Consider the following 224,864-nt stretch of genomic DNA (forward strand, 5'->3'; position numbering starts at 1 on the left):
ATGGTCACTTGTTAGCCTGAGATGTGTCTAAATTTGTGTCCAAATTTGGTGTCAATTCGCCCAGTGGTTTTGAGTTATGTTAATTCCACAAACGAACTTTACATTTTATTTATATAGATATAATATTAGAAAAAGGTGTATATATAAGGTAGAAAAAGGTGTGTGTGTGTATATATATATACATACATACATACATACACACACACACAACACACACACACACACACACACACACACACTAATTAGATAGATAGATTGATATTATAAAAAGGTAAGGAGTGACACAGAGAGGGGGCTCTTCGATTTCCTACGGGAGAGAGCGCAAAGGGCTGCTTTGGAATTCTTCTGACTCTTCTTCTGGAGCGCCTGGCGAGGTGAGAAGAGAGCAGAGGGGCGGGAGAGGTGGAGGGAGGGGAAGGAAAGGGACGCGTCCCCTTTAAGGCTCCGGCGGCGGCGGCGGCGGCAGCGGCAGCGGCGCCCTTGGCCGACTCCGTCCCCACGCGCAGCGGCAGCGGCTCCAGAGCAGAGCCAGAGCCAGAGCCGAGCCGAGAGGCGGCTGCGAGGAGGAGCGGAGGAGGAGGAGGAGAGCCCCTTCCCCATCTACCTGCCCACCCGCCCGCCCGCCCGCCTCCCTCTTTCCCTCCCTCCCTAGCCGCGCCCAGGCATGTCCAAACACCCCTCCGCCTACGGCAAGAACGGAATGGCAGACCCCATCTTCCAGGTAAAGGCTTCAGCCCCCTCCCTAAGTGGTGGTGGTGGGGGGATCAGGGAAGGGGGGAAAGGGGGGTATGCCTCCAGCACTGCTTCTCTGGGAAAAGAGGGGAGGGGGCTTCTTCCTCTGGGGAGGCTTGGGTTTGGGCTTCTCAGCTTGCCCCCTCATTCACAGGCGCCCCTTGTTTCCACTCCCCCTCCCCAATCTCCCCTCTCACCCCCTTTTGCCCATTTGATCTCCCTCCCACCCCACCCCCTTAAACACCCCTCCCTCCCCTTCTCTCCCACTTCTCCCCTCTTCTCCCCCTCCTTTCCCCACCCCCCTCCACGCCCCCTTCTCCTCCCCCCAATTCCTTCCCTCCCCCTATATGCCCCCATTCACCTTTTCCTCCCCCCCCCCCCCGTGGCCCCTTTCTCCTGCTCTCTTCCAGGGCAGCCGAGGCACAGCCACCCGCCGCAGCCGCTTGAAGCGATCCGATGGCAGCACCACCTCCACCAGCTTCATCCTCCGGCAGGTAAGAAGGGGTGGCAGCTGGGCAAGGCAAGGCAAGGCGGTGGCCCACCCAGGAGGAGGGCGGCTTGGAGGTGCCCAAGACCCACTCCGTGCACTTCAGTTGCAATAGCCGAAGAGCCATCCTCTGCTCCAAAGCAGAAGGTGTGCTACTCACCTGGTCCGAATAGCCATCCTCTGCTCCAAAGCAGAAGGTGTGCTACTCACCTGGTCCGAATAGCCATCCTCTGCTCCAAAGCAGAAGGTGTGCTACTCACCTGGTCCGGCCACATTTGGGTTCCAGAAGACCCCCTTGAAAAGGACCACCCAGAGCGAAGCATTCGGAGTTCACTCTTGAAAGTGGGGACACTGGAATGTATTTATTTATCATGTCAAAAGCAAATTGAGGGCACAGTGGAAATGCATTTAAAAACACAAAAGTTTGGCATTATGCTTCATGTCCTTTGACCAGAAGCTGGCCACTTGGAGTGTGTCTGGTGTCACTGTGAGAAGGTCCTCCATTGTGCATGTGGCAGGGCTCATGCTGCATTGTAGTAGGTGCTCTGTGGTTTGTTCTTCTCCACACTCGCATGTCACGGACTCCACTTTGTTGCCCCATTTCTTAAGGTTGGTTCTTTATCTCTGGGTGCCAGTCTGTTCAGCACCTTCCAGGTTGCCCAATCTTCTGTGTGCCCAGGAGGGAGTTTCCCATCTGGTCTCAGCCACTGATTGAGGTTCTGGGTTTTAGCCTGCCACTTTTTGGACTCCTGTTTGCTGAGGTGTTCCTGTGAGTCTCTCTGCAGATCTTAGGAAGCTTGATTTAAGGCATTGGCATGCTAGCTGGTATCCGAAGAGAGGATGGGGCAGACATGTCAATGCCTTGGTCCTTTCAATGCTGGCTGCTTTTTTTTTTTTTTGTCGTGTCAGGAGCGACCACTCCTGTTGTGCAGGAGTTGCAGTACCAGCTGAACAGTGTAAGTTCTCCAGTGGTGTGGGGTGTAGATATTCTGTGATAATGTGGCATGGCCCTTGAATGCTCTAGCTGGAGGTCAGTTGTGACCAGCAGTGCTGTAGAATTTGAAGAGGCACGAATGGAGAGTGGAAGAGAGAAATGTGCCAAGAGGAAGGCACGTCAAGCCAACTCCGACTGGGACCGCTTTCCACCTGGAAACCAATGCCCTCACTGTGGGAGAACATGCAGGTCAAGAATAGGGCTCCACAGTCACCTACGTACCCACCACCAGTACACCAATCTTGGAAGGCAATCCTACTCAGCCAACAAGAGATCGCCTAAGTAAAGTAAGTAAGTCTCATTAAGTGACTGGAATACCCACCTTGGGGTCGAAGATACAGTGCTCAATGTTTAATTCTTTTGGGGTAAGCTGCTGATGCCATAAGATTGCCCATTTGGACTGGCCCCTTCTGGGTTGTGCTTTTAACAGGAGCCGTGAAAGACATGTAAAACGTGCCTGTGTTACATGGCAAAGGGAAAAGGTGCTCATGTTCTCCTACATCCAAAGATCAGGTGGGCGAAGGACTGCAGCTGCGTGGTTCAGAATTGGCACACCCATCCTGGAGAAGTGGGTCAGACCCAAGGCATTTTCCGACAGTAGCTTCTGGGGGCTTCAGGCAGAATCTCCATTATTCTGCTACTCTTCTAGCAGAAAATTTGTGTATTCATTGGGTGTAAATTCCTCCTTGCAGTTCGGAGCTCATATCTGAAATGACCCCTGCAATTCACATACAGGTCAAATAGGGCCGTAGATAATAGGGAATAGGTATTATTGGAAATAGATTATGAATATTAGACAAATAGGCCCTTGCTCATGACCCTGGTGTGACACATTTGACGTGTGGCAAGGCAGGGGTGAGTGGGCAACTCTGTAAATAAATAAAAAGAATGCTTCCCCTCAAAAGGTTTGTGTATTAGTCCTAAATTGTTCAGTGTTCTCTCCAAATGTTCATGTAGTATTAAAGCAGTTTGACAACACCTTCACTACATTACATAGGCAATCTTTCATGGCACAAGAATGATGCCCCTCCAAGTGTAGTGTCTTGGCGGTGACTGTGGAGCTCTTTTCTTGATCTGCATGTTCTCCCACAGTGAGGGCATCGGTTTCCAGGTGGAAGACAGTCCTGGTCAGGGTTGACACGCCTTCCTCTTGGCACTTTTCTCCCTTTCACCCTCCATTTGTGCCTCTTCAAATTTGACAGCACTGCTGGTCACATCTGACCTCCAGTTAGAGCGCTCAAGGGCCAAGGTTTCCCAGTTCTTGGTGTCTATGCCACAGTTTTTAATGTTGATTTTAAGTCCATCTTTAAATCTCTTTTCCTGTCCACCAACATTATGTTTCCTGTTCTTGAGTTTGGAATATAGTAACTCTTTTGGGAGACAGTGGTCGGGCATTCAGACGTGACCCGTTCAGTGGACTTCCAACGCTGGTGGTTTTTGCTTCTTCCAGCACACTGACATTTGTCCACCTGTCTTCCCAAGAGATTTGCAGGATTTTTTGGAGGCAACGCTGATGGAATCATTCCAGGAGTTGCATGTGATGTCTGTAGACAGTCCACTTTTTGCAGGCATATAGCAGGGTTGAGAGGACAATAGCTTTATAAACTCGCACTTTGATCTCCCTATGCATGTCCCCATCCTCAAACACTCTCTGCTTCATGTAGAAAAATGTTGCGCTTGCATGGCTCATGTGGTGTTGTATTTCAATGTCAATGTTGACTTTTGTGGAGAGGTGGCTGCCAAGGTAGCAGAAATGGTCACCATTTTCTAATGTTACACCATCAAGCTGTATTTCTGGCATTGCAGAGGGATTGGCTGATAACTGCTGGAAGAGCATTTTAGTTTTCTCGATGTTCAATGAGAGGCCAAGCTTCTTGCATGCTTCTGCAAAGGTGTTAAGAGTTGCTTGTAGGTCTTCTTCTGAATGAGCACAGACTACGTTATCATCAACATATTGGAATTATATGTTATTCTATAACATTGGAGTTCTATAACAGATTTAAACAGTTTGACACCACTTTCACTACCATGGTTCAATGCGATGGGAGTTGTAGTTTTACAAGGTATTCAGCCTCCTTTGTCAAATAGTGCTGGTCTCTCATGAAACTTCAGATCCCAGGATTACATGGCATTGAGCCATGGCAGTTATAGTGGTGTCAAACAGCATTGATTCTACAGTGCAGACAAGACATGGGCAAACTTGGGCCTTCCCTCCAGATGTTTTGGGCTTCAACGCCCCCCCCCCCCCCATTCCTAACAGCCTCAGGCCCCTTCCTTTTCTTTTCCTTTTTCCTTTTCTGCTTAAGCAGCTGAGGCGGAAAAAGGAAAGGGCCTAAAGCTGTTAGGAATGGTGAGAGTTGAAGTCCAAAACACCTGGAGGGAGGGCCCAAGTTTGCCCATGCCTAGTGTAGATGCATCCTTAAAAACCCTTTGTGGTAAAGTTGGAAGAAAGAGTGATCCTGAGTAAATACAGAAAACGTCTTCCACTTCATCAGTAACTCCATCCAACTGGAGGCAATCCAAGACACACGAGGTAGCAACCCAGAAGTTCAAGTGTGGATAAAGAGAGCTCTTTGAAAAAATGCATTATTCATGACCGGCTTGTATTTCAAAACGTTGGTTAAATGTTGGCATTGAGATAGATAGCAACAAAATAGCAGTGAAGTCGACAAGGGTGATTGATGGAGTTTAATCCAGGAATGGGAGTTGACTATAAGGACTGTTCAAGGCACCTGCACAAGATGCCTCCTTGACCTCATAAATCTCAGCCTGGAAACTTGAGACTAAAATGGAAGTTTTTCTAGGCTTAGGGAAATGGAGGAAGATACATATTTGTCTCTAAGTGCCCGAGATGCCCCTAGGCTTAGATAAATGGAGTTGGGTATTACAGAAAGGATAAAAATTGAAATGGACAACACAGCCAGGTACTAACTGGTAATCAGACCTTATATCTGAAATGTTGCCGCATCCTTTCTCTTAAACTGGAAATATTGAGATTTTGTCTCGTAACACATTGCAATCTATGTAAAAGATTCCACTTGCTGCCAGCCAGCAGTTTTCTCAGCTGCTTTTTCGTGGCTGTCTCATTGTGTTCTTCTCTTGCAGAGAGTAATAGAATGGGTTAGATGTCCTGAGCTGAACTAGGTCATATCCCGTCAGCTTGCTTCTGTGATGCTCTGCTCATTATATTTAGACTCACATACGCAGGAAAGTTCTTTGGTTCTGCCTTGTGTTCCACAAATGTCTTGGAGGACCTTCCTGCGTTGCGAAAATGAGTGGGTGCTTGCCTTGGAACTCTCCGTTTCCATGCCTGGATTAGAAAGGCTCTGAGTAATGCGTTAGACCTGCGTCTTTCAAACAGCTGCTCCCCAATCTTGTGCGGCAAAACTCTTTGGAAATGGGGGGATCTTTCTGACGGAGTGTTTGGTATAGCTGGGGACCAGAAGCTATGCCAATGGACATCCCTAATCTTTCCCAGTGCTTGAAGGAGTTGCTTTTTTGATAAAAAAAAAAAAACACCATTTGGAAACATATGTATAGTCTATTGTCGAAGGCTTTGATGGCTGGAATCACTGGGGTGTTGTGTGGTTTCCAGGCTGTATGGCTGTGTTCTAACAGTATTTTCTCCCGACGTTTTGTCTGTATTTGTGGCTGGCATCTTCAGAGGATCCTCTAAAGACGCCAGCCACAGATGCAGGCAAAATGTCAGGAGAAAATGCTGTTAAAACACAGCCATACAACCTGGAAACTACGCAGCACCCCTTGTGTACAGTCATTCCTCCACATTTTTGGCTTTGACTTTTGTGGATTTGATTATTTACAGATGTTTTCTCTCACAATGTTTGGTTTTTATTCATTGTGTAAGAAGCAAATTGAGGGTACAGTTAAAATGCATTTAAAAACACAAAGTTTAAAAAACTTGGCATTATGCTAAATGTCCTTTGATCAGAAGCTGGCCACTTGGAGTGCCTCTGGTGTCGCTGTGAGAAGGTCCTCTATTGTGCTTGTGGCAGAGCTCTCAGTGGTGCAGTGGGTTAAACCCTTGTGCCAGCAGGACTAAAGACTGACAGGTCAGAGGTTGGAATCTGGGGAAAGCGCAGATGAGCTCCTTTGTCAGCTCCAGCTCCCCATGCAGAGACATGAGAAAAGCCTCCCACAAGGATGGTAACACATTAAAAAAAACATCCGAGCATCCCCTGGGCAACGTCCAATTCTCTCACACCAGAAATGACTTATCAAGTCGCTCCTGACACGGGACAAAAAGGCCTTAGGTTGCATTGTAGTAAGGTCTGTGGTTTGCTCTTCTCCGCACTCACATCTTGTCAACTCCACTTTATAGCCCAATTTCTTATGGTTAGCTGTACATCTCGTGGTGCCAGAGCACAGCCTTTTCAGTGCCTTCTAGGTTACCCAGTGTGCCCAGGAGTCAGTTTCTCATCCGATCCCAGCCACTGATTAAGATTCCAGGTTTTAACTTGCCAGTTTTGGATTCTTGCTTGCTGAGGTGTTCCTGTGAGTATCTCTCTTGATCTTAGGAAGCTGTTTCTTGATTTAAGTCATTGGCATGCTGGCAGATATCCAAACAGAGGATGGGCCGGAGATGGCACTACCTTGGTCCTTTCATTATTGGCTGCTACTTCTTGATGGATGTCAGGTGTTGCAATACCAGCTGAACAGTATAATTTCTCCAGTGGTGTGGGCATAGATGTTTAGCTGCTACAGTGTGGCTCTTATGGTAAGCTTCCTCCAGCCATGCTGGAGGGCCTACAGATTTCTGAAGAGAACACTTCTCTAGGAATCTCTAGGTCCTCAAGTGTGATTTTGTGGTCAACGTTCAGCAGAAATCAACCACAGAGTCATGCTGGAAGACCCAGAAATTTCTAGAGAGATGTTCTCTTGGGTTAAAAAATTAGCAATTTCTTTATTTGTGGTTTTTCACCTTCATGGAAGTGCCCGTAACCCCAGTGTATGTGGAAGGCTGACTGTACGGCTCTTTCATACCATATTATGGACTGCTCCTAAGAATGTAAAGAAATGTTAGGGGTTCACACACAGAGTGTGCACATTTTCATGTGTCTATTTCAGATGTTTCTTTAGACTTAACATCCATTTTACTCGGGCAAAGTTAAGTTTATCAATAAAGATATTTTTAATTGAAGTTATTGCCAGGCAACTGTATAGGATTGTAATCTACATCAATTTGTTAGATATCCCCCCCCCCCCCCCCACATACTCATTTAGTGAGGCTTATCAGTAGTATGATAGTTGAATTATAATTAACTTGTTGGGAATCTGATCTAAAAATGATTTATAACCCCCCATCCCAATGTAGTTGATTAGTGAATCGTAAAATGCCTTGATCCATTTCCTTTAAGTAATCTTCTAATCTCAATCCCAAATTTATGACTTGTGGACACCTATTACTTAATTATAGACTGCTATGAATTTTAAGCGAACCTCTAGGAGCTCATCAAACCGAGGTTCATGTTTTATGATGGAAATAATTTTATGTTTTTATGGTTAGATACAATTTTAGAGTGTAATTATTTGTGTTATTTTAGATTTTATTTAATAATTGGTTGTTTGATGTTTGTTGCTTTGGGGATGGGTAGTTTGTTAATGTATTCATGTTTTCACTTGTGGTGAGGCATTGGATGTTTGCCTCTATGTTTTTTTTTGTGTGTGTTGGAATCCTCCCTGAGTCCCTTGGGGAGATAGGGCGGAATATCAATAAAGTTTTATTAGTATTTATTATCTATTTACAGGGGCCTTAGGTTTTGACAAAATTTGAGAACTGCCCATGTGACATTCCAGAAAAGTGTGTAACACACCTGTGACAAAATTGCTGTTCCACCAGGATATCTTTACCAGCAGCCAAAATGCATTGTGAAAATGAGACAGAAGCAGCACATAACTTATCCTATGTTCAATCAGATCTCAGCCATTCTCCCTTTGGCTGAGTTGTTAGAGATTTACATGGGCCTGGGTCCCAAGAAATGGATATGCCATTAAATTGCAATGGGCAGGGATGAGGATGATGATGACAATACCAGAATTCTTTGAATGTGATTTTCCTTCTTCTTGGCAGGGGGTTGGACTGGATGGCCCATCAGATCTCTTCCAACTCAAGGTTTCTATGATTTGCTGATGACAATGATAATCTGTCCTCACATTGACCACTACTTCACCTATATTGCCAGAATGAATCATAGGGTCTGGCATAACTCAGTACCCAGACACTTAGCACACTGGCATCAGTTAAATATAAATCCTACATAAAGAGGTACCTCTCTGTCACCTCATGCCATGCACACTTGGACCCCACAAGAGGAAATGACGATGAGAAGAACTATAGAGAAAGGGCACTTTGCCTAAAATAGCCCACCACTGGGAGACTCCTATGAACTTTGGGTCTTCTCTTTTCCTAGAAACATTAAGAGACTAGCTTGGGAAAGTTACTTTTTTGGACAACTGGTCCCCTTGGCCATGCAGACTGGAAGACCTTGACAACTATAATAAAAAGTAACATTTTCACACTTTGCCTAAGAGATATATGTCTGTCGGAGATCCAGGCACAACCACCTAATCCTACATTCCGCCAGAAGGCCTCACACAGCTCAACCAGAGAAGACGGTTTTGTGATGGTTTATCAGTGGTTCCCAATCTTTGGTCCTCCGAGTGTTTTGGGCTTCCAACTCCCAGAAATCCCAGCCATCTTACAAACTGTTAGGAATTGTGGGAGCTGAAGTTCAAAACGCTTGGAGGACCAAAGGTTGGGAACAGTTGGACTTGCAACATTCCCTTTTCTGACCTGCATGGCTCCAACACACTTGGCACATAGTACAACAGGGAGCAATGGGTATCTACCACACAAAAAAGAGCCAGTCTTCCTCACATGCAGTCAAGTCTGTCTTGGCAAAGGCCTGGACTCTGTTCCAACTTTTATTGCTGCTGGTCAGGTATCTTTTTTTGCAGAAAAAGGGGTACCGGGTCAATTCAGTCTGATTCACTGGGGCTGGGGACACAGAAGCCCTGTGAAAATGAAAAACCATAAACTAAAAAATTGTAGGTTTATAAAAAAATCTCAGACTATATTTCTCTAAGAATTTCTAGCCCCTCCAGCATGAGTCTATGGTCAAGTTCCATTGGACGCCTTGGAGAACCTAGAGATTCTTAGAGCAGTGGTCCTCAACCTGTGGGTCCCCAGATGTTTTGGCCTTCAACACCCAGAAATCCTAACAGCTGGTAAACAGGCTGGGATTTTTGGGAGTTGTAGGCCAAAACACCTGGGGACCCACAGGTTGAGAACCACTGTCTTAGAGATTCTCTAGGTTCTTCAGCATGACAGGGAACATTATAATCAAATCCGTGAAGTCAGATCTGCATATGTAGAGGGCCTCCTGTATTCAGAAGTGGCTGTCTGTGAACGAGCAAAAATATATGTTTTACACATTTTTTATTTTTCTAGCCTTTTTTCTAGTTTATATTTATTGTGTTCTCCTTGGCTTCAGTTATTGTAATTTCCACGACTGCTCTGCAATGAAATATAATTTATTGTTCAAAACAGTTTTTAAAAAGGAACATTTATGAGTTATTTTGCCTTTCTTTTTAAAAAAGGCATATACTTCTATTTAAGTGCCCCCTTTACTGGATTTTAGGTTTTGTATGCTTTATTGGCATTTATTTTGAGTGTTTTGACACAAAATGGGATTGCATTTGAATACAACTTTAGATTCATAGTTGTGAGCAGCTGATTTTCCTGCATCAAACTCAGAATATTGGTTGCATTGAGGAACTACTTGTGACCAACAGATTACAAACATTAACACCTCATTACACTAGAGGATGAATCCATTTTAAATCCGGTTTCTGCCCCCTGCAGAAATCTGGGGTTTGTAGTTTAGAGAGGCTGTTGAAAGGCTCCTCTCTAAACTACAAACCCCAGAATTTTTCAGGAGGCAGAAACTGGATTTAAAGTGGATTCATTCTCTCATGTGATGAAGTACGATGTCCGTTCAATTTACTCTTGACATCGAGGTGTTTTGTAGGCAGTTTTCTTCCACAAAACAGAATGATCAATTGTCAGGCAGAATTATTCTTGTTATTTAACAGTGCTCTGTATTTGTGTGTGTCTATATGAGAGAACATTGTTGGGTGAAAGAGACAAAGGTATGGGAATGATCGCATCAAAAATTCATAAAGTGGATCAGATTTCAGCCCACATAGAAGCAATTCTGCTGGTTTGCAGACAATCTGAGTTTAGAAGTGAGAACACTACAAATAATGGTGTTACCTGGAATGCGTTATTGAGGTTTTGTGTATTGCAGACATAACAATATGCCTTTTGGAAATAACACAATGATACAATATCATTGCATCCCCCCCCCTCCCTAAGTGTAACAATATAATTTTCCTGGGAGGTAAAAATATATTTTTGTAGCATTTTGAACATTTTACTTAATTTTAGACATTTTTAAGACTTAAATTTATTTTCAGCAAAATTAGCCAAAATGATAGCACAATCAATGAATGGCAGTAAGTTACACTTTAGGTAACTACATTTATGTGGAGGCATAGTGGGTTAATCCGCCGAACTGCTGAACTTACTAACCGAAAGGCCGGCAGTTCGAATCTTGGGAGCAGGGTGAGCTCCTGCTGTTAGCCCTAGCTCCTGCCAACCTAGCAGTTCGAAAAGATGCAAATGTGAGTAGATCAATATGTACCACTTCTGTGGGTAGGTAACGGTGCTCCATGCAGTCATGCTGGTCACATGACCATGGAGGTGTGTATGGACAATGCCAGCTCTTCGGCTTAGAAATTGAGATGAGCACCAACCCCCAGAGTTGGACATGACTAGACTTAATGTCAGGGGGAAACCTTTGCCTTTACTTTACATTTACTTACACTTGGAAAGCAGTTGTTTCAAGGGATGACCTGTCTTTGCATAGTTTGCATCAAAAAACAGAAAGGTTTCATTTCAACCAGCAATGTTTAATTGCCATTTGTATGAAATGCTCTCTGGTGTAATGAAATGCAGCACTGTGAATCTACACAGATAGCTTTGAAAGATGAAAAGATCACCGAATTAACAACGTATATTGTTTGTCTTTCCTCTGGTTTGGCACAGCGCAATGCACTACAATGCCCACTAACCACTGAGTAAAAGCAGTGCTTTCTGTGGCTGATGGGTATTGCAGTACTGTAGTTCAGCACTAATTGAAAAGTTCCTCTTTCCTGCTACAATTTAAGCCATCGGATAAGAGCCATTTAAGGTCTTGCTCAATGAACTTGCTCAATGAACAATTTTGGCTGAGACCAATTCCTGGTTTTCTCACAGGATCAAGGGATTTGTTGGAGGCTGAAAAAGATGAATTGAGTGGAAGGGCCAAGGTCATAAGTGGTTTTTGATTTTCTAGTTTATTTGGGAGTGGAAGCTGAGCAGTATTCAGTTTTCAGTTTTGTGTCTAAAAATAGTGGTTCCCTATTCTTATAAAATGAAGGAATTTGATTCAGATGAACTATCATGGATGTATGAACTTGATCAGGTTCCAGGACCTGCCAAGATCTTATTGGATCAGACAGCAAACAGAAGCTCATAAACTGCTTTTAAATATGAGCCAAGGCTCCCATTGCAATTAGAAAGGCTGGGGAAGAAAAAAAATCGGGGATAAGTGTGTTTTCAAGCGTGTAAAAACATACTTGGTTCCTTATGGCAGCCTAGGAGGCTTTGTGCTCACACCTGCTGCAGAGCAGATTTGATGTTCATTATTGTTGGGACTGGAGGTTGAGTGGAATATTTTTGCTTTCAAGAAAAAATTGTCACTGGAACAAATTGTAGTGGCAGATCCTGGGGGAAAGCTTTTTGGGAGTATTTCAGAAGGATACAAGCTGGGCTGAATATTTGTTGGGCCCATAGATGGACATTTGGTCCAGCACCTGCGTTGCAATAGAAATACGAGTTGGCAAGCCGTGACTAATTTGTACAGGACAGTTCCATGGCATGTCGAATGTCTTAATGAAGCCAAGCCACAGTTGCTGGAGCATGCACTTATTTGGCTCTGTTTTGTGCGAGTAGGCTGACCTGTTCAAGAGAAGACCAGAAAACAATGAAATATGAATGGCAAAGAAGAGAAGACTTCCCTCTCCCATGTTTTGTGATGATTTCTAATTATGTAAACCAAGATGTTGCTGTGCTTGCTATTGATAGATTGACTGTAAACTTATAAGGCAGGTATGAGGTACATGTCATTTCAAGCTTATGGTGACCCTAAGGTGAGCCTAGCATAATGTAGTAGTTTGACTGTTGTTCTCCAACTGTGGGGACCAGATTCTATTCTACACTCAGCCATAGAAACGTACTGGTAACCAGAAGGCAACTCTGATCTGACACCTACCTCTACACTGACACCTACCTCTGTACTCATCCCAAATGTGGCTTAAAAGGGACCTTTTCTGGGAAGGCCCTAGCTTTGGAACGCCCTCCCTAGAGAAATCTTTTATCATTTAGGAAAGGAGTGAAAACTTTTATATTTGAACAGGCCTTCGGGGGAAATTAAAATTGTAGATGGACCATGGCTCTCTCTAGATCAAATCGTACGGGAACTTGGCTCCCAATGGGGTTAATTAATGGTTTTAAATATGTATGTTATCATTGTAAAACTACTGACAGTTTTGGATAATAAGGTTGCGATAAGGAATTTATCGGGTTTTAATCTGTTTTAATTTTTACTTTGTATTGTTAGCTGCTTTGAGTCTCGCCTTGGTGCGGGAGAAAAGCGGGGTAAAAATCAACTCAAAATAATAATAATAATAATAATAATAATAATAATAATAATCGGTGATCTTGGGTGAGTTGCACACCTTCATACCAGAAATCTCCATGATATGTTTCCTTAGGGTCACCAAAAGTTGAAAATAACTTGAGAGCACACAATTACAACATCATAATCATCAACAACAACGGGGAAACTTTGAATTATAACTCCCACAGTTGCTTTCCATAGGCAATGGTGAATGGAGCTAAGTGAGGTTTTGAAATTTGCCAATGTATCTAAATCTACCTATTGGAGAAACAAGTAACAACAATCTTTTCCAACCAGAGTTACTTGTAGTTGATAAATTTAGTTGTCCCTTCCTGAAGGACTGGATCAGTCATGGCTTTGTAATGTCTAGGATGGAAAGTTATAATGAATTTTATATAGGTCTGTCTTTTGAATGCAGTTTGACATTTTCAGCAGTAGCAATCCCTATAGTTATTGTTGATAATGAATTAAATATCAGGTAGACATTCCATGAAAAAAATTATCTCTAATTGAACATACCTGTTGGGCTTTTTGAGTTCCCATACCATTCATACTCTGATATATGTCAGTTCCTGTGAGATTAAATGTATGTATTTTCTCTGCATTCACAGAGCTGTAACTCCTAATTGCTTTTCAAACACTAGTGTTTAGTTCCCCATGCACTGATGCTCCTCAAGCTCCTCCTAGGAAATGTGGTTGTGAATTGACCTTGGCAGAACACTTGAACCCTGTAAAAGATATTTTAGACAGGACTTTGCAGAAGAGGAGTTCAGCTTCCATTTCAACCTAGTGCTAAAGAGCTTCAGATTTTGAGCTGTGGGTGTTGTGTCGCCAGCAAGCCATCTGTCGCTTTCCTCTCGTCCGGATCTCAGGACACTTGCCAGTTGGATAGATGAGATGATCCTTTTGCAGTTCCAGAATCCTTTGTATTTGATAGTTAGTTTTGCAGTGTATGTCTTTCACATAATCTGAATTTTTTACACCTGATGAGATGGTTTGCTCATCCTCTCAGGTGTTCCTTCCCTGGTGAGCTCCTCTCCATGAAATCTCTGCAGAGCTTGATAAGGCATGAGAAGTTGAGGGAGACAGTCTGGTGCCCATGGAATTTCTTGCTGGCAATCTCTTGTTTTGGAAGCATAGAAGATTGCTCATACATTTATCATCTTCATCCCACCAGCTTAGGGGCTTTTTGTTACCATGCGTAATATAAAATCATCTGTTTCTCTACTAACATATATGTTTGTGTTTGTGAAAGAGCGAAAAGGAGAGAGCGTGCAAAACAAAGTTGTGGCCAGCCTTGGAAAGTTAGTCATTTCTGTTCATCATTACAGTGTTTGAAAAAAATAATTGGCGAATATTATTCACGGCAGTGTCAAAAACTTAACTCATTGTATTAACTGTTGTTCTTTTTATTACCTTCCATTAGGGTTTTTGTTTAGAGATAGAAACAGTGGGAAAAATAGGATTGACTAAAGAGAGCATAAAAGTTGATAAAAAGTCCTTAAAAAGTAACATTGCTCTTGCTTATTATATTGCTTTTGCAATGTAATTTTGGTGCCTTTTCTATTTTCCATTCCAGTAAATAGTAAAATAAAAATAAGATAAATATTTCATGTTTATTTATTTACATTGTTTTGATTTTTATTATGTCATATTTATTGTTAGCCACTTTGAAACCCTTGTATTGGGATAAAATAAAGTAGGATAAAAATAAATCGCTACAGGTGACTTCTAATCAGCTTTCTCCCTGATCTCATAGCGTACATTTCCTGCTTCAATTAAAACATATGCTTACTGGGCGAGTTTTGCTTTTTATTCCTTTTGGTTTATTCTATTACATTTTTTTTAATTTTATATCCAACTTTTCTCCTTATATTTCATCCAGTGTGGTTCACCACATAGCTAGAATTTGAAACAATGGAAGCCAAAACTGATTATAATATTAAAACACTATTAAATACATATAATACATGTTTAAACACAATTTAGAATATGGCCATATAGCCCAAAAAAACCCTACAGCTACCCAGTGATTCCGGCCATGAAAGCCTTCGACAATACAATTTAAGGATGGTTTTTAAAAGGCACCAGGGAAAAGGAAACAGTGTGGTGCAGCATATTTCAGCAGTCAGTCAAGTTGCAGAAGGGCTGACTGAATCAACAGCACATGGGTGAAGGCTGTATGAATAGAATTTAAAATATATGTTTTAAGGTTCAGTTGCATGGGGCATGGTCTGTCTCTCTTACTAATGACTTTATAAGGAAACATAGCATTTCTATTCTCTAGAATAGGAAGCATGGAAATGCTGTTGTTACTTATAAAGTGGGTAGATCACAACTTGACCTGGATCTTTTTTGATACATTGATATGAGTCAAATCTGATGCAAAAGTCACACTCCTAGCTGTTCTCATGTTTTCAGTAAATTTCAGTAATATGATTGCTGGGAAGGGTGTGTATGGTAAGGAAGGAATTTTGTGGCTGCTTTTGGTAAATGAGACATTTACTTCTTAGGAGGAGAGCAACGACCAATATCGATAAAATAGTTAAGAGTAGAGACATCACACTGGTAATGAAGATCTGCATAGTTAAAGCAATGGTATTCTCCGCAGTTGCATCTATGGATGCGAGAGCTGGACCATAAGGAAGGCTGAGTGAAGGAAGATAGACGCCTTTGAACTGTGCTGTGCTGTAGGAAAATTTTGAGAGTGCCTTGGACCGCGAGAAGATCCAACCAGTCCATACTCCAGGAGATAAAGCCCGACTACTCACTGGAGGGAAGGATTGTAGAGGCAAAGATGAAGTACTTTGGCCACATAATGAGAAGACAAGAAAGCTTGGAGAAGACAATGATGCTGGGGAAAATGGAAGGAAAAAAGAAGAGGGGCTGACCGAGGGCAAGATGGATAGATGTTATCCTTGAAGTGACTGGCTTGACCTTGAAGGAGCTGGGGGTGGCGACGGCCGGTAGGGAGCTCTGGCGTGGGCTGGTCCATGAGGTCATGAAGAGTCGGAAATGACTGAATGAATAAACAACGACAACAACCATTGGCAAACAATTGGGAGTCAAAAATCCTGCTGATGTTTGCAGTCTGTATTTTATCCCCAGCCTTTTTGTGTGTTTTATTTTAACAATAGAATGATTAAAGAATTGCCTAACTAAAAGAGCATCTGGGAAATGCAGGTTGAGTATCTCTTATCTGGAATGCCTGGAACCAGAAGTGTTTTTTATTTAAAAAATGAAATACATATTTGCAAATAATGAGATATCTTGAAGATAGAGCACAAGCCTAAAAATGAAATTCATTTGTGTTTCATATGCATCTTATACACATAGCCTGAAGGTAATGTAATACAATATTTACAGAAATGTGCATGAAACAATTTTTGTATATATTGATCCATCAAAAAGCAACGGTGTCACTATCTCAGCCATTTCTGATTTTTCAGAATTCTGGATAAGGGATGCTCAACTGTACAATAATGGAGAAAATAAACTGGATTCAAGTAATGTTTAAACCTTGGGAAAATAACCTATGGCTGAAAAGGCATAATGTTTTGAAGGCAAAATCTTTCATAATTTTTAAAATCTCTGTCCACTCAGCATTTGTAAGATTGTAAATAAGGCCTAATCCATTTCAAATGAGCTCTGCCTGCGTGCTGCCAATCCAATTCCTCTAAGATCCGTTAAACATGTTTCATTAGCTGATTTAAGAAATCTTTGATTGGCTAAGAATTATTATTGTTCCTCTCATGACTTGAGTCCCTCTTTGGAGGTTGAGAATAGGACGGGATACAAATGTTCTAAATATAGTAGAGTCTCGCTTATCCAGCCTTCGCTCATCCAACATTCTGTATTATCCAATGCAGTCAGCCTTCTGCCCGGATCCACAGCTGTTTCAATACATTGCGATGTTTTGGTGCTAAATTTGTAAATACAGTAATTACTACATAACATTGCTGTGTATTGAACTGCTTTTCCTGTTGATTTGTGTAAAACATGCTGTTTTGGTGCTTAATTTGTAAAATCGTAATGTGACGTTTAATAGGCTTTTCCTTAATCCCTCATTATTCAACATTTTTGCTTATCCAACATTCTGCCGGTCGGTTTATGTTGGATAAGCGAGACTCTAGTGTACTTAGAATAAAGGAGTCTACACTAGGAAAAACATCATGGTACTGAGATTGCTTGTCAGAGCATGGCACATTAGTTTTTCAAAACTAATTAGTTACACCTTCAAAGGCCATGAAGTTACCATTAGAATTTTAGTTTCTCCCTTACTTTCTTGTTAAGAAACACTTTACTTTTCAAAAAAGAGAAGTTGCTAAAACAGCTGGTTTTTTGTTACTCTGCTCCCACCCACCTTCTCTCTTAAACCTCTAGAATAGTCCACAAGACAAAATACGATCCATATATTGTTGTTGTTGTTGTTGTTGTTGTTATTATTATTATTATTATTATTATTATTATTATTGCACATAAGAAGTGATACACATTGATTCTCCCTTACTCAAAATGTATTTCAAATTTTGGATTTCTTTTGATTTTGGAATGCTTTGTTTGAATGTACATACATAATAAAATATTTTAGAGAGAGGGCCCAAGTCTAAACATGAAATTCATGTATGTTTCAAGTATGCCTTATACACATAACCTAAAGGTAATTTTATATAATATTTAAAATAATTCTGTGCATGAAAAGGAATGTATGTATACTGAACCAGAAAAAAAAGCAAAGGTGCGACCTTTCTGAGCCACTCACTTGAACAATTTTAGTCCAGGTAAGGGATGTGCAACCTGTATTACTTATTTACTTAGGCAATCCCTTGTTTTCCGAGTATGATGATCTTCCAAGTGTACTGTCTTGGCGGTGGATATGTAGGTAACTGTGGAGCTCTATTCTTGACACACATGTTCTTCCACAGTATTTATCATGTCAGGAGTGAACCAAAGTTGTATTGTATTAAAAGAAAACACATACACACACACAAAGTTTGCAAACTTGGTATTCTATTAAATGTCTTTTGACTAGTAGCTGGCCACTTGGAGTGCCTCTGGTGTTGCTATAAGAAGGCCCTCCATTGTGCATGTGGCAGGGCTCAGGTTGCATTGTAGTAGGTGGTCTGTGCTTTGCTCTTCTTCACACTCGCATGTCGTGTATTCCACTTTATAGCCCCATTCTTTAAGGTTGGCTCTGCATCTTGTGGTGCCAAAGCACAGTCTATTCAGCGCCTTCCAAGTTGCCCAGTTTTACGTGTGTCAAGGAGAGAGTCTCTCATTTGGTATCAGCCATTGATTGAGGTTCTGGGTTTTAGTCTGCCACTTTTGGACTCTCGCTTGCTGGGGTGTTCCAGTGAGTGTCTCTGTAGATCTTAGAAAACTATTTATTGATTTAAGTCATTGACGTGCTGGCTGATACCCAAACAAGGGATGGGCTGGAGATGTCACTGCCTTGGTCCTTTCACTATTGGCTGCTACTTCCTGGTGGATGTCAGGTGGTGCAATACCGGCTAAACAGTGTAATTTCTCCAGTGGTGTAGGGCGCAGACACCCCATGATAATGCAACATGTCTCATTAAGAGCCACATCCACTGTTTTAGCGTGGTGAGATGCGTTCCACACTGAGCATGCATACTCAGCAGCAGAGTAGCAAAGAGCAAGGGCAGATTTCCTCACTATATCTGGTTCTTTCACAGTGAGGGCATTGGTTTCCAGGTGGAAGGTCGTCAGGGTTGGTTTGATGCACCATTCTTTTGGTACATTTCTCCCTTTCGTCTTCCATTTGTGCCTCTTCAAATTTCGCAGGACTGCTGGTCACAGATGACCTTCAGTTAGAGTGCTCAAGGCCCAGTTCATGATGTCTATGCCACAGTTTTTAACGTTAGCTTTAAGCCCATCTTTAAATCTCTTTTCCTGTCATGGAAAGTGTAGTATTATTATATCTAGCTTATTGGGAAGAGGCAACTAATTACAATTAATTAATTACTTATATCTTGTTACTTCCTGGCTCAGCTTACACGGTATTTTGTCATGGCACATCTTGTGCCTCAGCAAAGTTGTATTATGACACTTTGGGGGGAAAAGTCTGCCACTTGAACTAACTGCTTGTCTTGAGCCGAAACTGCATGTCGTCTCAAAGAAATATTGGTCATATAATGCAGCCGCTTTGCCTGAAGCTACACAGGTCTTCATTGAGTTCCACTGGGGCAGTAACAGGAACAGTAAATGTTTAACTTTATCTTCCATATTGAAAACCCTTGTCTTCTTTTTAAAAAACGTTTTCCTCTTACTAGATTTCAAGAAGGCAAAACTATGAGGTGTGTGTGCGTGCTTTTAAGTAGCCCATCAATTTATAGTAATATTCTTAGTTTCATCGGATTATTTGCAGGTGGTTTTTCCATCTCTTTGCTATGAAACATAGCCCATATTCCCTGAAATACATTGGAAATTGTTGTTGTTCTTTTCAACCTATGGAGGCCCTAAGGTAAATGTTATAACTTGTTGACAGGGAAATTCTTCAGGTATAGAAAGGGTTAAGTGTCACTTTTTCACTGCATATCACTGGCGGACATGTCCTTGGAAAATGCATGTTTGCTAGTACACCTGATTTTTTTTAATGATGGAAGCATACAAATAATTATTTTTACACCCTAAGTTGCCCCATGTATGGTTACAAAACCTGTTCAGGAATGACACATAGACGACGAACATTAGTAAGCGACATAAAAGGCCATGTTGATATACCTAGAGCTATTATACATTTCTACATCTTGGCAGATGCTGTAACGGCGCACTCAGCACACAACATACATGGCTATGTGGCAGAGCACAATTGCTCTCTTTTCTGCATGTATCTTTAACCTCAGCTCCGTTGCCTGCATTTACATTTCCTCTTAAGATAATGCTATTTTTGTGACTCAAGACAATGGCTTGCCAATAGCCGAGGCAAGCAGATTCAGTAACCAAAACTAATCTCAGAACTGTGCTGACACAGTCGATGCTCCAGTACTAGTATCAGATTTGGCACAATCAATGCTCAGTGTTTTAAAGTTGCTAAATAAATACATTTTCAGCTCTGCATGCATACTAGTCAGAATTGTAATGAGGGAAAAATCTGGTGTAAGGTGGAGTTCTGGAAAACAACAACAACAACAACAACAACAACAACAACAACAACAACAAATGAAGGTTTTGGGGAAAATGTCCTCACTTTTTCCAAAGTGAATAAGGGAAGATCAACTGGTGCCCTGGTGGCGCAATGGGTTAAACCAGTTATTCCCAAAGTGGGCATTACTGCCCCCTGGTGGGCGCTGTAGTGATTCGGGGTGGGGGGCGCGGTAATGGTCACAGGTGCATTTGGGGGCAATGAATAACTGTAAGGGGGCGGTGAAAGCATAAAAGAAAGAAGAGAAGATTTAGAAAAATTGATTTCCAGGGGGTAGGCCAAATAAGTTTGGGAACCACTGGGTTAAATCCTTGTGCCGACAGGACTGCTGACTGTAAGGTCGGTGGTTCGAATCTAAGGAGCAGGGTGAGCTCCTATCTGTCAGCTCCACCTTCTCAAGTGGGGACATGAGAGAAGCCTCCCACAGGGTGGTAATACATCCAGGCATTTCTGAGCAACATCCTTGCAGATGGCCAATTCTCTCATACCAGAAGCGACCTGCAGTTTCTCAAGTTGCTTCTGGCATGAAAAAAAACCCTGAAACATATGGAACACATAAAGGCAATATCCCAAGGTATTGTCGAAGTCTTTCATGGCCGGAATCACTGTGTTGTAGTAGTTTTTTTTGGGTTGTATGGCCATGTTCTAGAAGCATTCTCTCCTGACGTTTTGCCTGCATCTATGGCAAGCATCCTCAGAGGTTGTCAAACCCATTACCAAGGGTTTGATTCCACACTTGTCCATTCAACTTTCAATACATCCAGTGCTACAGCTGGGAATGGTCCTCAAAGCCTTGTAACCCAGACACCTTCCCAAAATTGTTGTCTAAAGATGGCAAGTAATGTTTGCGAGTGGGATATTAGCAAGCATATCTAGCATCCATATCTGGACTGGCATCAGTATGCTGGAGCCCACCATGTCTATTGCTACCTACCACATCACCATTGAAAACATACAATATATTATAGTCAGCAAATGATCATCCAGTCATGCTTGTTTTATTGTTCTTACTTAAAAATACACTGTCTTTGTCAAACAGAAACTGTGATTTATTTTGTTGTTGTGAATTTGACTTAAACGTCTGGCAACTCTATGAAGGAGAGACTTTCAAGTCAACTTATCAACACCTCTTCTCCGGTCTTGCCAATTTAGGCCATGGCTTTTTTGATTGAGTTTATTGACATATAATGAGGTCTTCCTCTTCTCCTAATGCATTCTACCTCAGCAAGCATTGTTGAGTCATGTCTTCTGATGATTATTTCCAAAGTACAGCTTATTCATCTTGGTAAAATGAGGAGCTGTGATTTATGCAAATTTGAAATATTTGCATAAATATTTGCCCTTAGAGGGTCATCTTGTACCAAATATCAATGATGTACAAGTAGTTGTAAAAAGTTGTGTGTGCGTGCTGAGAAATATTGTTTGCATGCTTCATAACTAAAGAAATACACATGAATATCTAAAGTGGTAGGGGCATGAGACATCCAAGATCTAAAATCACCTAATAGACATTTCAACAACAATAGTAGCTGGTGGTATATGTTAGCGTTGCAAGTGTTCTGGAGTCCTGTGTGTTCCTGCAGTGATTTGGTACACATTTCCAATTTCCTTGGATAATATCTTTAGAGCCAGTTCTGCATTAGCACAAATCCCAAGTTGTTTTTTTGGCTTTTTTTTTTTTTGCGTTGGACATGCTGTGATGCACAGTTGACTCATATGCTCTGCACTGCAGTTGAATGTAATTGTAGTGTCAGTATCTGGCATGGGATCAGAAAGAATACGGCAGTTGACGTGAGGAGGTCCTGTAGCTACACTGCTCCTCATCAGAGAATTATAGTCCTCATTGTTATTCACCCTTTTGTTGCTATTGTTTATGCCGGACTATTAAGAGCGATGTCTCTAACAACTGGTTGAAACCTAAACTTAGAGATGGTTTCTGTGGCCTAAATCCAATCGCTAATTCCAAATAGAATAGGCCAGAAAAATCAATGGAAACTCAGCAAGGTAATGTTTTGTGAGTTCCATTGATTTAATTACTCTACTCTTTTTGCACTAACAATTGAATTTAGGCCTTTGTGTAAAGGACAGGCAACCCACAGCTCTGCAGATTCCTGTAGCTTTTGGGCCTGGATTTATGCTGGATTCAACCATATTGCCCAAATGTTGTCAAAATTGTTTGTTTAGAGCAAATTACAGGGAGCAGTCAACCCCCATGTTTAACTTTATCAGCTCCATTGGCTACCAGTAAGTTTCCAGTCCCAATTCAAGGTGCAGGTTATTACCTATAAAGCCGTACACGGTTCGGGATTGGCTTATCTTCATGACCATATCTTTCCCTACATAAACCTACATAAACTCTAAGATCTTCGGGAGAGGTCCTCCTATCTCTCCCATCCCCATCACAAGCATGGTTGGTGGGGATGAGGGAGAGGGCCTTCTCAGTAGTAGCCCCTGGTTCTGGAATTGTCTTCCCAGATTAGACTGGCACCCACTCTGTCCACCTTCTGGAAAGAACTAAAGACGTGGATGTTCCACTGTGCCTTTGACTAGATAGTTCCCCAAATAGTCCTGGCCACCAATTTGAGCCATAATTAGATCTTACATATTACCACTGCCCATTTAGAGATATAATGCTTTCTTTATACTACTTCCTAGGTCTTAATCCTGTTATTTTCGTCTAGCACAGTGGTTCTCAACCTGGGGTCCCCAGATGTTTTTGGCCTTCAACTCCCAGAAATCCTAACAGCTGGTAAACTGGCTGGGATTTCTGGGAGTCGTAGGCCAAAAACATCTGGGGACCCCAGGTTGAGAACCACTGGTCTAGCACTTTATCCATCAAACCTATCCTTTGGCAAGTGATTTGCACCAGTCATGCACCTGAACTCTGTACTGTGCATTATTCAGACCATTGAAGGTTGCTAGATGTTGCTGCATATTGTACTCTGTGGTTGTTTTTATATTGTTTGGAATGGTTTTTTTTTTATGAATTTAGGTTATATTTTAACCTTGTTGAATCTCAGGCTTGTCCCCATGTAAGCCGCCCCAAATCTCTTCAGGGAGATGGAAGCGGGGTACAAAAATAAAATAGTAGTAGTAGTAGTAGTAGTAGTTGTTGTTGTTAGACCGTAGGAAGAATGATCTGTCCCTTCCATGGTAGATGGAAAAGAAGACACAAAGAAAGAGAAAGAGAGAAGAAGAAGAAGAATTGCCTCATTCGTCCTGGATCAATTTGTCACTGGTTCTGATACCAAACTAGACTCCAAACCCACCCACAGTTAGCAAGTGTCCCTTGATAGACCAACCCTGAAGAATTATGGCTCGAATGATTTTTAAGATGCCAATCCCTGTTGTATGTTCACACAATTGGTTGGTTGTCATTCCATAAATATTTTACTTTGCAAACACATTGTCCATGGAAAGGAAGCTAACCAGCACCTTGAGTTGGAATTTCTTTCTTGTTTCTGCATCTGCCCCCTTACCACCATTATAGATCATTACAAATGGATAGGTTACCCAGATAATGGCAGTACTTTTCTTTTTGAATAAATGTACATATAGCATTTATGATTTTGAAGTGACACTGGGGAAGGAATGGTTTAGTTATGCAAATTGACTAAAGTTTCCCATTGTGTAACCCGGTATTTTCCTGAAGTACACTTGGTTGCTGCAAGAGTTCCAACATAGATTTAGAAAATAAATAGAGCTCTTATATATCAAAGTATATACTCCCAAAGCTTTTGTCATACAACCTGCATGACTTTAGCAATGCAGAATTATTTCTGCCTAGAGTCAACTGTGAAATTAATGCATTTCTGTTTGAACTTCTGTACACATGTGGGAGCTGTCTAAGAAAGCAGACTTGCTTGAGAGCTCAGTTCCTCCAGCTTACTAGAAACAAGGGCTGATAGATACAGAAATGAAAGTTGCTTCTTCAAGGGACGGAAAGCTAAATCCCATGCATTGGTAATTTATAAGTATTAGTAATGTGCAGCTCTGGGGCATTGGGAAGCATAAATAAAGTGAAATGGAATCAGAACCTGGAACAATTCATTAATTGATTTGCTAAATTATTAATTTAACAACATAGTTGCACTCCATAGATTTCCTGATTAACCTTGCAGTTAATCCTACACTTTAACAGATTAATGATTTTTGGATTAATGTAGTAAAACAGGAAAAGATGGGTTAAGATTGGAAAAGATTCATCACATGGATATGTGCTGCTAATTTAATCTCTGGGTTGATGGCTTTATTCCGCTCCTTGGTAGATCTGAAAAGCAAGAAAATAGTTAGGCCTTTCCTGAAATGAAGAATGAAAAAAGTTCCTGTATTATTAAGGGAGGCTTTTTTCGTTGCTTACCACTGCTGGAGGCCCTCAAGAAATAAAGACTCAGTCCAATGTCAGGCCCTTTAAAGATGAAGGCTAGTGTGCTCTGCCCCAACTATTGTTCTGTTTCAGTGGTTCTCAACCTGTGGGTCCCCAGATGTTTTGGCCTTCAACTCCCAGAAATCCTAATAGCTGGTAAACTGGCTGGGATTTCTGGGAGTTGTAGAGGTTGAGCACCACTGCTCTATATGGAAGTTGGTGGAGTCCTTTTGGATGTTGTGTGTAATGTTGGTTATATATTTTAATTGGTGATCTGTGTTTGTAGCTTGCTTTTATTTTGTTGTTCAATTTTAATCCTAGATAAGTGGGTATAGAACCATCCTGCCGTAAGTACATGAGTTTGATGTTTAAAACAACAAATTATTTTTGATCCTCAATTTATATAGTAAATCAGAATGTATTACACTGAGTGTGTTGGAGGTTCAGGCTGAAGAAGTAAGTGTAAAGCCTAGTAAAGTTTATTTTAGACTACAATTCCCAGGATCCCCCCAGTCAGCATAGATAGTGAGAGTTATAATAGGAAAAAAAGAAATCCAAAATTTTGGATAAGTGTAGATTTTAAATTGTCTTGCTGTAAATTAAGAGGAGCTTAAGATCATCTGGGGAGGCCCTGCTCTCAATCCCGCCTGCCTCGCAAGTGCAATTGGCAGAGACAAAGGACAGGGCCTTCTCAGTGGTGGCCCCCCAGCTATGGAACTCCCTCCCCAAGGATATTAGATTAGCCCCTTCCCTCCTGACTTTCAAAAAAAAAGAGTAAAGACCTGGCTTTTTGAGGAAGCCTTTGAGAATGCAGAGAAATAGATAACACGGAACTATGAATGATGAACTTGGAATGGCCAGGCGATGTTACTGGATAACGTTTTTAACAGGGTGATACCAATGATTATATGTTTTAATGGTTTTATTTATGTTTTATATTGTAATGTTGATTGTTTTAATGGCATTGTCTTTTAATTTTACAATAAGTGAACATTTAAAGGCCTCATGTTTGCCATTGCATGTATCTGAAATGAGATTACGATAGTTTTGTACTATGATGTATGATTTACATGTATAAGAACCCAGATCTAATTCTAGAATTTCTAATTCCAAAAGACTCATGGGAGGATTTGTATGGGCCATCTATGCATTTTATCTGCCAGGTGCAGTTCAATTAGAGTCATCATTCTTCACAAGGGACAAAAGTCAATTATCAGCATTCTAGCACAAGTGGAGTTATGTAGGTCACCTGAAAGCCTGAGTATATCTTCGTGAATGCCGTAATTGTATCTCATTTTTAGACACCAGGCACAAATTGCTGCAAGACTGGATGTGTTTCATAGATTTGCTGTTATTCATTAGTGGAATATCTGTGACTAAAAATACAGTTAATTGCCAAATCAAATTAGCTTTGCAACATTAATGCTACAGAATCATTGTTCAGTAAAGCTATACATTATCCAACACCAGCTTCATTGCAGGAAATGCTGTTTAACCTAACTGCACTAACCCGTGAGGTGCTACAGAGATTGCTTTACGGAGACACGCAAACACATGCACCAGAGACAAGGCTATTACATCTTTGCTCTTTGCACATTGTTACATAATTTGGGCTGAAAAAAGAATGAGGAGGATGACATGAAAAGCTTTTTGCGGAAAGGGTCAAAAGAATGTCTCTACCAGCTGAAATGAATAAAAATATTGCCAAGCAAGACCAACAATGGAAGAGCAGTTAAATGTTTCTCTTATCATATGATGAGAGCAGGAACAAGGGTGAAAATGTACAGCCGATTGAATGTAAAGCTCTTAAGAGTTTAAATATAAACTAGAGGCCAAGAAGGTGCCAGTTGGACCTGGTTATAGCCCATCCAAACTGAAATTGCATCCAAACAGATTATACAAACAGCCTCTTCTTGTGGCTGTGTTTTGCAGGATGGAGATGGAAAATAGCTCCCTGTCTTTCTAAAGCTTCTCCCACCTGCAATCATCTTCTTATGAGTTTACAACCCCTGTGATACTTTCTATTCCATGTAATGGATACTGTTTGAAATTAGCTGCTAAATTGCTGGACATCAGTATATTTTTCGGGTTTCGTTTTGTTTCCCACTTTAGGTAGGATGAGATTGGTAAATAATTTTTAATGGTAGTGAGCTGGGGAAGTGGGAGGGATGTTTTGAATTGCCAGCATGGAGTAGTGGTTTGAGTGTTGGCCTGCAATTCTGGAGACCAGGGTTTAATTCCATGCTCAGCCTTGGAAACCCACTGGGTGACCTTGAGCGAGTCCTACTTCCAGTCTTCTTTAGGGTTTCCATAAGTTGGAAATGATTTGAAGACACACCGAAGTGCCTTAACGGTGATCCTGTGCCAGCAGGAACATGGGTTGCAATACTGGTGAGACGCAGCCTTTCTGCATCTTTTCTATTAGATGTAAAAGTAGATCCAGAGAGGCAGGCACACATTTTTATATGTGGGAAGATTCATAGCTCCAGATCCAAAGATGCTTTGAAGCAACGGGAAAAGAAAAAGGCCATTGAGTGTTGACATTTCTTGCTAGCACTCTTAGTATCACATGTTCCCTCAAATCTCAGAAGTGGCGTTTTGGGGAGAAAGATGCATATATTACTGAGGAGAGGCCTGTTCCAAACTCTGAATTTTCACAGGTTGTGAGCCTGTCCATGGACAACTTGAGACAGAACAAGTACGTAATGAAAGGATTTGTTTGCTGAGTTGGAAGGCTCTTCCAGACAGCCGCTTAATCCGGAGTAAGGAAGTGGGAATAAAATCCCAGAACTTCAAGGAGAGTACTCACACAGAGCCATTTGTCCCGGGAAAATGGACTCACGGTATCCCGAAAGGTTTGGTTAATATGGATTCAAAGGAACAGCAAAAGGTATAAGATATCTGCCAAAATTTTTCTTTTAATTCTTTTCTTATTGACTTTCTGAGATGCACTGCAACTCATAAGCTCATAAGCATTTCACCAGTGCTTATGAATGTTAATACGCTGATGTGGATATAACAAAGTGTACAAAAACAGTTTTTTCTGTCATCTCTCCTTGCCCTACTGGTGCCTTTAGGTTTGCCCTCTTGAACCCCATTTCCCTTTGGGGTCCCCTGCCTGCAATGCTAGTGCTCACTGTGTAAATTCAAGCTGTTTCCTTTCAGAAATAAGAGAACAAAGGAATGGTTGGAGAGAGCTCTCATGGAAACTACTTTCCTCTTGTGCTTCCATTTAGCCACCCATGTGTCAGTGACTCTATTTGTTTACGTTCCTCATCAGCTGTTTTGGGATTCTAATTTGGGATTCTAAGCGCTGGAGCAGGCTACACCAGCATACCACAAGGAAGTCTCAGTTTTTTGGGAGTACTGCAATATACAGTGTTCCATCACAGCACATTTTTTGCCCAATATAGAATTTTATGCCAAATTTTATCACACGTTTTCCATGCAGCCCCATGATTGAGCGTGCATTTTGATCTGCATTTTCTAGTCAACCCCCCATTTTATCACACTTTCTTCTGGGTCTTGTGGACTGTGTAGATGGGGCCAGAGAGAAGAGAGAAATTGCAGAGAAAACGGTATAAAGTAAAACAGGTGATTGGAGGGAAAGAGGATTAGGTCTATAATGTTAATAGATGACAACATTGCTCTTTAAAATTATTTTATTGTAATGCCTAAATCTAAAGATTCTAGGCTACCCTTCTTATATAAATAAAAATCTTTTCTGTTTTGGTGCAACTTTCTTGAAAATGAATCCATGTTTTTGGGATTTCTACTCACAAATTATAGTGCTAGCATGGAGCCCACACAATCATACCTTATTTTCTAAATTGTAAAGCCTTGAATGGGAGCCAAATAAAAATCTTGTGACAAAAAGACTAAGGTGGGTGGCAAGCAACCCAAAAGGAAGATTCAGAGGAACTATGAGGAGAGCTTTTGTCACAAAGGGACATAAGCTTTGTCTGCAGCTCAGGCTAGATCTACACTGCCATATAATCCAGATTATCCAAGGAGATAATCCACATTATCTGTTTTGAACTGGATTATATGAGTCCACACTGCCATATAATCCAGTTCAAAGCAGATCATCTCAATTTTATATGGCAGTGTATATGAGGCCTCCATTGCTTCAAGGATAGTAGTGTTAATTGCAATTGAAGGACTCTATGATTTCAAAGAGGCAGTAATTGTGTTCTCATTTCTAACTAGTAATGTTAATGGGAGGAATGTCATGTAAATATCTGCACAGAGCAACCTAAAATGTAGATTTCAATGTCATGTAGAATCATGATCATGCGGGCTTTCTGGTTGCAAGAAGCCATGCTTCTAAAGCAGGGGTCCTCAAACTTTTTAAACCGGGGGCCAGTTTACTGTCCCTCAAACCGATGGAGGGCCGGACTATAGTTTTTTTTAAAAAATCAATTAAAAAATTCCTATGCACATTGCACATATCTTATTTTGCTGTGTGGAAGGACCCTTAGAGGGGGTTCTTTCTAGCCCTCTTTAGGCAGTAATTCCAGGAGCAGAGAATGGGAAATCTTCCTATTTCTAGTCTGAACAAAATCTAAAATTATAACTGTAAATAAATAACAACACTCAAACACAGGGGAACTCCAGACAAGAAATAATCAGGGCCAGCTAATCACCTCTCAACAAAGGATTCTCCCTAAAAACTGTCAGGCTATGAAATGGCAATCAAGGTGGCCAATTGAAACATTCATACCTACCTCCAACAGACAAGAGTTCTTTCTCCCACCCTGGATCTTCCAAGATTTTCCTGGTTAAAGGTTTTCCTCTGACATGAAGTCCAGTCGTGTCTGACTCTGGGGTGTGGTGCTCATCTGGATTTCTAAGTCCAAGAGCCAGCGTTGTCTGTAGACACCTCCAAGGTCATGTGGCCAGCATGACTGCATGGAGCACCAGGGCAGCCTCCCTTGGACAGCGTGAGCCTGCCAAGGGAGGAGCAGGCCCGCGCGGCTTACTTGCGAGTAAAGCACCTCGCGAGGTGCTTTACGCGCAAGTAGACCACGCGGAGCAGCCTCCCTTGGCTGGCTCAGGCTCCCTTGCCTGGCTCAGGCCCGATGCACAGTGCGAGCCTGCCAAGGGAGGAGCAGGCCCGCGCGGCTTACTAAGTAGACCATGCGGAGCAGCCTCCCTTGGGTGGCTCGCACTGTCCATCGGGCCTAACAGATAGCGTGAGCCAGCCAAAGGAGGGGCACTGTGTGTGTGGGGGGGGGGCGCTCCTCCTCCACGGGCCGGATCAGGGCCCTTGGCGGGCCGGAAGTGGCCTGCGGGCCGTAGTTTGGGGACCCCTGTTCTAAAGCTTTACTCATGCTGATGTCCATAAACAGCATATGGAGAGCAGGTTAAGTGGGATCATGGACATGAATGAGTTTGGAGAGATGCGACAGAATGCTTTTGTAGTGTTTTTTTGTGGTTTTATTATTTTTTAAAAAATGCTACCTTGAGTTTTGCTCTGAGAGAAAGGTGGCATACAAATGCAGTAAATAAATAAAACTTGTTTTGGCATGACTTCATGCCAGATTGTGTGATAATAGGATGCATAATCTATATCACCTCATCTGCATGTGCTACTTTTTAATTTCTTTGCAAGATTTTCTGCTCCATTTAATAACCAAATCAAAATAAATTTATCTCACTGCATAAAATCAAAAAGACAGTATCCCTATAGGCATACATACGATCTAAAAGCCTGCAACTCAAAGGGGTGGAAAAGAGACAGTAGTAGCAGAGGGCTAAGAAAGAGAAGTTTGTATTTAATTTATGTTTGTTTTTGTAATCATGACCAGAAAGTCAAAGAGTATAAATGTATGTGGATATGTGAAAAGGACACCAAGCAATCCTGCTCAAGGTAATGTATTCATTTTTTTTATTGAACGTATATATTGTACCCTCTGCCTACCGGCTGCCTCAAGCAATATGCAATAAAATATGATTAAAACTGCTCATAAAACCAAGGAATATAGAAGGAAAAAGAAAACCCACAATAAATATTTGTGAACAGAGAGCCTCCTAAGCAGTTCATCAGCTGTTTTGACACATCCAGCAAATCAATGTAAAGGATGAGCAGGTGAACCTTTTATGTGGCACACTATGGTTGTGTCTGTTTTAACAGGAGTGATTAGTCTGAAGTCATGGGCCAGGAATACATGAGTAGTCACATCAGATTGGACCTCCATATTTGCGGGTTTGACTTTTGCGGATTTGTTTATTCGTGGATTTGATTAAATGTTCTCCCTAGTAATCTCTACATTATCCAGGGCACCTTCCTTTGAAAGTTGACTAGAGAGTCACGTTGAGGGACCTAGACACTTCTAGATAGAAAACATCTCCAAGGATCTCTTGGCTCCCAGAGGGATTCCATGGACAACTCCCTCTGTACACACTGCAAGACCTAGAGCTCGCTAGGGGAACACCTCTCTAGGTCCTCTAATGCCATTGTGTGCTCAGCTTCCAGCATAGGTTGACCTTAGAGTCATGCTGAAGGACACACACATCCCCAGATAATAAATAGTAATAATAATAATAAATAGTAATTTATTATTTGTGGTTTTTCACTTTCACAGATGTCCTGTGCCACTAACCTCAGCAAATATGGACTTTGTGTCTCATAATTATTATGCTCAGATTTACACCATGGGCCATATATGTACTAAAACTCTATGTTCAGATATTACATCTATTGTGTGTGTGTATGTGTGTCTTTAACTTTCACAGGTGTCCTGTACCCCAAACCCCAGCAAATACGGACTGTGTATCTGTCATAATTATTATGTTCAGATTTACACCATGTGCCACATGTCTACTAAAACTCTATGTTCAGATATTATATTTATTTTGTGTGTGTACGTGTGTCTTCAACTCACCTGGTGACCCCATGAATTTAATAGGGTTTTTAAGTCAAGATGTAGTTTTGCCAGTTCCTTCCTCTGAAATATAGCCTTATATTCATTGGTAGTCCCCATCCAGATACAAACCAGGACGGACCTTGTTTCATTTCCAAGATTAGATAAGATCTGGTACTTTTATGGTATGTAGGCTACACACACACACACACACACACACACACGCACACATGTGTATACACATACACACACCGGAAAAACACACACAAAATATGCATAATCTATATATGAAACTATTCCAGTTTCCTATACAGGCCTTCTCTTTTACTTTTATACAAAGAGTGCAGTGTACAATGAGTATAAAGCCCAGTTGAATTTTTGTTTGTTTCTTGGTAAGCTTCACCCCCCCCCCCACGGGGTTTTAATAGTCACCTTTGAAGAAGGACTCTTTTGAAGATCCACAGGAGTCGGCGATTCACACAAAATGTATATTTCCCTCGCAGATGTGTTGCCGGGCTTACTGTTTCCATGGAGACACGGTTTTGGTTTTTTTTAAAAAATAGCCTAAACTGCAGGGGGGAAGTTTGGTTATTAATAGCATAGCCAACGTATATATGAACATTCATGTGCAAGATACAGTTATTTTGATTTCCATGATTCAACATTTTTCTCCTTTTAAACAAAAATGGCATGCAGTGTTCTTTTAATTCCTCTCCCTATAATAAAATCAGTTCTTGTTAGTCACTCCATTCAAAGGATGCACCAGATCCTGGCTAATTTTGGAAACTACGGGGTCAGCTCTGGCTGGGACACCATCAAAGAATATCAGGTGCTACAGGCTATATTTCAGAGGAAGAAACTGGCAAAACCGCCCTTGAATATTCATTGTCTAGGAAAACCTTATAAAATTCATGGGTCATCATAAGTTGGCAGTCGACTTGAAGGCACACGAACAAAGGAGATGAGAAGCTGGTAAAGAAAAAAGACAAAAACTAAAAATGTATTTTTAAAAATTCCCAGAAAAACAAACTTTGATTCCCGCCCCCCCCCCCCTTTTTATATAAGGGACACCATTTTACTATGCCATTGTATATCATAGACCTTGAGCATCTACTGATTATTGATATTCACGGGAGTCCTGGAACCAAACTCCAGTGGGTACCAAGTTATTATCCTCTGGCCATCCTGTTTCAGACAAATACAAGAGGGGGGATTTTTTTTCCATCCCAATGTTTTTCATTATAATCAAATTTAGATTCTGACTTTTGACAGTAAAAAATTCATATCACTTATACCAGTGATATGGATAAATGATGATATTGTTCAATGGCAGAGTCTCAGATTCAGATCCTGGCATCTCTTATTTAGAAATAGATTTCTAGTACACAAGTTAAGAAGCCACTCATTGAAATGTTATAAACTGGAAGAAATAATGCTAGGCAAGCGTTGTTAGTTAGCTTTAGAAATTCTGTCTCTTAAATAATCAAGAGAGTGCATGTAAACCAGTTTGTATCTGATATCTCTTATGTGTTACAGATCATCAAATGAATTATTTAGTTATTTACTTACTGTATATATATCCCACCTTTCTTGACCCCAAGGGGGACTCAAGGTGGCTTACAGCATAGGCAATAAGTCAAACAATATACTTCCAATATATAATTAAATAAACATTTCAATTAAAAATTTAAACGAGAATAAAAGCATTAAAACATATAAAACATTGCAATTACAACTAGAAAACCAAATGATCCGCAATCATAGTCAGGCCATTCCAGTAACCATCACACATAAATCCATCTATTGCATTGTGTTATTTGCCAAAGGCTTGATTTCAAAGCCATGTTTTCACCCTCTTTTTGAAGGTCAGGAGGAAAGGGGCTGATCTAATATCGCTGGGGAGGGAGTTCCACAGCCAAGGGACCACTACTGAAAAATCCCTGTTTCTCGTCCCCACCAATTGCACCTGCAAAGGAAGCGGAACTGAGAGCAGGGCCTCTCTTGATGATCTTAACCTCTGAGATGGTTCATAGGGGGAGATACGTTTGGACAGGTAAACTGGGTCAGAATTGTTTAGGGCTTTATAGGCTAAAACTAGCACTTTGAATTAAATCTTGAATGCTACCACATGATAGATGACTGGTCCAAGTAGACCATTTGGGGAAGACTCTTGTACTAAGTGATTTTACAGAAGGTAAAAGGTAAAGGTAGTCCCCTGACATTAAGTCCAGTCATGTCTGACTCTGGGGTGTGGTGCTCATCTCCATTTCTAAGCCGAAGAGCCAGCGCTGTCCGTAGACACCTCCAAGGTCATGTGGCTGGCATGACTGCATGGAGCGCCGTTACCTTCCCGCCGGAGCGGTACCTATTGATCTACTCACATTTGCATGTTTTCGAACTGCTAGGTTGGCAGAAGCTAGGGCTGACAGCGGAAGCTCACGCCGCTCCCCGGAATCGAACCTGCGACCTTTCGATCAACAAGCTCAGCAGCTCAGTGCTTTAACCCACTGCGCCACCGGGGGCTCCCGATTTTACAGAAAGAAAGTATAAAATATTAACAACCAAAGAAATGAAAATTGGATGACTTTCTTCTAGATTTTCAGAGGATTCATCTCTCTAATTTATCAACAATGTACCAAGAGCTTCCAAATGTAGCTTTTTGGTGGGAAGGAGGTTGCAATCCTACTCCTCTTTATCCCTCACCTTTTCATGATAAATCATTCGTTGCTAACTGTTGTCAAGTTGACTTCAACTTATGGTGACCCCATGGACCAGAGACCTCCCACTTACTATATCACCAACAGCTTTGCACAGGTCTTGCGGACTCAGGGTTGTGACTTCCATCCATCAGAAATGCAGTCTTCTTGTTTCCTGCTGCCTTCTAATTTACCAAGCATTACTGTGTTTTCTAGTGAGAATGCTTGGGTTTTTAAAGTGTTAAGTTATTGAAACATTTTATATGGTGGTACAAATCCATTGCACAAAGTGTTTTTAGAAGGTGAAAAGTAGTGGTGCTTATAAAAAAACTTTCCATGAGATATTCATTAAAGTGTTTGCTTAATGTGCTGCTGGATGACTACACATCCTGCTAATATATTTGGGGCACACTTGCCAATATTGCGGTTGTGCTTATAAATGGAAAGTCAAACTCTGAAATAAATTTAGAAATCAGTGTGATGGACTTCTATTGTAAGCAGTTGGACAGTAACTTACTGCATGCTCCGTGTTTGGTCTTTAATAAGAATGAGAGTTGATAGATTTATCAGTAGGTGCCCAAATTAAAATATGTGTACGCACATGTATTGTATGTTAACCAAAGTATTTCAGGCTTTGTATCTGAAAGAGGTGGGAAAAGCTTCATCGCTCCAAAAATGCACATGTACATTTGAATATATACTTTTCTTTTTATTGAAATCCCCTTCAGATCAGCAAAGGACATCATTGCATGTAAAACATGTTAACTGTCTTAATAAAGAACAAAATGTCAGTGCTAAAGTTAGGCTGAATTTTTTATCTGTGCATCTTCAAAAAAACCACATCATATTTCTCTCTCTCTGATCAACATGCTGGAATCTGTCCCGAGGAGGGTGGTCAGCAGGATCAAAGGTCTAGAAATCAAGCCTTATAAGGGGCGACTTTGGGAGTTGGGCATATTCAGAGAAGATAAGACTGAGATGTGACATGATAACCCTTTAAATATTGGAAAGGGCTGTCATGTAGAAGATGGAACAAGCTTGTTTTCTGTTGCTCCGGAGACTGACAACAAATTGGGTTCAAATCACAATAATAGAGACTCTACTGAAATATTAGGAAAAAACGTTTTACCGTAAGAACTGTCCAGTGGTGACGTAGATTGCTTTTTTAGAAGTCTTCAGTCAAAAGTTGGATGGGACAGGAATGTTTGTAGATGTGACCTCCTGCAGGGCAGGCAGTTGGTCTAGACCAGTGGTTCTCAACATGTGGGTTCCCAGGTGTTTTGACCTACAACTCCCTGAAATCCCAGCAAGTGTACCAGCTCTTAGGATTTCTGGGAGTTGAAGGCCAAAACATCTGGGGACCCACAGGGTGAGAATCACTGGTCTGGATGGCTTTTGTGGACTCTTTCAGCCCCCTGATTCTCTCATTCTGTGACTCCAAAAGTCCTGCTATTTTCCTTCATTATTTTTCCTAATTATTGTCTCACATGACACCTTGTAGTATGCTCTTTGCCAGGAAGACTATACAAAAGCAAGCAAGCAACCAACCGAAAACATCTACTAACAATAAAGCATATGAAACGGCATAAACTTTCTTTGTTGTTACTATATTTTTCACTGTTGCCATTATCTGTATGGTGACAGCACATATTGCTTACAAAATTTGGCTGAGAGATAGTAACTGGACATGGAAATGTCTCAAGTCACAGGTCAGAAAATGTTGCAAGGGGGGCCACATGAGGCCCCACAAGGCTATTTTTGAGGTCTCAGCAATTGCCTTCAAGGTTGTTGAATTTTTGAATATTCACAGTGGTTCCACTCTACAGGGTGTGGGCATAAATCTTTTTAAGTGTATTTATCCCACACACAGCTGGAATTTAATTCCATATCAGTTTGACTGAGATTTTGCCTTGCCCTAAAATAGTCAAGAGCCAAACTATACTGTCACTCTCAGATAATGCTTATTGAATGGATGACATCAGAGACAAAACAAAGTGGCAGAAAGCAGTGCAATAACTAATGTGATTAATTGGCATTCCTAGCCTACTATCCAGATTTGGGAATTTATATCAGTCATGTTTTCTCAGACTAACGAACTTCACAGAGTTGCTAGGAGAAAGATAGGAGGAATATTATGATTGCTGCCATGTCTTCCTTTGGGAGGAAGAGTAGAATGTGGAATTATGATTCAATATTTTTCTGTTTCTTCTCTCATTCCTTTCCCTATTTTTCCATATTTTATTTTCTTGTGCTTGAGTTGAATTTGCACCTACCAGCTGAAGACCAATAGTTCAAAATAAGGGCTGTCAAGCTTTAGTGGTTGTTGGGCATATTGTCCCCAGCCCAAGGAGTGTGTGCATTACATTCTAGCCTTGCTGAATTGATGAATTTGTTGTGGTATATGTTGATACATTTTGGAAGTGTGGTGTGCAAACCCCCCCCCCCTCAATTTTCTTTTCAAACAAGACACACAATGGGTTGTTGTAGGTTTTTCAGGCTGTATGGCCATGTTCTAGAAGCATTCTCTCCTGATGTTTTGCCTGCATCTATGGCAGGCATCCTCAGAAGTTGCCTCTTGTTCTTAAGGGAACCTGCCTTAGGTTTCTGGCTAACAGCCCACTGAAATTTAGTGTTGTCGCAGAAGATTTTTATGTATGAAGCTCACCCCTCATTGGAATAAATATATGTTCATATGTCTTCATACATTAACAAGGCCTCTAAATTCCCGAAGCAAATTCTTTGATATTGGATGACAATTCAGCGCACATATTCACGAAAGAATGCAGACTGAGGACAAAATAAGGCACAATAATTTTTTCCCCTTTCAAAGAACACCAAGGTGTCGACTTGGATGGCACATCATGTAGGAATATAATTATATATAATGACTCAGTGGAAAGAATGGAATCTGATGTAGTAATGTACAAATTTTGAAACTGCTTATTTTTCCTTATTCTTTGGCTCTTATTATCGGTCAAATGGACTGTTAAGAAATCGTTCAAGCCATTTGACTGGCTAATGCGTAGGGCATTAATTCTCCACAAATGGCATGTACATACCAATTGTAGCTGATCGCTCATGATAAATGTATATATAATTTCCCCTTTCATCTTAGAATGATAAGAACAACCTTGGCATGAGGCATTACATAGAGATTTATTACTTGCTGTGGTTAATGGTCTGAGGGGCATTAACCTTCCATACAGTCATTAATCCTTTGAGGTGGAGAATGGCCTGCTTATGTGTTCAGTTTTTATTTCTGATTTTATCTGTACTGCTAACAGGAGATTCTGTGGTAGCATTAGCTTTTCTAGGCTCTGAAAAAGAGAAACACTTCTAATCTTTCTTGACCTTTTGTTTTTAAAAAAGGATTGAGAAGTGAAGGTGGCATTCTGCCCTAAATAAAAGCAATAGAATTTCCTCTACCTCAGAATGGATATTCTGTCGCTTAAAATACGACAACTAGGATATCAGGGGACTGGAAAAATAACAATGTTTAGTAATGTAGAGCTTAGGGGGAAAGGCATCTAAGGGAAGACATAATAGGCATATGTAAAATTATCAGTGCAGTTTTTCCTATTTTGTACAAACAGAAATAGGGTCATTCAATGAATCTGGGTGGTGATAGACTCAAGGACAGAAAAGCAGAAATTACAGATTTTTCTTTAAGGGCAGGTGAATAGAAGTCGGAGAGGTGTTGTTCCAGAGAGAAAAAATAAATACACTTCTTTTCAGATAAGAACTGTATCTTCCCCTATGAATTTCTCCTTCGTTCTACAAACTTCTAGTATTGCAGAAAGAGAGACATAAAAAATAGCTTATACCTAGAACTAATATGCTTCTTAAGTTCATGTTCCCTTAAGTTTACAGACATCACACAGAAACAGGCCTATTGATTATTTATTTATTTACAGTATTTAGCTATTTCCAGTATTTATATTCTGCCCTTCTCACCATGCAGGGAATTCAGGGTGGATTACAATGCACATATACATGGCAAACATGCAATGCCATAGACATACAACACATATAGACAGACACAGAGGCAATTAAACACTCCAGCTTTCTGGCTTTATGAGAGCATGCTCGATTCCGGCCACAGGGGGAGCTGTCACTTCACCTTTCACTTGTGACACCGAATCCTTGACGGAGTACTTCATCATTTTTACGCATATGACCGTAAATTAGTTAAATTAGCCTCCCCTCATAAAGCAGTACCTAAATTTCCTACTTGACAGATGCAACTGTCTTTCGGGCTGCATAGGTCAACAATCCTAGACTATTAATGGTCGGGAGCTTACACTGACCTGGACGGGCTTCAAATTCATGATCTCTCGGTCAGTAGTGATTTGATGCAGCTGGTTACTAACTAGCTGCGCCACAGTCCAATTAGATACGTCTTTGATGTGATAACTGGTTGAGTCTTCTTATGAAGGAAAGGTTTGAAAAGCTCCATGAGTATATGACCTTTGGCATGTGGAAGGACTGGGTATAGAAGGCCTGGATGTAACCATTTCAGCCTTTGAACCATACATAAATTAGAGAACTGTAGACAAACACAAGAACCCCCATATACTTCCTTGTCTTTTCCCCTGTATATGGCTGCTATCTTGGTTTGTCAACGCAGGGTCAATACAGCTTGAAATGCGAGTTCTGGGCTACATTTGAAATAGGGACCTCTAGTTTAATCTTTGTCTTAGGCCATTTGGGGATAGGAGTAAAAAAGAGAAGTCTCTCCCCCATTCCTTTATTCCACAGGCATCTATGCATACTCTAACTATGATATAGCTCTGCCTTTTGCCTTTTGTATTTGCAAGTTGGGATAGCTACAGCAGGACTGTGCACCTGGAGGAAGCAAGATGAAGCAGGAAATTATGCCGGATTTTTTTTTATTAACAGTATTTATTCCCCACCCTTCTCATCCTGTAGGGTGGCTTACAGAACACACATACGGCAAACATTCAATGTTGATTATACAATTAACAAGGACAGACAACACAAACAGGGTTAAAGGCAGTTTTTCCCATCTTATTTCTGTCATCTTGGAGGCCGTGCTCGACTCTGGCCACGGGGGAGTGCTGTCATTCCATCTTCCATGCCGAGGAGCTTTCCTCCTATCAGTTTCTTTAACGGCACTTTTATTATCTCCCTGCTAAAAGCAGTAACTATTTTATCTACTTGCATTTCTGTTTTTCATCTGCTAGGTGGGCAGGTGAGCTGGGGTTAACAGCAGGTGCTCAACCCGGATCCTGGCTTGAACTGCCTACCTTCTGAACGACAGGATTTCTCTGCAGCACAGCAATTCAGCCTGCTGTGCTAAGCCCGGCCCCATGTGGTTTGGAATATGTATTGGGAAGTAAACCCTGTTTGTCTAAAGCCACTCCCATCAAACCTTATTTACTTATTCACAATGGAAGAAAAAATGTATTTATCTATGTATGGGCAATTTTTCAAATTTATTTATTTATTTTCTATCAAAAGCATTGTATAAATTAATATAAAACTGATAAAAATAGAAGGAACACAAGTGGCTAAATATCTTTTGACCAAAAACGGGCAACAGCAACGCCATTGTCTGTAGCCTCCAACAATTCTTCCTCTATACATGAGGCAGGGCATAGTGGACAAGCATACAGATGCAGAGTTGTCTGTTCTGTTCCACAGTCACACAAGGTGGGGGATTCTTTTAGGTAGTGCCATTTTGCCAGGTTGTCTTTTGATCTGCCCACTCCACTTCTGAGTCTGTTCAGGGTCTTCCAAGTTGCTCATTCTTGGTTTACTCCTGGAGGAAGACCCTTGGGGGGCATCCAGTTGGGATTTCCTGGTTTAGCTTCCCAGAGGGATACTCTTGCTGTTGCTGGGGGGACTTTTTAAAAAACATTTTACAATATTTATTAAGCAGCATCAACAATAATATGGGGAAATGACCTTCTGACAAGTTAACCAAATGTTTTAATTATTGGCCATAACTTCATGTATAATTATAGAAAAGCATTATATATCTTGTACAATAATATCATGCATATTCTTTAAAATCTGCCTTTTTGTAACTACATTGATGCTGGACAGGACATTCACTGCTTTGAATCACCAGCACAACTTCTCTGCAATGCTTTTGCCAACCTCTTCTCCGAGTAGTTCTGTAGGCTCCATGAAATCAGATTCCCCTTTTGAGATATAAACTGAGGATCTTATGTCTCTCCTTTGCCACCCCACCCTCAAGACTTATGCAATTTAGAATAATTGCATTGTAATGTTATTTGACCACAGAGGCGTGTAACATATGCTCTTGCCTCTGGAGCCAGTGCTGTGTTTTCAGCACAAATGTTCCAGCTCTTTGTCTTGATCCAGATTCCCATCTTGTCTGATCTTGCCAGATCCTGAAATGAAAGGTTCCACATGTGGAGGAAACAGGAGCATGATGAATTGCAAACTACAGCAGTTTATGCAGAGCCAGTGTGGAGAAATTTGTTCTACATAAATTATGCATGGCTCCCTAAGAAGATGTCAACAAATACCTTTTCTCCTTCCTTCCTGCCTGCCTGCCTGCCTGCCTGCCTGCCTGCCTGCCTGCCTGCCTGCCTGCCTGCCTGCCTTCCTTCCTTCCTTCCTTCTTTCTTTCTTTCTTTCCAACCCCCCTTCCTTTTTTCTCCCTTTCTTTTGCTCTCTCTTCCTCCCTTCCTCCCTTAATGAATCATGCCCTAGATTTCAGTGGCACATACATTTGTTCAGATGGCTCTTTCCTTTCCTTTCCTTTCCTTTTTTTTTTTTTGCTCCACCTATATTTTTAGTTCTCCCATATGCTGCTTGGTCATCTCTGAACACTCTGTTCTCGATTTTTTTTTTAAAAAAAGCCTCCCAAATAGAATCTATAAAGAAACTCTGGCAGCTAGTTCTAAAGTCTGTTTACTCCAATGTTCATTGAACCATATACAGGCAGCCCCCAAGTTACGGCCAAGATAGGTTCTATAGGTTTGTTCTTAAGTTGAATGTGTATATAAGTCAGAACAGGCATATCTTAAAGTGTAATTCCAGCCAAATATTGTCGCAGCTATCAAACTGGGGTTCCAAACATTCAACCCCTTCTGCGGAAGTTGCACCCTTCGTCTAAGGAGGAAAAACCCAACAAAAACAAACTGTCTTTTAGCAAAGGAAAATTTATATGAAGGTATTTACAAATAAAGCAGTGTCTTTAGAATATTCAGCTGCTTCCACACGATGGCTTGTAAACACAAAGTCTTTATCTCCAGATAAGACGCCACAGTCTTACTCTTCAGACATTGCAGCAATAATACACCTCCAGCAGCTCAGGCCTTGAGCTCCAAACTCTCTCCAATCTTCAAGCCTTTTTCAACCTTTTTACAAAACCCCCCAAGTAATACAATGTACTTAGCCTCTATTAGTAGTACTTCACTTTCCACGGGTTGCTTGATTGTTGCTGGTCATACAATGATTGGACATGATTCTTACAATCACTTACCGATTTTCACTTTAGAAATGATCTAATCAATATAAAACTCTGACATATATATCCCCTTATATAGCATAGGGAAGGGTTAACACCCCTGTGGTGTTTGTTTTGCTGCCTGTGCCCCTGTTCAGAAGATTTCACCCCACTTTCTGCCCCTGTGAGGATTGGATATTGAAACATTGGGCTTGTTCTGGTGAGAAAGTTTCAGTGGAGACACCTTTTCCTTATGATAACTCTTTCAGGGGTGAATTTCCCATCTTAGGGGTAGATCCTCTCACTTCCTATTGTCTCACTCCTGTTTGTAACTATGAGTCGTTTGGAAATTGGATGTTTGTAACTCGAGGACTGCTTGTACGATGAAGCTGGAAAAGCTGGAATGTTAAATTGCCTCTGTGTCTGTCTATAAATGTTGTGTGTCTAAATGGCATTGAATGTTGTCATGTATATGTGCATTGTAATCTACCCTGAGTTCCCTGTGGGGTGAGAAAGGCAGAATATAAATACTGTAAATAACTAACTAACTAAATAAATGTGCAATAGAGCTTTCTGTAGCAGAGAATTCTGAGCACTTAACCAGACCAGAAATCCCCAAATTCCATAGGGAGAAGCCATGGTACTTATAGCAGTATTAAACTGTTATAGCTGTGTAGTGCAGATACAGTGTTAACACTGCAAGTTCTGATTTGTATTTCTCAAGAGTTCTAGAAAAATAATAATGCAAAACTAGGTAGAGCTCACAGCCTGAAATCTGACCACCTTCACACAATAAAACTCATGGCCTCCATATACACAGAGCTGAATGAGTGGGCATGTCTAAATAATAATAATAAATAATAAACTTTATTTATAACCCACTATCGTCTCCCAAAAGGGACTCGGGGTGGCTTACAAGGCACTACAAGTGTAGTATATAACATAAATGATACATGAGTATAAAAACAATATCACATAAAAGTTATAAAAACAGCCACTATTAATACATAACATAAAATAAACACAGTTTTAAACGCAGACCATCTGTAGTTAAAACTAGCTGCCTTCAAATCACAACGAAAGTGCCAAAGTGTCAACCTCATATGGGCCCATTTCAGCCTACTTGGGGCCAAAAGCCTGTTTCAAAATCCATGTTTTTAGGCTGGATCAGAATGGGTCAAGGGTGGAGGCTAACCTAATCTCTTTTGGGAGGGTATTCCAGAGCTGGGAGCCACTACAGAGAAGGCCCTCTCTCTCACCCCCATCATCCATGATTGAGATGATGGTGGAACCAAGAGAAGGGCCTCCCTTCTGATCTCAAAGCCTACGGCAGTTCATGGAAAGAGCTGTGGTCTCGAAGATAGGTTGGACCCGAAATGTAGGTAACAACCTGCACCTTGAATTGAGCCTGGAAAATAGTCGGAAGCCAGTGGAGTTGCTTGAGTAGGGGCATAGTATGTTCCCTATAGCTAGCTATCTCCATGACCTCAATGCAAATAACTGTTTTGTGAAGTTTGGAAAATAAAATCCAGGGCCCTCTTATCTCTCCTCTTGTGGTCCAGTGTTGCATAAACATCCTTGTGAAAAGTGCTTGTGAGGAAGTTCTAAAACAATTGCTGAATGCAAGGCAACCTTTTGATGTGTGACTGCAATTATAGAATGGGAAATGCTGCACGACAAAGGAAAGAACTGTGCATATTGTAACCTTTCATATCTTGGCGCTTCATTTTGCGTTTCAGTAGGAGAGGCACATATTTTTGGCTTTTACAGGAGCAATTGTGAAATAGCTTAATGCCGACACATAGGTTTTTCCTTTTCTTTTTTGGAATAGCACAATTCAGTTACTGGAGGAAGAGAAAGAGATAAAATGACCTTTCAGGAAAGGAATGAGAGCCGTAGTTCCAAAAGTGAAGATCAGAATGGTTTAAAGGGAACACTTTAAACATGGGTTGTTGTCGGTTTTTCGGGCTGCATGGCCATGTTCTAGAAGCATCCTCTCCTGATGTTTTGCCTGTATCTATGGCAGGCATCCTCAAATGTTGTGAGGTTGGAAACTAGGAAAATTGGGTTTATATATTTGTAGAAAGTCCAGTGTGGGAGAAAGAACTCTTTTCTGTTGGAGCTAAGTGTGAATGTTTCCATTGACCACCTTGATTAGCATTTGATGGTAGTTTTTAGGTCTGCCTTGTTACTGCCTGGGGGAATCCTTTGTTGAGAGGTGATTAGCTGTACCTGATTGTTTCTTCTCTGGAGTTTCCCTCTGTTTGAGTTTTGTTCTTTATTTACTGTTATAATTTTAGAGTGTTTTTTAAATACTGGTAGCCAGATTTTGTTCCTTTTCAAGGTTTCTTCCTTTCATGACATGCATTTTAGCTTTGCCATCTGAGCAGCTGCCAATTCTGGAACAGCTTTTGAAAGAAGAATTTTAAGTAGATAACCTCCTATATGGATTTTGTCTATTAAGACACAGGTTCGCAGCTTGGGTGTGATCTTGGATTCATCGCTGAACTTGGAACCTCAGGTTTTGGTGGTGACCAGGGGAGCATTTGCACAGTTAAAACTTGTGCGCTAGCTGTGCCTGTACCTCGGGAAGTCTGACTTGGCCATGATAGACCACGCTCTGGTTACATCCCATATAGACTACTGCAATGCACTCTATGTGGGGTTGCCTTTGAAGACTGTCCAGAAGCTCCAAATGGTCCAATGGGTGGCAGCCAGGTTGCTGACAGGAGCGGCGTTCAGGGAGCATACAACTCCTCTGTTGCGCCAGCTCTGCTGGCTGCCAGTCTGCTACTGGGCACAATTCAAAGTGCTGCCTTTAGCCTTTAAAGCGTTAAACGATTCGGGCCTAGCTTACCTGTCTGAACGTATCTCTCTTTATGAACCTGCTAGGACTCTAAGATCATCTGGGGAGGCCCTGCTCTCTGTCCCGCCTTCTTTGCAGATGTGTTTGGCAGGGACGAGAGACAGAGCCTTCTCAGTGGTGGCCCCTCGCCTGTGGAACGCCCTTCCTAGAGATATTAGATCGGCCCCTTCCCTCTTAACATTTCGCAAAAAGCTTAAAACCTGGCTTTTTGAGCAAGCATTTACATGTAACAGGCAAAGATAGATCTTTGGAAGAACTGGACGATGCGACTAGAAAATGATTTGACTAAGGAGATGCTGAACATTTATGTTTTTATTGGTTTGTATGATTTTATATTTTATGCTAATGTTGTAATTGTTTTTATATTGTTGGGGGCATCGAATTGTGCCAACTGTAAGCCGCCTTGAGTCACCTGCGGGCTGAGAAAGGCAGTATATAAATACAGTAAATAAATATTAATTTATTTACTTTGTTTTAATCTCCTGATATAGGAACACAAGATGGGTTATGGGTCTTGACTGATAACGTCTTCACTTTTCAGACTGTGTGGGTTACCTGGAGCACTTAAAAACATATCCGAGGGAGGTGTGTTGGCCAGAAATAAAAAGAAAATTCACAAAAGAGCAATACAGCCCAATTGTACCAAGCCCTTCATGCAAGCTTTTCAAGCTCATGTGGCTTCTTCATCAGATAAAGGATGTTAAATCATACACAAGAAGAAAGGGAAAGCAATGGGATTGTGTCATCTTTTGTTATTATTAAGTTGATCTGGAAGGATCTCAGTACAGTCAGAGACCACTCCTCATTTTCCCTCTGTCTGCATTGAGATTGCTCTCCAGATGTGCATCCACACTATAGAATGAATGCAGTTAGATACAATTTCAATTCTAATGACTCAGTACTCTGGGATCATGCGAATTGTAGTTTAATAAGGTCTTCATCCTTTTGCCTCACCAAACCACAACTCCCAGGATTCTATAGCACTGAGTCATATCAGATAAAGTGATGTCAAACTGCATTTATTCTACAGTGTAGATGCACCCCAGACCAAGTGAATAACAGTGAATTCTTTAATACGTCTTTAGGACTTGTTTTGGTTTTCCAGGATGACTCTGTGTGTCAATCCAGAGCAGTGGTTCTCAACCTGTGGGTTCCCAGATTTTTTTTTTCATGTCAGGAGCAACCTGAGAAACTGCAAGTCGCTTCTGGTATGAGAAAATTGGCAGTTTGCAAGGACGTTGCCCAGGGAATGCCCGTATGTTTTGATGTTTTACCATCCTTGTGGGAGGCTTCTCTCATGTCCCTGCATGGGGAGCTGGAGCTGACAGAGGGAGCTCATCCACGCTCTCCCCAGATTAGAAACTGTGACCTGTCAGTCTTCAGTCCTGCCGGCACAAGGGTTTAACCCATTGCACCACTGGGTAAACTGGCTGGTAAACTGGCTGGGATTTCTTGGAATTGTAGGCCAAAACACCTGGGGACCCGCAGGTTGAGAACCACTGATCTAGTGGAAGTTGTTCATTTCAATAGGGCTTACTGTTTACCATGGTTTCCCCGTTTCCTTGTAAGTTCAGGAGCATATCTTCTGCGGATAAGCGGGTTGTACTGTATCTGCAAAAGACGTCTCACTCTCTCATCTCATAAGTAATGCTTTCTCAAAGAACACTTTACTTCTGTTTTAAAAAATAGGGTCTTTCCTGTATCCTTTGCCGGGTGAAGACTGGCTTGTTTTGTTTTTGTTCAGGTTGAAGCAGGTAAGGCAAACTAAATCCATCCTCAGAAGAGACTGCAGTTCTGCTTCAAAACCACAAGGTGGGGCTGTTATTTCAAAACACTAAGCAATCATTCTGTGAATTTTTGGTTTCCACATTCCTCCTTCGCGAATAGGTTGACTCTTTGGTCCTGAAATACAGTAATAAATATGTTTTGTTTTCAGTGATCCGCTGATTGCGGTGAAAGTAGTAATTTCTCACCCCTCCACTCAAAATCTGAATTATTATTATTTTTTTGTCGTGTCAGGAGTGACCTGAGAAACTGCAAGTCACTTCTGGTGTGAGAGAATTGGCCGTCTGCAAGGACGTTGCCCAGGGGACGTCCGGATGATTTGATGTTTTATTATCCTTGTGGGAGGCTGCTCTCATGTCCCCACATGAGGAGCTGGAGCTGATAGAGGGAGCTCATCCGTCTCTCCCCGGATTCGAACCTGCGACCTGTCGGTCTTCAGTCCTGCCAGCACAGGCATTTAACCCACTGCGCCACCGGGGGCTCCAAATCTGAATTGAATTATGTTCACTCGGTGCATCTACACTGTAGAATTAATGTAGTTTGACACACTTTAACTGTCATGGCTCCGTGCAGTGGAATAATGGGAGTTGTAGTTTGGGGAGTCACTGGCAGTCTTTGCCAGGGAAGGCCAAGGACCTTGTGAAACTATAATGCCAATAATCCCATGACAGTTAAATTAATTAATTCCACGGTATAGATGCACCTTATGTCCCTTTCCCCCTTTTCTTGACATCCTGTCTTTTAAATTTTGTTGTTATGAATCAAACTGTACCAGAATCTGGAAAGGGAATTCATCCCATTACTGGTTACATTTTAGAAAATCAACCATTTTTTTGCATTCTTTGTTGCTACTCATTACTTTGATGCTACTTTCTGATACTTTTTTTTTTGAGAGAAATACATAAGATTACAAAGAACATTGTATAGAACATGTAAGATCCCAGTTCAAACATACCCATTCTGAAAATTAACTATCAATCGTCACTCATTAAACCAGTATAGCAACTTATATTTCTCTTGGATGGTAACATCATTACACCCTCATTGTTCAAAGAAAAAAGTAGAAGATAATTTGCCCCTGGTGGTGCAGTGGGTTAAACCACTGAGCTGCTGAGCTTGTTGACCAAAAAATCGCAGGTTCAAATTCAGGGAGTGGTGTGAGCTTCCGCTGTCAGCCCCAGCTTCTGCCAACCTAGCAGTTCGAAAACATGCAAATGTGAGTAGATCAATAAGTACCACTCCGGCAGGAAGGTAACGGCGCTCCATGCAGTCATGCTGGCCACATGATCTTGGAGGTGTCTATGGACAACGCCGGCTCTGCAGCTTAGAAATTGAGATGAGCACCAACCCTCAGAATCGGACATGACTGCACTTAATGTCAGGGGAAAACCTTTACTTTTACCTACCCAGCAGATAATTGTAAGTTGTTGCCCTTAAGCTGAAGCTAACAAGTCCCAAGCCATTTGATTCATAATAAATTATTTCTCTTAATCAATCTCCTTGCTCTTTTTTTGTAAAACTGTATGTCCTTCAAGACTTTCAGTCTCAGAATACGCAATTATGTGGATAGCATTCATATTAAGACACAAGTTAAAAGAATAGTGTAAATGAATTGAACCAGGGGAGAAAGAAAGAACAGAAATTGTCTGATAAATCAGACCATACATCCCCAAGGAGACTTACTGCAGGATAAAATGATTTAAACATAAAATACGTGGTGGGATTTCTCCTTCCTGTAGCCAAGGCTAAAACTCTTCAATGATTGAATGTTTCAGTGGAGTTACCCAACATAATCAACTAAATACAATTTGAACAACAGACCTATGAAAAAAGTAAATGAAAGCATATGGGTAGTTTTGAAACGATTTGATTTCTGTTCTTAACAAATAACTATTTATATCATCTTCAGCCAAGATCCTTGGCAAAGAGAAATGAATACCTTACCTGAAAATGGATGCCTTATCCATACGGCTTATTTCTCAATCTATAAGTAAACCTACATACCCTTGGAAAGCAGTAGTACTATTTGTATGATTACATAGAGCAGTGTTTCTCAACCTGGGGGTCAAGGTGCCGGGGGGGGGGGGGGAGTTGCAAGAGGGTGTCAGAGTGGTCGCCAAAGACCATCAGAAAACACAATATTTTTATTGGTCATGGGGTTTTTCTGTGGGAAGTTTGGCCAAATTCTGTTGGTGGGGTTCAGAATGCTCTTTGATTGTAGGTGAACTATAAATCCCAGCAACTTAAATCCCCATATGTCAAAGTCTATTTTCCCCAAACTCCACCAGTGTTCACATTTGGTCATATTGAGTATTTGTGTCAAGTTTGGTCCAGATCCATCCTTGTTTGTTCACAGTTCTCTCTGGGCGTAGGTGAACTACAACCCCAAAACTTAAGGTCAGTTCCCACCAAACCCAGTTTTTTCTGTTGGTCACGAGGGTTTTGTGTGCCAAGTTTAGTTCAATTCCAGTGTTGATGGAGTTCAGAATGCTCTTTGATTGTAAGTTAACCAGCAACTACAACTCCCAAATGACAAAATCAACCCCCCCCCCCCACACCCCATCAGTATTCAAGTTTGGGGTGTATTGAGTATTTGTGCCCAGTTCGGTCCAGTGAGTGAAAATACATCCTGCATATCAGATATTTACATTACAATTCATAACAGTAGCAAAAATGACAGTTATGAAGTAGCAATGAAAATAATGTTATGGTTGGGGGTCACCACGACATGAGGAACTGTATTTAGGGATTGCGGCATTAGTAAGGTTGAGAAACATTGACATAGAGTAAAGTGACCAGGTATTGGAATTGTGGTGTTTTGAAAAGGCAGGAGATAGTTATTTCTTATGTCCTTACATAATTACACCCAGAAATGTAGAAATGTAGAAATGTTAGAAATGTAATACAATTGACTGGTTGCCCTGACATGACAAATAAATAAAAAACCCAGAAATAAGGAGATGCAACTATGGGATTTCCTTTACCATGTGCAGAAGTAACTTGCCTGCTTGGCTTAATGTTTTGCAAATTTCTTGGACCAGCCCCAAGTAAAAATCTTAAGAGACTTGTGAGTGGTCTTTCTGACACTTGGTGTTGCTTCTAAATGTTTCCCTTGGCTAGACAGATGAGCATCTAGTGCCACTGTCCAAAGTTGTGTGAAACCCTCTTTTTTGTGGTGTATATCTCCAAAGTTAGCAATGGAGTGCTTGAGTTTTGGCTGAGCTTGGAAGGTTTCTGTGCTTTGTAGGACACACCTGGAACTGCCAGACTGCAAACTCAGAATGTCAACTTGGTTGTTGTTGTAGCAGTTCTTCAATCTCTCCCAAAATCCTGTTTTATCTTTCAATAAAGGCAATTTATCTGATCAGGGTTTTAGAAGAGAGAAATCCCTAGGTATTTATATTGCTTGCAAAGCCTGTTCTTTGCAGAGAGATAATAAATCTTAGTCTTTGTCTGCCTTGGACAATGCCCACCCTGGGACTAACTGTGAAATATCTCTCTACTTTGCATAACCTTTTCCCTTTGATTGTTGCACTTCTTTCTTTCTTTCCCTTTTTTCTTTTGCAGTGAGGAATAATTACTGCTTATTCAGCAGTATCCCCCTTTTCAACTGCCTAGCTTGATTGTTCATCTAGATATTTTAATTGGGGTTTTTAATGAAAGATGGAGATATTTTAATTGGGTTTTTAATGAAAGATAATGTGAGGAATGAGAGAAACTCTCCACCCCTTGTTGCTTTGATCAGTCCTTGTCCAATCTGTATTATTTAGAGCATATCTACCAATAGACTTAAATTGGCTTCATAGTCCTTGGCAACTCTGTGAGTGAGGGTAGCACCAAACTGAATAGGATCCTTCGAAACTTGCCAAAATACAAATCCAAGATTTTCTTGGGAATTGTTCAATAGCATAAAATTGTCACCTTCTTCCTCAGCTTTTCTCCCAAAATAAATATGTTTACAATATTGATGAACTTTTTTTTATGCCAAGAGTGATTTGAGAAACTGCAATTTGCTTCTGGTGTGAGAGAATTGACTGTCTGCAAGGACATTGCCCAGGGGACACCTGGATGCTTTACCATCCTGTGGGAGGCTTCTCTTCATGTCACCACATGGGAAGCTGGAGCTGACAGATGGGAGCTCACCTCGCTCCCCAGATTCAAACCACCAAACGTTCAGTCAGCGGTACTCCTGGCACAAGGGTTTAACCCATTGTGCCACCAAGGCTTTAATTTGTAGATCCAAGTTAGATAAAGTCCAGATTGGATGAGGAATGAACCCCCAGGCCATTTGTTTGTGTGTGTGTGTGTGTGTCCAAATTCAAAGTTTTAACAAAAAATCGTTTTGCTGAAAATAATCCCAAATTGGAGATTTTGCCCTCTGTTCCTCAAGAGAACAGGGTTATTTGTTGTAAACAAGGTTTCTCCTGAGTGTAAAATCATCCAGGGTTACCTAAAATGTGACAAAAAATGCTTCCCACCATGCAGCATTAATGGAAAATCTGGGAACAAGATACAGAGATAGAAATAAAGGGGGCAGAGAGAGATAGATAGATAGATCGATAGACAGATAGATCATTTACAAATATGTTGGAGCCCTACAGTATGTAAAGTTGACTCCTGACTCCTGAGACTTGGCCCACTCTTGTCTTAATGTTCAGAGAGAGAAAACCTTATCTGCCAGAACTGTTTTCCTCAACGCTGAGTAAAAACAGGTTCAACTATTAACAGTTTCTCTTGCTAATCTCTAGTTCAGCGGTTCTGAAAGTGTGCTCCGTGGAGCCCTTGGGGCTCCGCGAAGCATACCGAGGGGCTCTGCACTTCCCTCTCCCTCCAAGATTTCCTTCTTTCCTGTTCTCCCTCCCTCACCATTAAAAGCCTTTTTCCCTCGCCTCCCTCGCCACCCAGATCCTTTCCCCCTCGCCTTCCTTGCTTCTATAACCCTATTTTCCTCCATCACTCAGAGGTGCTTTGATTGTGTGCTTCCTCCATGGCAGATGGGAGTCGAACTGGATGGCCGCAAGGCTTTCTGCTGTTAATTTTAGTATTAGTACAAGGACTGGGTGGCCATCTGTTGGGAGTGCTTTTACTGTGCTTTTCCTGCATGGCAGAAGGGGGTTGGACTGGATGGTCCCTGGGGTCTTTCCCTGAAATACTGTTACATTTATGTTGGTTAAAATTGTTCTTCAAATGTTTTCCATGCCTGATACACACACACACACATACACATACACACACATACATACATCGGGGCTCCACGAGAAACTTTTGCTTCAAAAAGGGCTCTGTGGCTCGAAAAGTTTGAGAACCCCTGCTCTAGATAGTCTTGGGTAGCATGTTGTATGAGACTTTGTGGGGAAACTGACTTCTCATGTTGTATTCCTCTCATTACATTTTGTTCTTTTCCTGTGACTAAATTATCTCTAGTAGGAGTGTTAGCAGAATTCTGACTAAATTATATTCATGCACTCAGCAATTTGGATTGATTTTTTTAAAAATTCTTATTTCATTGAGATTTAATTTGTGAACAATGCTACCAAGCGACACCTCCTCATTTTGTGCACTATTAGCTCAGTGACTGAAACAAATGAAGTATCTCAATTTGATCATCAAATCTTTTTACCAGCTTAACAATGAACATCCTGACTTCCCAACATTGTTTCAGAAATTGAGTGGGCACCAGCAGGTGACAATGCTTTATGAGACAATCTAAAGGACAATTTCATCATAATATGTACAATTTATGTATAAACTTTCCAAAATGATGTGGTGTTGTTGTTCATTCGTTCAGTCGTTTCTGACTCTTTGTGACTTCATGGACCAGGCCACGCCAGAGCTCCCTGTCGGCCATCAACACCCCCAGCTCCTTCAAAGTCAAGCCAGTCACTTCAAGGATACCATCCATCTATCTTGCCCTTGGTCAGCCCCTCTTCCTTTATCCTTCTATTTTCCCCAGCATCATTGTGTTCTCTAAGCTTTCCTGTCTTCTCATGATGTGGCCAAAGTATTTCATCTTTGCCTCTACTATCCTTCCCTTCATTGAGCAGTCGGGCCAAAATGGTGTACAAGTTATTATTATTATACACTACAACCTTGGAAAGGTTACTTTTCCATGCTTCATTTGCACAGTTTCATGCAACTTGGTGATAACAAATAACAGATCTGGCATTTGCCTAAAAAAGGAGACCTCCATATTATACAAAATTTGCATTACAAAAGCAGACCTCTAACAGAAAAGAAATCTTTTGTGCGCACCTCCCCACTCCATTTTCATTTCTGTGCACCCCGTCATTTATGTGTAACTCTTTCCTGGTTGTTCACTCGCAGCCACAAAAGTGAACAAAGTGTGCATAGTGGAGGAAATAATCAAAATGTTACAAAGTTAGAATTTAAACTTCTGAAGTGAGAAGGGGTTAGGAATCCAATAACGTTGATTATTAAAAGTTAAGACTCCCTTGTCTTGAAATCCAAAATCCAAAAACCTCAAAATCCAAAACATTTTGCCATCAGTTGCTCACTTTCCTTTCGGTGTTTTTGGCACTTTGCTTGTTCCTCTCTCAGATGTGTTCTCTCTCTCTTTTGCTACCAGCACTTCCACTCTTGAGATAGTGGCTCTGGCACTCGATATGTTCAGTCTCTAAGATCCTCACTCTCCCTCTTTTTGCCACTTGCTGCCCAGTTCAGCCTTCTAGTGGGTGGCTGCAGAGCTCCTGATATTTGTGTCTCGTACACAACACAGATAGCAAACAAACAAGATATGAGACTGTGTCAAAAAGGTACTGTATTCCAAAATCCAGTGATATTTGAAGTACAGTACACTCTGGTGCCAGGCATTTTGGATAAGGAATACTCAACCTATACATATTTTTTCCAAATGTAATTAAACATGTGAAGTAACCATCTACAGCAGAAGCAGATTGCAGCAACTGAGTCTACTACCACCATTTGAAAGTTCAGTTTCCTCTCTTGACAGAGTGTTAAAACATTATCTGATCACAAAATAAAATGACTTTGCTCTTGGCTCATTGTCTTGAGCACTCAGCAAAAATTACTTACGAATACTGACGGATGATGATGTTATTGCCATTTAGTCCCAACAAAACAGGCATAAGATGAGGAATGTGTGTCATTGTTAGCCTACACATGTCAGAAAAGCTGGACCTATGAGATTAGCAATGGCTTTCCAAAAAAAGACTCAAGAACATTAGTCACTGTTCATTTTCACATCACAGGTACATCAAAGACCTAAGCAAATGAATAATTGTACAGCTGTGAGAGTCACTGTCCAATTAAGGCAGCTGATTGTTCCTGCACCTCAAAATTGTATTCAGTGCAAAATCATGATCCCAACATAGGGAGCTGCTTCATACTTAGTTTATCCATTGGCCTATCTTGCCAGTACTGTCTAAACCAGTGGTTTCCAACCTTTTTTGATCAGGGACCACTTTGACCAGGGACCACTCTCCAACATTAGTACCTGAAGGGTTACGGATCAGTTTTTGGTCAACTTTCAATTTGGTTAGTTGGGGTGCTGATTCAGAAAATTGCATTGGATAGACCACATCAGCTCTTGTTTCTGATACAGAACATATACGATCCAGTAGTTGTCATCTGCTTGCCCACAGAAAACCATATTTAATAAGCTTCGGTACTAAAAGAGGGTTTCGGGAGACCAGTCATTTTTGTTGTAACTATGTAGTAACGGTGAGGCTGCAGACCACATTTTAGTTCTTGCAGACCACTGGTGGTCCATAGACCACAGGTTGCGAACCACTGCTCTAAACTGATATGCAGCAGCTTTTCTCTCAGACAAGAATCTCTCTCAGTCCTACTGGAATAATGTAGACATCTCTAAGGTTGAACCTGGGACCTTCAGTACAGGAAGCATGTATTCTGTGGCTGACCGGATTTTTCCTACATATATGCTCAATGTGGAAAAGGGAATAATATCAAATTCCAGAAAAATCTGAGAAAGAATTGCTGTGTTATACAGGTTGAATATCCCTTATTAGAAATGCTTGAGCTCAGAAGTGTTTTGCAGTTTGATCCCCCCCCCCTCCGATTTTGAAAATATCTTGGAGATGGACCCAAGTTGAAACACGGAATTCATTTATGTTTCATATATACTTTATATACATAGTCTAAAGGTCATTTTATACAATGGTTTTAAAATAATTTATTGCATATTCATCAGAAGATGTTACTATCTCAGCCACCCATGTTGACATTCTTGAATTTTTGGAGTATTTTGGATCTTTGATCAGGGATGTTCAACCTATAGCAGCTTAAATTGATGTTTTGAGGTGTGGGCTCCTCTGCACTATGTGTAAAGCACTTTTGTCTGAAATTACATCACATATTTTACATTTCTCTTTATTATTGATATGTAGATTTACACTGAGAGCAGCAGTACTTTCTCCAACTTGAAAGATGACTGAGGCTGAAAGATCATAAGCAGCGTGAAGCCCATTCTGAATGCAAGCACAGCATGAAAAGAAGTAGATCATAGATTGAGGGGGAATATTGAAATGATGGGGTGGATTTATAGCCTTCTATAGACTGGACAGTATGACGGGGGAGGGGGCATGATAGTTCTCTGGTTTCATTGGTTCCCTGGTGGAAAAACCAGGTGGTGCTCGTCCGGCCAGTATTTTAGCTGGGAATCCCGCTTCACTTTTTGTCCTTTTTTATTTTTTGTGGGAAAAGGGTAAGCATTTTCAGCCACTTTCAGTCAGAGCCTGACTGAGGATGGTTGGCTTTGCACACCACTGTCCCTCTCAGCTGGAAGAAAGAACAGTGCACTGGACCATCCTTGATGTTATATTTGATCCATTGCCACTACTATTTACTGTAGTGGAGTACTCTACAAGGAATACTACTCCACTACTTGACCTTGGGCCCGTCATACTTTTTCATCTCTAGAGGATGGCAATTGCAACCCTTCTATGAACAAATCTCACCAAGAAAATCCTGTTATAGATACACTTTAGGGTTGTTGTCGCTATGAATTGACTTGAAGGCACACAACAATTTCTCATAGGTTACAGGAAATAGGGCTTGGCAGTAGAGTAATTTGGAATCTCCACATCCTTGCAGATTGTCCCTTCATCCCTGGCTTTATGTTCCACAGAGTGAGACATTTTTCTTCCCTTTGTGGTGTGAAAGTCAAGGAACTTGTAAAATTGGATTTTTTTGGTGAACAAAATATGCTGCAAGTACCTTGATTTTTCTCTTGAACACAGAGTTTTAAAAATTCCTGCAACATACAGGGATGCTGAAAGACTCCCCATTGTGCAGAATAAGACCATTTTTTATAGAATTTGATGGTGTTGCCTGATTTTTATTTGTTATTATTATAATTTCATGCTCAGAAAATCAGGCAACACCATCAAATTCTATAAAAAATTGTCTTATTCTGCACAATGGGGAGTCTTTCAGCATCCCTGTATGTTGCAGGAATTTTTAAAACTCTGTGTTCAAGAGAAAAATCAAGGTACTTTCAGCATATTTTGTTCACCAAAAAAATCCAATTTTACAAGTTCCTTGACTTTCACACCACAAAGGGAAGAAAAATGTCTCACTCTGTGGAACATAAAGCCAGGGATGAAGGGACAAACTGCAAGGATGTGGAGATTCCAAATTACTCTACTGCCAAGCCATTATAATTACATTATTATTACTGCCAAGCCATTATTATTATTATTATTATTATTATTATTATTATTATTATTTCCACCACCACCATCATCATCATTATTATTAGTAGTAGTATCGCACTTTTGTTCTCTAAAAAGAGACTCAAAGCTGCTTACAGTAAAACAGATCCAATTAAATCCAATTGGAAACCTTAAAAAAGAAAAATGCCCAGCCCTGGCTTTTCAAGGAAGCACGTTTAAATTGTGTGTTACTGATTCTCATGGTAGAGTTGTACAGAATCTTCTTTGTCTCCTGACATCCCCGATGGGAAGGCCTCAAGCAACTGAGATGAGGAGCTCAATGGTCATGCCAAGGAACTACTAATATGAACTCCAGGGTCTGGATGATAATCTAATTGGGTTAACCTCCTCCAAATTTTGGAAGAGTTATATTTTATTTCCTGGTGCCAATATATTTCACCTGGCTACCAACAACCAAGTAGAAGTTATTTTCCTGTGACAGACTAATAGTCACCCAAGGGGCATTCTGTCAGACAAACAGAGGATATGGAACCTTTTCCCATAATAAACTTTGACTGAGTGTAGAAATCCTCACGAGAGGATATATAGCCTAGATGGGCAACCTGTGTCCTTAGCGTCTCCTGGCAATTTTGAGCTTGTAGCCTCAAAACCCCTTTGTAAACACCCTGTTTAGATCCTTTCATCTTAGAGTGGTAGAAACTGAAAAAGTGTTGTCCTAGTCGGAGAGCTGGTATTGATTTGACTATTGCACCAGAATTCAAATGTCTATTCATCTGTGGAAACCCACTGGGTGACCTTGGGCAAAGCACACTCTCTGAGGCTCAGAGGGAGGCAATAGCAAGCCTCTTCAGAGTATTTTTTCCCAAGAGAACCTTAAGAGAGGCACATTGTATGTAATTAATGATTTCAAAGTGGGCACCAACATAACAATGGCCAGATTATCTTTGCAGAAAAGCAGCTGTTGACATCAACAAGAATGGTTTTCTAACTTTGCAACAAATGCTATCCTGCAACGATCTCTCTCTCTCGCTCTGTTCTATCTTGTCACATTTTGCAGACTTTATAAGGTTAATCACACATGGAAATGCTATTTTACCTCAATGATGCATCATTATCATCATCAACTTTATTTATATCCACCTCTTCCCAAGGCTAGAAGCAGAGTACAGTTATTCACAGATTTTGTACATATGAATTCAGTCATCCATAGCTTGAAAACTTTCCTTCCTTCTTTGCAGGATACTATTTACTATGCTATTGTATATACTGTATGTACTCAAGTATAAGCTGACCTGAATATAAGCTGAAGCACCTAATTTTACCACAAAAAACTGGGAAAACATATTGACTCAAGTATAAGCCAAGAGTGGGAAATGCAGCAGCTACTGGTAAATTTCAAAATAAAAATAGATACCAGTAATATTACATTAATTGAGGCATCAATAGGTTAAATGTTTTTGAATATTTACATAAACTGTAATTTAAGATAAAACTGTCCAGCTCTGATTAAATCACTATTCTAACCTTCTTCTATCTAAATGTGTTTATGTATAATCACCATACTTTATTTCAACTATACATTTTGGGGGAAATGATGTATAAATATGAATAAGGTTAAGTGGGAAAGACTGGCACCGAGAAATCAGGAGAGGAAGGTGCGTGCTGCATGAGAGAGGAGAAGAGGAGGGAGAGCTGGGTTGTTGTAGGTTTTTCGGGCTGTATGGCCATGTCCTAGAAGCATTTTCTCCTGATGTTTTTCCTGCATCTATGGCAGGCATCCTCAAAGGTTGTGAGGTCTGTTGGATTGCTGTGCGGAGAGGTGAGGGTCCTCGCAGGAAGGTGTGGGGCTGAAAGAAGCCCTTCTTTTGGCCCCACGCCTTCCCGCCAGGACCATCATCCGCGTATAAGTCAAGGGGGGCTTTTTCAGCCTTAAAAAAGGGCTGAAAAACTAGGCTTATACTTAAGTATATACAGTACTGGTACTAGGACATGAGAATACATGGATTTGGGTATCCATGGAATCAAGCCCCAGGAGATTTCAAAGGCCCAGTGTATAACCATATGTTCACTTTGGAATTCCTCAATGTCTTTGCAGACTTCAACCAGCTTATACAATTAGTAGTGAAATGTCTTTACACTGACAAATAAGTTCCTAGAGCAAGGTGGTTAAGTTCCTTTAAAAAACAACTTCCTTAGCATTTTTATCCAGTAACCTGGCTTGTGATGTGTAACTGTCTGTTGCATGACAGCATTTGTCTGGAGAATAACAATAGCAGGCAAGACATAACAGTATACTTTGAGGAAGAGGAAATAACATGCTGTCAGGCTTGAAATGTCTAAACCAGGTTTATTGTCAGAAAAGTCTGCATCTTTTGCCCTTCTTTCCCCTCCCAACGTCGGAGAGTGACAAATTCAAAGTCAATGCTATAAACAAGAATGGACTGCTTTGCCTGGAGCTCTTGCATGCTCTGCAGCAGTTTAAAAATATCCCATGTACATCTCAGTTGTGTTAAAGGACCAGGGGCAGCCATAACCCCTTAGCTTAAGCTATCTTGCAGGGTTGTATAAGTAAATGAGGTTGAATCATGCATGCTACCTTCAAAGAAGAGTGGGATTTTAGAGAATGTAACTCGCAACTTGGGTTGTTTCCTCAGCCCAAATAAAGCTGTTGATTTATTAATAAAGAATGATCTATCATTTTGGACATATAATTTGTAGAAGTCTGTTGTCTTCTCTAGTGATGACTATCTCATTTGGCAAAATTTCCACAAGTCGCAGAGAAGAAGTGATATTGCATCCCACAGGCATGAACCCGCTTGGAGTCTCCCCAATATCGGTTTAGAGAGGCTTATTTGCCTTTCTCTGTATGTAGCAAATCCCTCAGTTGGGGAGTAATTGACCTAGCTTTCAGGAGTGAGAACACTGGCACGTTTTGGAAGGCTGTGCCAGTTACAATAGGACCTCCACTTTCATTGGAGTTGGGGGTATAGGGCCCCCGTAAAAGTGGAAATGGCACTTTTTTTAACCTGAGAGAATACCTCTCTGGGAATCTCTTGGTCCATTAGCATAACCCTATGGTCAACTTCCAATGACAATTGACCACAGAGTTGTACTGGAGGACCTAAAGATTTCTGGAGAGACTATGTTAATCAAATCTGGAATTGATCTAATCTGCAAAGGCAAATAGGGAGGGCCAATTTTACTTTCCAATGAGTGAATATGACTCTTAAAAGCCAGTCAATCCTCCAGTATTTTGTTCTGATAGTGACATAGCCACAGTGATACAGGCCATCTCCAAGTTCCTGTCTCAAGAAAAAGACCAGACACAGTCAGGGATGTGGATCTGACAGCCAGCTCTGCAGAGAGGAGTACCATCCACTTTGTGCATTTGCTTCTTTTTCCCCAGAGACTGCTCATCTTTAGGGGCAGGCTCATGTTGACTGTATTGCAGTAGCCTAATGAGACTTGATCACCATATATTCCCTTTACATATGGTGGACAGAGAGACTATGCTGGAGAGCAGCGTCATCACCCAACATCCTTCATGTGCTAAGATGGATAAATATACATGCCACTGCTATGGGTCTCCACACACAGAGAACCACACACAGAGAGCCTTGAGTTGCCTTCGGGCTGAAATGGGCGGAATAAAAATGGCGTAAATAAATAATAAAATAAAATAATTAATGAGAAACACCTCTTGTTTTGGATCCTTTAACCCTGTAAAGTGCAGTGGGCAGCTACCAGGTTTAGGGTTTTATCTTCAGTGGCACTTGCCATACGGAACGCCAGCTGTGTGTCTTTAGACCCACTGATGTGTTTTTAATGTGAAGGAGCTCATCCACACTCTCCCTGGATTCAAACCTCTGACCTGTAGGTCTTCAGTCCTGCCAGCACAAGGGTTTAACCCATTGCAGCACCTCCTCCCAGCTATCAGTGAAATCACTCATGTTTTCTGGCTTTGGCCTGATATCTCAGGACCTGAGACAGTTCTGACCTGACAACCATAACCATCAGTGTCTGTAGATGCTCTAAGCATATACTCATTTTCATTTGGGACTCATCAATATACTAACTGTTAAATTATTTTAAGACAGACAAAGGCAAAGAATAAAAGTAGCAGTCTGAAGTGTTCATCTCTCTCTTCTGGTTTTGCCTTGTAATAAACAGTGAATTTCTTAAGATACTTACTTACCGTTGACTCCTGAGTGTTTATTGTAGAAACAATGCGCCTTCGTCTTTTCGCCCAAATTTATGCAGTAATTATAATGAAACAAAAAATCATTGCAGGATTCTACTGATCACCATGGTAACCCACATTCAGAATATAATGTAAGAGGTTCATGGTTTTATCCTTGGTACTTGTATTGACTCCAGATGTCATGCACTGCTTCTCAAGTGGAAGCTCAGCGTTTTTCAACTCAAGGATCTCTATACTTGGAGGATCCAAAAAGACCTCAGGCAGACTTCATCAAATGTACTGTAAAGGCAGCTCCAGACAAATGCATGCAACCTCCAAGGCTGTTTCTGTGGCCCTTGATTCCTTCAAACTCGTTAGACTATTCTTTATCCGGCAAGAAGTTAAAAAGAATGAAATAATTGCCTGTCCTGGGAGACCCCTATTCCATGATCTGCCATTCAAAGGAACAGGAGTACCTCTGTTCTGTCTGGAGGACAAAAAGAGTGCTGAGAAACTTGGACTCAGAATGACGTTTCCATCAGTGTTAGTGCCAACTCTGTAAAAAACCCGACAGATCTGGATTATCTTTACTGCATAAAAGGGGACACCCAGGAGTGATTGTTTCCATTCTTATGGCCATTTCCCCATTCCAGATATCAGCCGGGATTTCAGCAGAATTACTTGTCAAAATGACAGGAAAATCCTTAGCAGCCATTTGGAAACCAGTTAGATCCATTAGACATTTGGGGTGCACCATCGTTAGGGCGGAACACCTCTTAAAGACTTTGAGTCTCCATACAGATAGTGTATCTCACATTCATAGTAGACATGAAATCCTGAGCCACTTCTAATTGCATTGTAACTATGACTGAAATCCTGTTGGATTATGTTGGCACAGGTTGTGGTGGCACAGCACTGGCACAAAGAAAGTGCCTGTGAGCACAAAACAAATTGGCGGCAAACTTTTTATCTATCAAGGAACCACATGCTGTGTCCACAACTGATTCTGAAATGCTTCCTGTATATTTGTAGTATTCAGTGGGAAATGGAATGGCCCAACTTCCAGTTATTACTAAAATTTTAGGAGTGCCTTTGCCAGTTTTGGCTGGTGTACCCTTTCATTGGGGAGGCAGAACTAGAAACAGCGGCTTGTGCCTTAGTTACCCCTTGATTAGACTACTGTTATGCACTTTATGTGGAACTGTTCTTAAAAAGTGTTTGGAAGCCTCTCACCTAGTCTAAAATATACCAGCCATACTTGTATTAAGAGCACATTTTAGAGGCAATGAACCACAACTCCTGGAAGAAATACTCTAGCATCCTGTTTGTTTCTAATCTCAGTTCGAGATGCTTTGTGTTGATTTAGGCCCCATCTACAAAGCCATATACAATCCAGATAATTTGCGGTTGAACTGGATTATATTAGTCTACACTGTCATATAATCCAATTCAAAGCAGATAATCTGGACTTTATATGGCACTGTAAATGGGGCCTCAGAAAGCCCTAAATAGCTTCTGGCCAATATACCTGAAAGGCTGCCTCCTTCCATATGAGCCTGCCAGAAATTTAAGTTCTTCAGAGGAGGCCTTGTTGTATGTCCCAACACTTCATGATGGGTTGGTTGGTACATGTAATAAGGCTTTCTCTGGAGCAGGGCCTTGACTGTGGAACTCCCTACCCAAGGAAGTTAGGTTCGCCCCTTCTCTTATAAGTTCCCTGGAGGCAGCCAAACAGTATTTTGACCCACACAACCTGAAACTGCCTATCAGCAATGGCACAACATACAACTGAGGTGCCAGACACAATGCAGAGGTGAACATCTACACAGGGAGCAGGAGGCAATGTGTACATACTTGTACATTTCTACATTCCAGAAACCATGTCATTTTGGCCATTTGCTCTGTGCACAATAATAATTGGACATTAGAATTGACAGTATTCAGGAACCAGTTGGAGGACACATCAGTCTATTGCAGTGGTTCTCAACCTGGGGTCCCCAGATGTTTTTGGCCTACAACTCCCAGAAATCCCAGCCAGTTTACCAGCTGTTAGGATTTCTGGGAGTTGAAGACCAAAAACATCTGGGGACCCCAGGTTGAGAACCACTGGTCTATTGGATCACTCTTATTTCTGATTCTGGAGGACTGTGTGATTCACACCCACAATCTATGGCTTGAATGGAGATTAAGAGGGTTTAAAAGTCACTTTAAAAGACACACAGAAAGTCATGTTAATTAATGTTAGGATGTTTATCAGAAGTACTTTATGACTACTAACTGTAATTCCTTTACATTCTTTTAAGTTTTGATGTAATTGTTTCTCTCTCTGTTCCTCTGTGACCAGAATGCTGGCAGGGCTGTTACAAGTTTTTTGGGCTATATGGCAATATTCTAGCAGCATTCTCTCCTGACGTTTCACCTGCATCTAAGGCAGGCATCTTCAGAGGTGGCGAGGGCTTCTAGAACATGGCCATATAGCCCAAAAATCCTACAACAACCCAGTGATTCCGGTCATGAAAGCCTTCAACAATACAATGCTGACATATTTCTTTTATTTATACGGTGTGATGCCTGTTAGAATCATAGTGCCAAACTTTAAAACAAAACATATTTAAAACTGGCATCAAGGGATGTGCACCTAGAGATTGCATAAATGATGCGTCATGTCTTTGACGCCTGCAATACCTCATCCAGCCATGAGAAGGCAGAATCTTTCCTTAGTGGGTTTAATAAATGTATGTACTATGTCAGAAAGTATACTGAGGTGACATCAGCTATGCTCAGATGTGCTACTTCTACTGTGTAAAGCCAGTTATATTTAAATGCATATACACACAATCACACACAGATTTTGTAGACCAAAAATATCTCCATCTGTGGACTCTTGTCCATAAAATCCTAGGGTGATAGTAAATGTGCTAGTTTCTAAGGTGCCCAAGATTCTTTGTTGTTTTTGTGTGTCTTGGACTAGCATGGCTAATCCCCTCAGGAAATTTATTTATTTCTGTATTTATTTACGACATTTCTACCCCGCCTTTCTCCACCCTATAGGGGACTCAAGGCAGTTTACACATAGGCAACTATTCAGTGCCATAAAATAATATACAATTGATATAAACATTTAAATAGAAAGATAAAAAAACATTAAAACAATTAAAAACATTTAAAACAATATCTTTACAATTAATCACGTAATCCTTAAGCATAATCCAGGCCGTTCTAATAATCAGTGCACATCATTCCATATCTAGCTATAGCACAAGTTCTCCAAAGACTTGGTCACAGAGACATAATTTCACTCTCTTACAGAAGGTCAGGAAGGAGGGGGCTGATCTAAAATTCCTTGGGGAGGGAATTCCAAAGCCGAGGGGCCACCACTGAGAAGGCCCTGTAAGGCGGCAGGACCAAGAGCAGGACCTCCCCTGATGAACTTAAATTCCAAAATGAGTAGATTGGGCTCACAAAGGGCAGTTCTTTAGATGGTCTGGACTGCAAGTCCCAGAAGCCCTTGTCAGTATAGTCAATGGAAGGAAGATGGGGATTTCAAACTAACAATATATGTAGGGCCACATTTTGTCCACATCTTCTCAGCAGAAAATGTGGTCATAACCCTGAACAGCAGCATGGAAGAGAGTCCACCATTGCACTTAATAGAGACTTCTGTGTTTTCTAACGAATGATGCTTAGAATCCAATAAAATCCAAAGAGGTGCTTTCCCACTTTTCAAAAGATGTCTGCAATATGTCAGAGGCAGGTTCAGAGATAGAGAGTAATTGTTAAACAGCTGTGCGTTCTCTGTCTCTGTGTACAATATTGTCGTAGAAAGTTTTGTAGACTCCATACAGCCTTAGATTTAGTTCTAACCCCAGTGAAGAAACAAGAAACAGGAAACACTTACTGCCAGCTAGTTAGTTGAAAATAGCAGAAGGTGGTTCTCTGCACCCATCCCCTGAGGAATGATAGAAAGGTAGCAAAGGACAGCTAGAGCTGAATAAGATGCTGCAGAATTATGTAAGGTTTTAAAAAATGTTGGTGGGAAGCTTGAGTGTGATACAGAGTTTGGGGGGGGGGGGGAGATCATTCTCACCAACTGTGAAACTATGGTGCAGCATGGTGATTTTTAGCAACAGAATGCCCCCCTTGAATCTTTGGTTCAAGTGGACTTCTTAAAAGGGAAGAAGAAAGGGGAGGAAATAAAAAGAATGTGGCATCATTTTAAACATTTTTTAAAAAAAAATTCACATGAGTTTTGTGGATATAAATAATAAAATCAGATGGAGTATACAATGATGTTACACTCTCTTGTATAAAACATACCTGTACAATTGTGGGATAGAATTTAATAGGATCCAGGAAGATGCAAAAAATGACTCTTGCCCTACATTTTTAATGGACTGCATATCGTGATACAGATTTGATGTTTTGTATTTCAGTTTTTTTTAATATTTTAGAAACACATATGTGTATATATGTATATAATGAAATCTCTTGGAGTTAGGACCCAGTTCAAACAATAAAATTGTTTATGTTTCATGTTCTCTTTACAGATATAAGTTCAAGATAATTTTGTACAATATTGTAAATCATTTTGTGCTTGAACTATCAGAAAACAGAGGTATCTTATGTGAATAATATGGACTTTGTAGTATTTTCGATTTCAGAATCCTGGATAAGGGAAGTTAAAGTTTTCTTAACCTGTGCAAATCCTTCAGTGGTCAATTGATAGTGGTCAATTTGTGTTGTTATGGGTAAACAATAAACTGCTTACAATAAACCTCAATTGCCCAGCCTTCAAAACTGTCTGAGAATATTCTTTTTTATATTTGCAGTAGCACATATCACACTCTTGTATTAAGATGTGCACTGTATTAATATATGTTATTAACATATGTTAGATGCATCAGTACAGTGTTATTTATTTATTTACCACATTTGTGTACCACCTTTCTCAGCTCAGAGGCGACTCAAGGTGGTTCACAGTCAGCAACAATTCGATGCCTCAACAATTATAAATAGGAAACAAGATTGATTTGGAACAACTCAATGGCTGTGGGTTTATACTCTTCAACTGCCCAATTTGAGAAAGAGTGTCCCAATTCATCCTCTGTCAACCCACCTTTTCTGCTGCTTTTCAAATATGTGTTTCTCTATTCTCCTCCCACTTTCCACCTTTGTCCCAAATGTTCTTCAGTTTCTGCAAATTGAGTTCCAACTCCTGAAATTAGCTAAAATCTGAAATCCAAAATTGTCCACATAGCTGGCTGAGAAAGACATTGCTTTCTGAGGGCTCAGTGTATACAAATGTTTCATACACAGAATTATTTTTTTAAAATATTGTGCTGAATTGCTTATAGACAATGTATATAAGGTGTATATGAAACATAAAGGAATTTCATGTTTACAAGTAGGTTTCATATTCAAGATATTCCATTATATAATATACTAGCCATCCCCTGCCACGCGTTGCTGTGGCTCAGTCTGGTGATCTGGAAAATAAAGTAACGAGAAAGTGTTGGGTTTCTAATATATGTAATGTCTTTGCACTTGCGGGTAAACAGTATTTCTTGTCATTTCTTTGTCAGTGTTGATGTAGAGATTGTCTGGTTTGCCTACTCTGGAACATGCAACATATTATTGTCCTTCTTTGGGGGTGCCTTTCAAATCTATGATATTATATCTATTATATGTTTATATATGTCTGGATGAGAATCATATATATCTCTCTATATCTATGGCTGGATGGCTCTTTTACAGGGGGACTTTGATTATGTTTTCTTGCCCTGGTGAAGGGAATTGGACTGGATGGCCTTAAGGCAGCATTTATCAACCTGGGGGCCGGAAGCCCTGGGGGGATCGTGAGGGGGTGTCAGAAGGGTTGCCAAAGACCACCAGAAAACACAGTATTTTCTGTTGGTCATGGGGGTTCTTTCTGTGTGGGAAGTTTGGCCCAATGCTATCGTTCGTGGGGTTCAGAATGCTCTTTGATTGTAGGTGAACTATAAATCCCAGGAACTACAACTCCCAAACATCAAGATCTATTTCACCCCAAACTCTATCTGTGTTCATATTTGGGCATATGGAATATTTGTGCCAAGTTTGGTCTAGATTCTTCATTGTTTGAGTTCTCAGTGATCTCTGGATGTAGGTGAACTGCAACTCCAAAACTCAAGGTCAATGCCTGCCAAACCCTGTTGATCATGGGAGTCCCATGTACCAAATTTGGTTCAATCCCATCATTGTTGGAATTCAGAAAGCTCTTTGATTGTAGGTTAACTATAAATCTCAGCAGCTACAACTCTCAAATAACAAAATCAATTTTTTGAGTGATGGTCACTCCTTGGGTTAGTAGGTGACTTGTGGTCAAATCTGGCGGCAATTCGTCCAGTGGATTTTGAGTTATGATGTCACTCAAAATGAACAAAGCATATATAGGTAGAGACAGAGACAGATATGCATGTGCTAATACAGGTATTCCAAAATTGGGGAAAATCCAAAACTTCTGGTCCCAAACTTTTCATATAAGGGATACTTGACTTGCATAGGCAGTCCCCAAGTTAGGTTCTTTAGGTTTGTTCTTAAATTGAATTTGTATGTAAGCTGGAACAGGTACATTTTTAAAGTGTAACTCCAGCCAAAATATGTAATTTAAAAAAAGCTTTGGCTAGAATAGGGAAGGGTGGGCACCCCTGTGGTGTTTCTTCTTCTGTCTGTGTCATTGTTAAGAAGATGTCACCTCACTTTCTGTCCCTGTGATGATTGGCTTATTTACTCATATTTTCCTTTCAAACTTCTAGGTAGGTAGAAGCTGGGGTAAAGGCCAGGAGCTCACCCAGACCTGGGCTTTGAACGGTCAACCTTTGAACGGTGATTAATGCCAGATCCGTTAATGGTAAGACCGCGGCCATCCAGGACTTGATCATGGATGAGAGGGCGGATCTGGCATGCATCACCGAGACCTGGTTGGATGAGCTGGGGGGAGTAAATCTCACTCAGTTGTGTCCACCTGGTTTCGGAGTGCATCAGCAGGCCAGACAAGGGGGGCGGGGAGGAGGGGTCGCAGTAGTCTTTCGGCAATCCATCGCCGTGATCAGATGCGCTGTTCCGCAGGCTTCGGGGTTCGAGTGTGTCCACTTGAAAGTGGGGAGCCGTGACAGTGTGGGGTTCCTGCTGGTGTACCGCCCACCCCACGACCCAGTAGTTTCCCTGTCTGAGCTAGCGGAGGTGGTCTCTAATTCGGCCTTGATCTCCCAGCGCCTGGTGGTGCTGGGAGACTTTAACATCCACGCCGAGACCACCCTTTCTGGTGCAGCTCAGGATTTTATGGCCACCATGACGACCATAGGGCTGTCACAAATAATATCTGGTCCCACTCATCAAGCTGGACATACTCTTGACCTTGTTTTTGTGGCGGACAACGAAATGATTAGAGTGGAAGATCAAAACATCCTTCCGGTGTCATGGTCTGATCATTATCTGATCAGTTTTAGACTTGCTGCGACTCTCAACCTCCGCAGGGGTGGAGGACAGATTAAACTGGTCCGCCCTAGGAGACTGATGGATCCGGATGGATTCCTGAGGAATCTTGGGGCTCTTCCTGCCTTGGAGCCTGGCGTTTCCATCGACGCCTTGGTGTCTCTATATAATGGGGAAATGTCCAGGGCGTTAGATGTGATCGCACCCGAACGCCCCATCTCGTTGCGTCGTGACAGGCCATCTCCCTGGTTCACTGGGGAGCTGGCCGTGATGAAGCATGCGAGAAGGGGGCTAGAGCGCAAATGGAGGAAATCTCGGGTCGTGTCTGATCGAGCACGGGCTAAAGCCTCTCTTAAGGCATACTCCGTGGCTATTCGGGTGGCCAGGAAATCATTCACGACCACCCGGATAGCGTCTGCAGCAAATAGATCATCGGAGCTGTTTCGGGTCGTGGGGGAACTCCTCCACCCACCTGTGGTGGGGGAGGTCACTGATGACCCAGCAGCTCGGTGTCGCGATTTCGCACACCACTTTGCAGGCAAAGTCGCCCAGATACGTCTTGAGCTTGACTCCAATTTCATCGCAGTGCCAGAAGAGGTGACGGAGACATCTGCTTGTCCAACCTTGTGGGATTCTTTTAGGCTTGTTCTTCCTGAAACCGTGGAGGAGATTCTTGGGGCTGTGAGAGCGACCACCTCACCCCTAGACCCGTGCCCATCTTGGCTCATTAAATCAGCCAGGGAGGGGCTGGTTGATTGGTTTGTATTGATTATCAACGCATCGTTGGAGCAAGGGATTTTTCCATCTAACTTGAAACAGGCTGTGGTTCGTCCACTCCTCAAGAAGGCTTCCCTTGACTCCACGGTGCTGAGTAACTACAGGGCAATTTCCAACCTCCCTTTTTTGGGTAAGGTGCTGGAGCGGGTGGTCGCCTCCCAGCTCCAGAGCTTCCTAGATGATACCAACTACCTAGATCAGTCACAATCTGGTTTCAGGCCTGGTCATGGCACCGAGACGGCATTGGTCGCCTTGGTGGATGACCTCCGCAGAGAGCTGGACAGGGGGAGTGTGACTCTGTTGGTTCTCTTGGACATCTCAGCGGCTTTCGATACCATCGACCATGGTATCCTTCTGGGTCGTCTCTCTGGGATGGGCCTCGGGGGCGCGGTTCTATCGTGGCTCCGGTCCTTCCTAGAGGGTCGAACCCAGATGGTGAAGCTGGGAGACGCCTGCTCGGACCCCTGGCCTTTGACCTGTGGGGTCCCGCAAGGCTCTATTCTGTCGCCCATGCTTTTTAACATCTACATGAAACCGCTGGGAGAGGTCATCCGGAGTTTTGGAGTTGGGTGCCATCTCTATGCGGATGACACACAACTCTACTACTCCTTTCCACCTAATGCCAAGTATGCCTCCCGGGTGCTGGACGAGTGCCTGGCCGCTGTGTCGATCTGGATGAGGAAGAACAAGCTGAAAATCAATCCTGACAAGACAGAGGTCCTCCTGGTCGATCGTAAACCGGATCGGGGTATAGGGTGGCTACCTGTGCTGGACGGGGTTACACTCCCCCTGAAGCCACAGGTCCGCAGTTTGGGTGTCCTCCTGGACTCGTCGCTTACACTTGAGGCTCAGGTGTCGGCGGTATCTGGGAGGGCCTTTGCACAATTGAGACTTGTGCGCCAGCTGCGACCGTACCTCGAGAAGGTTGATCTGGCCGGGGTGGTCCATGCCTTGGTCACCTCTAGAATGGATTACTGCAATGCGCTCTACGTGGGGCTGCCCTTGAAGATGGCTCGGAAACTCCAACTGGTCCAGCGGGCAGCAGCCAGGATGCTAACTGGGGCTCATTACAGAGAGAGGTCAACCCTTCTGTTTAAGGAGCTCCACTGGCTGCCATTTATTTTCCGAGCCCAATTCAAGGTGCAGGTGCTTACCTACAAAGCCCTGAACGGTTTGGGACCACCCTACCTGCGTGACCGCATCTCCACCTACGAACCCACACGCTCGCTCCGGTCATCTGGGGAGGCCCTGTTCGTGATCCCATCCACGTCGCAAGCGCGCCTGGTGGGGACACGAGACAGGGCCTTTTCTGTGGCAGCCCCCCGACTTTGGAATGCCCTTCCAAAAGATCTTCGCCAGGCCCCTACTTTAGCAGCTTTCAGAAAGAACCTAAAAACTTGGCTGTTCCGATGTGCCTTCTCAGATTAGGAATCCCCACCCAAGTCCTAGAAGCACTTTAGCACAATTAACATTACTGCACACCGTACTATTTTATTCCCATGCTCCTCCTACCACTCTAGCACTTTTAACCCTGTACCCCACTGCGCTGGCCGGCCCAGTTTTAAAGTGTCATGATGTATTGTTATTGTCGTTATTGCTTGCTTAACTTATTGATTTGCTATGTTTTCTACTGTTGTGTTGTTTTTACTGTATTGTGTTTTGAGGCTTCGGCCTGTGTAAGCCGCATCAAGTCCTCCGGGAGATGCTAGCGGGGTACAAATAAAGTTAATAAATAAATAAATAAATAAATAAACCTTGTGATTGGCAAGATTTACTGCAGCTGGCTGTTAACCTGCTGTGTAGACTCATAATCCAGGTCAAAGCAGTTAATCTGTGGATCCAGCCTCAAATGAGGAAGCCACAGCCCTGTACTTACAAGGCCTGAGCAGGCTGTTGGTAATAATGAGTTGGAAGTCTCTCATTCATAGTGTCACCAGAAATAAAAGTTGACATGATGGCCATTAATAACACAACATTTATTGTGTCTTTCCCAGCCACATTTTCTAAATACCTGTTTTTTTGTGTGTACCATATATTATTTTATAATATTACAAATGTTTGTCCATTTATTAGACAACCTTATAGTTTATATACTCAATCTTCCATTTAAAGTGCAGAAATATACATTTTGATGGTTTATTAGTTTCGTTCTTTACTAAAACATTCATTGAAAATCAGACAGAATGACAAAAGAATGTGTCTGGCACAGTATGTTAAATCAGGTTGAAGCACGAAACGTTTGAAACACACGTATTAATGTAATTAGAACATTGTAATGGTTTAAAGGATATTGATTCATATAAACCTCGGAATGAAAAATTGGAAGCCAGCCCATCAAAAATTAAGATTTAAGCTCATGCTTTCATATTCTCCCAAAATGCTGCATATGGTTTATTTAAATAATTTGAAGATAAATGTTTCTTTTGTTTTAAGTCTCATTCCTGCCCCCTCCGATCTGTTCCACATCACCTCACTTATTCCTGTGCCCCAGTTTTTTCAGTCGAAATGCTCTGTTATATTGTGGATGCATCCAGAGACTCCCCAGGCTGAAGGCTCCTGTATTTTCTGTATTTTCTGGAACCGTGTAGTGTCTTCAGTTGGAAGGGAACTTATTCTTGTAGATGATTGTTGCTGTTGTTGTTGTTTGAAACACAAAGATTAATACACAGCAAACAAGGTCACTCTGCTGGCTGTTGTATTGGATCACAAGTCGGACACTTCCCAAGTGTCTAGGACTGTGTGATGTATCAGCGAATAATGTGTGCAGATCCCAGTAAGGTGACCTTTTGCAGCTGACAGATGGTAATTTTGACAGCACTGATTGTGTTTAAGTGCAGGCCAAGGTCTTTAGGCACTGCACCCAATGTTCTGATCACCACTGGGACCACCTTGACTGGTTTGTGCCAGAGTCTTTGCAATTATTATTATTATTATTATTATTATTATTATTATTATTATTAAACTGTTTACTATCCTTGAGGCTACGAATAGGAGTTGAATGTTATGCCAGCTAGAAAGTATGATGAAAAACCATTACCATGACCATCAGAAAGGAGGGATTGATTCAAGTAAACTGTGAATTGACAATCCTTACAACAACTCATTTTTCATGATTTGTGCAGAAAATGAACCAGAGTTCTCCTGCACGTCGTGAGCTGACTGAAACAAGGTTGATTATAATAAGAATGGAAATAGGTTCAGTCGAGTTCATTTTTCAAGGCTCAGAACCTTGTCTCCAGCCTTCTCCCACTCTTTCCCCACCCACACATTTGCCACCCCCAGCCCACAGGATTTTTCAGGTAAACTCTCACAAGGCTGACAAAATCTGAATCATCATGGAGCACAGACTGTAGCAGGAGGTGTATGTAGGGAGAATGGGGGTGGAACAACCTCCTGTAATAATAAAAGACATCAACTCTTCTGAGAGTACCATTCTAGCGTCCATGAAATATAATAGAGCTTTTTATAAATATAAGTGTAGGCTTGTGGAACTGAGATCTGCTGAAATATGTAGCTATGTATGGCCGAATATTACCGTGCAGCTTCCTTTCTTCTTCTCACCCACCCCAACTCACAAAATCCATATTTTTGCTTTGGGAATCAGTGTTGAGTGAGCATTTAACAAACCTGTGATAGAAACACAGCTAAGATTTGATTGGATGAAGAGCTCTTCTGTCAACTCGCTCTGTGGCTCTAAGCTTCATTCACAAGACTTGTAAAAGGTGGGACAAGAGCACTTCCCCACACAAACATCCTTTATAGTTTTGCCATTGCCTTTTCCATTAAAGCAATGGTTCTTAACCACAAGTGGGCCACGAGGACTAAAATCTGATCTACAAGCCTCCTTCCTCTTTATTTTATTTTATTTTATTTCTGCTCCATTGCACTGCCTGCCACTCCTTCCCTGTTGTTGATCATGGCATATGTTCTGTATCAGAAACAAGAGTGGATGTGGTCTATCCAATGCAATTTTCTGAATCAGCACCCCAAATTGAATCTAAAGTTGACCCCAAATTGAATCTAAAGTTCGTAACCTTTTTGGCACTAATGTTGGAGAATGGTCCCTGGTCAAAGTGGTCCCTGGTCAAATGGTCTCTAGTCAAAGAGTCCCTGGTCAAGTGGTTCCTGGTTTTAAAAAAAAGGTTGGAAACCAATGCATTAAAGAAAGCATCAATACATATGGACAGGACCTTGGGAGGAGGGAGCAAGCTTGTTTTCTGCTTCCCTGGAGACTAGGATGCGGAACAATGGCTTCAAACTACAAGAGAGGAGATTCCATCTGAACATGAGGAAGAACTTCCTGACTGTGAGAACCGTTCAGCAGTGGAACTCTCTGCCCCAGAGTGTGGTGGAGGCTCCTTCTTTGGAAGCTTTTAAGCAGAGGCTGGATGGCCATTTGTCAGGGGTGATTTGAATGCAATATTCCTGCTTCTTGGCAGGGGGTTGGACTGGATGGCCCATGAGATCTCTTCCAACTCTTTGATTCTATGATTCTATGATTCTATTGTTGATTGCAAAATGAACATGACCGAGCAGTGTTAAGCTACAGCAAAAATGGCAAATAATATTTTACCTCGCATTAACAGAACCATGGTTTCCAATGCAGGAGAAATATCATCTGGAGTATTGCATTCAGTTTTGCACACCTCATTGTAGGAAGGATATAGGTACATTTGAGCTCATTCAAAGAACGGCAACAGGGATGATAAGAGGTAAGGAAAAGAAAACATATGAGGAAAAGTTGGGCATGTTTAGCCTGATGAGAGAATAGTCTAAAAAGCTGGCACTCCATGTCTAAAAAGCTGGCACTAAGAGGATGGGGCATGGCTATTCTCCAGAGGTCTAGGACCAGTCTAATGGTTTTAAGTTACAACAGGGAAGATTTTGATAGAAGGATCCTTTTGACTGTAAGATTCGTTTGACAATGGGACCGGCTATCCGGAGTGATGGTGGGCTCCCATTTTCTGGACTTTTTTTTTAATAAAAGGATGGCCAGCTGCATGCTAGGGATGTTCTAGCTGTATTTCTTGTACTCAGAAAGGGTTGGACTCAGAGGCTAATGAGGCCCATTCCAGCATTATGATTCTATGATTTTTATACATATTTGGCCCACTTCAGAGTGCATTTCTAGCTTTCTGTCTTATCCTCAAAAATATTTTTTTTCTGGTGCCATTGCAGCTTGTGTTGTGACAGAGACATAGAACACTTTATTTATTTATTTATTTATTTATTTATTTATTTACAGTATTTCTATACCACTTTTCTCACCCCGAGGGGGACTCAAAGCGGTTTATACATAAGTAATGGCAAAATTCAATGCCAGTACAATTACAATTAAACACTACCATTAAACATAAATCAGATTAAAACCATACATCCATAAGCATAGAATAGTTGGGTGTAAATGTAGAAATAAATAAATTAAATGTTAGGATTTGAAATTAAACAGGGTATTCTTGGAGCATAAAATCCCTGTTCACAATGACTTTTCGTGAATTTTATGCTTTGATGCTATCCTTCCCATGCGGATAGATTTGCATACACACATAGGACATGACAGTATGACTGTGATCAGTTGGGATGCAGTCCAACTCTGGGTCATGATCCACTCATTGAAGACTCAGGATCTCAAACTTTGTGTATCTGGGGGAGGACCATTGAAGCTGATGTACAAAAAGTTTTAAAAGATAGGAATTATGTGGCCCTTCTGATGTTGTTGCACTGCAATTTCCAGCATTTCCAGTATTTCCAGTATGCAACTAGAGAGCCACATGCTTTGTGTGATACAGGCAGTCTCCAAGTTTGAAGATCCAATCCACTTGCCATTGAATATGCTAACTCAGCACTGGCTTCTATAGAAGGAAATTCCCTTAGTTCTGAATACATTTGCACTTTTTTCCCCTTGCTGTTGATGTATTGAAGAGTGAGGTCTGGAAAAGGCTGGCAGTGCTAGTACTATTTGATTGACAAAATCAACAAATACAGCAAATGTGTGTGTTGGACAAATGCAATACAATATGGTTTATGCATCACTTCATTTAATCTGAGATATAACAAAACCACCCAATTAATCTGAGATATACCAAAGCTGGATGCATTACTTTTCTGTCACATAATGCTATTTGCTATTTAGTCATGTTTTCCTGGTAATACAATGTCCCAATCATTTCTTTCTTTTTTCTGTCCCCGTGAAGCCAGTTGTATTTTATTAAGATCTTGGAAAAGTTACCCTTGAAGGCTATAAATTGGCATAATCCTCTAGAGCACTGCTTCTTTAACTGTGGATCCCAACCCCAAATTAAGTCCCTGTCGCTTAATGTTGGAATCAAGAAAAAATTGACAACAGTAAAATATTTCTGAACACCACTGAGTGGTTGTTTTTGACATTACATGAATTGGTTAGCAACAACCTACAATGCTTATAGTGGGCTCTGCAGAAAATGCTTCAACTGCACTTCATAAAAAGGGGGAAATAGCTTGTTTAGCAAACCTCACAAATGCTCATTTATTAGCACTAAATGTTTGATTTGATACCTCTTTTAAATAGTTATATACCTGGGAATCACCTAAATATAGCCATATTGGCTGGAGGATTCTGAGAGCTCTGCACTAATAGGCAAGCATTCCCAACTTTGGCCTTATTACCTTTTTAGTCTAAAATTATATAACCGCTTGTGCTTCCTCTGTATTATCAGTTTTATGCTTGTTTATTTATTCAATGCTTTTGACACAAAATAAATCCTTTTTTAGTAATGTTTTGAGGGCAGAAAATTATCTTGCTTTTTAAGCAACTGGCAGATGATATATAATGAGCCCTTGGTATCTTCTGGGATTTGTTTGCTGGATACCAAAATCTGTGGATATTGGCCCCATTATATACAATGGCAAAGTAAAATGCTGTCCCTAACATGAAATGGAAACATCAAGGTTTTGTTTTTAGAACTTCTTTTGATTAAATATTCAAGCCACAAATGATAGAAACCACGAATACAGAATCTGTTGATATAGAGAACAGACTTTCAGTTGGCCCTCCACTTTTGCAGATTTCACTTTTGCAGATTTGATTATTCATGAATTTGATTAATAAATTATCTCTAGCAATTTCTCGGTCCCTCAGCACATGCTTCTGATCAACTTCTGCCAGAGGTGTTCTCTCAAGAACAAAAAAAGATATATTGTTTTTCTCACTTTTGCGATGTCATGTGCTCCTAAACCCATCAAATTTGGAGAACTAGCTGTATTTCAAAAGCAATTCCAAATTTATATCTCCTCATTAGCAGGCTACCACATAAGCTGCATAGACTGTGATGTAAGATTCATAGACACATATTAACTCAAAGATAAAAGATACATTTATCTTTGGGAAAGAATTTTGAAGATATAAAATCTGGGTGCAAAATATAAATTTATAATGTCCTCTCTGAATTTTCTCTGAAATCTTTCTTTCCAGCCCACTCTAATGATATTATTTCAATCATTAGGGTGTGATCTCCCCCTGCTGCTCTGTTGTAGCAAATCCATTAAAGATCCAGCTCACTGGGAGATGCAAGGTCTATCTGACATTATACCTGAAAGTTAAGGGCGTGAAGCTTTCAGTCCTTGCAGGGATTTGAAAGAAGCGGTAGAACAAGCCAAGTCAGACTAACTGGGAAAACATTTATTGACAGAATTCAAAAAGAAAACAATACAACCTTGTAAAACAGGAGTCAAATGTTAATACACCTGTGTGCACATGCTTTCCTTATAGCTTGAATATAAATTTATTGTGCTTTTTAGATTAGGGTGGGCAGACATCAGACTTGAAGGTCTACTTTTGTTTGCTTTTACAGGAGTAAAGTTCAAAAGATGTGTACTTAAATAATTCTGCGTTGGAGGATATTATTTTTTGATTATTTATATGGGTATTGAAATTCAGTTATACAAACGGTTATTCCACTGAGGGTGGGATTACTCTTGATTATCTCATGTTATTCTTTTACCAGAAAAATACATTGCTAATAACAACTGAGAACAAGAAATCCTTATGGATGTATTGTATAGCTGTCCAAGATCCCCAGTAGGTCCTGATACACACTCTGACCATTATTTGGCAGATATGACAGTTCCTCAGGTTAATTACTCCTTAAGCTATTGGAAGTCTTTTCTCCAGAATAAAAATGCTCTTAAGAAAACAAGAAAAGCAAGAACAATAATCTCAATTTGTCATTCTATTTTTCTCTGCACAGTTTCTGTTCTGAATGAACAGCTATCAATCATTAAGCTCAGATAAATTTATCCTTATAAGTATTTACAGATTGATTAACGCCATGTTGGAATAGCATTATTACTGTAAAAAGTAACTAGTTCCGATCCTACTTTGTCTATAGCTTCCTCCAAACCACGTTTGAGATGTTGTGCCTCAGACATGCTTTGTACTCATGTAAGATGACATTATTGATCCCATAGCAATGGTTCCTATATACAACCCTTGCCACTTCCACTGGTGGGGCTGGGAGAAAGCTGGGTCTTGAAGAACCTTCCAAAAAGCATCGGTGAGTGCATGCGGCCTGCAACCCTCCCTTTTGCAACCTGTCCTTCTCTTCCAGGAACTCAGAAGCAGAGTGCGAAATATGCAGTTCATAAAGGTTTGATGTTAAGAAGCTATAAATCAGAACAAACCCCAAGTAGAGAAGTCAGTAAACAATTTGGGGATCATATATCCAACACATTCAACAGCAGGGTCTGGTAATAAAGAAATGAAGTGAATTTACTTTCAGTACTAGCTAGAGATGAGCTGTCTTGCATTTGACAAGCCTCAGCTCAACTCAGCCATGCCCATGTGCTGAAAATATTTAGAGGGCACATTTCATAGCTGTGGGCATTTTGCCTTTCACTGTGTCTGAGAGTTTGCCTCATGCTTATTTTGCCTTCGTTCACAAGGTCTTTGAGGTCTCTCCTTGGCTCCTCTTCTTTCTGAACTGGAGGAGGACTCAACTGTTGTGTTTGTTGTCTTTTAAAAAAGGCGAACACCAGAGGAGGGACATAACATGATGTTGGATTTAATGCATGGTGAGCTTTTCACTTAGTAGAATTAGTTGCTACAAGCAAATAATGTTAAATAATCCTTAAGGTCCTGAAGAATTGCATATGGTACTGGTAGAATGAAGTTCTGTATTGATGCACATCGAGCATATATGTAACAGAGTATTCTATTTTTTTAGTTTTGTTTTCAGTTTTGATTTCGTTGCCATTTTACATGAACCAGGTGGCTTATGAGGATGATTTAAATCTTGAAGAAAAGTTAAGTCTGTACATACAAATGCAAAGCCCAACATATGCCAGAAAGCCAGAATAGCTATAATGTTCTGTCAACTTTATTAAGAATTCAACTTAATTTTGCTGCATAACTTGTCAAGTACCCAATCCAGCAGAGCAATTCTGGTTTCCAGTTCTCTGTAAACATTGGATTTAAAAACCCACATGTTGGCAACAAACCTTATTATGGCTAAGTTAGACCAGATATCCTAGCCATAAGATTGGCATTTAGATAGCTGTCTCAAGATAGACAGTAAAAATGGATTGAATTTCTGCTATGTGCTGCAGACTATTTCTAGAATTCTGGAATTAAAAAAAACAATGTATATTCGAAATACTTTTCACATGACTTTTGTTGCTGGTGAAATTATCTGGCTGTGTCAGATCCACAAAGAAGTAGTAATTGTTGTGTTTGTTCTATCGAACTAGAAAGTTATAATAGGATCATAACAGTGATTTGGAAGAAATCAGAAGAGCAACCTAGCAGGATCCACAGCTAGCATACTTCCAAGCAAGGACCATATAACTCCTCTTCAGTGAAGAAAAATAAGCCACAGTCCTAGTCCATTCTATAGTTCATCAGCTCTTACCATCAGGAAGTTCCTCCTCATGTTTAAGAGGGATTTCTTTTATTGCAATTTAAATCTTTTGATTCATATCCTAGTTTCCGGAACAGCAGAAAACAATCCTTTTCACCTTCCACATGAGATTTCTTCAGATGTTCAAAGACAGCTATCACGTTGCATCTCAATCTTCTCAAAGCCAAACATGCCCAGTCCCCTATGGCATTCATCGTACAACTTTCTGGTCATGTTCCAGCTTGTCATTATCCTTCTTGAACTCTGTGCCAACAACTGGACAGATTATTTTAGGTGAGATCCAACAAAAGCAGAAGGGAGCGGTACTACTATTTCCTTAAATCTACACACTGTACTTTCCTCACACTATTGCCTGATATTTAGCTTGTAATCTACTACAATCTGGGGGTGGTGACGGCCAACAGGGAACTCTGGCGTGGGCTGGTCCATGAGGTCACGAAGAGTCAGAAGCGACTGAATGAATAAACAATAAAAATAAAAACATTATTAAAATGTTTGCAACCATGTATTCCCACTGAGCTAGGACCTCTCCCCTCTCCTTGTCTACCTACACAAATCCATCAATCCACAATGTTTAGACATTATTATTACCTGAAGAATAATTGAGTATTTCTTTATCACATAACTCAGTGGTGACCTTTGAACCTTGTGGTTGGATAGATCACTGTATTTAATGTGTATTTAATGTGTGTCAGGAACTAACAGAATTGTGTGTTTTAGGTTGTTTTTGTAGCCTCTTTAATGTACTGGCCTGTGAGCCACCAATAGAATATCTGTTGTGGTTTGTCTATTTAAATGTGACATCTAAACGCATTCTAAACGTGTGGCAGTCCCCAGATGTTGTTGAACTGCAGCTTCCTTCACCCCTAACCACTAGGTATGCTGACTAGGCTTGCTGGGAAATTGAGTCCAACAACATCTGAAAAGTACATGTTACCCACCTCTGTTTCTTATAAATGGGTTCAGCTTTGTCAAGAATTAAACATTTTCCCCCCAATCCCAACACTAATATGCTTTCGCTCTGACCTAGATGGAAAGATTGCTTTTAGGGGACAATGAAAGAATAGTGTCCTCTCTAGAACTACTTAATATTTGACCTTTTTATTGCAAGAGTCATCAAAATGCCAATCAGTGTCAGTTTGGATGGTCACTTGTGTCACATTTGGTAGGAAATGGCTGGGATCCATTGCTAATATGAAAGGTCCACAGTCTGGAAGTGTTTTGAAATCTGTTACAGAAGAAAAATGAAATGCTACATGACTGATAGAATAACTTGGTCAAGGAAGCCATAGCCTAGAGCAGAACTGATGATGGCCAGGATTCTTGGAAGCCTCTCCTATTCAAGCATTAAATCAAAACCAACCTCATTTTGCTTCTGTTTAAGGCAACAGTTTTCAACCCATAATTCACAAAAGAGTAGTGATGTAGTGATTTGAGTGTTGCACTAAGACTTCGGAGACCTGGCTTTGAATCTCCATGGAAAGCCAGTGGGTGAAATTCACACTCTCTCAACCTCAGAGGAAGGCAAAGGCAAACCCCCTCTGAACATATCTTAACAAGAAGACCCCATGATAGGCTTGCCTTAGTGTCACCATAAATCAGAAATGGCTTGAAGACACACAACATACTGCCATTCTTAATATCCTTCTTAATATCCATGAGGAAGAGAATGGCTTTTTCTTGTCATGTGTAACAGACACATTTGCTGCTGTTTTCATTTTGTCTCCTCAGTTACCCACTGAACCTCTCCTATGAATATGTGTATTAAAATTCACAGTGTTATCTAACCACTAGGTAATGGAAGCTTTCTGGAGTTTGGAAAAAGAAAACATATTTGTGGGACAATATAAGGGTTAGAAAGTTAATGTCCAAAATGTCTACTTTGCCAAGGATAATTCAAAAATCTTCCAGCATGTCACAGATGAAAACCAGAGTATATGTAGCTAAGCAACACCACAGTAGAGGGCGTTCCAAAAAGATGGACTCAGTTTGATATCGCTATATTTCTGGAACCGCGAACTGACCACAAATGAAACACTTACCCCTTGAAAAGGTGGAGCATAGAGTTTCAAAGGATTACTGTTAAATGCCTCTCACAGTGGCCAAATAGCCACTAGCCTCAGCCATCTGCAAGATGGTAACCCTGCAATAGAAAACCTATAGAAAATCTCTGCCTATGAACCCACCAGGACTTTGAGATCTTCAGGGGAGGCCATGCTCTCGATCCCGCCTGCCTCACAGGCACGGCTGGCGGGGACGAGAGATAGGGCCTTCTCGGTAGTGGCCCCTCAGCTGTGGAACGCCCTTCCCACAGATATTAGACTAGCTCCATCATTATTGGTATTCCGCAAAAAAGTGAAGACCTGGTTGTTCGAGCAGGCATTCGAATAGTTAGTGCAATGAGTGTAATGAACATAGGAATGGAACAATGGATGACGGATTTGGATCATGTTTTCAGTGATGAGATGCCAGTGAATGGCTATTGTTGTTAATTATATAGGATTGTTTAGGTGTTATGATGTTACTGTTTTTTGCTGTTCTGTTGTTAACCGCTGTGAGTCGCCTAAGGGCTGAGAACAGCGGTATACAAATAAAGTAAATAAATAACTAAATAAATAATGAGATATTCTCCATTTGCGGAGTGATTTTTTAGGTTTATTTCTGGTTCAAAATGCTTTGTACAACTTGATAACTCATTGAATTGTTTGTAACTTTTAATGTAATTGTAAGATGTTGCCATCATGAAATATACTACTTTGACATTGGGTCCATCATTTTGAAACACCCTTTATACTCAAGATGGCAACATTATGAATGAGGAAAAACAGAGCAACGAGGACAACCATTTCACTTAATTTAGAAATTACTTGACAGTTTTTACAGTTAGGTGCAATTTCCAAAGAAAGCTTTTTAAAAATCTAATAGTTTAGAGCAGAGCTTTCTGACACCTTAGCAATTAGGATAGGAAAAGATTCTGTGGCAGATGACTGACTCAAACCTTAGTAACTCTAACAGATTTTTGCAGAGAGTAAGCTGGATTTTTCATTTTTCTTTACCCCAACATGAAAAAAATAGCTCTAGTTCAGGCCAATCCAAATTTTTGTGGCTTGCTAGGAAAAATGAAGAAGCTTTTGATCCTACAGATCCACAACTGCTCCAGTGCTCCTTCAAAATAACACTTAGATGTTTGTTCACAGTGGAGATTTCCATGGGATGCCCAATTCTCAATCCATCTGGAGACTTTCCTGAAGAACAATGATTGCATTGCTTCTAAAGCCTTCCTTTACCCTTTGATCGGAAGTGTGATTGCAACCAGAGACTAGGGCGCCTTCCACACTGCCATGTAATCCAGTTTCTGATCCCAGATTATCTGCTTTGAACTTGATTATATGGCAATGTAGACTCATATAACCCAGTTCAAAGCAGATAATCTGGGATCGGATACTGGATTATATGGCAGCGTCGATCCTGTCAATATTGTAAGTCAGGGCTGAACTTTTCCTTGGAAGGTTTCTCCAGCAGAAGCAAAAATCAGAAATCATATGCCAGAACAGCATGGCTGTTTCTTCCATGCTTGTAAACTTCCATTGCTTCCTTGCCCGATTTTATATTAGTCATTAATGCTTGTTAGTCATACTTCAGATAGTATTTGCCATTAAGACTAAATACCTCACATTACTTTTAATTTTTCACTGTAATTTTTAAAACTCCATTCAAAATGCTATCAGTTACCTTAAGAAAAAAAAAGTTGGTCTCATAAAATATGAAACTCAGTCGATTCATTTTATGGGCATTAGTTGCACAGAATGAAGTTATGATTAAGACATGGATTTAACTGTTTCTAAAAGGCAGCATCCATAAAAAGGGATTCATTTTTTTCATTTTTCCTGAGAGATTTTTATTGAATTGTTCTTTAATTTGATTGCAAACAGATTTTTATTTATTATTTTTGGAAGCTGGCTTGGATCCCACTCTGGGAAAAATCAGGCATACAAATGAAACAACAACAACAATTGCAAAGAGAAATGTTATATCTTATCCTATTCACATTTTATATGCCATTTCTTTGTCTGTCTGAACAACAGTGATTAATCAGTTAAGATTATCTGTAGTAATAATTATTTTCAGAAATGGCATGAAGGTTTTATTGGTTTGAGCAACAGAATTGTATCCGAGGGATAATAATCTTGTGCTCACATCATTGTTGCATTTCTTCTGAAGCGCCTTCTGAACATTTCATGTGAATATGCCTATGATCTTTCAGCTCACAATAATTTCTTTTTTCTGGAATGAGAGACAGAGACAGAGATCTATTTTAAGGCTGAGTTTCCCATATACTGTATTTCTTGCTGAGGAATGTTTATTGTTTCCATTAAAGGTGCTTGTAAGCATCCTGACTACTAATACCTCTACCCTTTGTTCAATATTTGTATCTAGAAGACAACTAACTGCATAATCAAATATTTCTGTTTCAGTAATGACTTCAATTTTATTTTCCCCACTTATTTAGTTTTAACTTCCATTGGAATAAAGTACAGGCAGTTCCCAAGCTACAAACAAACTAGGTTCTGTAGGTTTGTTCTTAAGTTGAATTTGTTTGTAAGACGGAACAGATACATTTGTAAGTATAACTCCAGCCAATAACTTTTTTTTAAGCTCTGGATAGCATAGGGAAGGGTTAACACCCCTGTGGTATTTGTTTTGCTGTCTTTGCCCCTATTCAGAAGATTTCAGCTCACTTCCCTATCCCTGTGATACTGGATTTTGAAAAAAAATTGGCTTGTTGTGGAAGCACGGATTGGGGATACATCTTCAGTGGAGACACCTTTTCTCCTTGGAAAATCTTTCAGGAGTGACTTCCCCTTTGAGGGACACATTTTTCTCACTTCCTGTTGACTCACCCCCAATCTTAACTTTTTTTTTTCATGTCAGGAGTGACTTGAGAAACTACTGGTGTGAGATAATTGGGCATCTGCAAGGACATTGCCCAGGAATGCCCGGATGTTTGAGGTTTTACCATCCTTGTGGGAGGCTTCTCTCATGTCCCTGCATGGGGAGCTGGAGATGACAGAGGGAGCTCAACCTGCTCTCCCCGGATTTCAACCGCTGACCTGTCTGTCAGCAAGTCCTGCCAACACAAGGTTTTAACCCATTGCGCCACCGGGGGCTCTTAACTGTGAGCCATTTGTAAGTCAGATGTTTGTAACGCCGGGGGTGCCTTTAGAGGCAATTGCGATTCCACCAAACACATTGGTTACATCTGATGCTGTCCATCTGCTAGTTGATCAAACATGGATGGTCCTATCTTGATCCTGATGGAGTTGCCCCAAGCAGTTGGGTGCAGAGGTTAGCAAAGACACTGCCCTGTCTTGATAGGGCCCTCCTTCGTCTGAAGAGGAGAACCGATGCTGTTCTGTATTCCTCTCCAAAGCCAGGAACTCCCTACCACCATCTAAAAAGAAAAAGAAGAAAACGATAGAATATTGAGTCCACAGCAGCCAATGGTTTTGTATAATCACCATTGCCAGCTCTGTGGTTTAGTTTTGATTATTTTCTATATTCCTGGCTCTGAAGTGCCAATGCTTTTCATAGATTTACCTTCCTTAGTGCTTGACTATTCAGCCGGGCATGAAGACAGCAGCCAACAGGATACAGCAACACTGATTGTTGGCAGTGGTGGTGCTTTGGTAGTTACAGCTTTTGACCCCCTCATCTAAGGGTGTAGAATTAATGCAGTTTGATACCACTATTTAGCCATGGCTTGAGGCTTTGGGTTCCTGGGAATTTATCTTGGTGAGGCACCAGCACATTTTGGCAGAGAAGGAGAAATATCTTGTAAAACTATACCTTCCATGATTCCACATCATTGGCCCATGGTAGTTAAAAAGGTGTCAAACTGTATTAATTCGAAAGTGTAGCTGCACCCTTAAGCTCCTATTGTTTCTTCTTAGTAGGGAGAGGGATTCTGACACACCTTGTTCTACTGTGCTGTCTACTTCGTGGGAAGGGGAGTTGCTTGGTTACACACTTGCCACCTCTTCACACTGGGGCAAATTGCCTCTTTGCAACACTTTGGGGATATGGCCTGCCGGGCACCTCACATTACGCTAAGCAGGCCTCGCCCCATTGATGTTTGAAGTGCCAGGGAAGAGTCACAAGATGCTTTCTTAGCCACGACAAAAGGTAAGATGTTTTTCTATCCTTTTCCCCATCTGATGTGGGAAAGAGCAATGCAGCAACATGCGGTGTCACCCTTTTCTCATCTGATGGGAATAAGGAAAAGGTGTCAACACACTGTGTCCCATTGAGCAATCTGGCTTTCAGTGAGCGGCAGCCAGATTGCTCACTGGAGCGACATACAGGGAGCACACCACCCCCCTGCTATGCCAGCTCCACTGGCTGGCGGTTCAATTCCGAGCACAATTCAAGGTGCTGGTTTTAACCTACAAAACCCTGTACGGTTCCGGTCCAGTGTATCTGTCCGAACGTATCTCCCTTTACGTCCCACCTCGGAGTTTGAGATTATCTGGGGAGGCCCTGCTCTCGACCCCACCACTGTCACAAGTGAGGCTGGTGGGGACGAGAAGCAGGGCCTTCTCAGTGGTGGCCCCTCACCTGTGGAACTCACTCCTGGTGGGAAATCAGAGCATCACCATCCCTCCTCTCCTTCAGGAGGAGGGTGAAGACATGGTTGTGGAACCAGGCCTTTGGGCAACCAGGCAATTAAATAAGACAATTAAATAAGACAATCAGATGTGCAAGATCAGCAGGATTGTCGAAATGGAATCAAAAACAGATCTATGAGTTAGTGTACACTGATAGGGTAGGAGGAAGAATTAGGTTTGTATTGATTTTATTGATTTTATCGATTTTTTATTGTTTTTATTGGGATAATGGCTTGAATTGTGGTAACTATGAATTGTTGTACTTCTGTGATGATTGTTTTGTGTGGCAGGCATCTAAGCGTGCCTTTGCTGTTGTAAGCCGCCCTGGGTCCCCTACGGGGTGAGAAGGGTGGGGTATAAGAACCCCAAATAAATAAATAAATAAATTCCCCCAATGTGATGGGGGAAGGACGGAGGGCACATGGGGTGACTGCCAGCAAAATGGCACAGGGGGAGGGATCGTATAGAGGACTTGTACAGGCATGTGGGGAGATAGGAGGATGGTCTCTCTTCTTTACTTTTGGGGAAAGCAGTGCTGCTCCGCTGTGTGGAGACAAGTGAGTGTGTGCAGCACACCCTCCACTTCGGACATGTGCCCACTGTCAGAACTGCACTTTGCTTCCCAGCTCATGTGACAGGAGGCTTTGATGGTGGAATGGATTTCTACTTCATCAGCATCTTTCAAGACTTTTTAATATAGACTACAGATACACCTTGAGGTGTTCAGGTAAGGGGAACAAAAGAAGCCTTGTTAAACAACAATAAGACACATAGCACAATTGTAATCCTTTTTATTTCAACTAGGCACGCACAATTTGCAAATGGAATCCCATTGAAATTTTATCAGAATTGCTGAGAAAAGGACCCTGAAATGGATTCATGTACATTTTCCGCTTGTATTTGGGTTTTTTTTTCCATGTCAGGACCTACTTGAGAAACTGCAACTTGCTTCTGGTGTAAGAGAATTATCTGTCTGCAAGGACATTGCCCAGGGGATGCCCAGATGTTTTACCATACTGTGGGAGGCTTCTCTAATGTTCCTACTTGAGAAGCTGAAGCTGACAGATGGGAGCTAACCCCACTCCCCGAATTCAAACTGCTGACCTTTCAGTCAGCAATTGTGCTGGCACAAGGGTGCGCCACCAGGGACTCCCTCATATTTGGTGACAAATAATGACCTCAAGTATTGAAAGCAGCATTTTGGAACCTGGGGGTCAGGACCCCTGGGGGGGGGGGGTTGCGAAGGAGTGTCAGAGGGGTCACCAAAGACCATCAGAAAACACAATATTTTCTGTTGGTCATGGGGGCTCTTTGGTCAAATTCTATCATTGGTGGGGTTCAGAATGCTATTTGATTATACGTGAACTTTGAATCCCAGCAAGTATAACTACCAAATGTCAAGGTCTGTTTCCCCCAAATTCCAGCAGTATTCATGTTTGGACATATTAAGCATTCATGCCAAGTTTAGTCCAGATCCATCATTGTCAACACTACTCTCTGGATGTAGGTGAACTACAACTCCAAAACTCAATTCCTACCAAACCCTTCCAGTATTTTCTGTTGGTCATGGGAGTTCTGTGTGCCAAGTTTGGTTCAATTCCATCATTGGTGGAGTTCAGAATGCTCTCTGATTGTATAAATCCCAGCAACTACAACTCCCAAATGACAAAACCAATCCCCTCCCCATCAGTATTCAAATTTGGGTATATCAGGTATATGTGCCAAATTTGGTCCAATGAATGAAAGTACATCCTACATATCAGATATTTATATTACAGTTCATAACAGTAGCAAAAGTACAGTTATGAAGTAGCAACGAAAATGTTAAGGTTGGGGATTACCGCAACATGAGGAACTGTATTAAGGGGTTATGGCATTAGGAAGCTTGAGAACAATAGATTTTAAGTAACCTCCTTATGGAACCAGAGTCACTCGGAAATATGAAAAAAACAAATCTTTATGACAGGTGCTCTAGAGCTTTGGCAATCCACATGTTGAGATAAAACTGATATCACCTTGTGATATAGCATAGTGGATTAAGTGTTGGACTGTGTTAACTGTGCAGAACAGGGCTGGGAAAACCCACTGAATGGCCTTTGGCAAGTCACACATCTTTAGCCTCAGAAAACCTTGTGAAAAGGATGCCTTAAATCAGAAATGACTCGAAGGCACATGATAGCAACAACAGGTTAGAAATATTCTCCAAGAATAAAAACATCAACCAACAAACTTCAGTCAAAATCAGTGCTTTTGTCTGAAACAGGATTGGCCTCTGTCTTAAGCCTTCTGTGATGCCATACATTTGGGAACAAGAAATAATCTAGTCTAGCAATGACTATATAAAAATAAGCAGACAAAAATAAATCATGGGCACTACCTCACAACTAGCTTAGGCTTGGAATGTACCTTTGCAATTCATGCCTGAATTCCTGAAAAAAGGAATAGCATCCCCAGCATTTTTCATGAATGGCCAAAGAACGAAACTGTCCCCTACCCTTTGTAAAATAAAGTGTTACTTAGGAGATCCCTCGTAGCTCGAGGATGATGGTCTTCCAGATGTGGTGTCTTGGCGGTGGGTCCGTTGGTGGCTATGGAGCCCTATTCTTGATCCGCATCTTCTCCCAAAGTGAGGACATCAGTTTCCAGGTGGATGGTAGTCCCAGTCAGGGTTGGCTTGATGCGCCTTCCTCTTGGCATGTTTCTCTCTTTCTGTTCGTGCCTCTTCGAATTCCGCAGCACTGCTGGTCATAGCTGACCTCCAGTTAAAGTGCTCAAGGGCCAGGGCTTCCCAGTTCTCGGTGTCTATGCCACAGTTTTAAAGGTTGGTTTTTAGCCCATCTTTAAATCTCTTTTCCTGTCCACCAACATTCTGTTTCCTGTTCTTGAGTTCAGAGTAGAATAGCTGCTTTGGGAGAAGATGATCGGCCATTTGGACAATGTGGCCAGTCCAGCGGAGTTGCTGGTGGAGGAGCATTGCTTCAGCCTGGTGGTCTTTGCTTCTTCCAGCATGCTGACATTTGTCTGCTTGTCTTCCCAAGAGATTTGCAGGATTTTTCAGAGGCAGCGCTGATGGTATTGTTCCAGGAGTTGCGTATGATGTCTGTAGACAGTAAAATAAAGTATAACGGTTACTTTACTCTTGCTTGCTGTTTGTATTATGTAGAGCTAAAGGTTTCAGAGCAAACCAAGGTAAAGAAAACTGAAATATAATCCTGAAGTACTTACATGACATAATTTCTTTGGACTGTCCATCTAATCCTGATAGGCCTTTCACAGCACTTTGAGGAAGAAAAAACCCTGTTTTATCATAGGTAACAACCCAGTAGTTCATTTTGACTGTGGGGTGAAAATATTTTAAGAATTCTAATAAGCTATATCATAGTAATAATAGTTGGGCTTCTGTATTAGTAGGTCCTGTATCCACAAATTCAACCGACTTCAGTTTGAAAATGTAAAATCCAAAAAGCAGACCTTAGATTTGCCTTTTTATATAAGGGACACTGTTTTACCACACCGTTGTATATAGTGGGGTTCAAGCATCTGTGGATTTCGTTATCAGGGCTCCTGGAAGAAACCCCAGCAAATGCCAAGTAGCTCTACATTGTCTGCATTGCTTTCTTAACGCTTGCCAGAATAGGAGGATGCGGTTCATTAGATATGCAACAAGGGGTTGCAATACAAATCAAACTCATCAGTGCAAGGAGACCTTTCTCCCAAACCTGTATCTAAATACAGTAAAGAGCTCCTGTAAGAAATAGATTTTTTTCTCAGTTGAAGTTGAAAGAGAGTTCAAATTCTGTCTTTAAAGGTGGGATCAGATACAGACTTAAGATCAATGAAAGTGGAAACAGTCTTCTGGAAGGTCTGAAATGTCTCTCTGCTTAGTGAGCCAAAGGAAGACATGATCTATTGTGATTCTTGCCTGTTTCAAATCTTGAATACCTGTACTTTGAATGTAACATAAGCATTGTTCACATAGTTAACTTGGAGACATTTTCACCCTTTACCAAGGAACTTGGTTCTTACATTATTCTGCTATTGGCGAAATGTGTATGTAATGATGGTGACTTACTTTGGTTCAGGGGCATTGGGCAATTGATGGCGACTCTGATGTTCATGAGGGAATAATTTTAAATGTTGGCATAACAGAAAGGATTTAGCTGTGTTTGCATGCCATCATGAAGATTAAAGATGTAGCTTGTGTGAAGGAATCCACATTCATTGTGATCACTTCGTGAAATGTGTGTGGACACACACGGTCTGATTGCTCCTGCTTTAGCTCTTCCATTGCATGAAGAGAAAAAGAGAGAAATTGCAGTGAAGTCCATAATCAAACTGACTGGAAGCCAACTTTAGAGACGGATTGAAAAGTCGGCTTGTTTGGAGTTCCCATTTTGCATGTATAGTATAAACCACATATGCATGGGATCAGTATCTTCTAGGCATTTTCTAATCTTTCTGTGATATTCCTCGGCAAGACCTTCATTTCAATCCAGTTCACTACTTTCAATGATTTTGCATATCCACACAAAATCCAGGAACATATTCCCCATGGATATAGGGATTGTGGTCTAATGGGAATCTGTATTTAATGCTTGAATCCTGGCTTATTCTCTTTGTTTGATAGGATGAGTCAGGGTGCAGGAGAGTTGGGGCTGCAAGCAGAATCACCCTATCTGGCCATACTCTGACCTATTCCTCTACTATTACTTTGTATCTAAGGAGCTGCGGTGGTGCAATAGGTTAAACTCCTGTGCCGGCTGAACTGCTGATCTGAAGTTTGGTGGTTTGAATCTGTGAGACAGAGTGAGCTCCTGTCTGTCAGCTCTAGCTTCCCATGTGGGGACATGAGAGAAGCCTTTCACAGAATGGTAACACACCCAGGTGTCCCCTGGCAATGTCCTTCCAGACAGCCAATTCTCTCACACCAGAAGCGACTCGCAGCATATTCTCAATTCGCTTCTTATATGATTTAAAAAAATTGGATCTTTTCTGAAAAATTAATACACTTTTACTTGTTGAGAAATTAATGTACAGTTGTCCAACATTTCTCTCTGAGGTGACACAGGTTAAAATATAATTGCCTCCTCTGGAAGGGTCTTGTGAATGAAAATGCAGTTTAGAGAAATCAAAGTCTCCAGGGAAATAAGATAAAGGAAGCAAACAATGATCTTTATTAGGGGGACAAAGGCAGTGACATCTCCAGCCCATCCCCTGTTCGGATATCAGCCAGCCAGCATGCCAATGACTTAAATCAAGAAATAGTTTTCTAAGATATACAGAGACACTTGCTGGAACACCTCAGCAAGCGAGAGTCCAAAAGTGGAAGGCTAAAATCCAGAACCCCAATCAATGGCTGATACCAAATGAGAGACTCCCTCCTAGGCACACAGAAAACTGGGTGACTTCGAAAGCACTGAACAGACTGTGCTCTGGCACCACAAGATGCAGAGCCAAGCTTAAGAAAAGGGGCTACAAAGTGGAGTCCACAACATGCAAGTGTGGAGAAGAGCAGACCACGTACTACAATGCAATCTGAGCCTGCCACATGCCCAATGGAGGACCTTCTTATAGCAACACCAGAGGCACTCCAAGTGGCCAGCTACTGGTTAAAGGACATTTAATAAAATGCCAAGTTTGCAAACTGTGTGTGTGTGTTTAATTACAATACAACTGTTTAGTTCGCTCCTAACACGATAAATAGGAGAGGAAGAGGGGAATCTTGATCTTGAAAAGCCAATACCAACCAATACTTATACACAGGGTTGCTGCATCTAGGCAGCATATCGGTCCATATTTTTCAAGACATCCTCAGCATCCCTTTGTGGTTGTGTAGCAAAGCCTGCTCCTCTGTCCCCTGCTCTTGGGCAGCAAGTGATTTGCCTGCAACTATTTGGAGTCACGGCTTGATCAGATTCCTGATGCAAGGGGAGGAAAATCTGGGCCACTTGTAAACACAGCCATCTTTCTCTTCACACTAGTCTCTCTGTCTTTATTCACACTCCTCACCCTGGGCACATTTATTTCTTAAGCAGCATAATTCAGAGGAAAGGGTCTGATTCTAAGAAGGGTGTCATTGTATTTTCAAAGGCTTTCATGGCCAGAATCACTGGGTTGTTGTAGGTTTTTTCGGGCTGTATGTCCATGTTCTAGAAGCATTCTCTCCTGACATTTTGCCTGCATCTATGGCAGGCATCCTCTGAACATGGACACACAGCCTGAAAAAACCTACAACAACCCAAGGGTATCATTAATCGGCAATGCTTCTCCCCTCCTGTTTCCACTCAGGCCTCTTCCTTATGTTACCCTGTCTAAAATGCATTGGTTGATCTCTTCTTCAGTTGCAGTTTTACCTTAAGGTGCAGATGTTTGTTGCTAAAAAGGCTCTGGCACTCTCCTCCCCCTCTCTGCATTTGGTGGTTAAATCTGTCCACCCCCAACTCAGCATTTCTTTTCTTTCTTTCTTTCTTTCTTTCTTTCTTTCTTTCTTTCTTTCTTTTGGCTGTTGCTGCAGCTAGTGCTGCTGATGGTACTGCAGCTGTTGTTGTGGTGGTTATTGTTATTGGTGGAAGGGGAGCATTCTTCAGGGACACGCTTGTGAGAAGCCCAGAAGCCCTCCCGTTCGTCATCCACTATCAAAGAGGCTGCTCTGCGAGCTGACTGAGGCACAGCCGCCCAGCCAATCGCCGGGCTCTTTCCTGACTCTGTCATCAGCCCTTGGTTGGGGAGAAACGGGTTTTGCTTTCAGGCTCAGCATTTGCAAGGCAGATAAAATGCCAGGTCTGGGCTGCCTCTCGGGATAACCTTCCCCTCCTAGGATGTGAAGGAGTAGCACCTGGGCAGGGGAAAAGTCCACAGGGGCAGACATTAGATACATACAGAGTCCCAGGAAGCGGAGGGGCTTCCACCTAGGCCTTTGCCTGCATTTGTTATTGCCAAAAACAAAAAACAAAAACCAGCTGTGGCTTTTGTAGGAATTTCACTTTTTGCCTTGAGGAAGGGGTGCCTTGGATTATCAGACCTCCATGTATGACAATTTGTACCTGCATGGATTTGAAGACTCTGAGGCGGTAAGTGTCGGCTGTATGTGCTGGGATTGGGGTTGGTGGGGGGGGGGGGGTGTCATTTAACAGTCCCATCTTTTTGCTGGTTTTTGTTGCTCCTTTCTTGGAACAGTGAAGTCTGCGGAGGAGAGAGACGCCAAAGGAACAGTCTCTCTCTCTTTCTGTGTTTTGTTTTGTGGGCTGTGATGGATGGAAAGTGGAGGAGGAGTGGGGGGCACCTGCATTATATCATTCCTTCTCCAGTGCTGATTTCAGAAAGGGAAAAGCCAAAGGAGAGTCCTGGGGTTTCCAAGAAAAGCTGGGAGGGGTTTTTTTTTAATGTGTTATCATTTTCCAACTGCATGGCAGGGTGCATAGATGCTTTGGAGATGTGGGCTGTTGAACATTATTGTGTTCATCACCTGAAGGGAAGGGGGGCAAGGGAAGGGGGAGATGTTCATATTATTGGACTTGGTGAGGTGTTTTCTTGGTAACGATGGAAGTTTTCAGGCTCTGTCTGTGTGTGTATGTGTACACACACACACACACACACACACACACACGAGCTGTTGCTTGGGTAAATGATCAGTGCAGATCCATTTGATTTCCTTAAACAAAGAAACAGTACAAGTGGTTGCTGTAATGCCACCCTACAGCATCACAGTGTTGCCACTGTATATGCTTTTAACATGCTTCTTAAGGAGGATCGTATATTATGGTGGCTAATGCTGCCTTTATAAATATGTAGGAGATGTTATCCTCAGTAGACCTGTACTCCTGCAAGTTGGGAGAGCCACACTGCTAACAGAAGCCATTTATATTTTGGCAGAATTGATCCTTAGGAACCCTCTGCCTCTGCTGGTCGAAAGCCATTTGAATATGGACTGGGTGGTGGTGAGGATCATCTTCAGAGATTTAAAAACTGTGTGACTTCTGCTATAGCATAGGCACATTCTTATTTCATGCTATTTCCTTCTGTGGGTTTTAAGAAAAAAATATATCTTGAAGGAACGTCAAGGGAACTAGGAACTGCTGAGATTGACATAACAATATACACACTGTTCTATATTAAACTGGAATGTGTTACATAAGGTTTTGTAGCCAAAGCATAAAATACACAGATTGTAACATAAAATAGTGTATGCGTCAATGCAGACGTATATAGCCAGTGGTGTGACATCTACATGAGAATGCATAGGATTGTATATATATGTGAGTGTGTGTTGTGTATATATATACCCCTCCAGATCAGTCTTTGTTCCTGCCTGCCACGGAGACTTTCCTTAGGCTTTAACTGTAAGGAGTAGGTTGACTCAATTGCTAATAATATAGCTTTACAGTTAGTGTAATTTGCAGGGAAAAGAAATTGAATTGATAAGTGGAATAAAAAGGAAATAACCTATCATTTCTGTTCTGAGGGGGAAAAAGCTGGGATGATGGAAGATAGATGTCAAATAGCTTTTAATGACTCTTCAGATTAGTTTTGTAGTCTTGTACTCTTCCGCCCCTGGTGAGATATTTTGCAGGTATTTCTTTACAGTGTGTATTTTTTAACCGTGATGTCATGCCAGGTATCTCTCTTCATGCAACCTAAGCTTTACAACCATGGTCAAAACTCCCTTGAGTAATTTTTATTCAGGGTTGACTTGGCTGGCATTATACTGCTGTAGCAGGTGGCTACAAAGGTTGAAATATATATCCACCTGTTTATTAAGTGTTGAATATGCTGCATCTGTAAGTGAAAATGGTCCAGCCTGCATCATAGTGCAGCTCAGTGGACAAAGTTCCTGGAAACATGGGATCCATGTACTGCTCAATATACTGCGTCTCTGGATACTCTAAAATCTATTTCTCCTCTTTCAAACTCATTTCCTCATATCAAGTACAGAAGGGGAAATGGCCCATCAATCATGTCTGCTGGGTATATCAATTGCGAGCAGTTGTAAAACACTTAAAACACAAAATGCATTAAGCAATGACACAATGTGTAGTTTTGAGTTTAAGCACAGTACAGAAGAACGGCTTGTTGGTTATATACAAACTGGGCTCATTCCCTCATATCTCAGTTTCCACTAATGGAATATCCCATCTTTCTCCTGGGAATAGCCTGAAGAATAGTCTTCCAGAAGATAGCATTTTTATGTCTTCTGTAACTATTAAGTGAAGTGGGTCACACCAGTGTCGTGGACAACAATTGGATGACATGATGTAGCACAATCCCTATTCCTTCCTCAGGACAGCACTACCGAATGAATGTGTTAGTAAGAGCTCTATATTTTGGGTGATATGTTCCAGGACTTCCTGTGGATATTCAAAATTGTGGATAATAATGATGCTTATTGAATAAGCGACTTCCATTGGAAGCAAACCATAGAGTTGTGCTGGAGGATATTGCTAAGTCCACCAACATGATATTATGGTCAATTTCTGGCAGAAGCAAACCATAGAATCACCTGGAGGACCTAGAAAGTGTCTGCAAAAGGCATATTATTTTCAAATGAAAACATAGGTATCAGTCCTGTGGATATGGGATTGTCTTGTATTTATTTATTTACAGTTTGCATGGTCTTCATCTACACAATGACTATTCAAGTCCACACTTTTTTTGATAGGAACGCTTAGGAGACAGATGTTTTAAAATGCGGTAAAGATGGGAAAGAGAAAAGGTTATAGTGTTGCTTCCTCATCTCTAGAGTACACATCTTTCTAAAACTATGTGTGATGTAAGCATTCTTACAGTTAAACAATATGATTAAAAAAATTAAAAAAGCAAATGTACAAACAGAATGTTCAGTATTGGTAATTGAAGTTGCCATACACAGGTAAAATGAAGTAGATGTGATCTTGGCATAACTTCTTTAGCAGAAAATTTGGTCTTGGAGACAAAAAAAAGTTATGGGAAGAATGGGAATAAGTAACTGAGGGACACTTCAATATGTTTTGGCAAATGTTTTATTTTTTAAAAAATTATCAATATGTGCATGTAAAACCAATTAATCAGCATCAATCACTTAGGCCTTGCACAAGTGAGCAAAATCTTCTAAACCTTCAAGAGACCATTTGAAGACTTCTTTCCAAATGCATCTTGGAATGATGTCTATTTTCACCAGTCTTCAGCTGGTGCCCCTAGTGGCGCAATGGGTTAAACCCTTGTGCCAACAGGATTGTTGACCGAAAGGTCAGCGGTTCGAAATCCAGGGAGTGGAGTGAGCTCCTGTCTGTCAGCTCTAACTTCTCATGAGAGAGGCCTCCCATAGGATGGTAAAACATCCAGGGAACCCTTGCAGACGGCCAATTCTCTCACACTAGAATTAACTTGCAGTTTCTCAAGTTGCTCCTGACATGAAACAAAAAGCCTTTAGCTATCCTACAATTTCTGTTTCAGTGGCCAAAATTATAGGTGTATGCTTTCTTAACAAACTTAAAGGGGTAGGTGAGACAGGCTTATCTTCTCTCCCACTTTTTTCTGTGTATGCTCAATTTGGGAAACAGCTGCTTTTTCCTTGCGTGTTGTAGGCAGGCCACATGGGTACAGTACATGTAGCTCCAGTGGAATCCCAGGCATTCCTAGCTCAAGCTTTATTGCAGTGTTTCTCAACCTGTGGGTCCCCAGATGTTTTGGCCTTCAACCCCCAGAAATCCTAACAATTGCTAAACTGGCTGGGATTTCTGGGAGTTGTAGGCCAAAACACCCGGGGACCCCAGGCTGAGAACCATTGCTTTATTGCATTATCTGCAGAAGACACAATGTAGCAACTCAGTACTGAAATTCTGTGTTTCTCCAGCCTTCCTTTGCTACCACTTTAATGCAGATGCAGACAGATCATGAGGAAGAAGAGCTTCTTTGTGAAAGGTTTTGTTAACTGAGGTATGTCTGCACTGAGTTGGACTATTGGTTCCCGTAGTCACCTTTGTCAAGTCTGACTGATAGCGATGGCTTTTCAAGGTTTCTTGATAACCAGTCCAGAGATTAACCAGACCTGGTTCTGTTTAGCCTCCAATATTATATTATATCAGACATGTTTAGAGTTGTATGGTAGTCATTCTTTGCTCAGCAAGGATACCTTACCCATCCATATCCTGGTGGTAGCAAGGTAAGGTTATTGTGTATTTCAGAAAGACCAAATTCTGTTCAGTGGAATGTGTAATTAGAGTAACAGGACTGACCCTCAGGGTTGGCTCTAACATTAGACTGTATGGTCAACTTCCATCAGCTACAGGCAAAAAACAAAGACACCAGTGGTTGTCATGTTGCCTGCCTTGTACCCCCTTCACTTTCTGGCTGCCCTCGGGTGCAGTGGGGGCTGTTGTCCTTCAATAAGGTTGACATGGCAGACTGGTTGTCTCTTTTATGGGAAAGAAGGGAGTTTTTTTTCCCATCACCCCTGGCATTAAAATGTATTGGGGTAACCCTATTGGAGCTAGTAAAATCTGTTCTCTCCTTTCCATTTTTTAAAGAACCCGAGGAAGGGCAAACCTTAAATGTTTGCATCTGAAATTAAGTGTCCCCCATTCACTTCAGGGCGGAGGTGGGAGAAAACTCATGACTGAAATGATTAATCATACTGCAGAAGAATGTGTAAGGTCGGATTAAGTGAACACACAGCTTTCAATATGCAAAGGGATCTTGGAGACCAACCGAGACAACAAAGTTGGTAGCATTTCTAAGCTTCTGTAGACTAAATCCGTTTCCTCAGACACATGGAGTGAAGTGCCTAGGAAGAGGCTTTTATAGGTAGAACTGTGTGAATGAATGTCATTCAGCTTTCAGTTCAGTGAAAAACTGAGATTTCTTGTTGTTGAGGGGGTGCTCTGCAGGGTGTGGTGGAGGGGAACTTGGGCATGAAAGCAGTTGTGGGGAAGCCGGCACTTCCAAAAGTACAAACTATTCATAACGTCTCACTCTGGCTATGCCTGCATTAATAAAAAGGTTGTGAACCATTCTGGTTGATAGGAATCCCAGCGGCTCAACCCAAACGCTCTGTTGGAGGTGAACATATGAAAAGCTTGAGGGGGAGTACGGCACTTGCTCTCTTGTCTGTAACAGGCACTTCTGAAGCAAAGGATCCTGAGCTGTTGATGCGACAAGCACATTGTAAAATGACTGCATCAGAATGAATCAAGGCTTTGTCCTGGGGTGTTTTACAGCACTAGGACTTATAAACCCCAGGCCTATCCAGTGCAGTTCAAGGCCCATCTTATGCTACTGATTTATGAGGATTTTTTTTAAAGAAACAGAAATATTTGTTGTTGATAGTGTTGAATGCTTTCAAGTTGTTTCTAGAGCCCCCAGTGGCGCCATGGGTTAAACCCTTGTGCTGGCAGGACTGAAGACTGACAGGTCAGAGGTTTGAATCTAGGGAGAGCGCAGATGAGCTCCCTCTGTCAGCTCCATCTCCCCATACGGGGACATGAGAGAAGCCTCCCACAAGGATGGTAAAACATCAAAACATCAGAGTGTCCCCTAGGTAATGTCCTTGCAGACAGCCAATTCTCTCACACCAGAAGTGACTTGCAGTTTCTCAAGTCATTCCTGACACGGGAAAAATAGTTTTTTTCTGACTTATGGCAACCCTAAGACAACTCTATCACAGGGTTTTACTGGCAAGATTTATTCAGAAGGGTTTGTTCTTAACTTCCCCTGAGACTGAGAGAGTGTTACCTGCTCGAGATCATAGAATCATAGAGTTGGAAGAGATCTCATGGGCCATCCAATCCAACCCCCCGCCAAGAAGCAGGAAAACTGCATTCAAAGCACCTCTACAGATGGCTATCCAGCCTCTGTTTAAAAGCCTCCAAAGAAGATCCCTCAGTGGGTTTCCATGGCTGACTGTTGATTGAAACCTGGTATTCAATGTTCGTCCAATGTTCAATCCACTATAATCATCTGTGTTTATTCCCAGACCTCATCTTGCACATGTTTTGCAGTTGAACCCCAGTTTAACTCTTACATGGAAAGATTCCTGAAATAATTGAAATAGATCCTAGTTATCTTATGTCAGTGGTTCTCAACCTGTGGATCCCCAGGTGTTTTGTCTTACGACTCCCAGAAATCCCAGCCAGTTTACCAGCTGTTAGGATTTCTGGGAGTTGAAAGCCAAGACATCTGGGGACCCACTGGTTGAGAACCACTGTCTTAAGTGTTGAGAAGCTTCATGGACTTTTAATAAGCCATTTAACATCAAGACCTCTGGTGGGTTGTTGACTTCTTGGCGAAGATATATGCCATTCATTTCTTTTGGTAGGAGCACAAAAGTGCCTGGGCCTAAATCTAATTGATGATCCACCTTGAATAAGTGAATTCACACAAGTGTTTACATACTGCTTAGTTCAGTGAGTCTGCTTTAGTTGGAATGAGCCATATGATGCATCTCTTGATATTTTTGTCAGAGCTCATCCTTTTTTTCAGCTTGATTATTATATTGTTTTTTAAAGGGTGGGCCAATTTTAGTTACTGTCTTGGGAGTTTTGTTATTTAATATTTTACTTATGTTTGCTTAACTTATGTACATGTAGCGATAGTATTTCATTCATGAAACGGATAAATTTGACTAGGCTACCTCCTCAAGACATGAGGAGAGACATATTAAAAATTCTTAATGCCTTAATGCCTTCTTAATACCCATGCTATATGTTTTGTGCTTTGATTCATAGTTTGCGGCTGGGATGCTAGTTTGGATCAACAGCAATAGCCTCTAGTAATCTACATCTCTCTTGTGCACTCCCAAAGTGAATCTGAAGGACTGATATATCCCATGTTTCCTGTTAACAGTTTCTCATATTTCCTTTAACCTATCAGTTCATATTCCTAAATGACGAATCTTTCAAAAAATGCCATCTTGATTTAAAAGTAGACTAGAGTTGATTCTCCAATGCTATTACAATACATGATGATGCCCTGTTAATGTATGAACTGCCTTCAGTGAGAAGCAGGAATATATAATGTGATGTTAGATTATATGAAAGCTCATATGGTGATTGTGAAGGCAATTTCGCAGCTACAGATCATTTACTCACACTGCACTTGTGGAATAGTCCATACCTGTTTAAATTTTGCTTGCTAAAGTTCTTCACTTGGCACAGCTGTTTGAACAGTGTCAGCAAATAAACTACAGCCATTCAAAGAGTGATGCACATTTTTGATGACTCCTGCTTGTTCAGTTGAAGCTTTGAGTGAACATAGTGGCCGCAATTGTATTGTTACTGTTAACTGGAGTAGACCTATTGCATCGGTGGTATTTGCTTATGTGTTGACCCACCATTCAGCATTTGATTCAGTGGGTCTACTCTACCTGTAACGAACCATCAGGAATCTGGCCAATGAAACCTGTTCAGCTAACAGTCTAGATCAGCATCAATATTTTATACAAGCTGTACCTGCCACGCATTGCTGTGACCAATCTTCTCTCCCTCTTTCTCTCCTTCCTTCTTTCTCTCCTTCCTTCCCTCCTTTTTTTTCTTTCTTTCTCCCCTTCCTTCTCTACCTCTTTTCTTCCTTCCCCTCCCTTTTTCTTTCTTTCCTTTCTTCCTTCTCTACCTATTCTTGGACCATAACTCCCAGCAGTCCTCCTGATTGATCTCTCTACCTACTATCTATCTCTATCTAATCTATATATCTTATCTATCTGGAGAATTGCTGTGAGTTGCAGTTCAGGAATAGAAAATAGAAAATATGTATGGATTGGGATGCCTTCAAAGAAATCCAAAGAGAAGAAAGCTTGCAGTTTGAAAGCAGTGCACTTGGAGCATCCTCCTCCCCTAAAGGGCCTGGTCTAGAGGATGCTGGGAATTGTCATTTTCGCACATGCACTGCAACGTCATTTAGCTTTTTGGGGGGTTTAAGTCCTTTCTGCTATATTTTGGGAGGGGTTTATGAGTGATGGTCACTCATTGATCTGTTAGGGGTGTAGTGTCCAAATTTCGTGTCGATTTGTCCAGTGGTTTTTGAGTTATGTTAATCCCACAAATGAACACTACATTTTTATTTATATAGATGGATGTAGAGGAAGAGACAACATAAAATGAACTTGTGTCTGTTGGCTGAAAAACCCACAGTCATGGAGAATCCTTTGGGAAGAGTATGTTAGATTAAAGCTGTTCTGTCTGTTGGATAAGGGTATTTGTGTGAGCAGGGATGAGACTTTCTTGTTTGTGTACTTGTTATTATTTGATTGTTCATTGTATTGGGGAACTAGTGTTCGTTTAAGCCTTCCCCAGTTTGGGAAGATGGAGTGGACTACAACACACAGCGTGTTATTGGTGCAAATTATTGTGGGAAACAGAGGAGAGTGTTTGTAACTCTTAATTCTTTCTTTAGCTACAGAAGGGGTGGAGAAAATTTAGTCTGTGGGCCACATGTACTCTCCTCCGTCCCCTCAAAACTCACTCAAATGTCCTACAGGACATATGGCCAGACATTTTGACATGTTTTGGAGGGAAGGTCCCATGATCCCTTTTAAGTCCAGGAGTGGCTTTTTTTAAAAATATGACCCAGGAGTTAACTGTTCCTAAAATGGCCCAAATAAGATTGTATACATGGCAAAATTGCCTCAGCTGTCTATTAGAGGGCATAGGCAGGCTTTGGGGAGCACAAAACCTCTTTTGTGGTAGTCCATTGTTGCCCCGTAAGATCTAAGACAGTCCTGCACAACCTGTGATCTTACAGGTGTTTGGGTTTCCAACTTTAAGAAGACCTAGCCAGCTTCTCCGGTAGTCAGGAATTTGGGAGCTGAAGTCCAAAACACCTGAAGGGCCACAGGTTGTGCAGTCCTGATCTCACAGTTGCCTGCCCTTGATCTACGGCTTTCCACCTTGACCCACAAAACTCTTCTTTAATTTCCTTCCCTGTATGTTGTTCCCATCATGTTAGCGTTTCATTGTATGTAAATATTGTATGTAAATATTGCAGTGCCCCTGTACATCAAATAAAATAACTTGATGATAAACTCTTTCCAATGGTTATGGTTAGGATGAAGAAGGGACAGATCCTACTCACATATATCATTTTAATCATTTTGTCTCCCAACCTGCATTCTTGAGCAGACCCAGAAAGAATAACCACTGGAAGCCTTTTTGATCCTTTTTTTCCCCTTACAGTGAAATTGAATGAAAATCATAGCAAAATACCTTCAAGTTGGATATTTATCAGATGTATCTTTCCTGGAAATCTTTGCTGCCAAAGTTAGATAAAGACAGTCGCTAGTAGATTTGCATGAGCATTATATAGGGTGTTGCAGACAACCCCATGGAACTGATACACAGAATCCCCATAGGTCAGGAATCTTATTGGACTGCATATGCTCTAGCCAGCATAGCCATTGATGAGGGGTGATGGGAATTGCAGTCCAGTAACATTAGGAGGGTTAGCCCTGTTCTTTCTCAATGAAGACCATGAAAAATGAAAGAGGTTCCTTTGTCTATATTTTTGCATTTGTTCTGTAAAATGCTTATTTTTCAAATCTGTACATTCCAGAGATGATGGAGTGGTTTGTGTGTTGAACTGTGACCCAAATCTGTGTCATGGAAATTTAATGGGTGAGCTTTGGTTAGTCACACTCTCACAGCTCAAAAGAAGGCAAGCACAACCCCCTTCTTAATAAATCTTGTCAATAAACCCCGATGATAGGGTTGCCATGAATCAGAAACTACTTGAAAACACACAGTAATAATATTCCAAAATGTGGCACATAGTTCATCCTCAAACACTAGCACATTTGTGTCCCAGATTGTTTTTCTTTTCTTTTTTCCTTTTCTTTATTTCTCTACTCCCAGAAGTGTTAATTTTAAAACTGCATTTAGATTTGTGCAATGACTTTCTTCACTTCTTCTCACAAGGTGCCAAATGAGTTCTTGTCAGCTCATGTACGTGTTTTATCTCATGCTCTCAAACCCAGGCCTTTAGGCTGACAGGAAGACACTGCCTTTTAGAGCACCACTACTTTCCCATTCCTCTCAGCGTGGGTATGGGTGTATGGTGCAGATACTGGCATCCTTCTCTTAGTGTGGCAGGACTTTTGGATGTTATGTACATGGAAGAGACAACTGGCTTGTGGGAAAAGAGACTTTCATCCCACAGACATCTATGACTCTTTTGATAAATCTCAATTCCTCCTAGCCTCCAACTGTGCCTGTACTTCTTGCTTGCCAGTGCAATATCACTGGATGCATGAGAAGGAGAAAGCAGAAAAAATTGTGACCATTATGGTCTTCCATCTCTAACATTTAGCTTGAATTAAGTTTAGGGTCATGGAATGGTGTGAATCCTACACGAGCAATAGGATGGTACAAATTCTTAGCTGTCTCTAGTTTTCTGAATATGGATTTCAATTTTAGGATTAGGCTGCACCCAGTTAGAACAGAAATATTATTCTTTCTATTATTTTCAGCAAGTAACATAGAACTTAATTTGGTTTCTGTGTTTCTAAATATTTACTTTAGAATTGTCCCATTCTCTTCTTGTTGGTATAATTGTTTACCAATTCAGGAGACAACAACTTGAGCATACAATTCAATTGGCAGTTTTATTGAAACTAATAATTTATTTCCCCTAAAGCAGTGGTTCCCAACCTTTGGGCCTCCCAGAAATCCCAGCCAGTTTACAAGCTTTTAGGAACTGTGGGAGCTGAAGTCCAAATCAGCTGGAGGCCCAAAGGTTGGGAACTATTGCCCTAAAGAGAATAGTATACATTCACATATCACAAACCAAATGTGGAATGTAATGAGGTGTTTGCCTGCTTCTTCTCAAAAAGGATGGCTTGTTACCTTGCCACATACCACAATCTGAAACAGTCATTTGTTGGTAGCTTACAAAATGTGGCTTGTTTAAACCATGGCTTGGTGTGATGCCTACACTTGCAACTATGGCTTGTTCCCCAGATGTTAACCCTGAAACAAGATTAGACAAAAAGAATGAGGAGGAAATTACACAGTAGGTAGGCAATCTATGGTTTATTGTCCTCAGGCCACGCTAGCTAAAGGTCTGCTGTCATTTTGCTACAAATACTTTTTCTTTCCCATCTTTTTTTGTGCATGATCCAGGATTGAGTTTCTCTCATAACTTAAATTTGCTACCAGTGCTACCTTCTGATTTCTGATATTAGATACAAGTCTAGAAGTACATATAAGGTATATCCTTGGACAAGAGTGCTAGATTAGTGTCGAATTACTTTTTGGATAGGCCAATCCTATGAAAATGTGAATACTGTCTGACATGCCTCTGGAGAAAGTTTACAGGTGTGCAAAAGTGGTATAAAAGCCAAATAAAACTAAAAGTCATTAAAATCTTTTAGGTGAGATTTTGTAGCGTGCACTCAAAACAAGTGATGGTTGCAATCTTGAACACACTTAACTAGAAATTACATAATTCTGCCATCAGGAATGTGGTGAGAATACTTGAACAAATATGCTTTTGATCCACAGGTTGGAGAACTTACTCTTTTGTGCTACAACTCTCATCATTGTCATTTCAGCATCTCATTCGGATGTGGGGATTTGGGGAGCTTTAGTGCAAAATAAATAAATAAATAAAATATAATTTTTTAAACTTGTGTTAAGATCACACTACAATTTGGATGCCCCTCTCACACATTTACTTGAGAATAAGTTTCACAAAACTCAGTAATAGTGTATTTTTGTGCAAATATGCATAGGATGGGGCTGCCTACTGAAATATATAAGTTTTCTACTCAGGTATTCCAGATTTCAGAGCTGGAACTGCTGCCACTTGGCAACATAAGACCATTAAGAAAATGGCCACATTTGGGCATAATGATGAACTCCTAAAGAATTTGGCGTATCATTCACGAATAGGATGATGGAGCATGCTGCTTGCTATACTTGGCTCTTTTTGCCAGTGAAATGACTATACTGAGTAGAAATTAATAAGAAGATAAAGGCTTATTGTGTCCAGAGAAATATCTAGGGTGGTTACTCTTTCTTTCAAGGGACTGGGACCATTTTGCACTCCTCAACTCCTGTCTCTCCAAGAATGGCTGGTTCTCAGGGAAAGGTTGGAGGAAAGTGTGTGTATGAACTTTCCCTGCAGCTATCCTTATGAAGGGTCCCAGAAAAGCTAAGTTCAGTCTCTCACAGACATTATTCCTCTACCATCTCCCTTCCGAGTATGTGGGAGAACAAGCACACATGCTCCTGTATATGAAGAACATGCAAATGGCTCTGGCCCAACTTATGTTCAAAAGTATCTTCCCCTATAGATCTGTCAAGGAGGACCTGCTCTTGATTCCACCCCCTCGCAGGCGCGATTGGTGGGGATGAGAGATAGGGTTTTCTCAGTAGTGGCCCCTCAGCTCCTCCCTCACATTCAGGAAAAAGTTGAAGACCTGGCTATGGCACCAGGTGTTTGGGGAATAGTGCAATATGGAATGCAGCACTAACAATGACTACGGGTCTAGGCACTATGTTTTTAATATTTTTATTGTATTTATATATTTTATCTGTTTTTATTACTCAGTGTGTTTATTCATTTATTTACATTTGCAATGCGGCATTGAATTTTACCATATCTGTAAGCCACTCTGAGTCCTCCTTGGGGTGAGAAGAGTGGGGCAGAAATACAGTAATTAAACATGTTCCCTTTTAAAACCCTAGTAAGGAAAGATTGCATCCTTTCACTGCAGCACCCAGACAGCACCTTCCCTTTCTCAATTCTCAAAAAGCTTAGGATTCCAGTAGATTCCTTTCTCATCTGATTCATTCTAGGAGGGAAGGGCCAATGAAGTAAACCCACCCTCATTGCATGCTGTGCTGTGTTCAGATGTGATGGCAGTCAGGAATTCCAGGTGATACCATGGCAGGTCCCAGATGAACCCTCAATTGCAGGATAAGACTGAAATTTCAGCCCCACATCATCCTCCCAGCTTAGACATGAAGCTAGTGTGAGACCTGAAACTGAGCAGGAAGGCCAACAGGCAGAAAACAATAACTTTGGCCAATGGACCTATCAAGATTCAATGCAACTTTCAGTTCCTGACGTACTAACAATATTGGTCAAGACAAAGCAAGTTTATTTTAATTAGCATCTGTATTTTATAGGACTTCAGAGCTGTTAAACAAAAGTCTAAGTGTCCATGAGCAATATCTAATGCATACATGGTAATTCCTATCTAAGGTCTATGTGACCTGCACAGAATGGAGACAGAGATTGTTTGCGAGGATGTCATTGTAACATCAGATGGGGGAGCACATGATGTTTCAGTTACAGCATTTCTAGCATAACACATATGGCAGAGTTCACAAAAAACAATACAGGCCAGAGGTGGGATGTCAGCTGTTGTCAAAATGGAGTTAATCAGGCTAATTACAACAGACTTGCTGAATTTGCAATCCTTACTTGAGACCAACACTATTAGGTTGGAACCTGGATTTCAATTTGCCCTTCCCTAACAGACCAGGAACTGTAAACTCACATGGTTTTAGACTTTGGCTTGTTGGGGAAGTAATAAGCAAATATTCTGGATTTGAATTTACTTGTTCATCAGTTGCTGGTTGGTTTAGCTGCTCTGTTGACAGGAAAATCCAAATTGTGCCATATGCACTTTTTACACTTTTTATTGAATGATAAGCCAGAACATCCCGCAATTTTGCATACTGATGCATTTGAGCATAGCTAGGAATACTAAAACAGAATTTAGTTTTTCAGAAATGATCTCAGCCTTCTTTGAGCTCAAATAATCCCAAAACCCTCAAGTACAACTACCAAGAGATTATTCAAATCTGTTTTCGAAAAACGTCTTGGAGCTTGTGAATGACTCGAAAGGCCACAAAAATGGTTTTTGGAGCTGTATGATGACTGGAGTAGAGGGGAGCATCAATTTTACTTTGCTTCAATTTCATTTTAGCATGTAATTCAGACCCTAAACTTTAGCTAATTTCAGCTGCTTTCAGTTGAAAGAACCTGATTCCAAAATTATGATTTTCTGTTTGCTTGTTTCCATTAACCCATAGTTTTGGTGGGCATTGTTATCCAGCAAAATCTTTAGATAGCCTGGCTCAAGCACACTGGGCCTATGGAGGATTTAAAGTTTAAACTTTAAACAGATTGAAAAATAACCTGTAAAAAAAAAGTGTGTGGTTCCAGTATGGTGAGGTATTTCTGGAAGCAGTAGTCTGAAAACAGTAATCTTTCCAAGCTCATGGTTTAAGTATGGGTACATTTTCCCCATCTTTTTAAAAAATCAGAGATGGGGAAAATGTAACTTGGCTATCATATAGCTCCAAAACCATTTTGTGGCCGTTCAAGTCATTAACAAGCGCCCCCCCCCCCCCGACTTTTTTCAAAAAGAGATTTGAATGAAAGAATCATGTAGAATTTCTTTAAAGGCTTGCCTAGAATAGTATTTGGCTTCTAAATGTGCCCAGCTCCTCACTCACCCCAAAATACTTTATGTGCGGGAGGGAGGTGAATCAGTCAAAAGAAGCAGTACAATGAAAGTCAACATCTAGTGACTTCCGGAGTTGAGTTTTCACCTGTAAATGAGGAAGTGTTCACCAGAAGAAGAAGAATAAGGTCCTCCCCACAGATACAAGAGCCCTGGATATAGTGCATTACCTTATCCGATGAATATTTTAAAAATATGGTTAAACTGTTTGGATAATTCTTAATTAAGCTAAACAAACCTCGGTTTTGTGATCTATCAGAAGACAGCACTGAAATTTGAAAGAAGAACACAAGAAAATAATCCTATGGCATTTCGGAAAATAGGGGAAAAACTACCTATGGAACATCCTGATTCCTGTTGTTTGGTTGTGATAGCCAATGTGGTGCAGTGGATAGAGTTCTGGGTTCAGTACACTCATTTTATGAAACATCATGCCAGATCTACCAGGACAAATTACCTTTTTAATAATTAATTTAATTTAGGGCTATATAATGATAGGACAAAGGAAATGCTAGACAATTGAGTTCGTTGCTATACCATGAAAATCGGTTTGTGGTCCACCTAAAATGTTCACACTCTAAAACAGATGCCCCCATCTGCACCAATCATCGTGGTTCATGGACTAGGATGATGTGGATTATAATCCAACAGCATCTGGAGGGACATTCTTTACCCTTCCCTCTTCCATGGTCCTTGCTGCATACAAGTCTTATCCATCCTTCTCACTCACTTCATAATGTGTGCCATTTTGTAAGTTCTGCATAAACACAATTATCTTCTGTTGCCCTGTCATAATCCGTAAATAAAGATAGGCCCGGAAACCATGTGGATGGAAGAACAGCTCTTGCTGAAAGCAAGGGCACTTAGCGGTGAATGTGACTTCGTGAGAAGCAATGTAGTGATAAATGTAACACAGAAGGAGTAAAGTAATCTATGATTCTGTTGATGTTTTCCTTCCCTATCTCCAGAAAACACATTTTGGTTGTAAGATACTAAGCTGCTAGATGTTTTCTCACTGATACTACATTTCCAGAGAACATGGAGGGTTGTTTAAAGTGTCCTGCATAGACCCAGACATTTTGCACTTAAGGTCAAACAGACTCATGAGTTCATGATCAGCATTGACTTTATTCAACAAACAGAGGCTGCTGTTTAAGAGAAGCCTATTTGAATAATGAATAAATAATGTGAAATTCTGAGCTGAAGCTGCTGCCTGGGGAAGGGTGCTTTCCTCCACCCCGCTTCACAGTCACTTGGGGTTTTTTTTTTGCAGGGTCTGGAGCAGTGGTTCTCCACCTGGGGTCCCCAGATGTTTTTAGGCTACAACTCCCAGAAATTCCAGCCACTTCACCAGCTGTTAGGATTTCTGGGAGTTGGAGGCCAAAAACATCTGGGGACCCCAGGTGGAGAACCACTGGTCTGGAGGTTTTTTCCTGAATTGAGATCATTGACTACACTGATGTTGTGATTGAATATTTCTGTGGCAATGGGTCTGTCATAACTCACCAACGACTGCATCCATTTTATAGTTTTGCTTCCACTAATAAGTATGGATTTTATACATGGCAAGAGAATTCTGTTCCTCTGAAGATGATTTCAGATATAAACTCATTTATCAAACTAGGAAAAAGTTCCTAGCACAAAGATATAGAAATACTGCAGCACCTTGGGGTCCATCAATTTTCAGACTGCTTTATATTTAGCCAAACTGACTTCTGTGAGTTGTGTGATGTTTACTTTATGTTACGGATTGCTGCACTCACATTTTCCCCAAACTACTCTTCCCATCTAGTACTTCAGTTAAAACTGTATTTGTTTGGGAAGAGAGTGCCTTTTTCACACTACTTACTGTCTGTCCACAGCTGAGTCATTTTTGGTGCAGTTGGTGCACCTAGTTTAGTCTTCTGATTGACCATCTTCCCTTAGCCAAGTTCTTTAGTCATCAGGTTTTTTTTGTTCCCCATGACTAACTAGATCTTGTCTGACAGAATGTCCCAGGGCAAAGATAGGGAATCTCTGACTGTTGGTGAACAGCCCCAGCCATTTCAGTCACTAGCTGGCCCAACTAAAGTTGAAGTGGCTGGAGTCCAACAACTCGATAACCAAAAGTTGTCCACTGCATTGAGAAGACTTTCTATTCTGTGACATCTTTTTCATTTAGAATCCTTGATTCTTCTTTGTGAGGGGTCTAAAGATTGAGCAGTGTATATTCTACATGAGAATTTCTATCAATCTATAAATAATTCCCAGAGAGACAAATCAAACCTACAAAAGTTAAACTTGCAAATGTGGTGAGCCTACTAGTTGGCATAATCAGCTTAAGTTCTGCATTAGGAAATGTGATGTATAGAGCAACACAATTTGACTTTTGAGGGATGGTGGTCTTCCTTTCTCTCTCTACATGATCAAAGTTTGTTTGGGCATGCTTTCTTAATTAATCTTCATCCCATACCAATAATGGCATTTAAATGGGATGTCATCCTTATGAATTGTCAAATAGAATTACTTTTTAACTCATGCATTCACATTAAATGAAGATTTAAATTCTCTTATCATGAGAGGATCAGCCACTGTATGGTGTGTTTCATAAAATCTATTTCAGCGGGACCATACCAGTATTCTGTAGTCCATTGCCATATATAAGAGTTACAGTTGCATGGTACACATTTTATTGATTGACGACAGCTTTGAGTGAATACAACCTGACCTTTATAAATGTTGCTGGAAGATTTCTAATTCCTGTATAAAGAGGGATTTTCTGATTATTTCTCATTCTCCCATGCAGTGCTTATGGTCTAGTCACATGATATATTGTCAGTATGGGGCATGTTGTTCCATGTATGACTTAGCCAAAGTGTTGTGCTGGAAGACCTGGATATTTTTAGAGAGGTATTCTCTCTGGTAAAAAAAGAAAAGAAATTTATTTATTTGCAGTTTTTACTTTCGTAAGAGTCTTGTGCCCCTAATCCCAGCAAATGTGGAAGGCTGACTGTAGTTAAAATTATCACATCTTGCCTTGCTCTGACCTCCTTAAATAATGTCTTGAGTTAAAAAGAGTAAGTAAGTCCTTATCTGGAATTTGTTTTAATAGATTCTCATTAATAAGCATGTGTGTAACCAGTTTTTGTTAATTTGTCTACTCCTTTAATTTACTTTTAAGCCATGCATGTATATTTTCTGGCCAAAATACAAACAACTAAAATCCAGCTTGTTTGGCTTGGTTGGATGACGGAACGGCAAGGGCCCTGCCACCATGTTTTTCCATCCATAACGCCACCATGTGGCAGCTGATCATGGCTCCCCCTCCCCTATTCAGCATCACAGCTGCAACCCGACTTCAATGTATTTTTTGGCGTGGCTTCTGACTGGGCCTCTCTCTTGATTCTTTTTTATTTTCCTTTATTTTCTTGATTCTTTTTATTTAGTTGGACTGACTGGGAGTTGGGAACATGCAAGATAGGTGGGTTGGTATGCATGTTTGGCTGTTTGAAGGGAAAAACGGGAAGGATCCTAGAAAGGTTGCTTCCTTAACCTCACTGCTGAAACTCAGGTTCCCTTGAAGGGAAGAAAGGAAAGGGTCTCAGGAATGGAAAGGGTAGCCTTACAAGTTTCCCATTGCCTCCAATGGGCTGTATCTAGCCTTACTTTTCAGGTGAGGACCAAAAAAGGCTATCCTGCTAACTGCCCATTTTCGGGAGGCACATGAAAACAGATACGGGAGTCTCCCAAAATTCGGCCAGCAGAAATGGATTGCGGTTCAGCTGAAATGCACAACCCTATTGGACAGTAATGCTCCTTAATGTAATAGGAGTATGTGCAGTATGATTCTATTCACAGGGAAGTTCCACTGAGTTGCATATTGCTCTCAATGTTGGAAGACCCTCATGCTTGTTGTGTAGAAACCTTTATGTACAGATTTGTAGTCCTGCGTAAAGTAATCATATCCACATTGCATATGTTCTTGACTCTGCTTATCTACTTAATACACTCTAAACCAAGTTTTCAACACTTTAAAGATGTGTGGTTGCAAATAATTCCTAGTTTTCACATCACAGATTTTAATTTCAGTGATTTCCTTCTCTGTGCCTTTTTATTTGTTAAAATTTCAAAATTCTCAGTGTTTTCTGTGCAAGAAATATTTTTTATAATATCCCAAGGTACCAATTTCCCTTTTTTATTTAGTGATATATATTAATTTAAATCAAGTAGTTCTTCGTACTGTTTAGGTAGGATCACTTTTACTGTAGTTTGAAACCATTACTCTATGTACATTTAGTTTCTGGCACAAGAGAGAACAAGTCTGCTTCATTTTCAGTATGATAGCCTTTCCAAGACGTATGGATGGCTGTCATGTCCCCTCTCAACCATCTCTTCTCCAGGCTAAGTGTACCAAGCTCCTTGAGCCACCCTTCATAGAGCATGGTTTTCAGACCTTTGATCATTTTGGTCACTCTCATATGGACACATTCCAAACTGTCAATATACTTCTTAAATTGTGGAATTATTGGAAAGAATCATTGTGTTTACTAGGCTATTGTGTGTAGAAGCAGGGGGAAGCCATCTGTTGCTGTATGTCTTTATATGCATATGGAGCTTTGTACCTCTACTCTTCAAATATATTTAAGGAATATATGGCTTGAGCACTTAGCAAGACTCTCATAGTGATTTTATCCCCAACATATTGTATAGGGATTACACATCCTTCAATTGCCATTGTTCACTAGGTCAGAGTTAGAAAACATTTCTACTTAACCATGTGTTTGGGATGGTTCCTCTATTCCTGGACAGATGTTTTGTCAGTTTCATAACTTACAACAAAGATGAGCAACTTAGATGTTGTCAGGCTGTGGCTCTCATCAGTCCTAACCACTTGCTCCCAGTATTCCTAGCCATTGAGTAGAAACACTGGGATCATGTTCCATCAGGTGTTTTGGAGAATAACAAGCTGTCCACCCCTTGCCAAAAACTTTCTCCACCTCTACAACAAGTTTAATTTGATGCATCTTGTAAACATTTTGTAGAGAGAACCATGTTACTCCGAGGTTCTAATGTGATATAGCTTCATTGATAACTTATTGGGAACAATTATTGAATAAAACTATAAAGCCATATGTAGCATGAATGTGGTAGAGCCAGTGTGTGATACAACGGTAGAGTGTTGGGACTAGGAAGTGGGATACCAGGGTTCAAGTCTCTACTCAGCCATGGAAACTCAGTAGGTGACCTTGGATGAGTCAGACTCTCCTAGCATACAGTGAAGGCGCTGGCAAATTCCACTTCATAAATCTCACTAAGAAAACCCTATGAAGGGGTTGCCATGAGTCAGAGTAGGCTTGAAGGCACAACAAAGCACGAACATGAGCTATCTTTGTGGCCCCCTTTTGTTCCTCCAGCCTTCCATGTCCAATTATGCAATAAATAACAACATGAGGTCATTGGAAAGATGTTCCCAGGAAGGATGCATTAAAGGAGAACAGCTATGTGTGGAGCATAACGTACAATGCCTTGTGGCTTCCTAAAGACTCACAGATTTATTACTGCACAAACTTTTGTAGCCTAGAGTCAGCCTGATACATAAGAGATATGGAGTGCAGTAATTTTTTATCTTTGTTGTTATGTTACTTAAATGATATGCTTCTAAATGGTTCCTCTAATTAGTTCTAATATGGTGACTTGTTTTAATGTGTTTTAATTTTATATCATCAGGTTTTCAGCTTTATCTTGCTTTAACCATGTTGTAAACTATCTTGGGTCCCATATTAATAGAAAGGTGGTATGTAATTCAAATAAAATATGACGTTTAATCTCCTGTGGTTTGTCTGTGTGAGCTCTCATGCGTTAATATGGATAGGGAGAACTATAAAAATGGGGGCAAAATGCCACGAAACACAAAACGGCCAGTTCATGCCAGTTCATGATGAGAACAGTTACCATTCACAAAATAGTAATTGGTGTTAACACAATAGTCCTAATTTGAGGCCTTAACCAGAGTGTCTCAACGTACTAAGAATCTTTTTGATTGTACTAGCATATTCTTGAAATTACATCCTGTTTTCTTTTTCTTTTTTTTTGAAATATTCTGGGTTTCCCGACTTCTATCTATCTCTTCCTCTGTGCACTGATCATATGTCACATCCCATCTCATGCAACGTTTCAGAAATTGATTTTCACCAGTTTCCACTGGGTTGTTTTACTATTATTATTACTATAGTCGAAGTTCTAAAGTGCTTTACCACTATTGCATTCGTTAAGCATTAGGATCTATTTTTTAGTGCTAACATTCTTCTTTCTCTTACTTGATCTCTGCTCAACCTGTGTCCTTGAATAAATAAATGTGTTTTACTAGCAACTATATTTACATTCTTTGAAACAAGAGAAACATATCAGGAGCAATATATTTTATTATGGAAAATGTTGGGCTAATTTAAACAGACCTTGGGCAAGTCACATTCTCAGCTTAGGAGAAAGGCAGTGGAAAACCTCTTCTGAACAAATCTTACCATGAAAAGCCTGTGAAAGGCTCATTTTGGGGTTTCTGAAAGTTGGAAACAACTTCAAGTCACATAACAGCAAGAACAAGAAGAATGGAGTGGAAATTTAAAATAAAAACATTGGTAAGATCTCAGGAAGTATTTTGGGATGGGGAGAATGTCACATGGACATTCAAAATAAAACAACCTTGCATCTCCTGAAACCTTTTACCCATCTGGAAGGAAGACCTTTGCAAGGTTAATTAATACCAATATAGTGGGAGAGGAAACCATAAAAAGGCAAAGGTTTCCCTTGACATTAAGTCTATTTGTGTCCAACTCTGGGTGGTGGTGCTCATCTCCAGGATCGATGTGTGTGTGGATTTCTTTGTTTATACACCACTCTGGAAGCCTCTATGTAGTCTTCAGGAATGGCTTAATATAGTAGGAAGTAATAGGATGTAGTAAAAAAGACTGGTGTCTTGTCTCTTGAAAAAGCAACAACAACAATAAAATAAATAACAGCAGCACTTTATTTATATTCCGCTCTTCTCCCCAAGGGAACTCAGAATGGATTACAGCATATAAACAGACACAGGCAAACATTCAATGCCTTGTTGCAATGAAATACAATGAGATACAGATAAACAGACAAAGGCAAAGGCTTCTCCTTTCATTTCCAGCTTTGGAGGCGATGCTCATCTTTAGCTCTGGGGAAGGTGCTCTTCTCCAGTTCCAAGCCGAGAAGCCTGCGTTGTGTGTAGGCACTTCCTGGTCATGTGGCCGGCATGATTGCTTGGAGCCTCTTTTTGCTTTGTTCCCACCAAAGTGGTACCTATTGATCTACTCACATTTGCATGTTTTCAAACAGCTAGGTTGGCAGGAACTAGGGCTATCAGCGGGAGTTCACCCTGTTGTGTGGATTCGAACTGTGAGCCTTCAGGTCAGCAGTTCAGCAGCACAATGGTTTAATTTATTGCGCCACTGCGGCCCCACACAAAAGAACCACACTGCTAGTGGTTCTTTGAATCATGGGAATACAATTTGCATTTAGGTATGCAGACTGGTGCATCTCTTTCATCTCTGCAGGAGGCAGCAACCCCTTTTCGGTCTGCTTAAAGAGCATTTGTGGCTGAATTTAGACTCTTTTCCCATTACTTTATGCTAATTAGCTGCTAATATTCTCTATCAAGAATACAGCAGGCACTTGATTTTGTGTTACATTTCACTGTGCCTGAAGTTCAGCAAACTGTGAAATATCAAAGTAGTCTAGCAATGATGTTACATTTTCTTTACATGCATTTTTTTCAACAAAAAAAAACAAAACAGCAAAGTGAAATCGGAATATAACACTCTTCAGAATTCAAGGATCAGTTATTCCTCGAATCTTGATACAGTCTCAAGATGAACCTTCCTCTTCTCATCACAGGTAGACACAAGATGTATTGTGTCATACATTTCTGTAGAGCCGGGGAAAAGGAATCTTTGAAAGGATAAGGTTTATAGTTCTGCAGTGCCAAACTCAATCATCATGAAGCAATATTTTAAAATTAGCTTTTCTTGCTAAGACTCTTTGTCCTTGTTACATCCTCAGCATGTTTCTTGCTATTTGTTTCCAAGACAAGGAACTGGCAGGGCTTGGAGGAAGCTTGACTGCAGTTTATATAGGAGTTGTTGTGTGTTTGCTTCTTACAGTGGTTTCAATTGGCTGCCTTTTTCGTATCGCAGTTATCAAGTCTTTTCCAATTCCTGCTGACTGGCTCTGCTGAACCAGCTTCTGTGCTCCATTTCTCCCCCTCTTACAACAAACCATCACTAATCTCAATGAGGTGTGAAGTGTGTAGACACTTTCTTTCCAAAAAGAAAAACTGGGAAAGAGAAAAATGAAAGGAATTTTTTTCTTGGTATTGTAATCTGGCATCTCGTAGGAGCCCATTCTTTGCCCCCCAACCCCTCTCAGCTGTGTGGTTTTCGTCTCTCTTCTCTTTTATTGTGGTGGTGCTAATTTATTCAGAATTATACAGATTGATTGATATTTCCTCTAAACAATATGGTTATTTACAGGTATTCTAATTTTGTGTGTGTTTATTTTGTAATTGTTCCATTTATTGCCATTCCTTTGATGTGTTATGCGGTGCTTTGGGTAGCTTCTTTTGGGGAAATGATATCACGAATACATGCAGATGGAAGTAGAAGAAATGGCTAACTGATTTCTGTAATATGTGGTGCTGTCTAACATATCAACATGATTGAAAGAATGCATGAGTCAAGTGCTTGATAGGTATCCAGGGAGATGTGATTTTCTCTTTTGCTTGGTATTATTACCCATTGCATTTAGGAAACACTGTATGAACGCCAAGCACAAAGTAGCTGTACGCAATAACATCCTGTGGAAACTTAGCAGCAGCGCAGAGGTACAGACCCAAAATTTAAAAAGCATATGCCCTGGCCTTGTTTTATTCAACTTCTGAGTATGCCTGCCCTGTTTGGTACAAGTCTGCCCATGTGAAACAGGCCAATATAGCACTAAACAAAACATGTAGAATAAACACATAATGTCTAAAAGCTACACTTGTTGATCGACTCTATAAGCTAGCTGGCATTCCCCCCCTCCCCCAATGTGTGATGGGAAGTTGCACCAATCATGAGAGAAATAAGGTTGAACACTGTGAAAGCCACCCACTGCATGGCTATCAGCCTCCTCCCAATACACTCAAATCAAGGAAAAGTTTCATGAGAATCACCACTCCTCTTAATGTTCTCCCAGCAACAGCAAGAGCATCCCTCTGGGCTGCTAAACCAGGAAATCCCAATTGGATGCCCCCCCCCCCCATGAGGATCTTCCTCCAGGGGCAGGCCTGTAGCCAGGATTTTGATTCGGGGGGGGGGGGGGGCTGAGTCTGAGTGGATCTACCCTAGCAAACGTTTCATATCGTCATCCCATACACCCATGCATATGGGTTATATTGAGAATGGTGATCAGATCATGATATGAATAAACATAGCAGTTTAAATAATGTACCAGTAAGGCCTTCTCATAGACCACCCTGAGAATTTGGGGGGGGGGGGGAGGGCTGAAGCCCCTCAAGTCCCCCGTCCCCCAGCTACATGCCTGTCCAGGGGCAAACTAAGAATGGGCAACTTGGAAGTCCCTGAACAGACTGAGAAGGGTAGTTGGCAGATCAAAAGACAGCCTGGCAAAATGGCACTAGAGGAATCCTCCACCTTGTGTGACTGTGGAGCAGAACAAACAAATTCACAATAGTATCCTTGACCACAATGCCCTGACTCATGCACAGAGGAAGAATTGTTTAAAGCTATAGACAATGTGGTTGCTATTGCCCATTTTTCGTCTAAAATTATTTAGTCACTTGTTCTTTCTCTATTTTATCAATTTTATACTTGCTTTATATATGCAATGCTTTTGACACAAAATAAATAACCCATTGTATGTGCAACAACAGCATAGTCCCCTTGATTTATCAATTCTGAAACCTCAAGACAAGATCAGTCATGTGCTTTCAAACCAACTGAAGTTTATTTTTCTTTTCAACCATCTTCTATACTTTCCTGAAGACCCCTTCCAAGATGTTAACACTTTGATCTGAGCACCTCCAACAGCAGTAGAAGTGAGCATGTGTAACTAGCATATGTGCTTTCAGCAAGCCATTCAGTGAAAAATGCACCCACCACCTCTAACATGTAGTTATGGTGCCATCCAGGCACATGGCATCCTACGGTGTGGCACAGTAGCCCAAGACCAGTTGAAACAAAACATGCAAGAATGAAAGTAGTTCCATAGAAAGGTGATTTATTTAGTTATTTGAAAAAGTCACTGTAATTTCTTTTAAACATTCACTAAATATTGGCACAAGTGACATTCCTACTTTGACTCTTTTGATCTCTGTAGAGATCTAGAGAAAGATAGAAGGGCAAGTTTTCTTAAGTTGCATGACAGTTTGGAGAACAGTGTTTTTTCTTCTTTTCTCTAGTCAGCAATACAAGTGATCTGCTTGTTTCTTAAACTAATATTTTTGTCCCTTCCACTTATGTTCCTTCTGTTGATTCTGTCTACCCTACATAACACTTGAGAAACATCATTGCCTCTCCCCCAGACTCAACGTACACTCTTAAAGACTTGTATGGGAAGAGGGAAGGAACCTGTTGGTGAAAACTAGTATGGACTAATAATAGTAAATCCTTCTCTTTAACAAACACAACATATTTATAAATAAAACATTTGTTAAATCTTATCTGCTGTGGCTATGACGTGAAAACATAGAAACCCTCCATAATTCTGACTGAGCCCAACTTCCCTACAAGAAGGTTCCTTGGGCTTACTGTGAAAATACAATCTGAGCAAATAATTAAGTTTGTATTTAATCTTTGGCTATCTTCCTTCTGCGAGGCCTTCAGCAAGACCCTGATCAGACCAAAAACTACAACACCAAACCCTTAGCCCCAGACCCAAGCTCTTAAGTCATTCCTGCCTAAATATAACTCTTCGTTGATGAAAGCAATAGTCCTCTGTGTAACAAACAGAACTTGGCTGCCCACCAGGTTCCTTTAGTAAAGGATTACAAAGTGTGTGCTATTCAAACCATTCCCACTGTGAAAGTAGGCGGACTGTTTCGGAGTCACAATATGTATTCATGCTCCAGGATTCTAGGGACTGTTTGTATTTCTGTTTGAAAATAGCATGGAGAAAACTGGGATAATATTTTGCTAATGATTGGATAGTTCTGCAAACCACTCAATTTATTTGAACACATTTAGCTGCTGCTGTTGAATTAGATTTATGCCAAGCTGTTAAGAAGCTCTTCTCACCATGTTCTAAGCTAGTCTTAGGTATTTTTTTTGTTTGTATTAAAAATGAAACAACCAAGATGTATTCTTAATTCATCTTTAAGCTCTGTTGGAGCATCAGTATATTTCTTATGAGCTGGGACATGGAAATAGTTGTAACGACTCGGTTAAGACATAGCAGTAAATCTTGATATGAGCAAACCATAATTTAGAACCCATACTAAGTCTTGAGTTTACGAGCCACAGTTTATAGCTGTTTGTTTGCCCGTATTTGCTTTCTTCTTGGCATTAACTTTTGGAATTGTGTACATTTTTCTGCTCTGCGGTAGCCATTGAAATCAGAGCAGTGGCTGTAATAACAATGATCAACTCAGAGGTTACTCAGAACCAGAGCTAGCACAAATCATGGTTTGGCTTCCTGCTCATGCATATTGTTTTAGACCATGTTTTGGGATAGATCCCAGACAATACAATATTTTATTTATTTTTAAATCACAAACCAGAATGAATAGGGTCCACACTTCTGAGAAGAAGTCTGTTCACACATTCAACTTCAGTATCTATAGTAAACCCCCCTCTCCAACCCAAAGCCTCTCCTTATAATAAAAGCCTTGAAAGTGTGATAAAACTTGGGTAGAGGCAGATGACATGAACTGATCTTTAAGAAAGGCAAGGGGGCACAAGTGGTGGTAGGTAGCAAACAGTGGCAAGACCTCTAGTCCAATATTGTCTGTTGTGTTTGGCAGCTTCTCTCCAGGGTCTCACACCAAAGAAAGGTCCTTTCGCCTGCTAAATGATCCTTTCAAAGCTAGAGAACATACTACCCCCCCCCCCATTACATCAACTCTACTGGCTGTCAGTCTGCTACTGAGCACAATTCAAAGTGCTGATTTTAGCCTGTAAAGCCCAGACCTAAACCATTCTGGCCCAGTTTACCTGTATGAATGCATCGCCTTCTATGAACCATCTAGGAGATTAAGATCTTCTGGGGAGCCCCTGCTCTCGGTCCCGCCTCCTTTACAGGTGTGGTTGGTGGGGATGACAAACAGGGCTTTCTCACTGGTGCCCCCTCCGGTATGGAACTCCCTCCCCAGTGAAATCAGATTAGCTCCCTCCCTCTTGGCTTTCAGAAAGAAAGTGAAGACATGGCTGTGGGACCAAACCTTCAGTTAGTGAGCAGTGCAAGAAATGAATAGGGAATATATATAATTGGAATGGCTTCAGATTATGATTCTGGACTATATGATTTTAATGTCTATACTAATATGTTTTAATTCTATGTCTTAATGTCTAAATGTTGCCAATGTTTCATGGTTTAATATGGTTTTAGTAGTTTTAATTGATAGTTATATGTTATTTGATTTTTTTTGTTCTAGTTTTTCAAATGTATGTTTGGCATTGAATGTTGCCATGATTATATTGGAAACTGCTTTGAGTCCCCCCAGTGGTGAAAAAAGTTCTTTATAAATACAGCCAATAAATAAATAAATAAATAAATAGAGATTGGTCATAGAATTGGCTCTGTTTACAAACTCTTCCACAGATCTATGCTTTTCTCCATACATATCATTTGTCCTGAGCTCTACAGCCGCACTCATTCATCTTTTTCGTTGTTCTCATCTTATGTAGTTATTGTTAAGATACAGTGAAAAGGACCATATATGCAATTTTGGAACTTCTTGGAGAAATAGCAAGGTAGAAATGTAGCAGTGTAATGTAATGTTTTGCCAGGACTTAAAAAGTCTTTGCCAGGAAAATTTAAAATGTCTTTGCTAAACTGCAAATCCGGAATTCCATATGATGTTACCATAAACTGGAATGATCTTGAGTGTAGTGTGATAGAGCCCTTAGTACATAACAGACTTTGTAGGTTTCATTTCCAGCCTGGGAGCTGTCAGACTTCTACTCTGTTTGAAAGTCACTTTCAATGGCCTGGAAGCAATAAACACTATTTTTAAAAAGAGCAATGAGTCACAAAGCTTCATCAGACTCTCCCTCAACTTGTCACCATTGGTAGCCATTTCAGCAGACTATCTAAGAGAAGTGACACAGGAAGCAGGGTAGTCCCTCAGCCCTCCTGAAAGACTTCTTACTTTGTCCCTTCTTTCCTCTCTATCCTCTTTTGTGCAACGACTTTTGGAAAATGTCTACTTCGTAATAATAATAATAATAATAATAATAATAATAATAATAATTATTATTATTATTATTATTATTATTATTTATAGACCGTCCTATCTCCCTGAAGTGACTCAAGGCGGTTTCCAGCACATATGGCAAACATTCAATGCCAACAAAAGACATATTAACAAATAACATCAAAACAATACACATCAAAAAATATAGAACAGCCATCACTAGAAACTTAATACCAAATAGAGATTAACAAAAAAATTAAACTTGACCACTCTAACAACCTTAACCATATAATATATAAATAAAGCATTATTATTATATGAATTTAAACAGAATAAAATTTGAAACAACTAAAACTTTATTAGGAGATAAAATGGTTCCCAACAACGAACAGGCTGAAATCAGTTTCAGAATCTAGATAAGATTTAATATATTTAGACAATGTTATATGTTGAGACGTAGTAATCTTCCTCCTCTCTGTTCACCAAAGTGCATAGATGTGTTTTTAGCAACTTTTTGAAGGTGCGGAAAGAGGGGGTGGTTTTTAGTTCTTTTGGGAGGGAGTTCCAGAGGCAGGGAGTTATCACGGAGAAGGCCCCCTCTCTCATTCCCACCAGCCATGCTTGAGACGGGGGTGGGACTGAGAGTAGGTCTCCCTCCACAGATTGCAGTGGTCAAGCTTGTTTGTAAACAGAGATGCAGTTATGCAAATACTCTGGACCTGAACCATTAGAGCTTTATAGGTAACGACCAGCACTTTGTCTTTAGCCCGGAAACAGATCGGCAGCCAGAGGAGCTGCCACAGCACGGGAATTGTCCTCTCACGATACAGTGCTCCATTTAGTAGATATAAAAATATGGACTTTTCTGAGTGAGCAAAATTTTGAGAGGAGCAGGATGGATGGATAATAGTAATTCTGCTTACTATTATCGAAAAGTGAACCATCTGAAGGTGGAGGACACCTATAGTTTAGAAGGGAACAAAGGAGATCAAAGTGTGACCTATCACTTGTCCTAATAGTTGGGAGAACTGTATGTACATGTTGGGAGCAGGAAGGTTTACTCCACCGTTCCAAGCTTTCCATTTTCAGCTTGCATATGTGAAGTTGAAATGGAACTATATATCAGGGATTACTAAATGCAAATTAATCCTGTCAATGCCACTCAAAAGCTGTTAATGTTTGGCAGAATGCTGACAGAACTCTAGAACCTATTTGCTTTGTGAAAGAGGCTGTACTTTAAAATACATCACCACAATATGCATGAACAGCCTTTCTGATTTCTATAGTAAAGTACACCTGCCTGTCCTGAATAACCTATACTGAGAAAATGTAGGGATCAAAGCAGGGCTAATGTAACACTCTTGTGTGAAGTTCAGCTCCATTGAAATCTGCTGGCATCTGCTTCCAAGTGAAGTAGTTAGGATTCAAATGCCATCCAGTTAAAGGTGGAAGGAGCTGTTGCTTAGCTTTTTAACAGCGTGGTGTAATTTTCTTTTCCACTCTTGTGGGAAACTGCATCAGATTTTATTATGATAGAAAGTAATTCATTGGCCAATAAAGCAACACCTGTTAACCTAACATCTTCCCTGCTTTTTCACTTTCTTCTGGTAATTTTGTGTTATTTGAAGATAAATCCTGGCTTCCAGGAATGGTGAAGAGTTTCATTTGGTTTGCATTTTGAAACGAACAGACCTCTCTCATATTAATCTGGACACCATTATCCTTTCAATTCTGCATTCCCGAAATGTTGTGATAGAGTTCCAAGCTCAAAAAAGTGCTTTAAAATATGTATACAAGAAAAGTTATATCTGCATGCAAATGTGTATATAAAATGCATATATTATGGGGAAAAGTATATAAAATGCATATGAGGGAAAGTTATATTGCAACATAAATCCATTTTTTATTTTAAAAATAATAATCAGGAGTGTGATGTAGAAAATAGATAGCATGGATAGATCAGACTTATGAGTGTATATAAACCTGACAAATATGGGATATTTATTGATATACATTGCAAAGTGCTTCCGCACTTTTAAGATAGGATTTGAATAGCATTTTTTCCCATTCCAACTAATGTGCTTCATAATGTTTAGGACGGGTGGATCATCTTCCTTTTTAGAAAGCAGTGAAGTATCCATTGTACAGAAAGTCATCAAGAAAAAAACTCAATGTAATCTCTGTTGTTGAAAACATATTGTTTTATTCAGTATAGGGCTTCATGAAATAAGTTGCATTAGATAAACTTTCAAATCTGGATTGTTGTAGATTTTTCAGACTGTATGGCCATGTTCTAGAAGCATTCTCTCCTGGCGTTTTGCCTGCATTGGTGGCAGGCATCCTCAGAGATTGTGAGGTCTTTCAAGTCTCCTTTGAACACTAATGCTACCTCAGCAATTGGCCAAAATCTGTTGATAAAAAGGAGCAATGTAGAGGGGGAAACTCTGAAGGATCCCATTAGATAGATTAAACTTGCACAGCTAAATATGTTAAGCAGAGGTTCCCAATCTTTTTTTGACCAAGTACCACTTGACCAGGGACCACTTGACCAGGGACCACTTTGACTAGGAACCAGTTTGACCAAGGACCACTCTCCAACGTTAGTACCAAAAGGGTTACGAATTGGTTTTTGGTCAGCTTAAGATTTGGTTTGGTTATTTGGGGTGCTGATTCAGAAAATTGCATTGGCTAGACCACATCATCTGTAGTGTTTGATACAGAACATATGCCATCCAGTAGTCACCATCTGCTTACCCACAGAAAACCATATTTAATAAGCCTCAGCAGTATAAGAGGGTTTTGCGAGACCAGGCGCTCTTGTTGCAACGGTGTATTAACAGTGAAGCTGCGGACCATATTTTAGTTCTTGTGAACCACTGGTGCTCCATGGAGCACACGTTGGGAACTACTGTATTAAAGCAATTAAAACTTTTGTATCTACACTCATTGGAATTCTAATAATTGTAATTGTTGTTGTTGTTGTATTTATTTATACCCTGCTTTATCTCCCCCAAAGGGGACTCAGAGCAGCTTTGTTGAGGTTTACTTTGCATTTAGAAAAAGATCCCTTACTTGATTCACAGAGTTTTCAGTGTTTTTTGTAGGGACGGAAACCATTTAAAGTGTGCAATGTGAATTTGTCCTTTCAAGCAGCAAAACCATTTGCCACTTGTTTACCAATTACTCACAGCAGTACATTTTAGCAAGATACCACATGTGTCTTGCAACATGTTTTAGTGAAGTATTGTGTGAGGCTTCTTCACTGTTGCCCTTTACCCCTTGGTCACAATGCATTGATACTAACAGTTCTGGCTAGACAGTGCTGCTTCATCTGAGCTGTTTGTATACAACATCAAGGAATGAAATACAGACTCTCATATCGATTTCCTTTGCCATTGTATTTTTATATGGATGATTGTTCCAGGCTTCCGCAGCTGCTCACATTGATGCAAGATTTCCAAAGGGGTGTGGGAGACATCACAAGTCTGTTGCAGCAAAACCATGTGTCATTTTCAAGACTGACATGTTTTATTTTTATGTAAGCTTTTTCTGGACTACAGTTCATTTCATCAGATGCAGTATTTTTTTTTAAAAAAAGTATTGGTTTATCAGTAAAAATAAAGAGAATTACAAATTGAAAAGACAAGACCTATGAAAGAAAGAAGGTGGTCCATTTCCCCAAGGCCCAAATAAAGTGAGCAAAAATAACAGGAAAAACTCAGCTGCTATCAAGACCTCAAAATTGAGCTGCAAAGGCTCTGGCATAAACCAGTACAGGTGGTCCCAGTGGTCATTGGCACACTGGGTGCCGTGCCAAAAAATCTCAGCCGGCATTTGTAAACAATAAACATGGACAAAATCACCATCTGTCAACTACAAAAGGCCACCTTACTTGGATCTGCACGCATCATTTGAAAATACATTGCACAGTCCTAGATGCTTGGGAAGTGTTCGACTTGATACAAAACCCAGCATATAGATCTCGTTTGCTGTAACATACTGTGCTTTTGTGTCAGTAAAATACTACTACTACTACTACTACTAATAAGAATAAGAATAAGAATAAGAAACAACTGGAAAAGCTGACACGATGTGAGGATTTAAAGATCAAACCACAAAGACTCTGGCACAAGCCAGTAAAGGTGGTCCCAGTGGTGATCGGCACACTGGGTGCAGTGCCTAAAGACCTTGGCCCGCCCTTAAACACAATCGGCGCTGACAAAAATACCATCTGCCAGCTGCAGAAGGCCACCTTACTGGGATCTGCGCACATTATTGGCCAATACATCACACAGTCCTAAACACTTGGGCAGTGTGATCCAATACAACAGCCAGCGGAGTGATCTTGTCTGCTGTGGACTCATCTTGTTGTGTTTCAAATAATGATAATAATAATGTAAAACTTCATTAATATTCCACCTTCTCTCTTCAAGGGGACTCAGGGCGGAAAATTGAGCAGTATTGACATTGTTAAGATGTTGGTACATGAGATCATTGTTATTTCACTACAAGTGCATGGGACAGAAAACCAATGCTTTTGAATACCCTCGGGATCTGTCTAGTGACTCCTAAACAGAGCTAGAGAATATTTAAATCAAAATTACAGTTATAAAACAAATGCAGCTTCTTGAGAATGACAAGGTTAGTTCACCTACAAGTGCTTCTTTTTTCCTTCATGAGCTCCCTTCTAAATATCTGAGCTGTGAGCATACCCATTTAAATATAGCCAAAGTGGAAGGAATATTGTAATAAGTCCAAAGTATTATAGATCACAGTTGTGATTTGTTCATGAGTATTTTTAGCAACTTCACCTCAGAGATGCTAAAGTACCCTGTCCAAATGAAGGCTCTTGAAATAAGATGCAGTTTAGAAAATGATTAAAGCCAAGGGTAGGAAACATTGGGGTGATGAAAAAGGAATCTTTGAATAATTGTTTTGTTATCCTTCTGAAAGGTATAACAAACCATAGTAATCTTCGGATTCCTGGGATACTTAATAACTGTCTCAATAAGAATACCAACTGTGAAGGGACCCTGATCAGCTATTACAGAGACCCCATTGAATGCCACCAGAATGTAAAGGTAAGTCAGGAAGGAGGGGGTGGATCTAATGTCATTGGGGAGGGAGTTCCACAGTCGAGGGCCATCACAGAGAAGGCCCTGTCTCTCGTTCTCACCAGTCGCTACTACAAAGGGAGTGGGACCGAGAGCAGGGCCTCCCCGGATGATCTTAATGTCCTTGATGGCTTGTAGAGGGAGATACATTCAGACAGGTAAACTGGGCTGGAACTGTTAGGGCTTTATAGGCCAAAGCCAGCACTTTGAATTGTGCTCGGAAGCAAATAGGCTACTGATCGTTGGACTAGCTGGAGCTTCCGGGCAGTCTTCAGAGGCAACCCCATGTAGAGTGCATTGTAGTAATCTATTCAGGATGTAACCAGAGAGTGCCCTATCTCACCAAGGGGAGTCAGAGAGGCTCACAGAAAAGTAAAACATATTGACAAACATTCAATGCCAAAGATACAAATAAATCAGATCAAAATAACTGAAATAAACAAGACATAATACAATCACACTTTAACATATTAAATCAGATCTCAGTGTATAACACTATGTAACACATTTTTTTGTGCCTGAGTTATATATGTCATTTCCTAATTAGTTCTATCATAAAAACATGGGAAAAGATTATTAAACTTCAAACATTTCGTTTTTGTGGGACATCCTGCAACACATTTTGTTATAGTTTTTCAGAGAGTATCTCATCGAGCCTCAACTTATTCAACATAGTTTGTGGCAGCCACTAAAACAACATTTCTGGAGTATAACAACTACTTTCAAAGGAAGTACCGCATAATTAAACAAGAAATAACACATTCAAACTAGAAACAGATTTTGTTTTGTTTTTTCTTCTTTCTCTTCTCTCAAGTATTTAGTTGGCCTTCCATATCCATGTGTTCTTTGTCCACAGATTCAACCCACTGCTGCTCAAAAATATTTATAAAAACATCTCTAAAAGCAAAGTTTGACCCCCCCCCCCCCCCGGTGTCGAGCACTCTGCTGATGTGTAGACATACCTGTTGTAGCTTCCTGTCATTTTATAGATCCCCGGGCTCTCTCCAGCATTCATTTGAGTTATTTGCCATTTTATTATTTATTTATTTATTTGCATTATTTATATTATATTGTTTGCCATTTTATTTATTTATTTGCATTATTTATATTATATTGTTTGCCATTTTATTTATTTATTTACAGTATTTATATTTCACCCTTCTCACCCCGAAGGGGACTCAGAGCAGATTACAAAATACATATACGGCAAATACACTGTCTTTATACACTGACAAGACAGACAACTGTACATAGATAGAGGTATATAAAGGCTTTCCTTTTATCTTAGGCACCTCATTTTACTATGTGATTGTACATAATGGGACTTTAGCAGCTGCGGATTTTGGTAGCCAAGGGGGGTCCAAACCCCAGTGGATACTGAAGGCCCAGAGTATATATCATTCCCCAGGAAAAATATCTAAATCAGTACAGAAAATATATAAAAATAAAAAATACTCTTTAAAAACAAGTGCCTGAAACAATTCTTTTAAAAAAAAATTCAACCCCAAGTTAATTTGTATTATCTGCTTTGCATGCTTTTAAAAAACAAAACACAACACAACAACCAGAAACGTAGAACATAACTTAAATGCATAGCATTATGACTAGTCGTGTCTTTTAAGAAGAATCCATAGACATTGGAAGATTCGTCTTGTGCACGTCACACTGTTTGAGAGTAAACATGCCTGCAAAAAGGCCAGGGCAAGAGAACAATCCAAAGCTTATTCGGTTTTTCAAAAACCAAAACAAAAAAACCCCAAGTGTCAGTAAGAATCAAGGACTGTTTTGCTTCTTGCAGCATTTAGTCCCTGTTTTTTAGTCTTTTGTTTTAGTTTCCAGTTAATGGGCAAAACACAAAGTTCTTTCTAAATATATCTGTTTAATTATGCATTTGTCTCTTCTGGAAATTTAGCAACTCATTAAAGTGCCATTCTGTCTGAAGAGTTGCTCTATAAAGATGGCATCATGTGGTCCTATGTTTATTGCTTCCCAGTGATTATCCCTATTAAATGCAGTCAATTTTAAAGACATTTGAGAGAAACTTTATCTGAAATCAAAGTCAAGTTTATATTCACTTATGTACTCTGCATTGCAAGGTGATAGGTAACAGAACTTTACAAAGCAGCTTACTGTATTTGAGCCACAATAAAATCCCAAATGTAGTACCTTGCTCCAAAAACCATCCAAAAATACATGAATTATCAACCCACTTAATCCAGGCAACAGGATTAAAAGCACTAAGGCATAGTCAAACCGTACAATTCAAAGTAGCAATGGGCACCAACTGGGGTCTCTTTAAGAGGGCATGTGATAAATACACGTATTAGTTCTGGGATCAGACAGAACTTGCTGATTGTATGAAGATTGCATTTCTTGGGTAACATGAAAGTGGAAAGGTTATACTGGAGGCATTTCCTTCCTATAGACATCTGGTTTACCACTGCGAGAAGAGAATACTGGACTACAGGTGCATCAACACTGTAGAATTAATGCAGTTTGACAGACACTGCTTTAACTGCCAAGACTCAATGCTGTGGAATTCTGGGATTTGTCATTTGGTGTGTCACCATTGTCCTTTGCAGAGAAAACTTAAGACTTTGCAAAAAACCACAAGTCATGATTCCATAGCACTGAGGCATAACTGTCAAAGTGGTGTCAAACTGCATACATCCAGTAGTGTAGATTCACCTTAGGTAGGCCTATGGCCTGATCCAGAAGGACGCTTCTTATAATCTCATGTAGCCTGGGATTTAAGCCTAAACAGAAGCACAAATCCCTCTCAGATTGATAGGTCTTCATTCCAGGTAGCTAGCAATACATAAGACAATATAGGTTTAGGTTCAAGGCAGTTAGGCTGCTTGTTTCCCTTAAAGGTTTTCAGAAATTGCTGCAGTAATTGCAATATTAAATTCCTTTCCACATCAAAAGGTTTGCAAGAAGGATGTGAGTTCATTGCATGAACTGGTTGGAGGGAAGGGATGTTTGAAATGGCGAGCATAGTTTTGAATCCTGATACCACCATTCATTTGGGGTGGTAGAGCATCTCTCATTTCTGGCATAATGCAGTTCTGTCCCATTTCTTCGTGTCTTTGCCAAAGACACTGCAAGACAATGGAAATGTATATATTTAAAATTGTCAAAAATACGTTCTCAAATATGGATGAGAATCTTGGATGGATGAGAGTCATTGTAGCCTTTTCCTCCCAGCCATTTGTTTTCTTTTTTATGTTTGAGAGTGCCAACCTATGTCCTCAAGCAGCATGATTGCATGGAGTGCTGTTACCTTCCTGCAGAAGCGGTACCTATTGATCTACTTACATTTGCATTTTTTTGAACTGCTAGGTTGGCAGAAGCTGGGGCTAACAGTGGGAGCTCACCCTGCTCCCTGGATTCGAACCACCAGCCTTTCAGTCAGCACATTCAGCAGCTCAGCAGTTTAACTCGCTGCGCCACCAAGGGGTCTTTAGTTCCATACTCCTGTAATAATAAAGTTGGTTATTGGGTTGAAGAGCTATCTTTTGTCTCCCCAATTTCTTTTTTTCCCTTTGTTAACATCCCATTTTTTTCACATACTTACTTATCTCCCTTGGCATTGGGTTGTTTTTGTGTGTAAATTGACTGTTCTCTCAAAGGACGTGAGCTGTATTGTCAAGGCCATTTGAGGACTTTGTATTCCCTTTAGAGAACCCAAGTTTTGTTTCCTTGTTTCTAAATGCCACAGTTCTTGTAGAAAACTGGCAACATAGATAATTGATAGATTCTTGGTGTATTTCTAAAGAGCATTGTACTATAGATTTACATTTCACAAAACAATGGAAATGTTTGATTATAATGATTATCCAGCTTCATCCAGCTTTCTTCTTGCTATAGACAAGTTGTTTAATCAACAAGTTTTTTTGTTACTCTGTCACTGGATCTTTGTTAGACCCATGTAATATTCTAAGTTTTATAATAAAGTCTGATAGTAGTTTGAACTCTGCAACTTAGTGCTCCATAGACTCTGGTTTGGTAGTCCAGAATTCGACATCAAAAAATATCAAACCAACATGGAAATTCATACAAAAAAAGGGCTCTCCCTTCTTTAGCAACGGAAGCACTATTCCCATTGTATGTACATTACACTTGTTCTTTGTATCTTATTCTAGTATTCTGGCTGTTATCGTATCAGCAGGATATGTCAAGATGGTTTTGGAACACAGCTCAGAATATTTTGTACACAGCTCACAATTTAAATTGCTAGGCGCTTATAACATTTTCTTTGCCCAAGCAAACTATGTTCTTCCATAAAGTGCCATCCCTTGTAGGTCTTGTGGTCACTTTATGACTTTTTCTCTTTATAATCCAGGAAGAGAAGCTTTGCTATAATTTTGTTGCTTTTTCATGAGTTTAATATGGTTTCTTGCATCCTTTGATTTTTGTTGATATGACCATATTTTTCAACTTCCTAACTAACATGCAGTTGGCACCTTTCAGTATTGCATTCTGAGCCGTTATAGTGAGAACATTTAGGGTACCATTCAAAGTGACATGAGTGGGGTTCCATAACAGAAATTGGGCTTATTCTTCTGCCCCTGTCTCCATATAGGCACATGTAGTTTATTCGATGCTTAGACCATAGGTCTTTCCCATACAAGGCAAGGCAAATAAATAAATAAATACATGAACACCAGATTATTAAATACAATATAAAATACACAATAAAATCCTATAAATCATTAAAATGCTACATATATCGATGGCAAGATGCACCTTTAAAATACTACATAATGTATAGACTCATACCTGCGTAATTAAAAACCAAGTAAAAGCAAATAGATACAGCATTATTAAAACTACATAAACAGCCACTATTAGTTGAAAGCATCCCCAGCACAGTCAACTGCAATATCACAGATTAGTTTTGCCCAGATTTTCTGTGCTGCCAGGGCAAAAAGAGACACCTTGTGAGTAACCACGGGGTTAGTGTCAGCCAAGAGATAGAAAATCTTTTCAGACACAGTGTTGGTCTGAAGGAGGTGAAGAATAAACCCCAGGATTTTGGTTCTTGGATCAGAATACAAAGGGCAGAAAAGCAAATAGTGAGGCAGATCCTCAATTTCCGGGGCCCTGCAAACACATAAAAGAAGAGCCAGAGGGGTGCCCTTATATCTGCCATCAATCACTGCTGTGGGCATACTTTGAAAACGAAGGGCTGTAAAGGCTTGTCTAAGTTTTGGAAATGTGAGCCTAGTCAGGTAGATAGCCCTATCATGGTCAAGTTTGTACAGTCTAAACCAGTGGGAGAATTTGGAGTTATTAATGGCCTGCCTATCATAGTGGGCACAATTATTAAAAATATATTCCTGGAGCTTCTCCCTTGAATTCAAGATAGAAGGCTTACCAGACAGAGTAGAGTGAAATTCCAGCAGCTTCTGGAATCTAGTATTCCAGACTTTGCATTTTGCAAGCTGTTCAAAACATCCCTTGGGAAGAACCCTAACTGAGGAGTCTTTTACATTTCTCCAATAATTAAATAGGGTAAAATGAACACGTGACCTAATGGAAAGGAGACAAACCTCTGCCCAGACCAAGGCTGCCAAGGGTGCCCAGATCCGTCATATAGGCACCAAATCCACTATGTTGTTCAATTGACAGAGTGTGCATCAATCCTGTAGAATTAATGCAGTTTGAGACAACTTTAACTGCCATGGCTCAGTGCTGAGGAGTCATGGAATTTGTAGTTATTGAGACACTAGCACTTTGGCAGAGAAGGTTGAAGACCTTGTTGATCTGCAAGCCCTAGGATTCCATAGCATGGAGCCATGGCACTTAAAGTGGTGTCAAACGGCACTAATTCTATAGCATAAATGTATCCCAGAGTTCTTGAGAATCTGTTTGGACAACTGTAATACTGAATAATACTTTTGGCTTGTGCGCTTGCTTTATACATCACAAGTGATACTGCAGAACTACGTGTGCATGTGCACACACACACGGCTACATTGCCAATACACTGCTAATGGTAATGTTGTGATATATATATACACATACACCTCTTGCCTCCCCCCCGCCCCAAGTGTGATGGGGCAGAGAGAGGAAATTGACACTGAAAACATTAGCACAGCCATCTTAGGTGTTCTGTCAGATTTAACAACAAGGGTGGAAGCATAAGTGCTTTGAGGCCGCCTTGGCCCAGAAGTGAATACCTTTATCTGAAATGGCTGTGACATGGTCTGTGTAATCTCAACCCCGTGAAAGCCAAAACTTTGAACCATAAAAGCATGCTGGTGTCTCTCTGTGTGGGTGCACTGGAGCCAGCTGCACAGTGTCTGCTGATATTTTCTAGTGTGAGCTGAAGAAGCTGTGAAACCTACTTTGGTCTGTAACTGGAACAAAAAGTTACACTCATGTTATTTTCTTGTTTGATAAAATGGCCTCTCACAATGATGTAATGCCAATGGATCTAGAAGTGACAAGAGAGATCTGAATATTTCCAAATTTGGTGAGAGGTGAGATGCAGATTCTTTCTTTCTTGAAGCATTGAGTGTTGGTCCATATCTGGGCTGGCCAGCATTCAGATTTGACAAGAGATGCTCTCTACTTCTGAGTCAGTCCTCATCACAGCATTGGGCTGCACTCTGCCCTTTCCAAAAATTGAGTAATGGAAAAGATGAGGGGCTTGAAGACATAAGATCCATCTTCACTGTGGATCCATCATCAATATTAAAGAAGCCATAGTTATGTGCAGAAATTACCAAAGAAGGTGGTATCTACATGGTAGAATTATCACAATGCAGTTTGATACCACATTTCCTCTTCCAGGGAAACACTCTACTCTTTCTGATGTTGTTCAGCATCCAAACAGGCACTTCCTGACCCTTCCAAAGAATGAGACTGAACCCCGGAAGAGCCCCAAAACAAATATCCAAACGTGGGATGCTCCATAGTCCTGAATTTAGGTCATCAGCCAATATCCAAAGACAGAAGCAACAACTGGGATGATCCTCCCTCTTACTGGGGGATTTATGCCCTTCAATAGCTGTTTGGGCCCTGTACACAATGATATGGACTCCTAAGATTTGTAGTTTGATGAGACATTAGCAGTCTCTGGCAGAGAAAGCTAAATACCTTGAATAGTTATGACTCCCAGGATTCCCTCGCATTGAGCCATGGCAGTTAAACTTCATTTCTACAGAACGTTGTTCCAGACTCAGTGAAATGTCTTTCTGGTGCATGTGCCAGGTGATAGACATCCTTGAATCATAGTGGACCTGGGGACCTTCTTCACTGCTGGCCCAGGATATAGTGGCATCTCAAAAAGAACCCAAAGGGCACTCCCTGCTTTAGCAAAACCAGTACTTAATGATCCTGTTCCATCATTCAAGCTGCACTTTCTGTTTTCCTTTCTAGCATACAGTTCCATGAAAGGTGTTCATGGTGCTAATCTGGTGTCTCTGGATGTTTAAAAGTACAGTGTTTCATTCCTCAGCCACTTCTTTGATCGCATTTTCAATATTCATGTCTTGTCAAGTGACAGCTGGAAGAATTAACCAGCTGTACACGCAATGAAAACCACTTAAGCGCCCGATTTAATCATGAATGAAAACATTTCAATGGGAATATTTTTTTTCCTGATCTTTCTCTCTCCCCTGCCCCTGCCCCCGGATGTTCTTATGAAATAAGCCTACTTCAGTAGTTAGCACTGGATGCTAATAATAGACATCTCTCAATAATTGTGTGCTATCCCAGAAATAAAATCTATAACTTCTCAATAACGTAAATGTTTGTGGTTGGCTTTTTTGGCACTAGAATCAAAATCTATTTCCATTTTTCCTTTAGAAGGAGCTTTCATAGCACTTTAGACCCACCAAAGACCCACTCCTTGTCATTGGGAAGCACTGAAGCATCTGTGGCAGTTTTGGGCAATCTTTGCAGGAGCAAGTTAGGTTTATGCAGAACTTAGATAAACTGCAGCGTTCATGGAACTGCTGGGTACAGCGATTTCACAATGACTACTAAGCAACTCTGGTGTAAGAAAAAATTGATTGCACAGGAGATTGAGTAATGAAGTGTTGTCTATAGGGCAATATTGATAAATACTGTTAGGGTAAACAAGATTTTAATGAACTGGGAAAGCTCTTTTGGGTTATAGCAAGAGACCATGATGTGCTCTGTTATCGGATGCCAGGTGTTTTTTAAAGCTTCTGTATTAAAATTCTGTTCACTTGGGTATCTGGGCGTTGTAGTCCAAACTCACTTAACTTTCAGAGCCAGCAGAGACAGAAGGAACTCATAACGTGAGTCTGAGTAAGGAACCATTTCTGGTGTTATCCCAAAATAATTTTTATTCGGGCACAAGTTTACTATTTTCTTTCTTTCTTTCTTTCTTTCTTTCTTTCTTTCTTTCTTTGAAACGTAATGCTACAAGGAAGAATCATCCTCACTGTTGACTCCAGTTGGCATCCTGTGTGTTTGTGTGCGTGGCCTCAGAGCATTTCAGTCCAACCAGTGATGTTGCCTGACATAATTAGCCCTTAGATATGACAGTGCTATGTGGCTGGCCAAATGCCGACGTGACCTGTATGGCTGATTAGTTGTTTTGAGCATCAAATTAAGACATGATTGCTGATACTGCATTACAGGCATAGCTACAATATCATAGCTATGCTCCATCTCCTAATCAGTTTGCTGAAACCCACTTTAAAAGCCAGTCAATCATCTTGAAGGATGTTCTATGGTGCTGGCTAGCAGGGTGCTCCAGGATAAGATGGCCAGCACTCTCCCAACTGTGGCTGAGGGTTTGATGGAGGCTTGTGACAAGGCCCAACACAGGACCCTGCTTCTCCTCATTAAACTGTCACTCACTGGTGGAAAGTGCCATGCTCACCAGGGCAACCGAACTCCATTACTTAGAATGGCTGGTGCACTTTCAAGGTGGGTTTTATGGACATTTGAATCCAGGGACTGGGGTGAGCTCCTTCTGTTATCCCCAGCTTCTGCCAACCTAGCAGTTTGAAAGCATGCAAGTGTGAGTAGATCAATAGGTACTGGTGGGAAGGTAATGGTGCTCCATGCAGTCATGCCGGCCAGATGATCTTGGAGGTGTCTATGGACAATACTGGCTCTTTGGCTTAGAAATGGAGATGAGCACCAACCCCCAGAGTTAGACATGACTGGACGTAATGCCAAGGGAAAACCTTTACCTAACAGGATGCCAATTATTCAGTGAGGTTTGTTTTAAATTCTACAGTTGCGCTTAGGAGAAAATTTCCCTTTTGAATCTTTAATATCTTTCTTGCAACAAAACTCTTCAGTTGTTATTTTACCTGATCATCAGCATGCAGATTATAGCACCAGCTTTTTCAGATATTCATTATGCAACAAAAGGTTCATGTTAGAAGGAGGAGGCCATGGCAGCAGGCTCCCAGTCTAAACACATTAATTTAAAACATCAACAGGGACCCCCCATCCAATTATTTCTAGTTGTGCGGAGAAAGACCCCTTTGTGTGTTAGCTCTGTGAGTCAAGTCTTAAAGATGTTAGGTCAGAGATTGGAAAATATATTTATTTGGAGATTGATCTTAGCTAATGGCCCTTTCTGAACAGAAGTTATGAAAGAACAAATATGCAACTCTCATTTGGCTTTCAAGAAAATAGCAACAATAAGAAAATAATTGATTGTTGGTGGTTTTCGTATCATTGGAGCAGCGAATCCGCTTTTCAAAATAGGAGAGACTCTGGAGATAAGGGGTTCAGCTACAGAAACCTGCTGAGTGACCATAGTCAAGTCACACTCTCTCATCCCCCCTCCCCAATACAAATCTAGCTAAGAAACCTCTGTGTTAGGATTGATTTTGGATTGCCATAAGCCAGGAACTGAAAAACACTAAAAAAAAAGTATTTTAAAACAATATTAAGCAATGTGAAATAATTTATGTAGAGTTTTCCCTTGTGAACCCTGAAATGCAGGCAGGCATGGGGGAGCCCAAGCCCTGCATGTCTAGACTGCTGGGCTTAAACCCCTGTCCCCTGGTGTGTAACACTGAAGCACCAATACATCTTTGTTGTTGAACCCCTGAAACAATGAGAAGTGTGCTAAATAATCAATCACAAATATTAGGACACCAATTATCATTCAGTCCTACCAGGGATATCCTATGCACATTTACTTAAGAGTCGGATACAGTGCAACACATGGAGGGGATTTCTAAGTACACCATGTGGACATATTTAAGAACATTTCATTGATAATGGAGCAGAAATGTAATTTTTCTTCCCCCTGCAAGTAAGCGAAATGAATAACAACATGCTGTCAATGTTGTACCCCACCTTAAAAATAGTTCCTGAATCGGTGTATATCCTTTTTGGAAACATTTTGATTCCAGTAAGATGGTATGACAATGATAATGCTCTTCATGCTGATACTAAAAATTAAGATATGGAAAGGGGGGGGGGGGAGGACGTGCAGCCATTAGTTTATTAACAAATCTACATGCAAATATATTAGTGCATGTGGTATTTTTTTCTTTATAAATGGTACAACTTGTAAGAATGAATACCACTTCCGGTGGACATGGCGACGGGATAGCCTCGTCAAGAGGGAGCTCCCGACGAGGACCTGTGTTGTGGTGGCTGGGTTGAGCTGAATGCTCCCCCCTTTGCCGGATTGAGTTTGCAAAGGTGTCGCGAATCCCAGAGTGGGCTTGAGACCCCAGAGATCTCTCCCCCCTCAAGGAGGAGAGGTCGGGAGGGTTCGAGCAGCACAGGGGAAAGCGAGCCACCCCACAAGGATCGAGCCGCAAGGCTTGTTTAACCGCCGCCAATCCATTCACAAATTGAAGAAGAAAGAAGAATTAAGAAGCCCCAGTCTGGGGAGAGACACAAGAAAGACCCCATCTTCAGGTAACGGGAACTTGTTCCCAAATTTTAAAGAAGAAAAAGCCAAGCTAGAAATAGCTGGGGAGAATATGGAAAGATAAAGAATCAAAGAAGAAGTCGTAGAAATTAACAAAGAAGCGATTGTATTAATTGGCTTTCCGATAGATAAATTAAGGAATTAAAGGAGTAGAGTGACTGAATTAAGACCTACTTAAGATTAAATACGATATTTTGGCAATTGGGACAATTTGAATGATTTCCTAAATTAGCAAATAGTGAACGTGGCCGCTCTGTTTAACCTAAATTAAACCTAAATTAAATTTAAAGTATAAGAAGACGGGATATTTCCCTCACCACCACCACCACCCCCCCCCCCCCGCTGGGGAAGCAAAGGGAAAAAGCGATAGTGTGCCCGACCTTGACGCCATAATTGTTGTGTCTAGCTCCAACCTTCTTCATAAACAAGCAGGCTGAGTGGAGGAGAAGGAAGTGACGAAACGGAAGGTTGATTGCAGGGACGAACGAGAAACCGGAAGAAACAAAGAAAGGAAGGAAGGGCGGAAGTGACGGGGCGGAAGGAGGGAAGACGCCATTTTGGAAACCATAGAGAAAGTCCGATACAGAAACAAAGAAAGGAAGGAAGGGCGGAAGTGACGGAAGTGACGGGGCGGAAGGAGGGAAGACGCCATTTTGGAAACCATAGAGAAAGTCCGATACAGAGCGGCCAGAAATAAAATTGAGAATAAATCTGTAATAAAAGGATTATTCTGAAACAAAATTTTGATAAATTTGGAAGAGAAGAGGAGTAGAGGACAGGAGGAGACAGAACAAGGACGAGAAGCAGACGAAACGAGGACGAGAAGTAGACGACGACGGCGGTGACGAGGAAGAGAAGTAGACGAAGGGCGAAGGGCATCAAAGACTAGGACGAGAAGCAGACGAAACCTGATTAATCGAGGACGAGAAGTAGACGAGTACAAAGGATAAAGTAGAGGGGAGAAGCAGAAGAAGAAAGTAGATTCTCTCCTTTTTTTTAGGGAGAAGGGATCCGAGATGACAACTCAAGGTAAACCAGAGTCCCGGAGGGGATCTTTGGACATAAACCCAAAAATGGACAATCTTCTAAAAGAAATAAAAAAGATATCAGAAAAACAAGATGCATTGAAGGTGGAATTGAAGGAGGAGGTCAAGACTAAGCATGAGGAATACTATAAGAAACAAGAGGGAATTATTACGAAGATGACAGAGGAATTTAAGGCAATGAAAACCGAAATAAAAGAAGAATTTGGCCAGATCAAAAAAGATATATCACAATTACAGGGGGAAGTGAAGGAATTAAAAGTTTCTAAAGAGAAAATTGAGGGAACTCAATCAGAAATGGCGCAGAAGATAAAAGGACTGGATAAACAAAGAGAGAAAATGGAATTAGAACAAGAGAGACTGCTGCAAATGCAAATGGACTTCCAATTAAGATTCAGAAATATAGTGGAGGAGGAGAAAGAAGATATAAGACAAATGGTAATTAAAATGCTGGCAAGTTGCTTGGAGTGTGAGGTAGATGAATTGGAACAAGAGGTGGATCAAATTTACAGGATTTCATCATTCTATTCCAGGAGAAATAAGACAGATAGGGATGTGATTGTGAAGTTTACAAGAAAGAAGGTACGGGATGACATTTTGTATAATAGTAATAGAAACCCAATCCTTTATAAAGGAAAGAAAGTTGTGGTCTTGAAGGAATTTCCGCAGATGACTTTAGCAAGAAGAAGAAAATATTTTTTCCTAACAGAGGAGTTGAAAAAGAGGGAGATAAGATTCAGGTGGGAAAGAAGAGAAGGAATAATGGTGACTTACAATGAAGAAAGACTCTGGTTGACATCTGAACATAAGGCAAAGGTATTTTATGATAAACTTATGAGTCAAAAGGAGGGAGAAGAAGAGATGGGAGAAGGGGGGGAAGAAGAAGAAGAAGAAGAAGAAGAAGAAGAAGAAGAGACAGAAGGAGCTGAAGAAAGAAGATTATCCACCCCCAGAAAAGGAATTAAAGCTAAAAAAGCAAGATATAAATCACCAAAGGATTATAGCTACTTCTCGAAAGATCCAAAACCACAGAGAATGACACCACGAAAAAAAGAAGGAAAAGAAGGACAGAGTATGGAACAACCAACAACTGGAATAGCGGAAACGGCTTTAGGCGACATAGGACTGGGATTAGATCAGAACGAATAACAAGATGGAGCGACAAATAAAATGTTTTTCTAACAATATTAATGGACTGAATTCCCCCCAAAAACGTAAGAAAGTCTGGAATAGTTTGAAGAAATCTAGTTATGACGTAATAGCCCTCCAGGAGACACACATCTGTGATAAACATACAGCACACCTCCCGAACAAAAAATTAGGAAAAGAATATCATTCGTCATACGAGAAAAAGAAGAGAGGAGTAGTTACATATGTAAAGGAAACAATAGAATCAGAACTGGCTTTTAGAGACTTAGAAGGAAGATGTGTTGCAGTAAAGATGATAATTGGAGATTCTAAAATTTTGATTTGTAACATCTACGCGCCTAACGGTCCAAAGACAAAATTTGTTGAATTTTTAAATATTAAATTGAAAGAAGTGGAATTTGATGAATTGATTCTGGTAGGAGATTTTAATGGGGTAATGGATTCCCAAATGGACAAAAGTTTGAAGACTAGAAAGTCTAAGGAAGGCAAACTTCCACAAAAATTTACAGACCTTCAGAAAGAATTTGATTTAGAAGATATATGGAGAAACAGAAATAAAGAAAAAAAAGATTATACCTTCTTCTCGAATAGACATCAATCTTGGTCGAGGATAGACATGGCTTGGATAACTAGGAATCTCTCCGCAAAAGTCAAGGAGATCAATATACTACCACGAGATCTGTCAGACCACTGCCCTCTAGAAATTGTTATTAATCACAAAAACTGTTTCAGAAAATGGAGACTAAATGAGAACCTGATAAAAACAGAAGAAGATAAAGAATACTACAATAAAATAATCCAAGACTTTTTGCAAATAAACAAATTGGATGAAATGGAGCCACGAGTGGTGTGGGATGCATTTAAAGCTGTTTTGAGAGGACATTTTATACAACAAGGATCAAGGAAGAATAGAGAAAGGAATAAAAGAATAACTGAATTGGCAGCAGAAATAGCAGCCAAGGAAATGGAATTAAAACGAAAACCATCGAAGAAAATAGAGAGACAACTGTTGGCACTAAAACAAGAGAAAAACCATATGGAGTTAGAACTCCAGTCAAGACAAATGAAATTTTTAAAACAACAGACTTTTGAAAATGCGAATAAACCCGGTAAATGGTTAGCAAATCAAATCCGGAAAAAAAGACAAATAAATTATATATCTAAAATAACAACTGCAGATAAGGATTTGAGGACGGATAAAGAAATCATAGAGGAGTTCAGGAGATTTTATACTCAATTATATACAAAGGACAATATAATGAAAGAAGACATTATGGAGTACATAGGCCAAATGAAGCTAGATAAAATAACGGATGAAGATAGAGAAGCACTGAATAAAGAGATATCTGAGGAAGAAATTGAAAAAGCAATCAATAAAATGGATGCAGATAAGGCCCCTGGACCTGACGGGTTTACGGCGGGATTTTATAAATCCTTTAAACAACAGCTACTACCGACACTTAAAGTTATTGCAAATGAAGCGATGAAATATCAGAAGGTACCAGATTCTTGGAAGGAAGCGGAGATCACAGTGATACACAAAGAAGGCTCCCCGGAAACGGATATTAAAAATTATAGGCCAATTTCTCTCCTAAACACGGATTATAAAATATTTGCAAACATCATGGCCACAAGATTAAAATTATTTTTAAACAAATGGATTGGAGAAGAGCAAACAGGTTTTCTGCCAAATAGACACATGAAAGAAAACATACGCAGCGTCCTAGATCTTTTGGAATATTATGAGATGAACCATCAAAAAGAATTCGCCATTCTATCAATAGATGCAGAGAAAGCTTTTGATAATTTGAATTGGGATTTCTTCAAAATATTAATACAAGAATTGGACATGGGGGAAAAATTTAATAATGCAATTAATGCGATCTACGAATTCCAAAAAGCCAAAGTGAAAATAAATGGCCAAATGACACAAGAATTTGAAATAGCAAAGGGTACCAGGCAAGGGTGCCCACTATCCCCATTGATTTTCATAATGGCAGTGGAGATCCTAATGAAGAAAATCAGAGAAGATGAAAAGATAAAAGGAGCGAAAATTGGAAAATTTGAATATAAGATACGAGCGTTTGCGGATGATTTATTAGGAACAATTGAGGACCCGGAGAAAAATTTACAAAATTGGATAACCAAAATAGAACAATTTGGAAAAGTGGCAGGTTTTAAAATGAATATGAAGAAAACAAAACTCTTATTTAAGAATGTGGAAAAGGAGAAACAAGTAAAGATACAACAACAAGTGGGGATAGAGAGTGTTAAGAAAATTAGATACCTCGGAGTCTGGATTACAGCGAGAAATGGTCAACTTCTGAAGAATAATTACGAAATAGTTTGGAAGAAAATTCAAAAAGATGTACAAAAATGGAATTCTTTAAACCTATCACTTCTTGGCCGGATATCTTTAATAAAGATGAATGTTTTACCAAAACTTATATTTCTATTTCAAAATATTCCGATAATAAGAAATCAAACCCTATTCAAAAAATGGAAGAAGGACTTATTGAAATTTGTCTGGAAAGGAAAAAGGCCAAGAATAAACTATATAAACCTGATAGATAAAAAATCTAGAGGAGGGTTAGGATTTCCTGATTTGAAGACTTATCATGAGGCATGTGCTCTGTCATGGATAAGAGACTGGATGACGTTAGACAAAGAAAAATGTTTAAATTTAGAAGGTCATGACCTGAGAGTAGGATGGCACGCATATGTTTGGTATAACAGAGAACTAAAAGAAAAAAACTTCGGTAATCATTTTGTGCGAGCCTCCCTACTGAGGACATGGCTGAGGTACAAAGCCCTCTTTTATAAAAACACACCACTATGGGTCTCAGCAATGGAGGCACATCAAAGAAGATTGTTAGGATGGAGGGTTTGGCCAAGATATAAGGACATCCTGGTAAAAGGGAAAATGGAGATTAAATCTTTTGAACAACTCAAGAACTCTTATGGCAATATAACTTGGTTACATTACTTACAAATTAAAGAATATTTCAAACAAGATCAAAAAATTGGTTTTGACTGGGAAGAAAACACATGGGATAAAGTATTAAAAATACAAAAGAAAATAGTGACAATACTCTATAATAAATTGGTCCAATGGCAAACGGAAACTGAACAGGTGAAAACATGTATGATTAAGTGGGCCGAAAACTTAAGACGACCCATTCAGTTTAGAGAATGGGAGCAAATATGGAACAAAAAGTTGAAATATACGTATGCCATGGACCTGAAAGAAAATTGGTATAAAATGTTTTATAGATGGTATTTGACACCGAATAAACTTAGCCATATGTATCAAAATGTCTCAGATAAATGTTGGAAATGTGGGGAACAAACAGGTACATTCTACCATATGTGGTGGACCTGTAAGGATACAACTAAGTTCTGGGCTTCTATCCATGAAGAAACACAAAAGATGTTGAAGAAGAGGTTCAAAAAGAAACCTGAATATTACTTATTGGGATTTACAGATTTGGATTTCAAACTGGATGAGAATGAAGACAAATTATTTACATACTACATTACAGCGGCAAGGATTGTTTTTGCCAAATACTGGAAGAATGATCAAACACCGACCATCGAAGAATGGTTGGAGAAAGTTAAAGAAATAAGAGACATGGACGAATTAACTTTTTTGATGAGAAGAAATACTGGAAAATCGCTAAAGAGAACAGACTGGACCCTTTTCTATGACTACGAAAAGAAACTTAAAGATAAAAGTATTAGAGGATAAGAATAGATAAGTAGGTTGGAGAAGTAGAGTGAGAAGATCCTGAGGTTGGAGTGGAAGTCATTTTAGATTAGTTTAGGTGTTTTCTTTTTTTCTGTTGTGTTTTTGTGCTACCCTTCCTTCTTTCCTATCCTCTTGTTATTGTTCCCCCTCTTTCCCTGTGTTGATTTATAAAATGTTTAATAAAAATTATTGGAAAAAAAAAAAGAATGAATACCTTTGTTTTATTAAATCCATATTTATGAATGCAGAGTGTTTTAGTGGCAGGCCTGCTGCAACCCAGGGCACAATGACAAATGTTGTGTGTGTGTCAGAATAAGAGAGTGTGTGCCTTCCAATTCGTGCATTGCAGTAATGAGCGTTTAGTGTTATTGCCTTATCCCTACATGGCCTGGGCACAGCATTCAGCACACTTTCAAACGTGTTCTCCCCAGATGGTGAGATGAAGCAGAGAAAGAGAAAAACCAGACTGTATTTTGAAAGTTGGCAATATTATAGACTGAGGTGTGAAATGTCTGTTGGATAAAATGAATGCCTGTGATGGCAGTGGACTGGAAGAATGAATGCACACAGAAATGGTTGTCTTTAAAAGTGGCCCAGTTCCCTCTCCCCTTCCTGCAAGAATCTGATCAGGCTGTGGCTCCGAATAGTGACATGTAGACATTGGCTGCACAAGGAGCCCCTAGTGATGCAATGGGTTACACCCTTGTGCTGGCAGGACTGCTGACTGATAGGTCAGCGGTTCGAATCTGGGGAAAGCTCCATCTGTCAGCTCCAGCTCCCTATGTGGGGACATGAGAGAAGCCTCCTACAAGAATAGTAAAACATCAAACATCTGGGCGTCCCTGGGCAAGATCCTTGCAGTTGGCCAATTATCTCACACCAGAAGCAACTTACAGGTTCTCAAGTCACTCCTGACACACACAAAATAAAATTGTCTGCACAAAAGCTGTGATCAGAAAAGCAGAGTATGCCATAGAGCAAGTGCCACAAATCAATGTTGAGCATGTCTTGAAAAATGTGGACCAATATGCTGCCTTAATTAATACAACCTTTGTACGATGGCATTGGCTTTGGCCTTAGCTTTTCAAGAAGGAGCTCCCTCTTTGTTTTTGGAATCCTAAGGATCATTGTTAGTGGTGGTGATGCATGTCTCCAAATTGTTTCTAAATTATAGTTGAATGTTCCATGGGATTTTCTTGGCAAGATTTGTTCAGTAGGGAGTTGCCTTTGCCTGCCTCTGCAGCTGAAAGAGTGGGTTTCAGCTTGGAGATTTCCCTGGCTTTAGGGGATTTGACAACTGGTCTCCAGATTCATAGTCCAGTGTTCAAACCACTCTGGCTGTCCTAAGGATCATACAGAGGAATAAGATGTACTTTCAGAAAGCAGCTTTAACTCCCTGAACTGTGTGTGTCTTAAATATGCCTTGGATTTACCTTCTAGCCGACAGCAGGCTTTTTTTAATGCACTATGATTGGAGAGGCCTGCCTGTTCCTGGAAAGAGAAAGAGCAGCTGAAGTGCCTGCAGCAATTTGGTAATGTCTGTGAGATTAAGGACACGCATTGAGATGCTGCCTTTCTATTGTCTAAAAAGCTCCCTTTCCCCCAGGAAAAGGCTGAAATATAAAAGACAAAATCACTTGACCCATGGTTAGATGTGCATTTATACACTCTCTTCTTAAATATGTTGTGAATCTTGAACCAAGATAGGACAGGGGGGCCTAGAGGGATATGAGGAATTGTCCTTGCCCCTTCCCCATATCTGATGCATTCCTGCGTATATAGTGTAGCAACAGCTAGGAACAAAGCCAGTGCCCTTGCACTATATATTATACATGTTTATTATGCCCTTTGATTTATTGTCTCCAGGTTGTAATTTTTCTTTTGGCTGTCATTGAGTGTAGGTAGCCGGGAAAATAGTAGCAATAATATTTGGCATTTTTATAGGCCTTTATATCTTCAAAGTGTTTTGCAGACATTAATTAATCAGCTGTTATCTCGGGAACCCATTTGGACCAATATTCACTATTGTAGAGCTCTGATGCTTCTGTGCAAATCTTCTCTGCCCAAGGGAAACCCTTGACAGGAGCTTGATTTTATGACACCAAGATACTCTTCTCTTCGATCATGCAGTAGCAAAACAAAGAGGGTGCCATTCCACTTCCCTCTAAAAATAGCCAGTTCTGGAGCGATGGCATCATCCTGACAGATAGGAATGATTTTATTTTTGTATAAGGGTGACCAATAGACAACCTGGAGTTCTCAGTATTTCACCGTCACACCACACTATGAAACTCTTCCCAAACCATCTTCCTTTCTGGAAAGAAAACACATTCTGTCTTATACTGTGAGGGAGTGAGAGAAGAGGAAGAGGAAGAGGAAGAGAAGGAAGGAGAGAAGAAAAGAAAAAAAGAAGGAAGGAGAGAAAGAAAGAAAGAAGGAGAGAAAGAGGGAGGGAAGGTCGGCCACAGCAATGCATGGCGGGTACAGCTAGTTGTTGTTGTTGTTGTTGTTGTTGTTGTTGTTGTTGTTGTTGTTGTTGTTATTTCTGCCAGAAGCTGACTATAGAGTTGTGCTGGAGGAGCACAATTGTATGTACAAATTCCTACAGGGAACTTTTTTAAAATAAAAGTTGGACAACAGTGGAGATGGCAGCAAATACAGTAATATGCACATAATTAATTCTCTGAATGCTTTATCTGCAAATATAGTAATAACACAATTTACTCAGAGAAGAATTTTATTGAAAAGTCTTTTGCTCCTATTGAATTTGCAGCTATGTAGCCTTTCAACAGAGTGATGGTCCATACTCTTTAGTATTTAACATGATTTCAGTCTTGTAATAGGTTGCTGCTCAGTGTCTGATCCTGCTAGCTTTGCAAAGCATATATACAAAAGGGCAATACAATAAAAAGATCTGTCAGAAATACAACCTTCAATGTTTGGGTTCTTTTCCTTAAACAGAGAAGAAAGACAGCCCCAAAACAACTTCTGCAAAGGGACTTGTTGATCGGAAAAATAAATAAAACTTGGTTAAAAATACATCCATGACCTTGGGGTTTGTTTTCCACCAACCTGCATATTTAGCGTCTTTCTGTACTCCATCCATCATTTCTGTTAATGAAGTCTTTTCTTTCTAGGGATCAGCAGATTCGTACACAAGCAGACCATCAGATTCTGATGTCTCTCTGGAGGAGGACAGGGAAGCAATCCGCCAGGAAAGAGAACAGCAAGCGGCTATCCAGCTTGAAAGAGCAAAGGTATCTCTCCCCCTCCCCCCTACCACCTTTTGGGTCTTTTTTTGGATGAGGTTCTCATTCTGCATTCACTCATATTGTAAACCATGGGTGTTTGCATTACGGTCTATAATTTATGGACCATGGTTCCCCACTTTTGGACTCCCTGAAGCCTTCCCAAAGCTCCCCAATCATATCCCCAAATTTTAAAAAAAGTTACAATTTTATGGCACGTTTTGCGCTCAAACCATGTATACACCACAAAACATGGCAGTTCATTAATAGCAGAAACCCATACAACCCAAAATAACTATGATTTCATCTGCACTTACTCTCAAAATGGACACAAGAAGTGACGTGGCGCCACATGACCATTTTGGAAGGGACTGCAGGGGCAAATGGGAGTATTTGAGCTTGTGTGTATGTATTAGATGACCCTCAACAGAGGGTGAGCCTAGTGTGGGAAATTGGCCCTTGACCTCCATCCCAGTGCCTACTTCTTCCTTAAATACAGAACTTCGGGATTGCAGGACAGAGTCCAGCTCCTATGTAGCATGTTTAATCTGTCTTTGGTTTCCCAACACTTTCCTATCACTTCTTCCATCTTATTTTTTGTTATCGTAAAAAAAATGTGTTAGGAAAAGACAAAACAGTTTTGAAATGTCAGAAAGCACACTGTCTTTCCAGTCAGAGACGGTAATAGTGGTGAAGGTGGTCAGAATGGGGTGGAAGTAGGATTAATAGTTTCCAGGGGTTGCAGTATATTTATAAAAATTGAACTAGAAATTTGGCTAGAATCATAGAATCATAAAGTTGGACTCGTGGGCCATCCAGTCCAACCCCCTGCCAAGAAGCAGGACAATCATATTCAAAGCACTCTCGACAGATGGCCACCCAACTTCTGTTTAAAAGCCTCCAAAGAAGGAGCCTCCACCACACATTGGGGCAGAGAGTTCCACTGCTGAACAGCTCTCACAGTCAGAAAGTTCTTCCTAATGTTCAGATGGAATCTCCTTTCCTGTAGTTTGAAGCCATTGTACTGCGTCCTAGTCTCCAGGGCAACAGAAAACAAGCTTACTTCTTCCTCCCTATGACTTCCTCTTACATATTTATACATGGCTATCATGTCTCCTCTCAGCCTTCTCTTCTTCAGGCTAAACATGCCCAGCTCTTTAAGCTGCTCCTCGTAGGTCTTGCTCTCCAGACCTTTGATCATTTTAGTTGCCCTCCTCTGTTCACATTCCAGCTTGTCGATATCTTTCTTCAGTTGTGGTACCCAGATTTGGACACACTATTCCAGATGTGGTCTAACCAAGGCAGAATAGAGGGGTGGCATGACTTCCCTGGATCTAGACACTATACTCCTATTGATGCAGGCCAAAATCCCATTGGCTTTTTTAAGCTACAGCATCACATTGTTGGCTCATGTTTAACTTGTTGTCCACAAGGACTCCAAGATCCTTTTCACAAGTACTGCTGTTGAGCCAGGAGTCCCCCATTCTGTATCTTTGCATTTCATTTTTTCTGCCTAAGTGGAGTGTCTTGCATTTGAGTTCTAATATTCAAGGAGCAAAACAGGTTCAGCACCTTGAAAAACTCCTTTAAAGTTTAGATTAAAACTTTGTTATCCAAAATTATGGGAACTATCATCTGACACTGTTACGTATACCTTGTGATTAATGTGTCTCCTTTCCCCTTGTTGACATGATTGGTTTCTGCCTGTTGCAGATCCTACCTAGTAACAACAGCATATTTCTGTTCCCAGTCAAAACCTGTAGCATTTGCTGTGAAGACTAATGTCAGCTACTGCGGAGCGCTGGATGAAGATGTTCCTGTGCCTAGCACCGCTATCTCTTTTGATGCTAAGGATTTTCTACACATTAAAGAGGTAACTACATAATGTAATTATTCTTCTTATCTTTTGATAGCTTGATCCTGAACAGCTAACTTTGAGCTGTACACATTACAAAATGGAAGCTTCAAAGGGGCCAGTGTTGTATGGAGCATAGCACTGGATTAGAAACCCAGTCATATTTGTTAAAAGAGTGTCTTAAAAGTCTAAACCAAAAACCAGGAATGTAGTTGGATTGGAGCTCTTCTCATCCCTCCACTTTAGTTATGTCAGATAAGGCTGAAGGGATTATCATTAAATTACATTGGAAAGGCTACTGATTGCCCATCCCTGCCTTCAACTGTGGTACAGTAGGGCACTCTTGGGGTGTATGGCTATCATGGCTGAAATAGATTGAATAGCAGGAGACATTGCAACATGATGAAAATGACTTAGTTGGATGGCATCTCGATGCATGTCTGGATATGGTAAAGGAATCCGTAGAGTCCAGACAGGCAAACCATGCCCTCATCATCCCCATGACCAGTCTCTAAGGTGGAATGTTGTTTTTGACTAAACTTCCAGCAGTTCTGCTGATCTATAGAAGAGACATCAGAAACTTGCAATCCAGAAAATGCAACTTTTTCTAATTCTTGGTAGGCATTCTCACTCCTAGTTACAAAAAAAGGTGGTACTTGCTCCTCCCCCGAGCTTCCAATGGCATCAGAACTGCTCTTATGTGTTCTCTCAATGGTCTGTATTGCAGATATTATATTGGGGTGAGTGGATTGTGGCCCTTATGATGTTGGACTACAGCTCCCATCATTTCCTACTATTAACTGTGCTAGATAGGATTGGTGGGATCTGCTGTTTAGATAGCCGCATTCAGAGGGCCACAAGTTACCCACCCTTGCTTTATATGAATGGTTGTTTTTAATAGAATATCAGCTGTGCTACAGCAGCTTGATACCCATGGATTTGTTCCTAACCAAATAAATGTAATATGTAAGACAAATAAAATGTGTAAGACTTGGGAAGAGATGGACTTGGAATTCTTTCTCAAAGCTTGGGAAACCTGTATTGGACATGTGGAGTACATGAGGAGTCCCCTTATGTGTAATAGCAGCTGGGTATAGATGGGAAAATGGTCAAGCCACCTCTCTTTGCCTGTACCTAAGATTCATTTATTATCTATATCTTTTAAGATCTAATTAAGAAATAGATCTTAAAAGATATAGATAATAAAAGAAACCTTGGTGGATGAGCTGCATTTCACATCTAGCTTGAGCCTCAGGCAAGGTCATTTTGTCAAGGAGCTGAAATGTCAGCAAGAATGGATGACTCCAGATTCCAGCTGTCTCATTTTTCATTTATTGGACAACATGTATTATGCATTTTTATTGGCAGTGCAGAAGCATTTCAGGCTACCAGGAGAAGCCACATGTTCTTTGTCCAGTTAAGCTAAAGATTTGGATAGGCCTGGAAGAACATATGGAAGATGCTTTGTAATATGAGTGCAGTGTTCCCTCACTTATCACGGGTGTTAAGTTACACGGCCACCCGCGATAAGTGAAAATCCACGAAGTAGGGATGCTCCCCTCTCTCCTCTCTCCCCCTTCCTCCCTCTCTCAGTCAATCCCTTTGCCTTCTCTTTCCTCTCCTCTTTCCCCCTCCCCTTGCACACCATACCCGTCGCTGGCTCCTCCTTGCGTGTCTGGCTCCCCCTCCTCCCTCTCTTCCTCTTCCCGTCTTCCTTCCCTGCTCTCACATGCCTTCTATGCCTTCTTCTCCTCCTCTTCCTCCTACTTTCTCCCCTCCCCACGGCTCCCCCCACGCGCCTCCCTTTCATTGCAGTGGCTGTCAGGGAAGGAAGGAAGGAAGGAAGGAAGGAAGGAAGGAAGGAAGGAAGGAAGGAAGGCCCTCCTTGCCTTTCCGTTTGCTGGCTGAAGAGCAAGAGAGCAAAGGAAAGGAAGGAAAGAGCCTTCAAGGCTGGAGGGAGGACTGAGGAGGGAAAAACCCACAAAACAGCGAGTCAGTGAAAAGTAGCGAGGGAACACTGCAACCTTGCAGGAGCTTTGTAAATCAACTTTGAAAGACAATAGGTATTTTACCTTAAAAAAAAAAAGCTATGTAGTAATCAAATTGACAGATGTCATTAAACACTGTCATAAACACCCACTCTATCTATTAATGGATTTTATTCCTTATGGCAGCTCCAGTCAAGTCCTAGGTGTTGCACGGAGCTTGGAACAATTCCTTTCTTGGGACGATCACAGCTAGTAGCTCCCTGCCAACATGGGCGATTTTCCAAGCATTGCTACTGGATGTTTCAAATGATTCTTGGGTTTCTTTTTTTAAAAAAAAAACGTTGATGTTGGTAGCTTTCTGCCTTTTGTAGTGTGATGGTTCTGATTTCCTTTGTCAGAGAAAGTATCAGAAGAAGAAAAGCTGCCCTTCTCATGCAAATATAGAAAAGGGGTTACTACAGAGGCAAAGTAGAGCTTATGTACAACAATTGAGAAATAAAGAACTGTTAATGTTTACTTTGGCCATGTACTTGCATTTGAATAATCTGGGGCAAGTATAGGGGAATTCTGCTTTCCTCACTCTCACATTGTATGCATACGGGTTCTGGAGACAACATATTCTCTTTTGTGCCAGTATTTCCCATGGGTTCTCTACTGTGGGATTGCTTTTGGTGCAATTTGTTTATATGTATTACAAAGCACCAAGTGTTCATCTGAAATTTCGCATACTTAAAAAAATCAGAACAGGAAGTGGGCTTGGTTTTGTAACTGAAACAAGGTTATTGCACAGATCTGTTCTTTGCTGGAAGCCAAAAAAGCAGTTCTATTCTGATTTTGTTCTTGGGGAGAAGAAGGCCCAGGTACCTAGAATGTGATGTTGCAATACTACAGTAGACTAATTGTTAAATATATATGTGTGTGTGTGTGTACTTTCTTACTTGCCTTCAATGAATGTATATAAGGAACTAGAGGTGTGTGCGGTACTTGTTTCTCTTGTTTCATTCATTCTTTCGTTCCTCTCTTTTGGGCCGGAGCATGAAACGAGAACACTCCCCCTCCCTCAGAACGAAAATTAGCTCAAAATGAAAGAAAGGAGCGGGTACCATTTCCTTGCCTGCTTTTCGTGAGCACATTTTCATCCTTTCTATTAATCCCCCAGCAAACAAAAATTAAACCCTCATTTACTCTCCTCTTCCAGGAGGCCATCAGTCTTTCTTATCTCCTTAAAATGCCTTGGAGAGTGCATGGCTCCTCCTCCCTCCTCCTTAGCTCTTGAAGCTGCCGCCTTGGGTCATTCGTTGCTATTGCTGTAGTGCTGCTTTTGTCTCTCATGCAAGGAAGGTGCCTCCTCCAGCCTACACCATCCTCCTTTGTGCTTATTACTGTAAGCCAGGCATCAGCAGCAATGCCCCAAGGTGCCAGTGGCAGCTCCAAGAGCCGAAGAGAAGGGAGGAGGAGAGGGTAAGAGGTGCGAAAGAGGAAGAGGAGAGGGGTTTGAGGCACCTTCCATGCATGAGAGACAAAGGAGTGCAGCAGCAATAGAAGCAATCAAGGACCCAAGATCCTTGACAAACCATACCATTGCCAAAAATGATGGGAAGAGGAATTCTCTCCCCCCTCTCCCCATTACCACCAGTTAAAGAAGAAGTGAGCGAAGAAGTGAGAGGGTGGGGCCAGCGGACGGAAAGAGGGAATGTTTTTAAGGAGATTTTATTTATAGAAAGAAAAAATGCTAAATTTCAGGGGATGACCCAAACATTACAAAACTTGGTAGGGTAAGAGTGGTAAATGTACCTTCCATGTGTGACAATTTTCACCCCTCTAGCCCTAAAACTGAGGGGAAGGGAGCTTGGGAAGTCCACCCATGTTGGCCAATGGTCCAATTTTTTTTGTTCTCTCAGATTTGAAACAAAAAAGCTCATTTGGAAAGGTACCCGTTTTCAGGAGAGGCACTCAAAAATGAAAAAGGGGCCTTATGAATGAAATAAACAGAAAAGGATAGTGATTCTATACTAATGCCCAAGGCTATAAGGAACTCATCCAAGATCTTGGAATCGAGAAGAGGAAATAGTACCTTCCAAGCAGAAGAGTAGTACCTTGACATGGATGAGAACTTCATTATGATTTAGAGTTGGCATCATGCAAAATTCTCACTGTATTTGATAATCTAATGTATCAGTGAATCTTTGCTCTTGGACTATAGGATTACTGTTAAATTTAGAGATATACAATCACACTTCAAGCAATTTCTTCTATTCAGCACCCCAAAAACTACTCCATATTCACTCCTGGCCCTTTCCTGATATCATTAGTGGATGGTGTATTTGAAGTAGAAGTGGGGTGCCCATGGCTCTTCAGATGTCAGAGCTTCCACCATTCCTAAGCACTAGTAATTCCTTGCCTCTGATTTAAAGTGTTGTAAGATTTATCTAGAGAACAGATAAATGGCTTTTATGAATTAACGGTATTTGTGGAAAGAGCCATCAGTAGAAGGCACATGCATAGTGAATGGGAGGAAGTGAGATTGAAAGATTCAAATTAATGACCTCTGTGTTACAGAAATATAACAATGACTGGTGGATAGGAAGATTAGTTAAAGAAGGCTGTGAGATTGGCTTCATCCCAAGCCCACTGAGGTTGGAGAACATTCGGATTCAACAGGAGCAGAAGAGAGGGCGTTTCCATGGCGGGTAAGATTGGATGTTTGTAACAGTTGTTGGCATGGCTTCTAAATTATTAGTGTCCTTCACCTTGAAAATTAGTTGCTTGTAACACATTGTTCTCAAAATGTGGCTTTTGTTTTTTTCTGACCCATCAGAACATTTGTGAACACTGTGATGAGGCAATTAAAAAACTGTTTCAATACCATATCAATAGGAGAATAGGGTCTAGATCAAAGGAAGCACCACCCTGGATGGCCTTTGTAGCCGCTTCCAGCTCTGTGATTCTGTGATCACACAGGAATTAGTGAATCATATATATAGTTATTAGACATCGTTGACTGCAACTTTTCAAAGCCCTAGTCAGTATATCAATGGCAAAGACCACTGGGAGCTGCAGTCCAGCAACTTCAAGAAAGCCACATGATTTCAAACCCTGTAGACATATGGAAAATAATATGTGTGTCAACCTTATTCTCTGTAGTCACTATTTATATCACTGTATCCATGCAGAGAGTGATTTTGCAAAGAAAATCTTTATTTGCAGAGACTTTCCACATGGTCTTGGTTTTCCAGCATTTTGAATGTGTTGAATATACTTCACAGTCAAAGCAAATTATCCACATTTTTTCTTACTGGATTGCATGGGTTGGTTGTACAACAATAAAATAGTGTAGGAAGGAAATATTTAGTGGTTTTGGATAGTACCTTAGGTGGAAGTAATACTAAAATCTTCACTTGCCCACTGATCAGAAGCCACTGGCAATCTCCAGTCTTGTCTACAGAACTAAAATGGATATAAGTTGGGCAATAGCATTGGAGCTGGTTTAAAATAAATGGATTTTTTTTAAAAACTTCAAGTTCTGTTGAACAATCTTTTCACACAGAGTCATAGTTGGAGTGAAGGCATGGAAAGAAACATTTGGAAAAGTCTAGAGCCAGAAAGCCAGTCATTTGAGTTATAACAAAATAGAGTTGTTTGTTGGCTGTACAGAGAAGTGTCCATGTCTGAATAACTAGAAGCAAACAGAATTGTGACCTATCTTACCAATCATACCTTACCTGTCATTGGATCACCTATGGAACCATAGTGAAGCACTTTGAAGAATAGAAGAGAGGAAACTCTGTCTTTTCATGTCTTGCAGTTATATTATAATTCAGGCATGGACAAACTTTGGCCCTCCAGGTGTTTTGGACATCAACTCCCACAATTTCTAACAGCTGTAAGCTGGCTGGGATTTCTAGGAATTTAATTCAAAACACCTGGAGGGCTGAAGTTTGCCCTTGCCTGTTATAGTTAGTGTACTAAATAGTTTTGGGAATTCCCCCATAGTCTGTCCAAGTTACTGTCCATTAGGCATTTTTATCAAGTTTGATATTTTACCCTTAAGGAATAGATAGAGTTTTTAGATGTTTGTGGTTGTTCGATCAAAATTTTGGAACATTGCTGAAGGTATGTTGGGTTTGATCCTAATTCCTCCAAGTCTCTAAATGTCATGGGGATTCTTTACGTCATAGGAAATCAAGTGGGAATTCGTCTTCAAGCCTTGGAGAAATGGTGTCTGGTACATTTCGAGCTACTCCTACTTCCACTGGTAAGTTGTCCTCTGCCTTAAAATAAATTGTTTCCATTCTTAAAGAAATTTTAATTGTGAGGTAGGGCACAACTCCACTGCACTCTCTTGGTTATAAAGTTCCAATTAGGGTAGTGGGACTTGTGTTAAATTCTTGTGAAAAGACAGAAGCTCAAAATGGCTAAGAGTGTTGTTTTGTGTGTATCTCATAACACTTTAGCCCAGCTTTCCTAATATATTCATTTTCAAACTAGGCATGTTAAACATATGAACATGGGAGAAACAAAAACTGAATAGTCATCTAGACCACTGCTTCTTAAACTGTGAGTTCTAACACCAAACAGGACCCTCTTAGCTCAATGTTGGGGTCCCTAAAACTTTGGAAACAGTAAAAGCTTTTTGAATGTCACGTGGCTGTTTAACAAATTGCTGTTTTTAATAACGTGACTGTACATTTGCCCGAATCTGTAGTGCAACTCTTACAGTGACTCTGCAGAAGATACTTCAGCTGTACTTCATAAAACAGAAAATTATCCTGTTTAGAAAGCCCTGCCAATGCTGGTTTGTTATCAATAAATGTTGTGTTTTTATACCTACTGTATACACCTATATATCTGAGGTCACATAAAAAATTATTGGGCTGAAAGAGGTCATGAGCAGAAAAGTTTAAGAAGCTGTGATCTAGACATAAGGCTTGAAATGATAAATTCTTCAAAGTTTAGACTTGAACCTTTGTATACAGACTAAATTAGAGTTGCTACTGTTATGGTGACTTAAGGGGACCTGATCACAGAGATTTCTTGGCACGGTGTTTAGAGGAGATTTCTCTTTACCTCACTCTGGGGATGAAAGAGTTTGGCTTGTCTAAGATCACTCAATGGCTTTCTATGGTTGGTGGGGATTTACATTCTGGTCTCCAAAGATGTAATCTGGTGCTGAAACCAAATATTTAAGATCTTTTGCTGTGTTTTTAGCTATGAAACAGGTTCAAGCTTGTGATTCTTCCAAATTGCGGCCAATTTTTTCAGAGAGGTTTTAACAGCTGAATAGCATTCTGATAAAGTACATTTGTTGTCCCTCTGGAAATAGCCAAATCACTTGAATGTAGCTAGTGCAAATTGAGAACCATTTCTTTTCAGTTTGGTTTTGATTTTTTTTTTTTAAAAAAAGAAGAGATAATTTCCTTATATTCAGAATAAAAGGCCCATAAAATTTAAAATATTTGAAAATAGATGGAAGAAAACCTACCAGTTTTTTCAGTGCTATAAGGAAGTCAGATTTCTCTATGAATACATGGAATTTTATCACGGCTATATCTAAGGGACTCAGTCTTGTGGAAGGGCAGTGAATTATGTGGATCTTCTCTATTGAAATCTGGTTCTGTGGATTAGTGCACTCCATTCTACCTCACTGGACCATTTTGATCCTAATCACACGGAATGTGTCCACAGAGAAGCAGCTGCCATTTGGCTGTGAGAAAATTCAGAGAGCAGCATAGTTGAGGTTCTATATTGGGCACCCTCAAACTGCAGCCCTCCAGCTGTTTGGGCCTCCAAGTCCCAGAATTTATGACCATTATATAAGCTGTTTGAGGATGCTTGTTCTAAATGGATGGAGATTTGTTGTGATTTGTGTGTAAAAGGTGAGATCTTGAGTATGCTATCAATTGAGAGCATTAGAACTGCACCTCTCCTTCAGGAGAACTCAGAGATGTTCAGGTTCAATTTTTGTTTTTTACTGGCTGCACCTACACTGCAGAATGAATGCAGTTTGGCTCTACTTTAACTGCCATGCCTCAGTGTTATGGAATCATGGCAGTTGTAGTTTTGTAAGGTATTTTACCTTTTTTGCCATGGAGTGCTTGTACCTAACCAAATTACAACTCCTCTGATTCCATAGTACTGACCCATGGCAGTTAAAGTGGCATCAAACTACATTAATTCTACAGTGTAGACACAAATTTCGTTTTCAAATTATTTTGTCTGTGATTAGGTTAAGCATTGCATATTTATTAATCAATCAACCTCTGAGGATGCCTGCTATAGATGCAGGTTAAACGTCAGAAGATAATGCTTCAAGAATACAGCCATACAGCCCAAAAACCTACAACAACCCAGTGATTCCGGCCATGAAAGCCTTCAACAATACATGTATGTATATCCTGCCCCATCTCCCCATGGAGACTCAGAGCGGCTTACAACATAAAAGACAAACATTCAGTGTCAGAAAAAAAACAATAAACTAAACAATACAGATAAATAGTATAAAACATTCAGTCATGTAAAAAATCACAATAAAAGACCAATAAAACATATTTCACATCAATAAAAAGAGTTAAAAACTATATTTAGTGTGTGCTTGTGTGATTACTGTATGATTAAATAAAGTAATATTTAATCATTTTAATTTTTTCAGCAAAGCAGAAACAGAAAGTGGTAAGTAGACCAACTCCATTCTCTACTTTCCTAGAAATTAAATAGTGCGACTGTTCAAGAGTAGGCACTTATTGAGCATGCCGTCCTCTCTTTCAGACAGAGCATGTGCCTCCCTATGATGTAGTACCATCCATGCGGCCTGTTGTGCTGGTTGGCCCCTCATTAAAAGGTTATGAGGTAAGCAATCCTGTTAGTAAAGAAAAGAGACTTCTACTCTTCTTCTAAAATATTTGAAGCAGATTCTAACCCTTTTGTGATTTGATTATGGCAGCTTGCATTTGCCTTAAGCACTTACCAGACAATGTGTTCATTTTTGGGAGTATTTCTACTTACAGGCAAAGAATCCAACATCCATCCAATGCCTAACGGATGTTGATGGATTGAACTGCTATGTTGTGATTGAAGTCTTAAATTGAAATCTGACAATTAGTGTTACACAGAATAGACCAACTGAATCAATGGAGCTGAATTACGAAAGTGCTGAATTAACAATTTACGATTGGTTCAGCGGGTCTCAGAACTGAATTGGATTTAGCTTCCCTCCCCTTTCCTTTTTAAAAAAATAAGACAACTCTTTGAGAAGTTGAGCACATACACACTGGACAGAAGAAACACTATCCCTTCAAAAGATTTTTCCTTCCCTTTCAAAGGAATACATTTATAATATGACAATGTATTAGAGAGAAGGGAATAGTCTCTCCCTAATTTGTCCTTTAATTATTATCCAGAGGTGATTAGTTGGGTGCAGAAAGCAACATGAGCAATGGGGAGAGTATTTACTAGCTTTACGGCAAAGCCATGAGCAGAAAGAGCAGTATCATTGAACAACATTGTAAGCCATGAAAGCGATGTGCAACTGAGCAGCAGGGAAAGCTTTGGATTCCCTACAAATGAATCAGTAATCATAACAGATTTGTAGTGCTATAAACTCATTTTCCTTGAAAACCCCTAAATTAAACAGAACATGGTATAATGCAAACTGATTTAGCTAAATGATAATGAATCATTTTTGATCCACATGTAAAGGCCAAAAGCATGTTGGCAGTGTTTGCTGAAAACAGGAACTATTGAAATGCGAGTTGACTGTCATCAGTGGGTCAAAGCATAGCTCCTTTGAAAACTAAATGTATCTGTGCCTTTCTCTCCACACAAATAAATATAAATACACACAGTTCTCAGTATCAACAAGAAAGCAGGGAAATTACCATGAAAGAAAGAAAGAAAAAAAACAGAAAGAAGATGGGGATTGAATATGAATGTCTTATAGGCCTCTGATACAGTAGGAAATGGTGAAGGTATTTGTAACTAGAATGGTACCAGTGGGGCTGGTGTCATCCCAAATTCACATTGGCATATCTAATGGGTGCAGTGAGGGAGAGGAAAGGAAAGTATTTGTTGTAGGGCATTGGCAGGCATGGAAGAGATGTGTTCATTGAAATTGCCACCCTTCCCACAAAGCCAGGCTTGTGTTTGGTTTCAGAAGGCTACTGGCAGGCAAATATCCACTGAACCTTCCAGGAAAGTGTATACAAGGCACAGTGATCAGGCAAGGAATTCACCCTATCTTCATTTACCCCCTGTATATGTCACTTTCTGCATTCACTTAACAAAGGAAATACGGAATGACACTCTTACGTTTTGCTCATAGCCTCTAGTTCTGCCTGAAGGGAAATATGGAGGTCAAGAATTAAAACACACATCTCCATAAGTGTCTACTGTCTTTCTAAGAAAAGAAAAAAAACATTTATGGAAGGTTTAAGCAGAGGGAAAAAGGAGTCTTTCTTACAGGTTACACTTTCCCCCTATTGGTGACAACTCTTGCCATGCCAAATATTTTTCAAAAGTTTTTGCTGAATTGTAGCATAGTTAACCCCCCCCCCCCCCCCAGCATGTATTCTTGAACTCACATCCTTTATCCCAGGATGATATTTTATGGTGTTGGATCAGGGCTGATCATATCTGTTAATCCCCTCTCTGCTTTTCCAATATCTCTTCCTTGATCCATATTATTAGCAATATCATATAGAGACCTTTCTTATCCACAAAGCTGATATTTCCAAATAAACCAGAGGACTCAGAGAAAGGGATTAAACATCTTGCTGAGAAGTATCAGATTTGCAATGTTGGCAAATGAATACTGGCATTCTCATTATCCTCTCTGCAAAATTATTTTCGTTAAGAGATTAACATCTGTCTTTTAAATACCACTTGGTTTCTGTGGGTTTATTTTAAGACTTTGCACCTTTTAAAACCTCTCACTTGATTTTTTAAAAGTCAGTTTGGGGAATGAGGCAAATCCAGAATAATGAGAGAAAAGAATGGATGTGTGTTGCTGTGAATGCACAAGCAGACAGTTCGTCAGGGTGCGAATGGCAGGAAAGTTGAACACAAGAGGTGTAGAGTTGATGTGCTCAGTCATTTGCTAAGGTTTGTTTCTGTAATTTGTCAGTAGACCTGTAGAAGAAATGCGTGACAAGAAACTTTGCTTTTACTTTTAAAAAGCCCTGATTTTATGCATTGTAATATGTAAAATTATACTTGTGCCTTTAATATCATATTGGGAGTATTGTCTCAAAACAAAATACAGTAATTTTATTTTCTAAAATAAGGATAAAACCTTGTTTTGGATTTGTAGCTTAGCCTGTTTTATAGGGCTGATGGGAAGATAAAAAGTTATCCCTGTGTAGACTGTAATGATACAAAGACACAATAACAGGCTTCATTTCCAGAAAATTTGTACACATAAGTAACAAACCTTTTTCTGGTTTGATTAAATTCAATTCTACACTGCACCTCAGTATAGAACTTCATGGGCGGTGCAAAAATATTCAGCAAATGGAGCTTTGAGAAAGCTAAATTAAGAAATCTAAAGCATTCCAGTGAGAGCTGATGCTGTGTGTTTGTCAAAATCCCAGAAAAGTGTAAGTACATCTTTTAAAAAGAGCGAGAGCAAGCGCCTTCAAATGATGATTTATACAGCCTAGTGATGTGAGGTGTAAAATAAATAATTTTCCCCCATCTCCAGCCTGCAGTTTAAACATGAATGAAACTAAGGGAGGGGGTGGGGGTGCAATCCTTCCTGCTTCTATTAAGTTTTCTAACAGGCACTGGAGTGGGACAGGAATGGGACTGAGTCTTGCAAAAACAGTTTGGCAAGTACTTTGAGCATTCTTGTATAAAGGAGGTAAGTGGAGCATGTGACATTTAGTGGCCTTCTGTCTGAAAGTGTTGAACTGAGTCAGAAAACATAGAAATGTGGGTTGCAATGCATTGTATCCGCCTCCGTAGCTAGAGAGAATATCTTAATTGATAAATGCACCTTGGTTGAAATGTAAAAGGCATTGAGTGTTCACAATGCCCCTACTTTCCACTTCTTTTCTTACCTTGGGCTTCTTTCTTTCTGTTATCAATCTTCTTTCCTCCATCTTCCGCATCCCTGCAAGGTGACAGACATGATGCAGAAAGCCCTGTTTGACTTCCTGAAGCACAGGTTTGATGGGAGGTGAGGAATAAGCTTCTTTTTCATGTCACACACACATACCCTGCCCCATTTTTCTTGCTGCTTTAAATGATTCTGCTCTGGCACGTACGTCTGAATGAATTGCAGTGTTTACTCAATGGTGTTGTACAGGTAGATAGCAGATAAATCAGGATCTGCTGGTAAATCTGGGCATCATTTGCAGTAGATTGCCAAGGGCTCCCAGCTCCCAGTTATCCAATAATGTCAAGAATATAAAAGGCTTAGGTCACTGGAAGATAATGGGAATTTGTAGAAAAATCAACAGGAAAATATTTATTTAGAAAGACTTGCGAATTTCATTCATGTAATGATCATAAATTCCTGGGCTCAGGAATAATGATAATGATAATGATATAGATCTCTGCCTGGGATTTTGGAGAGCATCTTGCAATAATGTCAAATCTGACCTGGATCAGGGTGTGGATTGTATTCTTTGATTGTACATTTTGACAGAATCAGTCAGGATTGCCAAGATTAGGATTGCTGGGAATCAGAGTTTAACAATACCCGAAGACCATATAATTCACACACCAGGACATTATGGATGATTAGACTTGATAAATGTAGCATCCTGTCTAAGAAACTGGTGTTTCTGTCCTGTCACCTCTCTGGCAATCCACAAGTTTAATATTGCTTTGAACTACCAGTCAGTTCCTTTCACACTGTTCATAGTATTTTAAATCATGCAAAATGGTGTTCAAAACAGATACTATTATTAGGCTTCCTGAAAATAGAGGTCGTAGGAATAATGGCCTAATGGGAGAATGCTGTGTAGAATAGAGTTGTCCAGCCCAAGAAAATATGAGAGTATAGAACAGAAGTATAAGAAAGCAAGGGTATCGCATAGAATCATAGAATCAAAGAGTTGGAAGAGACCTCATGGGCCATCCAGTCCAACCCCCTGCCAAGAAGCAGGAATATTGCATTCAAATCACCCCTGACAGATGGCCATCCAGCCTCTGCTTAAAAGCTTCCAAAGAAGGAGCCTCCACCACACTCCGGGGCAGAGAGTTCCACTGCTGAACGGCTCTCACAGTCAGGAAGTTCTTCCTAATGCACATAACAATAAGTCTATTGGCTGAAATGCTAGCTGTTTGCATGGCCTGATATTTGTTCCCTTCTTAACCAATGATCACACTTTCATTTAAAATGGAGGATTCAAAAATGTGGATGAGTGGAAATTGATTTTTGGTTATGAACTCTTTATCCACGGCATGACCTCTTTATCCATGGATTTGGGATCCATAGTTTCACTTACATTCCAAAAATGTTTTTCCCTAGAATGGTTTCTGGGCCAGATCGCTAGATCCTCCAGTGTGTGTTGTATTGTATTTTATGAACCAAGTATAATTTAAATATAGGTTCCATTATTACCTATGGTTTCAGGTATCTACAAGTGGTTTTAGAATGTATCTCTTGGGGGTCATATTGCATTAGGTTGCTGCTTATGTGGTTGCACATGTTGTTAATGTGGTTGCACTCTGGGAAATCTAGAGAGAGCTACTTCATTTCTTTCCCCTTATTGCAACTACAGCTGCATTGGATACTGCTTGGTCACTTCCCACCTTTGTTTCCACCCCTAGTTAGTAAATGGCCACAGTAGAAATCCCTGGGGCCTTATTGGTAGCTAGTGTTGCACTCCAAGGCTGAGAACCATCTCTGTAGTTAACACATACTCCAGTCCAAGGTAAATCTGAGGTCATGAGTACCAACACACCTGCAGCTATCACTGAACTGTGGTAACCAGGATACCAAATGCACATTCCTACTTCATCTATTAATGTTTGTGGCTCTTACTCATATTTCAGACACAGAAATGGTGGGACTCATACTTAAAATTGGGATATCACTTCGTAATTCTAGGAAAAAGGAGTATTAATTCCTACATTTACTTCAAAAGACACGGGAAAGCATACAACTTCAAACATTGATATCAAACTGTTTATTGTTGCATTACTTTCAGCCAAGACATTCTTGTTGTATTTAATGTGGTTATAAAACTGGATGTGAAACTCAAAATGAATCTAATTGCAATCTGGCACTTGAGAATCTGTCGGGAATAGAGAAAATTCAAACAGTGTGCAGAATATAATGCTGAGCGCAGCCAATATGTGTTCAGTAGTGAGGAATTAAACTGTAGTTTGGAGAAGACAGTGCCCAGAAAATAACAAGTGACCTTGATTTGCTTCAAAATACTGTATATCCAAGCACTGAATATTCAGCCAGCCAAGCATGCAGAAAACACATATCTTGCCCTGAAGACAGAAGCTGTAAAGTTGATGTGTGCTCATCGGAAACCATTTTAGAAGGGGCTTATCTTATATATAATCATAGCAAATGTATACTTCTCTGTGTCACCACAGCTGTACCATCACACACAAGAGGGACATTGGTGAAACTCTGGCATTTGAAGACATTAAAAATAAATACTGTTAAGGGAATTCAGAAGTATCTCAATGTGAACTGAACCTACTCAGTGAGCAAAAATGCCAAGTAAGGGAGATGGAATGGAGTGTTCAGGAAGAGGGCATGAATGGTAACTTGATTGCTACCCTGAACAGAAAGCATTCCTTTTATTGCCCCATCCAAGTACTTATATGCTCTCTCATCCTCTTTTCGGAGGCAATAACATCAGAGTGGCAGAGTTTATGGAGAGAAATTTCAGAATCTTAAAAATATCTTAACAAAAGTGGTATGGGGTGGGGATGGAGGACTATATATAATTGTTAACATTATGCAGTAATAAGGATCACTTGACAATGTATGCGAAGTCCTTTGAGCACTCTGGATGGTTGGTTTATATCAATGTGTAGAATAATGAAGAGGGGTGAAGAGCATGCTGGCTGATGGTGAAGTTGATAACAGTAGTAGATACATGAGAGTGTAGACAGCCTAAAATGCAGGGATGGTTCGGTGATGTGTAAGATTTAGAAACCATTGCTTTTTAAAATATAAATTTTAGTTATTGTTAAAGTGAAAGGTGAAAAGGTTTCTTCTGTTTGAGGCTACTCACTTGTGACAGAAGTCTGGTGTAGATAGCTGGATAGTTGTCAATAAATCCCTTGCTGCTGAAAGCAAATAAACCATTACAGACTTAATTGGTTTACTCTTTGACCTCTCAGTTCCTATATGAGGATTCAAAAATCAGCTCTGGCATGTAATTTATTAACATTCTGTTGGTTCTTGTTTGCTTATACTTACGCCTGAATGGGCCAACAGGTATGTAGGAACTGTAGATCATTGCTCAGAGAGCCCGGCTGAGAGTAATGTGGCCTGTTGATCCATGGAGACAAAAGCAGAACTTAGGAAATATCCAATCACTGGCTGAGATCACTGAAGGCAGGAGACAACAGATCTGGAAACGATTCTCTAGGAATGCTTCTCTCCAAAGTGATGCAGATGTAACAGTTCTTCAAGAAATGGACATGCCACAAGAGACAACTATGACAATCTTAACTGTCTTCAACTGACCAGGAAGAAGATTTCAGAGAAAGCTGAATCTGAGGAGAAAGCCCTATCATTTGCAGCATGCCAGAGGAAAAACATCAGTCTCAAAATCAAGGAATCCACTGTGATAGTTGAGGGAATAAATTCAATCTGATATCCTTTCAGTCTATCTAAGGCCAGATGGAAAACTTCAAAATATATCCTCTTTCTAATTCTAGGAGAACTAGAGTTAAAGAAAGTGTCATCTATGTATGAGTTCTAGTTATGATTCATCTTTGCATTCCCAAATATATAAGAAAAGAAGGATTTATATTCTGGAAAGCTATTTTTTTCTCTACAGAATGGTTGAAGGAATACACTGGAGTCCAACAGTTCTAACTGTGAAATGTCTTCCTGGTGCAAAAATGTTAACACCACATTAGCTGTTAATGACATCTTGAGCCCTGCTGTGCAACAATCAAAGCTTTCTATAACAGTTAGCAGTAGCTTCGTACTGTGAATTGATGCCCTTTAGGAAGTTTAGACTATTTTTTAAAAGTTTGTGAACATTGCTGCTATTTGCAGATAATTGTTGCAGATCATTATTTTAATAATAGAACAGTATGCATATAAAGTTTTTTGCCAAATTCTGCTACTGGTAAGGCTGTATCCTTAAGGGAAGATACCCAAAACACTGCCAGACACCTACACAGAAAGAGAGTTGAAATGTTCCATTTGTCTTCAGCTTCACAAAATAGCTTGAACAGGAAAGTTTATTTTTGAGCTTCAAAAGCTGTTGTAATTCATCCTGACTTGCAGGAAAATCACAGTCGACACACCCCAACAGGTGGCCATCCATCCTTTGCAATAATAATAATAATAATAATAATAATAATAATAATAATAGGAGCAATACAGGGCCACCCAGTCCAACTTGCTTCTGCCTTGCATGAAAATCATAGTCAAAGCGGCGCCTGGGAAGCCTCATAGACCGTGCTGTCGGCATCATAAGGGAGGCCTCGTGCTTCTTAGGCAGGGGGGAGCAGAAGGAGGGGTGAACCCCACCCCTGAGCCCTTGACTGTGCTTTGTAGAGCCCGAAGGGCTTCGCAGAGCACAGTTTGAGAAAGACTGGGTTAAATAAATCCTCTAGTTGGGTCTGATCAAGAAAATATCACCTTGAACTAATTGGTTGAGTCTTTGGGAGTATAGTCAATAGCTTCTTGCTTCCTCTCTGGGGTCAATATGTCACTTGGATTTCCTTCCTTGGGATGTTCACCTGGCACTACGGCTGACTTTTTGACATTAAGCTATTTGCCAGGCCTATTAATAAGAAGTAACAAGTTTTCCAGGTATATGCTGCTTTTATACATATTGCTAATTTTATCCATAGGATTTTTATTGTGTTAACTCCTTATCATTTTCTTGATAATTGTAAGCCATCTTTAAGACTTTGACTTTGGATTATAGGGAGAAGGTCCTATGTACTTGCCATTTGCTCTTATATCTCTTTTAAATTGCATGGCAACTTTCTAATGTGGGAAACACTTGTAAAAGGTGCAAATTAAATTAAGTTGCTCTCAGAATGTGATATTAAAAGCTCCCTGGAGACAATTCTACTGGTAGATAGATCTAGAAGTTTCACTAAACCCTGCCCTGTTAATTTCATTCCTTCTAGTTACACAGATCTTTTGTTGGTACAATTGGTTCAGTGAAAAAATTTTTAGTGCTGCATGCATGAGTTGGATGACTTCGGGAAAAGCTTTCTGCTTTTATGCTTTCCTATCCCCTTTCTTAATATGCTGCTGAGAACAGGTCTCCTGCTGAGTTGCACAAAGCTAGCTTGTTCTTAACTTCAAGGCAAGTGTTGCAATTTAATATCATCTCTGGCTAATTAAAACAATAGAGAAAAATAATCCAGAATTTATAGTCCTCATGTTTTGAAATGGACCAGAATTTGTTTTCAACAATAATCCCCAGTTCAAATCTAGGGATATGCATCTTTTATTTAAATCAAAACTAAATTCAGCAACAGTCCAAGTTCACATGACTCTGTGGGAGGAAGATGGAGCAGATGAACCTGAGGGCTTGCTCAGGCTTTCTCCTGTCTAGGTATATAGTATAACGTTTTGGGTGAGCATTATTTTTTTAAAAATCAATTTTTATTGAAAAAAGTACATAGTTACATGGAAGATGGGGGAATATAATAAAGAAGATAGAAAAGTAGGAAAATAAGATAGAAAGAATAATAAAAAAAACATCCACACACAAAAATAAGATGAAAAAAGGAAAATCATAGTCCATTAAGTGTAAAAAATTAAAAAAGGAAAAAAGGAAAAAACCACGGCGACTTCCTTCTAATTCTGCTCGTTTTTCCACTTTATTGTCTATTCGCTCTTCCCAACAGATAATTATCCATTTCTTTATTTTTATTTTTTATTTAATTGTAATTGAATACAATTACATGTCCTTGTATTTCCTTTCTAAATGATCTTCAAATAGTGACCAATTTGTTTGTTTTACCAGATTGCCTGTATTTCTTTTTAATAGAAAAGTTAACATGTCCATGTCTCTAATTTCATTTATCTTTTTTATCCAATGATCTTTCTCTGGTGTTTCTTTCTGCTTCCATTGTTTTGCATAGATAATTCTAACGGCTGTTGTCATGTACATAAATAAAATGTCTTCATTTGTGTTCAGATTTATATCTCCATCCGTAATTCCCAATAAGTAATATTCTGGTTTTATTGGGAATTTCTTTTTGAAGATTTGTTGACTTTCTTTGTGGATACCTTTTCAGTATTTCTGAGCTTCCTCATGGGAGTTTTTTTTCCACCTCTGGTGGAGCTGTGGGGAAGCTCAGAAATATTGGGTGAGCATTATTGACAGTCTGTGCCTTAGTGCTGCATTACCCAAACCCAGATACATATCATAAATACGTACCTGAGCAGGTCAAATAAGATTATACTATGGACCTCATCACATTAAGGATAGGATTTGCCACACATCATGGCAAATCTGGTGTGGGGAATCCATCACCCAATGCCTTGCATCACTGGCTTTGCCCCTCACCCTGTCCTGGGGGGGGGCATTCTTTACCCAGCTTCCCCCTGGTGTTGCCTATGCAACACGGAAACCTTCCTGTGTTGCTATCACAGCAGCTTACCATGCTGTCAATCCACTTGCCACAAGTAGATTGATGTTGTGGAATGGAACCCAGTGGGCTCTAGGTCACAAGTGAAGTGAAGGTGTTGTATGACGGGCAGTTTTGCCCACCTGATGAGGCCCTTTTAGAGGATCTTATGTAGAGTGGTTGGGATTGTGTTTAGAGAGTCTGTCCAGAAAGTCTTGTGTCCAGAGTGCTTTACTCTTTTGCTCAGTCGCAGATCAGAGGAAAGAGACATGCAGCTGAGTATCTTCCAATATAAGAACAGTGACTCAGTTTTTCAGTATGCACAATAAAAGTGTCATGAATAAGTTCTTCAAAGATGAAAGTTGTTATGTAGGAACTTGTTGGGTGAAGCTTCTGTTGCAGGTAAATGCATCACATCTTTGAGCTGTCTTATCGGTGGTGTTTCTCATCAGCATCTTCACTCTCCCTTCCCTTGAATTTCTGAATAATCTTATTTCCACACAGCTTGTTGCATGGCTTTCAAAACAAGCATTTATGTTAAATGTGGAACACAGAGCAGGTGTTCTGTCACTGCTGCTGTCAGATGTCTTTCAGTACAGCATATGACTGTGGTAGCTGGACGTCATTGTTTTCTTATAGGAAACCATGGCAACTGTCAATGGCAAGTCAAGGGTTGCTATGAATAAACCCTTTGTAGAGTATATTTTTATATCATATGTGGAAGATACTGAGGAGCACAAAAAAAACCAACAAGTATCAGTTCTATCTTTTGGACACAAAAAAAAAAAAAGAAAAGAAAAGAAGAAGCAAGACGCCACCCTAAGTGGATCTGAATTCCTCTTTCTCCTCTTCAGACTAGTGTTTTTGACAAACAAGAGTACCCTCATGCTGTGTATATATTCAAGTATTTCCCCACATGAACAGTATTGGATTGCTTAAAAAAATAACTTGGAAAATTGTGACAATTCACCTCACAAGACAGGAGTGGGAAGCTTTTAAGGTTCCATGACCAAGGAAACACAAGAAATATAAACTGAGGAGGAACTAATGAAGCAACATTTGTGGCATGCAATGGGATGCTTATACAGCATTATGGAGACAAGTCACAGCAAGCCTTGGATTTGAGCACTTCCCCCCTCTACGTTTGCAAAGAAGAAATTAGGAACTCTGTAAGAACAAACCTGTTTTTGTATGGAAGGAAAACAAATTCATGGCAACTGAAAGTTTATAACAAAGTCCTGGTCCCTCTGAGCGGATAGTAGTAACAGATGGAGTATGAAACTACTGATTTGATTGTGTCCTTAGCTTGTGGATAGAAATCTCTGGACTGGGATCTCAGGCCTAGACATTGTAGATGGATATTGTTTCTGATAATTTTATTAGAAAAGGTAGACATGATGTCTAAGATTAAATAGAATAGATACATTGTGGAAGATTAAGAAACAATGTTTTTGGTGCATTGCTTCTCTTGTCTGTTAGTGTCACCGACTGGCTGTTGGTTTTGATTATTTAACAAACAGCTATTTATTGGTTTTCTTCTTGTTCTTCCATATGAATATTTGTTAGATTTTTTTCACCACAATGATGCACTCCTTTAGTTAATAATGATGTAAATGCCAAATGGCAATCCACCCCAATATTTTGACATGAACTCTTGTGCTCTATTCCTATGTTTTTTCTTGTAGGATATCAATAACTAGAGTGACAGCTGACATTTCCCTTGCTAAGAGGTCTGTTCTAAATAATCCAAGCAAGAGGGCAATAATTGAGCGGTCGAATACCAGGTCCAGTTTAGGTAAGAGGTTAAGTCTTTTAAAGATCTGTGTGCTGTGTAATATTTCCAGCTGTCTCCCATCCTGGTACTGACCAATCCATTTAGTTTCAGGAGAAGGGCTATGCCAAGTGTCCTAAGTACATTCTTGCAAGCTGATGGTTGGTGAATGTCAACTTCAGATATTAAGCCATGAATTTGCCTTAAGATCTCATATTCCTCTCTGCCTTAGGGTTCTCCTTTAGAGATCTCTCACCCGATGTTTTGCAAGTTTTTATATTATCTTGCTGTGCCTTCACCTCTTGCTGAATAAAACACCTTCATGTGCCTACTGCAAGAATCTCCACAAAATCTCTTGGTGTGCAAGATACTGGTCCTCTTCCCCCCTCTTGTCAGTAACAAGAAATATGGTTTTTGCCCTCAGTGGAAGTTGATGATTGTACAAAGCAAAAAAAAAAATGAGGCTAACTACTTCTGTGGTGGCCACAAACTTTGTCTCTTGTAGACTGCCTACCATTTTAAAAATACCCAAAGTCATAGGGATGAGACCACATTGTTGACTGTCTTATATCAGTAAATAAAATACAGTATTTACTAGATAGGTATATAATGGGAACCAGAATGACAAATAAACTTCATATGTGTAACATCTTTCTGTGTAATGGTAAGACACTGTATATTTTTGAACGGACAGTATAATTACTTTGGTTTGTCCTGCAATATCACAATCATGATTTCTGCCTTTTCCTTTTGCAGCGGAAGTGCAGAGTGAAATAGAACGAATTTTTGAATTAGCACGATCTTTACAACTGGTTGTTCTAGATGCAGATACAATCAATCACCCAGCACAACTTATTAAGACATCCTTAGCTCCTATTATCGTCCATGTTAAAGTGTCATCTCCAAAGGTAATATTAGTCTGTCTCTATCTTCCTGATTCTCGCTGTGTATAATACAAGTAGTAAGGGATTTTACTAGAGCAGCACACTTCTCATCATTAACTGGCTTTCTGGTGCCGGCCTGAGATGAGGCAGAATAATATTTTAGAAAAGAGATATGTTCTTATTCCAAACCTTTCTCGGGAAGCTGGGAAAAGTGGTTACTAGCTCCAACTCTTTATTGTAAGACCCAACTACACTGCCATACAAAATCCAGTTTATCTTCTTTGAACTGGATTATATGGAAGTGTAGACTCATATAATCCAGTTCAAAGCAGCTAATCCAGATTATCTGAATTGATAATCTGGATGATGTGACAGTGTAAATCCAGCTGTAGTTTCCTCCAGTTTGGCTTTGTGTCTCTCTACATTTGCATCCTTGTATGGTTTCTAGTGCCACACTGTGAAACAGCAGTTCACTTTGTGAGAATACTAGATGATTTACAAGCAGGCCATATTTTCCAGCAGTTCACATCAAGTTAGGATCTAAGCTTTCTGAAATAGGATAGTAAAGGGCATGAATTATGAACTGAAGATTTCTACATCTTCTTTCCCTTTTGGATTTGAGGCAAGATGTTATTTCCCAGCTTCTGTTCCCCATATAGCAAACATGCATTTTTATAAACACAAAATAATAGAGCAGCTAACAAATAATTAATCCTAAAGGATAGCAATTTCCTGACTACTACTGCAGTATGCTTATTATACAACAATAATTTTATTGGTTAAACTCTGATTTAGAAAAATACTTCACAATAGGTTGCAAATAATATTCACAGATTTTCTTTTCCTTGACGGGGGAAGTGTTTCAACATTGTTAACCCTGTAGGATTTTTACATTTTGTTAAAATCTCATTTAAGCAAGAACCACTGGTTTTGCACAAAACCAGCAGGGTGTGTGAGTGTGTATGTGTGTGAGTGAAAGCCAAGTATTTCCCATGCAATTTTTTTTTGTACAAATAATTTTGTTACTCCCATTTCTCCAAATACTAAAAATAATTGAATCCCTCAATATTTCCCAGCAGATGGGTAGAAATCTACAAAATTATTTGTTCCTACATTAAAGAATAAATAAATAAATAAATAAATATGTAACTCTTCCTTGTTGCAAATTGCTCTGAAATCCTAATATTTAATAGCTTAAAATTTATCTATATCTAAAGCAGTGGTTCCCAACCTGTGGTCCGTGGACCACCAGTGGTTCGCAAGAACTAAAATATGGTCTGTGGCCTCACCGTTCCTACAAGAATGACTGGTATTGTGAAACCCTCTTATAGTGCCAAGGTTTACTAAATATGGTTTTCTGTGGATGAACAAATGGCGACTACTGGATGGCATATGTTCTGTATCAGAAACTAGAGCTGATGTGGTCTATCCAATTTTCTGAATCGTCACCCCAAGTAACCAAACCAAATCTAAAGTTGACAAAAAACTGATTTGTAACCCTTTTGGTACTAATGTTGGCGAGTGGTCTCTGGTCAAGTGGTCCCTGGTCAAGTGATCTGTGGTCAAAAAAAGGTTGGGAACCACTGATCTAAAGAGACGGCAGCTCGGGTGAGAAAGAGATGGAAATACGAGATTGTTCCATGATTTGCTGTTACTTTTAAAAATCCTTTAAAAAGAAACTATGAGTAGCTGGCAGGAGGGGTGCGTAGAATAGATCTTTTTTTTTTTTGCTCATATTGCCTTTCTGAAATCATGGCATCCCACAAAAGTGTTAGTTCCCCACAAAGTGTAAAACTACATACTTAAGTTTATTACTGAAATTATATACGATGGCTTGAAAGAAAGCTTTGTTGAACTCAGTTAGGATTCTGACTTGCTATACTTGGGATTGCATTATCAGCCCTTAATTTTCATCCCTTTACTACAGGTAATATAAACTTTGAGGAAAGAAGTTGTATAAGATTTTTTTAAAAAAGATAAATGCTCAATTCCCTTGATGTGTAGTTATTGAATCAGACAACCGTTTTAGTCTCTGGACTGAATCTGTCATCTAGAAAATGTTTAGTCTAATTTCAACACATTGCTTGCATATTTATTGGTACTTGACCTGCCTTGATGTTATCACACATTTCGATGGTGTTAATCATTGTGCCAAGTTCCTGTTCTGCTGTGACAAAAGGAACAGTACTTCAAAGACAGTAGCCTAGTAAGTTTGCAGGCGAGGAACATTATGATAGCTGGGGAAACTCCATTTCTATCTCCTTTTCTATCAAGTCCAAAGGTCTAGGGTAGGAGGGGGAGATACCTTAACAATGGGAAAAAATTATAGCATATTGAATTTCAGATTCTGCCTACCTTTTGAATGCTAATTTTGAACTCAGCTAAGAAAACTATAATAAGCTAATCAAGATCTGTATTGTCAAAGGCTTTCATGGCCGGAATCACTGGGTTGTTGTAGGTTTTTAGGGCTATATGGCCATGTTCTATAAGCATTCTCTCCTGACATTTCACCTGCATCTATGGCAGGTATCCTCAGAGGTTGTGGGGTCTCACAACCTCTGAGGATGCCTGCCATAGATGCAGGCAAAACATCAGGATGGAATGCTTCTAGAACAGGGCCATATAGCCTGAAAAACCTACAACAACCTAATCAAGATCTGTAAGTGTTTAAAATGTAATGTTAATTATTACTGAGAGAGAAGGAAGGGGGAGAAGAGAAGGAGAAAGAGAAGGTGAAGAGGATGAGGAAGTCTCTCATAAGATTTGATTAATTAAATCAATTTCTCAGAACTAAACTAGGAGCCCCCAGTGGCGCAATAGGTTAAACCGTTGAGCTGCTGAACCCGCTGACCAAAAGGTTGCAGGTACGAATTGGGAGAACTGTGTGAGCTCCTGCTGTTAGCCCCAGCTTCTGCCAACCTAGCAGTTTGAAAATATGCAAATGTAAGTAGTTCAATAGGTACTGCTCTGGCGGGAAGGTAACAACACTCCATGCAGTCACATGACCTTGGAGGTGTCTATGGACAATGCTGGCTCTTTGGCTAAGAAATAGAGATGAGTACCAACCCCTAGAGTTGGACACGACTGGACTTAATGTCAGGGGGAAAACCTTTACCTTTACCTTACCGGAATTAAACATAGTGGTAGGGAGATGGCTAAAATTTTAAATGGCAGATGACACCAGAGACAAAAGTGTGATGATGGTACAACTCTGAAAAGGTCAAATGCTTGTGATATAAAAGTAACAAGTGAAAGTATTGTTGACAATAAGCATTATATAGATCTGGGAAATTCATATTAATTTTATTCTTGCAAAATTACAGTTTAATTTAAAGCTTACGTGTTTTAGTGAAGAGTAGTGAAAGTTGTTGTATACCTGGTTGCCAAACGTGTGAACTTCAGAAATCTTCAACAGCATTTCCATAGTTGTTTCATTGTTGACCAGGTTTCCCAGGTATCTGTAATATATCTAAAATACAGTGAAAACAGTTCTGAGCAAAGTCAGCTCCATTTGTAAAACCTCCTACAAAAATAAACATTATTTGAAGCTTTCAATTATACACCCAAACAAAGTTCCTAAAGCTCCTGTAGTGTTTAGTCAAAAGTACATAATTAAAAGTTATGTGTAGAGTATGACATTAGAAAAAATACTTGAAATTGTATTGAACACATTGCAGAAAAAAAAACTTTGGGAATTAAGGCTTTGAATGTACCAGGATGGAGCCCTGATGTTTCCCACACCAAGTTTAAGCTTCTACCCATCATATTGAAATCTCTTACAAAGCCCAATTGAATGAGCTGTAACAACATCTTTTGTACTTACAATGGGAAGAGCAGACGTTGTCCTTCCAACTTTTGATCTTTTCTCTCTCTCTCTCTCGGTATTTGTTCATGCTTTATAATACAGACTCACACAACCCCCACCTCAAAGAAATCCCAAGGGCTATGAGATTGCAGACATACTTTTATTAATATACAATCCAATTTCAGATTTTTCACTCACATCTTTGACTTTTCCACCACCCTGTTCTTTTACATACGTGGAAAAGCATTCATTGCTCTCCATCAAGCTCTCTACTTTCCTGTTAGGATAAGGTTTTGTTTTAACATGATTCTATTGTCACTGTATCTTTTACCTTGTGCAATCTGCTGTTTGCTTTCTCTGCTCCACTGCAATAGCACTTGAGGGTATTTTTTTCTTTGTAAAATTAATATTTCCTTTCATTAAATATGAGCACGGCTCTAGTCATGCATTTGACAAAGACTACTGCAGCGGTGCTAGAATCCAGGTTTAAGGGGCTCACTAGTATAAGGCTCAAAAAGTCACTGGTCTTGAAACATTTACTTTGATGTCTAATGAGCAGAATTCAGCAATAACATTGAAAAACTTGATTTCAGGAAGTAGTACACAGAATTAGGTTCAGGCAAGAAAGCTAACAGGAAAGGGATTCACTGCCCCTTCCTCCCCATAATAATAATAATAACACTTTATTTATATTCTGCCCTTCTCACCCTGAAGGGGACTCAGGTACATATACTTGGCAAACATTCAATGCCACTTTGTATAGATAATACACAGACAGACAGGAAACAGAAAGAGGTGGCTTGTTTTGATTCAGTGTCCAGCTGTTTTTGATGCCATGGAAGGTTGGGCTTGAGTCCAAAGGGTGCTGTTGCTCTATCCTCTATGACGAAGAACCGACAGGACTTCCTCCTTCCTTTTGGTTGCCCAGCATTTTCTGATCTTCTTTCTTTATGGCGTCGTAAAACACCTCCCCAGGCTTTTAGCGGTACCTAATTTCTCTAATTACAGCTAAAGCTGTTTTCGAATTGCTTAGGTAAGCAATGAGCTAGGGTGTCATTTGGCAGCTCACGCCAACCCGGGGTTCGAACTTGCAACCTTTTGGTTGATAGATCTTACAACTGCTGATAATTTACCAGCTGTGCTAAACCTCCGGCCCTTTTTTAGTCTCCTAAAATGCTATATTTTGTGTCAAGAGAACCTTCTGAATGAGATAGGTTGCAGTGGAGCCCTTCTGACAACAGATCCTGGATTCCAATCCGTATCAGATAGGTGATAGCCAGGCCCGTAGCCAGGATTTCATTTCGGGGGGGGGGGGGGGGGGGCTGAATTTTTTTCAGGGGGTTTTTGGGGGGGGGGTGAGTTTCGGGGGGGGGGGGGGCTGAGTCTGAGTGAAAGAGGGTCTAGCCTAGCAAACCCTTTGTATCATTACCCCAATACCCCCATGCATATGGGATATATTGAGTATGGTGATCAGATCATGATATGAATAAACATAACAGTTTAAATAATGCACCAGTAAGGCCTTTTTGCGAACCACCATGAGAATTTCGGGGGGGGGGGGGGGCTGAAGCCCCTCAATGTGAGCTGCCCATACTATGATTGGTAGCAACTACTCACGGACATCCTGGAGTCTCCTGGAGTTTACTATTCAAAGCATGATCTACCTCAATCTCACCATAATGTTTGCCTTCTCTTCTTTTAGGTCTTGCAGCGACTGATCAAGTCAAGAGGAAAGTCACAAAGCAAACACTTAAATGTCCAGTTGGTTGCAGCAGATAAACTTGCACAGTGTCCACCGGTGAGTACAGATTTTCATTCTGTGTACACCATGTGTGTGTGTGACACACATTCATAGATTAACAGAAGCTGTCATATTGGCATAACACCACTTTTGTGCCAAGGCACACCCACCCCTTTCTGACTGATCTATAAATGGCAGTCATCAAACCCTGAGTGGGTCAGAAGATAGGTCACAAATCTCACAAAGTGAAGTGCTCATCTTTCCTCCTCCTCTTGATGTTCGCAGTAGTGATGCACACAGGCGTTTAGGGTTACAATAGCAAAAAGGTCTAGAGTTCCTTTCTCCATCATCCCACTTCTTTTTCACTCACAGCACCAGAGAAATTTGCACTGGGTGAATAAAAGATCTCTCAAGTAAATGAAGGTCCAGTGTATTAGGTTGCTGTCATAGCAAGGAATCTTCTACAGATTTGTATTTCTTGTAGCAAAGGAAAAGGAAAACCCAGTACCTATATTAAGAAATAATTCTTAGCTGTAACTAAAATGAACACATGTAGAAACATCGTATTGGTTCCAAATCATATACTAGCACATTATATTGTGCATCTCATCAAAATGCTTGAAACAGTCCAGTTGCAATCAACCCATTTGAATTAAATAGTGGAATGTTTTTATGCTACTTTCATATAAATGGACCCCCCCCCCCCCCCATTCTCAAGCTGTCACGGAAGAGTTTAACTGTGGTTATAATAACTCCAGTGAGAGAGCAAGAAACCTCCTTGGTGATGCTTGGGCAAGTCACAATCTCTCAGTCTAATTCACTGGTTCCACCTTACTTCTCTCACTGATTGCAATGCAGCCCTCTAAGCTTGGGGTAGGAAGCATTCGGTACTCTATTTGATGTTGGGCTACAAGTCCAAACTTCAACCAGCATTGCGAATGGTGTGTTGTTTGGAGCTCCATTTCAGCAACATGTGATTCCCACAGCTGCAAGCCATATATCAAGTTTTGCTGTCTGAAAGTTAGCTGTATGTAATTTTGTGATTAAGTATGTTTCACCCTGCATAGGATCAAATTATAAGATGCAGTGATGATGCAGTTTAGTGAGCAAGGTTAGTTTGCATGAATGTGGTCAGATTATCAAATTCCATATCTCATTTGTGCTTTGATTTGCATTAGTTTGATTGCAATGTTATATTGAGTGTATGAATCATGCTTAGGTAGGGACCCTAAGGTGATGTGTGCTTCTTGACCCAAAATGGATCCCTTTAGGTACACCTTTGACTGGCAATACTGTAATGTTGTTCTACCAATATCGAACAAGTTTTTCCCTTTTCATTTTTGCTGGTTCTCCATGTTATTAAAGTAAGGATCTTCTTATTGGAAGATTACTGCCATGTATGCTCTACACACACACACACACACACACACACACACACACACACCCTTTTGCAGCAGAAGTGAGAAATGGTGGTCCTCTGTTTTTGGACGGTAGATGGTTTTGGACTGCAGCTTCCTTATAACTCTTCAATCCTGGCTCCAGCAGCTAAAAGTCATGAGATTTGCAGGCCAGGAGCATCTGGAAGGCCACAGTTCCCCACTCCTGCTCTACAGTGCCCTTCTCATGTTGTGGAAGCTTTCTATATAGTTATAGCTGTAATCCTCTGCACTAGAAAGTGAGCATCTTTATCAGCAAATCCTTCTACTTTTTACATTCTCTATCCAGTTTAGAGCTGTGGGGCTTCATGCTCTCAATTGTGCAGGAGCCCTCCATGGATAGACCAGATTCCCTGTGGCAAGATTTACTCCTTTCATGGAGGACAACAATGTCCTTGCGAATGTAATGATTGGGACATAGCCATTAGGCATCCTCTCCTAGACATTGTGTTTCTAATCTTGGTGTGGGGACAGACACCTGAACAGGGCCAAATCTTGGAGAGTTTGAATTATCTTGTAAACTTAGAAACAAGCTTTGGCCTGAAATATTAATGATTAGCAATGTTTTCTTGGTCAGTTTCAAATCCTCATGCATATTTCACACTCATCACACAAGCTAGTGCTGAAATTGGCGGTCACTGCATAAATTTGTTAAAAATCAGCATTTAACTTCACAGTTCATCATGACACAGGATCTTTTTGGAAAAACGAGGTTTAAAAAGTGCCTGTGAAACATGCCTGAATATTTCATTCTGCCCTGCATAGTGAAAAATATGCTAACGATAATGAGATAAATGTTCTAGCGGTCTAAATGTCCCCTGAACCGTCTCATAAAGAACTCTGTTTCTGGCTTACAGACCTTACTAAAGAGATGCTATAAAATTGGAAGGGCTGTTGTTTCTGAGAAGAGCAGATGCTTGTACTGAGTTTAATTCAGTTTACTGAATAAGCTGTGAACAAACTGTTGCTTGTGCATCCATACCCAACATAATTAGTGGCTCTGTAGTTCATATCACAAAAATCCTTGTAGACATAGATTCACTATACGCTTTTATTTCACCAACCACCAGCCTAGTGCGATTTTTTTAAAGTTAGGCTACAATTTTTTGAACATTTACCAGGAAATAACTTCCCATTGCACACAATGTGGCTTACTTCTGAGTATATTGAGACCCAGTTTTGTGGGGAAAGACAGAATATAAATGAAGGCAGCAATCATATGAGCCAAAATGGCACTACCTAAACCATCCTCCACCTTGTGCGACTGTGGCTTGAGACAATTTCTAGTGGAAGGGTGCCTTTGAATCCAGTATATTTATTTATTGGGATAAATCCATCTCAACCTCACTTACCTGATACCTTAAGATCAGTGGTGACTGGTAGCTACCAGGTCATTAAGGCAACGAGTCTCTTATAGGTTTGGTCTTTAGTTTAGACTTAAAAGGTCTCTCCAAAATGCTGATACTACTTTGGTGAAATTTTCATTTTTAAAAACTGCAGGAATTTGAGAAATTTTGCAGCTTTGTTGTACATACCCACATTCAGTTGTTTTATTACAGAAATAAAACTGCACAGCCTTTTGAGGAAAAGACTTGCTTGCTTAAGTTCTTATTTGCTATGTACTTGGGAAAAGAGCAAACATCATTGTGTAGGACTTGGCTGTAGTTTTTGCTGGTCTGAATTTTGTGCAAAATAAAAGTTACACTGCAGGAAAAGAAATTTTAGCTGGATGAAGCTTCAGTTTGAGTGTTGAACAGTTTGAGTGTTGAACAGTTTTCTTCCTTTGCAGAAAGCTTCCATTGGGAACTGTGCAAAAGTTGCACCAATCCCAGAAAGCTACATAGGTACGGGATGAAAACTTGTTTCCTTGTTCTTAACATTATTTGCGAGAGAACACAAGAGAATTACCATCCCGAGCTTGGAATACATTACTGAATTCTTTAATTATGAGATTGTTGATTATTAGTCTGCTGCCTCAGGCCCCTTCTACACTGCCATATAATCCAGATTATCCAAAGAGATAATCCACCTGATCTGCTTTGAACTGGATTATCTGAGTGTACACTGCCATATGGAGCCCCTCGTGGCACAGCAGCTTAAAGCGCTACGCTACTGAACTTGCTGACAGAAAGGTTGGCGATTTGAATCGGGGGGTGAGCTTTCACTGTTAGCCCCAGCTTCTGCCAACCTAGCAGTTTAAAAACATGCAAATGTGAGTGGATCAATAGGTACCCCTCCAGCAGTAAGGTAACGGTGCTCATGCAGTCATTCTGGCCACATGACCTTGGAAGCGTCTACGGACAATGCCGACTTTTAGGCTTAGAAATGGAGGTGAGCACCAACCCCCAGAGTTGGACACAACTAGACTTAATGTGAGGGGGAAACCTTTACTTTTACCTTTACCCTGCCATATAATCCAGTTCAAAGTCGATAATCTGGATTTTATATGGCAGTGTAGAAAGGACCTCAGACTCCGGACTATCTGGGATATAATGTGAGATCCTGTCTGCTGTACACACGAATCTTTTGGAAAATCTATAGAATTACAGAACTGGAATGCTTATTCAATTAGTGGTCTATAGTAGAGTTAGTCTGTGTTTACCATATTTGAAGAATGGTATTCACACTGTACTTCAGATGGGCGAAAATGGTGTGCAGCTTTTTAAAGTGAGGCTTGCTAGCTCTGAAAAGAGTCATGTTGTCATCTGAATAGGTAGGCTGCATATAAATGGTGGTTGTTGAAAATCCTCTGTTGTATAAACAGCAGTCTTTGTTCCGTAACACAAACAGCTAGGATTATATAGGAATTTCCCTCAGCATTAATTTGAACAGAGATGTTCTATTGTAAAGTCTTATTTGATGCTAGTATTTACTTCAAAAACATGGGGTCTGCTAAATGTGCATTTAGAAAAAGAAAAAAGTAAGATTATAAATATATTTCTGATGTGAAAATTGTGGTTGCTATATACGCTGCCCTTTTGGGTAGTAGGAAGATTTGGATCCATTACAAGAATGGATTTTGTCAAACCACAAGCTCCTGTTGAGCCCTTAATTAGCTGAAAATCCTTTGTCTACATAATTATTGAAGGTGCAGGGATGCTGCCCTCTTCTTGCCAGCTTACTGAGCATTTTATTCCTCAGCCCCACCAACAACACCACATATTTCTCCTGTAGATTATGAAATTACGACTCTCTGTTCTAGGTAGATTATTCCAGAATCCTGTAACTGTACTAGTTATAAACATATATTTTATCACTAGTCTGCCATCATCATCCAGTGATACTGAAATCTGATTGCTAATCTCAGACAGAGCAGACCCATTGAATTGGTTATTGAATGATAAACTAGTAAAACTGTGAAGACTGAATCTGTAATTAAGAGGTTTGTACTGTAACATGTTTCAGTTTGTTTTAGTAGGGTTTTTTTTTTTTTTTGCCTTTTTGGGAGAAAATCAGGAGTTGTGGTTTAAAATAAACTCAGGTCCGTTGCTAAACAAACCACGCCAACCCATTTTTGTTGTACTACTCTGTTATGAATATAGTACATAGAATTTTTGGGAAGAGGACGAAGGATTATTACTTTCTGTTTCCTAGTTGTTTCCAGTTTTTAACATAATGCTTTATCCTGGACAGGAAATGTTTGATGTTATTCTGGATGAAAATCAACTTGAAGATGCTTGTGAACACTTGGCGGAATACCTTGAGGCTTACTGGCGTGCCACACACACCACCAGTAGCACACCCATGACACCTTTGCTTGGACGAAACCTAGGCTCCACTGCACTATCCCCTTACCCTACAGCAATCTCTGGATTACAGGTATGGTTCCATACTTTTGACATTGATGCAGCTCATATTTATGCTATGGAGAAGAGGAAATGTCTGCCTCTGTTATTTTCTCACTGTCTCTTTCTATTTCCTATGTACACACCAGATCCAGCAAATGCACATGAATCTGTATACCTAACAACTGTTCCATTTTCTTTTACATGTGAGGAAATTCCTGCAGTTCATATAAAACATTCCTCAATATGGAACAGTATGGGAATTCCCATTATACACATCCCTCTGTGTGTATATTAAAATGGTTTTTAATGCTGTTTTCTGCTAGAAAATATTAATGACTAAGTGTAGCAAAGGGGCCATGGTGGCACAGCAGATTAAACTGCTGAGCTGCAGTATTGCTGACTGAAAGGTTAATGGTTCAAATGTGAGGAGCAGGGTGAGCTCCTTCTGCCCAGCTTCTGCCAACCTAGCATTTTGAAAACATGCAAATGTGAGTAGATCAATAGGTACCGCTCCAGCGGGAAGGTAACAGTGCTCCATGCAGTCATGCCAGCCACATGACCTTGGAGGTGTCTACAGACAACAGCTTAGAAATGGAGAAGAGCACCACCCCCCAGAGTCAGACACAACTAGACTTAATGTCAAGGGGAAACCTTTTCCTTTACTAAGTGTAGCAAATATCAGGGGAAAAAAACAGTTACAGTTAGTTCTGTAATTCAGTCAAACACACATGAATCAGAAGTTAGTCCCATTGAGTTCTATGACATTCACTACCAAGTAAATGCAGGTTTGATGTCTCAACACTCAAGTAATTTTCTGCTTCCATATCTAGACTTCATTGAAAGGGGGCGATCAAGAAGTATGGAAGATCCTCTTGTTGATTTATGTAGGATGGCTTGTTCCTCATGATACTACAGCTAACAAAGAATCTGCCATAGCCACCAGGAAAATGAAACTTTCAGCAGATCTTTGTTTTCTGTATAGTTTTATTATAATACCCTTAAAATATCTGTCATATTAAGACTACTGTGCATACATCAGGGGAGTAGATCACATCTGACTTTTCTGCTATGGAAAAACTGCTGATCAGTATGCTCTTGGAAGATGAGTCTGTTAACAAATACATGGCATTGATTATCAATACAGGTAGACTTGCAAAATTGTTTGTTTTTATTAAACTTTCACACAACAACCAGTTCACAAAAGGTTATAATATTCCTATCTACCTCCAGTTTGCCTCATGTGTCCCCAGATTTAATATTTGACAACATTCCTTAAACTGTTTTGATTTTTTTAAATGATAAATAAATTATTTTTCCCATTATAAAAAGATTCTGACCATTTTTTTCCACAGGGATAGCTCAAAAACGGCTGGCCTTTGAAACTTCAAACGTGGCATGTAAATAGTCCTTAATAAGAAGTACGTGTTTTATTAAGTTTGGGGGAAAATGTCTTTTCAGTACAAGTTCTGTATGTCTGTAAGCACAAGATCAAGAGTGCACCGAGGCCAATTTTACTAAAGAGCTTGGCCCATTTGTGTGGTGTTTCCACTGTACGTCAGCTGGAGAGCCAAGCAAATTGGAAACATAACCAAGAATCCTTGTCTGCTATTGGGTAAAAAAACATTGTAGGAAACCACCTTTTCCCGTTATAATCTCATTCACAATTAAAGTGCTCTCTTGCTTTTTCTTCACTGCATGTATGCAGAAGTGAGTATTTACATTTCAAATGTATGTTTGATTTTGTTAGGCCAGCTTTGTTATATGGTATTGTTTTTGCTTAGTGACTGGTTGACTGTGCAAGCAACAATTTTGCGTTCTGTGGACACATTCTTGTTTTTATGTGGAAATGTCCGTGTGGCAGCTTGCTTTTGTTGGCAAACTCCTTCTCTTGATCTTTGACCCAAGGCAAAGCGAAAAGGATGTGGGCAGAACAAATTCATTTAGACAAGTTTGTATATAGAAATGGATTTTCCCTCCTGATATTTCCATTCACTGATAATCTGTTGTCACAACTGCTGAAAGTCAAGCTTAGCCTGGTTCACAAAGTTTGCTTTTGTACAACATTATGAGAACTTAAATCAAGATGTTTCAGACTGAAATTTGCATAGTGACCACTCATAGACATTATGGTCAGCCCTCCACATTTGCAGGTTTAATTTTTGCTGATTTGATTATTCATGGATTTGATTAATAAGATCTTCCTGGGAATTTCTAGGAATTTTGAGGTCCTCCAGCACAACTATCTGGTCATGTCTGGTGGAAGCTGACCAAAGAGTTACACCAAAGGATCTAGAGATGCCTAGAGATGTGTCCCTTCAGATTAAAAAAATGTTTTTTTTAAAAAATTGTGCTGTTCCCACTGTTGTGGAGTCCTGTGCCCTTAATCCCAGTGAATGTAGAAGGCTGACTGCATTACTTGTAAGACATATAGTTAAGAGCTACACTTTCAAAATAAGATCCCATTTCATTTTATACAAGTGTACAAGTGAAGCAAATAAATAAATTTTGAATACTATTTCATCTATAGCTGGGCTGAATCACTCTGGACCTCATCCAAAGAACAGAGAAGTCATTAACAGAATATAAAGCCCAGGCGAATTATCTCTTTAGCAGAATAAAATCCAACATCTTAATACATTTTGTTCCTATACATCAGATTCCATGGAAGGAACCATTTGTAACTTACTAATTTGGGGGTTACTTAATCTAATATACAGTACCAACTATAAATTTGACCACTTCAGTATAAAAATCAAATTATCCTACTTTTCAATCAGGCAGGATAGTGCACTGATTGTACTCTATTGTTTGAAGGAGCAGCAGTTCTTTATATAACTAGATCCTCCTGAATTTGATAGGGGAAGAGCTATTGAATTATCAATAATAATAACAATAAACATGCATTACTTAAATTGGGCAGTGTGCCCTAAATCTTCCGCTGCTACATATATTTTTAATATAACACACACAAAAATAATCAGCATTCGTTTTTTTTCCAAAAATTTGAAAACAGACTGTGTTCCCAAATGTGGTGGTCACAATTTTCAATCACAATTTACTCTACAAAACTTAGCTGTGTAGCAGAGATATGAAAAAACTCTGTTAGGAAATTGTAAGGATGTGACACTGGCAAAGGTGTCTCTGAGTATTGGCATACGCTAGCTCATATTCAAATGCATAATAGAACTTACGCATATCTGACATAATGCACATCACTCCCATTGTGTATTTCTCACAATTGGCACCCGTCATCTTGCTGATTCCCCTACATAGTAACATAACAGCAGCCCCTTACTGGATACAGATGTTTCAGAACTGTCCACTCCCAATTTCCACAATCCTCAGACAATTTAGGAAAATATAATTCCACAAGAATATCCTAGCCAAAATGGTTTTCTTAACGAATCGCAGAAGCTTACGGGTGCTGATGGCCCTCAGAACAAGACCACAACCAATTCAAAAGGAGTAAAATGCTATTGTTTTCCTCCCCCTCCTTTTAATGCTTGAATTATTTGCTGTTTTTAGAGCCAACGTATGAGGCATAGCAACCATTCTACTGAGAACTCTCCAATTGAACGACGAAGTCTCATGACCTCTGACGAAAACTACCACAATGAAAGGGCTCGGAAGAGCAGGAACCGCTTGTCTTCCAGTTCCCAACACAGCCGAGATCACTACCCACTTGTGGAAGAAGAGTACTCCGACTCATACCAGGACTCCTACAAGCCCCATAGAAACCGAGGGTCCCCCGGAGGATATAGCCATGATGCCCGACATAGGCTTTGAATACAAGAACCTGGGGTGGGTGGGATGGTACTCATTAGTTGCCAACTTGCCATAACATAGCTAGGCCAAACAAATCATCTTGTTTTGGCAGGTGTAGCATGGTTTTACTGTGCTTACAGGCTGCTGCCATTTAAAGCTACAAACAGGGCAAAAACGTATAGATCCTGCCCTTTATGTTTAGGAAGAAATGAGTTTGCCTGGTCATGTAGGTGTGTTTCCTTTCCAGAGTAGAGTTTAATTTTCAAGCAGTCTCTTTTCTCTTCATTAGATATTATTAGACACATCAATTTGTAACTTAGGATACCTGTTGAGACGCATATAACATAATTTCCTGCACTGGAAATTCCAAATGACCAGTTCCAGTTGGAACCGATTTATAAACCAATTCCTGTTGGAATTTGGGTGAAATTGACTGGAAAGTCAACCTGAGCATGTTGCAGTCAGTTAAAAAATTAAAATGATGAATAAGAAAATTACAAAACCACTATAAGCAAAAAATAAAAATAAAATAAAAGCTAGAGTATTTGTTTACCAGAAGGTGAATTTATATATAGATACAGAGATGGTTAGAATAAATAATTTTAATGTATTTATTTCAGACTAACCAAATGTAAGCAGTCAATCGTGCCAAAAATGAATGAATGAAAGAGTTAGAAGACTTTCTGGTTGAAGTATCAATGAGGGATTGTTGTTTTTCTCCCAGCATATATGTTGCAGCAAAATTGTATTGTGTTAATAGTTTTTGCATTTGCTAATGAAAACTTAAAGCTACTTCAACTTTAAATAAACTAGGAGCAGAGACTGACCTGATACCTTAACATGTGGTGGAAGTGAACTTACCTTCTCTGCCCTGAATACACCCCTGTTGAGTCCTGTTCCCACTTGAACATGTGAAGAGGGCAAATGGGATTGTAGCTCTGCTCCCCAACTTTCATTTTTCCAGAAGAAGATGGATGGGCAGCTAGGTACCCACCACTCCTTAGGTTGTCACAGCGCAATTGGTCTTGCCTCTCCCAACATTGGATGCGCAGCCCCCCAAATTCCTGGAGAGACAGAGTTGCCTAGCCCTGCTGCATGTGCATACAACTTTGTGCATGAAGGTCCTTCTCTGGTCTCCAAGTCCCCGATTTGCATGTACAATTGTACATGTGTAGAGCCCTTTTATACTTTCCCCTGGATATGCAGGCACTAGAGAATAGCAACAGGCAGCATAAACCCTTTTACGCTCCATGCACTTGTGAATCGTTCTTGAAAATGCTTGTTTATGGGTTTTGCCTTAGCAAACTATTCTACTTTGGTTAGAGTGACAAAAGATTGAGAATCAGATTGTTGTTCTTTCTTTGACTAACAATGCTGCACATTATGAATCCTCTACATCAGGCACAACCTTCATGCTCATCATAAATCTCTAATTTGTCAAAAGAGCAATTGGCCTCTCACTCAATGAAAGAGTAGTTTATGAAGAGAGATGTGTTCCTACTAGGGCTTCAACCTGTGCATTAATATCTCTGGGAAATGTATAATCATCATTCCAACCAAAGAGTTAAGAAATGATCACTCTGTAATTTCTCAAAGACAGTGGCAGCATGATTGTGTCTAAGAAAAAAAATGCACTGCTTAGTAGACTTGGCAAGAGGAGATTATAGCCAGCTTAGGTACAACAGAAAAGATCTTTTAGCAAGTTTGCCCTCCCAGGTCTGAGTGCTTGTTTTTCCATGCAGTTTCTGCAGCATGATCAACCATTCTCAAACTCTATTGTGCTATAAAATAAGATATTTTTCCTAGTCTGACTGCATTGCACTCTCACACAGCTGAAATATTTGATGCATTCCATCCAAAGTATTACGTCTACGATATATGCATTATGGTCTGCTGCTCTGATCTAGATGCATATATATGGATGGCCTGTTTGTGTGGGGAACCTCTCTTCTTTGTGTGAATAGGAGTGTCTTCTCCATGTGAATGAATGGGGGAACCCACCCAGGTCAGGTGCTCCATAGCTGCACCCCTCTGTGAATATTTCAGAGCTACTTGGCTGGCAAAGGATTGCCAATTGTTGTGTATCTGAACATTTTAGATTCACATTGCATGCTGTCATATTTTTTAATATGGCAAGGATAATGTTTAATTTCCAAGATACTTTTTAAATAATTAAACAATAGCAGTTTATCCAATTTTAAGAAAGACTTTGATTTTGAGCACTGGAATGGTGGCAAACCTCAGTATGATCCTATTTCCATACAAGGGAGGGCTGCTTGATAGTTGTCCAACCCTTGGTTTAGAGAAAAGGAAATGGTTGGTGCAGTGCACAAGAGAGGCACATGATCAGCAAAAGGTCTTTGAAGTAACAGGCATATACAAGATACCTATAGAAAGAAGGGCTGTATGAACAGATTTGTCAATGTTGGGCAATTTTATTTTGGTACAAAGTTATTTTAAAAACCATTTTTAACAACTTTCTTTCCTTCTAGGAAACCCCTTCAGGGATAACTGAAAATGAAATTATATACTGGATAGATGATATACATATTTCTAAGGTTTTTGAGTGGAATATTTTAAAATTTTCATTTTAAAAATTGGAGACTTGAAGTATACTGAAAAAAATGAAATATTCCAAGATAACCGAAAGGCCTGAAAATTGCCATATACACACAACTGGACACATTGATTAATGGAAGAGTATCAAAGGGATACAGTTTCACACCTCTCCTGATCAATAAGGGGAACTACCATATATACTTGTGTAAGTTGAGTGCAGGTTTGGAGGCAGAAATTCTGATTTTGATATAACTGAATAAGCCAAAGGTCATTCTGCAAAGAGGAAAAAGCACTAAGCCCATCTCATTGGGGAGCACTTGCCCCATCTGCTATTGCCATTTCCCTGCCCAGGTATGCAAAAGAACCAGAAGTGGCACCACGATGGAGACAGTAGTGGGGTGATGATGGTGCTGGCATTACTTCTTTTAGTTTCTTGCAGGGTGGGCTAAGCTCTTGCTTTTTGCCATTCAGAGAAATTGGTGTTTCCTTTAAAGTTAAGATAGAGTACTTATATTGACCCATGGATAAGTTGACCCAGGTGTTTGGGGTTGATTTTTTGACTCAAATTTCTAGATTTATACATGAATATAGGGAAAGTGTGCACTTCCAAATTGTAAATGTACTTTCAGGTCTCAAAAAGTTGATGTGCCCCAAAGTGCTTCGATGACTAAATGCTCACGAGGGTATTTATATTTAATCATAAAAACCTAGGCCATGAAGTTCACTTCAACAGAGGACTCCATTTTATCTCAGAGTAAGCCAAACTAACCATGATGTAGCATTTTGTGTGGAAGTTCTTTTGGTCCTTCAGACCTGTGGTATATCCATACTGCATTGTTATAGCAGTTTGATATTAACTACCACCTATCTCTCTTACAGAGATCTGTGGTCTGTTGCTAGAGCGTCTCTGCTCAATTTCCCAGAAGCTCCCTAGTAGAGAGAATTTGAGGAACTTCACCAAATGACAAGATTTTGTAGAAATTAAAATATCAATGGATAAAGATTTGACGAAGGAAATACTTTTAAATACCAGGCAAGGAATATGTATACAAATAAAATATTTGCTAGAATGCAAGTTTCATTTACGCACATGTATAATGTTTGAGGCTGCCTGAGCCTGACATATAGACACTAGGCTTTTAACATTGTTAGTCTCATTCCATATGATTTACACTACTTTTACTATAGGCAATCACTCATGGCCGAGTATGATTGTCTTCCAAGGGTAGAGTCTTGGATTTGGGTCCATAAGTGACTGTAGAGACCTATTCTGGATCTGCATGGTCTTTCACAGCGAGGACATATATTTCCAGATAGAAGGTAGTCCCGACAAGGGTTTGCTTGATGCGCCTTCTCTTGGCACATTCCCCCCTTTCGCCCTCTGTTCGTGCCTCCTCAGAACCCATGGCACCATTAGTAACAGCTGACCTCCAGTTACAATGCTCAAGTGCCTGGGCTTCCCAGTTCTTGGTGTTTATGCCACATTTTTTTTAGGTTAGCTTTAAGCCCATCTGTAAATCTCTTTTGATGTTCACCGACATTTCTCTTGAGATTTGAAGCACACATTATCCAAACCATGCTGTCTAAAAGCAGAATCTGAAAACAGTACATTGTAATGTCTGACTATTAAACTCAGGGCATGAATCTTACCTCATGATAGAGGGCAGTATCCCTGCACAAACCCACATTTGGGGAACAAAGGTGGATCCCAAGTTTAATGGCCCTTAATATATTTGCAGCAGTCTTGGGAATGGGGCTAGGAGTAGATTTTCACCAGCAGTCAGGAAAGGTGGGAGCGGATGTAAGAAGGTTTGGAATATATTTTGAACAATTTCAATTTAGTCCAGGAAATCTGATTCTGAGCATGTTAGCTTTTCATTGTTTTTTCCTTCTTTGAAAGGTTTGCTCACATTACCTACTTTTGAAGGAAAATTGCAATCCTAAATACTATTTAGACAGTAAACCCACTGAGCACAGTGGTAGATACTTCTGAGTAAGCATGCATCGATAACTTTGAGCTCAGGGTTGGGAATCATGTTGCCCTCGAGATGTTGTGGGATCACAATTCCCAACATCCCTTACTGCTGGCTATGTTGGCAATTCTACCAACGATCTGGACGGGTGCAGGATTCACTCCCTTGATCTAAATCTATATATATTAAAATGATCTACACAGAAAATGGGAGAAGTTTTCTTATGATTGCTTGTGTCATCACATTCTATATTGCATTCTCTTCTGTAATTTATATGTTAAGTGGTCAGAGAACCTCATTTTCCTTTACATCAGTAACAACAAAATTGTTAAGGTCCTAGGAAATGGGCTATATACACAATTGAAATGTTTCGTTAGGAAAGGGTGTCTGGATTTCCTGCAGGATATGAGAAACCATGCATTTAAGACATTAAAAGAAAATATTGTCTGGAGAAATTGTTTGGAAAATTTATGTTTACTGAAGGTATTTTTGTTTTCTGTTGGACAGATGTGTATGGGTGTCACCTGTAGGAAAACATAACATTTTCCCTCATCAAACAACTCCCTTCGACAAGTCTGCTGCTAACCCTAGGACTTGTGCCTATACTGTTTAGTGTAATATTATGGAACTGGTGATTTCAATACTTTGCATATTTTGCTGCCTTATATCTAATGAATGCTTCCCCTCTCCTTACATCTTTTTATTTATTAATTTTTAAATGGCACTTTTATTGCAATCTTACATATGTCTTACATTAGCATGCCTTCTATCCACTCCAGTATGCATAAATTAAAATGGTTGCTTTAAGAATTTATCATTGTAGACTATATTCTGGCATATTTCAATGTCAATCTCTCATCAGCACTTTCAAACTATACCAATCCTGACAACTAGAAAAAAACAGCGTTTTCAAGAATGGTCGTCTGCAGACAATTGTATACCAGCTTAATAAACAAAGATATGTATTACCCTTTTGCCTGTACATACAGCGCCTTTTCTCCTCTGTTTGTGATGTTCAGCAATTAAACCCAAAAGCTTCTGACTAACTACAGTTTTCCATTTAATTCAAAATGGGAATCGATTGTTACCGAGTCTTAAACTGGCTTCATATGCAGATAGAAGGTTTGTGCATATCTCAGGTTATTAAGCCAAATACAGTGATCTGACCTGGGTGTTATATGTTTTCATTCTGTCGTATTCTGGTCACAGTGCAAAACTGAACAGATCAACTTTTGTTCATTGGCTTTTAAAGCAGGGAAACACTCAACTTGCATAGAAACAAGTTTGTGATATTCTTGTATGATAGTTGTACAAGTATAGAGGGCATTTTGTGAGCTTGATTTGTGAGATTTCCTTGTTTCTGAGATATTCCCACTTCAGGGCCACCCCGTTATCAGTTCCATATTGCACAAAGGGAAGTAATCACACAAATAAGAAATACAGTATGACCTGCTTATCCACCTGACTCAATATTCATTAACCCATGCTCCAAAAAACATTTCCCTTTGAAACTTTCAATGACTTCTTCAGGTTCTCCAGTGTGATTCTATAATATGATTCCAGCCAAGGTATAGTCAAAATATAATTATTGTCTGTGTTTTTTGGTATCCATGGTGTGTGTGTCTTGGAACATATCCCCAGCAGATGCAGTGGTCATACTGTATGATAAATGGTGTTTTCTTCTTGTTGTTTTGTTTGTTTGCTTATTTAATTTCATTTAATACCTTACCTTAATTCCAGTATGTTACTTGCTAGCACACTCTGTACAGGTTGAGTTTCCCTGATCTGAAATGCTTGGGACCAGAAGTGTTTGGGAGTATTGTTCTTGTTATTATTATGAAACACCTGTATTTGCATTATACATTCCAGATAAGGGATGTTCAACCTGTATTTTAAATCAATTGAATTTTAATTTGGTTTTATTTTAATAAATGATGAAAAAGCAGACCACAGATCAAATATACAGATTCTGGGTATAATTCAAAATTCTTGAATGAATGAGTTGTTGAAAAGCAGGTTGTTGAAAAGTGTGTGTGTGTGTGTGGGGGGGGGGGGGTGTCCTCTATTAGGAAACAACTTTCTATAAATATATTCAGACATGAGCTGTACTTTATCCTCATTTTTTAACATCAGAATAATAAAAATTGCAAGCTGGAGAGCATTCTGTGGAATCCACAGGAAAAAAGAGATATTGTCTATAGATTGCAAAACTGGAGATAGATAGATAGATAGATAGATAGATAGATAGATAGATAGATAGATAGATAGCTGGCCTTCTTCAAGGGCAACTGCGGAAATTTCTGACACTAAAAATCTCATTCCATTTGCAGGACAAAAAGGAAACCCTTTCATATTACTCCTGAAAAAAAAAAAGCAATAGCTAGCTAGATATGCCAAAATGCATTGGGTTTTGTCCAAAATAAAATAATGTTTATTGAGCACTTGGAGATGTGGCTCCTTTTTGCTGGGGAGTCAGAGCTAAAAGGTCAATAACAGATACAGGTTGATTTTGTTGTTGTTGTGTAATCTTAGAAGGGACATGCCTATAGATGTGGCAGTTGCCATGAAGAGTGTCTACTACAACATAACTGAATCTACTAGTTATATAGTTTGTGAAGGGAAAAACCTTACAAGACTACTCTTTAAAAATGGTATGGACAATTTGAAATGCCAAAACTATAGATTTCCAGGCTTGTAGGTTTTACCAGAAATTGAATATATCTCTGATTGGTGCTGTCCGGGAGGGGGGGGGGGGGACGACAAGTTGCTGCACAAGGTAATTCTGAGGTTGAAAATTGAAATTTTGGTTTACATTATGAGATCTAGAACTTGCAAACACTGCTTTTGAAGGATTGCAACTGCACGATCTTTCCACTGTGGTATGAGCACTGGATCTACTGACTAGGGGAGGCTATGAGTTTAATGACTTTATTACACTAGGCAGGCAAACAAACATTGAAACAGAGTGTCCTACTGTCAGTCTGTCTCCTCCATGCAATTAACCCATCTGTCACTGTTGATGGGAAAAACCTGTTAATAACCTACAATCTCACAACGTTCCCATCACCTATCAATGCAATGGATCCATTCCTTTCTGTGCTGTCATGCTAGCAGTAAAGTGATGTCAAGGCATGAGATGCTCCTCCTCCTCTTCTCACGGTTCCCAAGCTGTTTTCTCATTATTTTACAGTTTATTGTTATTTTTGGGTTTTTTGAAACTAAAAATGCAAAATAGCTGTAATTTTTTAAAAGAATTAGAGAACCGCAGAAATGCAAGAAGGTGAGGGGTAGGAGATTATGCAGGAATACGATTGTGGGACCACAAATTGCCAATTCAGTGCAATTGTACAAAGGAAGAGAATGTCTGCTGTCACTGATAGTAGGAATGTGTGAAATAGCAGATTTGTGTGATAGGGTCCATAGTCCCAAAAATAAGTGGTCCAAGTTCCGATAAAAGCGTTAAAATTGTCCTGTTGGGTTAGGATAAGATAATTAAGTCACAAGCATTCTCTGGGTTGCTGTGAGTTTTCCAGGCTGTATGACCATGTCCCAGAAGCATTCTCTCGTGACGTATCGCCCCCATCTATGTGAGGCAGTTTTATTGATGTACATCAATAAAACTCCCTCACCTTTTGGAGTATATTTGAGTGTATTCCTATGGGGTTGCTGATATAAGTGGTTGCACACCTCAGAGGTTGTGAGGTGTCTTGGAAACTAGGCAAAAGAGGTTTATCTATCTGTGGAATAATATCCAGGGTGGGAGAAAGAACTCTTGTCTGCTGGAGGCAAGTGTGAATATTGCAGTTGGTCACATTGATTAACACTGAATGGTCTTGCAGATTTAAAGACTGACTACTTCCTACTTGAGATAATCCTTTGTTAGGAGGTGTTAGCTGGCCCTGATGCTTCTGGAACATGCCATACAGCCCAGAAAACTCACAGCAACCCTGTGATTCCAGCCATTTAAGCCTTCGATAACACACAAGCATTCTCCTTTGTATTTTCATCCATCATTAAAATAGGAGATGAAGGTAATCTATATGTATTTATTGAGTTTCCTTTGCATTATTTACCCTGAATATGAATTATCCTTTTCCCTAGTGAGATCCAAAGACCTTTCACCAACTATACTCCACTAAATGTGTCTAATTCTCTTTAAACTACCATCTGAGCTAGAGTCTGCTTCTTCTCCTGCTATGTGCAGATCCCAGAGTCATTAACCCAGTATGTTAATTAGCAACATTTTGTAATTGGGACACACCAAGTGTGGACTTCTTACATCTTTTGTGTGTTTGGCCAGAATGACTGCTGCACCATTGGACATAATCTACACTTTCTACTTCGATTTTATGCTGCTTCCCAGTGGAGCATTTTACAATACTTTTTATGCCTTGATTATATGTACTGCATATTAATCTGCATGAAGGAGAAGGCATTAGGAAAAGCATTTCTTACAAGTTTTACAAGTTTTATGTCTTCATTAAAGTAATAATTGCCAAGAATACAAAATAATAACAATAATCTATAAATCTAGACTACAATGCTCTTGATCATTATTCTCTGGGGCATTATTAGTCGCCTTCGGGCTGAGAGGGGCGGTCAATAAATGCAAGAAATAAATAAATAAATAATAAATTATTGACCAGACCATTTAACTGCTTGAAGATATGTGCATTTTAGGATACAATGACACTTAACATGTTTGCCCTTGTAAACAAAATAGAGTGTTTAGTATTTAAGAAAGAATATAATTTATTTTATAGCTCCCCCCTTTTCCCCCCCTACACCCTCCTTCTTTTGTGTGTGTGTGTATGACAGGAGCGACTTGAGAAACTGCAAGTCGCTTCTGGTGTGAGAAGTGACACAGTTTCCATTGGTGATCTAATGGAAAGGAGACAGTCCATATTGAGGAAATGTAGTGCAAAAATACCTTTACTTACTGGCACTGAGAACATACTCTTTACCTGAAGATGTGTCTTTCATGTTTTTTTTAGAAAGAAGTTGTTAAATGCTGGCACCATTTTCAGTGTTACTTGATGGTTCTGGCCTTTCAGAGGCCTACACACACACACAAACTAGCCAATATAAACTTGTAATAGCTTTCTAGATTTCCATCCATAATAGGGAAGAACACAGTCAATGAAAAGTTTCATGCTGGCATATTATGGGCAGAGAAATCTCACCTCTTATGCCTTAGCCCAGCATTTCCATTTGAATTGAAATTAGAGTTGTGAATGTGTAACACTAGGTATAGTGGTCAAAAATAAGGCAATACCTATATGGAATTCATGTTCCATGTAGTGCCTTGATGTAGTGCATCATTCTATCTCCTTGAATAAACTAGGTTGAGTGTGGAAGGGTCAACATGTCTTATCTACATTTTCTGTCCATGGGGGACTGAATTCATAAAAATATCAGATCACAGCAAAGGTTTATTTTGTCAAATATTCTATCTATCAATTCTATCTATACAGGGTCCAACTAGTTGCCTGTGGCAGAACATAGAATAATGGAATCTTAAGAGTTGGAAGAGACTGTATGGGCCATCTAGTCCAGCCCCCTGCCATGCAGGAAAAGCACATCCAAAGCAGAAGAAGCACCATAAAATCATAGAATCATAGAGTTGGAAGAGACCTCGTGGGCCATCTGGTCCAACCCCCTGCTGAGAAGCAGGAACATTGCATTCAAAGCGCCCCTGACAGATGACCAATCAGCCTCTGTTTAAAAGCCATGACTTCCCTCAGCCTTTGATGCAGCCCAAAACCCCATTAGCCTTTTAAGCAGTTTCATCGCATTTTTGGCTCATGTTCAACTTGTTGTCCACAAATACTCCAAGATCTTTTTCACACAGAATATTGTTGAGCTAGGCATCACCCATCCTGTATCTTTGCATTATGTTTTTTTCTGCCTACATGTAATATCTTAAATTTCTTCTTGTTCAGATTCATTTTGTTAGTTTTGGCCCAAATCTCTAATTTGCTGAGGTCATTTGGAATTCTGATCCTGTTTTCTACATTGTAACTACATTGTCCATCTTGTGCTTCCCAGCAATGGGCAGATGTAAGAAGATGTTAAAAAAGAGGCGCCCATTTGAAATTGCTACATCTCTTTAACCACAAACTGCTCATGAATAAAACCCTCACAACACGAAAGGGTGGAGCGTAGAGTTTCAAATGATTGCTAGATGCCTCTCCCAGAGCACTAACAGTCCCTAGACTCAGCCATTTTCAAGATGACCCCACAACTTAAGACCTGATTTGTTTCTGGCTCAAAGTGGTTAGTAAAACTAGAGAGCTTGATAACTCATTAAACCATTTCGAACTTTCTGTGTAATGGTAACATGTTGCAATTGTAAAATATATTGCTTTGAAATTGGGTCCATCATTTTGAAACACCTTGTATATTGCCTATAATACTAGGGTATGTCATCCAAACTAAAGAAGAGCCCTCCATTTAAAATTGGACTTACATTTTTCATTTTTTAAAATTACTGATCCACTCTCCATAAAAGCCTACATGTAATGTGTGTACAACAGGGTTGGGGGTTATTTCTAATTCCTAGCAATCCTACCCAAGATGCCAAGGGTGAGGATGTTGTTCAGTCCGGCAACATTTGGAGAGCCACAGTGTTAAGGATTTAGATAAGAGCATGAGGTTTGTCAAATCCTGGTAGGCACATGAAGTGTGCTCTGGCAAGCAACCTCTGAGGATGCTTGCCAGAGATGCAGGCAAAACGTCAGGAGAGAATGCTTCTAGAACATGGCCAGATAGCCCAAAAACCTACAACAACCCAGTGATTCTGGGCATGAAAGCCTTCAACAATACAACTAAACCCCTTTCACACTCTTGGTAAAAGCCTAGCTACTTCCTCACTAAATATATTTGGTTCGTTTCTGAATTGTGGTTTCTAATTTATTACAATCTTTAATCAGTGATATTTGTGCAAGGGAGATTCTTAAATAAGTGTAGTGTCATAAGATAGGACCTGTCCCAATAATCCATGGTGAGAATTATTAGCATAAGACTTATTACCTATGTTGCATGTTACCTACTTTTGTTGCATGCTACCTGCCTCTTGCCCCATTGTATCAGTATGACATATCTGACCAGACAATCTTCCATGCTTCTCCATACTTAGAAATAAAGGACAATTGTCTTGGGGACTACTGTCTCTATTTTTTGCTATAGTATTTTCCCACCATAATTTCTTGTTGGACCAGTGTAAGATTTGCAGCAGTCCTTAAACTTAGCTGAGTCACAATGTTTCTAGTAAACTTTAAATTTCTGTGTTTTTAGTAATTTTTCATCCACAATCAGATCATGTTGCCTCATCCACAATCTATTTAATGCCAAATTACTTGAATTTGTGTGTGTGTGTGTCAGGAGCGACTTGAGAAACTGCTAGTCACATCTGATGTGAGAGAATTGGCCATCTGCAAGGACGTTGCCCAGGGGATGCCTGGATGTTTCGCCATGTTGTGGGAGGCTTCTCTCATGTCCCTGTATGAGAAGCTGGAGCTGACAGATGGGAGCTCACCCCGCTCCCCAGATTCGAACCGCCAACCTTTTGGTCAGCGGTCCTGTCTGTACAATGGTTTAACCCATTGCGCCACTGAGGGCTCCATTACTTGAAATAAAACCAGGCCATTCTTCTATCCTCAGTCTGTTGACCACACTCCAAAAAGACAGCTCTAAGCAATGAAACTGGGTTTACTGATTCCTGAGTATAAATATTCTGCCACCTCCTACATGTGACAACAACAGACGTTTGCTTGCCCAGAGCCCTTGGTCAGAGTCTCCCTGGGTCAATCCCACTGAGATGTTTACAGTGCAAATCTTCAAATGTATGTCCCACTCAGTTCAATGGGATGCATTCCTTACATAAATGTATTGCTAACTGAACAGCACAAAACAAATGCAAATACCGTTAATCCTTAGCAGCATGATAGACTGGGCTATTAAAAGCAAACGGCATATATTATTTGTTAAACCATAGGTTAATTATGAGTCATATGGCAACTACTAATGTAATCATTTGTTTGTGGAGGTTTTTTACTTAATTTTTTTAACGTGTCAGAAGCGACTTGAGAAACTGTAAGTCGCTTCTGATGTGAGAGAATTGATGGGTTGCCCAGGGGACATCCGGATTTGTTACCATCCTGTGGGAGGCTTCTTTCATGTCCCCGCATGGGAAGATGGAGCTGACAGACAGTAGCTCACCTTGTCTTGTGGACTCGAACCGCCAACCTTCAGGTCAGCAGTTCAACCGGCACAAGAATTTAACCCATTGTACTACTGTGGCTCCTTAATGAAATACACATTTTTTTTTGTAAAAGGGCATTTAACATGGCGGCACCCATTAGATATGTCCATATTATATTCCATAAAGCTGGAATCCTATCTTAACAAGAGCATGGTGGTTTGAATACACACCAAAATCCCCTAACCTGTCATTTGAGGCCATATTTTAAATCATTTAAACCAACCCAAATAACTTACAATATTCCAGAGATTATAATATGACAACAGCGCCTCTAAAATTAAAATGTTGTGTTTTAGCAGATTGATTAAAATCAGCATAAATGAGTGTGGGCTGATGTAACATTGAAGGGAGTACATGCCCATGGTTCGAATAGGAAATAGGAAATCTCCCTATTGGCCTTCTGCAGGTAACATTTTGTTCTCTCCAGGGGTGACCAGGCATGTTCATAATCTGAATGTCTTAGACAACAATACTCTAAACCATTTGTGGCCTTGGACTGAGTTCAGCAAACAACTGACAACTAGGGCAGGTCTTTTTGTAGTGAAGAAACGTGTTCCTAGTATTGTGTTACCAGTAATATGCCTAGCTACTGAATTTTGTAACAGAGGAAGCTTTTGGATTCTCTCAAAGATGGGTGTACATAGAGGGCATGCCAACAGACAAGTCCTGAAAGTGTAGCTGGCCCACTAAACATAATTGTACAAGCATCCACCATCCACCATCATCACCAATCTAGAGATCATATAGGGTCAAATAGCACTCTTAACATCTGCTTTTTTGAGAAGTACAAACACTTTCTGGACAAGATGAATCCCAATTCCCATGCCAGCCCTTCCATCTTAAGAGGATTTAATTTCAGCAGCCCTCACCCAAGCAACTATTCAGTAGTAACCTAGGCAGTATCTGATGTCCTTAAAATAATATAATTTAATTTATTACAAGAAAAGCTTCTTGGTCCAAAAAAGTGGTGTGTCAGTGGATACAAAAATACCTAAATGAATGAATTTGGGCAAAGGGCTGTAGTTGCTGTTTAGTATGGAATGTATGTAGTTAGGAATAACTAAGGCACTATTTTTTCCAATTTGTGAAATATTTTCAGATAACGAGTATTGAAAAAAATGTCCTCTTTGCATCTGTTCCTTTTATCGAAAGGAAGTATTTTAGATGATGTGAAGGGGGGGGGGGGGAGAGAGGAAACTTATGCAGATGAATTTGTCATTCTTTGTCATTTATTACCTACTGTTTTTGAAACCGTAGTGAAGAGGATTATTACCATGAAAATTATTTGCATTAAACTGGTTTTAATAGTTGTGCCTTTTAAAAAAAGCACATGTTTCACTAGAAATTCCTAACAGTGGGTTTTCTCATTGTAATGTTTGGAGGACGGGTCGAGGAATATTCTGCCCTCTGCTGAAGTTTTGCTACTGAAAATGGTTCCATTGAAACTACTTTTTGAGTTAATGTTACACCCAACAGGAAATAATTTTGGACTCTATCCCTAAGAGATTTCAAAAGTATATATTACATGCCTTATTCAACACTTGCTGAAAGCTGTTTTTAAAAACAGCAACTCATTGCCAAAATAGCCCTTTGTTGTTTATTGTATTCTGCATCAGCACTTGAAAAATCAAATCATAGCAAAATGCTATATTGTATAGTACAAAATAGAATATATATATATATTTTGCCAAATAATATGAAACAGAGCAAGAGAAAAGCACATTTGCAATAGCACAACATTGCTATCTGATTGTTAGATTTGGCATTATGTGAAAAATGTTACTATAATCATATCAGGAATACTGCATTTTCCATTACATTAACTTGCTGCTTAAGACTTCTTCAGCAACTCATTTCAGAACAGTGTAATTTGTACCTGAAACTTGATTTGCCATGGAAGTGTTTTTCATGAACTCTGTGCAAGTTAATTTGTTGAACATGAATGAGCTTGATATACATTCTCTTTCTTACTTACTTCTCCCCAGTTTGTACAGAATTACAAAGGGAACTCTTGTTGTTACCCTGGTATAAAGAATATGCTAGGGGTGCATCCATAGCTCAAAGTTGTGCATCTTCAGTAAAACAGCTAATGGGGTTATCACACTGCTATTAAAAAAGTTTCATTTTTGAAGTGTAACAATTGCTGAATGTTTCAAACTTGGAGAAAATTCCATGTAAAAATACTGGCTACCAACAGCTCAGTCCTCAAATATAGGGCCAACTTTGGGCAGAAAATGTTGTTGTGGTCCATAGTAAAGTCAGATGTGGACTATGGATGTTCATGCAGGGTAGACGACCTGACACCCTCCAGTAGTTTCAATAGCGCTCTGTGTGCATTTACACGGAAGAATCAATGCAGTCTGACACCACTTTAGCTGCCATGGCTATGGAATCATGGAAGTTGTTGTTTTACAAGGTCTTTAGTCATCTCTGCCAAAAAGTGCTGGTTTCTCACCAAACTACAACTCGCAGGATTCCATAGCATTCATCCATAGAAGTTAAAGTGGTGTCAAACTGCATTAATAGATGCAAACTCTGATGAGATTCAGATACCTCAACCAATGCTCATGGCTGATGAAACTAGTAGACTATTGACAACACAGACTATCAGTTTACCTGCCACTATTGGAATTGGATCTGAAGCTGTGTCTGGAATGCTGGTCACATACCCAAAGCATCTGAAATGGGAATCTGTTGTTGCAGAATATTGTGATATGAACCGGTATGTAAATCATAAGCTCCACAAATCAGTCTGTTACCAGATCTCTCTCCATAGCGCCAAGTTTATTGCCAACTTACTTCCCTGGGCATAGGACTCTCCCGTCAGCGGGACCCATTTTGGGCATGACTGCCTTTGCAAAACCAAAACAATGGATGTTTTCTATTTAGTCTTTTTTTTCCTTTTTTTGCTGATTTACCCCTTCCTCTTTTTACTTCTATAGATACCGTATGTGTAGCATTCTACAGGCATGCTGGGTAAAAAAAATATACTATGCAAATGTGTACAGTGTTGCATGTTTTGCTATCTCTCTGCTTTTAGTGGCTTTCAAGGAAAACAAAAGTGATGTTATTTTTGTGAGCCCAAAACATCTAACAGAAGAAAATGCAGACTGCATGCTTACAGTATCCTGATTTCTATGGATTTGTTTTATGGAATTTAGATGTATTAAAACTGCATTACCAACATTTTTCTACAATAAACAAAACAAAACATCTACTCTGTCTCCATAACTCTTGAATTTCTATGACTGATGTAACAATCACTTAAAAATATGAATAATTTTTTTTTGCATGTCAGGAGCGACTTGAGAAACTGCAAGTCGCTTCTGGTGTGAGACAATTGGCCATCCGCAAGGATGTAGCCCGGTGGACGCCTGGATGTTTTGATATTTTACCATCCTTGTAGCAGGCTTCTTTCATGTCCCCACATGGAGAGCTAGAACTGACAGAAGGAGCTCATCTGCACTCCCCCCGGATTCAAACCTCCGACCTATCAGTCTTTAGTCCTGCCGGCACTAAAGATACATTTCAACATCACAGCCATTCTAAAAGTAGCAATTTTTTTGTTAGAATTCATGATTGTACAGAACTCTTTTGCAAACTGTAAAAGCAATAATTTTCATTTGCAATCTAAGTTTATTTATTTATTTATTCTATTTGTATCCTGCCTTTCTCTACCCCAAAGGGGACTCATGGCAGCTTTACATATGGCAACAGTTCAATGGCTTTGGACAACAAACAGAATACACTTAAAAATTAAAATTAAATGCACAAACATATAAAACATTGCATTCACTGTTAAAATCATGCCATCCTCATTCATAATCCGGGGCCATTCCAATGATCAATTTCAAGGCTATTATTGCGCTATAGATTAATCTCAGGCTTGACCTCAGAGCCAGGTTTTCACTTTCCTTCTGAAGGCCAGGAGTGAGGGAACTGCTCTAATATCACTGGGACAGGAGTTCCACAGATCAATGACCACCACTGAGAAGGCCCTGTCTCTCATCCCCACCAGACACGCCTGTGATGGAGGCGGGACCGAGAGCAGGGCCTCCCCAGACGAACTTAATCTCTGAGGTGGTTCATAGGAGGAGATACATTCAGTTATCACTCTACATAAAGGCAGCATAATATACATTTCTTTCAGACAGTAACTTTTAACAGTACTTAGGTCTCATCATACGCTGTAAGAAGAGCAGTGGTAGGATGATGGCCTTGGATGGCAATACCATCTTCCCACTGTTCAGTGGAACCCCCGGTGGCATAGTCGGTTAAACCCTTGTGCCAGCAGGACTGAAGACCGACAGGTTGCAGGTTCGAATCTGGAAAAAAGCGCAGATGAGCTTCCTCTATCAGCTCCAGCTCCTCATGTGGAGACATGAAAGAAGCCTCCCACAAGGATGGTAACACATCAAAAAACATCCGGGCGTCCCCTGGGCACATCCTTGCAGACGGCCAATTCTCTCACAGCAGAAGCAACTTGCAGTTTCTCAAGTTGCTCCTGACATAATAAAAAAATCTGTTCTGTGACAGAAGAAATCAACCTCTCATTATATTTATTCATTACACCTCTGCCCTTGACTGATTTTGGAACAGGGAAAAAAAAGTCACATCACATCACTTGAAATGGTTTGGGAAAGATCATGTAAAAGTCTGCCAGGCTCGAAGTTGAAGATCTAAGAAGCAGAAACACAGAGAGGCTTTGCTTATTTCCATAGTCATTGCACAAGTGCTCTGCCGTAATTCACAAACTGACAGCAAGAGGAACATTTTTCAGGGTGGTAATGCCTTCCGTATGTAATCTTCCCATGTTCCCCCACTTCTCAACTTTTCATTCCAGAGAAAATCAACCAAAGGAAGGAAAATGGACAGCTACATGGTGACCTTTCATTTGGTCGCAGTATGAGCTGTCTATCTGGAGTAATGCCAACGGGGATTACCCCGCTGGGAATTGAAATAATAAATACGAATGTGTGACTCATTGCAATGCAGATGAGGAAATTCCCTTTGTCACGGTGAAGATTTGGGAAGGGAAAAGCTGCATCTGGTGAAATGCTGCCTCCAGTCTAATCCTGAGTAAACATCCATGAGGCATGCCATAGAAAATCTGGCTGAGTCGGGACAATTAGAATCGCAATGGCTAGCAAACCTTCAGCTAGCAGTCAGAATCAAGACACAAAATGACAGCAGAGCTCTGAAATGACATGGGTACAGCAACAAATCACAATCTAATATCTTGCCTCATGCCGCCCACCATTCCTCCCTTTCCCACATCACAGATATTAATTCTCTGTCAATATGCTTAGTAGTGCATTATCCTCTATTCTATTATTTTATTGTATGAATAACTAACCTATATACATGCTGTTGAAGCCCCCAGTGGTGCAGTGGGTTAAACCGCTGAGCTGCTCAACCTGCTGACCAAAAGGTTGCAGGTACGAATTGGGAGAACTGTGTGAGATCCAGCTTCTGCCAACCTAGCAGTTTGAAAATCTGCAAATGTGAGCAGTTCAATAGGTACTGCTCTGGTGGGAAGGTAACGGCGCTCCATGCAGTCACATGACCTTGGAGGTGTCTATGGACAATGCTGGCTCTTTGGCTTAGAAATGGAGATGAGCACCAACCCCCAGAGTTGGACATGACTGGACTTAATGTTACCTTTACCTATACATGCTGTTGCTCAGGTGTTGGAGGGGCTGCTTCTTCTTTCTCTTTCTCTCCCCTCGTGTCCCTTTCCTTTCCTTTCTTTTTCTCCTCATTCTTTCTTTCCCCCCTCCTTCCCTCTTTTCCTTTCCTTTCCCCCTCTTCTTTGTTTTTCCCTCCTTCCTCCCTTCCCCTCTCCTTCCTCCCTTCTCCTGTTTAGAGAGGGCCTACCTCACAATATCTCCATGGCAACAATGTCCTTTTTGTGGCTCTTTCCTTCCTCCCTCTCTCCCCCTCATACACACATCACTTTTCTTCCCCAGTGACATCACAGAGGGTCACTTCACCTAGCAACAGACTTGGTGGTACAGGCAAACAAACAAACAGACAGAGAAGACTTTGACTATCTCTCTATCATCCCCATATCATTTATCCAAAATATCACTTCATCTATGTTGCTTTTTAAATTTGCTATTGCTTCTGAAGTGTAAATATATGATTGAACACTAAGGCGCCATCTACACTGGCCATTTAATGCTAGCTTCCCACAAAAAAGTGCAAAAGGAACCTTGTGTTGACTTCCTTCTTAACCAATATTGGTTTCCTTAACTTCAAGGAGCCATTGTCTTTTGTCATACAAGCATGTTGAGGTTTTTTGGGCTACATGGCCATGTTCTAGAAGCATTCTTTCCTGATGTTTCGCCTGCATCTATGGCAAGCATCCTCAGAGGTTGTGATGCAGTCCAAACATCAGGAGAGAATGCTTCTAGAACATAGCCATATAGCCCGAAAAACCTACAACAACCCAGCGATTCCAGCCATGAAAGCTTTCAACAATATGTTGTTTTCTACCAAGAGTTAGTCAAGTCAGCCATGTGAACAGTTAATCATTGTCACAGTTTTCATCAGCAACTTTTAATTGCAGTCCATGAATGTACCGTAATTTTGGAATATTACAAGGTCCCTTATATAGCAATATTTCTTGCTGATGTTGTTCCAAAGGGGTAAATAAATGATGTTTTCCCAGGCAAAACATTCTGACTCCCATCAAATCCTGGACAGATGTTGACTCATCTTCTTAACAGATATTGGTTTTCTGAACTTCAAAGAGCCATTGCCTTTGGTAAGGTAAACATGTTGTTTCCCACCAAGAGTTCAACAGTTAGTCGTCGTCACTGTTTTCATCAGCAACTTTTAATGACAGCCCAAGAGACCTCACAACCTCTGAGGATGCTGCCACAGATGTGGGCGAAACTTCAGGAGAGCATGCTTCTGGAACATGGCCGTACAGCCCGGAAAAGTCGCAGCCGCCCAACTTTCCCAATATTTTCTCATGTAGTTCTACCCAGCAACAGTTTCTTCCAATCAAAAAAGACGGCGCCACTCGGTGGACTGAGCCTCTGAGTCCCTGTGGGCGTGGTTATGCTAACCAGGCACGCCTCCCCCCCCTCTCCTCTAGGCCCCGCCCACTCCACCTGCCTCCTGGGAAAGGCGTCGAGTTGGACAAACTCCTGTGTTTTCCGGAGGGAGGGGCCCAAGAATGGCGAGATGAGGAAGCGCGCGCCGTAGCGGGGCAGGTGCGCACGCGCCGGCCGGCCGACCGTTCTTGACAGGCCTGGACGGTGTCCGCGAAGGCTCACTCGGCTCCTTCCACTTTCTCTCTCTCTTTCCTGAGGCCTAAGGCGGCGAAGCTTGGGAAAGGGGCCTTCAAAGAAAGGAAGGAAGGAAGGGAAGGAGGAGGACAAGGCAGAGGAGTTGCGGCAAGGCCGGCGGCAATGTCCGTAAGGGACAGCCAGGGGCGCGCGGTGGCGTTGCTGAGGGCCCTGGCCACGACCACGACCACGACCGCTGCTGCCTCGGGGGCGCGGGGCCTACACCGAGTGCCTTCCCCGGCGGCGCCTCCTCTCCCCCTTCGCGGTTGGCCTTGGTTGCTGCGGGGCTGGGCCCGAGACTGAGCCTCCCTCGCCTGGGCCGAAGCCCCCGCTGCCTGAGCATGGGAATCCTCTTCACCCGCATATGGAGGCTGTTTAACCACCAGGGTGAGCAGGGAGGGAGGGAGGGAGGATGGGGTCGCCTGCCTATATGCCTGTATGCGTGTGTACATATAAACACACACACACGTATACATACATTGTGTGTGTGTGGGGGGGGGGGCTACCACACAGGGTGAGATGGGAGGGAGGGAGGATGGGGTCACCTGTCTGTATGCCTGTGTACATATAAACACACACACACACACATATACATACATTGTGTGTGGGGGCCACCACACAGCCCTATATGTCAGAATGTCAAGGCAGGAAATCCCACATTATCTGAGTGTGGACTCAGATAACCCAGTTCAAAGCAGATATTGTGGGATTTTCTGCTTTGATATTCTGGGATATAGGGCTGTGTGGAAGGGTCCAAGGTGTGTGTGTGTAAATGTCTTATGTGTGAATGCATTTTCTTTGTGGCTCTCCGTTACTGTGCCTGTGTCTATTGTAATTTTTACATTGCTATGTATCCATATGTTTTATGTAATTATGATGTTATTGTTTATTGTTCACATTTTCGGTTGTTTTTTGGTTTTTCTTTATTGTAATTGTTGTTTCGGGCTTGGCCTCATGTAAGCCGCTCCGAGTCCCCGTTGGGGAGATGGTGGCGGGGTATAAATAAAGATTATTATTATTATTATTATTATTATTATTATTTCTTTTATTCCTCCCTTCCTCCCTCACACACCTCTCTCTTTTCTTCCTTTCTTCCCTTGCATTTCCCCCATACACATTGACCCCTCTTTTTTTCTATTCCTTCCGTTCTCTAATTCCCCCCCCCCATTCTTTTTCTTTCCCTCCTTTCTTCTCTCTTCTTTCCTTCCTTCCTTCCTTATTCTTTTTCTTTCCTCCTTACCCCCTCTCCCATTCCCTCTCCTTCCCCTTCTCCCCCTCATACATATGTCACCTGGCACTGCAGCAGCCAATCTGCTCTGCTCCCTTTCTTTCCCCAATCACGTAACAGAGGGCCACTTCACTAAGGGCTTTTCCACACAGCCCTATATCCCAGAATATCAAGGCAGAAAATCCCAGCTAAATAAAATCGCACATTTTCTGCTTTGAACTGGAATATATGGCAGTGTGGATTCAGATAACCCAGTTCAAAGCAGATCAGAAGACATTTACTTAATGGAAGGAGAGCAATGACCAATCTCGATAAAATAATGAAAAGTAGAGACATCACATTGGCAACAAAGGTCCGCATAGTTAAAGCAATTGTATTCCCCGTAGTAACCTATGGATACGAGAGCTGGACCATAAGGAAGGCTGAGCGAAGGAAGATAGACTCTTTTGAACTGTGGTGTTGGAGGAAAATTCTGAGAGTGCCTTGGACCACAAGAAGATCAAACCAGTCCATACTCCAGGAAATAATGCCCAACTGCTCACTAGAGAGAAGGATATTAGAGACAAAGATGACATCCTTTGGCCACATAATGAGAAAACAGGAAAACATGGAGAAAATGATGCTGGGAAAAACTGAAGGAAAAAGGAAGAGGGGCTGACCAAGGGCAAGATGTTATCCCTGAAGTGACTGGTTTGACCTTGAAGGAGCTGGGGGTGGCAACGGCTGACAGGAAGCTCTGGCGTGGGCTGGTCCATGAGGCCACAAAGAGTCAGAAGTGACTGAACAAACAAACAACAACAATAAAAATGGCTGTATGGAAGAGCCTCAAGGCCCCTTCCACACAGCTGAATAAAATCCCACATTTTCTTCTTTGAACTGGAATATATGGCAGTGTGGACTCAAATAACTCAGTTCAAATAAGATATTGTGGGTTTTTCTGCCTTGATATTTTGGGTTATATGGCTGTGTGGAGGGCTCTAAGCAAAGTGGATTCATTCTCTAGTGTGATGAAGTTGTAAGCACAAATTCATGTTCTGTTTCTAAGGAAATAGATTGGGATCTGTGGGAATAAGGGGGTCATTCCAAAGGACCATGATGCAGCTGTCTTGAGATCACATTCAACAGGCCTGAATTTGGGGTGATACCTTGTTGTGTTCAGGATCTTGACCCTTATAGCAAAACAATGGGGGCATGAAATGAATCAGTAGGTTGCTTCCACAGTGATGGAGATATTTTTATTGTTAGCTTCTTTCGGTTCTGACTGTAAGTGAAAGTGCAAAGTGGGCATATGTGTAAAGCAGAGAAGATAGTTTCATCCAAAAGATTACTATTTTTTTTTAGCATGCACCCTTTGTACTCTGAGTTGACTAGCTGAATGGAGATAGCATTGACCTAATCAATTAGGGTGCTTGTAAAGAAGGTTGTTTAATGTTTAAAATATATCACCTCTGTGTTATATTATTATTATTATTATTATTATTATTATTATTATATCTGTGCAGTAGTGAGATACAAGAAGTGTCCAAGAATATAGAAAAGCATCAGTAAGCTGTATGTTTACTCAAGCTTATAATGTCAAAGGTGATTTAAAAGTTTGTGTAAACAAAGTCACTCATTCAAAATTCCTGGATAAACTTAACGTAGTTGAATAAGACGAGATGTCTTATGAAACTAGCTAAAATACAGAGAGCAAGGAGTTGTGGCTATGATGAAAACACTGACGCAGTGTGCAGCTTTTAAGAAAAATTCTATGTTTGGCATAATAAAAAAAGTAATAATAAAATTCAGTTTTTAATGCCTCGGTGCATACAATAGGAATATGCTCTATAGTTCTGATCACTGCACTATGAAGATATTGTGAAGTTGAAAGACATTTCAAAAAGGGCTGCTCAAATGATCAGCAGATGGTCTGACTTCAACTAGTGATTAATAAATTGGGGTGATTAGCTTGAATATAGTTGTGCAGCATGGCACTCAACTTGAGAATAAATGGATAGCCCCTTATGTTGGGAAAAACAAGTATTGCTTAGAAATGATGTCAGCATTTTATTATTTTTAATGGTATGTTTTAAATTGTTTCTGCGCGGTTGTAGTAATCTACAGTAGGCTCAAAGGTTGCCAGGTGCAGAACTTCCTTTGTGAACCTAATTATAGTTACTTGAAGAGCATTTTTCTGACCAGATCAATAATCTGCAGGACTGGGCATGAGAGGTCTCAGATAGTGGAATCATTTATTGGCAAGATTTGAAGTTTATACTGGCACTTCCCAGCTCCATGTTTCATCTTTAATATTCTCAGAAAGAGGCTTGTCATGTGCATTTAGTTTGAGCTCTGCTATTTGAGCGTCACCTGAAACCAGTTTTGAGAGTTAAAGAGCAAACTCTCTTGTTTCTGTCTCATCAATTATAGAAAATATGTAACAGGATCTGGGCTGACATTGGCTGTGTGAGCAGGTACAAGTTCAGTTTATATCTGTATACTACTGCATAGACAGCATAACATTTTGTACTGAATCCCTCTTTGAAGGTGAGAGGGTTGGTATATAAAACCTCGAAATAAATAAATACTGCAGATGGAGAAAGTTAGTTGAATCTATTGAGACTCAGACACAAAGGTCCCATCTACACTGATCATTGAATGTAGTTTCAAACTGGTATTGAAGAAGGTGGTTTAGCCTTGCAGACAATTACATGGCAAATCCCGGAACCAGTTTGAGGCCCAGATGGTGATTACATAAACCACAGCGCACTGATGTGCATTAAGAGCTTTTTTTCACATGCTTTTGTGGGAGATTGTTGTTTGGCTGCTGCAGTTTGAAGCTAGCTTCGAACTGCATTAAAAGGTTGTTGTAGATGGGGCCAAGGTGAACAAATTTTGGCAGTCAAGTGTGTCCCAAAAACCACATTTGAAATACAGTCAGCCCTCCACTTTTGCTGAGTTAGTGATTCAGTGCGCCACAAAGGTGAAAAGATCACCAATATCTTTAGGGACAGGCCACATGCTCATTTTGTCATTCACCTACCTGAATGGAAGAAGGGAAGGAGATGGAATGGGGGAGTACGAGAAGGTCGGGCAAGTGGTCATTGGCTCTCAAGGGTAGACAGAAGGAATTGGATGTCACTTTCTTTCCCTTTTTTTCTTCCATCCTTCCCATGAAAACCTATGACAACGGCATTAAGAAACCCCTTTACTAAATTGAAAAGCTGTATAACAGGGTATTGGTAAGAATATCTGATGTATTGGGCACTGATGTGCATTTTAAAAGAGGAAACTACATTGTGAGCACCAGTTTTTTTTTTAAAAAAATAGGAGTTTTGCACATACAGGTATTCATTATTGGTTTCCATGCGATAAGCTGCCACAGGTCTCCAGCTCACATATTACCCCATATAGAGTGTGCACCAATGTGCAGTAGGGGTTGATAAGCATTGTGCACCAAGGTACATATGTTTGCCAGTAACATAGCTGGATACAGACATTGAACAACTGGACAGTTCTAATTGCTGCCGATGTAAATCCACTTCAAAGATTACAGACTGCTTTTTTTATTTCCCTTCTCAAAAATATTATCAGACATATATTTGGGGCTTGTTGGTGACGTATCCTGAATCAGAAACTGAGCTATTTTTTCACTTACTATGGAAATAACTGATCATTTGAAAGAAATGTAGATACTAACTGATCATTTGAAAGAAATGTACATACAATTATTTTGAGTATAGCATAGTTGTTTATATTTGCTTATGTCATTTTCATATACTTTTATCATGCAGTTGGTAGGATCCGGAACATAACAATTTTTAATAAACTAGAAGTTAAAAGGGGGGCATGGCTCTCAAATTGAATCAAAACTCTCTTCCCTTTTCTTAAAGGCAATTGAAATAGAAAATGGAAGACAATCCACAATACTTAACTTTGTGTCTTCGTTGTTTAGGCTATGGTTAGAGAGTATAGCCAGGATTTGAAATCATGATTTGATCCAGGCTTATTCTAAGTAATCAATCAAATCACAATTTTTTAAGCTCAGATCTCACGAAGCAGCATAAATCAACTAAAATCTTCCACTTTCTATTTTAATTGTCTTTCAAAAAAAGGCAACATGTGATTTGGAGACCTGTGGCAGCTTATTGCATAGAAACCAATAATGAATTTCTGTTATAACAGCAAAATACATAGCCAACAACTTATGTGGTTTTAAAGAAACAGTGTTTTGCTGCTGGTCAGTACATTTATGTCAATACTAAGAATATAAAAGAGAGATTGAATATATTGCTAGTCCATTCACTTCTCACAGTTACTAAACAAATGCCCGAGGGAAGCCTACAAGGCAGACTTGAGGCAAAGCAACTTTATTGTCATGTTCTTCAGCAACTGATATAGTGCCTCTGGGAAGATTGTATATGTCTACAATATGTACAATAATTACTTTGTTTTGTTTACCACAGCACTCACTGCTTCATACTCTCTTACACAGGACAGCCTTTGCCATTGAACTCCATTCCCCCATTTTGGAAAAATCCTTTTGGGACTCTAAAAATCAGAGTTAGAAAGTATCTTTGAGAGGGGCAACAAAGGCCTAATCTCCAGGCTCTACAAATATATTTTAGAATACAACTTAGTAGACAACCAAATAAAAACTGTTATGTATTGTCGAAGGCTTTCATGGATGGAATCACTGGGTTGTTGTAGGTTTTTTCGGGCTATATGGCCATGTTCTAGAGGCTTCTAGAGGCTGTGGTGGACCTCTAATATTGTTCAAGGATTCTGGAAGAAGGTGGTGAAACAAACAAACAATATGATTAACAAAAAGCTCAAGAAAAAAATGGAAATGTGCATATTAGGAATATTTAAAAGGTGTATTAGTGCAGGAGATGAAGAAATTTATCAATATTGCTTTGTTGCTGAGAGACTAATAATCCCCAAAACATGGAAGGGGCGGGGAAGAGTTAAAGGTTGGAAAGATAAATTAGTAGATTATATCCAAATGGCCAAACAGACAAATAGCAGCAGAGGAGGAAATAATGAAGAATTTGTTAAAAAAATGGAGGTTGGCAATTGGGTATCTGGAAAAGAAGACAAGTAGATTTGAAGATCGCCATAAAGGGGATTTAGTGAAAGAAGACTTGTGAGTAGTTGTGGATTAGTTATGTGATCCATATTGAGGGGTGTTGGAGGTCATGGGGGTTAGGTTCACAGGTGTAGGATTAGAGGGACAATAAATATTAAGGTATAATAACTGTACAGTCAAGTTTGATTTCTCACCTGATTAACGAGCACTGACTATACCATTCTGTAAACTTACTTGATTTTAGTATGTTTTTTCCTTTTTTTCTCCCCCCTTTCTCCCCCTTTTCCTGTTGTCTGCTTTGTTTTTTGTGTACACTATAAAACAATAAAATTATATATAGGGATGGGGGGGGGGGAATCCTTTTGGTCTTCCCATGCTTCTTTTCTGTTTTGATTACCCATGAGTATTGATGTGTTTAGCAAACCAGATCACTTCATCCCTAACTTTAAATTATGTATATGCAAATGGATCACAACAATCATACGGCATCTATTTGGAGACTGCTCTGTTTCTATCCTTGCATTGACAAAAATACTTTAACTGTTTTTCTCATTGCTTTCTGTTCTTCAGTCAGTCATATCTAAGATAACAATTCCTCATATTTCATAACTTCTATGTTTAAACTTAGAAAACTTTGTTGCTGGACCTAATGAAACCCTTTTTGGAAGTACAGATAAACAACATCTGGATTTTTGTGTTTATCAACATTGCCAAAGGCTAGCGAGACAGATCATATCATTGCAGAAGCTACTTTGATTTTTCTTCATTAAGACCTGGTACTTTATATGCTTGAGAACTTTTATTTTTAACTCTTTCCACTAATTTAATTTATCTGCAACAGATATTAGGCTAATCAGAATGTGATTTCTGGATCTTCATCTTTTTTTGAAAAGGGATATTGCACTCTTTAGTCTTCTGACATATGTACTGATTTAAGGGACACTTTAAATATTTTTCTTAGGAAGATCAGCAATTACACATTTACATGCTGTAAGAACGCCAATATCTATTTGGAATTATCTATCTATCTATCTCTTCTTGTTATCTTTATTTGCCCAAGTTCCTCAAAATTATTTCTCAAAAGGTAAGACATATAGAGAGAATTCATTCAGCTTTTTGGCAATTTTATCACCAGTATACCCTTACTCTACTTTCCTTTTTCTGATGTATTTTTTAAAAAATGTTTTTCACCTTGCTGCTATTCTGTTAGAAGTGTGTTCTTCAAAATAATGGCTCTGTATCTTGCTGCCTGCTTCATATTTCTTGTGGAATTTAGGCAAGACTTGAATTTTCTGAAGGATTTTTTTAAATAACTTCCTTGATACTGCTTTTGAACTCAGCCGATGGCCTTGTGAACTTGGTGCTGAGCTTCTGTTATTATGTCTTTCTGTAACTTCCAAGTGTTTTGCAGAGAGCAGGCCTTCTTGTATAAGCTTTGCTTATCTTTCTCTTTCTACATTTGTGTGATAGCATTGGTGAGTAAGCTTAAGAAAGGCTCTGTTTTCAACCACTAACATAGTCAGCTAATTTTACTTATATTTAATGTTATTCATGGACACTGTATTCTGAATCTACCCCAACACAAGGCTATCTAGTGTGATAACTGCAGCCTTCATGTCAGTTAGGCTACAGTTCACATTTGTGCAAACCTACTGTCTTGTGTCTCTTGTGATTCTACTGTAAGTTGCACCATTGCAACTAGTGTTATTTTTTTGTAACTCAGATTTCTCTCTCTCTTATTTTTTCCTCTGAAATCTTCATTTTCTGTAATTATAGGGGAGCTATACCTCTAAGACAGGGATTTAACTGTATTATCTGCAAATCTCCCCGACTTTTTAGCCACTTTGACTGATCAACTTTGGCTTCAAGGGAAAAGCCGAAAACCAATTGCACTGAACATATACATATAATTTTGGTTTAGCAGACAGGTAGCCATCCATGTGAAATTCAGGGGAACAGACTGGCTATCTATCTGCATAATTTTTTTTAAATGTCTTTGTTTACCTGAAGAACTGCCCTATATACTCATGCATAAGTCTAGAAATTTTTATTTAAAACATTAATCTGCAAAAACATGGGTCAGTGTGAGTAATGTACTTTAATGCTTATCAAAAAAGAAATCGCCCCAATCTCTGAGTAAACTGGCAAATGGCAAGAGCTTAGTCCATTGGGAGAACCTAAAAGAAGCAGCGAGTCTTTCTGCTGTGGTGCTATCTCTGGCTTTTTTTTACTGCATGGATGGGGAAATGGCAGGGCCAGTCATTGGTGGCTGCCCCCTGAGGTGGCATTGAGACTTGGCCCTTTCTACAGAATGATTCTCAGCTTATCCAAGAGTCGTATCAAACTCAGTAACTTTGACTCCAAAACTTCCATCAACATATACACGAGTATATCTGGTAAGTTGATTTCAACCAGAAAGCTCAAGAAGTGATGGTCCTAGTTCTTTGCTATGTGTTGCAGAAATGCTTAAATCTCATTTGTGCTCACTGTTTATGCTGTGATTTTATCATTGTGAGTTTGTCACATGCTTGGTTGAGTGTTTTTAGATCTTACTAACTCTTTAGTTTTATAGCTTGTTCAAAGTAGCATCAAACCAAATAATAATGTCCTATGATAAAATGCCATTCCCTTTTGCCAAAGTATACGATTAAACAAATATCAGCTATGGAAGGAGGTGATAATCATTGTTCCCATGTGATGCTTACTTGGTTGGGTGATTTTTGGTTTTTGTTTCCCTTTTTTGAGAAGCTCAGTAATACAGTATCCCTTTGACTTCAACCTTTGAGAACATGATAAGCATATTTTATAAAATTCCTCTGAGTGACATTGTGTGATTAATAAAATGGGTGGCTAAGAACTGTAAAATAATGATAAAACCATTCCCAGGCCTGGAGGGATTGGTTCTTCCCTAAACCTGTGAAGGGCCTCACTCAGGGCACTACACACCCAGTCGTGCTTCTACAGTGGCAACTTCCACATCATGCACATATCTTTTATCTTTAAAACTAGGTGCATAGGTAATTTGTGAACACATGTAAAGCATGTAAAACTGTATATGCTCTGAGCAGTCTGATTTAAAGTGTCCCTCCCCCAATAGTGATTGGAGGGAGTAGAGAGCACACACCACACTTAGTGGGTTGTAACCTGTTGTAAAGAAAAATGACACAGAATATAGTTATTGTATTACTTAAAAGTATTGATAGTCTGCCTTTTTCATTTTTCAGAATCCACAATAAACAAAAATGATTGAAACTGTTATGCATAGGCCTCTTTATAATGACACATAGGATAAGTGTTTATTTAATTCTTCTTTGATCTGTTTTTCTCTCTCCAGAGCACAAAGTGATCATTGTTGGCCTTGATAATGCAGGAAAAACAACCATTCTTTATCAATTGTAAGTATACTATGTTATGAACAGGGGACTAGAATTATCTTCCTGAATCAGAGTTAACTACATGAACCTTGTTGTATTTCTGAGCAGTGGGCATGTTACCAGGGAAGCCATGAAGAAGACGATAATCCTATGAGCAAATGTTTTTCAGTGGTATAAACCTTTATACATGGGACTTGGGCGAGCTTGGAAATGTTGCATTTTGGACTACAAGTCTGAGAATCCTTCCCCAAAAGTCTTATCCCCTAATCTCTGGATTTTACATTAGCTGTGATCAATTATAGCTGTTGATGAAATTTTTCAGTAAGGATGTTTTTTATTTATTGTTGAAGACTTTCGTGGCCGGAATCACTGGGTTGTTGTAGGTTTTTCGGGCTACAACAACCCAAAGCATTCTCTCCTGACGTTTCACCTGCATCTATGGCAGGCATCCTCAGAGGTTGTGACCTCACAACCTCTGAGGATGCCTGCAATAGATGCAAGCGGAACGTCAGGAGAGAATGCTTCTAGAACATGGCCATACAGCCTGAAAAACCTACAACAACCCAATGTTTTTTATTTTTTTAAAAAAAAAATGAAGCTATGTAATTGTCATGTTGTGTTAAGAATGTTCTTTCATGCCTTGCAGCTATTGTTGGTCCTCTCAATTACATACCCATTTGTGATGGAATAAGGGATAATGCTGTACAGATATTCTTGTTTTCTTTCCTTGTTATAAAAACACATTGCTTAAATATCTATGTCTTTTGAATGTTTGCTACACTTACATGCAACTTAGTAAGATCTGATTACTGAATGAATTACATTCTGTGCATAAGAAATATAAACATGGCTACTTAAAATACCTCGATGCATGTGATACAGTGTAGCCAAATACTGCTTCACAGACCCAATTGCTACACAGACCTAATTGCTACCTGGTGGTCTTGTAACAGTCTGGAAATAGGATATAGTATTATGGGGAAATAATGTGTCTCTACTGTGAACTCTTTGCACTCAGTTGTGTGATTTTTACTAGTTGCTATAAGCAATCTATTTCTTGTAACCCTTCCATTTTTTTAAAGGCCTGGTAATGTTCATATTACAGAGAGCCAGAATTTGTGGTTAACAGAACTGTGAACTTTTCTGGTCCATATTTCAGATAGTATTTATAGGACCACATCCTTGAATTGCATATAGATAAACAGCCAAAATAAGACAACATCTGGAGGGTTCAATGAATTTTCAGATATAACTATTACATACCAGCATTTCCACACAGCAGCAACATGATAAAATGAAGTTAGAGTGCTGTTTTTGTGTTGAAAATAATACAAGTGATATTTGGACCTCAGAACAGTTGGGAATACAACTATGGCCAAATGCAGGGCAGTCCACTCCACGCTGCAGAATTCAGACCTGGTTATATTATGCAGATTCTCTCTATGCACGTGTGATTTCAATCTGCCTGTTGACTTATGGAAATTCCATGAATTTCATGGGGTAAGCAAGACTCAGAGGTGATTTTGCCAGTTTCTTCTTTTGAAATGGAGTACTTGGCATTCATTGATGGTTTTCCATCCAAATGCTGATTCTCCTTAACTTCCAAGATCAGACAGAATTTGAAGCGTTTTAGGTATTTAAGCCTTCACTATGCAGTTCCTATACTGTGAATTTTAGAAGTAATACTTGAGGTACACTGTTACTAGATTACTTCGTAAATTTTCAAGTTGTAAATTATAGTGAATACTTTCAATAAATGATGAGAGAAACAAAAATGCAATTCTTATGACTCCTTCCTCTTCTTTTGCAGTTCTATGAATGAAGTAGTTCATACCTCCCCAACTATAGGAAGCAACGTAGAGGAAATTGTAGTAAATAACACACGTTTTCTTATGTGGGATATTGGAGGCCAAGAATCTCTTCGATCTTCATGGAATACATATTATACAAACACAGAAGTAAGAATTGTGTTATTCGGTACTTATTGTTGCTGTAGGTGATCTCATATAAAAGTGGTATTATCGAGCCACTGCATTTTGCCTTAGTTATTGTTGTATCAGGTTATTACTGGAGCTTCAGAACTCATGTTAGACAATTGCCACTCCATCTTGCATCCAGATGCTGTTTTGCTTTACAATTACTGGTGCATTTCATTTTTTTTTAAAGGTATACTGTATATACTTGAGTATAAGCCTAGTTTTTCAGCCCCTTTTTTAGGCTGAAAAAGTTCCCCTCGGCTTATACTCAAGTCAAGGTTATTTATTACTTTAGTTTGTTATTAGTATCATTTTATTACATGAATTATTTTAATATATTAATTATTATTATTATTATATTTACATTATTTTACTCTACAGTATTATTATTTTATTACATTTATTATTATTATTATTATTATTATTATTATTATTATTATTTACTGCGCTTATATACCACAATTCTCAGCCCAGGGGCGACTCATTGCAGTGTACAACATAGAAAACAGGTGCAAAATACAAGACATAGTGTAAAAATAATCCACAATTCATCATTATAAAAAAAAAACATCCTAATCAAAACATCAACATTACTACAAAAGCCATTTCGTGTCGTCTCATCGTCAATCCACAATCCGATATCATTTCAGTTGTTCCATTCCTATGGTCAATTTACCAATCATTGCACTTCTTGTTCAAATGCCTTCTTAAACAGCCAGGTCTTTAATTTCCTGCGGAATATCAACAGGGAGGGAGCTAGCCTGATGTCCACAGGAAGGGTGTTCCACAGCCGAGGCGCCACCACCGAGAAGGCCCTATCTCTCGTCCCCGCCAGCCGTGCCTGTGACGCAGGCGGAATCGAGAGCAGGGCCTCCCCGGAAGATCTCAAAGTCCTCGTGGGCTCATAGGCCGAGAGGCGGTCAGTTAGGTATCTTGGGCCGGAACCATTTAGGGCTTTATAGGCCAGTGCTCTATTATTAGTATTATTATCTATTTACTCTTTATTATTATTACATTTATTATTTTACTTTATTTTTATTGTTACTGCATTTATAATTTTACTCTGTTATTAGTTATTACATTTTCATTATTTTACTCTATTATTATTATTATTATTATTATTATTATTATTATCCTGACACAAAAACACAGTATGACACAGCAAATGAGGTATATATACTGGAATTCATTATTATTATTATTATTATTATTAATAATATTTTTTTATTGGAGGGATACATAAGTACATTTACACTGAAGAATAATGATTTAATCAGAGCTGGACAGTCTTATCTTAAATTACAGTTTTATGTAAATATTCAAAAACATTTAATCTACTGATGCCTCAATTAATGTAATTTTATTGATATCTATTTTTATTTTGAAATTTACCAGTAACTGCTATATTTCCCACCTTTGGCTTATACTCGAGTCAATACGTTTTCCCAGTTTTTTGTGGTAAAATTAGGTGCCTCGGCTTATATTCGGTTCAGCTTATACTCGGGTATATACGGTAATTACTACTTTATAGAAATGTGACTTGTTTACTGAGTCATCAGATCAGAGTTGGTAGATGATGACCACTAAAGCATCTAGTGAATCATTTATACCCCTTCCACACAGCTGAATAAAATCTTTAAAATTCTGCTTTGAACTGGACTGAATGGCAGTGTGGACTCAGATAACCCAGTTCAAAGCAGATATTGTGGGATTTTTTGCCTTCATATTCTGGATTACATGACTTTGTGGAAGTGCCCTTAGTCTCTTCAGTCTACATACCTCTTCCTGTACCAGTGCTACCCAGTACAAGAAAATTGCTCCAAACCCATCTACATGTAACACCCATCTTTCTGAATGTTATCAGTTGATTAGTTATTACCTGGATCTCTGCTGCTTCCAGACATGAATCCAGGTTGTACATGACTACAGACAGCTCGTCTATAACAGAGAGAGCTGAGTGAAGAGTCTGGAATATCAGTCTTCAAAGGGACCTTGTAGCACCTTAGTAACTTAGAGAATGAAGTTTTTAAGATAAGCTTTCATAAATTTAGGGTGCATCTATATGAGGAATGGGCAAACTTCAGCCCTCCAGGTTGTTTGGACTTCAATTCCCAGAAATCTCAGCCAACTTACTGGCTGTTAGGAATGGTGGGAGTCCAAGTCCAAAACACTTGGAAGGCTGAAGTTTGCCCATGTCTGATCTATACCATAGATATTATGCAGTTTGACATCACTTTAACTGCCTTTGCTTAGTGCTATAAAATTATGAGGGTTTTTATATGGTGAGGCACCAGCATTCCGCCAAGGAAGGCTGAAGACCTTGTCAAACTACAAGTTTCATGATACTTTATCACTGAGCCATGGCAGTGAAAGCAATGTGAAACTGCATCAGTGTAGATGCACTCTTAGCCTGAAGATCTTGAAGAAATAAACTCAGTCTGCAAAAGCTTTCACTTTACTACAGTAGCTTTAACACTGAAAAAATGCCAACCTATCATTGTTTAAAACCAACTTTTTATTGGGGAAAATTGCAATAAATATAAACATAATAATGTATTTGTGTTTTGTCCTTGATATGTGATCATTTCCTTTAATATTTTTCCCCTCTAGTTTGTGATAGTTGTTGTGGATAGCACAGACAGAGAGAGAATTTCTGTAACTAAAGAAGAACTTTATAAAATGTTAGCACATGAGGTGAGTAATGGTTGGGAGTTCTTCGCCAAGTTTATTTTTAAAAAATTATCCTTGGTTTGATTATAAAGTTCTGTGTCTACTTGCAGTTTCTGCTCCTGCGCAGTAAGCTTTCTGGATAGTGAATTTTCCTCTAACAGCTGAGAAGTTTATAAATTTGATAAATGCCCTTAGGTTTTTGAATGTTTTTAACATGACTGAAAGGCTTTTAAAGATTCTCAGAAGTTACTCTGTAATTTAGACGTTTTGTGAATTATTGTAATTGTAGAAATGTTTTGTATAGCTTGAAGAATTTCAGTTGTTAGGTTAAGTTTTATTTAAAAGGGCATGTCACTTTCAAGGAGCCAGAATAGCAACAGGCTTGCCTACAGCCTCTGTGTATGTGTTTGAAGTTCATCTTCAAGGGATCATACGTTCCCCATCACTGCTTCACAATTTTCACCTTGCACAGTTTGGTTGTTTAACAGAATTTGGAATTGTTTTAAGTCTTGAATTTTCCCTGTGTCTTTGGAATTACAAAAGGATGCAGAGAAAAAGACACGCTTGTCTTGTAATCAGAAGACAAACTAGACCATGATAAACATTTCTTACTTTTAACGATCTAGGACTTGAAGAAAGCGGGTTTGCTCATTTTTGCTAACAAGCAGGATGTTAAAGACTGCATGACTGTAGCTGAAATTTCTCAATTTCTGAAGCTAACTTCAGTTAAAGATCACCAGTGGCACATCCAAGCATGCTGTGCTCTTACTGGAGAAGGGTAAGTAACTTTTGAATTGTGAAGTTCTTGTGGGTTTTTTCGGGCTATATGGCCATGTTCTAGAGGCATTTCTCCTGACGTTTCGCCTGCATCTATGGCAAGCATCCTCAGAGGTGAGGTCTGTTTGGTAACTGGGGAAAGGGTTTTATATATCTGTGGAATGACCAGGGTGAGACAAAGGACTTTGGTCAGTTGGGCTACGTGTGAATATTTCAACTGACCACCTTGATTAGCATACAATGGGCTGACTGTGCCTGGAGCAAACTCTTCTTGAAAGGTAATTAGATGTCCCTGCCTGTTTCTTCTCTGTTGTTTTTGCTGTTGCAATTTTAGAATTTTTTAATATTGGTAGCCTCTAGAACATGGCCATAAGAACTTAGTGATTCCAGCCATGAAAGCCTTCGACAATACTTTTGAATTGTGGTTTTCTATTTATTGAATCATACATTAAAATTAAATTGTATATCCTTTTTGGAAAAGAGCTAGTATTTTTTGTTAGCCAGCTGGATACTTCTTACACTATTTTTTAATCTCACTTCCATACAAACGGGAAACTTTCCAGGGCTTCACTGTTTATCCAATTGTCTCTACAGTCTTGTAGGTTTCACACTTAGTGTTTTGATTATTCACAAGTTTGTGCCCAAAAAGTTGGAGATGCCATATGAACATTCATTACTAATAGCAAATTTACTGTATTAAAACGATAGCACAAGGCATTTCATCACCATCATGTAAATCACCAGAAAATAGAGAATTTGATTAACACTTCAGAACAACTTTCCTAAATTCTCATGGAAGTAAATATGTAACAAACTATGGATTTAATGTAAGTTTTTCTTTTGAAATCGGAATTGGTAGACATTAGGTTAGAAAAGAATTACAATCTCCACAATGATGCCCTCCTCTTAATAAAATTTGCAATAGCGTATGTCTGCCTTACATCATCATAATTAATTAGCAGGATGCTATCCTATATTTTTGATTATTTGCTCTGGTAATTCCTGTGAATTGAAACTCCGATGATAAATTTTGGAATCAAAATTATGATGAAATAAACAAAGCCTTGTATTAAAATTATTTGGAGAAGTGATTGCCCAGGAACATATGTGTTTATTGGATTTACTACACTGGTGGTGGACCTAGTAATTATTTTCTCTGTTGCTCCAAAGACTGATGGGATCTTCAGGAGCTTCACAGTAACCTATCAGAAAACATAAATCCTGCTGGGAGAGATACTATTCTTTGTGCCTAAAGTTAATCCTTGGATTTCTGCCTGAGTTGCAACCAAATAATAACGGGCTAAGATACAGTTATTCCCCTGTATCGAATATATATATATATATATATATTTATATATAAACTTTCCAAAGTTGTTTAGTTGATTGTGGGATTCTAGCAGGTGTAATCAAAATTCTGTTCTCCTTCGGGCATTTTGTAATTCCATATTTTTAATTTGCATAATTATAATCGTATAATTTCCATATACCCTAAAAGTATTTGAGTTTTTCTTCATATTTTACTTAAAAATCTGAGGCAGATGCTGACTTACGTTAGGCACCTGTTGAGATAATGATTGGATGAGCAAGGGTTAAGGTCTTTCACATGTAATGTTGGTAAATAAAAGTATACTTTTCTAATTTAAACATTTATTTTACAGATTGTGCCAAGGTCTAGAATGGATGATGTCAAGACTTAAGATCAGATGATTCTTACTCTGCACAGACATTGCACAAAAGTGCTGGATGTTTCCTCATCTTGACAGCTGTGAATCAATGGCCTACGTGTATTTATAAAACCGAAACTGAAGTTTACTTCTTTTGCTACTTTTAACACACTAAAGCTTCCTCCTTTGGAGACAAAACGGTTAGAAGTTTGAACTTGGCTTCCCAACGCTTCCTTTGAGGTGGAGTTTACATGCTTCGACTGACCTTAATTTTAAAGTGGAATTATTTCAGACTATTTAATAAATAATGAGAGATGAAAAACAAACAAAGAAAGGGGAGGGATTTTAACTTTTGCATTTTATTATTCCAATCTAACTCCAGTTGAAAATGTTGACTTTATTATTTCAGTAGATCAGAAAAGAAAAATCAGTGGCACAGGTATTGACTTTCCAGTATTGAAACTTTGATGTGATTCAGAAATGCAAAAATGTTCCTGTATGTGTACTGTACATTTTGTATATTTATACCTCATGCTAATGTTCATTAACATCTGTACAGAGAGACAGTAAATATCACTAACTTTGCCAGCACTCTAGAGTTCCACAAACAGGGATACTGCAGAATGTGGGTTCCTCTCCTGTTTTGCTCCTTTTACTTTACCTGTTGAATGTGCTTTGTATCGTCTGTCCAATAACAGAATATCATTCTCCTTGCGGCCCAACATTTGTCCCCAATTTGTTGGTGTTTTGTGTAACTTGGCAGCAAACTGTTTGATAATGTTAGGAAGCAGAGTAATTCTACAGAATTCGGCTGAGATATCTCTTTCCTATTTTTCTCTAGTTTTCTAGACTATTCTCATGCCAACAGTGATGGTAAAATTGTTGAAGATTGTTTCTGTTTTCTGTCTGCAACTAAAAAGTAACTACAAAAAGACATAAGAGAGGATGGTGTGTTGACGGGTTTTACATGGCACAAAGTTGACATATAACTGTACCGAACCAGAAAATAAAAGAATATGAGTCAAGTGGGGAACATATTGAAAGTTAACATTTAAATTGTGTCTGTTGAGAAATAAACTTCTAAAACATGGCAAGCAAAAAACAAACCAACAAAAAAACCTCTTCCCGTTTGTTTATACCCAGATCTTCCCATTTTAACAGTATGCTAAAATGTAACTTTATGAAGATCAAAAGTCCTCCACTCATATCCTACAGAAGCAGACTAATTAGAAACTAGGATTTATATTCATGATCAGTTAAAACTATCAGAATTGTGGGATCCACACCAAACTAGTTTGATTCAGCTCTCACTTAAATCAATGTGGTTTTGAATTGTGAATCAAATCCATTTATTTCTTGTCAGACTGCAAAATTTAAATAACTCAATTAGTAACAGATAATTGTGGCAAACCACTTTTAAAACTTTGTTGTGTCCCCAAAACAGTGAAGTCTGAACCCACTTGATGCTGTTTATGTATTTGTTCTTTGAGTTGTTCCAAGGATGCTTCCATCCACATCAAAGTTCCCTGACTATTGAATAAATTAATGTTTTTTTCATTATCTTTATGTAGCAGAAGTGGGCAATAATTTGAAAAGTTGCTTTAATATATTGCAGTACTGCTTATGTTAAAAGGGTATGATTCTTTGGAAAATAATACTATTACCGTGTCTGAACTCTGCCTATCACTCATCTTTTTTTATATTTAGAAGTTAGTCTATAATTTGCACCCAGTAAACTGGAAAAACTAAGTAACTCAGTTTAATCAAGATCATTAATTAAAGCTTGCACTTAAGTTAAAAAACACATGGTGGTGATTGGATCAAAATGCTTGAAAATAGAATGCATTTGACAGTTGTTAACTCTTGGAAACTGATGGAGTGGTATCACCATAGAGTGACTAGTGTCTACTTCATTCCCTATTTTTAAGAAGTAACTTATTAAATATGTGCACCGTGTCAGTGGTACCAATAAACTGGTGGAGCAATGTCTGATAAAATAAGTTTATAGGCTGGAATACAAAGAAATAGTTCAATGTGAAAGGCATATCTAGCCCAGACAAAATTTGTATTTACGTATCTGTGAACAGTTTACCTCTTTCCCAATGTAATATCTAAACTCGTTTTGAAACTCCTCTTAATCTCATCAGTCTGCCTTGGTTCAAAGATGATTGCTGGTGGAAGGGGAAAAAATCAAATCTAAAATTCCTTAGACCTGGCTGTGTGGTTGTGTGGATCCTGGATAAGATCTTTCTTTTATGGGTGTAATCAAATAAATACTTTCTTGAACATATATTGAAAAATTTGTGGTTTTTGCCAGAACAAAATAAAAATATGCAAGATGTAACAAATATGCATATACTTTTGCAATGTATCAATATTTCCAAACGTAATGCCATGCTTTCACAAATCCAATATCTTTATGTGTGTAATGGCAGGAATCGTGAGCATGATTTGCTCTGTAAAAAATCAACTGATTTTCATATTATTAAGATAAACATGTGGTCCTCCTGATTTTCTTATTACAACTCCCTTCACACTTAGATGAAAGTAGAGGGCTATCGTTGCCAGCCGTGTCATGCTTGCACCTCTTTCCAGTTGATGGGCAAACGTGTTAAAAGATAATGTGAGGAGAGGGATGAGAGCAATATAAGCCATCAGAGAGAAGGTTGATTTTCTATTTCAGAAGCTTCCAAGAAACAAAACATTTAAAAATACAAAGGCAATGGCTATAGATTCCCTGACTGACTCAACACTGACAACAGGAAAGGTATTTTTATACACATTTATGTACTTCCAATTAAAATGAGGCAACAATGACACACAGTTCTTGCTTATCAGGGATTTAGAGGGAAACTTAACAAGATCCTTCCTTTACTCACTCCTAATTTATGGTAAGGTTACTGATCAACTATTTGGAGTTGTTGTGTATATCTTTTTGTCCCAAGCAGCCTTTGTTCAGAAACACTGTTACGTGCATTAATTTTAAATGGCCTTGTTACTGCCCTTCCTCTGAAGTCTAGCTGGAGGGCTTTAGGTGTCGCTCTAGCACTGTGGGCAAAGCTTTCTTCGTAAAACTAGTACCTATAGAATAAATACTAATGGATGAAGAACAGCTGAACTACACACACTCAGATGCAAGAAAAATGTGCTACTATCTCTGTTGGTTGTGTGTAATACGAATAAGTGTAAGTGATATATACTTCTTTGTGCTTTGTTCTGCTTAGTGAAAGGGTAGTGTACTCCAACTTTCTGGGGGTCATGTCATCGAGGAGAACCACGGGTAATAATGAGAATATTTACAGTTCCAACACATCTTTGGAATGTACCTTGGTTCACGTGAATGATAGGGCCCTAAAACTAGTTTGGAGAATATTGGGAAATTGAAAGTGAGCAGTTTTGAAATGTTGGCTGGTAGGGGAACTGACTTAAGTGTTAATTTTTTTTTACTTGCCCTTTCTGCTCTCTTGCTTTTGTGCCTATGTAATGCTTACTCAGTCTGTACATTTGTAAATAAACAGATTATTACAAAGAGATTTAAGAGTAGTGCTCTATTCTCTTCATCCTATAAAACTATTTTTACAATATTCTCTTTACAATATTCTCTGTTCGGTATTCTCTATTCTCTTCATCCTGTAAAACTATTTTTTACAATATTCTCTTTCACAATATTCTCTGTTCGGTATTCTCTATTCTCTTCATCCTATAAAACTATTGTTTACAATACGCGGACCAAGTCAAATTAAAATTATATGAATTAGGTTGCTGGCTTTGTAAAGGTGCCTCCAGTGGAAATAAACATCAGAATTAGCATGTCTCAATGGGAATTCCCAAATGGGCATCACAATTGAAGGGAGATGTTGGCAAGCTAGAATGTGTTCAGAGGAGGGCAACTAAAATGATCAAGGGTCTGGAGAACAAGCCCTGTGAAGAGTGGCTTAAAGAGCTGGACATGTTTAGCCTTCAGAAGAGAAGGCTGAGAGGAGACATAATGGCCATGTATAAATATGGGAGGGGAAGTCATTGGGAGGAGGTAGCAAGCTTGTTTTCTGCTGCTCTGGAGACTAGGACACAGAACAATGGCTTCAAACTACAGGAAAAGAGATTCCACCTGAACATTAGGAAGAACTTCCTGACTGTGACAGCTGTTTAGCAGTGGAACTCTCTGCCCTGGAGTGTGGTGGAGGCTCCTTCTTTGGAGGCTTTTAAGCAGAGGCTGAATGGCCATCTGTCAGGGGTGCTTTGAATGCGATTTTCCTGCTTCTTGGCAGAGGGTTGGACTGGATGGCCCATGAGGTCTCTTCCAACTCTATGATTTTATGATTTAAAAGAGACAAGTCCAAGTCCTAATGTGTCCTAATGCAAAGGAAGGGAGAGTATGGGTTACTCCAGACACCTCGCCAATGGAAGTTGTTTTGTCACAGACTGGCATCTCAGGTGACCTCTCCAGGGAAAGCACATGGAAGTTCGGAGAAAGTTTCTTGCGCACACACTAGCACACTCTTGACTTTTCCAGTAACATCCAAAAGATCCTTTGTTTTACAAATACTAGTGTACCGTTATTCCATTTGTTCAGTTCAAAACTAATTTTTTATTTAAAATATTTTCATGATATTTCCAGAACTTTTACATTATACAAAACACTCAGGCAATAGGAGTAGATAAAAGAAGGAAGAACTTGGTGGATTCACAATGCTTATTAAAAACCAGAGATAGAGTTAGGGTTCCACAGGCAAATAAAATCTCCTGAAGGGTTCCATGACTCTAAAAGTTTCAGAACTGTTGCTCTGGATCTTTGTGTTCTCTAATTTGCTTATTCCTTACTTTCTTGAAAAATACTCATCCACCAAACCATTTGTGCTGATGCCAAGCTAAATTCCAAACCATTTGTACTGATGCCAAGCTAAATACACACATCTTTCCAAATTTTAAGCCAACATGTTTCATTGCTAGCTTTTGCAAATTGGTATTTCTAAAAAGAATGTCCTCGTGAATTCTTGAATTTTCATGTGATTAAACATTGACATGATGTCATAGAAGCCAAAGGCTAAAAGTAGCTACATCCGTAAATCTTTGAAGGTTTTGCTACCAGTTTTAGTTGTTGAAGATGAGTGTGCTCATTTTGTGAGGCTTTAACAAAAGTTACAGGGAAGCACAAGGGGCTGTAGTGGCGCAGCGAGTTAAACTGCTAAGCTGCAGAACTTGTTGATTGGAAGGTCGTGGTTCAAATCCACTGATGGGGTGAGCTCCCATAGTTAGCCCCAGCTTCTGCCAACTTAGCAGTTAGAAAACATGCAGATGTAAGTAGATACAAGGTAACCACA

At 40.0% G+C, this 224,864-nt stretch overlaps 2 protein-coding genes across 4 annotated transcripts; both read left to right on the forward strand.

The window, feature by feature from the left end:
* Positions 1-518: 518 nt before the first annotated feature.
* On the forward strand, positions 519-198,703 carry CACNB4 (calcium voltage-gated channel auxiliary subunit beta 4). Of its 3 annotated transcripts, XR_009631570.2 has the most exons (15): positions 519-721; positions 1,143-1,226; positions 144,804-144,923; positions 146,665-146,787; positions 151,317-151,447; positions 152,936-153,012; positions 155,407-155,426; positions 155,523-155,603; positions 158,870-158,928; positions 167,189-167,298; positions 168,031-168,182; positions 173,666-173,761; positions 178,774-178,959; positions 180,281-180,346; positions 182,454-182,474. XR_009631570.2 is itself a non-coding variant. In XM_060776651.2 (14 exons), the coding sequence occupies exons 1-14, from the start codon at positions 665-667 to the stop codon at positions 182,712-182,714; spliced, it is 1,557 nt and encodes a 518-aa protein (XP_060632634.1). In that variant the 5' UTR covers positions 520-664; the 3' UTR covers positions 182,715-198,703. The 3 variants fall into 3 exon arrangements, 2 of the variants coding, with proteins under 2 accessions (XP_060632634.1, XP_060632644.1); XM_060776651.2 differs by lacking the exon at positions 180,281-180,346 and having other exon boundaries at positions 520-721; positions 182,454-198,703; XM_060776661.2 differs by lacking the exons at positions 519-721; positions 1,143-1,226; positions 180,281-180,346 and adding an exon at positions 91,531-91,935 and having other exon boundaries at positions 182,454-198,703.
* Positions 198,704-202,582: 3,879 nt separating this feature from the next.
* ARL5A (ADP ribosylation factor like GTPase 5A) lies at positions 202,583-223,076 on the forward strand. Its single transcript, XM_060776638.2, has 6 exons — positions 202,583-203,173; positions 212,417-212,477; positions 214,267-214,414; positions 217,043-217,126; positions 217,729-217,880; positions 219,538-223,076. Exons 1-6 carry the CDS (start codon positions 203,128-203,130, stop codon positions 219,584-219,586), a joined length of 540 nt encoding a protein of 179 aa, XP_060632621.1. The 5' UTR covers positions 202,583-203,127; the 3' UTR covers positions 219,587-223,076.
* The last annotated feature ends 1,788 nt before the right edge of the window (positions 223,077-224,864 follow it).

Source organism: Anolis sagrei, chromosome 1 (genome assembly GCF_037176765.1).
Source record: "Anolis sagrei isolate rAnoSag1 chromosome 1, rAnoSag1.mat, whole genome shotgun sequence".
Taxonomy (NCBI): Eukaryota; Metazoa; Chordata; class Lepidosauria; order Squamata; family Dactyloidae; genus Anolis; species Anolis sagrei.

Coding starts and splice junctions, on each gene's coding strand:
- CACNB4 (XM_060776651.2), top strand. CDS start 665: ATGTCCAAACACCCCTCCGCCTACGGCAAGAACGGAATGGCAGACCCC. Junction 146,788..151,316: donor ATTTTCTACACATTAAAGAG/GTAACTACATAA, acceptor TCTGTGTTACAG/AAATATAACAATGACTGGTG. Junction 151,448..152,935: donor AGAGGGCGTTTCCATGGCGG/GTAAGATTGGAT, acceptor TTTACGTCATAG/GAAATCAAGTGGGAATTCGT.
- ARL5A (XM_060776638.2), top strand. CDS start 203,128: ATGGGAATCCTCTTCACCCGCATATGGAGGCTGTTTAACCACCAGG. Junction 203,174..212,416: donor GAGGCTGTTTAACCACCAGG/GTGAGCAGGGAG, acceptor TTCTCTCTCCAG/AGCACAAAGTGATCATTGTT. Junction 214,415..217,042: donor CATATTATACAAACACAGAA/GTAAGAATTGTG, acceptor TTTCCCCTCTAG/TTTGTGATAGTTGTTGTGGA.